General features: G+C 36.8%; 29 protein-coding genes, 5 long non-coding RNA genes and 3 pseudogenes across 50 annotated transcripts in view; 25 read left to right on the forward strand and 12 right to left on the reverse strand.

Annotated features, from left to right (window-relative positions):
• LOC117622682 (protein TOO MANY MOUTHS) overlaps positions 1-1346 on the forward strand; it is a 1481-nt gene extending 135 nt beyond the window's left edge. Inside the window, exon 1 of the mRNA XM_034353441.1 lies at positions 1-1346. This exon is cut by the window's left edge and continues 135 nt beyond it. Within this exon, the coding sequence (XP_034209332.1) occupies positions 1-1202 (1202 nt within the window). The 3' untranslated portion in view covers positions 1203-1346.
• Positions 1347-7350: 6004 nt separating this feature from the next.
• Positions 7351-8292, reverse strand: LOC117621627 (annotated as a pseudogene).
• Positions 8293-10469: 2177 nt separating this feature from the next.
• Positions 10470-12597, reverse strand: LOC117621628 (annotated as a pseudogene).
• A 3967-nt stretch (positions 12598-16564) lies between these two features.
• Positions 16565-19034, reverse strand: LOC117621629 (annotated as a pseudogene).
• A 7426-nt stretch (positions 19035-26460) lies between these two features.
• On the forward strand, positions 26461-31424 carry LOC117622467 (PTI1-like tyrosine-protein kinase At3g15890). The gene is made up of 4 exons (XM_034353139.1): positions 26461-26965; positions 27760-27907; positions 30104-30366; positions 30440-31424. The coding sequence occupies exons 1-4, from the start codon at positions 26922-26924 to the stop codon at positions 31077-31079; spliced, it is 1095 nt and encodes a 364-aa protein (XP_034209030.1). The 5' UTR covers positions 26461-26921; the 3' UTR covers positions 31080-31424.
• A 5042-nt stretch (positions 31425-36466) lies between these two features.
• Positions 36467-47153, forward strand: LOC117620781 (pre-mRNA-processing-splicing factor 8A). The gene is made up of 15 exons (XM_034351003.1): positions 36467-36916; positions 37530-37653; positions 37772-37864; positions 37997-38387; positions 38972-42384; positions 42626-42879; positions 43200-43816; positions 43901-44007; positions 44107-44361; positions 44472-44945; positions 45261-45422; positions 45576-45773; positions 45876-46154; positions 46267-46509; positions 46614-47153. The coding sequence occupies exons 1-15, from the start codon at positions 36675-36677 to the stop codon at positions 46803-46805; spliced, it is 7044 nt and encodes a 2347-aa protein (XP_034206894.1). The 5' UTR covers positions 36467-36674; the 3' UTR covers positions 46806-47153.
• Positions 47154-47930: 777 nt separating this feature from the next.
• LOC117621631 (U-box domain-containing protein 35-like) lies at positions 47931-51478 on the reverse strand. Its single transcript, XM_034352194.1, has 10 exons — positions 51300-51478; positions 51058-51199; positions 50826-50941; positions 50475-50698; positions 50314-50368; positions 49946-50231; positions 49526-49627; positions 48994-49407; positions 48163-48900; positions 47931-48026 (listed from the first exon to the last, which is right to left on the reverse strand). Exons 1-10 carry the CDS (start codon positions 51476-51478, stop codon positions 47931-47933), a joined length of 2352 nt encoding a protein of 783 aa, XP_034208085.1.
• A 1590-nt stretch (positions 51479-53068) lies between these two features.
• Positions 53069-56102, forward strand: LOC117620782 (U11/U12 small nuclear ribonucleoprotein 25 kDa protein). 4 transcript variants are annotated; one of them, XM_034351005.1, is made up of 6 exons: positions 53069-53346; positions 53472-53680; positions 54022-54109; positions 54199-54298; positions 55005-55093; positions 55529-56102. In XM_034351005.1, the coding sequence occupies exons 2-6, from the start codon at positions 53512-53514 to the stop codon at positions 55770-55772; spliced, it is 690 nt and encodes a 229-aa protein (XP_034206896.1). In that variant the 5' UTR covers positions 53069-53346; positions 53472-53511; the 3' UTR covers positions 55773-56102. The 4 variants fall into 4 exon arrangements, with proteins under 4 accessions (XP_034206896.1, XP_034206897.1, XP_034206895.1 ...); XM_034351006.1 differs by having other exon boundaries at positions 53482-53680; XM_034351004.1 differs by having other exon boundaries at positions 53497-53680.
• A 703-nt stretch (positions 56103-56805) lies between these two features.
• Positions 56806-60558, forward strand: LOC117620783 (E3 ubiquitin-protein ligase KEG-like). The gene is made up of 5 exons (XM_034351008.1): positions 56806-57008; positions 57588-57981; positions 58099-58190; positions 58279-58752; positions 59325-60558. The coding sequence occupies exons 2-5, from the start codon at positions 57604-57606 to the stop codon at positions 60277-60279; spliced, it is 1899 nt and encodes a 632-aa protein (XP_034206899.1). The 5' UTR covers positions 56806-57008; positions 57588-57603; the 3' UTR covers positions 60280-60558.
• Positions 60559-60563: 5 nt separating this feature from the next.
• LOC117620784 lies at positions 60564-63436 on the forward strand. The gene is made up of 5 exons (XM_034351009.1): positions 60564-60648; positions 60941-61081; positions 61369-61517; positions 62127-62682; positions 62911-63436. Exons 2-5 carry the CDS (start codon positions 61053-61055, stop codon positions 63077-63079), a joined length of 903 nt encoding a protein of 300 aa, XP_034206900.1. The 5' UTR covers positions 60564-60648; positions 60941-61052; the 3' UTR covers positions 63080-63436.
• A 1945-nt stretch (positions 63437-65381) lies between these two features.
• LOC117620785 lies at positions 65382-69185 on the forward strand. Of its 2 annotated transcripts, none has more exons than XM_034351010.1 (5): positions 65382-65747; positions 66136-66268; positions 67196-67419; positions 67664-67837; positions 68446-69185. In XM_034351010.1, the coding sequence occupies exons 1-5, from the start codon at positions 65580-65582 to the stop codon at positions 68530-68532; spliced, it is 786 nt and encodes a 261-aa protein (XP_034206901.1). In that variant the 5' UTR covers positions 65382-65579; the 3' UTR covers positions 68533-69185. The 2 variants fall into 2 exon arrangements, with proteins under 2 accessions (XP_034206901.1, XP_034206902.1); XM_034351011.1 differs by having other exon boundaries at positions 67199-67419.
• An 8458-nt stretch (positions 69186-77643) lies between these two features.
• LOC117622061 (chaperone protein DnaJ) lies at positions 77644-85887 on the forward strand. 3 transcript variants are annotated; one of them, XM_034352578.1, is made up of 11 exons: positions 77644-78103; positions 78649-78717; positions 79608-79700; positions 80715-80833; positions 81947-82142; positions 82402-82577; positions 83348-83477; positions 83911-84071; positions 84634-84725; positions 84946-85042; positions 85380-85870. In XM_034352578.1, exons 1-11 carry the CDS (start codon positions 77789-77791, stop codon positions 85423-85425), a joined length of 1494 nt encoding a protein of 497 aa, XP_034208469.1. In that variant the 5' UTR covers positions 77644-77788; the 3' UTR covers positions 85426-85870. The 3 variants fall into 3 exon arrangements, with proteins under 3 accessions (XP_034208469.1, XP_034208470.1, XP_034208471.1); XM_034352579.1 differs by having other exon boundaries at positions 77652-78103; positions 84949-85042; XM_034352580.1 differs by lacking the exon at positions 84946-85042 and having other exon boundaries at positions 77652-78103; positions 85380-85887.
• Positions 85888-86424: 537 nt separating this feature from the next.
• Positions 86425-86952, forward strand: LOC117621632 (putative disease resistance protein RGA4). The gene has a single exon (XM_034352195.1). It carries the CDS (start codon positions 86425-86427, stop codon positions 86950-86952), a length of 528 nt encoding a protein of 175 aa, XP_034208086.1.
• Positions 86953-87016: 64 nt separating this feature from the next.
• On the forward strand, positions 87017-89063 carry LOC117621633 (putative disease resistance protein RGA3). Its single transcript, XM_034352196.1, has 2 exons — positions 87017-88917; positions 89004-89063. The coding sequence occupies exons 1-2, from the start codon at positions 87040-87042 to the stop codon at positions 89061-89063; spliced, it is 1938 nt and encodes a 645-aa protein (XP_034208087.1). The 5' UTR covers positions 87017-87039.
• Positions 89064-89229: 166 nt separating this feature from the next.
• On the forward strand, positions 89230-90025 carry LOC117623136. The gene is made up of 3 exons (XR_004585087.1): positions 89230-89375; positions 89685-89761; positions 89839-90025. It is a non-coding gene; the product is annotated as an uncharacterized LOC117623136 (long non-coding RNA).
• A 570-nt stretch (positions 90026-90595) lies between these two features.
• Positions 90596-95901, forward strand: LOC117623042. Its single transcript, XR_004585062.1, has 7 exons — positions 90596-90902; positions 91010-91075; positions 91818-91922; positions 92054-92110; positions 92651-92730; positions 93550-93629; positions 95582-95901. It is a non-coding gene; the product is annotated as an uncharacterized LOC117623042 (long non-coding RNA).
• Positions 95902-96480: 579 nt separating this feature from the next.
• On the forward strand, positions 96481-99061 carry LOC117621634 (putative disease resistance protein RGA3). Its single transcript, XM_034352198.1, has 2 exons — positions 96481-98913; positions 99026-99061. Exons 1-2 carry the CDS (start codon positions 96676-96678, stop codon positions 99059-99061), a joined length of 2274 nt encoding a protein of 757 aa, XP_034208089.1. The 5' UTR covers positions 96481-96675.
• An 88-nt stretch (positions 99062-99149) lies between these two features.
• On the forward strand, positions 99150-100247 carry LOC117623260. The gene is made up of 3 exons (XR_004585106.1): positions 99150-99631; positions 99922-100017; positions 100117-100247. It is a non-coding gene; the product is annotated as an uncharacterized LOC117623260 (long non-coding RNA).
• A 1756-nt stretch (positions 100248-102003) lies between these two features.
• LOC117622923 lies at positions 102004-102752 on the reverse strand. Its single transcript, XM_034353741.1, has one exon. The coding sequence runs from the start codon at positions 102648-102650 to the stop codon at positions 102186-102188; it is 465 nt and encodes a 154-aa protein (XP_034209632.1). The 5' UTR covers positions 102651-102752; the 3' UTR covers positions 102004-102185.
• A 1071-nt stretch (positions 102753-103823) lies between these two features.
• LOC117621635 (putative disease resistance protein RGA3) lies at positions 103824-106042 on the forward strand. Its single transcript, XM_034352199.1, has 3 exons — positions 103824-105722; positions 105819-105920; positions 106021-106042. Exons 1-3 carry the CDS (start codon positions 103909-103911, stop codon positions 106040-106042), a joined length of 1938 nt encoding a protein of 645 aa, XP_034208090.1. The 5' UTR covers positions 103824-103908.
• A 95-nt stretch (positions 106043-106137) lies between these two features.
• Positions 106138-107356, forward strand: LOC117623508. Its single transcript, XR_004585141.1, has 3 exons — positions 106138-106851; positions 106961-107036; positions 107127-107356. It is a non-coding gene; the product is annotated as an uncharacterized LOC117623508 (long non-coding RNA).
• Positions 107357-107768: 412 nt separating this feature from the next.
• Positions 107769-110678, reverse strand: LOC117623507. Its single transcript, XM_034354519.1, has 2 exons — positions 110336-110678; positions 107769-108371 (listed from the first exon to the last, which is right to left on the reverse strand). The coding sequence occupies exons 1-2, from the start codon at positions 110600-110602 to the stop codon at positions 108180-108182; spliced, it is 459 nt and encodes a 152-aa protein (XP_034210410.1). The 5' UTR covers positions 110603-110678; the 3' UTR covers positions 107769-108179.
• Positions 110679-116804: 6126 nt separating this feature from the next.
• On the reverse strand, positions 116805-121261 carry LOC117622896. Its single transcript, XM_034353696.1, has 3 exons — positions 121201-121261; positions 117744-118105; positions 116805-117600 (listed from the first exon to the last, which is right to left on the reverse strand). The coding sequence occupies exons 2-3, from the start codon at positions 118101-118103 to the stop codon at positions 117079-117081; spliced, it is 882 nt and encodes a 293-aa protein (XP_034209587.1). The 5' UTR covers positions 118104-118105; positions 121201-121261; the 3' UTR covers positions 116805-117078.
• Positions 121262-121761: 500 nt separating this feature from the next.
• LOC117622158 (signal recognition particle 54 kDa protein 2) lies at positions 121762-127888 on the forward strand. Its single transcript, XM_034352732.1, has 9 exons — positions 121762-122383; positions 123154-123253; positions 123548-123701; positions 124089-124239; positions 124335-124483; positions 125917-126017; positions 126107-126264; positions 126925-127039; positions 127197-127888. Exons 1-9 carry the CDS (start codon positions 122153-122155, stop codon positions 127523-127525), a joined length of 1488 nt encoding a protein of 495 aa, XP_034208623.1. The 5' UTR covers positions 121762-122152; the 3' UTR covers positions 127526-127888.
• A 342-nt stretch (positions 127889-128230) lies between these two features.
• LOC117622303 (LEAF RUST 10 DISEASE-RESISTANCE LOCUS RECEPTOR-LIKE PROTEIN KINASE-like 2.2) lies at positions 128231-130754 on the reverse strand. The gene is made up of 3 exons (XM_034352941.1): positions 130646-130754; positions 130461-130567; positions 128231-129742 (listed from the first exon to the last, which is right to left on the reverse strand). The coding sequence occupies exons 2-3, from the start codon at positions 130549-130551 to the stop codon at positions 128487-128489; spliced, it is 1347 nt and encodes a 448-aa protein (XP_034208832.1). The 5' UTR covers positions 130552-130567; positions 130646-130754; the 3' UTR covers positions 128231-128486.
• A 916-nt stretch (positions 130755-131670) lies between these two features.
• On the reverse strand, positions 131671-141157 carry LOC117621504 (PX domain-containing protein EREX). 2 transcript variants are annotated; one of them, XM_034352028.1, is made up of 10 exons: positions 140723-141157; positions 138946-139056; positions 138410-138508; positions 137314-137400; positions 136665-136773; positions 135790-136568; positions 134506-134670; positions 134171-134413; positions 133552-133770; positions 131671-132256 (listed from the first exon to the last, which is right to left on the reverse strand). In XM_034352028.1, the coding sequence occupies exons 1-10, from the start codon at positions 140993-140995 to the stop codon at positions 131990-131992; spliced, it is 2352 nt and encodes a 783-aa protein (XP_034207919.1). In that variant the 5' UTR covers positions 140996-141157; the 3' UTR covers positions 131671-131989. The 2 variants fall into 2 exon arrangements, with proteins under 2 accessions (XP_034207919.1, XP_034207920.1); XM_034352029.1 differs by having other exon boundaries at positions 138410-138500; positions 138963-139056; positions 140723-140835.
• A 13767-nt stretch (positions 141158-154924) lies between these two features.
• Positions 154925-158657, forward strand: LOC117623499 (zinc finger BED domain-containing protein DAYSLEEPER-like). The gene is made up of 2 exons (XM_034354505.1): positions 154925-155160; positions 156363-158657. The coding sequence occupies exon 2, from the start codon at positions 156385-156387 to the stop codon at positions 158383-158385; it is 2001 nt and encodes a 666-aa protein (XP_034210396.1). The 5' UTR covers positions 154925-155160; positions 156363-156384; the 3' UTR covers positions 158386-158657.
• A 332-nt stretch (positions 158658-158989) lies between these two features.
• LOC117622636 (putative pentatricopeptide repeat-containing protein At3g15930) lies at positions 158990-161547 on the forward strand. The gene is given in 3 exon segments (XM_034353379.1): positions 158990-161116; positions 161119-161194; positions 161197-161547. Coding segments are annotated over 3 exon segments (2247 nt in total). The 5' UTR covers positions 158990-159076; the 3' UTR covers positions 161328-161547.
• Positions 161548-162379: 832 nt separating this feature from the next.
• Positions 162380-164313, forward strand: LOC117620680 (checkpoint protein hus1). Its single transcript, XM_034350826.1, has 2 exons — positions 162380-162667; positions 162941-164313. The coding sequence occupies exon 2, from the start codon at positions 162969-162971 to the stop codon at positions 163926-163928; it is 960 nt and encodes a 319-aa protein (XP_034206717.1). The 5' UTR covers positions 162380-162667; positions 162941-162968; the 3' UTR covers positions 163929-164313.
• A 299-nt stretch (positions 164314-164612) lies between these two features.
• Positions 164613-171087, reverse strand: LOC117621637. Its single transcript, XM_034352201.1, has 3 exons — positions 168637-171087; positions 167470-167650; positions 164613-166724 (listed from the first exon to the last, which is right to left on the reverse strand). Exons 1-3 carry the CDS (start codon positions 170629-170631, stop codon positions 164716-164718), a joined length of 4185 nt encoding a protein of 1394 aa, XP_034208092.1. The 5' UTR covers positions 170632-171087; the 3' UTR covers positions 164613-164715.
• Positions 171088-174355: 3268 nt separating this feature from the next.
• Positions 174356-178895, reverse strand: LOC117623305 (protein FAR1-RELATED SEQUENCE 8-like). 2 transcript variants are annotated; one of them, XM_034354225.1, is made up of 3 exons: positions 178791-178895; positions 175476-177821; positions 174356-174425 (listed from the first exon to the last, which is right to left on the reverse strand). In XM_034354225.1, the coding sequence occupies exons 1-2, from the start codon at positions 178857-178859 to the stop codon at positions 175656-175658; spliced, it is 2235 nt and encodes a 744-aa protein (XP_034210116.1). In that variant the 5' UTR covers positions 178860-178895; the 3' UTR covers positions 174356-174425; positions 175476-175655. The 2 variants fall into 2 exon arrangements, with proteins under 2 accessions (XP_034210116.1, XP_034210117.1); XM_034354226.1 differs by having other exon boundaries at positions 174356-174434.
• Positions 178896-179752: 857 nt separating this feature from the next.
• Positions 179753-184820, forward strand: LOC117622076 (cis-3-alkyl-4-alkyloxetan-2-one decarboxylase). 2 transcript variants are annotated; one of them, XM_034352605.1, is made up of 12 exons: positions 179753-180155; positions 180701-180776; positions 180858-180943; positions 181201-181294; positions 181402-181478; positions 181645-181772; positions 182165-182236; positions 182715-182785; positions 182966-183041; positions 183818-183961; positions 184057-184161; positions 184616-184820. In XM_034352605.1, the coding sequence occupies exons 1-11, from the start codon at positions 179850-179852 to the stop codon at positions 184094-184096; spliced, it is 1170 nt and encodes a 389-aa protein (XP_034208496.1). In that variant the 5' UTR covers positions 179753-179849; the 3' UTR covers positions 184097-184161; positions 184616-184820. The 2 variants fall into 2 exon arrangements, with proteins under 2 accessions (XP_034208496.1, XP_034208497.1); XM_034352606.1 differs by lacking the exon at positions 181402-181478 and having other exon boundaries at positions 179764-180155; positions 181658-181772.
• Positions 184821-184943: 123 nt separating this feature from the next.
• Positions 184944-189010, reverse strand: LOC117622072 (formamidopyrimidine-DNA glycosylase). 8 transcript variants are annotated; one of them, XM_034352604.1, is made up of 11 exons: positions 188707-189009; positions 188539-188590; positions 188336-188393; positions 187467-187535; positions 187258-187383; positions 187034-187084; positions 186242-186319; positions 186020-186112; positions 185859-185961; positions 185749-185783; positions 184944-185642 (listed from the first exon to the last, which is right to left on the reverse strand). In XM_034352604.1, the coding sequence occupies exons 1-11, from the start codon at positions 188933-188935 to the stop codon at positions 185232-185234; spliced, it is 1305 nt and encodes a 434-aa protein (XP_034208495.1). In that variant the 5' UTR covers positions 188936-189009; the 3' UTR covers positions 184944-185231. The 8 variants fall into 8 exon arrangements, with proteins under 8 accessions (XP_034208495.1, XP_034208488.1, XP_034208490.1 ...); XM_034352597.1 differs by lacking the exon at positions 185859-185961 and having other exon boundaries at positions 186013-186112; positions 188707-189010; XM_034352599.1 differs by lacking the exon at positions 186020-186112 and having other exon boundaries at positions 185913-185961.
• Positions 189011-207123: 18113 nt separating this feature from the next.
• On the forward strand, positions 207124-216979 carry LOC117621047 (protein TSS). The gene is made up of 23 exons (XM_034351305.1): positions 207124-207543; positions 207633-207691; positions 207777-207869; positions 208016-208088; positions 208814-209140; positions 209249-209313; positions 210054-210185; positions 210611-210652; positions 210759-211292; positions 211566-211720; positions 211877-212363; positions 212537-212599; positions 212687-212788; positions 212913-213206; positions 213285-213377; positions 213465-213566; positions 213639-213743; positions 213838-213971; positions 214111-214294; positions 214439-214570; positions 214744-214856; positions 214942-215023; positions 215200-216979. The coding sequence occupies exons 1-23, from the start codon at positions 207474-207476 to the stop codon at positions 216763-216765; spliced, it is 5007 nt and encodes a 1668-aa protein (XP_034207196.1). The 5' UTR covers positions 207124-207473; the 3' UTR covers positions 216766-216979.
• Positions 216980-218303: 1324 nt separating this feature from the next.
• LOC117623243 lies at positions 218304-219238 on the forward strand. The gene is made up of 3 exons (XR_004585102.1): positions 218304-218568; positions 218716-218794; positions 218947-219238. It is a non-coding gene; the product is annotated as an uncharacterized LOC117623243 (long non-coding RNA).
• Positions 219239-219248: 10 nt separating this feature from the next.
• Positions 219249-221487, forward strand: LOC117621638. Its single transcript, XM_034352202.1, has 3 exons — positions 219249-220164; positions 220444-220673; positions 220720-221487. The coding sequence occupies exons 1-3, from the start codon at positions 219249-219251 to the stop codon at positions 221485-221487; spliced, it is 1914 nt and encodes a 637-aa protein (XP_034208093.1).
• Positions 221488-243548: 22061 nt separating this feature from the next.
• Positions 243549-247546, forward strand: LOC117621639 (U-box domain-containing protein 52-like). The gene is made up of 10 exons (XM_034352203.1): positions 243549-243729; positions 244017-244105; positions 244189-244310; positions 244425-244639; positions 244740-244794; positions 245018-245298; positions 245664-245767; positions 245932-246357; positions 246515-247273; positions 247436-247546. The coding sequence occupies exons 1-10, from the start codon at positions 243549-243551 to the stop codon at positions 247544-247546; spliced, it is 2343 nt and encodes a 780-aa protein (XP_034208094.1).
• The last annotated feature ends 33980 nt before the right edge of the window (positions 247547-281526 follow it).

Below are 281526 nucleotides of genomic sequence, written 5' to 3' on the forward strand. Positions count from 1 at the left end.
CATCCGCTCTCGTGGACGGGCCACAAACCGGGTTCTCCATGAACAAAGACGGGGCCCGAACTGACACTCGTGAGCAAGAAGCGGTCTATGACATCATGCGGGCTACTGGTAATGATTGGGCCACTGACATTCCCGATGTGTGTCGTGGTCGGTGGCATGGAATTGAGTGCATGCCGGACAATGATGATGTCTACCACGTCGTTTCACTCTCCTTTGGGGCGCTATCCGATGACACTGCATTCCCGACTTGTGACCCGACTCGTTCCCATATTTCACCATCCATCACTAAACTTCCCTACCTCCGGACCTTATTTTTCTACCGTTGTTTTAGTTACAATCCTCAGCCAATCCCGTCACTTTTGGGGCAATTGGGAGCAACACTACAAACTTTAGTGCTTAGGGAAAATGGGCATGTGGGTCCTATTCCTATTGAGCTGGGCAATCTCACCCGTTTAAAAGTTCTTGACCTCCACAAAAACAATCTCAACGGCTCAATTCCGGTGTGCCTGGGCCGGATGACCGGTCTAAGGTCGTTGGACCTGAGTGGGAACAAACTAACTTCAATACCCAATTTCAGCTTCCCAATTTTGAGCGTTTTTGACCTGAGCCAAAACCTTCTAATGGGCTCAATTCCATCCAGCCTTGGAGCCTGCCCTGGTCTTATCAAAATGGATTTGGGACAAAACCAACTCACCGGCCCATTACCCTACTCCATTGGTACTCTAAAAAACCTAATGCTCATGGATCTAAGCTACAATCGCCTCAAGGGTCCACTTCCAATGTGGATTAGGAGCTTAATCTCACTTCAAACTTTGATCCTCAAAGGGAATCCAATGGGGCCCACACCAATTCCAAGTGATGGTTTTGATGGCATGAAGGGGTTGATGACCCTAATTTTATCTAACATGAATTTGCATGGTCCTATACCTTCATCACTAGGCAAATTGCCAGGCCTTCGCGTGCTTCATCTTGATGGGAACAATTTCAATGGCTCAATCCCAACAAGCTTTAGAGAGCTCGAAAGTGTGAGTGAATTGAGATTGAATGATAATTGGCTCAGGGGCCCAATCCCATTTGGGAGAGAAATGGTTTGGAGGATGAGAAGGAAGCTTAGGGTTCATAACAATTCTGGGCTATGTTACAATGCCAATAGTGGGTTGGAAGATTCTGGCATTGGCCCCTGTGACACACCAAGGCCATGAAGAATCAAATGTTCCAATTTTGAGTTTCTGTTGAGCTCTAATTTCGTTGTAGCAGAAAATAGGGCATATATTTGTACATTTGAAGTTTGTAACACTTATATATTTGTCCCAAAAATAATGTGAAAGTAGCTACTTTATATTTCATGGCTCCTCCATTTGGGTCTTGAGCAAGAAAAAGGATTTGTGTTTTTTGTGTTTTAGGTTTGGCCTCTTTTTTAAAGAATCCAGAGACATATAAATATGGTAGCCCACACCCTCAACTTAGGGAGTGGGCTTGGCTTTGTCACTTTCAGGTATCAAGGAAGGACTTTGCTTCTTTTGTGGTGTTAGCCGATGTTGGTCGGGAAAGGCTCATCTGACATGTTCTCTCCTCTCCTTTCTCCCCTTTTGTTTTGTGTCCATTATTGGGGAGATGATTTCATGGCTTTTCCTTTATTTTTAACAAAGAAAATCACATGAGAATGGAAGAGGAAAGAGAAGATTTTCTTTTTGTTTAAGTTGGATTGAGTGAACAATTCCATTCTTAAAATATGCCATCAACTTGAAATTAACAATTATATCTCCATTATAATTTCGTAGGTCAAAGTATATTATTAAAAATGATCGATCCCGAAACTCCTTCACCGTAAAACGAGCCTACCTCCGAAAATGGTGGCAGTTTTTTGTCCACCTCTAATGATAGGGGCAAGTGATATAACATGCATTAGGCAACAAGTGCAAGTTTTGGAGGAAGTGGTTAACAAACTTATATCCAAAGATTTTTTGTCATGGGTACAGAAAAGATGCACAAAATCAAAGTTACATAAATTTAAAGACCAAATTTAAACATCTTGGGCAATAATCAACATAACCAATTATCACTTTGGCTAGAGACCATGTTGATGTATATACGCACAGAATAGATACACACATATTCTCCATATATTAATACATATATATTGAAACGAAAACTGCATGCACTGCAGAGCTTGTGCAAAAATGCACCTATTAATAAGTGATGAATCAAAAGTCAAAACCATGATGAAAGTACTAAAACAATCCAAAAACATATCAATTGTTGATAGAATTGTATAAGTTCCATATACACATTCATACTAAAATATAAACACTCCCTAAATAAGTGTACATAAAACAAAAACTACACCTCAAACTCAAATCTGATAAATAAAAAACCAAAATAAAAACAAAAACTACAATACAATTGCTATTCCACAACAAAACAGACATGCAATACTTAGATACTACCAGAACCACCATGAAAACAATGTTCAATCTACAATCTAACAAAAATATAAGTAAAACAGTAAAGAAAAAATTCGAAAATAAACTCAGATCTCAGAAAAAATACATACCTCCTGCAACGAATTTCAAACAACCGTACACTAAAAGAATCTGAAATCACACAAAAAAATTGAACATAAAAATGGCACTGATTTGATGTATGAAATTGGAAGAAGAAATGGAAAAGAGAGGAACAGAGCTCATGAAATGCAAACCAAAAGCCAAATGACTGAAGAGCACGTTTACTTGGATTTGCTTTTAGCTATATTTCAACCTTTTCCTCGATATCTTTTGACGATTGGATTTCTCGAGTCTAATACCTAATTTTTCTTATAAATATTAAGAGTAATTCGTGGTTTCGGTCTGACGTAATTACCGTCAGTGACAGCAAGCAGTTTTCGTCGACAGTCAAACAGTCAAACAGCCAGCGACATAGAAATGGTGGCGGCAGCTGCCTCTGCAACAGCGACTGGAGCCTCCAATCTCCGCTACTCTTCCGGGTCGGTCCACCGGCGGATAAGGCCCGTAAAGAAGGTCACGGGTTACACAAAATTCGCCACCCAGTACCCCAACTGCTTCTCTTCCACAAGGGTAAAAGGGTCTCTGCCTATCCGAGCTCTTGACCCTCATAGAGGAGCAGGAGAAGAAGAAGAAGAAAGTTGAGGCATCGCTAACAATACAAGCGCTTCAAACTCTCATTTATCCATTTACCTTTTTCTTGTTTTTATTTTAATGAAGCTTGGTTCTTGGCCCCTGTTTTATTTGGGTTTTTATGGGTTGTTTGCCTTTCTCTGTATCTCATCGCTATATGATTGTCTTTGATTGGTTTGGATGTCTATTGGGTATTTGAATTAAGCTTGTAAGGATTTTCTCATCGCTGTACGATTGTCTTTGATTGGTTCAGATGTCTATTGGGAAATATTTTCTCTGGTTTTATTAAGTGTTCATTTCTGAGATAGAAAGCAGCTACAATAATTTCTTTTTGGTAAAAAAAAAAGCACGATGGTTTTCTTAGCAAGAAGGGGGGAAAACCCCAGAAACTAATAGCTATGGTCCCCCCTAGCAGTCTAGTTTTCAAATTTCATGTGAAGATTTCAATTTCTATTATTCAAGAAAATAAATTATAAAACTTTGACCAGATGGAGCTGCTTATAAAAATAGTAAGTTTGTTTTCTTTTATCGGTGACTTCAAATTCACTGATTTGTTATCTCTTGCCTAGGCAGTCTGAAAGAAACATGTTTCACAAACCAATCTGACATGCTTGAGTTGCCTAAGTACGTACTTGATTTGGCCAATCCTTTGTGAATGGACTTTACAAAACTAGTGGTTTGAGTATCAAATATGTACTGTCCATATTCAGTGCCACATTTGTTTTATGTGGTATTTCATTGAAATGGAAAGCAAAGAGATGTATGTCGTATAATCGGTGAAAGAGCACGATGAGGATGGTTTTGTTAGCATATGAATTTTTGCTCCCCTGCTCAGAGTCTTGTTTTCTGTTGTCATCTGTGATTTCACTTAATTTTGTTTTGAGTTGGCCAAGTACATAGCTGGGAAAAGTACATACGCAGAAAATGGACTAAAGAAAGTGGCTTCTTTTGTGGTTTTGTATATGTCATGGGGAAAAAAGAACATAAACAAAGGCGCAATTTATAGGAGGATTTATTACAATGTTCATTGTTGCACAGGGGCGAAGCCATTTGAAAGCACTTCCTGTAACATCCATTTGGTTTACTTGAAAGAAAATTCAACTGCCGTGAAAATCTTCAGCTGCTGAGATAAGAAAATCTCATATTACATGAAAATCAGATATAAAAGCCAGTAGCATTAGCCAGATGTAGCCAGTCGACCATGAGCAATGTGTCAGCCCTTTGAGCCGAAGTTTGATTCCTCTCGTCATCGTTTAGAGTAGTTTAGACTATTAAGAGTTGATGATTGAATTATTGGTTATACTGTACCTATTATCTGATATTTCATATCATAGTGATATATAACATCTCAATGGAGATCATAATATAATATAACATCTCAACATAGTTGATGATTGAATTATTGGGTATAATGTATTTACATACTATCTGATATTTCATATCAGAGTGATATATAACAATATCTCAATAGAGATCATAATATAATATAACATCTCAACAAAGTTGATGATTGAGTGACAGGACCCGACCCAATGTCCACTTTGGAATTCGAGCCAAGTCCTTTGTGTGTCCGACACCTGGCGAATGTCTGGCAGAAATGACCTTTTTACCCTTCTTACTTCAAGTTCTCTTTAAAACTCCCTTAGACTGCTGCCGAAAATTCGGCAGAGTCTCCCCTGTATTTTGACCAATTCCAAATTTTTTCACCTGTTAAACAACCCATAAATTCACACCAACTGCCAGAATATTCCAAATAACAGATCTCAACTCCAGTTTTCCAACTTCAACTATATATATCAGAGCATTTTCTAAGTTTCAGGGTTTCAACTACAAAACTTTACCTTACGTGGTGATGCGGAAGCTTTGAATGGCACGGTAGTGGATCCCGCGTATTTCTATGGCCTGGGGGTTAAAAACAGGTTGAAAATGTGAGTGGACCAAACATAAGATTTATGAAAACAGTTAAAAATCATAATAACCCCCATAGTAAAAATAACTTGATAAGTAAGGCTAAAGTTCACATGTGTTTAATATAAGGTATTCATCCGAATATATATATAATCGTATGTATGTAGCTTCGTAAAACTGAACAATTATATGAAGATATAAAATGCGTAAATATAAAAGAAACTGGTTTGAAATAGCTGAAAACCATGACTGAATAAAAGAGCTTAAAATCCTTGGAAAATACCACCTATTTGTACCCCTGTCATATCCGTCAATTCCCCTGGCAGGTCTCGGGCGCCACGCAGTCTGCCCGAGCCGCAAACTGGCAGAATCAGGGGACTATGATCAGCCTGATCTGCCGGCAGATTCCTCGAGGACACCAAGTCAACTCGAGTCGCTCTGGCAGGATGCAGGGGACCGTAGTCAGCCTGATCCGCAATCCTGGCAGGTCTCGGGGACACAGAGTCAGCCGAGCCGCAATCCTGGCAGGTCTCGGGACACCAAGTCTGCCGAGCCGCAAATCCTGGCACTCACGGTCCGAGCGTCCCCGAAACTCGTGAGGCAAAGTCAAGTGCACTGACGTAACTGAAATCAGACTGGATGTCCGTAGACATCGGTCCGACTATGGGTAATCACCAAAGATAAATGGGTACACGGTGGTTTAATTAGAAAATCTGATAACTTTGTGAAATCTGAATAATTAACTGTATTCTCAATGCTGTTGCTACTCTGTTACATAAAAACTCAAGGTATGCTACTAAATATAACCTTCATCATATATATACTCAAAATATTTAACAGTATAAAACATGCTCAAAGACTTGCAAAATACTTATTCAAGATCAAATAATGAAATTCGCTCATATAAACTTATTTATAAAAACTTATTTATATAAAATCAAGATAAAAAAAATCCTTTGTATAAATTCATTTGTATAACTCATTTATATAACTTATTTATATAAAACATTTATGAAAGAAAGTCCACTCACAGATGGTCCGAGCTACTTTGACTCTTCGAAAGTCTCCTTTGCAATCCTGTCGGGCTCCTGGTGCCTTACTCGATCGATTTGGTGGAGAAACGAAGGAGAATTTCGAGCTGGAAGTTTGGGTAGCTTCGGACGAACCTCCGTCGGAAAACACAATTTTTCGGCCAGCTCAGGGCGGCCCCGGAGTGGAGGTTGGTCAGGTTGCGACGGCGACACGAAGGCGGACCCGATGGTACCCACGGCGGAGATCGGCTCGGCCTGTGGTGGCCGGGCCGTCGCTTGGAAGGCGAAGGGTCACACGACCCAAATCGCACGGAAGGAGAGAGAGAGGAGAGAGAGAGAGAGAGAAAAGTGACGGGGGAGAGGAGAGAGGGGGATAAAAATCTGACTTTTTGGCCAAATTACCGTTTTGCCCTTCGCGATTTTTAGACCATATCTCCTTCGTTACAGTCCCGATTCGGGTCCACTCCGTGTCTACGAACTCGTTTCGCCGCGCTCTACGCAATGGCGCAAGCGGCATTCCCAAATTCTTTCTCGATCAAAAAGTCAATTTTCCCCCTATTAAATAATGCGAGGGCAAAATAGTCTTTTTGCTAGAAGATATTTTCCTTACTTTTTAGATATTTTCTTTCTTTTTAGATATTTTGGTTTGGGTTATTACATTGAGGCTATACATACATATAAGATATTATAATTATTTTCCCTACTGTACAACGTACACACATGACAAGATTATCTACAAAGTGTGAATTCAAATGGGACTTCCCTCTTTGCATGCCAAAAAATACCTTCGACTGCTGACATAAGAAAATCAAAACCTTCTTCAGCTTCAGTAAGTGTAGATAGAATAGATATAATTTCTACACAACATTCATCGTATAAGCAATATAGTAAATACCTGGAATTTGAAAATGGGGGTCGTTGACACATAGAGGATTTATAACCCGAGACCATTTTTAGAGAAATGTTTTCACACCTACATAACCCAATGAATTTCCAACCATTACAAAAAATTATATATATTATATATCCTCTTAAAAAATATTTGCAAAATTTAAATATTTAAAATAAAATTTAAAAAAAAAGTAAAAACATTCTCCAACCACTGTATATTCCCCACCGTCATCAGTTTGGTATTTGAATAAATAAACATGGAATTTTCCCAAAGAAAAAACAAACATAAAGAAAAGAAGAAAATTTGTGATGTTAAATGAATAATATAAATATTGGCAAAAAAAAGAAAAAAGAATAGTATAAATAGACATTAACAAAAAAAAATCTTAATCCAATGCCTTTGCAGCAAGGGGCAGAGTCTTACACTTTTTGACAATTTCTTTGCCAATAAATTCTAACCCTTTAGACTTATTTTTTTTTCTATCAGCAAGTGCAATATGATAGAACAACGCCCAACAATTTTCTTTACTCAACACCTCCAAATTGACCATATCAGTGGATGCTCCCACCACCATCCTCGCAACTTCGTCTTTTCGTGTGGTCACCAATATTCTACTATCCACAGCTCCGTTTTGTAAAGGTAACTTTAATTGTTCCCACTTTATTTAGTCTTGGTTCCACACATCATCTAGGACAAGAAGGAACTTCATGCCCTTAGCAGACTCATGTATAAATTACAAGAGAATTTGCAACTCATTTGAAGCTGGGGAATTCTCTTTTTTCAGACCATCAATGATGGCTTTGGAAATTTTGATCTCATCAAAAGGATCTGACACACAAACCCATATTCTATTGTCGAAATGGGCTTGAACCTTTTCATCGTTATAGACAAGTTGGGCAAGAGTTGTCTTGCCAATTCCTCCCATCCCTATAATAGGGATGACAAGGCAGGTTGCTCCTCCTTGACCACTCTCACGCAGCAACTTTTTTACTAATACTTCCTTTTCGTCGGCTCGACCAAATGTCTTATCAACGAAAGAAGAACTTTTTTGTCGTTCAATTTGTTCAATTCCTCTTTTCATGTATTGAAAGTTATAGTTTTGCCTTTCATTAGCAATCAGAGCTAATCTTTCGTTTAGTTCTTTTATCTTCACAGCAATGTCATGACGAAGAACTACTTGACGGCCAAAACAAAACCAAGGGGCAGGAATGCAGAAACATACCTTCTTGGTAGTACTAGTACTACCAGCATTCTTGTTTCTGAATTTGTTGTTCCAGGATTTCAGTACTCCACTCGTCCAACATGTCGTCCATCTCGTAGGATACATCCTTCAACCTCTCCAGCTAGTATTTCACGTTCAGCTCCTTCACTTGCCTCTCCTCTGCATCCTCAAGCACAACTTGAATAGCTTTGAAATTGTGGGAGAGTTTTGCCACTTCTTTCTCAACACCCACAACGAGTGTGACCTATTGTTCTACCTGTTTTTGGATGATTGAGGCCAACTATTCGAGGAGCATGGAAATGAGTGCTTCAGCCATTTGTTTGCTCTAGAAAATGCCTCACCAACTAATTGTAATACTCAGACAACAAATAACCATCACATGGAATTTACTGAACATTGAAAATGTTCGTGACCAAACCAAGCACTGAATAATGCATCTGGTACATGAGTCCTTTTGCTAAAATGAAGGGAATGGAGCTGATATGTGGCCCAGGAAAAGAGCCTGATTTATTGGAGGAGAAGATTGTAAAAAATCTGCTCAAAATTCCTTCCTGACAAACTAATCAGGAACCGCAAGATTTAAAAGGCACATCTTTTGTTTCATCATGCCCTGGTTTTAAACATTCACATGATCTAAATGCTTTCTTTGTTGTAAACAGGACGATCTGGAATATCTGGGGAAGGTTGTAGCTGGTTCCATTGTGGCTGCAGCTGTAGCCAGTTGACCATAAGCATTGAGCAATGTGTCAGTCCTTTTGTGCCCGAGTTAGATTCCTCTCGTCATAGATTAGAGTAGTTTAGACTATCAAGAGTTGATGATTGAATTATTGGCTATATTGTACATATTATCTGATATTTCATATCAAGTGATATATAACATCTCAATGGAGATCATAATATAATATAACATCTCAATAGAGTTGATGATTGAATTATTGGATATAATGTACTTATTATCTGATATTTCAAATCAGCGTGATATATAACAACATTTCAACAGAGATTGTAATATAATATAACATCTCAACAGAGTTCACAATTGAATTATTGGCTATACATACATATCAGATATTACAATTATTTTTCCTAATGTGCAACGTACGTGCTTCTGATAAGATTATCTTCAAAGTCTAAATTCAAATGAGACTTCTCTCTTTGCATGCCAGAAAATACATTCAGCTGTTGACATAAGAAAATCAAAACCTTCTTCAACTTCAATAATTGTAGATAAAATAGATATAATTTATGCACAAATTCATCGTATAAGCAATGGAGTAAGTGCCTGGAATTTGGAAATGGGGGTCGTCGGCAAAGATCTAGGCTTGGCCATCCTAGCTCGAGACAATTTTTGAGAAATTTTTTAATACCTACATAACCCCATGAATTTCAAACCATTAAAATTATATATATCCTCTTAAAAAATATTTGCAAAATAAAAAAATAAAAAAATAAAAAAATAACATTCTCCGACGACTTTATATATATATATCCTCTTAAAATAAATAGACATGGAATTTCCCAAATAAAAAACAAACATAAAAAAAAAAAATTTGTGATGATAAATGAATAATATAGATAGACATTAACAAAATGAAATCTTAATAGACGTTACCAGAAGAAGAGGTGGAAATAGCACTTGGTGTCTCATCATCATTAGTTTGGTAAACTCCGTCTTTTTGTACAAATTCAAAACCAAGTTTGAGGTTTGGGATGTGAGAAATCTTGGGCCACTCTCCTCTGCCTTTTCGGCAACCTTGTGCAAGTGTTGGAGAGTAGTGCTCATCGATGACCAACTCCTTCAATGGTGTATTTCGTAAGAAGTTGGGCAGTGTTCTAAAGCGAAGGGCAACTATTCATTTGTAAGGAAGAAAGGCAGGGCATTATTGTAATTGTCTTCGGAGAATCCTCTTCTTCACTCCACCCTGTCATTCCTTTCCACTCTTCCCACATTGGCAATAAGTCGAATTCAAGTGTTTTCAAATTTGGGAATAGAATAAGTGGTGATGAGGATGTTTGCGTTTCTATTGTTCCATGTATTCCCAAAAACTCAACTCCTACCTTTTTCACGCTCAGCCATTTGTATATCACTAGTACTTCAAGGGACTCCAATCTCCCCAAAGGAGGCACAAACTCAACAAGCATGCAATATCGAAGGGTAAGGCTTCTCAATTTGTTTAACGACGTCATCTAATGGGGCTGGAGTTTAGGGCCACGGTAGATGTTGATAGATAAGGATTCCATATTTGGATGTGGTTGTAAGGCATTCACTATTTCTTCCTAGCCTACCTCAAGAGGAATCTCATATCTTCCACCAATGGAGAAGTGCAATTCCAGACTGACAAGGCAATTTTGTTCACCAAATGCGCTTTCCCGGCCTGCCTCGAGTCCTTCAGATCCTTCTTAAAGTTTATAAATATTCTGCCATGAAGCTGGTCCATGTTTCTCAAATCACTTAACTTGAATAATGCTTCTTTGTTGTTATCAATGTCATCATCGCCATGGATGTGAACTTCATCTAGCATTCGTAGACTAGTTAACCTTGCAATCCCCTTGGGCAACTTTAGATCAACACAACCCATAACATGAAGATGCTGCAAGTTAATCAGCTTTCTCATGCCTTTAGGTAATCTTTCAAGTGCCCAGCACCTAATGAGTCTCAAGGTTTGCAGATTGATTAAACTACACACGGTGTCAGGCAATTTCATCAAATCATGATTATCAGACAAATCAAGATACCTCAAATGTGCCAATTCTCCAACCTCATTTGGAACTTCTTTCAAGAAGTTACGACTCAGATTCAATGTTCTAAGGCATTTTACTTGTGAAATTAACTCTCCACCAAAACTAGTAATCTTTGAATCAAAAGTTGCAAGAGTCCGTAAATTCTTGCAGTTGCACAAGGAACTCGGAATTAGTGGACCTTCGGGAGCAAACATTAATGTCAAATGACGAACCTTCTTATATCCATCAAACTCCATTATTCTCTTATTATTACCACCCTCAGCCTCCAAAACTAAGCATTCATTCTTAGTTAGAAATTGTAGAAAGTCATGCACAACATCATGCATCTTGCACCCCATTATATTTCCAAGTTCATCTTCCTCAAATTCTTGAAAGAAAGAGCGTGTTACTAAGTTATCAAAGTATATTTCGCCTACCGCTTCTTTTTCTTTGTTTTCAATTGAATTAAGATAATTTTGTGACATCCACAATTCAATCAACTCATCTTTAGCAATCTCATAATCTTTTGGGAAAATGACACAATACAAAAGACAACATTTGATTGCCGGGGCCAAATCATAATAACTTAGTAACAGTGGTTGGAAAACATCCTTAACCACATCTAACTCCCATATCTTACTATTCAAAACATCTTCCCATTCTTTCCTCGTTTTCTTGTAGCGCATGAGACCACCCAATGCCTTTGCAGCAAGGGGCAGACCCTTACACTTTTTGACAATTTCTTTACCAATAAATTCTAACCCTTTAGACTCATTTTTTTCTCTATCAGCCAGTGCAATGTGATAGAACAATGCCGAACAATTTTCTTCTCTCAACACCTCCAAATTGACCATATGCTGTGCTCCCACCATCCTCACAACTTTCTCTTCTTGTGTGGTCACCAATATTCTTGGTTCCACACATTCCATAGTCTTGGTTCCCATTTTGTAAAGTTAGCTTTAATTGTTCCCACTTTCCATAGTCTTGGTTCCACACATCATCTAGGACAAGAAGGAACTTCTTGCCCTCAACAGACTCATGTATAATGGACTTTAGAGTTTGCAACTCATTTGAATGTGGGGTCTCTTTTGTCAGACCCACAATGATGGCTTTGGCAATTTTGATCTCATCAAAAGGATCTGAGACACAAACCCATATTCTAGTGTGGAAATAGGCTTGAACCTTTTCATCATTATAGGCAAGTTTGGCAAGAGTTGTCTTGCCAATCCCTCCCGTCCCTGTAATAGGGATGACAAGGCAGGTCGCCCCTCCTTGACCACTGCCACTCACCAACTTTTCTACTACTTTGTCTTTTTCGTCGACTCGACCAAATGTCTTATCACCGAAAGAAGAATTTTTTTGTCGTTCAATTTGTTCAATTCCTCTTTTCGTGGATTGAAAGTCATACTTTAGTCTTTCACCAGCAATCAGAGCTAATCTTTCATTTAGTTCTTCTATATTCACAGCAATGTCAGGACAAAGAACTACTTGACGGCCGAAACAAAACCAAGGGGCAGGAATGCTGAAACGTACCTTCTTGGTAGTACTAGTACTACCAGCATTACCAGCTTCTTGTTTCTGAATATGTTGCTTCAGGATTTCAGTACTCCACTTGTCCAACATGTCGTCCATCTCGTAGGATACATCCTTCAACCTCTCCAGCCATTGTCTCACGTCCACCTCCTTCATCTGCCTCTCCTCTGCATTCTCGAGCACAACTTCAATATCTTTGAAATTGCTGGTGAGTTTTGCCACTTCTTTCTTAACACCCACGACTAGTTTGACCTCTTGTTCTACTTGTTTTTAGATGATTGAGGACAACTGTTCTATGAGCACGGAAATGAGTGCTTCAGCCATTTGTTTGCTCTAGAAATGGATTTCTAGTCGAAGAAAAAGGAAAAGAGGAAAAGGAAGAAATCTTTTAATGCAAATGATAACAAGGTAGTGTTGGGAATTGTTGTAGGCATTCTCATTTCTCCCCAGCTAGTTTTATAATGTTGGGGCTGATGAAGAATGCTTGTAAGTCAATTCAGGCACCACGACGACAACAAACACGCACTTGCCAATCAACACGAATAGAATTTATCTCTTCCCTAGCTTGTTTGTTTCTTCTCTTTTAATTCCTTACTTTTTCTTTCCCCTCCCTTATTCCCTTATTCTTTTCTTGTTTGCTTGATTGAAGTATCCTCCAAACAGCCTCTTCTTCAAAAATTAAAAAATTTTGATGGCTTCTTATCTCCTAAGTGAAGCTGAAATCAATAAGTTGTTTTTCCTTTTTTTCCCGATAAGCTAAAAACAAGTGAGTTCTAGGCTAGTTTTATAAGAACAAGACCGGAGATATACAAGGACTAAAAAAATGAAATATTCATTTGCCCCTCTAACCTGCTTCAATGATATAAATCAGTAAATGTATACACCAGGTGATTCTGTATCATCTCACAAATGTTAAATTACAAGTAGAACAAATAAAACATCTGCTACTGCACATTCAATGTCTTCACATGCTGGCAAGTTTGGGAAGGCGTTGGAAATTCTTGACGGCACGGCTCATCCAGTATCCTTTCTGGAAGAAAGAAGAAAATCTAGAGCCAAATTTTGGTCAACGATGAGTGTTATGTTTGGAGTGGACCTCATAAACACACCAGTATTAATACTTCCATGGGTCATTTTGATCTTCTCCTTCATCTGTTTTGTCCTCAACTGTTCCCACCTCCGGTTCTAAATTATTTGCTACAGAAGCAAAGGAACATATTCAAGTCAGATAAATCTGTACACTGAGATGGAAATCTGAATATTAATTACATTAAATTCACCACAGTTCAAAGTTCGAAAACTTTAGTTCTTAGAGATTTGAGAATAGCAGCTCATCCTTCTAGAACTGTCACGCCATGTACTAAAAGCCTTGATCAACTTGCATTTCCATGTCTTATATAGACAGCCAATTTCATAAAAAGCTTCAATGAAAGGGTTTGTCTTCTAGGATTCTCACCAATACCACTGCCCATTGGTAGGTCTAATTTAAAAAATAATTATACAATAATTATTTTATTTTATTGATCAATTATTTATTGGTAGAATCTTGAGTTGTTTTACCATCTTTGGCGGAAGCCCAACTTATTCCAACCACTTTGGCATATTCTATTACTTATTTGATGTTTGTTCTTGCGTAGTTTTGTAATTTTCCCGAACAACCACGGTCAAGAACGGAATTGAATTTCATTATGGACAATTAAAAAGTCAAAACTCACTGCTGCTTTCTTCAAGTTTCAACCATCTGCCACAGATAATTACCAAAATAATAAAAATAAAAACCATCTAGCACAAATGAAATGGTCCATATCGGTGTAAACCAATAATCATTTTCTCGTCAGAAAAGTGCGAAATTCAGATTTCTAAAGCCTGAAAAAAAAAAATTGAAGAAGAAGAAGATGAAAACAGCTAACAATCACATTTCACGTTTGATGTGCTACACTTAATCTTCTAATAATAAATTAGAGCTGTTTATAAAAAAAGTAAGTTTGTTTTCTTTTATCGGTGACTTCAAATTCGTTGATTTGTTATCTCTTGCCTAGCCAGACTGAAAGAAACATGTTTCACAAACCAATCTAACATGCTTGAGTTGTCTAAGTTAATGGTTTGAGTATCAATTATGTACTGGCCAATCGTTTGTTTCACTCACTTTATGAGCCCTGTATTTCATCAATTTTGTGGAGCTGCTACAATAATTCCAGTCATTTATTCCACATCCATTTGGTCTGCTTGAAAGAAAATTCAACTGCCGTGAAAATCTTCAGCTGCTGAGATAAGAAAATCACATATTACGTGATGTTAGTTTATGGGAAAAGAAGTTTAGGAAATGGTTGGTTTAGGAAAAGAGGTTTAGAAAATGGTTGGTTTAGTGTTTAGGACAACAACTTAACTTGGAATAGAGAACTTTTGAAAGAATAACAAAGTAGTTTTACTTGAATAAAGTAGGAAAGGTACAAAGCTTTAGATATAGGACAGCTGGTAGTTTTCAGCTTGATTACATAAGTGGGCTGCATGCATATTCATAGAGGTGCTAAACCGACTATCTAAGTCGGCAAATTACTAGACAAGTCGGTTGTGCACAGTAACCAACTGTCTAAAGTATTTTTAGACGCTAGTTGTCCTATAATTCTAGAATTCTCTAGTTACAATTACATTAGATGATTATTAGGATGGTTTTAGTAAGAGTCAATCAACTTTTATTTAGTAATTCTCTCAATTGTTCTAGAATTTTCTAGTTTTATCACACAAGTGTGCATTAATGTTTAACACATGAAAATTAGATATAAAAGCCAGTAGCATTAGCCAAATGTAGCCAGTCAACGATGAAAAATGTGTCAGCCCCTTTGAGCCCGAGTTCGATTCCTTTGCTCATAAATTTGAGTAGTTTAGACTATCAAGAGTTGATGATTGAATTATTGGGTATACTGTACATATTATCTGATATTTTAGATGAGAGATATATATAACAACATCTCAACATAGATCATAATATAATAAAACATCTCAACATAGTTCAAGATTGAATTATTGCCTATACATACATATAAGATATTATAAATATTTTCCCTACTGCACTGGACAATGTACACACTTCCAACAAGATTATCTTCAAAGTGTGAATTCAAATGAGACTTCCCTCTTTGCATGCCAGAAAATACCTTCAACGGCTGACATAAGAAAATCAAAATCTTCTTCAGCTTCAGTAAGTGTAGATGACAGATAAAATTTATGCACAACATTCGTCGTATAAGCAGTAGAGTACATACCTAGAATTTGGAAATGGGGGTTGTTGGCATGGATCTAGGCCTGGCCAGGTAGGGCCAGGCCTAGCCCGAGACAATTTTTGAGAAATTTTTTAATACCTACATAACCCAATGAATTTCAAACCATTAAAAATATATATATATATATTATATTATATTATATATCCTCTTAAAAAATATTTGCAAAATATATATAAAAATAAAAAATAAAAAACTCCAACGACTTTATATCTGTCTTTACTTTTCCCCCCCAGCATGTGAGTTTTTTTAAAGCCAAATTCAAAAGTTTGTTTCGTCATTAGTTTGGAATTTCCCAAAGAAAAAAACAAACATAAAGAAAAGAAGAAAATTTGTGATGATAAATGAACAATAATATAGATAGACATTACCAGAAGAAGATGTGGAAGCAACACTTGGCATCTCATCATCATCAGTTTGGTAAACTCCGTCTTTTTGTACAAATTCTTTACCAACTTTGATGTTTGGGATGTGAGAAATCTTGGGCCACTCTCCTCCGCCTTTTCGGCAACCTTGTGCAAGTGTTGGATAGTAGTTCTCATCGATGACCAACTTCTTCAGTGGTGTATTTCGTAAGAAGTTGGGCAGCGTTCTTAGTACTCCGCAATCATAAATTAGTAAGGAAGAAAGGCAGGGCATTATTTTAATTGTCTTCTGAGAATCCCCTTCTTCACTCCACCCTGTCATTCCTTCCCACTCTTCCCACGTATACAAAGAGTTGAATTCAAGTGTTTTCAAATTTGGGAATAAAATAAGTGGTGATGAGGATGCTTGCGTTTCTATTGTTCCATCTATTCCCAAAAACTCAACTCCTACCTTTTTCACGCTCAGCCATTTGTATATCACTAGTACTTCAAGGGACTCCAATCTCCCCAAAGGAGGCACAAACTCAACAAGTGGCAATATTGAAGGGTAAGGCTTCTCAATTTGTTTAACGACGTCATCCAATGGGGCCGAAGTGTGGTGCCACAGTAGCCTTCAATAAATAAGGATTCCAGATTTGGAGGTGGTTGTAAGGCATTCATTGTTTCTTCCTGGATGGGTTTGGGTTGCCACGTGCCAGAGAAGAAACTCAATTTCAGACTGACAAGGCAATTTTTGTTCACCAAATGCGCTTTCTCGGCCTGCCTCACGTCCTTTAGATCCGTACCAAACCAAATACAAAAACTCCCACGAAGTTGGTCAATGTTTCTCAAATCACTTAACTCGAATAATGCTTCTTTGTTGTTATCAACGCCATCATCGCCATGGATGTAAACTACGTCTAGCATTCGTAGACTTGTTAACCTTGCAATCCCCTTGGGCAATTTTAGACTACGACACCCCCAAACATGAAGATGCTGCAAGTTAATCAGCTTTCTCATGCCTTCAGGTAATATTTCAAGTGCCCCGCAGTAAATGAGTCTCAAGGTTTGCAGATTGATTAAATTACACATGGTGTTTGGCAATTTCATCAAATCATGATTATAAGACAAATCAAGATACCTCAAATGTGTCAATTCTCCAACCTCATTTGGAACTTCTTTCAAGGAGTTATGACTCAAATTCAACATTCTAAGGCATTTTACTTGTGAAATTAACTCTCGACCAAAACTAGTAATCTTTGAATCAAAAGTTGCAAGAGTCCATAAATTCTTGCAGTTGCACAAGGAACTTGGAATTAGTGGACCGTTGGGTGCAAACATTAATGTCAAATGACGAACCTTCTTATATCCATCAAACTCCATTATTCTCTTATTGTTACCACCCTCAGCCTCCAAAACTAAGCATTCATTCTTAGTTAGAAATTGTAGAAAGTCATGCACAACATCATGCATCTTGCACCCCGTTATATTACCAAGATTATCTTTCTCAAATTCTTGAAAGAAAGAGCGCATTACTAAGTTATCAAAGTACATTTCGCCTACCGCTTCTTTTTCTTTGTTTCCAATTGAATTAAGATAATTTTGTGACATCCACAACTCAATCAACTCATCTTTGACAATGTTATAATCTTTTGGGAAAATAACACAATACAAAAGACAACGTTTGATTGCCGGGGCCAAATCATAATAACTTAGTAACAGTGGTTGGAAAACTTGTTCCTCAACCTCGTCTACCTCCCATATCTTACTATTCAAAACGTCTTCCCATTCTTTCCTCGTTTTCTTGCAGCGCATGAGACCACCCAATGCCTTTGCAGCAAGGGGCAGACCCTTACACTTTTTGACAATTTCTTTACCAATAAATTCTAACCCTTTAGACTCATTTTTTTCTCTATCAGCCAGTGCAATGTGATAGAACAATGCCCAACAATTTTCTTCACTCAACACCTCCAAATTGACCATATCAGTGTGCTCCCACCATCCTCGCAACTTCCTCTTTTCGTGTGGTCACCAATATTCTACTACCCACAGCCCCATTTTGTAAAGGTAGCTTTAATTGTTCCCACTTTAAATAGTCTTGGTTCCACACATCATCTAGGACAAGAAGGAACTTCTTGCCCTTAACGGACTCATGTATAATGGACTTTAGAGTTTGCAACTCATTTGAAGCTGGGGTCTCTTTTTTCAGACCCTCAATGATGGCTTTGGCAATTTTGATCTCATCAAAAGGATCTGAGACACAAACCCATATTCTAGTGTGGAAATGAGCTTGAACCTTTTCATCATTATAGGCAAGTTGGGCAAGAGTTGTCTTGCCAATCCCTCCCATCCCTATAATAGGGATGACAAGGCAGGTCGCCCCTCCTTGACCACTGCCACTCAACAACTTTTCTACTAATTTTTCCTTTTCATCGACTCGACCAAATGTCTTATCAACGAAAGAAGAACTTTTTTGTCGTTCAATTTGTTCAATTCCTCTTTTCACGTATTGAAAGTTATAGTTTTGCCTTTCACTAGCAATCAGAGCTAGTCTTTCATTTAGTACTTTTATCTTCACAGCAATGTCATGACGAAGAACTACTTGATGACCAAAACAAAACAAAGGGGCAGGAATGCAGAAACATACCTTCTTGGTAGTACTAGTACTACCAGCATTACCAGCTTCTTGTTTCTGAATTTGTTGTTTCAGGATTTCAGTACTCCACTCGTCCAACACGTCGTCCATCTCGTAGGATACATCCTTCAAACTGTCCAACCAGTATTTCACGTTCAGCTCCTTCACTTGCCTCTCCTCTGCATCCTCAAGCACAACTTGAATAGCTTTGAAATTGTGGGAGAGTTTTGCCACTTCTTTCTCAACACCCACAACGAGTGTGACCTCTTGTTCTACCTGTTTTTGGATGATTGAGGCCAACTGTTCTAGGAGCACAGAAATGAGTGCTTCAGCCATTTGTTTGCTCTAGAAATGGATTTCTAGTGGAAGAAAAAGAAAGGGAAAAGAAAGAAATCTTTTAATGCAAATGATAACAAGGTAGTGTTGGGAATTGTTGTAGGCATTCTCATTTCTCCCCAGCTAGTTTTATAATGTTGAGGCTGATGAAGAATGCTTGTAAGTCAATTCAGGCACCACGACGACAACAAACACACACTTGCCAATCAACACGAATAGAATTTATCTCTTCCCTAACTTGTTTGTTTCTTCTCTTTTAATTCCTTACTTTTTTTTAGTTCACTTATTCTTTTCTTGTTTGCTTGGTCGAAGCATCCTCCAAACAGCCTCTTATTCAAAAATTAAAAAACTTTGATGGCTTCTTATCTCCTAAGTGACGCTGAAATCGACAAGTTGGCTTCTTATATCCCGATAAGCTGAAATCGACAACTTGTTAAAATTGCAATCCCCTTGGGCTAGTTTTATAAGAACAAGACTGGAGAATGTTGCTTGTAAACAAACATCATAAAATTCATCAGTCGTAATTGGTAAATTGGATTTGATACTGCTAATAACCATTTGGGTGAATTTGACCCTGCATACCTTAAAATTCACCCATATGGTTAAGAACTTCTTTGACACGTATACAGCTCAACTTCCATCAAGTATAAATGTGCTCTCCCCTCGAAGATTTTCCTTTCAGTATTCCATTTCATGATATAAGGGCAAAAGGGAGCATTCAAGTTGTAAGAGCAAACCCAATGATTGGGACTCTAAGCACTTCACCCATCCCCCTTTTGCCAAAAGCGGGCCTAGGCTCCCAAAAAACCCCCATCAAGGAAAAATTGTCATGTCAGGTTGTGGGTCCTATGAAATTGGGCAAGCCCAAAGGCAGGATTTGCCTGGGCAAGCTGACGTTAGTGTAACGTCAATGGTCAATTTAAATACAAAAATAATTGGAAAAAATAAACAAAAAAATTCAGAATTTTTTTTTCTATAAATGCCTAACCTTGTTCTTCACTAATTTTTTTTTCTATAAATGCCTAACCTTGTTCTTCACTTCTCACGCCAAAATTCATACAAATTCCTCTCCTCATATCTCATGTGAATAGTGGTTGCCTTTGAGTTACAATGATAACGGGTGGGAATGCATTAGAAAAATTGTTAAGGCAAATACTATTTACGTGAATAATAACTGCCCTTACCTCCCCTTGCCTTTTGTTAATGGTAACGTATTGGTTATGCATGTACGTTTACAAAAAGCCTCACCAACTAATTGTAATACTCAGACAAGAAATAACCATCACAAAAAAATTCAATAAACCGCTCTGAAAATGAGATATACATTAACTAAAAAATGAAATATTCATTTGCCCCTCTAACCTGCTTCAATGATATAAATCAGTAAATGTATACACCAGGTGATTCTGTATCATCTCACAAATGTTAAATTACAAGTAGAACAAATAAACATCTGCTACTGCACATTCAATGTCTTCACATGCTGGCAAGTTTGGGAAGGCGTTGGAAATTCTTGACGGCACGGCTCATCCAGTACCCTTTCTGGAAGAAATAAGAAAATCTAGAGCCAAATTTTGGTCAACCCGATGAGTGTTGAGTTTGGAGTGGACCTCATAAACACACCAGTATTAATACTTCCATGGGTCATTTTGATCTTCTCCTTCGTCTGTTTTCTCCCCAACTGTTCCCACCTCCGGTTCTAAATTATTTGCTACCGAAGCAAAGGAACATATTCAAGTCAGATAAATCTGTACACTGAGATGGAAACTGTATAAAGTGTTCTGTCATGCAAAAATAAGAGAAATGATGAAATCCTGGAGGCTAAAATTCTTAAGAATATGAAATGATGCGTCAATTTTCCATACAGTACAGAGACAGACAAGAGAATGGCTTAAAACAAGATACAAATTTGACGCATAAATTTTGATAAAACAACAGAAAAAAGAAAAGAAATAGGGAAATAAACTATGCAAACAAGATGATCAATAAGTCTTCAAAGTCTTAATCATCTTCATAGGCTGACTTTTCTTTCTTATGAGAATCTTCACAATATTTTTCTGTTCTAATCCTGTAATAATCCAAGAATAGCAGCTCATCCTTCTAGAACTGTCACGCCATGTACTAAAAGCCTTGATCAACTTGCATTTCCATGTCTTATATAGACAGCCAATTTCATAAAAAGCTCCAATGAAAGGGTTTGTCTTCTAGGATTCTCACCAACTGCCCACTTAATTTGGTCTGACATCAATCATTGGTAGGTCTACTTTAAAAAATAATTATACAATAATTTCATGACTTGCAATCTCAATTTGTTCTTCTTATGGTACATGGATAAAAAAAAAAAAATTTCCAAAACGATAAAAAATAACAATTGTGGAGGAAAAAGAAATTGGATCTTGTGATTTGTTGATCCAAACTAGATATACCTATCCATATGTGTGAAGATGAGATTGATATATTGGGTTGTTAAAATGAGAACTAAGATGAGAGTATAAGGATCTTTCAAGGAGGATTAGGTTTTACCACTTAGAAAAATACATTTTGCATAAAAAGAAAATTACACTTTTGTTCATGTAAAAAACGAAGTTGATAAATACTATAATTTGTGTGAATTCGTAATACCACATCAGCATATATACCGCGTAATATTATCTTTAGACTGTATAATTCTCCTCAAGCATGCCAAGCCTGACTTGGTGAGTCCACCACATGAAAGTCCCTGTCTCTCAAAGATATTTTATATAATTTTGGCTATTATCACTTGGGTTGTGTTAATTTTTATTTTATTGATCAATTATTTGTTGGTAGAATCTTGGGTTGTGTTACTATCTTTAGCGGAAACCCAACTTATTCCAACTACTTTGGCATATTCTATTACTTATTTGATGTTTGTTCTTGCGTAGTTTTGTAATTTCCCGAACAACAACAGTCAAGAACGGAATTGAATTTAAAATAAGTGAACAATATGGACAATTAAAAAGTTAAAACTCACTGCTGCTTTCAAGTTTCAACCATCTGCCACAGATAATTACCAAAAGAATAAAAATATAAACCATCTAGCACAAATGAAATGGTCCATATTGGTGTAAACCAATAATCATTGTCTCGCAAGAAAAGTGCGAATTTCAGATTTCTAAAGCCTGAAAAAAAAAATGAAGAAGAAGAAGATGAAAACAGCTAACAAGCACATTTTCACATTTGATGTGCTACACTTAATCTTCTAATAATAAACTTATTTACTCTCTCTTATGGTAAAGCATGACAAAAGTTGCACATGTTTTTACGTCGCTTAATATATGGTGCCTACATATTTACCTAAGTGACTTTATAGTGAGTTAATGTGGGGTTTAGCCTAATGAAAAAGAGCATTGATTTATATACCAGTGGTTTCAGGTATTAGACCCATAAATTTTTTAACGGATGTTAAATTTTAAAAGGCTAAAAGCTTTATTAATCCATGTTAAAAATATATATATAATAAGAAAGCTTCTTAAAAGCCCTATAAGTTAAAGCCATTTTTTAAAAGCCTTTTATCATTTATTAAGTAGGCCCTAAAATCCTTATTAAAGCCCACAAAACACACTCCAACTTTCCTTTTTTTTTAATTATTTTTTTAAAATTTGGTCCAAAACGACGTCGTTTTGGCCAAGATGTTCGAGAAAGAAAAGAGAAGTGCGCAACAGCACAGCAGTGCAGCACAAAAAGACAAGCTTGGTTTAGGCAATTTGTCAAACACCTGGAGGGCACCATCAAATGGTCAATATAAAGCATTTCTCAAGGTTTTTCAGGCGAAGGGAGGTGCATCTGCACCCTTTTGCGCCTTAATAGGTCTGTCACTGTCTCAAGTTCAAACTCCCATGACACCTTGATAGTGTATGTATATAAGAAACCCTCTTATAGTTTAGAGTATCGATCGATTGTATTTTTTTTATTATTAAAAAAAAAAAGTTGCTCTACCATGAAGGGATATATTAATGTCGCATTGGAGAAATGAAATATCTTTACCGTTTATACCTTCTATGTTCCTATTTTTATCATGCAATGTGTTCAGAACTGCATATCTTTTAGATACTGCCCATCTTCCTTAAATTATTGAACAACTTTTTGTTGATTTCACTTACTAAACTAGCTACCACCTTAGTTTAACATAATCCTTTTTTCATTCTCCTCACCACTGGAGTTAATCCCAATACCTAATAATGATATCACCCTTTTGATTATTGTGTTTTAACAGTCAGATTATTGGTTAAGAAGTCATAATCTGTTAAAATGAATACATTAAGCAATTAATATCACATTTATGCAAAGGGCTCTCAAAAGTGTAGAACTAACAGGCAACAGGGTCATCTAAATCAATTGGAAAATTATATATTGGACTCACAGATGACACCTACTATATATAGTAAGCATATTAATATTGTGGGACATAATCTTTTGAAAAGTTTTTCTGCGTTTGTCACCGTTGCAATCAAAGGAAGCCCCACAAAGTATGTTGACGGTTTAGAGCCAAACTCATACCAATAATATCATATTTTAATGCAATTAATCACAACACTCATATTTAAATATTTTCTTGATTCCAAATGAAATCATTGTTCAAATTTAACTATGATTTGGAAGTTGGAACAGTAATGTTTAGCACCAATTTTAATTATTTCACGATGAAGTCAGAATTCAGATCATCCATGTACAGTTTCACTTGAATGAAACCATAAATAAATAAAATATATTTATTTTCAATTTGAGAACATATAGTATGTTTCATATTATCTCATAAATTAATTTTTATTTTTATTTTTATCATTAGAGCATCTGCAATGTTGAGGGTGATTTCAATTTTATTTCAATAAATTAAACTTTGGATTTGCAGTGGTGAAGTTCAGTTCATTTCAGATATCAATATTTCATTTTAGGGATCAATAGTTCATTTTAGAGGTCAATAAAATGAACTATGAAATGAAATTCATTTCAAAAAGATGGTCCATCATAATAACTCTACAGCCTCTTTCTTATTGACACATGGACAACATTAGTTTTAAATTTGTAAGCTATTAGACATCCACAATCATGTTCTCTATTTTTTAGTTAAATTTTAGCTAAAAACATATCAAAGTTATTTTAGGAGCTCTCTATAAAATTTAAACTTCAATCATGCTCTCTAGTTTATGGAGTCATAAATGCTATAACTCTTTTTTTATTGGTCTATCTCTATTAAAAAATAAAATAAAAAATAGTTAGCATTAAATAAAGGTTGGAAATACTCATTAAATAGAGCAACATTATATTATAGGGAGCCATTAGGAGTCCTTTATCTTTCCTCAGATTTAGGAGCCTCTAGTGGTCTCCCTATTTTAGGAGGTAGATAGGGAGTATGGTTGGAGTTGTATTTTTATAATTCATCCCTAAAATTTGTCTAAAAAGGTGGTTTAGAGAGCCATTGTGGATGCTCTTAAACTACATCGCTGGAAATGAAACTGCAGTTCAGCTTAATAGGTGCCAAAAAAGTTCAATAAATTGAACTATTGAATTGAACTGAGATGAACTATTGAATTGAACTGAGATGAACTATTGAGCAACTATTGCGGATGCTCTTAGAGCGGATGATATTCGAACTTTGATATCTTTTAACGTTGAGATGAGAAATACGAGTAGACAAATCCATTAATAAGTAATGAGAGGATTGAGTATATCCATTAAACATTTAAACAAAAATAAAAACTTTCTTATCTCTTTCTAACACAAAATAAGTTAATCAAAATCAAGAATGATATAATAAAAGGGAGGCGTTATTGACACTCTTGGAACGCTATCCTATGCTTCTCACTGTTGTTTTTATTCTTTCAATATTCATTTATTATCTCAACTAGCAAAATTATTTTTACTGAATAATAGTTATGTACTCCTTCATATTAGAGCACCTCCAGCAACAAACCCCAGCCCTGGCAGGATAGGGCCAGAGTCCAGGCAACAGCTTCTAGCGGGCCAAAGGAGCCCGGGCAAGGCGTGGGTCCCACGAGATTGGGCTAGCCCGAAGGCTGCTGACATCATCGCAGTAATTCAAATTTTTTTTTTTAAAACTTTGGCGCATGCAACGCGTCAGCGCTGATGTCGGCCGACGGTAACAAGCAACGTGGCACTAGAAGCTGTTGCTCTGATTTTTTTTTTTTTTTTGGGAATAAACAATGTGAAAAAAGTGTGAAATTTTTAAAAAATTTACCAAAAAATTCTGAACTTTTTTCCTATAAATACCTACCATTCTTCTTCATTTTCAACACCAAATCCTCATACAATTTCATAAATTATATTATTTTTCACTTTCTACACAAAATTTTCATCACAATTTTTATTTTTATTCACCATCTCGTGGCATCTTCCATCGAAGCCAAAGGCACGTGGGCAACCATGGAAGATGTTCTCTTGTGTGAGAGTTGGGTCCATGTTTGTCATTGTCCGGTCATGGGCAGTGAGATGAAATTCTCTCACATGTGGAGAAAAATTAATGCCGAATTTTGTGAAAGATTGGTTCGAGTCGTGCGGAAATGGCATTGAGTGGTAGGTGGAAAATATTGAATAAAGATTGGAGAAATTGAGAGATGTGTTAGCAAAAGTGAGAGACAATGTTCGAAGTGAAAATCTTGGCAATGAGGTAAATTATTTGTAATTTTCATTTTATTAAATATAATGTCCTATTTTTTTTATTTTTACGTTTCTTGCATTTCCAATATATTTTAAATATTTCTTGCATTTTCAATATTTTATTAATGTGTCTTGAATTTCCAACATTTTTTTGTTAATAGATTATGCAAGCACAGATGTGGTTCGGTGCAATTGGACAAGGCAAAAAATCTTTCAACCATCAAGAATGTTGGGAGGTGGTGAAAATTTTATCCAAAAAATTCATTTGAATTATGAGCTATGAATTTTATAATAAATATTGACACATAGGAACCAAAAATCTTATCCGAAAATATTCTCCAAATTAATTGTTTAGATTTTTTTTTAAAAAACGAAAAGTGAATAGTATTTGCCCTTTGCCATGACAACGGGTGAAAACACACCTTGCTTTTTGCAAGGATTGAGACTATTCACGTGAATAGTATCTGCTATTTGCCATGACAAATGAGTGGAAGAGCTCTTAGCTCATTTATGTTCTACTTTGACGATTAAATTAATAAAATGAAGATTGAAAGAATAGAATAAAAATCATTATACAAACTTGTAACTACTATCTAATAATGGAGTGCCCTTCTTTTCACAACTCTTACAAAGAGCTAAACTCTATTTATCCATTTTCCTTTTACAAATAAAAAATTAAAATTGTAAAGCTGAGAAAATGGTGAAACTGTTAATAAATTTAATTACAATTAATAATATAAACAAACTGTTAAAACAGATATATAATTAAAGAATTGAAATGGGTCCCTGAGAGAGTATGCGTCTGCGCTTTGAAAATCAAAATTGAATAACAGCTGGACCAGAAACTTGAAAACAGACAGAAAAGAAGGCTTAAGGAAGAAGGGTGTGGACTTTTGGGTTTGGCTGATAACAACTATTTTGTGCTCTCTGCAAATCCCGTCCGTTGTTCAGGTTCTCAAAGCGCAACATTCGCCTTAAAGACTGTACCTTTTGCTAGCTTTTGCCCACCAAAACCCAACCAAATGACCGAAGCTCCAAGCTTGGTATCTCATCCTCTTCGTCTTCTTCGGCTTTACCTTTTCTCTGACCTTCACTCTGCAACAAGCTAAAGAGGGAGGTTCAGGAAGGCTCACAGTAAAAAAAGAAGCTTGAAAAATTGGGAGAAGAAGAACAAGGAGCTGATTTGGTTTGGTGGGTCGTTTTCTGATTGACGATTGACTAAAGAAGCGATTTTTGTTGGTGGGTTTGGCTATGGCTTTTGGTCCAATGTTTTGTTGTGGAAGGGGGTTTGGTCGGTACGTTAATCATTCTTTGTTTCCGAGCTGAATTTGAAATTTTTGGTTTTGATTATTTACTGCTGGTTGGTTTTTTCTTTTTTTAATTCAATTTTGTTATGTAAGTAGTAGTGGAATCTGATTTGGAGAAATCTTTCGCAGTGGTTTTTTGGATGATGAAATGAGAGTTGAAGTGGGCTTAGGTTCTGGGTTTAGCTCAGATTCGAAGGATGAGCTCATTGGTGTTAGGAAGAATTAAGTGCAAATTACCATTTTTTGATTACCAGAGAAACAAAAAGAAGAGGATTTGCATTCTTGGGTTTTCCTCAGATTAAACAGAGAAGGAAAATGGGTGTTAGCAAGAGGAATTTATTGATCCACATGTCGGTTTCAAAGTATAAGGAAGGAAAAAGAGAATAAAGAGTTAATATCTGACTGGAATCTTAATGACTCAGTAAAACAGATTACAAACAGGCATCAATGAACAGATGATGGTTGGTCTTTTGGTCTATCCTGTTTCTAATGACTTCTCCACTTACAAACATTCAACAGTCAGTCTATCGTTTTAATTTGTTTTTCTTAAGCAAACAAGAAAAAAAAAAAAACTGGAATTTACCCCCTTTTTTATTTTTATTTTTAAAAATTAGATGGCCTCTTTGGTATCCGTTTCGGGTTGTTCTTGGTTTTTGGTTCTGTAGTTTCTGCTGTTGTGTGTCTGCTTTTAGCAGTTGGGTTTTTTCTGAAGAAAATTACTATTTCATTAAGAAACCTAATTTGGTATTATTATATTGATTTGATGGAAACCTGATGTGCAGAAAAGAACGAGGAAAGAAGCAGCCAACATGGAGGGTCTTTTCCTTGAAGGAACTCCACGCAGCAACAAACAATTTTAATTATGACAACAAACTTGGAGAGGGAGGGTTTGGAAGTGTTTACTGGGGTCAGCTTTGGGATGGATCACAAGTAATTACTAATATTTTCAGTTATATGTCAATTTTTTTTATTGTGAATTCTGCTGGTTACTCAGTTAAGTTTAGCATCATATACTTAATTGATTATGGTTTTGCTTCTTCTTTTTTGGGTGAAAGAACAAACGAGTTATCATTCTTGATTCTACTATTTTTAAAATTTAAAAAAAAAAACCACAAATCAAAAGGATACTGTTGGTTGATCGTTGGTTTTTATTTCTAAACAATAAATTTTTTTTATTGGTCTTTTAACTTTAGATATCTGATATCTCATTTTGTTTAAAATTCTCAATTGAAATGATTATGAGGATGGCATAAAGTGGGCTAATATGGTTATAATTTTTCCCCGATGTTTAAGTGCTAGTGTAGATCAAATGTCTGGATGAGGCATTAAAATGGTTATGACTGATGAAGAGACCACTTCAGTGTTTGAGCTTGTAGTTGTGGATTCAATAATATTTATGGATCTTTGCCATAATCCTAAGGGCATGGTTGTAGTATAAATAATTATTACCTATTTTCTTCGTAGAATGAATATGTGCTCAGACACAGCAGTAGGTATGCGATGATTTAGATTCTTCTTCTTGTAATGATAAATACACTTGTATGCTTTATCAATGAACTACTTGTGCCATTTTGTTGAGGATACGGTTGTGAAACGTTTTAGGTACGTATTTCCTTTTGTAACATGTAATGAATAATCTGAACCAAATAAATTTTCTTTTCTTTTTCCTTCATTTTAGAGAAGCTATGAAAACACTAATTCTTTTAGTGCACAAAAGGCTGTGAGAATTGCATTGAACATTGGAATATAGTAAGAATGTTAGATGGTGAAAGAGACTATGGGAGTCATAGTGCTGGTTGGTTCTCAGGGGAAGTGATTCTTTTAATGCACAAAAGGCTGTGAGAATTGCATTCAACATTGAAATATAGTAAGAAGATTAGATGGTGAAAGAGACATGGGAGTCGTAGTGTTGGTTGGTTCTCAAGGGAAGTGAAACTACCAACAGTGTTATGTTCTGGAAATTTTTTGAATGACACCTGAAGAACATGATGAAAAATTAGTTGCAGCTAGATTATTGAAACTTGGAAGGGAAAGATAAGAGGACAGGTGTTATGGCTGATTAGGGCAAGACGTATGCAGCCATATCCTTATTTCTAGAGAGGCCATTTCTTCAAATCAAACCTTCGAACACCAGATCACTTGGAGCAAGCCATATTGTTGCTCCAAGGTGAACCCTCATACGTACTGCTGGTTAAAATTATTATTTCAATTTGTTGAATTGCATCACTGCCATGAGGATCTAGCAATAAGAAAGAGAAGGACATGCTTGTACAAGTTTTATCATGTATATTCAGTTGATTGGTGGAGTCCATTACTTTTTCAAATAGCTAAGGAGTATATACCAGTTTAAGTTGGCATAGAATAGTTATAAGTCACTCCGGTGTTCGTCAGGATGAATTGTATTCAGTTTTATTTGGTCACTTTCTGTGCTAGACATAAAATCATAACTAGGTGCAGACACCCTGCCTGGTTGGGAGCTTCCTAGAGAAGCCCAGTTGAGACAACTGTGCTTAAAAGACTGATTCCAATATCTTTATGTACTTATATTCATCAATCTATTAAATAGGGTTGGAAGAATGTACTTTGTGTTGGTCAACATTGTGCACTTCAAAAACATTTCTACAAAAACAAACTTTTATTGAGGTCCTTAATATCATTATGATTAGCATCAACTATAAGTTTGTCAGAGTATGTTTCTTCACCGTCTTGAGTGAGCCTTATGAAGGAGTTGATATTTTTGTTCGAGTAATCTCTTAAATAGTGATCGCAAAGTATGAGTATAGTTTTTCTCTAAATTTTAATCATAACTAAAAGTAGCTTCTTCAAAAGGGCACCTGTAATTACTTCCCAGATACTGAGACTTCTGTAAATTATCAAAATTTTCTGAAATGATTGATCTTGTTGTTGTGCATTGGTCTTTCCTTAAATTTTTTCTTCGCTTGATAGTAATCGGTGGAATTTCCTTTAGTGCTCCATCTTCTGTAGTGGTAGTGTTAATCTGTAGGCTGTTTATTTATATTTTTTTTTTTTGGGCCTAAATTAAACCCAAAATTGTCTCTTGTATGGACTATTTATAATTCTGAATGATATCTCGATTCAAATTAATTCTCAATGAAATCTATACAGATTGCAGTTAAAAGGTTAAAGGTCTGGAGTAACAAAGCAGATATGGAATTTGCAGTTGAGGTTGAGATATTGGCACGAGTTCGGCACAAGAATCTGCTCAGTTTACGTGGCTATTGTGCAGAAGGGCAAGAGCGTTTAATTGTATATGACTACATGCCAAATTTGAGCTTACTTTCTCATCTTCATGGGCAGCACTCAGCTGAATGCCTTCTTGATTGGAACCGGCGGATGAATATTGCAATTGGATCTGCTGAAGGAATTGCGTAAGTACTGAACCCACATTTCTCCCAACTCTGTAACTGTTACTCATATTAACCTCTTACTTTAATTTTCCAGCTATCTTCACCACCATGCAACTCCACATATAATCCATAGAGACATCAAAGCCAGCAATGTGTTAGTGGACTCAGATTTCCAGGCCCAAGTTGCTGATTTTGGTTTTGCAAAGCTAATCCCTGATGGTGCTACACATGTGACCACAAGAGTGAAGGGTACCCTTGGCTACCTTGCACCCGAATATGCTATGTTAGGGAAAGCTTCAGAGAGTTGTGATGTCTACAGCTTTGGCATTCTCCTGCTAGAACTTGCCAGTGGCAAGAAACCCATTGAGAAATTGAATTCAACAATGAAACGCACAGTTACTGATTGGGCACTGCCATTGGCTTGTGAGAGGAAGTTTGATGAATTAGCAGATCCCAAGCTCAATGGAAAGTATGCAGAGGATGAGCTGAAAAGAGTTATCTTTGTGGCTCTGCTATGTGCTCATAGTCGACCTGAGAGAAGACCGACTATGCTGGAGGTGGTCGAGCTATTGAAGGGAGAATCGAAAGAGAAGTTAGCTCAATTGGAGAATGATGAACTATTTAAGACTTCCCAGGCCCCAGAATATAATGATGGGAATGATGGGACATCAGCAGCTGAAGATAGCTCAGATTTCATCTCAGAGGAAAAAGATGAAAAACAGGATTTGAAATAGGAGGCCGTTCCTAGGATTGGCCATAATGGCTGAGAAAATGTGAAAAGACATAGATGTGTGTTTGGATTTAAGGTTAAGGTAAGGTAGCACTGGCTGTCAATTTGTGAGAATTTCCAGGGATTATAGCTGCCTTTTTGTTTACAACCATTGTTTTAGTGAGTGCCGTGTTTTATCTGTGTGCATTCTTCTTTTCCCTTTGGCCTTCTCTTTTTGGTTTGTTTTGAGCATCTGAATGACATGAAGAACTGTTTTTAGTGTTTATTGGCTGTCATCAGTCCCTACTATCGCTTTTATACTAGTTTGGTAACTTTTAGTGCAGAAATACACAAGAAATGATTATGTTTAGCGCTGATCCTGAGTTCTTATCTGTTTATCAATTTACTATTTTACATCTTCATTCACATGATCGTTACATGGACTGCCTCCTCCTCAGTCTGCATCATGAACCATATGGCTAAAATGCTTGCATACAAGGAGTGTTTATATAAATTATAATCTCTTTCTCACACCTAAAGCTTCGTGTCTTGGTTGTGTGATCTGTGAGAGGAGCGTTGTATGCGCTGGATATACGGGAGATCTTTTCTTTGCACCTAGCTTGGCCAGTGCTTTTTTTTTTTTTTTTTTTGGCGAAAGCCAGCGCATTTCTTCATGTTCATAGTTCTTTCTTCTTCTTAATTTTAATTTTACCTTGTTAAAAAACAAACGAAGAATCAGAAAAATCATAACATTGTTCGAAGGGCGGGGCATGTAGATCCAATATCCAATATAATAAGAAAGTTGTTGGAGATTAATCAATCTTTTTATTTCTTTCGAGAAAAGAGATTAATCAATTATAAACTAGATTAGTCCTTTCATGGGTGTGCCAATTAGTTTTTTTTATTTTTTGATTAAAAAATATAATGGGTAATTGTGTTATATAAAAATAGGACTCATTGTCAATGAGGATTGGTTGAGTTGGTAATGATCTTTATCTTCACTATCAAGGCCTATGTTCGAATCCTACTGCCGACAATCCTTCTTAATGGGTAATATGTAAAAATCAAAAAATGGGCTAAGACCCCTTTTTGTAAGTCCTCAAAAAGGCATTAGGGTGCCCTGGCCTCGGGATGAGATAGCCTTCCCTCTTCCTAAACTTTTTTTTATAAAAAAAAAAACCACTATTTGATTTTGTTTTTAATTTTAAATTTTTTTAATGGCTCGTGTTATTAATGGTGAGTATTTTTCTAGACGCACGTTTTAAAAGTCGGAAAAATAAAAACTTAAAACACATTTCACGAAAAATATGTGTCATTAATAACACGCTCATTATTAAAATAAGAAACTATTGGGACGGACATTTAGCAAAATACAATTGCAAAATTAAAAATAAAAATAAAAAAACTTTGTAATGATGAGTTGGTTAGGTTTTGAGTTTGACTCTTCCTAAAAATGCTCAAGTTATTGACCAAAAAAAAGAGCTCAGGTTTAAGGTGAGAGTCCAACCACCAAACACCAAAGAAAAAACAATGGGGCAAGTTCCGGTGGGAACAAATTCAACAATCCCGCTATTTGATAAATCTTTTTATATAAAAAAATGACTGAAAAGCTTGACTCCTTAAAATTGAGGAAGAACTCCTCCTTAAAATCAATGTGGAGTGGATCATTAGTAGGATCTAACGCTGGATATTGTGCCCAACTTTTACTAAGCAAAAAACCTCAAGACTTCTAACAGCGTGTTTGGCGAAGCTCTAATTGTAGCATGCGTGTGTAGTTTTTGAGTTAAAGCTGTGCTGAGATTGATTCCTCTTGAACCAAATTCTTAAGGGGGGTGTATCCAATTATAACTTTTAATGAGTTTAAAAGTCTGAAGGTATTCAATTGTGACTTTTAAATAGTCTTTAAAAGTTTAGTTGTATTCAATTGTGAGTTTTAAAGAGTATTTAAAAGTTTTGAGGTATCCAAATATTAATGACTTTTAAAAACTTTGTTAAATAAATGACTTTTCAATACTTTTAAAGGTAATTCTTACTACCAAAAGTCTTGCTAATTTACACCAGACTTTATGAAAATATTGGGAAGTTGAGAAGATAGAACCAAAAAGTCTCCAAACGTCTCCAATTCTTTCTTCCCTTGTTATATCAAGCATCAAGCAGATAGATCTTTTTTCTTCATGGTTAGGGCTCCACTTTGGTATTCCATTGTCATCCACTTCCTTCAGGTTAGTAAAAAAATATTGAATATTTTTCTTCTCTTCTCATCCACACGTTTATTATTGATGAATATTTCTTCTATTAGTAAAAAAAAAATCTGTGTTTGCATATAAATATTTTATTATATTGATTGTCTCATATGCTATGTTTGCTTATAATATTTTATTATATAATTTGTTGCCCCTAAACCCATTAATTTATTCTTTAGGTATTGTTTCTTTACCCATAATTCGTTAGGTGGATACTTTTTTCATATAATATTTACATCCAACATATTAGGTTAGGAGAATTGCTGGAATATAGACTCTTTTGTAATCTAACCATTTCTGTTGATTTGTGAGTGTTTATGAAATATTATTGATGACTGAGTAATATTTATTTATTTTGATAAGAATATGTTACTTGTCTATGTGATTAAATTTGATAAATGAAAATTTAAAAGGTGCATTGGATGCAGTTTACCAATAAGCTATTATGAAAATATACACAATTAATAAGGATTTGTATGTGTGATATAGTATTATTTAAAAGTTGGCTAAACCAATAAGATAAATGCTATTTGTAAAATAAATATAAAAATAAGTATTTAAAAGTCTATAAAACTCTATAACAAAAGTATATGAAAGTTTGTCACTTAACTTTATAAAGTATGTAAAAGTCATTAAGAATTTGTCAACTCTAGAAAAGTCATTCACTCAAAAAAAGTCTTTAAAAGTTAGAATTGGATACACCCCTGTAAAAGTATAACCGGTGCAGCTATGCGTTTAAAATATATTAATATTTAAAGAGTATAGCCGCGCGGCTATACTTTTGAAATACATTCAAATATATTAATATTTACAGATTTATGTGAATTTTCTTTTGGGTTATTGCAGATGGTGATTGGAACTGATCTAAACGACGAAGTAGGTTGGATGTAGCTCAAAATGCGTAACTGTGTTCTGCTGTTCAACACTTTGTTACAGAGGCTGGAGAGCAAATTGTAGCAGTGTTTCTTAGAAATTCATGGGATTTCTTGCTCATAATTCACCTCATTATAGTTTTGAATGTTCTCAATATTCTGCCATTTGGTGAAATAATTTTTCTAATATACTTTCATGCCTTAGCAGATGGATGGAGAAAGATGGGGCTTTCAACAGATATCATTGGGAGGTCTCCTGATGTTTTTCTTAGTGATGCAAGGAGTGAATCAATTTTTTTATGCACACTCATTTTATTATGTTCTACATTATCCATGTATTTGTGAATGTAGGCCGGTAGTAGATAGATAGGGACCAACCTGCATATCGGATTTGTAAAGCTCAGAGGAGTTTATTCTGTTCAATAGCCTGAAGATTCTCCATATCTAATGATCATTTAAGACATTCAGAAGCCTGAAGACGCACAAACACTGAAACTTCCCCCTTCTATGTTTTTATTTATTAACTATGGTATCAACAATTCCTCCTTTTTTTTTTCTTTTTTTTTTTTCGCAGGTAAACTGTTGATACGTGCATCTAGATAAAGAAGGGTTATAAAGGAAAACTTTTAAGAGGCCATCTAGATAAATACAATTACAAAAAAATAAAAAAATAAAAAAATAAAAAATTGTAAGTCACGAGTACCTAGCGCGCTTGATGGAAAAAAGGATAATTTTGTTAGAACCCCACAATCTACTCTTTTGACCCCACACTAATTTTAAACATGTCTAACTTATTTTACCATTGTATATAATTACTGTTAAGGACAAAAAAATATTTTAAATAAAAATTAAATTTGCTCACTATACCCCCACATATATTTCTGTAACCCTAGTCAGACTTATTTATCAAACCATCATGTTCCTACAACCCTATCAAGGTTTATACGTTTATATTCATAAAACCAGGTTTGAACCCATACATCCATTTTCAACAAAATCACAACCATAAATACATCTCTATACGCTAAAATACATCCAATTTTTGAAATATCACTGAGAAACATAAAATTACAAATCAAAATTGAAGGTTAACCTTGAGTTCTTCACGACTTGGGATTGGTGGCGTCCAAAAAGTTCTACAATAGAAGCTTGGCGTTTTGGAGGTGATGTGCCACATAAGCTGCCTCCTTTCGATGTAGTGTCGTTTGTGATGGGGTTTAGGGATACTCGGGTTTGCGATGGGGTTTAGGGATACCAGGGTTTGCGATGGGGTTAATTGATGGGGTGTGAATAAAAAAGTGTGATAGATTTAGGTTAGTGAGGGTAATTTAAGAAGAAATAATGGGTGTAGAGAGTCATTTTAAATTTCACTAAAGTGTTATGGGATGTAAAAAGTATGTGGGGTCTAAAAAGCAGATTGTGGAGTTCAAGTAAAATCACCCATGTAAAAAAGATCTTCCGCAAGCGCATGTAGGGAGGCTAGTAGATAGATTATTGAAAGGATAAGTACTATGACATATTTACTAATCTGTAATTGGATTATGAGGAATTGAATTGAGAAGGAATTGGATTGAGGAGAATTGGATTCCGGATTTCTATTAAAGTTGTCTACTAAACAATATGGATTGAGGGGAGTTAGATTTCAGATTCCTATTGAAGTTGTTTACTAAATCATATGGAATTGAGGCAGGAGTGGTGCTAATTACTAAAATGTCATCGTTGTTAGGTTAAAATATATGACAAATTTCAAAATTTCAAAATTGTGTGAGGATATAATAGGTAAAAAAGATGTATTCATAATTGGTTAGTTCTTCAAGAATTAGAATACCACACCTCACCCAAGAATGGAATTCCTCCCAAATTAGGAGTTCAATTCCTAATTTTATATGGACCCCACTTACTTTCAATTTTTTGATGTGAAGTGAACGCATGAATCCTCCGTAAATGGAATTCAATTCATCATGAGAATTTCAATTCCTGATTAGTAAACACACTATAAATTGAGTCTATCCCACTTACTTTTTAATTCATTAAAGTGAAGTAAACGCAGGAATCCTTCATAAGTAGAATTCAATTTCTGATTAATAAACACACCATAAATTAAGTCTAAATAATTGCCCTTAAGGTGTTGTGACGTTGTTAATGGGCCGGAATAAAAATAATTTGTTTATCCAAAAGCCCACACTGGAATCCAATATAAAAGAAGCCCATGTCCCGAAGCGGTCTGGCCCTCGCCCCCCGACTACCGTCACTTGCCACCGCCTTTTGTCTCTTTAGCAAAAATAAATACCGCATCACAAACCCGCACTTTTTTTCAACATCTCTCACTCTCTCTGTCTCACTGAGAGAAGAGAGCCAAACCCCGCAAAACCCTAGAAAACTCGAACCGCCATTGAAGCTCGGAAGGCTTCTTCGCGCGGAAGCACAAGCAGGCAAACTCTATCTATCTCTCTCTCACAATCCTTGTGCAGAGTTTGATACTCGATTCGGTTTTGGTTCCGCAGTATGTGGAACAACGGCCAGATTGCACCGCCTGGCACCGGCGGTTCGTCGATCCCGCCACCGCCGGCGGCTCAGCCCTCTTACACGGTATTGCCTTCCCCAGCTGATGCCGAGGCCAGGCTCGAAGAGAAGGCCCGGAAATGGCAGCAGCTCAATTCCAAGCGGTACAGTGATAAGCGCAAGTTCGGCTTTGTCGAGTCGCAGAAAGAGGACATGCCTCCTGAACATGTCAGGAAGATCATTAGGTTAGTTTTCTTCTGTTTAATTTTTGATGCATATAGTTTTCCTTATCGTTTTGGATTTGAAAGATCTTTAGGTTAGTTTTTGGATAATTGGATTTACTTTGTGTTTTTGTGCTTATTGGACAAAGAAGTGACTAGAAAATCTATACGAAGGAGAATGAAGAATAGGTTTGTGGTAGTGTTTCTTAGTCGAAATTGCTCACGAAGCCTGTAAATGGGGTTATTGAAGAGGCTAGGTTGCTTTAGGTGTTTTTGATTCATTGTTATTGTCGAGGGGTTAAATATTGCAGGAGAAACTTTTTGTAGTGTCGATGGAACACTAAAACGAGCAGTAGCTAAATGGTTTTTTGGGTGGAATGTGCAAGATTTTCATCTGGACAATTCCTCAACTAGAAATTAGGGATTTCAATTCGAGTATGATTTTCTTATGCTTTATCACTTTTTATCCAGATGATATATGTTGTTTCGTGCTTTGAATCTTTAACTTATATTCCATATTTTGTTTCAAGTGTGGCCTTCGCTTGGTTTCATGTAATGAATGTGCTTGTAATCATGAAATTAGTACAGTACATAGATCTCACCTGCATGATAATTAAGTTTGTGTTTATGTTGACAGAGACCATGGGGACATGTCTTCGAAGAAATTTCGTCATGATAAACGAGTGTATCTAGGAGCACTTAAATTTGTTCCACATGCAGTCTACAAGCTCCTTGAGAATATGCCAATGCCTTGGGAGCAGGTACCTATTCTATATCTCTCGCATATGCTTGCAAACTTTTAATTTGGATGCTTAAATTTATTCATCACGTGCTTTCTACATAACAGCCATCTCATTTTATTAATTAATGCTGTAACAGGTCCGTGATGTGAAGGTCTTGTATCATATAACCGGGGCAATTACATTTGTGAATGAGATACCCTGGGTTGTTGAACCCATCTATTTGGCTCAGGTACTTATTTCTCTTTCATCTCGTTTATGTGCTGCTTAAATTAGATAATATGTCATCTGGTTCTTGAAATTGCTGGTCTGTTGTACCTCCTTTTGATGATATGCAGCGGATTTGTTTTTTATTTTTGTACAGTGGGGTACGATGTGGATTATGATGAGAAGAGAGAAGAGGGATCGTCGACATTTCAAAAGAATGCGGTTTCCGCCATTTGATGACGAAGAACCTCCATTAGACTATGCTGATAATCTGTTAGATGTTGATCCCCTAGAGCCAATTCAACTGGAGTTAGATGAAGAAGAAGATTCCGCTGTGTATACTTGGTTTTATGACCATAAACCTCTTGTTAAGACAAAGCTCATTAATGGTCCAAGTTATCGGAAGTGGCATCTTTCGCTTCCAATCATGGCAACCCTTCATCGACTTGCGGGACAGCTACTTTCTGATTTGATTGACCGCAATTATTTTTACTTGTTTGACATGGAGTCCTTTTTTACAGCCAAAGCACTGAATATGTGCATCCCTGGTATGGATATTTTCTCTCTTTTCTTGTTACTTAGTTTGGTTCTTGTCAAAAGGAAAACCTGTCATTTTCTTTTCCTTTTTTTTTATTTGTGGTATATGGTGTGTGTCGTTACGTCATTAACCTTCAATATGTCGTCAGTGGTTTTTGAATTGGTTTGTGATTCATTCTTCTGATAATTCTGGCTGTGGGATTAATAGTTGTCAGATCCAAAGGGTCTGTTGGGTTTCGTGTTAGGTATTTTAGGTTCCTGTTTGATCGTATGTCTTCACACTTTGCATGAGTCTAAGTGGTGGAATTTGCAGTTTAGGTAAATTTTTGTCAACTTGTTGCAATTAAGTATTGTACCACACATGCATTTTACTAGCCATGTTGGGTGTTGGTGGCTGGGCCAGTGTTATGTTTATGGTTTTCGGATATGCTCTGCTGGTCACTGTTTTCCTCATTTGAACCTTAATACAGCTCTGTTCTGTAATGAATGTTAATGGATTTTGGAAATTATTGCAGACTTAAGATATTTGTGTGTTGGTGGTGTATTTAGCTTTGAACTTAGATGCTCATCTTTTGTTTTGCTACACCTTTTGCAGGTGGACCTAAATTTGAACCTTTGTATCGGGATATGGAGAAAGGGGATGAGGACTGGAATGAGTTCAATGACATTAATAAACTCATTATTCGGTCACCTCTCAGAACAGAGTACAGAATTGCATTCCCTCATCTCTACAACAATAGACCCAGGAAGGTAAAGCTTTGTGTGTATCACACACCCATGGTGATGTACATAAAAACCGAGGATCCTGATCTACCTGCGTTTTATTATGATCCATTGATACACCCAATACCCAGCACCAACAAGGAGCGGCGTGAGAAGAAAACTTTTGATGAGGAGGAAGATGATGTTTTTGGTTTACCGGAGGGGGTGGGACCATTTCTGCAAGATACTCAGCTTTATACTGACACCACAGCTGCTGGAATCTCCCTCTTGTTTGCGCCACGCCCTTTTAACATGAGATCTGGTCGGACACGTCGAGCAGAAGATATACCCCTCGTGTCAGAGTGGTATAAGGAACATTGTCCTCCGTCGTATCCAGTTAAAGTTCGGGTCAGCTATCAGAAATTGCTGAAGTGTTTTGTGTTGAATGAGCTACATCATAGACCACCTAAGGCTCAAAAGAAGAAACATTTGTTTCGATCTCTTCAAGCTACTAAATTTTTCCAGACTACAGAGCTTGATTGGGCTGAAGCGGGTCTTCAAGTTTGTAAGCAGGGTTATAACATGCTAAATCTATTGATTCATAGGAAAAATTTGAACTACCTTCATCTTGATTATAATTTTAATCTGAAGCCTGTGAAAACACTGACAACAAAAGAGCGTAAGAAATCTCGGTTTGGTAATGCTTTTCATCTTTGCCGTGAAATCTTGCGGTTGACAAAGCTTGTAGTTGATGCTAATATCCAGTTCCGTTTGGGTAATGTTGATGCCTTCCAATTGGCTGATGGCTTGCAATACACATTTTCTCATGTTGGGCAGTTGACTGGAATGTACCGTTACAAGTATAGGTTGATGCGGCAAATTAGAATGTGCAAGGATTTGAAGCATTTGATTTACTATCGGTTCAATACTGGGCCAGTTGGGAAAGGACCCGGATGCGGGTTCTGGGCACCAATGTGGAGGGTGTGGTTGTTCTTCCTTCGGGGCATAGTTCCTCTTCTAGAACGGTGGTTGGGAAATTTACTTGCAAGGCAATTTGAAGGGCGGCATTCGAAAGGAGTGGCAAAGACTGTAACTAAGCAGCGTGTCGAAAGCCATTTTGACTTGGAGCTTCGAGCTGCTGTCATGCATGACGTTCTTGATGCCATGCCGGAGGGCATCAAGCAAAACAAGGCAAGAACTATTTTGCAACATCTGAGTGAGGCGTGGCGTTGCTGGAAAGCAAATATTCCTTGGAAGGTTCCTGGTTTGCCAGTTCCTATTGAGAATATGATTCTTCGTTATGTCAAATCAAAGGCAGACTGGTGGACAAATGTTGCCCACTATAATCGCGAGCGCATAAGAAGAGGTGCTACAGTAGATAAGACAGTTTGTCGGAAGAATCTTGGAAGATTAACTCGCCTTTGGCTAAAGGCAGAGCAGGAGCGACAGCACAATTATCTGAAAGATGGTCCATATGTTACACCTGAAGAGGCAGTTGCAATCTACACGACAACCGTGCACTGGTTGGAGTCGAGAAAGTTCAGCCCCATTCCGTTCCCTCCATTGTCATACAAACATGATACAAAGCTACTTATCCTTGCTTTGGAGAGGCTGAAGGAATCTTATAGCGTGGCTGTAAGATTGAACCAGCTTCAAAGAGAGGAGCTGGGTCTCATTGAACAAGCCTATGATAATCCACATGAGGCATTGTCACGAATTAAGCGTCACTTGCTCACTCAGCGTGCCTTCAAAGAAGTCGGTATTGAGTTCATGGATTTGTATAGCTATCTTATTCCAGTTTATGAGATTGAACCTCTTGAGAAGATTACGGATGCATATCTTGATCAATATTTATGGTATGAGGGTGACAAACGTCATCTCTTTCCAAACTGGATCAAGCCTGCAGATTCTGAGCCACCCCCGCTCTTGGTTTATAAATGGTGTCAGGGAATAAACAATTTACAGAGCGTATGGGACACAAGTGAGGGGCAGTGTGTGGTGATGCTTCAAACGAAGTTTGAGAAGTTCTTTGAAAAGATTGACTTGACAATGCTAAATAGGCTTCTACGTCTTGTCCTTGATCATAATATTGCTGATTATGTCACTGCAAAAAACAACGTGGTATTGTCTTACAAAGATATGAGTCATACAAATTCTTATGGTCTTATACGTGGTCTTCAGTTTGCATCGTTTGTTGTACAATATTATGGGCTTGTGTTGGATCTGTTGCTTCTTGGATTGACTCGAGCCAGTGAGATTGCTGGTCCACCCCAAATGCCAAATGAGTTCATCACTTATTGGGACACAAAGGTTGAGACTCGGCATCCTATCAGGCTGTATTCTCGATACATAGACAGGGTGCATATCTTGTTCCGCTTCACTCATGAAGAGGCTCGGGACCTTATCCAGCGATATCTGACTGAGCATCCAGATCCCAATAATGAAAATATGGTTGGATACAATAATAAGAAATGCTGGCCAAGAGATGCTCGAATGAGGCTCATGAAACATGATGTCAATCTTGGGAGGAGTGTTTTTTGGGATATGAAGAACCGTCTTCCTCGAAGTATCACCACTTTGGAGTGGGAAAACAGCTTTGTTTCTGTTTACAGCAAGGATAATCCAAATTTGCTTTTCAGCATGTGTGGGTTTGAAGTTCGAATACTTCCCAAGATAAGAATGAGTCAAGAAGCATTTAGCAACACGAGAGATGGGGTCTGGAATTTGCAGAATGAACAGACAAAGGAGAGGACTGCAGTTGCTTTCTTACGGGTTGATGATGAACACATGAAGGTGTTTGAAAATCGTGTGAGGCAGATTCTTATGTCTTCAGGGTCTACAACATTTACAAAAATTGTCAACAAATGGAATACAGCACTTATTGGTCTTATGACTTATTTCCGTGAAGCAACTGTACATACACAAGAGCTGTTGGATTTGCTGGTCAAGTGTGAAAATAAAATACAGACCCGTATTAAGATTGGGTTGAATTCAAAGATGCCTAGCAGGTTTCCGCCTGTCATTTTCTACACACCAAAAGAAATTGGAGGACTTGGTATGTTATCTATGGGTCATATATTGATTCCACAAAGTGACCTCCGATACAGTCAGCAGACGGATGTTGGTGTGACTCACTTTAGGAGTGGAATGAGTCATGAAGAGGACCAGCTGATTCCAAATCTTTACCGTTACATACAACCATGGGAGAGTGAATTTATAGATTCACAGCGTGTTTGGGCAGAATATGCACTGAAAAGGCAGGAAGCTCAGGCACAAAATAGGCGTCTAACGCTTGAAGATTTGGAAGTGAGTATTTTGTTCTTGTCCAGTTTTCCATATGCTTTTCTATCATTAAAAAAAAAAAAAATTGTTTTGTAAATTTTAATTTATTCTTTTTCATTTTTTGTGGGTTGTAGTTTTACATCCACTCTGCTGCAATTTCTTCCCCGTTGACTCTCATCTAGTGGGCATAATTGGTTTCAAATATTTGGAGAGTACTATCAGGAAATTATTTATTCTGAAGTGTCTTTTTTAATTTGATGGACAGGATTCATGGGATAGGGGAATTCCACGAATAAATACTTTGTTCCAGAAGGACAGGCACACTTTAGCATATGACAAAGGGTGGAGAGTTCGCACAGATTTTAAGCAGTACCAAGTCTTGAAACAGAATCCTTTCTGGTGGACACACCAGAGGCATGATGGAAAATTATGGAACTTAAACAACTACCGAACTGATGTTATTCAAGCCCTTGGAGGTGTTGAGGGAATCCTTGAGCATACATTATTCAAAGGAACATAGTAAGTTCATTATTCTATTTAGTTTGCATAGCTGTCAATTTCCATTGTCATCATCCTAGACCCTAAGTCTATATAACATTATGCTATTTCTTATAAATATTCATAATACATCATTACATGGGAAGATAATCAATATCGTGGCAGATATATGTGGTTGATATGCTTGTTTAAATATAATAGATGTTATTATATACAGCATGTGTTTTGTGTGCTATTATGTATATAAGAGGTGATACTTATATGTGGTTGATGTGGAAAACATACATGTGAGTTTTAACATATGTTATTACACCTTACTGAACTCCTTTTGCCTATTTCAGCTTTCCTACTTGGGAGGGGCTCTTCTGGGAGAAGGCATCTGGTTTTGAAGAGTCGATGAAGTATAAGAAGTTGACCAATGCACAAAGATCTGGGCTCAACCAAATCCCCAATCGTAGGTTTACTCTTTGGTGGTCACCTACCATAAATCGTGCCAATGTTTATGTCGGTTTCCAAGTGCAGCTAGATTTAACTGGAATCTTCATGCATGGCAAGATTCCGACCTTGAAGATTTCACTGATTCAGATATTCCGTGCTCACTTGTGGCAGAAGATTCATGAAAGTGTTGTCATGGATCTCTGTCAGGTTTTGGATCAAGAGTTGGATGCGTTGGAAATTGAAACAGTGCAGAAGGAAACAATACATCCCAGGAAGAGTTACAAAATGAACAGCTCCTGTGCTGACATTCTTCTGTTTGCTGCTCATAGATGGCCAATGTCGAAACCTAGTCTAGTAGCTGAGCCAAAGGATGTGTTTGATCAGAAAGCTAGCAACAAGTACTGGATAGATGTACAACTCCGTTGGGGTGACTATGATTCCCATGATATTGAGCGTTACACCCGAGCTAAGTTTATGGACTATACCACTGACAACATGTCTATCTATCCTTCTCCCACAGGTATGTTGTTTTTCCAGTTGCATTACTACTTCACATGTTTGTATCTGTCTTTTGTAAATGTAATCGTGATTGTGTTCCATGCAGGGGTGATGATTGGTCTCGATTTGGCTTATAATTTGCATTCTGCATTTGGTAACTGGTTTCCTGGGTCAAAACCCTTGCTCCAGCAAGCAATGAACAAGATCATGAAAGTATGTTAATCATAACAATTGAATTTTTTATGCTACCTTCTGATTACATCATAATTTGTACAGAAAGCAGCAAACTAATTGTTCGTCATGTGCTTGCAGTCAAATCCAGCCTTGTATGTGCTGAGGGAGCGAATAAGGAAAGGATTGCAGCTCTATTCTTCGGAGCCCACGGAACCATATTTGTCATCCCAAAACTATGGAGAGATCTTCAGCAACCAAATTATTTGGTTTGTTGATGACACAAATGTTTATCGTGTTACGATACATAAAACATTTGAAGGAAATCTCACGACAAAACCCATCAATGGAGCTATTTTCATATTCAATCCAAGGACTGGTCAGCTGTTCCTGAAGGTATGTTTTCTATTTTTTCTTCTTCTCTGTTATATTTTGAAATTGACTTCTCTCTCTCTCTCTCTCTCTGTGTCTGTGTGTGTGATGGTTTTGAACTTCATATTTTGCAGGTTATCCACACAAGTGTCTGGGCAGGACAGAAGCGTCTTGGTCAATTGGCCAAGTGGAAAACTGCTGAAGAAGTTGCTGCACTTGTGCGCTCTCTGCCTGTTGAAGAACAGCCGAAGCAAATTATTGTGACTCGTAAGGGAATGTTGGATCCATTGGAGGTTCATTTGCTTGATTTCCCCAACATAGTCATAAAAGGAAGTGAGCTGCAGCTTCCTTTCCAGGCTTGTCTGAAGATTGAGAAATTTGGTGATCTGATATTGAAGGCAACTGAACCGCAGATGGTTCTGTTCAACATTTATGATGATTGGTTGAAGAGTATTTCATCATACACTGCATTCTCCCGACTAATTCTGATTCTTCGTGCACTTCATGTAAACAATGAGAAGGCAAAGATGTTATTGAAGCCTGATAAAACAGTCATTACTGAGCCACACCACATCTGGCCTTCTCTTTCTGATGATCAATGGATGAAGGTAATTTCACTGTCTTCATTTTGCTTGATGATGCTTTGCTTTAGATGAATGTTTGTATGCACAGAGGTTTTTATTGTCCCATCAGAGTTGCTACGATAAACTCTAGTCAATTATCTGTTACTTATTAAGATGGGTCGAAGAAATTTTAAGATGATTTTGATTTTTGGTCTTGAAAGGTTTAAAGAAGTTTCATTGGAATTGCTTTTTAATTAGCTTGTTTGGGTTTTTGCTGTTTTGGGGGGTAGGGGTGCTATTTGACTCTTTTTGTACTTCTACATGAATCTCCAACACTATAAATCTCTAAATATGGTGCAGGTTGAGGTTGCTCTAAGGGATCTCATATTATCTGACTATGCAAAAAAGAACAATGTGAATACATCGGCCTTGACACAATCCGAGATCCGTGACATTATACTTGGAGCTGAGATCACTCCACCTTCTCAACAAAGGCAGCAGATTGCAGAGATAGAAAAACAGGTGATGTTTCTTTTGTGGTGGTTTAAATTGTGATGCACACAGATACACGCATACATGTGCAGACATGTTTTGTGTTACTCTGTTATATGTGTAGGCCATTGTTTGATGTTGTTATAGATTAACTTATATAAAATGCTGAATTTGTATTTTCAGGCTAAAGAAGCCAGTCAGCTGACAGCAGTCACAACAAGGACTACGAATGTGCATGGTGATGAACTCATTGTCACCACTACAAGTCCCTATGAGCAAAATGCTTTTGGTTCCAAAACGGATTGGCGTGTCAGGGCAATATCAGCCACAAATCTATATCTTCGTGTCAATCATATATATGTGAATTCAGAAGATATAAAGGTAGGGTTCTATCTTTAGTAATTTGATAGTTTCTATGCTTTGGTGCTATTTTCTTTGTGGTTCTTATTTGTTGACTGACGTGGAGCCCAAATGGTTTTACAGGAAACGGGTTACACCTATATTATGCCGAAGAACATTTTGAAAAAATTCATCTGCATTGCGGATCTGAGGACACAAATTGCTGGTTATTTGTATGGGATAAGCCCTCCTGACAACCCTCAGGTTAAGGAGATTCGTTGCATTGCCATGGCACCACAGTGGGGGACCCATCAGCAAGTTCATCTTCCATCAGCTCTTCCTGAGCATGATTTTCTGAACGACTTGGAACCTTTGGGATGGATGCACACGCAGCCGAATGAGCTTCCTCAGCTTTCTCCACAGGTATGTTCACGTGACTAATGTTTCAATCCTTGTTATCTGTTGTCATATTTGTCTTTCCCTGTAGAGGGACGTGATAGACAAGAAATAACCCATGTTTAATGTTGTCTTGCAGGATCTCACCACTCACGCAAAGATTTTAGAGAACACCAAGCAATGGGATGGGGAGAAATGCATCATCTTGACCTGCAGTTTCACTCCAGGTTCCTGCTCGTTAACTGCATACAAACTTACTCCATCTGGTTATGAGTGGGGACGTGTCAACAAAGACACCGGAAGCAATCCTCACGGATACCTTCCCACGCATTATGAGAAGGTCCAGATGCTTCTCAGTGACCGCTTCCTTGGTTTCTATATGGTAAGACTAGTGCATTAACCTCTGTTTGGCTATTTATGAAATTATTGGATGGTTTCCATTTTTACTGAGGGATCTAATTTGTTTAATTGCTGCTTGGTTTTCAGATTCCGGACACTGGGCCATGGAACTACAACTTCATGGGGGTGAAGCATACGCCTAGCATGAAGTATGGCATCAAGCTTGGGACCCCTAGGGAGTACTATCACGAGGACCATCGGCCGACCCATTACCTTGAGTTCAGCAACTTGGAGGAGGGTGACACAGTGGAGGGTGATCGCGATGATACCTTCACGTAAACGTTTGTTCTGGCATGTAACACAGCCTTTTTTGTTGTAGCAATCCATTTAGCAATTAATATGCTTGTGCACCTGTAAAGCTACTAGTAATGTTCATGTTTTTAGACGAGGCCTGTAAATATTTGATCTAGAGGCAAATTACAAGTTTTGTTACCGAAGATATGAATTTTATTGTCATACTCCCTTTCTCCTTGAGTTGGGAGGCAGAATCCTTGTATTACAACTTTTCACTGATTTCTAGCCAAGTTTAGAAATGTGTGCATGTGTTTTCGGGGATTTTGTCATGCTTTCTGTTTTAGAAAACAAAAACTGAATGCTTTGTTATGATTAAATTTTAAAACGGTGGTTTATTTGCTGTTTGCATTTGCCCCTTGCGTTGTTTTGGAGCTTCAGTTATGCAAGTTCCTTACAATGTGGGGGTTTTTTAAGTACTGATAATTTCCTGTATGGGCTTAGGTAAGTTGGTTAGAATATATGTGCTCTCTATTGCACCAAGGTCGAATTCCCTTTCCTGTAATTTAGATTAGTTTGAAGTAGATTATCTGTTGTATATAAATAAAAAATAAATAAAAAAACTGATAATTTTCCTGTCTTCCTAAAAAGCCAATTAAAGCCATTTGGCAAAAGTTTATAACTTCCTGTGGAGTTTATAGAAGTCAGTTTTACGATCTGAGGATACAAAAAATCTAGGGAGATTCACTATTATACCCAATATGGGGGCCAAAATTATAAAAATACCTTATATAAAATGGACTTTAGAAACACACCCAAAGCCCATTTACAACATAACAAAAAAGCTTTTAACTTCTTATAAATTACAAAACTGCCATCAATTTCTTAAAACAAGCCCAACCCCAAAATCTCATAAAAATACCCAAAGCACTCAATAGGGCATCAAAGTAATTTAATAATCAATATTAAATTCAATAAGGCTAGCTATCATTTTTTGGGTTTTTTTTGGGTTTGTTTATAGGAATTCAATTGTGTAGGGTTTATTTATAATATTAGTGCTAGAAATGAGTATATCACTAAATATCTCAAAAATCTATGGCTTGAGAAAACTTTATAAAAATGCACTTTTCTCAATCTTTACATGTTCTATCTACTGAAATTGTCTGCTTCTAGCTAGCGGTATAATCTCCCTGCATAAGATGATGTGCTTGAAGGGCTCCTTGGGCTATCATATCCATATTCCGAAAGATGGCGATCAAACATCACATCCTAAATTGAGAAAGAACAAACAAACAAACAAAATGAAAAAAAAACTTCAAGAAAATATGCAAACAAGAAAAAAAGAAAAAGAGAATGTTGTGCTGTTATTTGAAGTTAAGTGTTAGGTTTATGTTATGCAACTTACATGTATTGGTGAGAGTGCTCCATTACCCCCCAGCATGAAAGGATTCATGCAATCTTCAGCGATTTCTCTTAATCTGTTAAGCTCAGGGAGCACAACCTTGGCAAGATCCGGCCTGTCTTTTCTCCGCATTTCAGTGCACTGTAAAGCTAGCTTGGCAAATTTGAAGGCTTCCTCAACAGGCCAGTCAGAAACTGCAGGGTCAAGCATCTCAGTGAAGGTCCCATTCTCAATGGCCTTCTCAACAAGGTGAGCCAAACCCATTGGTGGCCTGGCTGTTATTAGTTGCAGGAGCAGCACCCCAAGTGAAAATATATCAGATTTTGTTCCAAGCATGCCGGTTGTTTGATACTCCGGGTCGATGTAACAGAACGTTCCAGCCATTGATGTTATGCGATATTGAGAGACACAGTTGGCTACTGATGCAGGGACAAGCCTGGCCAAACCTACATCACTGATCTTGCTCACATAGTTGTGGTCTAGCAAAATGTTGCCAGGTTTTAGGTCCCGGTGCACAACTGGTTCGGGCTTGGTTTGATGAAGAAACAGAAGTCCAGTCCCAATTTCTGCAGCAATTCTGAACCTTAGCTGCCAAGGAATCACTGGGGTGTTGCCTTGCTGGAAGAGACGGTCTTCTAAGCTCCCTTTAGCCATGTACTCATAGACCAGACAACCATACTCTGGGCAGGCTCCAACAAGGAGAACCATGTTTGGATGCCGAATGCAGCTCAATACTTCAACCTGCATAATTAGGACCTGTTAGATATGTCTATAATGATATAAACATGATCACCACAAATAGCATTTCTATTTGCATAGTCACAACTCAGATACCTCTTTCTGGAACTGTGACCGTCCTTGGGCTGCATCTGGACGCAGAACTTTTATTGCCACCGGCGTATGGTCCAGTTCACCTCTGAATACTGGACCATAGCCTCCTTCCCCAATCTTGCGAGCTGGGGAAAATTCATTTGTTGCCGCTTCAATATCTTCAATTGTGTATTTCCTGTACCTGAGACCGTCTAGTGATTTCTTCCTCCCTTCATCTTTTCTAAGAGCTTTCATTTCTGCTTTCCTCCTTTTTTCTGTTTCCAGTTGTGCAATCCTTTCAGCTGCTTTTGCTGCCTCTATGGCTGCCCTACTTTTTAGTTTCTCCTTCTGTGCAAGTGCAAATGCAGATTCCTCAGCTTGTCGCGCCTCTTCTATTCTACACTCTCCTTTCAATTTCCATTGGTGAAGTTCCTTTTCCTGTGAAGATATGTCATTATAATTCATGCTTGAATTGTTGTTCAAAACCAATATCTTTTTTTCATTGACACCAAATCTTAAACAAAGTCCATACTCTTATAAGAAGTAGCATCAATACCTTATGTTTTGCTGTAACTGCCTCCTTGCAGGCCATACTGTACATCTCCATTGTTTGCTTGAGCTCTAGCCTGAGCCTCCGCATCTCATTCTCCATTTCATCCTATTATTTTCAAGGCAAACTAAGTATTAATATTCTGAACTTTTTCTGCATATATGCACGACGTATGCTATGGTAGTAAAATAGGTATCTTAATGCAGTCATGGCATAAAACTCATTCAAAACTATGGCACTTATTGGTCATTTTAGATGTATCAGTTATAGAAGCAACAATATGGGAAAATCTAACCCTAACTTGCTCCTAACTCTAGGAATTTCTGGTACACATTATTTGACCACGAGCTTATAGTTGGAGGCATGCTCGAAAGCTTTGTAGGTTGGTGGTGTTTCCATGTTTTCTATGCTGGGAAATTGTCTTACCCTGCTCGTTGATGACCATGATCTTCCACTTTCAATTGAGGACGATGAGAATTCATTCCGTCCAGAGCTCATGTCAATAAAGTTGATTCCGGAGTGAGATGACGTAGAGCTTCTGTTGTCTAACTCTGAGCTGATTGAACTTTGATAGGTCATTCTTGATGCCATACTAGGAAAATTTGACATGAGATCCGTGCTTGGCCTTTCACTGCTCACCGACAACCCATCACTCTCTGGCAAGGCCTCATATGATTTGTCTCTTATAGGTATTGCTCTTGTTAATGGTGGCCTGCATTATTTATATTTGGTTAGTACTCTTATTAACTGTATATATTCAGAATCAGTTTAATTGAATCAGAATCAGCGCATACTTGAGTTTAATGTTGTTTAGCTGGCTACGGGTTGAAGATTGTGTTATCTCTGATTCTGCATCAATCAAAGAAACTTGAGTCAGGTAATGGCAAAAATTAACCACATACTTGTGTGGTGGGAAATAAAATGCAGCATCATGCTAGAACTAGAGGAAGCAAACCTCTGGACTGCAGGTTGTGCAGCATGTGTTGTGTATCATTTGAACCATAAACTTGGCTTGGTTGCTGCTGTATTTGATTATGCAGGGGAGGCTTTGGGGTTAGACGGCCTGTAGCCGGTCGCGAATGTGTTATCTTTCCTCTGCAAATGACATACACAGTGCAAAAGTCTGGTGCCCCTTTTGACACAGCGCTTGGAATGTCTCTAGTTTTGAATCTTTTTTTTTTTTTTTGGGTGAAAACAAGAAGAAGATTGATATAATTAGGACATGTGGAAGAAGAACTAACTAGGGTATACTAAAAAGAAGATTTGCTATAAGTAATTATTAATAAATAATCACCTGAGAAATCCAAAGGCGTTTCTTGATGGTGCACCAAGTACCAAAATCTCAATTGAATTAGCCGTGACGTAGTTGATTAGTGCTTTTGATATATCAGCATTCTCCAGTATGACTTCATTCCAGTGAATCTGCAGCAACAATGGATGGGATAAAAAAATATCAGATCACATGGAGATTTTTATTTATTTATTTTAAAATCATGTTTGAATAAATTTAAGATGCATGCATGCATGCATTTACTCACAGCCTTTTTGGTGCAAAAGCAACGGAATGGGAGGAACAAGTCTTTGGCTTCAGCATCGACTTGGTATTTGTTCATCTTTGCAACCTCCCTCGGCAGTTCTCCACCTGCAACATAAGATGAAAGAAACCAGAGTGAAAATGGGGTTATTAAGAGAACCCAATGAGAGAGAGAGAGAGAGAGAGAGAGAGAGAGAGAGAGAGAGAGAGAGATATATATATATATATATATATATACTTTTAGATTTGTTGGGAAGGGCAGGAGCAGCAGTTGGTTGCTTAACATGGACCAAAGTGAGGGATTGGCCAGGCCTGGTGAGAAGATGTTCAGCAATCCATTTGATAGCATATTCACTTCCTCTATCCTTGTCTATTGCCAATGCCACAGCCTCTTCTCTCTTTTCTGCTTGCCTTCTTATTCCCATTTTCTCTTGATCATAAAATTACTTCAAATTAATATAAAAATTTCAACAACAAAAATAGAAGAAGTTTGTATCCAGTTGAGATTACCAAATTCCATATTAAAAATAAATTCTGTTGAGCAGAAAGTGTTTGAGAAATCTCAAATAGGCATCACAAAAGTCTGAGAGAATTCTCAAAGTTGCTTAATTTAGAAGCTATAAGCTATTTTGGCATTGTTGAGGAGCTGTTAAATGACTGTAATGAAGAGAAGTTGAAGTGTAAAACCGAAGTTGACTTATCAGGGGTGGTGGTGCCAGAAAATCTCAGTTGGGAGCTGTAGGGAAGTCCAAATTTGAAAACTTAAATTGATTTTTTCAACTGTAAAATGATTTTGTTTTGCAGTAGAATCAATGGCAGGGGAGAATTATTTTTACTTTCTACTTTTAGTTTTAGTTTTTGAAAACAAAATGGTATCCTAACTTTAGACAATGCAAAACGACAATGGCATCCTAGTTTTTTGACGCAACTAAACAGTAAGGATGTGGGTGGAATAAAGGAAATTCGTCGTTTTAAGTTTGATATGGGTGGAATAAAGGAAAGTCTAAACTTGAAAGTGCTTTCTAAAAAAGCACCTAACAAGAATAATTTTTTTTTACAAGAAATCTTGTAGATTGCATTGTGGAAAGGAGCTAGAATGAAAAGTATTCATGACAGTCCATCTAAATTCAAAACCATTCTGATAAACTATATAAGCCCCGAACCCTACTTAGTCAATTCGCGTATAAACACATGTATGTACGTATTTTTTAAAAATATTTTCATTTTTGTGAAGTTTTCAAGATATGGTGAATACACACATTTAAAAAATAAATAAATAAAATACCATACATGTACTGCATATTAAAAAGTGTAAATAATTGACAATAAAATACTCTATTAGGGTTGAAATTTTCACCATATTTTTTTATGGGTGGTGATTTTCCCACTTCCCTTTTATCCACCTACATTTCCTTTTGTTTTTAAATATTTTTTACTATAAGATAAAAGGGAGTGTAAGTGAACAAAGAGAAGTGAGAACATAAAATTTTAAAAAAAATGGAGTATAAGTGGATAAAAGTGGAGTGGGAAAATCAGTACCCTTTTTTATTTATATAAATCTATTAAATAATATATATAAGCAATATGCAGAGAATAATAAAACATTCAAAATACCAAAAATTACTCTTGATTTAGTGAATTTATTAAGAAGTGAAACTTTTCATTAAAGAAGGATAATATATTAAATTAACAATTTTTCATATTAATTTTTTTAAATCAAAATAATAACCGAACTCATTTTCTCTTTCTTAGTTCTAAAATGAGAAAAACAAAAATAAAAATCCAATTGACCCATGTGTGTCAAGAGTCTAGTATATATGTGCATTTGATTTGTATTTTTTCAGTCCCGTATTTTAGTATACCTCCCCAAAACTATTTTACAAATTTCATACACAATCTAAGCCCAGCCCATAAAGAAGCAAAAATATACCCGTTGGCCACTTTTGAGTCCCATCCCCCAACTCTCTTAAATAAGCACGCGCTCATCTTTAACCCCGCCACACCCTCCTCCTCACTCCTCTCTCACGCAATAAGAAAGAAGCCAATACGTCACAGGCATAACGGTCTCTCCGCCTTCAAAGCCAACCCCAAACCAAACAAAAACAAAAAAACAAAAAACAAAAAACCCTTCATTTCTTCACTCTCTCTTCTCTGCAACTCCCAAGCTAAAACCCTAACCAGTCACCACTGTGCATTGCATTGCTGCAGACATTCCTCACAGCTAACTCTGCAAAACGACACCGTCATCACAATTTTGGGAAATTTTTTGTTCTTCTTTTTCTATTATATTCCGGTGAATCCCAACACTTTCTATTTTGGTCAACTCCAAATCCTCCATGAGCTTTTTTTTTTTTTTTTTTTTTTTTTTTGTCTTTTCAATTTTTGTTTTGATCGGATTTCTAAACTCTATAAGCAAAGTGTGCTTAAGCTTGAATAATTGCAGTGGTAGCAGTAGAGAATGAAGATTTTGAATCTGATAGAGAGGCGGTGTTTGGCTCCGCTCAAGCGAGACGACGTCGTTCGTGTGAGTGATGCGCGGTCCTTCACCAACCACCAGTCGTACAAGAAACTCCCTCAGCTTCCGCTCCTCAAGCTCTCCGTTCTCAAGCTCGATGGCTCTGTTTTCGGTAACTTTTTTAAAAACTTCGTTTCTCGTTTTGACTTTGATCTGGGAAGCTGCTTTTTGAAATGGAGAAAATATGCTTTTGGAAAAAGCTCTTTTGGTTAGAATGAGTATCTAGGAAACAACATCTACATAAAGTTAAACCTTTCTTGCATCTCGTCTTATGCTAAAATTATTACCCAAAATGTCTTTTTCCTTCTTCTTTTTTTTTGTTATCTTCTTTTTTTTTTTGTCAAAATCATGGGGTCCGTTATCACTCACCCAAGTTTCTATTTACCTTTTATGGATTTTAGGAATTTTATTATTTGGGTTGTTTGTAGAGTTAATGGGATTTCAATTCTACAGAAATTCATGTTGGGAGGACTGCTACAATAGCAGAGCTCAAACAAGCAGTAGAAGAGTTTTTTGGTTTGTTGGAAGGCAAGATTCCATGGTAAACTGTCTTATAAAATTATTTATAATATGCTTTCTTTGGTGCTTAAAATTGTTTCTCACATGTAAGCCTATTTGATTGGCTCTCAGGTCACTAGTTTGGGGGCATTTCTGCTTGTGCTATGTAGGTCAGAAGCTAACCAATGAGAAGGCGTACATTCGGAACTTTGGAATCAAGGATGGAGATCAAGTATGTGCCACATTTTCCTTTTGAAATATCAAATTTGTTAATGAACTTATCTAGTATATAATATACTTTTTTGGATTGCTGCAATTTTACAAGAGTTTATGGATGACTTCTATACCATTTTAAACCAAATTTATGGTATTGATAACTCCATTTGTTGAAATGTTACAAGAATCGTACGTGTTTCTGATTGCTTTCTCTTTGGGGCATATGTGTATAACATATGTACCTGATTGAATGAAGGCTAGATGGAAACACTGATATTCAGACAAATATGATATAACTAATTAAGAACACAAACATGATGACCAACTTGTATACCATTCCATTTTTAGCCTTGTTTTTTTGAGAACTTTGATGAAGATTTGAAATAAAATAACCTTAAAGGGGATTGAGATACACATAGAGATGCTACACGGTATAATTAATTAGAACTCATGCTTCTATTTGAATGATGGTGAATTAAGCATACCCTAGCATACATGTTGCATTTATGTTTGATCCACAGTTCAGCCCTTTTATATTCCATGTGTTTACGCTCTCTCTGGATGAAGCAAGCAATAGCAATGTGTAATGTCGTTATTTTTGTGTATGCTGTCCACATTAATTAACTTGTTATTATGCTATTTAGCCAAGTGATGTTATTTCGTGCTTCAATTTGCAATAGCAGTGTTCTTCTTATTATGCTAATGTTAGCTGGTACATGCAGCTTCAGTTCATTAGGCATATGTCCATCAGCAACTCACCATTAAAAAGACAGTCCAAGAGTGAGAGTGTTCCTGATAAACAGCAGTCAACGTAAGAATCATTCCCAGGTTTTTCCTTATGATTTATTTAGGGGGAAATGGTAATCAAGTTTAAAGATGCATTAAAGCTATTTAATATTTACCTGAGGCTGGAAAATTCTGAGGGAAATAACGAGAGTAAAACAGGAATGGCCTTCAGCATATTGCTCTCATGATCAGTTTTCATTTCTTCGTTGTGAATCTTAAACCAAAGTTATTATTCTGGACGCTCCAAATTTTTGTGTACAAGAAATAAAACGTCAGAAACAGGCCTACTAGAGGCGATAGGCAGGCTTTATAGAGTTGGTTAATTGAGGTGGGATCCTGCAAAATTTCCACATTTTGATTTGTTTTTTCTCTGTGCACTATTATTCTTCTTTTGTTTTCTTTGTTCTTTATTGTTCATAGATGCATAACTGAGAAAGGGACTACTGGCTTTTGACTTAAGGTTGACATATGGATCAAATGGACACAAGGATGAAGAAGAGAGTGGTTTGGAGGGTTCTGAAAACAATGCAGTTCATGAGGACAACTCCAATGAAGATCTGGAGGAAGGCCCTGTGCCTCAATTCAAGGTGGTTAACTACTTGAGTGGGTGGCTCTCATGCTCCAAGGTCATGGGGGGTCTCAAAAAAGGGATCCGAAGGCAGGGTCCATCCATCGAAATCCAGGCTATTAGGAAGCTGATCTAGAAGGGTGCAACTGTAGGGTAATTCGCACAGAATCCACTTGGAAAGTTTGACTTGCTATGGCCTGTCCGAGCTAGGATGTTTAATTTGGCTTACATTTTGTGTTTGTGAAGCTATTCCATGCCAGATTAAGGTTTAAGATGCTCCACAAGTTCAAAATCCAGCTTCTATGTCTAGGTAGGATTAAAAGAAGAAACATTGACGTTGGACTTGTTTATTGTAAATGTTAGTACGGTAAGATCCATGTCGATAATTTTAACTCCTACCCTTAACCGATCTTGAATGGAGGAAATATTAATGGTAGAAACAATGACTCTGTTTTTCAGGGTAAAATGCTCATGTTGATGTGGTTTAAATCAAAATGTTTTTCTCCTTGGTTGACTTGTGAGACAAGTCACTAGAAACTTTTACTGTTAGAAAAAATAAATATTAGGTTAAACCAAATACATCACACCTAATTTCAAGTTTCAACTAAGAACACTGTGGGTTGGACTCACCTTCTTGTATATGAGTTCGAAGCATCTTCCGCTGTGTTTGAATATTTTTTAAACTAACGTCTTTTGTCATTACATTAACAATAAAACTATTAGAATTTTGGGTTGTGTTTTTGCACAACATGGAATTAAGTTGTAGATATCAATAAAATTATTCTATATTTTTTATTTTAATAATATCGATATTCTAAACTATTCTAATCTTCAAGCAAACTACCTTAACCAAGATGTTGACAAACATAGTAGAGTGTTTTTTTTTTTTTTTTCTTTTTCTCTTTGCATGATTACGAATTATGAGAAAAGGCCAAAAAAGAGAGAAGAATTATGAAAAATCCCAACAAGTAACCAAAAAATGTGTGCCCCACAATTAAGTATCTTCAATATTTTAAGTGGTCCAAGATTTTGGATAATTGATTCAGAATCCTAACACGAGTCATACTACTCTTTACATAAATTCTAGTGACGTGTCTGGACAAGCAGCTTCCACGTGGGGCTTTCGATGACTTGGCGATCAGATAGATAGGCCGCACAGAAGATACCATATCCCCTATGGTAATTCCAGTTCTGTTCTCTTCTGCTGCTTCTTCTTCTTCTTCTTCTTCAACTCTACTCGCATTCGCATATATCAGAAAAAACCAAATTATTATTTATTAAAAATAAAAAAGAAGAAGAAATTTGTTGGGTCCGTTCGAGTTTCATTCCTGGACGTCACAGAGTCTCCCTTTCTCTCTAGTCTCTTCTACTGGTATGTTTGTGTATGTTTGGTTGCTGAGAAACTATTGGAAAATAAAAAGAAAATAATTGTGTGTTTGGATTAAACAACAGAAGAAAGATAAAAGGAGTGATTCTACTTTTCAATTTTAATTTTGTTCTCATTTCCTTCCTTTTCGCATCAGGCAAATGGGTTTGGCTGGTTTTGTACAATTATCGTTGTTAATTCCATGTGTTTTTGTTTCCATTTGGGCTGTGTGGATGGATGCATAGATATAAACATACAAGTCATCGGAAGAGAAATTTTTGCCGCTAAATGTATCAGAATGATTAATATGGAATTTGATGGAGTTTTAAATCTAATCTATTAAAACGCACTTTGATTTATGAACTGAATTAGAAAATTTTCTACGTTTTTGTGATAATTGTGAACTTTTATTTAGAAAATTTGGTGGTTCAAGCTTTATCTGAAGGATTCTATACCTGATGACCTTGTGAAATCACCTGTTAATGTTATTTTCTCTTTCTATAGTGAGGACCTTGATGATTTACTGTGAGATAGACATATTAAGGATGCACAAATTGTTGACTTGTAGCTTTATTTTTCATCCAGATACTTAGCTGATTAAATGGATGAGCAAGTGGGAAAAGCAAAGCCAGCAGTTTCTTTTGAGTATGAGCTTTTTGAGGGGGACCCTGATCACCTAAGAACTGTTGTAGCTACACTCACGCCTACACTCACTCCAACTAGTCCGTGGATCGATCCTGCCTCACTCAACTTTAAGTACCGAATTGGGCGAGGTCCCTTTGGTGACGTTTGGTTAGCAACTCGTCATCAGTCTGCCGATGATTATGAAGAATATCATGAGGTAGCTGTTAAGATGCTTCATCCTTTGAAGGAAGACGACAGACAGGAGTTTGTCCGCAAGTTTGAAAGGTTATTTTTCAAGTTCCGCAGAGTCTATGGGGTTGGTTGGCTTCATGGTATCTCCATTGTTGATGGGAAGGTGACTGCCTGGATTCTTTTTTTTTTTTTTTTTTTTTTTGGAGTTGTATCTTTTTGTTTTGCTTTTGTACTCTGATATGGGTATAACTTGATTAGTACTCATTTTAATTCCTGGCAGATCTGCATTGCTATGAAATTTTATGAGGGATCAATTGGCGATCGAGTTGCTCAGATGAAGGGTGGCAAGCTTCAACTTTCTGATGTCTTAAGGTTATGTTATTGGGAGTGTATATCTTCTTTCTGAAGCATACAATTGATACAACTGGTGTTATTGACCCAATAATGCTAATGTTTCCAGGTACGGAATTGAGTTGGCGAAAGGAATTCTAGACTTGCACTCACTAGGGCTTCTGGTGCTAAATCTGAAACCTTCCAATTTCCTTTTAGATGAACATGACCAGGTGGTCCTAGGAGATTTTGGGATTCCATATCTACTTCTTGGGATTTCATTGTCTAATTCAGATATGGTTCTTAGACTTGGCACCCCAAACTACATGGCTCCAGAACAGTGGGAACCAGAAGTGAGAGGCCCTGTATCCTTCGAAACGGATGCATGGGGCTTTGGTTGTTGCTTTGTTGAGATGTTGACTGGTGTTCAACCCTGGTTTGGGAGGTCAATCGAAGAAATTTATCATTCAGTTGTGATCAAGCAAGAAAAGCCACCTGTTCCAAATGGTTTGCCTCCTGCACTTGAGAGTGTCATACATGGTTGCTTTGAGTATGATTTCCGCAATCGGCCTTCAATGGAAGATATCATACATGCTTTTGAAAGGTATTCTCTCCTACTTATGTAATAATCTCACTTACAGTAACCCAAACCTTTTCTCATCAAAACTTAACAACCTGAAGGCAACAAAGTACTTGTCCCTGTCCAGTTGACTCTGTGTAGCCTCAAATTTTGATCCTTTTTATCCTCTTAGCCACACCAAGCCCTATCATCTTTTTACACCTCTTATATCCCTGGCTCGATATTTTCCTTAACCCTTAGCTATCAATTAACCCATTGATACCAATTACATTCTTTTGTTTCTGTCGAGAAATTCCTGCTGTTTCACGATTCTGCAGGGCCCAATATTCTATTTCCAAATTACAAATCTTGAATCCCTTTTTAAGCATCCAAAACCTTGAGGACTTATTGAAACTTACATTGCTTTTCCATACACTATTAATTAAGATTGCAGCTTCAAAGTGGTGCTGCTGTCATAGAATTTGTGACTTTAATTTTCTGTTGGCCTTTTTTGTACCAATGAAATAGAAATGAAAAATTCAGTATTTTGATTATCCTGCCTTTTATTTTTTTTATTTTTATCTTTGTATGCTGATTATCTGCAACTGAACATGCAGCTCACAAAATGATGCTCAAAATGATGGAGAATGGCTTGGTTTAGGAAGCAGTACACCTGCTGGAAGATTTAGTAGCAATGGTTATACTACATGGTATCTCTTGAAAGATCGTCTCAAGGTTGGAGACATAGTTCGCTCAAGGAAGCCCCTGAATGCACGCAAGCCTCAAGCTATGGATGTCCCTGAAGGAAGTGTTACTGGTCTGGAGACTGATTCCGATAGAGATGGTTTTGCCCTGGTGAAGATCCCTGGAGAACGCAACCCTGTAAGAGTACTGGTGTCAACAGTTGAGAGAGTCACATCTGGCTTCGCAGTGGGTGATTGGGTGAGCTTGAAGGGTGAATGCAGGAAGCACTCTCCTGTTGGAATTCTTCATTCCATACAGCGCGATGGAAGTGTTGCAGTTGGATTTATTGGGTTAGAGACTCTATGGAGAGGAAAGTCATCCGACCTTCAAATGGGTGATGCATATTATGTGGGAGAGTTTGTGAGGCTCAAGGCAAACGTGCTCTCTCCCAGATTTGAGTGGCCTCGCAAGAATGGAGGAGCATGGACAACGGGACGGATCTCACAAGTCCTTCCAAATGGTTGTCTGGTTGTGAGGTTCCCTGGAAGGCTGGTATTGGGAGACGAATCTAATAGCTTCTTGGCAGATCCAGCTGAAGTAGAACTAGTGTCCTTTGATACCTGTCCTGGGGTGGTCCAAAAGTATCAACATATTGAGGATTTTCACTGGGCAGTAAGGCCTCTCACAATTGCATTTGGTCTATTTACAGCCATGAAGATCAGCTTATTTGTTGGACGAAACGTAAGTGCAAAGCTGAAGGGTCGAAGAAACTCAATGCGGAGGGATGGGAATAGTCAGGATGGTCAGAGTGGTGGCAATACAGCTTGGCTTCCTCCACCGGTTGCGAATCTTTTCAAAGAAGGTGTTTCTACTGCTAGTGCTAGGTAGTTTACTGTTGTCATCTGGGCATGGGTAAGTTTGCTGAAACCTATCCATAGCAAAGATGAACTCAGGCCAAAATGTACTCATAATCCGAGCGCATATGGGGTGAGACTAAAAAGTGCACTTTGATGGTCGAAAAGATCCGAAAGCTGTTTCGGAACAAAAGAAAAAAATCTGTATGTAATTAGAAGGATGATGCAATATGTATATATAAAGAATCTGCCATTGCTACTTGCTTTCAGTGTAAATAAATATATATCTAATGTTCTGTGGAAATTCTCCCTCTGTTGCAGTGCAAAAATCTTTGTCTGATTCATATATGCAGGAAGCCATATAGGTTGAAGCGTTGGCCCAAAACGAAGAGCAACTGAATGGGTTTTTTTTTACCACTTTCTTTCCTTTTTATACCCCAGAAGAAAAAGAAAAAATTTATCCAATTTCCACGCTGGATATTAAAATTTGTTTTCAGTTTTTTTAATCAATTGAAGCCAAACTCTCGGACTTTGAGTTGTGGAAAAACTGACTGTGAAAGGCCAAGAACTGGCCATCGAGCAAAAGGCCCCAACTAGAGAAATTTCTTGTAAATGACCAAATTAGCCCTGGTCGTGTTATAAATTAATGAAATTCAGTTTGTGCTTTGTTGGTATTTCATTTTTCTTCCCTCCAGTTAGTCAGTAGCAGAGGCTTAGCGTTACGGTTCAGTTTTCCGGCTCAGGAAAAGAGAGAGAAAATCCAAGAAAACCATCAACGTAGAGAACTGCAACACAAAAGAAAAGAGAATGAAGGGGATTTCATCTCAATCCTCCATGTAAGTAGTTCTCTGCCACCTCCTTCTTTTCGCTCTGTTTGGCTTTTGAGAAATAAGAAAAGAAAAGGTGAGAAAATAGAGGATATGGGGCTTGTCACAAAGAACCCAAATGTTCTTTCTGGTCTTCTTTTGGAACCGTTTGGTTGCTGAGAAAATAAGTAAGAACAAAGAAAATGTGGGACTAATGAGAACCCAAATGTTCTTTCTAGTTTTCTTGATGAAAGGACAAATGGGCATGCATTGTTAGGAACCCAAGTATTTTTCTTTTTCCCTTGGAATTTCCACAGAAACTACTCTAATGAAGATGACTACGAGCTGCAAGAAGAAAATGAAGGATTGTTAAGGAGAGACATAGGAGAAGGTGATTACGCAATTGACGACAGAGCAGAGAAGTTTCAGTGCATGAGCCTTCACAAGCGAGACACCACAAAACGAGGTGATTAAGATAATTATCTCTGATTTTCGTTGGAAATTAAGACAACTAAAATTTATTTTATCAAAGTAGCCAAAACCCATAAATTATAAAATGAGGATGATGTAAAAATTTGAATGCTAGATATTTCCTCTTGCTTGCTTTCAATCTTTATCTGGGAAGAACAAGAACATTGTATGTTCTTTTATTCAGGACCAAGAAAACAAAAACAAGATTTTCCTGGCATGAAATGGTTATACTTGAGTAGAATAAGTAGTCCTAATTGCGATAACACATTCAGTCTGAAAAAACTGATGAATGTGAGTCTATGGATCAGAAACATCAAGTGAAATTTTGTTGTAAATTATATATTTTATGGAAATGGTAAACTATTTCGTTGAATTTCTGGCGCAAGTATTCAGTTAGTTCGTAAAAGGCTATTCGTAGTTATAGTATTAAAAGGGAGAGTTTAGAGCCTCTTTCTGTAAAGACTTAAAGCCACATACTAGAAGACCGTGACCACATACACTTTCCACTAAATGCATTCAAATGGTTTTCCTGTATATACCTAGTTTCTGTGGATCCAGCAAGCCAGCTTGCATAACGAGCGAAAATATATTTATGTATATTCAGGTGAAGAGCTATCTTTTCAGAAGAATGGTCTGTGGAGGCAAGAACAGAAGGGCAGAGTTGCAAGGCTAGAGAATTGGCTAAAGGTAAGGTGGGAACTTGAGGAGATAATTGAAGAACAACTGAACAGGTTCCATGCCCACTACAACTTGGATATGGTCCCAACCCGGTTGAAGGGCGTTGCCCAAATCCTCATGCCCAGTTGGACTCCGCCTGACGAGCTGGCCTCCATAGCTTGGCTTGGTGATTGGCGGCCCTCTGCCATTCTGGAGCTCGTGCGTGGCTTGTCCCTCTCCTCCTCCTCCTCCTCCTCCTCAGCATCTTCATCATCCTCTTCTTCAAACTCTATTGGCACCGAACAGCTCTTATCACAGCTCATTTATGAGATTAGGATTGAAGAGGCAATACTTGATGAGGAAATGGCTGAAATTCAATCTACATGTATTCTCTACCTTCCATTTGCTCCAACCAACATCCAATCAGGTGGAGCTCCCCTGGCTTGTGTTCAGTCTGAGTTCAAGAAAATTGAAAGGGTGATCACGAGAGCTCAACAACTCAGGTTTGTTTGCTTTCCTTTGATATTTTTTTCTGAATTGGTAACTGTTATAACTTCAAGAAACATGATAGTTCTCGACAACTGTGTTGTAGGGATTTTTCTTCCTGTCTTTGTTAGTTTATTGTTGTGTCTTGGCTTTTCCTCTTTCTATTCCTTATAAGTATCCCCTTCAAAGGAATAAAGGCAAATACAATTATGACCAACTACCAGATATGTGATTCTGTACAACAGGTTCAAGGCACTGGAATTGGTGTTGAAGAAGGTACTGAGTGAAACCGATGCAGCAGAGTTCCTAGTGGCATTTGAGGGAATTCAAGACGCAATTCACCAGTTTGCAACAAACCAGAGGTTCCAAAAGGGTCCAGTCACGTTGCCTGTCAAGGCCTTGGGGTCTAGCTGAAAACACAGGAGTGTTATGAATTACTGCCCAAATCAGAAAGAGTCAGTCAAGGCTTTGGGGCCTTTCCAACTTACCATTTTTACTCAGCCTATTTGTTGCTCATGATACCGTGTCAGAGCGTCAGCTCCGACTGAGCCTCTGTGGAGGACAATATTGTGTTGTCTAAACGTTCTCAGCAATTGAAATCTGAGCATGGAGTTGAGTGTGTAATAGAAAATAGTAAGGGGTCGAATTTTGGTGAATAATATAGTTTAGTATTGTGAATGCAGTTTAATAACGTTTACATTCAAACTTGCACGCGGTTGCAAGTAGTTGAACCAAGTTAAAATTTACAAGTCGCTGGTTTCGACTTTATGAAAGCAGTTTCCAGCTAATATTTGGCTGGTAAGAGGTAAGTTGAATAAGATATGAAACTGATTGCTAAATTGCATGGATAGAATTGGGAAAAACTGGAGTTTGTGCCAACATAGGAGCTGGAACTGGGTGGAAAGCCGAATATATGATTCAAACATACAAGGGATTTCACCACGTGGTGTTATTAGGATACTTTTATAATGTGAGTGGACAGCATAGTTAGATATGTCATGCATTAATTAGTAACACCATGTGACACCAAAAAACAGTAACCGAATCAAACAATCCATGTGATTTTAATTTCATTTAAAAATTGTGATATTTGACTAAACTAAAATGTAATTTATGGTAATGCCCAATTTGACTTCTTTAGGACATCATCTTAACTGAAAAAACTTAGATTGATTTCCTTAATTTTTATTTTTTGAGGAAAATTTTCTTCATTTTTGATACGTGCTTTTGGTGGTCAAGAATTTTTTTATTATGGTCCCTCCCACAATTTGATATAACCATTTTAATTGTAAAAAGCTAAAGTTCTTTATCCATTCAATTTAATTGTCGGCCCTCCCTCAAAAGTTGTATTTCTTATTTGGCGAGTCATTTGATTTGGCTAAGTTACTAGAACTTTTCCTTTTCCAAAGAAAGAATCTTGTTAGACTAAAGTTCACATCCGAAGCAAAAATATCAAAGGGCAAGACGATAAGACCTCTATAAGTTATAACCGAGAGAGGTAATTAATTAGAGGTGTCAAACGTATTGGGACGGTCCGATTAAGTAAGACCAGACACAACACGACTCGTATCTTTAAGCGGACCGGGACGAGATAATTAAACCTAATAGGACAAGTCGGACCTTGACCTGTTATGGGCCATGCCGTCCTTTTTGAAGTCCATTTATTAAATTTTGTTTGTTTTAGAGAAAAATAATAAATATTATTATTATATTTATATCTTAAGTTCAAGTTATTTCTTTTCTCTAATAATATATATTAAATTGTAATATTTTCTTTATATATAAAATAATGATTGTGTTTTTTAAGTTTTAATTTTTAAAACTCAAACAATAATCTAGCTATTTTCTATTTACATGTACTTTAAATAAAGTTATTGACATTTTTTTTTTATAACAAATAATAAATCTTATTAGTATATACATAATTGTAAAAAGATTTACATGAAATTGTAAAAAAAAAAAATTGCAATACATAAGTCCAATTTTGCGTGAAATCGCCCCATTTAGTGGCTCAGCATAAGCACAGCCTGATCCCCTTATGGGGGGCCATGAGCTTGGGCCAGAATTGATTATTTTTCCAAATGAGCGAGCCCGACACGACCCGTTTATTAAATGAATAGACTCTAAACGGGCTGACACGACCCATTTGACACCTTACAACTAATGACATGTTTACTTATTAAGTTAGGAATGAGTATTAGAATAATTCAAAATCCTTCTTTCTGTGTGTTTACTAACATATACTTATTAAAATTATTCCAATGCCTAACATCTCCCTCACTCACTAACACATAAAAAATAAATAATTATGTGGGTTCCATGTTAAATTTCATAATCGAATACTCTCAACACTAGAAATGAGTAAAATCATGAATCAGAGAACCAATCTATTCTTAATTTTAAAAGCATTTGATTAAGATTTAACGTGAATCCTCATAACTTTTGATTCCTTATATTTCATCGTGACTTTCCTGATTCTAGTGAGTAAACATGCCATAAGTAGAAAATAAATAAATGTTTTATTTTCCTAATAAGCTCCATAATTTTAAATTTAATAGTCTAACGTCTAATTGTAATTGTTAACAAATCCAGAAGATTTAAAACTAAAACGTCCACCAACGCGCGCATAGAGCGAGTGCTATATCATCTCCTCGACCGTCTCTTTCCCCCACCACTCAACTATATATAAATAACAAAAGCTCCCTGGCAATTCGAAGGCCGAACCAAACCAATCAAAGCACCAAACACGAAACCTAACCCCAAAGACAAAACCCATAACTTTTTCCCCTTTCTCACCAAATCCCCACAATCCCCTCAAAACCCTAACCCTAATTTATCTGTAAAATCATCCGATTTGAATCGGTGGTGTGGTTGATTCGTTCGGAATTTAGAGCCGAGAGAGATAGAGTGAAGGATGTCTGCGGCAGTGTGTGGAAGCAAGAGGTCCTTTTTCGAAGAGCTTCCTCCATCGCCGCCTCTCTCAAAGAGGCTTCGCTGTTCTTCTTCTACATCTCCCATTCGCTTCTCTGCTCCTTATCTTCTCGATCAGCTTCGCTCTCTCTTCCCTCAGATGGACCCTCAGGTATTAGTGGATATGGTCTTCTTGTTATTAGATGTTATTTTTGGTTTTGGATTCCTATTGCCTGTTTGATTTCTGAGAAAAATAAGGTATTTTGGAATATGGGAAGTTTGTAACTTGTTTCTATTTAATACATATGATAGCGTAGATTTCTCACATCGTTTACTTTGGTACAAAAAGATTTGTCTTCTAGTTCCGTGGTAATGCGGAGACGATTCACTGCCATGGGTCTAGTGGACCATTCAGTTCATGTAAAGGCTGATTTTTCATAACAAGGCCGAACAACAATGTAGAATTAAGCTTTTCAAATCTAAGTTTGATTTAATAAAATTTTGTAATTTCTTGGATGTATTCAGGAAACCATTAATTGATTTGCTTTGAAAATCTTTAGGTTCTTGAGAGAGCATTGGAAGAATGTGGGAATGATATAGATGCTGCCGTCAAGTTGCTGCATGAGCTTCGCATAGGATCTGCAGAAGAAAATTCTGCCTCTGCTGCAGAACAAGATGATTCGGTAGCTCAAGGTATGATGTATTCCGTACTTCTTTTGCTATACTCAGTTTCATTCTTTAGTAATCTTTGTAATAGCTTTTTCTTTTTCTTTTCACTTACCATTATTACTGGTAGCTTAATTTATACGTGTTAGTTTGGATAGAACTTGACTGGTGATGTATGAGGCTTGCCATTATCCACGATTACTTTTGTTTCACGGACGGTAAAAGTTCTGTCATGTTTTGAAAAATAAGAAAGTTCGTTAACATGTTATCAGCAAGATTCTATTACTTGTAAAAAGTGTTTTATGCATACAACTCTCTGTCTTGCAGATACAGATTGTCTTGTTTGTGTGTTTATGCGTTTTGAGCGGCATTACTAGTTATGATGAGCACTAAACTGTGCTAATCTGTTCACTTCTGTCATCAAGGTTGTAATGAACTGGTTCTTGTTTGTATTTTGAAAGATGGAATACCATTATGCAAACCTGCAAACCACTGAAATCAGCACCTTTTCAAGCTGTTTATGTTTTTTTTTTCAGCTAGTTTTTCCAGTATTTGGGTAATGAACAATATTCAGTTTAAAAGAACAAAGCTTTGGTTCCCATAAGGGAGGAAAAGTTCTGAAATTTTTGCTACATTATAATATATGTTTTAGGTTTCAGATTGCTGTAATTTTCAGCTCACAAATAATATAGAAAAAGAAAAGGAAAAGGCGGCAGGAATATTTGTTCTGTTTCTGTTATTTCAACTTGTTCCCGAGAACAGTTGATTGTTGTTACCTGAATCCTATCCTTTAAAGTAAATAATTCCGTTAATAATATGAACATTCTTCATCAATTATTGTACAGTTTTGGTTTTTTTCTTTTTTTGGGTCAGGTATATTTCAAGCTGCATTTAATTGGTTTTTTTTTTTTTTTTTTCCATGGGTAAGAATTTGATTGTTGCCTTTTTATTTAGCAGGTATATTGACTAATGATGAAGCTGCAGCTGCTTCTGAGCATCCATCAGTTCCCAGCAACCTGCCTGTAGATGGTGCCGAATGGGTTGAACTGTTTGTCAGGGAAATGATGAGTGCCAATAGTGTGGATGATGCTAGGGCCCGTGCTGCAAAAGTGCTAGAGGTTTTAGAAAAATCCATCAGTGCACGTGCTGGTGCTGAGGCAACCCAAAATTTTCAAAAGGTGAGTAAATTGTTTCTGATTCTGTTATGTGTTGGCCTTATTTTTGATAATTGGTCAACCTGTTGTTTGTTCGTTTGTTCCGTACCTTTAGTTTCTGGATAACAGGTCTGATAGGTTTGAAGTAAAAAAAAATTTAAATTGACCCAACTTTGTAGATAGGATGCTAAGCCAGGGATAGTAGAATTTATCTTTTTATTTTGTTTATTTTTATAATGATTTGTGTTTATGATTTTACAATAATCAGGAAAATATGCTGCTGAAGCAACAAATTGAAGGACTGATAAGGGAGAATACCATTCTTAAACGAGCCGTTTCTATCCAGCACGAACGTCAGAAAGAGTATGAGGAGCGGAACCAAGAATTCCAGAATCTGAAGCAGTTGGTGTCTCAATATCAGGAACAGTTGAGAACACTTGAGGTCAGAATCATAACTGTCTGGCTACTCAAATAGTTGTTATTTTTTTGTCAGAACAAGATAATGAACGATTTGTGTGGCACTTTAGTATCAGGAGGAATATAAATGCTTCTAAAGATAATATGATTGAATACAGAATGTTTTGAAGGAACATAGAATAATTTAAAATTTCTGAAGATGCATAATTTTTTATTTATAGAGTTTCATTTGATCAGTAGAAACTGTTGCTGGATATCTAATGTGATTGATTGAGTAATTAATTCCTGAAGCTGGGATGGAGGGAGTTAGCCGCTGTGTTTCTGTTAGGATACCCTTGATGTCTTTCAAATGATATAGTAAAAGATCTGAAACCATATTTAGTACTTATATGTGATGCAAACCTATTATAGAAATGGAGGAAATATGAGAAAGTTGTGCAATTTGTTTATTGTATCCAATGGATTCTCTTGCATATGTTCAGAGAACCTATTGGTCTATGATCCATATTAACTATCCTATGCGATCTTGCAAGAGAACAGTACCTCTGCATCTAGTTTACTATGCAAAGAAAGTGCATTGAACTTTGTTTTTCCTGCTTACTAATCTTGAGAAATTTGTGTGGTTTGTGACAGGTTAACAACTATGCCTTGACAATGCATCTGAAGCAGGCTCAGCAAAGCAACTCTATCCCTGGACGTTTTCATCCTGATGTCTTTTAATGGAAGGGACCGAATTTAGCATTTTGATGATATAGAGTCGGCAATACATGCTCTGTTGTGAGCCCGTTTCAGATTGTGTCTGTTGAAGTATGCGCGTTTGTAGATTGAGGCTGCTTTATGTCTTTGATATTCCCAGTCCAGGTGTGTGGCGATCTGTCAATCAATTGTGGAATCGCTGAACTATTCGGTTTATATTGGTGAATTTGTATTTTACATCTATGTAGTTTGTAAAAGATGGAATTAAACATAAAGGTGAGAACATGATTGTTGGTGGTGCATATAGTTGAGCTGCATTCCTTCTACCGCAATGCCCGTATTGACTCCAGAATGCGGTTTGCACTGCTTATTGGAGACACTCAGGCAGACGCTAAAATTCCATGCAGTCTCTGGCTCGGTTCTGCCACCATCCTCTTTAGCTGGCTAAATGTGTTCATGATGTTTGGATTTTTATTCCCATATATCTTAGTAATATGCATGACTCTATTTCCCTGTAGATTCTCAATCAATTGCTGGTACAAACCTAGTTTTGAGAACCCAGTCCGGTGGGCTTAATATTTGCCTCATGTATTGTTGTTTTTACTGCCAGTTTTTCTTTCTTGCTGGTGAACTATTATTTTTTGTCCTCGAGTTTTAACGAGCTTTGGTTTATTCCATTAGCTTTCAATTGTTTAAATTAGTTTTTCCCATTGAAAATATGAGGCATTTTCTTTTCTTGGGCGATATGTGGTTAGTCTATTACATTTTTGCTTGGGTATTTCGCATAATGCCCCTTAAACTTGTACCTAATTAACAATTTACCTGACCTTGTTTTTAAGAAAATTAAGGACTTAAACTAAATTTTATTCTCAATTTTGTCCTTACTATCTAAATTTTCAACATTTCACCAAATTTTCTATTAAATCATTAAAAATAAAGGAAGGGAATATCCACACATGGCATTGGATTTTCCGGCATGTGGGTTTCTTTGGTTACGGATTTTGGAATTGATGGATACTTGAAAATTGGGGATATAGTTTGGATATGTCGGAACACAGGCACCCTTGACAGGGTGTATCGTAGACTTTTAGCGGGGTAGTCTGTGCGTGTAGGACTTGTCATAGTCGTACGAGTATTGAGGATTTTGCTGTACGTGCTGGTGAGCTTAGTCCCCCGATTGGACGGCTCGTCCCTAGCCATATGGTTGTTGAGGATTCCTCTGTGTGGTTCAACCAAACGATCCCCGTGTTGGATTGTTTTTCCTAGTACATGATCTGCAATATCATATGTACCTCATCTTGGATACGGATACATGGATATGAATACTTGGATATGATCGGAACTCGGGCACCCTTGACGAGGTGTTACCATAGACCATTGGTGGGGTAGTCTGCTCGCGTATGACTTGTCACAGGCGCACTAGTGTTGAGGCTTCTGTTGTGCATGTTGGTTAGTCCAGTCCCCCGAATGGACGGCTCATCCTTGGCCACATGGTTGTTAAGGATTCCTTCATGTGGTCTAGTCAAACGATCTCCGGATTGGATTGTTTTCCCCTGGTACATGATGATAGTGTGACGTGGGTGTATATATATATATATATATATATGTATATATATATATATGGATTCGTTTTCGAGTTGAGATTCTTGAATTTGTGCTTCGTGAGTACCCTGCACATGTATGAATGTTTATGTCATGAATTGAAAAGTGTTGTTCGACAACATACGCCTTGGATAAGGTATGGTTGCGGGTATGAACTGGCTTAAGGGAAGGAATTTATAACATGTTCAGTCTGTGCCTTGACGGATTTGAAGTTGTAGATGAATCTAAAATTAATCGTTGGTTTTACTTTAAATAATTGTATGTTATCTGGTTCGTGATTAGTGATTGTAGAACTACATGTGGCTTGATCCCTCAGTAAGAGTAATATATATCACATTATTCTTATACTTATGCAATTTGGGGTACATATTTATATAGTATAAGTTATCGTAGCCTATATGTATATAACTATATATTCGTATATATGTATATATAAATGTATAACTTGATTATTTTAAAGTCATTCCTACATATTCTGTTTTTATAATCCTATGTCTCGGGAACGGGATAAGTTGAAGTCAAGGACATGACTTGGATATTATTATTGCTATCGGGGAAGTGAGAATACTTTGATTTCACCTTGATTTTGCATGAATAGATTAAATTACATGTTATTACCTTGTGCATGTTGCCAGATGAGACTTATGAATGTGTCTTTAACATGTTGAAAAATTTTGGGAAATGTCCGTTTTTCAAGAAAGACTCTGCCGAAAATTCGGTAGTGATGTCTGAAATACCACAGGATACGTCGAGGATTCTGAGGAATTCAGGGCGAGTCTTGTCATGGGGGCTGATGGGTCTGGTTGGGGCTAGTACGAGGGCAGAGTCAGCGAGAGAGAAAAGGCAGAAAGAGAGAGGGCAGGGGATGGATGAAATGACCAATTTGCCCTCATATTTAATGGCAAATTGGATGAAATATTGACGATTTAGACAGCAGGGGGAACACTGAGAATAAAAATTAATTCAAGTCATTAATTTTTTAAAAGGATTAATTACAGTTTGGTATCCTGTGGTTACACCGTTAAAAGCAAGTCCAGCAGCTAAGGCTGGACTCGGGCTGGGGGGTTTGGGAGAAAAATGGGTTTCCATAAACAAAAGGCAGCCCGGGCAAGAGATGGGGGCCACGAGACTGGGCTGGCCCGAGGTGGAGTTTGGCCCGAGCAAGAGCCCGAGGGCGGTGACGTCATGGCTGACGCCAGGTTGGCGTCAGCCCAATGCACGCGCCAACGTTAAAATAAATTTGAAACGACGTGCTACAGTAGCCACCAATGGCTACCTTACATGTGTCGCCCTGGCGGCTCTTCGATTCGATTTTTTCCTTCAATTCAACGGCAGCCAATTTTTCTGCAATAAAAAAATGAAAAAAATTGAAATTTTTTAAAAAAAATACACAAAAATTACTGAATTTTTTGTGTATAAATACCAACCAATACTCTTCACTTTTAACACCAAATCCTCTTACATTTTCTTCTCCTTATACTATTATTCACTTTCTACTCAATATTTTTTTCACTTTCAAGTTATATTTTTCTCTATCATATTATGAGTTCTTCTAGTGAAAATGGAGGGGCATGGAGCATGATGGAAGATGTTAGCTTGTGTGAGGGTTGGGTCTAAGTTAGTCCTTGTCCCGTAACGGGCAATGAGATTAAATTTTCTCATATGTGGAAAAAAAATTCATTAGGCATTTTGTGAAAGGGCAATTGGTTCAACACGTACAGAAATGACATTATCTAGTAGATGGAAAATTCTTAATAAAGAGTTGACGAAATGGAGAAATGCTTTGGCAAAAGCGATGGACAACCATAGAAGCGGGGAAAACCTTAGCAGTGAGGTAAATTATTTGTCATTTTCGTTCTATTAATGTCTATGTCATATTAATTTTTATTTAAATGTTTCTTGCAATTTATATGTTTTATTAATATTTATTGTATTTTTTTAAAATTTATTGCATTTGCATTAGTTTTTTTTTTTACATGTTGCATTGCCAATATTTTTTAAAGTTTATTGCATTTTCATTTAATTTTTTTTATAGATTATGCAAGCACAAATGTGGTTTGGTGCTACTGGGCAAGGCAAAAAAAGTTTCAACCATACCCATTGTTGGGAGGCGGTAAGAGATTCCAAATTATTCCAACCGGTCCGACGGTAGTGTTGAACGAGACGCCACTCCATGAGACGTGGGCATCGGATTCACCTATAGATTCCCCGATGAGTCAAGACTCATCCATCGAAAAGGAGCCAATGCTTATTGGGAGGAAGGCGGCGAATGCGAAGAGATGGAGTAATTCTAGCAAGAATGCATCTAAATTTTTGGAGGAACTTTCAAAGCACCAAGCCATGAGAATTGAAATGGACCTGAAACAACAAGAGCACGATATGTCTATTCAACTAGAATATGCAAAAGAAAGGGAGTATGTACGCAAAGAAATGGAGTATGTACGTGAACAAAACATTGAAAAAAAAAATCGGGAAACCATGGCCATGGATACAAGCCATATGTCCCCTGAAACAAAACAATTTTGGAAGCTAGAACGAATGGATGTTATGAGACGAAGACTTTTTCGTGACGATGGACCTAGCAACACGGATTGGTTAAATGATGAAAACCATTAAAATAGTTTGCTTGCCTTTCATGTCTTAGTTTACTTGCCTTTGATTTCATTGTATTTTTTGTTTTGTTTAATTCATGTATTTTATTTTATTAGTTGTATTGATTTTCTTTTAGTGAATAAAAAAAATATTCAACAAAATTCCTTTTTATTCAAAACATTCCATACATAACTATCAAACCACAACCAAAGCATAAAAAATAAACAAACCACAACCAAAACATAAAAAATAAACAACCCACAACTAAAGCATAAAAAAAATTAAATCATAACTAAAAATACAACATAAACATAATAAATTTAAAAAACATCTTCACTTCACTTCATTCATCTTCATTGCCTTTCACCGCCCATAAATGCTCCATCAAGTCAACTTGACGGCATTCATGAATATACGACGATTGCATGTCTGTGTAGCGATCAATCATACGGGGCATGACACTACCGTCTCTAACCAACGGTTCATGCTGCACTGGTTCTCCATTTGGCCCCATTGGTTTTTCATAAATTCGTGTTAGGGCCGTGTCCATGAGATTTGGTTCATACACTTCATCAGCATCGTAATCATATTCATCTTCCACAATCATGTTATGGAGGATGATACAAGTCATCATTATACTCCTAAGTACCTCTTCGTCAAATAGACGCGTCGCGCCCCTGATAACAGCCCACCGGGCTTGAAGGATACCAAAGCACCTCTCAACATCTTTTTTGTACCTCTGTTGATAGCGAGCAAAAAAATTTTGCTTATGGGATCGGGGATGTGGAATTGTTTTCACAAATGTTGTCCACCTCGGGTAGATGCCATCAGCTAGATAATACCCGTTCTGGTAGACGGTATTGTTGATTTCATATGTAATATTTGGGGCTTCACCTCTCAAAACATCATTGAACACCAGGGATTGACCCAGGACATTCAAATCGTTTTGAGATCCGGCAACTCCGAAGAAGGCGTGCTAAACCCATGTATCAAAACCAGCAACTGCTTCCAGGATGATACTTTTCAAACCTTTTCTATTTCCGTAATCCCCTTGCCAAGTAGTTAGACAATTTTTCCACTGCCAGTGCAGGCAGTCAATGCTACCAATCATGCCAAGAAATCTGCGAGACTCAGCTTTTTGGAGAAGCCATTGCAGGTCCTTGGATGTAGGTATGCGTAGGTAGTCTCTGGTGTACAGAGTTTCCACTGTATCACAAAATCGTACCAAGCTTTCCAAAACAGTGGACTTCTCCATCCGGGCAATCTCATCTACCTGATCAGTAGATGACCCATATGCCAACATTCGTATCACAGCTATGAACTTTTGCTCGTGAAGAAGTCCCAAATTTCCAGCACAATTTTTCTTTTGAACAATATATTCATCATAATTGCAAATATCATGCATGACTTTATTGAACAAATGGGTTGCATTCTATATCTCCCTCGAAAATGAACATCAGAGTACAGAGACTGTGGGATAAAATAATCTTCTAGAAGATTCTTACCCCGAGAATGTCTATGTCTGTCCACATTCGGCCCACGGCCTTCTCGTGAACCACGGCGACTCTGGTTTTCTTCCTCCAGCAAAGCAACTGCTATGCCAAGTTGCTCATCTAGTTCTCTTTGCGCCCTTTTGCTTGTAGCTCGTCTATGCATTCTTTCTCTAGTTTCTCGCTCTTGCATCTCCAAAACCTCTTGCATGTCTGCCATTGAGAATGGAGAATGAAATCTAAAATATAAGAAATGGAAATGTAGAGAAGAACTGGTGTGGGAGGTATGAGTTGAACCTCTGGTTTTATAGAAAAATTTAGACAGATATATATGACATGTGGCGCAATCTTAGAGGGTGAAAATATTATCTGAAATTTTAATTCAAATGAAATTTGAAATTTGAAATTTATCTGAAATTTGAATTTTGAAATGTATTTTAAATTTGACATTTTAAATTTATCTGAAATTTGAATTTTGAAATCGAAAATCTTATCCGATATGAATAGCATTGACACGTAGGAACCCAAAAATTTTATCCGAAAATATTATCCAAATTAATTGTTTAAGTAAACAAAGTTGTGAAAAAAACAACAAAATGAATAGTATTTGCCATGGCAATCCTAAACTGCTGGAAACACACTTTGCTGAGAGGGGCTAGGGCAACCACTATTCACGTGAATAGTAGCTGTCCTGGGGCTCTCCCCTTGCCATGACATAGGGTTAACTGGTGGAAATGCTCTAAGGCATATTAGTCCATATCTTTTTAATTTCAACAATCACATACCCCGGTCTTTTAAATTTGTTACAATGTGGTCTGTCAAATCACTCTGTTTGTTGCCTACGTGGCACTGTAGGTCTCACATTTTTTTTTAAATTTTAATCTTTAATTGATTAAAATATGAATAAAATTAAAAAAAAAAAAGATTTTTTTAAAAAAATCTCTTTCTCTCTCTCTCTCTCTCTCTCTCTCTCTCTCTGTGCGCGTTCTCTCTCTGTAACAAACCCAGAACCCAGATCTCTCTCTACCCCATGACACCACCACCTGCAAACTATACCACACCTCACCCTGCAACCACATCCCCACGAACCCAGAAACCTACACCCAATTTCTTCCCCCCAGCCTGCACTGAATTCCAAATCTTGCTGATCAGAACCGCTTATCACTCATTATCAACCTCAAAATCGACTGCTCTTGGCTCGGAGACTCAGACAAGACACTCTCCCAGTCCTCCATTCCAAGCGCCGGCCCACATTTGATTCTTCTAATGGTGTTTGAGATATGTTTTCGTACACAGCCGCTGCAGTTGTGGCCAAGCAGGTGGTTGTGTCTGTAGAGCCGCTGTCGAAACCACCACAGCCGCTGGCTACGCCGCCGAGAGAAGAAGACAGTGTTGAAGAGGAGATGTTGGGCTCAGTGCTGCCCACATAGCAATTCTCCTTGTTTCTGTTTTGATTCCACTTTTGCTGCTGTTGCTGCTGATTGTGGTGGTGGTGGAGATGTTGATTTTGCAGTGGCTGTGAATCTGAAGTTGAAGAAGAGAAATCTAACAACCCCTTCCTTTGAAACTGCTCAAAGGGTAGGGGCATGGCCTTCATCTAACAAAATAAACACTGACCAAAATACACACAAACCCAAGAACCCAGCAACCTCCAGTTTTTTCAAGACCAACAAAAACCCTCCTCCCAGAGAACAAAATACAAATGCGTTCTTCTCAAATTTACAAAAACCCAAGAGCTCAATGCTTAAGTATACAGAGGCAAAAGCTCTGATTTTTTAGGCCTAATTCAAATTCGGACTCAAACAAAGGCTACCCAAGTGTATGCACAGCTGAAATGAAATCTCAGAACACAGACACCTAGCTCTAGGCTCTTAGCTGCTGCTGCTGTTGCTCTGGCAACTTGATGCCTGTTTTTGTTGCAACAAAACAAGCTCTCGTGTTTGATGTAAAACCTCAAGGCTCAAGACCCATTTTTGGAACCATCTTCTTCTTCATTTCTTGTGTGTGGTTTGGCCCCTTTGGTGGGTTTTCTTCTTTCTCCCCTGTCGGTGCCTTGAGAAGAAATCTAGGTTGGGGGGAAGAAATCGGGTCTGGGTTTCTGGGTTCTTGGGGATGTGGTTGCAGGCTGGGGTGTTGTATAGTTTGCAAGTGGTGGTGTCATTGGGTAGAGAGCAGAGAGAAGAGAGAGCTGGGTTCTGGGTTCGTTGCAGAGAGAGAGAGAGAGAGAGAGAGAGAGAGAGAGAGAGAGAATTTTTGAGAATTTTTTAATTTTTTAATTTTTTTGGTTTTTAATATTTTATTCATATTTTAATCAATTTAAAATTAAAATTTTTAAAAAATATGGAACCCACGGTGCCATGTAGGCAACTAACAGAAAGATTTGACAAAAACCCTAACTGCGGAATCACGTTGTAACAAATTTAAAAAATTGGGGTATGTAATTGTTAAAATTAAAAAGATAAGAACTAACATGTCTTAAGAGTGTAACTATAGGGTACCAAACTGTAATTAACTTTTTTTAGAAAGAAAAGTCAGGAATAAATTGATAATTATGTACAAATTCAAGGAGTAATTGGACAAATTACCTTTTTTGCTTTTACTTTGTACAACTATAACATTATATTGAAATCTTATTGTACACTTCTCGAAGATACAATAAAACATAAGTTTCTATAAAATCGAATGTACAATATGTTTCTCGTAGACATATTATATGTCTTTTCACATATTGTTAAGTAAAAAGATTATACATTTTTAATAAACAATAATAAAAAAAACTATATAACGATCCAATTTGTCACTGCTTGTTCAATAACGTACATATATAATTGACTCGTATTTTTCTACTCGAAAAAAAACCTATTATACTTCAATATTGTAATTGGTTTTTTTTTTTTTTGGGGGGGGGGGGAATGGAAACTTACAAGTGACAAAATTAGGCAAACATTTTTCTAGGGTTTCACAGTTACATATCATGAATATTTATATTGTGATTACTAAAAAGTTTAAGAAGTAAAGGGGATTCTCTAATAAGTATTTAAGTTGAGGATTGTTTACATAGTTCTAATCTCAACCGTTGAATTGCATCTAAGAGACTATCAACACATTTAATGAATACAATCAAACAGTCAAGATTATAAGTATATAACCAATTCTTAATATAAAATCCTTATTGGAGAATATCTCAAGAAGTAAAAAAATATTGAGCTCAGTTATAAATTAGTAAACTGTCCAAATCAAATCGCATAATGGTGATTTGGTTTAGTTCAGTTTAATGTATTCGGATCAGACCGTATCCACCCATAAATTAAATTCTTAACCTTTTTCCACCAGGGTAGGAAATTAGGAAATTACTATTTTTCCAGAAAAAAAATAGAAAAAAAATGTGACGTGGGGCAAAAAAAGTTGCATAATTTAATTTAAAACGCGATGCATGAATGGAAGCCCACACCACACATATCCCCTTTGTATTCCAAGCTCTGCCATCTCACCAACACCAATCTTCTTTGTATCAGTAGTTTCATTTTCTCAGGCTCAGCCATGGACAATTTAGCCTATTCAATCACTTCATCTCACGACTGATTCTCCGAGCTTCAATGTCGGCCGCGGCTCTTTCTCTCCTCCCCTCCTCCTCTCCCCACCTTCTCTTCCCACCGTCTTCTTCTTCTTCCTCTTCCTCTTCTTCGTTTGTATTGGGCGGGACCCACTTAAGGACCCACAAGAGCTTCGTTTCTCTTCATTCTTGGTCGCCGTCTTCTTCTTCTTCTACCACTTCGTCATGGAAATTCAACACGAAACGCCGCGTTGGGATTGTTTTTGCTGCTTCTGGGGATTACTATGCCACTCTTGGGGTTCCCAAATCTGCCTCTAGCAAGGAAATCAAAACCGCTTATCGAAGGCTTGCTCGCCAGGTACTTATTTTCACCTCCTTTTGGAAAAGATTAATCCGGAAATTGTAAGTACCCGAAGTTTCAATTATCGGTTATCATATGATTATGGATAATTTTCTCAGCAACCAAACAACTGGTAACTTGCAATGTCAATAAAATTTAATAGATTAAATGACAGCAAAATACATCCTTTGACATCCACTTTGACTCAGCGAGTCATATGTCCCGTACCACTTGAATTCTTTTGGCATAGTAAGAATTTTTAAGTAAGTTTACAAAAGATTTGGCTTGCTTTTAGGCACGTTGTACTCTTTAAAATTCATCGGTATGATTTTCTGTTAAGAGGAGGGACTTGCAGCGGAAATTCGGATCCCATTGTAGTTGATCTTGTGCTTTTGACTGTCCAAAGTTAGCATTATTCTTCCATTATGTGATACAATAGAGAAGCATAGGATATTTGCTTCTTCTTTGATGCTAGCTTTTCAAAGTAGTAATTAGCACCATAACCATTCATCTTATAAGTTTGAATGTAATCCTGACCTTCTATGTATTATTATGCTCTCAAGTACCACCCTGATGTAAACAAGCAACCAGGAGCAACTGAAAAGTTTAAAGAGATAAGTGCTGCATATGAGGTATGAACATCTTTTTCTTTTTCTCTTCTTTCCTAAAGACATGCTTGTCGCATCTCTATAGAAAGTGATGACCTTTATAATATACGATAGGTTTTATAGTTAATGCAGTTTAATTGAAATATTTGAAAATGCAGTCGGTGCATTCTAGTGGCTATACTTGTGGTACTTGTTGTTTAATTAGCTTTTACTGGCATACATTGGTTAAATGCACAATTACAGGATTAAAAAAATATCAACATTCAATCCAATCCTTTTAGGTATCATATATGGATTGTTATCATGTAGGAGGTTTTGCCTTAAAATCTTGTATTTCCTGGTATTTCACCCTTTCCTCCTTATTTTGACTTTAGCATTAAAACCTCATTTTAAATTTATTGCCTAATATTCGATTTTTGTAAATGTGGTTCACCTTTTTCTTTCCTATATTGTTTCCCTTTTAAATTATAAAGGGGGTACTGTCAACAGAACTGCAATAGAAGTATTTGCTGCATATCTCTAAGTTAGACTCTGAATCAGTGAGCAACATCCACCTAAATTTGTGCCTACAGTGCTGACAATAGCTCAACTCATCTTAGTTATTTGTATTAGCGTATATGCTTGTCATCTTTCCAAGCATGACCTCCATCTCTATGAATGACATACTGAGGACAAAAACCAACAATCAACTTCCCACTTTCACCAATAATGCAGTCAGATTGTATTTCTGGATTTTCCTTCATTTCCAGTATTCTAATTTTGAAACATGCATATACTCTCTTAGTTTGCAATCAGTGAATATTGGGTTATGTGCTCTTTTTGCTTATTCTCCCATGAAATACATCATCTTGCTCATCATTTCTTTTTCACATTTATAATATTGTCTGTTGAATTCTGAAGTACAACCCTGTCAGGTGCTATCAGATGATAAGAAGCGAGCTTTATATGATCAATATGGTGAAGCTGGCGTTAAGAGCACTGTAGGGGGATCTTCAAGTGCCTATACGGTAATGGGTGTAGTCACCCCTAATTTCATCTGATAAATAAAAGTATGGCAGTCACTTGATGCATGTACAAAATCGCATCTACATGTCAATCATATCGTTGTACACCATGCAGCGTCCAATTTTGGACGCATTCTGATGCAATGTGGCCTCCGTTTGGTCATTCTCCTTTACGTATCTAAGGTTATAAGCATGATGGTGAACAACGACAAACATGCGTCTGCACACACACACACACACACACACACACATCTTTAGAGATAATAAGAGGCTGCTTTGCCCCATAGTCATCCAAAAATAGGGAATATGTTTCTCATAAATAACCTTATTTAATATTTAAGGTATATATGTTACTTCCTCTGCAACATTCTTTACGTAGCAGTATTATTTGAAAAGGTATATGCTACAGTGTCTGCAATTTTCCCTACATAGAGGAATTATTTGGGAAACACACCAATCATTTAGAGTACTTTTGTTACTTTTAGTTAATTTCTGGTTTGTTTTGTGGTGTTTGCTCAAAAACCAAGCCTATGGGTATGGGTAAACTTTTAGTTTTATATTTGCATTGGTTCTTGGTTGATATTCTTTCTGAGTTCATATGTCCAGTAGTTTCCCTCGATTGAATGGCCCATACAATGTATGTATTTTATTAGCATATGCTGATCACCTGAAATGCATGCCTAGTTTCCCTGTCACCTGCAGTCCATGGGAGAGAATTGCTTCCCATTTCTTTATGCAATATCAGTTTATTTCTTCGAAAAGTATTAAAATCAGAAAAACCCCATTTTTCTGTTTCCTTGACCGTTAATCTGAGTTCTTTGCTGAATGTTGAATTTAATTAAATACTATATTCTTCTTATTCTTCATTATGGGTAAAAGATGTTATTTATTTACATTATTGTTGGGTACCTGAATAAGAAAGTATAGAGCTGTGCAAGTTTTGTCTAATCATTTGCTGAATGATAATGCTGATAGAAAGTTTAAAATTTACACGGTTTTACTCTTATTTTGTTGCAGACTAATCCTTTTGATTTATTTGAGACATTTTTTGGGCCGAGTATGGGTGGATTTGGTGGTATGGATGCTGGTTTTGGAACACGTCGTCGTAGTACTGTTACTAAGGGTGAAGATATACGGTGAGTCATGACTCCTAATGTTGCTGAAAATACACATTGTGTTTTGATTAGCACCAGTTGCTACGTTCAACAAATATATTCACTTGATACTTAAGAAATTATATGTAAAACAACTGTTTGTACATGTTGGTTAATTGTGTGGCCTAATTATGTCCATACCAATTTGCCACATAGTAAAGTTAATAAGTTAGTTGTTAATTAGTTGCATTTGAAGTTGGTTCTTCTAGTAGTTATAACATACGATCAACTCAGGATAGATAGGATAACTTTGTTCTTTACAGAAAACTTTCTTTATGATGATGAAATATTAAGAAATTCTTATTTTAATTCAATCCCTTATATTTCATATTTTCCTCATTTTAAGGCATGTTTGGGAGTGCTTTTGGAAGAGCCAAAAGCGCTTTCTGATAACTAAAAGCGTTTCTGACAGCGTTTGGCAGAAAAAGTTTAGAAGCGCTTCCTGGGGAAGCACCTGCTATGTGCTTCTTCATGAAGCACTCCCAAGTGCTTTTCCACGAAGCACTTTAATTTTTTAAAAAAATTCAAGATTTTTATAATAAAAGCGCTTTTGTTAGAAGCGCTTATGAGCAGAAGTACTTCCTAGAGAAGCAGTCCCGAACGAACCCTTAGTATAATATCATTCCCTTGTTAAAAGTAAGGCTAAGTTATTAGGATTACTAATGGATGCCTGATTGGTGATTTTGTTGTCTGAGCCGAGATGTGGCTAAGCAATGATTAAGAAAATAAGTTTGGAATTGATTGATTGCTTGAGAAGATTATTTTCATGTAAATGTGTGGAAATTTCATTTTCTTGGGTTGTTATGATGGGTCTTGAGTTGCTTTGAATAATCACAAGCACGGTTGTTTCTTGTCCTTTATTAACCTTATTTGATAACTTCCATCATGCCTTATGCCACTTGTTCACATGTATAATCTCTTACTACCACTTCTTACTGTTTGCAACATGTTATATTGCTCCTAGTGATTTGTGGTGATTTGTATTCATTGTCTTAGACATTATCTTCCTTCTCGTATTGTTCAGTTATTGTTGTGATACAAAATGAATATACCATGGACGACTTCTTAGTTGACTCCTGGTCCAAATATGTTCAGTTATGACATCACTTTAGAATTTTCTGAGGCTATATTTGGAGTGGAAAAAGAATTTGAACTTTCCCATCTGGAAACATGTGAAGTTTGCACTGGGACTGGCGGGAAAATAGGATCCAAAATGAGGATTTGTTCTACTTGTGGTGGGAGGGGTCAAGTTATGAGAACAGAACAGACACCTTTTGGCTTGTTTTCGCAGGTAACTTTGGGCTTCTGGTTTCCATGCCTCTGTTGATTTTTTTTTTTTTTTCACTTTTTAAAATATGCATCTGCATATCGAATCAAAATCTCAAAAATGTTATGGATGTTATGAATCTATGATACATCTGATATATTCCCCAAGTAGTTACTGCTAAGGGCATGTTTTTATGTTTATATTGCATTATTCAATTACTGGCACCATATCTTCTGTGCAAAAATAGTTCCATGATTGTTTGAGTTCTTTCTATTGATATTAGGTTTCTGTATGTCCAAATTGTGGTGGAGACGGGGAAGTCATTTCTGAATACTGTCGGAAATGCTCTGGTGAAGGACGTCTTCGTGTTAAGAAAAATATTAAAGTTAAAGTTCCTCCTGGTGTTAGCACTGGAAGCATTCTGAGGGTTGCTAGAGAGGGAGACGCTGGGCCAAGAGGGTAGGTGGTTTTGTTTTACTTTTTTGATCTCCATTACTTTGTTTATGTGTAAGGTAGATATTGCCAGTGTTTATGAAATAGAAATGCATGAGAGATTTATTTAGGAGCTACATATTCTCATCATTCATGCTTTTCAAGTATATAGAAGTCTCATATCAATATTTAGAAATGTAGAATTGTTATGCAGATTTTCTTTGATTGCAATATAACTGCTTTGTGGGATCAAAATCACAAATAGGATTAGAACAGAAAAATAATGTGAAGATTCTCATAAGAAAGAGAAGTTCTATGAAGATGATTGAGACTTTGACGACTTATTCATCTTGTTTGTTTTATTTCCCTATTTCTTTTCTTGCTCCTGTTGTTCTGTCAAAATTTATGTCATATGGACTTTTGCATATGTGTTGTGTCAAATTTGAATCTTGTTTTAAGCCATTCTCTTGTCTGCTTCCTGTCATGGTGGTCTCTCTGTACTGTAGGGAAAATTGAAGCCCTTGTTTTATCCAGTTTAATGTGTTGAGGATTTCATATTCTTAAGAATTTTATCCTCCAGGATTTCATCATTTCTCGTATTTTTGCATGCCAGCCCCTCAGACAGAATATTAAATATTTTTTCTTCCAAGAGGGAGATGTGCTTTTTTGGCTGAAAGATAAGATGTATTCAAAGCATTCACATATTATATATTTGTGCATATAACATCAGTGTTCATGTCTGTCTCATATTGTGATACATGGTTTAGAATCATTTGTTTATCTTTTTATTCCATCAGGGGCCCTCCTGGGGATCTTTATGTATATCTTGATGTCGAAGAAATAGAAGGAATTCAAAGAGATGGCATAAATCTCTCCTCAACAGTTTCTATCTGCTATCTGGATGCCATTTTGGGGGCTGTTGTTAAGGTATAGTTTGTATTCTATTGAGCTTCCAGTTTAAAGGTATACTGTTTTTAATGCTTTGGAGTAGTAAAATCGTGAAGTATACATGCTATATGACTTTCAACATTTAGTTTTTCATTAAAGCTTACATCTCCATAACGTAATGCTCCTTCAAAACTACTGTCAGTATGACATGTGGAAGTGGCTATTGTGTATCTACACTTTTGACTTGAGACCTAATAATTCCAGATTTTCCACTATGTCCTTTTGTAATTTCCTTCTCAGCTTTCAGAGGCTGAAATTTTATTTAATTTCTTTCAACCAACATCTTGAGTTCAGAGATTTAAAGGGCTTCCCTTGTTAGTCTGGAATTCCCTTCTTTTTTTTCCCTCTCATTTTGCCCCCCTATTTTTCACCAGTACTTTTTGCATGATCAATTGATTTGAATTTCTGGCAGGTAAATACAGTAGAAGGGATTGCGACACTACAAATCCCACCAGGTACCCAACCTGGCGACATTCTTGTCCTGGCTAAAAAAGGAGCACCAAAGCTGAACAAACCATCAATACGTGGTGACCACATATTTACGATTAAAGTAACAATACCAAATCGTATCAGGTATACAAATGTGTATTTTTCTCGTTGTTTTCATTGTAACTGGTTAGCTGTAGCTGATAGTGTCTCATTTCATCTCTCCCCAGGTGTATGCACTGTTACAGACATAAACCATTCTAAATGTTTAGTGTATGCTTTGTGGCAATATTTACTCGTCTAGCGGTAGAACTTCTTTATGAAATAAAAAGCACATGAACATGATTAAAGGATAAAAGTTAAAAGAAACAGAAATATGGTAGTAGCTTCTGAAAAAAGGGACTTAAATTTGTCAAACAAACGATAAGAGAAAAGGGAGATGAACACTGTTGAGAGGAAGAGTGTCAGCTACCATCATACCTGGTCATGATATGGAAGCGCATTCATACAGACAAAAACGAGTTGTGTTTGGATGGGAGATAGAGTGAGAGAGAGTGAGGGTGGCATTTTTGTTTGCTCAATGAAAAAAGCCTCACAAGTAATGCACATCAATGATCCTTAAGTTTCTATTTTCTTGTAAAGTTGTAACCTCTAAACAATGAACATTTTCATTTAAATTTTAACCCTTGGATTTTTCTTTCCTTTATAGTGCCAATGAGCGTGAACTGCTAGAAGAGCTTGCTTTACTGAATAATACTACCACCAGACGTTCACGCACTCGCCCTAAAGTGCAGCCAGCTAGTAAGTAATCGCTTATCATCTGAGGATGTGTTCTCTGTCTGTGCATGTTGCAATCGGTGGATGTGTTTAAGTCCTTTTGTAAACCTTTTTCAAGCTTTGAACTGGGGTGAATTTAATGTAATTAACCATCAGATTTGCATGACGGAACACTTTATACTGTTTCTGGTTCAGTGTACAGATTTATCTGACTTGACTTGAATTTGTTCCTTTGCTTCTGTAGCAGATAATATAGAACCCGAGGTGGGAATGGTTGGGGAGAAAAGAGATGAAGGAGAAGATCAAAATGACCCATGGAAGAAGTTAAAAGACTTTGCTGGGTAATAATCTCTCTCTCTCTCTCTCTCTGTCATTTCTTCCACCCACTGAGTATTAATACTACTTACTGTGTTCATTAACTACTGAATGAAAATTTTAAATCTATTTCCAGAAAGGCTAAAAAGATATATAGAAAACTCGGTTGCATATCCAAACATGTATAGCCTGCAATTGATCACAAGCTCTCGAGATGATATATGTTCTGTTTTTATGTGTAGAGTATTCTGTTCTTCAGATGCATATTTCTGTGTCATATTTACTTTTATCTTCTCTTCATTAATTAAAGTACTCATGTGCAATGCTGATGCAATTGACCAAACAAGTTTTTGGAATACGCAGGTCCGTTGCAAACGGTGCTCTAAAATGGCTGAGAGACAACCTCTAGTCTGGTGTGTTTATGATGTCCACTCCAAACTTATACTCACCGTTGACCAAAATTTGGCTCTAGATTTTTTTTTCCTTCCAGAAAGGGTACTGTATGAGCTGTGCCGGGAAACATTTCCGACGCCTTACCAAACTTGCCAGCAAGTGAAAACATTGAATGTGCTGTAGCGGAGGTTTTATTTGTTCTACTTGTAATTTAACATTTGTGAGATGATACAGAATCACCTGGTGCATGCCTTTACTGATTTATATCATTGAAGCAGCTGGTTAGAGGGGCACATGAATATTTGATTTTTTTAGTTAATGTATATCTTATTTTCAGAGCGGTTTATTGAATTTCTTGTGACATAGTTATTTTTTGTTGGAGTATTACAATTAGTTGGTGAGGCTTTTTGTAAGCGTACATGCATAACCAATGCGTTACCATTGGATTCTTTCTCAGAAAAGTACTGATGATTTCAAATCAATTGTCTTCATAACTTAATCACTAATTTGTCTAATATCATTGATTTTGTTTTCATTATGGTTATATATATATATATATATATATATATATATATTTGGTTATTAACCATATTGGTGAATTTTAAGGTAATGCAAAGTAAAGTAGTTCTTAACCATTTGTCGATTTCAGCCTTTTATTTATTTTGTTTTTTTGAATTAAGAGACTGTTCGGAGGATGTTGAGACCAAGCAAACAAGAAACGAATAAGGGAACAAGGTAGGGGAAAGAAAAAGTAAGGAATTAACAGAAAATAAAACAAACAAGTTAGGGAAGAGATAAATTCTATTCTTGTTGATTGGCAAGTGTGTGTGTGTGTGTTGTCGTCGTGGTGCCTGAATTGACTTACAAGCGTTCTTCATCAGCCTCAATATTATAAAACTAGCTAGGGAGAAATGAGAATGCCTACAACACTACCTTGCTATCATTTGCATTAAAAGATTTCTTCCTTTTCCCTTTCTTTTTTCTTCCACTAGAAGCCCATTTCTAGAGCAAACAAATGGCTGAAGCACTCATTTCCATGCTCACAGAACAGTTGGCCTCAATCATCCAACAAGAGGTCAGACTAGTTGTGGGTGTTAAGAAAGAAGTGGCAAAACTCACCAGCAATTTCAAAGATATTGAAGTTGTGCTCGAGAATGCAGAGGAGAGGCAGGTGAAGGAGGTGGGCGTGAGACAATGGCTGGAGAGGTTGAAGGATGTATCCTACGAGATGGACGACGTGTTGGACTTGTGGAGTACTGAAATCCTAAAACAACAAATTCAGCAACAAGAAAAAGCTGCTAGTAATGCTGGTAGTACTAGTACTACCAAGAAGGTACATTTCTGCATTCCTGCCCCTTGGTTTTGTTTTGGCCGTCAAGTAGTTCTTCGTCATGACATTGCTGTGAAGATAAAAGAACTAAATGAAAGATTAGCTCTGATTGCTAGTGAAAGACAAAAGTATGACTTTCAATACACGAAAAGAGGAATTGAACAAATTGTACGACAAAAAAGTTCTTCTTTCGTTGGCAAGACATTTGGTTGAGTCGACGAAAAGGACAAAGTAGTAGAAAAGTTGGTGAGTGGTAGTGGTCAAGGAGGTGAGACCTGCCTTGTCATCCCTATTACAGGGATGGGAGGGATTGGCAAGACAACTCTTGCCCAACTTGCCTATAATGATGAAAAGGTTCAAGCTCATTTCCACACTAGAATATGGGTTTGTGTCTCAGATCCTTTTGATGAGATCAAAATTGCCAAAGCCATCATTGAGGGTCTGAAAAAAGAGACCCCAGCTTCAAATGAGTTGCAAACTCTAAAGTCCATTATACATGAGTCCGTTAAGGGCAAGAAGTTCCTTCTTGTCCTAGATGATGTGTGGAACCAAGACTATAGAAAGTGGGAACAATTAAATCTACCTTTACAAAATGGGGCTGTGGGTAGTAGAATATTGGTTACCACACGAAAAGAGGAAGTTGCGAGGATGGTGGGAGCACATCATATGGTCAATTTGGAGGTGTTGAGTGAAGAAAATTGTTGGGCATTGTTCTATCACATTGCACTGGCAAATAGAGAAAAAAATGAGTCTAAAGTGTTAGAATTTGTTGGTAAAGAAATTGTCAAAAAGTGTAAGGGCCTGCCCCTTCTTGCAAAGACAATGGGTGGTCTCATGTGCTACAAGAAAACGAAGAAAGAATGGGAAGACGTTTTGAATAGTAAGATATGGAAGTTAGATGTGGTTGAGGAACAAGTTTTCCAACCACTGTTACTAAGTTATTATGATTTGGCCCCGGCAATCAAACGTTGTCTTTTGTATTGTGTCATTTTTCCAAAAGATTATGAGATTGCTAAAGATGAGTTGATTGAATTGTGGATGTCACAAAATTATCTTAATTCAATTGAAAACAAAGAAAAAGAAGCGGTAGGCGAAATATACTTTGATAACTTAGTAACACGCTCTTTCTTTCAAGAATTTGAGGAAGATGAACTTGGAAATATAATGGGGTGCAAGATGCATGATGTTGTGCATGACTTTCTACAATTTCTAACTAAGAATGAATGCTTAGTTTTGGAGGCTGAGGGTGGTAACAATAAGAGAATAATGGAGTTTGATGGATATAAGAAGGTTCGTCATTTGACATTAATGTTTGCACCCAACGGTCCACTAATTCCAAGTTCCTTGTGCAACTGCAAGAATTTATGGACTCTTGCAACTTTTGATTCAAAGATTACTAGTTTTGGTCGAGAGTTAATTTCACAAGTAAAATGCCTTAGAATGTTGAATTTGAGTCATAACTCCTTGAAAGAAGTTCCAAATGAGGTTGGAGAATTGACACATTTGAGGTATCTTGATTTGTCTTATAATCATGATTTGATGAAATTGCCAAACACCATGTGTAATTTAATCAATCTGCAAACCTTGAGACTCATTTACTGCGGGGCACTTGAAATATTACCTGAAGGCATGAGAAAGCTGATTAACTTGCAGCATCTTCATGTTTGGGGGTGTCGTAGTCTAAAATTGCCCAAGGGGATTGCAAGGTTAACAAGTCTACGAATGCTAGACGTAGTTTACATCCATGGCGATGATGGCGTTGATAACAACAAAGAAGCATTATTCGAGTTAAGTGATTTGAGAAACATTGACCAACTTCGTGGGAGTTTTTGTATTTGGTTTGGTACGGATCTAAAGGACGTGAGGCAGGCCGAGAAAGCGCATTTGGTGAACAAAAATTGCCTTGTCAGTCTGAAATTGAGTTTCTTCTCTGGCACGTGGCAACCCAAACCCATCCAGGAAGAAACAATGAATGCCTTACAACCACCTCCAAATCTGGAATCCTTATTTATTGAAGGCTACTGTGGCACCACACTTCGGCCCCATTGGATGACGTCGTTAAACAAATTGAGAAGCCTTACCCTTCAATATTGCCACTTCGTTGAGTGTGTGCCTCCTTTGGGGAGATTGGAGTCCCTTGAAGTACTAGTGATATACAAATGGCCTCGCGTGAAAAAGGTAGGAGTTGAGTTTTTGGGAATAGATGGAACAATAGAAACGAAAACATCCTCATCACCACTTATTTTATTCCCAACTTTGAAAAGACTTCAATTCGAGTATATGCCCATGTGGGAAGAGTGGGAAGGAATGAAAGGGTGGAGTGAAGAAGAGGATTCTCAAAAGACAATTACAATAATGCCCTGCCTTTCTTCCTTACGAATTATTGATTGTCATGTGCTTAAAACACTGCCCAACTTCTTACGAAATACACCACTGAAGGAGTTGATCATCGAAGTTATCGTCATGTTCAACTTTCTAGCACCAGTTGCACAAGGTTGCCGAAAAGGCAGAGGAGAGTGGCCCAAGATTTCTCACATCCCAAACATCAAAGTTGGTAAAGAATTTGTACAAAAAGACGGAGTTTACCAAATTGATGATGATGAGATGCACAAGTGTTGCTTCCACATCTTCTTCTGGTAATGTCTATTAAGATTTCATTTTGTTAACGTCTATCTATATTATTCATTTATCATCACAAATTTTCTTCTTTTCTTTATGTTTGTTTTTTCTTTGGGAAATTCCATGTCTATTTATTCAAATACCAAACAAACTTTTGAATTTGGTTTGAAAAAAACTCACATGTGGTGGGGATAAAAGTAAAGACAATTATAAAGTCGTTCGAGAATGTTTTTATTTTTTTATATTTTGCAAATATTTTTTAAGAGGATATAATATATATATATATATATATATTTTAATGGTTTGAAATTCATTGGCTTATGTAGGTATTAAAAAAATTCTCTAAAATTGTCTCGGGCTATAAATTCTCTATGTGCCGACGACCCCCATTTCCAAATTCCAGGTACATACTCCACTGCTTATATCTATCATCTATACTTACTGAAGTTAAAGAAGGTTTTTATTTTCTTATGTCAGCAGCTGAAGGTATTTTCTGGCATGCAAAGAGGGAAGTCTCACTTTGAAGATAATCTTGTCAGAAGCGCGTACGTTGTATAGTAGGGAAAATAATTATAACATCCGATATGTATGTATAACCAAGAATTCAATCTTCAACTCTGTTGAGATATTATATTATATTACCATCTCTGTTGAGATGTTGTTATATATCACTTTGATATGAAAGTATCAGATAATATGTACAGTATACCAAATAATTCAATAATCAACTCTATTGAGGTATTATATTATATTATGATCTCCGTTGAAATGTTATATATCACTATGATATGAAATATTGGATAATATGTACGGTATAGCTAGTAATTCAATCATCAACTCTTGATAATTTAAACTACTCTAATCTATGAGGAGAGGAATCGAACTTGGGCGCAAAAGGGCTGACACATTGCTCGTGGTTGACTGGCTACTTCTGCTAATGCAACTGGCTTTTATATCTGATTTTCATGTAATATGGAATTTTCTTATCTCAGCAGCTGAAGATGTTCACGGCAGTTGGATTTTCTTTCAAGCAGACCAAACGGAGGTTACAGGAACTGCTTTCAAATGTATGTGGAAGAAATCACTGGATTGATGAAATATAGGGCTCATAAAGTGAGTGAAACTTGTCACGAGGAAATGCCCCTACTTTTACTGTTGTTTCCCGTTTTGTTTTCTCTTTAGCACAGTGAATTGCCGAAGATACCCTCCACTAAACCTTTTCACCTCTTACCCTTCGTGTTTATTCCGCTGCGAATGTTTCGTTCGATGAGAGAAGGCGTCCATCTCTGGTTGATTTCGAACCAGTTGGTTGGCCTGGTTGGGGGGCAGCGATGGAAGATCTGTGTTCACTGTTCTACATGCGTGGGGGGCCGTCGATTTTCGTTTGGGGAGGATCGCTGCATATCCAGCCGCCCTTTTGGTCTTCATCTCATTGGTTTTCCTCTCAGATGTTGCGTGCGAGGGTTGCCGTTCCAGCTGCGCTTCATCCTTCTTCTCATCGCAAGGGTTTAGCTAAAAGGGATTTCTAGGTTTCGTTAAAAAAGGTTGGTTTTAAGTTAACGTTCTTTTGGTTTTCTAGGTTGGTTTATTCATTTGTCATGTCGAAAATTGAGCAGTAAGTCAGAAATTGAGTTTGGTTTTTTTGTTACAGGGAGGAAGATTGAAGGAAAAAGAACTGGAGTAATCAATATAGGAACCCCAGTTGCTCATCAATGTGGTAATTGATGTCTGTGTGGCTGATTTTTTGTTTGCCAGTGGTTTTAGACTCCTCCATTTTTTATTTTTAATGACTCCAGATCAGAACTATAATTCTAAGAGATGTAGCTAGAATGATTGTCCAGAGATGTAGCAAGACAGAAGGTTGCGTGTTCTGAGAATTGTGTGTAGAGAAAATATACTATCTTTTCTCTTCTTAATGCTGCTTAATTGTTGTTTTGCTTTAGCATATTTTTTTATGAACATAGTCTCATCCAACTGGAGAAATTAATATAGGAACCCTCTGCATGTGCATTTTTTATTTATTAATTAAGGGTCGAGATTATGAATGACACCTGTCATTATTAGTTTTCAGAATTCTTCCCTTTTTACTTTCGACAAAAAGTTCAGATTGAAACTATGATCCCTCATTCAAAAAGATGACCAACTATTTTACACGCCAAAGTTTCTTTATACTTGGATGGTATGTACTTGGATTCATTGAAACAATTGAGATTGAGTGCCTATATCTTAGCAGCTGACTTTGAGCCTTAAAGTTTTCACATATTTATGATGACCCAGACTTGGGCCCGTTGCAATAATTGAGATTCGGGTGCCTAGGTCTAAGCAGCTGAATTTGAGTCATTAATTTGTCAGATGTATATGATTTTGATTGCTCTTCAGGTTTCTTTATTAGTTATTTTCCCCTAATCACAATTGTTTCGCTTCCAGAAACTAATGGCATCTTTCGTTCATTTTGCAAGATTGGTGTATACTATGGTACTCCACAAGTGACATCTGGAGGAATTCCATTAAAATTCTTTGCCTCAGTTCGGCTTGAAATATGTTCTACATGGAAGATAAAGTCTGTAAGAACAATAGCCATTGTTTCTTACTGCATGACAGCTATTTGATGGATGAGTATATTTATCTTTGTAGGTCATCTAATAGAGTTTGATCTATATTGTTTGCTCATAGAACGTACTTCTATACTGATTAGGTAATGGAGATGGAAGAAATTGGGGTTCGGGTTCGTGTAAGAGTGCAAAAGAGTAAGGTAATTTTGAATGCATCAAAATGGTTTCTGCATTTGTGTGGGTTGTACACCATGTACAGAAAGAACATTTCTATTACTTTTGCCTTTATGATTACTTAAGCAGTAATTGCACTTTCAGTAAAAATTTCATAACTGGTATAAAGTATGACAAGTTGTCTTGCCAATTCTTAAAGGTTCTGTCTAATTTCTCAAAGTTTTTTTTGTCCCAATTCTACATTGTGCTAGAAGTGCAGCCTGTGACCATGAAAACCATTGTAACAATTGACAAATTGTTAAATTCCCCTTTTGATTTTTCTAATGTTATGAAACTGCTTCCATCCTTTTTGAAGGCTAAAGGATTTTGTTATGATATTTGCTTATGCTTTTGGACGAGAGACTTTTGTCAACTGCAATCTCTTGATTCCCAGATTTTGCCAAACCTTTATTAAAACTTAATGATTGCAGTTAATTATATCTCTTATTTAATTTGTTTCATCCACTTTGTTATGTTTCTATTTTGAAAAGATGCTTATCTCATATTTTGTTGTTGTGAATTTTCAGTTTTTGCAAGATGTTAACCATGTACGAGAGAGTCAAGAAGAGGCTGTGAGTAGAAGTAGGTTCTTTGCAGGCTAGACAAGGTTGAAAATGGTTTTTTTTCTTTTCTTTTTCCTGTTTTTGTTCGAAACTTTTTGTTCATATATTCTCCCTGAATTTTATGTTCAAAGTAGTTAAATTTTCGTCCAAAATGTTTTATTTGTGTTTCTTGATTTGAATGAAAGTTTGGTATTTTATCCTTCTTTTTGGGTTTCTTTCATTCATAGTCTTCGTATTTTCCTTTTCGTAGTAAACTCTTATATCACAATTCCTGCATATATCAAAACTAACAAAGCTGTGGTGATTGAGTTATAGTTTCTAAGTATGACACATTTTGAATACCAATTCACGTCCTAAAGACATGAAAAAATTTGCTATTCAGTGGAATATTTGTTCTTAAATTTGTTTTACTCTCTGCTTTTTGCTCTTCCGATTACTTTTTTTTATACTTAATGATCTGCTATCCATGACGTGTAAATAACGTAGTAGCATATTTAAATTCTTCTTAAGGGGTGTTTTGAATCAAGGGTTGGTTCTATTCTTCAAGAAGACGTCTATCTTGGCAAACTAAATTGAGCTTGAGCTTATGGGTTAAATATTGTGCCATATTTTTGTTGCACTGTTTCTTTTATTATTCTTATATGCAGGGATGGTTTCTTTTCTTTTCTTTTCAGTTTCAAACAGATTTACAGTTCTTTTCTCTTGCTTAAATTTTGTGAAATATATGTATATGGAGAGCCCAGATTAAGAAATAGCGGTTATGCATTATGTTGCCTTTTTCTTGGGTTTCACGATGGAATACAATGTGTTCAGTTGGTGTTTTTAGCTGAGATTGTGATGACTTTCATTTTGTGGATTTTCAGTTTTTGCAAGATGGTAGTAGTGTATGAGAGAGTCAAGAGAAGGCTGTGAGTAGAAGGCGGTTCTTTGCTGGCTAGACAAGGTTGAATATGGTTTTTATTTTATTTATTTTTCCTGTTTTTGTTAGACCCTTTTTGTTCACTTATTCTCCCTGAATATTATGCCCAAAGTAGTAAAATAAATTATTGCAACTATTCAAAAGTATATTTATGTTTGGCATCATCTCATGTTGTGTACGAATTGAGCAATGAAAAGGTGAAAGATAAATTACAGAGAAACATGTGGTGCAAGTGTTACATTTGTATTGTTTTGGTTTCATTCTTTTGTTGTACTAATGCCTCATTGCCTTTGGTTTCACAAGAAGAGGCTATGAGTAGGAGGTTCTTTCAGGCTAGACAAGGTTGAAATTTTTTTTTTTCTTTTTCCTGTTTTCATTCGAAAAGTTCACTTATTGTCCTTGAATTTATGCTCAAAGTAGTTAAATTTTCGTCCAAAATGTTTTATTTGTGTTTCTTGAATTGAATGAAAGCTTGGTATTTCATCCTTTTTTTGGGGTTTCTTTCATTTCATACTGTCTTCATATCTTTTGCTTTGTCTTTTCCTCCACTGGTGATCAGAGACCCAAAAAAAACTACCTTACAAATGTGATTAAACTTGAATTTTCTTTTAAAACTTGTTCATAGCCAATTGCTATTATACCATTTTTAATAATCTGTTACAAACTTGATTTTAACCTATGTATTTGCTTGAACATTAATTTCTCAATGTTAACACAAGTCTTATTGATCAACTCTTATCGTTAATTCTGCAATCTACCATAGGCTAATTAGGTCATTTTATATTTCTTGAGTTGCAAGTGTTGTGCTACAAATTTCAAGTGGAACCAAATGTTATTCTACTAAGATTTATGATCCAACTTTAGATTGTGGTCAAGTAAAGGTAGCTATCTACACATATGCTCATGAGTCATAACTACTTCAATTTAATATAACACATCTGGAATTATGTGTATGCCACCAAAAAGTTTTAGCAATTATTTTCTCCATGGAAATAAACAAAAAAAATATAATATAATTTGAACATGAATATTTGACTCTATATTTGACTCTTAACACGTCTTATTGATCAACTCTTACTGTTAATCTGCCATTTTCCATGATTTTGGCCTTCTATTTATATTTAGAATATTGATTGCGTTCAACTCGGATCTTACTTTTTAGATCACAACATCAATTAAAATTCAAGAATGGATTACCTTTTTATGGTCTATTTGTCACTAACATTTAGATGTAATGAACAAAACTATAATCTATAGCCTGTTATTTCTGCCTCAATAACTTGTAGGTGTCTATAGGTTAGTTATGCTTTTATAGCTTACTTCTTCATAGATTAACTTAGCCTATAAATGGCAATACATGTATCAGTTTTGACCATATAGATTATCTCCGCTTCTGTACAACAAACTTGCGCATGGTTTGATTCTGTTATAGGTATTTGGTTTGATTCTATTAAAGTGTGGATCTTTTAGTTTCATTATGTTGTAGGTATTTAATAATTTGTGCAGTGACTAAAATTTCCACCAGATTCGTACAATGCTTGGCGTATTTAAATTGTGGTTTATGCAGTTGAATATATATATATATATATATATATATATTTTGCCTTAATTCTATAATAATAGCCATTGTCTTTGTTAAAATTTTCCCATTTGTCCACACTAACACCTACCATTTTTCAAATTTGTAGCAACAGAATCAACACCCCTTAATATGATTCTATTAGAGCTTGGGTGTTTTGTCTAATTCTCTTATACCTATTTAATAAATTGTCATAGTTCTAAATTTGTCATCAATTGATTAAATAAACTGAGCTTATACCTTTGTCCATCAGATTAATAGAATGCTTGATGTATCTACACTGTTGTTTGTCCTGTTGATTTTTTAACTTAATTATGTGATAGTAGTTATTGCTTTCACTCAAATTTTTTCATTTATCTCCGCTGACACCTGCCATTTTCTGAATTTGTACCAACAGAGTTAAAACCCCTGCAGAAGACAAAAAAGAACATAAACCACTTCTACAATAGAGCCAGCAAGAGATAGATCCACTTTCAATAGACATCAAGGCAGAAAAATCCCCTTCCCCCACAAATAGAATATATGTAAAGACAAAACTGCTGATATTTTGATTGTTGCTTGGTTTATTAAAATATTGATCATATTTTAATAAACATGACAAGCAACGTATAAAACATGTTATTAGTCTTGATTTTGTAACTTAAATTTGCTCATATTTTCACAACTTTGTACACATTTTATATGATTTCATAACCTGCAGCATCGCGATTCTTACCACGATTTTGTTTTTGATTGTTGCTTGATTTTACAATTATTTGGGCTCTTTCTGAGAAAACTACTGATGACTTCAAATCAATTATTATCACGATTTTGTTTTCATTAAATTGTAAGAGGAATGCTTTCTAGTCACACTGGGCGACTGGAAAAGTTTAATCTTTAGTGTCTCCATTAGGAAAGTTTAATCTTTTTGTTACAACTTGAATTCTCCTTTTTGCCCCTATATAATGAAATTGAATACCGTAAAGGAAAATGCTAGAGAGAACACGTTTATACTTGATGGAAGTTGAGCTGTACATGTGTCAAAGAAGTTCTTAACCATATGGGTGAATTTTAAGGTATGCAAAGTAAAATTCACAAAAATGGTTAATAGCAGAGTATCGAAGTAGTTCTTAACCACTTGTTGATTTCAGCCCTTTATTTATTTTTTTGTTTGGAGGATGCTTCGACCAGGCAAAGAAGAAAGAATAAGGGAACAAGGTAGGGGAAAGAAAAAGTAAGGAATGAAAAGAAAATAAAACAAAACAAGTTAGGGAAGGGATAAATTCTGTTCTTGTTGATTGGCAAGTGTGTGTTTGTTGTTGTCGTGGTGCCTGAATTGCCTTACAAGCATTCTTCAGCCTCAGCATTATAAAACTAGCTGGGGAGAAATGAGAATGCCTACGACAATTCCCAACACTACATACCTTGTTATCATTTGCATTAAAAGATTTCTTCCTTTCCCTTTTCCTTTTCCTTTTTCTTGCACTAGAAATCCAATTCTAGAGCAAACAAATGGCTGAAGCACTCATTTCTGTGCTCATAGAACAATTAGCCTCAATCATCCAAAAACAAGTACAACAAGAGGTCAGACTAGTTGTGGGTGTTGAGAAAGAAGTGGCAAAACTCACCAGCAATTTCAAAACTATTGAAGTTGTGCTCAATAATGCAGAGGAGAGGCAAGTGAAGGAGGTGGACGTGAGACAATGGCTGGAAAGGTTGAAGGATGTATCCTACGAGATGGACGACCTGTTGGACGAGTGGAGTACTGAAATCCTAAAACAACAAATTCAGCAACAAGAAGAAGCTGGTAATGCTAGTAGTACTAGTACTACCAAGAAGGTATGTTTCTGCATTCCTGCCCCTTGGTTTTGTTTTGGCCAAGTCAGTCAAGTAACTCTTCGTCGTGACATTGCTGTGAAGATAAAAGAACTAAATGAAAGATTAGCTCTGATTGTTAGTGAAAGGCAAAACTATAACTTTCAATACACGAAAAGAGAAATTGAACAAATTGAACGACAAAAAAGTTCTTCTTTCGTTGATAAGACATTTGGTCGAGTCGATGAAAAGGACAAAGTAGTAGAAAAGTTGTTGAGTGGCAGTGGTCAAGGAGGGGCGACCTGCCTTGTCATCCCTATTATAGGGATGGGAGGGATTGGCAAGACAACTTTTGCCCAACTTGCCTATAATGATGAAAAGGTTCAAGCTCATTTCCACACTAGAATATGGGTTTGTGTCTCAGATCCTTTTGATGAGATCAAAATTGCCAAAGCCATCATTGAGGGTCTGAAAAAAGAGACCCCAGCTTCAAATGAGTTGCACACTCTAAAGTCCATTATACATGAGTCCGTTAAGGGCAAGAAGTTCCTTCTTGTCCTAGATGATGTGTGGAACCAAGACTATTTAAAGTGGGAACAATTAAAGCTCCCTTTACAAAATGGGGCTGCGGGTAGTAGAATATTGGTGACCACACGAAAAGAGGAAGTTGCGAGGATGGTGGGAGCATTCACTGATATGGTAAATTTGGAGGTGTTGAGTGAAGACAATTGTTGGGCATTGTTCTATCACATTGCACTGTCTGATAGAGAAAAAAATGAGTCTAATGGGTTAGAATCTATTGGTAAACAAATTGTCAAAAAGTGTAAGGGTCTGCCCCTTGCTGCAAAGGCATTAGGTGGTCTCATGCGCTGCAAGAAAACGAGGAAAGAATGGGAAGACGTTTTGAATAGTAAGATATGGGAGGTAGACGAGGTTGAGGAACAAGTTTTCCAACCACTGTTACTAAGTTATTATGATTTGGCCCCGGCAATCAAACGTTGTCTTTTGCATTGTGTTATTTTCCCAAAAGATTATAACATTGTCAAAGATGAGTTGATTGAGTTGTGGATGTCACAAAATTATCTTAATTCAATTGGAAACAAAGAAAAAGAAGCGGTAGGCGAAATGTACTTTGATAACTTAGTAATGCGCTCTTTCTTTCAAGAATTTGAGAAAGATAATCTTGGTAATATAACGGGGTGCAAGATGCATGATGTTGTGCATGACTTTCTACAATTTCTAACTAAGAATGAATGCTTAGTTTTGGAGGCTGAGGGTGGTAACAATAAGAGAATAATGGAGTTTGATGGATATAAGAAGGTTCGTCATTTGACATTAATGTTTGCACCCAACGGTCCACTAATTCCAAGTTCCTTGTGCAACTGCAAGAATTTATGGACTCTTGCAACTTTTGATTCAAAGATTACTAGTTTTGGTCGAGAGTTAATTTCACAAGTAAAATGCCTTAGAATGTTGAATTTGAGTCATAACTCCTTGAAAGAAGTTCCAAATGAGGTTGGAGAATTGACACATTTGAGGTATCTTGATTTGTCTTATAATCATGATTTGATGAAATTGCCAAACACCATGTGTAATTTAATCAATCTGCAAACCTTGAGACTCATTTACTGCGGGGCACTTGAAATATTACCTGAAGGCATGAGAAAGCTGATTAACTTGCAGCATCTTCATGTTTGGGGGTGTCGTAGTCTAAAATTGCCCAAGGGGATTGCAAGGTTAACAAGTCTACGAATGCTAGACGTAGTTTACATCCATGGCGATGATGGCGTTGATAACAACAAAGAAGCATTATTCGAGTTAAGTGATTTGAGAAACATTGACCAACTTCGTGGGAGTTTTTGTATTTGGTTTGGTACGGATCTAAAGGACGTGAGGCAGGCCGAGAAAGCGCATTTGGTGAACAAAAATTGCCTTGTCAGTCTGAAATTGAGTTTCTTCTCTGGCACGTGGCAACCCAAACCCATCCAGGAAGAAACAATGAATGCCTTACAACCACCTCCAAATCTGGAATCCTTATTTATTGAAGGCTACTGTGGCACCACACTTCGGCCCCATTGGATGACGTCGTTAAACAAATTGAGAAGCCTTACCCTTCGATATTGCATGCTTGTTGAGTTTGTGCCTCCTTTGGGGCGATTGGAGTCCCTTGAAGTACTAGTGATATACAAATGGCTGAGCGTGAAAAAGGTAGGAGTTGAGTTTTTGGGAATAGATGGAACAATAGAAACGCAAGCATCCTCATCACCACTTATTTTATTCCCAAATTTGAAAACACTTGAATTCAACTCTTTGTATACGTGGGAAGAGTGGGAAGGAATGACAGGGTGGAGTGAAGAAGGGGATTCTCAGAAGACAATTAAAATAATGCCCTGCCTTTCTTCCTTACTAATTTATGATTGCGGAGTACTAAGAACGCTGCCCAACTTCTTACGAAATACACCACTGAAGAAGTTGGTCATCGATGAGAACTACTATCCAACACTTGCACAAGGTTGCCGAAAAGGCGGAGGAGAGTGGCCCAAGATTTCTCACATCCCAAACATCAAAGTTGGTAAAGAATTTGTACAAAAAGACGGAGTTTACCAAATTGATGATGATGAGATGCCAAGTGTTGCTTCCACATCTTCTTCTGGTAATGTCTATCTATATTATTCATTTATCATCACAAATTTTCTTCTTTTCTTTATGTTTGTTTTTTTCTTTGGGAAATTCCAAACTAATGACGAAACAAACTTTTGAATTTGGCTTTAAAAAAACTCACATGTTGGGGGGGCAAAGTAAAGACAGATATAAAGTCGCTGGAGATTTTTTTTTAATTTTTAATTTTTATATATATTTTGCAAATATTTTTTAAGAGGATATATAATATAATGTAATATACATATATATTTTTAATGGTTTGAAATTCATTGGGTTATGTAGGTATTAAAAAATTTCTCAAAAACTGTCTCGGGCTAGGCCTGGCCCTACCTGGCCAGGCCTAGATCCGTGCCAACGACCTCCATTTCCAAATTCTAGGTATGTACTCTACTGCTTATACGACGAATGTTGTGCATAAATTTTATCTGTCATCTACACTTACTGAAGCTGAAGAAGATTTTGATTTTCTTATGTCAGCCGTTGAAGGTATTTTCTGGCATGCAAAGAGGAAAGTCTCATTTGAATTCACACTCCGAAGATAATCTTGTTGGAAGTGTGCACTTTGTCCAGTGCAGTAGGGAAAATAATTATAATATCTTATATGTATGTATAGGCAATAATTCAATCATGAACTCTGTTGAGATGTTTTATTATATTATGATCTATGTTGAGATGTTGTTATATATCTCTCTCATCTAAAATATCAGATAATATGTACAGTATACCCAATAATTCAATCATCAACTCTTGATAGTCTAAACTACTCAAATTTATGAGTAAAGAAATCGAACTCGGGCTCAAAGGGGCTGACACATTTTTCATCGTTGACTGGCTACATTTGGCTAATGCTACTGGCTTTTATATCTAATTTTCATGTGTTAAACATTAATGCACACTTGTGTGATAAAACTAGAAAATTCTAAAACAATTGAGAGAATTACTAAATAAAAGTTGGTTGACTCTTACTAGAACCATCCTAATAATCATCTAATGTAATTGTAACTAGAGAATTCTAGAATTATAGGACAACTAGCGTCTAAAAATACTTTAGACAGTTGGTTACTGTGCACAACCGACTTGTCTAGTAATTTGCTGACTTAGATTGTCGGTTTAGCACCTCTATGAATATGCATGCAGCCCACTTATGTAATCAAGCTGAAAACTACCAGCTGTCCTATATCTAAAGCTTTGTACCTTTCCTACTTTATTCAAGTAAAACTACTTTGTTACTCTTTCAAAAGTTCTCTATTTTAAGTTAAGTTGTTGTCCTAAACACTAAACCAACCATTTCCTAAACCTCTTTTCCTAAACCAACCATTTCCTAAACCTCTTTTTCCATAAACTAACATCACGTAATATGTGATTTTCTTATCTCAGCAGCTGAAGATTTTCACGGCAGTTGAATTTTCTTTCAAACAGACCAAATGGATGTGGAATAAATCACTGGAATTATTGTAGCAGCTCCACAAAATTGATGAAATACAGGGCTCATAAAGTGAGTGAAACAAACGATTGGCCAGTACATAATTGATACTCAAACCATTAACTTAGACAACTCAAGCAAGTTAGATTGGTTTGTGAAACATGTTTCTTTCAGTCTGGCTAGGCAAGAGATAACAAATCAACGAATTTGAAGTCACCTATAAAAGAAAACAAACTTACTATTTTTATAAACAGCTCTAATTTATTTTCACACATGCAAGCAAAATAGACTGTTAGGAGGGAACCAAAAGTTCACATGAAAATTTATTCAACTATAATGCATGTTACACTAAATATATTGGATGCGGGATCTTGTGTTCGATTTTCTCATGCTCACATGCCGCTTATATTAAAAAGAAAAAAACTTATGACAATTTCAATCCCAACCCAATCTCAAGTTTCATTTTGGTCCGTAAATTTCCATGGCAAGCATTTTCGTAATCATACTTTTTTAATGTGTTAATTTCAGTTTGGTACCCTGAAGTTGAAAAAAACCTTACTTACAACGGGGGTACCACTATGGAGCTATCCTGAGCCAATCACCCATTGCTATGTATTTTAACTTTCTGACATGAGTGATAGGCTTGCGATACCGCCATTACATGTAAGTTCTCCTAAAGTTGTACTCTTAAGGCATGTTCGTCCCTGCGTTTTCAATCTTAACAATGAGGTACGGCGACTTAAAAAATTTGTTGCAATGTTGTTATGTCATTATGTTCACCGCTGTTGCTTTGTACTAGTGCCTGGTTGTATATGCCCTGCTTTTACTAAAATGAAGTAAAAAATTCAGGACCAAGAGAGTAACAATAAATGAAGTCAGCAGGCAAGAAATTCAAGCTGCCATTACCAAAGCAGAGGAGCTGAGAGCTCTTCATGCTGCTTTGGTGCAAGGCAGCAGCCCTGCAAATCTCAGGTTCCCTTCTTCTTCCCCTGCCTCACGCCCTGCTTCTCTGTTCTCTGCTCAAGACTACCCCTGTTTTCACACTTGTGAGTGCAAATTTCCAGCCATGCTTCATTTGCATATACAGGCATATATAATACTATCTTTCAGTTCATCTAAACAGTCAAAGAAAGAAAACAGAGAGACAAACAGAAGCCAAACCAGTCACCATCTTAACCCTAGTCTGAGATCTCTTGGGCTTCAACTCCGGCGGTTTCCATTCCTTCTCCATTATCGCATTCTCTTCCTCACCCGAACTCTCCAACAGCTCAAATACCGACTCTTCCAACTCAGTCTCACCCGCAGAGTTCGTCCCGCCCTGAATCAACTCAAACTCGGCGGTCTCGATCAAAGGCTGAGTCTTTTCTTCGGTCATCGAATCGGACGATGAAGACGTGGCTCGGGTGTGGGGAGACAACCACTTGGCCTTGATGTACTTTGTTTGGGACATCCACCCACTGCCCTGCACTGGTGGATCTAGGTGGTGGGTATGGGGGTAGGTTGGGATCGGGGTTGGGGAAGATGATATGGGGGTGGCGTTTTCTGGGTTTGGTTTGATTTTTCTTGTTCTTGCTTTTACTTTTTTCATTTTTTGTTATTTATTCTTTAAGATATATTTGTTCTTGTTCTTGTTTTTTTGTTTTAAATTTTTGGTGCGTTGGGAGGTTGCAATGGGGTGGAATTGGGTTTGGCTGGGTTCGTTTTTTATTTTTTTTTTTCAATTTGAACATTTTATCATACTTATTTTTAAAAGGAATGAATTTTTTTAAATAATTTGTTGACCGAAATACCCCTCCACGACTCAAGGATGACACGCATAAATCGAGAAATGGTCCAAATTTTTTGCAAATGACCCAATAATGTAGTAGTATGGAATATTTATTTCCTCAAACAAGGACCTGGATTTGAGTCCTAACATCTATGTAGTGTGTGTAAGTTTGGTATGTTATCGCCCCTCTCAATAGGAAAGGTCCTATAAATAAACAAAAAAAATTTTAAAAAAAAAGAAACTATAAGGACAAAATTGATCAAATTGAAACGACAGGGACCAAAGTTATAAAGAGGCAAACTACAGGGACTAAAAGTGACTTTTTGCCTTTTCTAAACTCATGTTTGTGGGTTAAGAAGCCCTAGACCTCACATATACTTTTAGCTACTTGTCGATCTCATAGCTTCACTACAAGTTAGGGGATAATAAGGGCCGTTTGGTATCCTACTTAGATCCAACTTTACAAACTCAAAAGCAAATTTGAAGTCGAAAACTTTAAAAAAAAAACTCATTTGGTAGGCCTATTTTTAAAAACCCAAAACCAAAACAAACTCAAAAACACCCACATTATTGAAAAAAAAAAAAGAAAAAAAAAGCGGGGTTTTATAATTTATTTTTTTTCTCTCTCTCTCTCTCTCTCCTGTCTTCTCGGGGAAACCCTCAAAAATTTTGCTCAGAGAAAGTAATTTTTTGAGAGGCTGTTTGGAGGATTCTTCGACCAATCAAACAAGAAAATAATATGGGAATAAGCCTTGTATTTATTTAATTTTTTGAATAAGAGGTTGTGATGCCTGAATTAAAGTAAAAGTAAGGAATCAAAAGAAAAGAAACAAACAAGTTATGGAAGGGATAAATTCTATTTTTGTTGATTGGCAAGTGCGTGTTTGTTGTCGTCGTGATGCCAGAATTGCCTTACAAGCATTCTTTAGCCTCAACATTATAAAACTAGCTGGGGAGAAATGAGAATGCCTACAACACTTCCAAACACTACGTACCTTGTTATCATTTGCATTAAAAGATTTCTTCCATTTCCTCTATTCCTTTTTCTTCCACTGAAATCCATTTCTGGAACAAATAAATGGCTGAAGCACTCATTTCCGTGGTCCTACAACAGTTGGCCTCAATCATCAAAAAACAAGTAAAACAAGAGGTTAGACTAGTTGTGGATGTTAAGAAAGAAGTGGCAAAACTCACCCACAATTTCAAAGCTATTCAAGTTGTGCTCGAGAATGCAGAGGAGAGGCAAATGAAGGAGGTGGACGTGAGATACTGGTTGGACAGTTTGAAGGATGTATCCTATGAGATGGACGACGTGTTGGACGAGTGGAGTACTGAAATTCTGAAACTACGTATTCAGAAAAAAGAAGCTGGTAATGCCAAGAAGGTATGTTTCTGCATTCATGCCGCTTGGTTTTGTTTTGGCCATCAAGTAGTTCTTCGTCTTGACATTGCTAGGAAGATAAAAGAACTAAATGAAACATTAGCTCTGATTGCTAATGAAAGACTAAACTATAACTTTCAACCCCCGAAAAGAGGAGTTGAACAAATTGAACAACGAAAAAGTTCTTCTTTCGTTGATCAGACATTTGGTCGTGAAGTAGAAAAGGACGTATTAGTAAAAAAGTTGCTGAGTGAGAGTGGTCAAGCAAGGCCAAACTTCCTTGTCATCCCAATTGTAGGGATGGGAGGAATTGGTAAGACAACTCTTGCCCAACTTGCATATAATGATGAAAGGGTTCAAGCCCATTTCGACAATAGAATATGGGTTTGTGTCTCAGATCCTTTTGATGAGATCAAAATTGCCAAAGCCATCATTGATGTTCTGAAAAAGGGGACAAATATCCAAGCTTCAAATGAGTTGCAAACACTCTTGGAAATTATAGTTGAGTGCGTTAAGGGCAAGAAGTTCCTTCTTGTCCTAGATGATGTGTGGAACGACGAGTATAGAAAGTGGGAACCATTCAAGCTAGCTTTACAAAATGGGGCTGTGGGTAGTAGCGTATTGGTGACCACAAGGAAGGAGGATGTTGCTATGATGATGGGAGCATCCGCTGATACGATCAATTTGCAGGAGTTGAGTGATGAAAACTGTTGGAAATTGTTCTGTCACATAGCATTGGTTGATAGGGAAATAAGTGAATATAGAACATTTGAAGTCATTGGTAAAGAAATTGTAAAAAAGTGTAAGGGTTTACCCCTTGTTGCAAAGACATTGGGTGGTCTCATGCGCCACAAGAAAACGAGGAAAGAATGGGAAGACGTTTTGAAAAGTAAGACATGGGAGTTAGATGTGGTTGAGAAACAAGTTTTCCAACCATTGTTGCTAAGTTATTATGATTTGGCCTCGACTGACAAATGTTGTCTTTTATATTGTGTTATTTTCCCAAAAGGTTATGTGATTGAAAAAGATAACTTGATTGAGTTGTGGATGTCACAAAATTATCTTAATTTAATTGGAAATAAAGAAAAAGAAGAGGTAGGCGAAACATACTTTGATAACTTAGTAACACGCTCTTTCTTCCAAGAATTTGAGAAAGATGACCTTGGATATATAACCCGGTGCAAGATGCATGATGTTGTGCATGACTTTCTACAATTTCTAACTAAGAATGAATGCTTTGTTTTGGAGGGTGAGGGTGGTAATAAGAGAATAATGGAGTTTAATGGAGAAAATAAGGCTCGTCATTTGACATTAATGTTTGCACCTGAAGGTGCATTTCCGATTTCCTTGTACAGCTGCAAGAATTTACGGACTCTAGCAACTTTTGATTCAAATATTAGTACATTTGGTCGAGAGTTAATTTCACAGCTAAAATGCCTTAGAACGTTGAATCTGAGTTTTAACTCCATAAAAGAAGTTCCGAATGAGGTTGGAGAATTGACACATTTGAGGTACTTTGATTTGTCTTATAATGAAGATTTGATGAAATTGCCAGACAGCGTGTGTAATTTAATGAATTTGCAAACCTTAAGACTCATTTGGTGCAGAACACTTGAAAGATTACCTGAAGGCATAGGAAAGCTGATTAACTTGCAGCATCTTTATGTCATGGGTTGTTTTCGTCTAAAGTTGCCCAAGGTGATTGCAAGGTTAACAAGTCTACGAACGCTAGATCAAGTTCGCATCCTTGAGGTTGATAACAACAAGGAAGCATTATTCGGGTTAAGTGATTTGAGAAACTTGGACCAGCTTCGTGGGAGTTTCCGAATAGAATTTCTGGAGAATTTGAAGGACGCGAGGCAGGCCGAGAAAGCGCATTTGGTGAACAAAAATTGCCTCGTCAGTCTGGAATTGCGCTTCTTCTTTGGTGGAACAGATGAGATTCCTCTTGTGGCAAGCCAGGAAGAAACACTGAATGCCTTACAACCACCTCCAAATCTGGAATCCTTCTCTCTCTATCACTACAGTGGCACCACACTCCGGCCCCATTGGATGACGTCATTAAACAAATTGAGAATCCTTACCCTCGGATATTTCGACTATGTTGAGGTTTTGCCTCCTTTGGGGAGATTGGAGTCCCTTGAAGTATTGGAGATACAAGATTGGCCGAGCTTGAAAAAGGTGGGGGTTGAGTTTTTGGGAATAGAAACGCAAACATCATCTCCAATTATTTTATTCCCAAATTTGAAAAAACTTGTATTCGAGTTTTTGCCCATGTGGGAAGAGTGGGAAGGAATGACAGGGTGGAGTGAAGAAGAGGATTCTCAGAAGACAATCACAATAATGCCCTACCTTTCTTCCTTACAAATTGGTTATTGCGGTTTGCTTAAAACACTGCCCAACTTCTTACGAAATACGCCGCTCAAGGAGCTTGTCATCGGTTTCGGCTGTCGGATTCTTGCACAAGGTTGCCAAAAAGGCAGAGGAGGAAGCGAGTGGCCCAAGATTTCTCACATCCCAAACATCAAAGTTTGGATCGGACCAAGTAGCGAATTTGTACAAAAAGATGGAGTTTGGATCGGACAACAACAAACTGATGATGATGAACGCTAAGTGTCGCTTCCACCTCTTCTTCTTATGGTAATTATTATTAATTTATCATCACTAAATTTCTTCTTTTCTTTATTAAAGAAATTCCAAAGGACAAGAACAAACTGATGATGAAACAAACTTATGAATTTGGGTGAAGGAGTAAACTTGGGACACAAGTCTACCTTGAACTCGAACATGAAGATGAAGACACGTACTCCACGCCTTAATTCCAGGTACTCTATCATCTAGACTTACTGAAGCTGAAGGTTTTTTATTTTCTTATCTGATGATATTCCATCGTGGGATTTATTTTCTTATCTCAGCAGCTGAAGCTTTTTTTATGGCATTCAAAGAGGGAAGATCTGGAAGTGAAGTCTCATTTGAGTTCACCTTTGTACAGTAATGAAAATAATTATAATATCCGATATGCATCTATATATGTAATTATGATCTCTGTTGAGATGTTGTTATATATCACTCTCATCTGAAATGTCAGATATGTACATTAATAGCCAATAATTCAATCATGAACTCTTCATATTCTTGGTGTGAATCTGCCTCTCCTTCTTCAAGTGTTCATTGACTAAGGTGCCTTCCTTGAATTTTTAAATTAACAAGCTTTCTAGTTAAGAAATATTTTTTGGTTCTTGTCTTCCTTTCATATAAAGCTTTCAAACTTCCTCCAAAATGAAACTGATGTAGTCACTTTTGAAACACGATGAAATACTTTTTCCTTCAAGCCACTGTCAAATAACCCCAATGGTTCTCCGGTTCAGCTTCCAATCTTCATCATTCTTTTTTCCGGCTTGTCGCCTTCTCTTGGGTTTGATATACAATTTCCATGTAATATGGGATTTTCTTATCTCAGCAGCTGAAAATTTTCACTGTATTTGAAGACCAAATGGATGTTACAGGCAGTTCTTTCAAATGGATGTGGAAGAAATCACTGGAATTCTTGTAGCAGCTCCACAAATATTGATGAATTACATTCTTTTGGGGTTCGCAGTTTCGGAATACAGGGCTCATGAAGTGACTGAAACTGGACACAAGGGTTAAGCTACAACAGTAATTGTGTGTGCAGCAATAGCTTCCATGATGTAGCATGATTCTAACATTCAAGACCCGCAGAAATATAGATATTGAGTTTTAAACAGAACAAAATATTTAAGATCAGAAATTGTTTTGCATCATCAAGCATCTCTTTTCTTTATTTTGCTTTTGTAAAAATGCAGTTGCACGGCACCTCATCGTACGATCAACCATATCTCAATCTTGCTACCCAGGAAAATCTGATTGCTTATACGTTCTTATAAAACCAGCTAAATTTGTCTTATAGGCCTGCAAGAGGATATGTGCTAAATTACAGGCTTGCATTCCTAGCTTTGCCCCTCTGCACGGCTCTGCTTGATCAAAAGCAAAATGGCTACAATAACAGGAGTTAATATCATGATAAGAGCCTGTACGATGTTGGGTCTGGTTATCTCAGGGAAAACTATGCTTCCATACTTTATAACAGCTGCAGCCACAATGGAACCAGCTACAACCTTCCCCAGATATTCCAGATCGTCCTGTTTACAACAAAGAAAGCATTTAGATCATGTGAATGCTTAAAACCAGTGCATGATATAACAAAAGATATATAGTGCCTTTTAAATCTTGCGGTTCCGGATTAGTTTGTAAGGAAGGAATTTTGAGCAGATTTTTTACAATCCTCCCTTCCAATAATCAGGCTCTTTTGCTGGGCCTCTTACCAGCTCCATCACCTTCATTTTAGCAAAAGGATTCATGTACCAGATGCATTATTGTAAATTGCTTGCTTCTACAGGGTTGGACTAGTCATATGTAGACACAAAATCTGCAAATTTAGTCAAATGCTGCGTTTGCTACTTGATGGAGAATCAGTGGAGTCAACGGTGATCCTCCTATAAATTGCAGCTTTGTTTCTGTTCTGTTTTCCCCATGACATATCAAGCCACCCTATACTTCAAAAAGACAGAACAATCCAAAACCACAAAAGAAGCCATTTTCTTTAGTCCATTTTCTTTGGACGTACTTTCCCCGGCTAGAGAACCTAATGAAATACATACTTGGCCAACTCAAACAAAACTAAGCGAAATCTCAGATGACAACAGAAAACAGGACTGTGAAAAGGGGACGAAAAATTCATGTGCTGATAAAATCATCCTCATCATGCTCTATAACTGTATACCAGAAAAAACAAATGTGGCACCAAATATGGACAGTACACAGTAGATACTCAGACCATTAGTTTTTTTAAGGCCCACTCACAAAAGATTGGCCCCATCAAGTATGTACTTAGACACCTCAAGCATGTCAGATTGGCTTGTGAAACATGTGCGTTGTGCGGAAACTCCCTTTGATTTTGTTCTCAATGGACTCTGTAACAAACCCTCACAACTCACAAGGATGAATTGAACACTCACACACTTGTTTTCTCTCTTTGGTTTCTAGACTTACAAGACTCCAACACTTGGACTTTCTCCTTGCTCACTAGGTCTCAGCTACTTTGCTTCCTTGCATCTGCTCTCCCGTTTATAATTCTGGTGTAGTTCAGCCTTTTAATTTAGGAGGGAAGCTTCCTCCAGCTGCAAACCCAACAATGCCTAGGGATTGGAAGCTTGCAACAAGTCAACCAGCACCAATAAATGCTCTTCCTAGTTCCCAAAACTGATTGCCAACGTTCCTAGAGCTCAAAAATGACTTAAGGAACCGTCGCATTTGAATTGGGAACAAAGCACATGAGAAAACTCCTTGAAAACGCGCAGAAAATTTGACTGCAGAGCAAAACCAACCGGTCCTTCGACCGATCGTCTTCCTTTGCATATGTTTTCGTTGAGCCAAACAACAACAACATGTTTCTTTTGGATTGGCTTTGTAAGATATCACAAATCAGGAAATTTGAAGCCATCGATAAAAAAGAACAAACTTAATATTTGATAAACAACTCTATCTGGTCAAAGTAAAGTTTGATCATTTTTTAGCCAAGCAAGCAAAATTGAAATTGAAATCTTCAAATGAAAAACTAAAACCTAGACAGTTAGAAGGGGACCAAGAGTTCATATCTATTATGCTAAGAAAACAATCATGCTCGCTCTTTACCTGGGCCTGAATCTCTACCGGACACAGATCTCTCATACATATATTGAAACTTACATCTCTTTTTTTTTTTCTTTTTTTTTTTTAACTACATGAGTGAATTACCAAAGAAAATAATTGTAGCATTGAATACAGACATTCATATTCTATATGCTTGTACAAAATGAACAAAGTTGCTATCTATCTCAGAAATGAACACTAAATTTCCCTGCAGAACCATAAAAAATATTTCCCACCATAGTTTCATATCATAAAATCATTACAAGCTTATTTCAAATACCCAATAGACATGCAAAAACTTCAAAGACAATCATATGGCGATGAGAGACAGAAAGCAAACTACCCATAAACCCAAAGAAAACAGAGGCCAAGATCCAAGTTTCAAAAGAACAAGAAAAAGGTAAATAGGTGGTACCTGAGAGTTTGGAGCGCTTGTAGTGTTAGCGATGCCTGAACTTTCTTCTTCTTCTTCTCCTCCTCCTCTTTGAGGGTCAAGAGCTCGGATAAGCAAAGACCCTTTTACCCTCGTGGAAGAGAAGCAGTTTGGGTAGTGGATGGCGAATTTTCTGTAACCCGTGACCTTCTTTGCGGGCCTTATCCGCCGGTGGCCCGACCCGGAAGAGTAGCGGAGACTGGAGACTCCAGGGGCTGTGGCTGAGGCAGTTGTCGCCACCATTTCCATGTCGCTGACTGTTTGACTGTCGACGCAAACTGCTTGCTGTCACGATGGTGGGATAGTTCAGATGATGAAGTCGAGTCCAAACAAAGGTCTAAAATATCGAGAGTTTCGGAAATATCGGTGGTCCAAAAACACGGATATATCGATGGAAATATCGACAAAATATCGATATCGATAAAAATTGAATAAAAATCAAGGAAATTGTGAGAAAAACTTGGAAATTTTTATTGAAACTTTAGATGATGTTTATTTAGTCAATTGTCTATTATTTTATCACAAAAAACTGGAATAAAATGCATGGCATGGTGGGTTAGAGTGATTTAAGTTGATTATGTAGCGATCTGACAAACACCGTGTCTTTAGAAAATATGTAGTAATTAGTGAAAGAAAATTAAACACACCACAATTTTTTAGTTATATTAATTTACTACAATATATTGCATATGATAAGATATATGAGCTTGACAAAATATATATATATATGAGTAACTTACTACCACATAGAAAGAATTCCTATTAAAGTTAAAACTTAGTATCACATATAATGAACAATATTAAAACTCAATAGTGAATAATAATACAACTCCGTAATATATAACCACACACAAAAAAAAAAAAAAAAAACCCTCCATAATAAAATAATAAATAAAATTAAACATATGCCTAAATTTATCATTAGGGATTTTTTTTTTTAATAAATAGAAATTTATCCTAGATAATATTAGCTTGCATAAATTTTTAAGGCCATATAAATATTACACGTCGTAACATTAAACATATGCCTAAATTAAACATAATAAAATAATATTAGGGATTTTTTTTTTCTAAATGGAAATTTATCCTAGATAATATTAGCTTGTAAAACGTTTAAGACCATATAAATATTACACGTCGTAACATTGTTAACAAATTGATTCGCAGCCTGGTGGATAAGGCCCAGTAGATGGATGCAATTGAGAGAGGTTCGAATCCCCTCGTTGGCAAAAGCACCATTTCTCAACATGATTATTTTTGGTAGGCTATAGTTAACAAACTTCGCAAAATGCTGGATCCAGGGAAACCGTCTTTCACTCCCAATGAAGCGAAACCAAGTGTTGTCATGTTTGTTGGTTTACAAGGTATTCTCACTAATTTCACATTGATTGTATTTTTCTTTTTGCTCAGAAAGTTGATTGGTTTATTCACATTTCTTATGTGCAATTATTTGTCATCAAGTTCAAATTGAACTAGCACTAGCTATCTGGGAGAGCTTTAATGATTGATTAATGTGCTGTAAACCTTATTTTTTGTTGGTTTTCAATTTTATATATATATATATATATATATTCCATTTATATGAGTGTTGTTAAAGGAACTCTAAAATTAACTTAGTATACTTTATTACAAAAGTATTTATTGAATTACTGATTTATTCTAATATAAAATGACCAAAAAGAATATATGGAATTGTGAAACAAATATAATTTTAATAAGTATACCCTACTAACCTTATTCAACTTTAATCAAGAGATTGCTTGGTGCCCATCTTTGTGATTTGCGAGTCAGAATGGCTTCTTGGGGTTCCTTCTTCTTTCTTTTGCTACTGATTCCACTTCTGATACGAAGTTCCTTATGCATCGAAGCATATCATACGTCTATTAATTGGGACACTAAATATTACTTCCAGATAACTCCTATGCAAGCACAACTGATGGCAATACAATGTAAAATGCTACAAAATGATTAAAATTGGCTGAGTAAGATAACTAATAATCTTAAATTTGAAGAGGTCAGGCATTGGAGGGGTTCTCATACCTCCAAAGTGATGACACCACGAAAGTGCCTCTCCTCTTGCTTTTTGGTGTAGCCAAGCTGTGAAATAAATAAAGGGTCAAATTATATCCGGATATCAATTTGCAAGAGTGAAAGGAGCAGAAATAACAACAGTAACACATTTACAATCCAATATTCTGAAGTAAAATAAAGAGAAATAATGCAAAGCAAAACAAATGACTCAATTCTGATATATTGGGACATATATATATATATATAATCTACGAGCTAGCACGTGCTACTCCATGCTTTATAAGACCTTGTCTGGCAGTAAGACATTGTAAGGACTCAAACAAAAAAGATTGGAACATACATAAAACTATACATGAAGGCTTTCCTCTCTGATAACAATCAAAAAACAAATAGAGGCTTACCTCTCTAAACACCTCGTGGGGAAAATTGTCATCCCCGCAGTCAATGTGTAATTTTTTTAATTTTTGGGAACAAATAATCAGAAACTTGGCCTTGAAGTCTTGGTTTGTTTTATCAGTTACGTTTTGTTTATCAATAATAAGTTTCTCATTTAAGAACTTTAATATCAAGTACTATACTATTTTTATTTTTATTAATTATTTTTTAAGCAAAGCGATAATAGTTTCTCATTACATTATGGCCCAATTTCCAAGGGATGAGAAACAAAGTTTATATAATTTTCACGGAATAAATTTGAGGGGAAATCACTTTTCATGTCATTTTCCAAGGAGTGCTACTATTTCCACCCACCAGTCCTATTTCTCCACCCATTTTATCTTCAAAATTTTAAAAACAAATTTACCTTTTTAAAATGACCATTTACCCTTTCTCTTTGAAACAGAACATTTTCAAAAGGCCAACGCCATTTGCATTTCACCCGACGCCAACGGCGTTTTCCTCAAATTTGAAAAATAGGGATACAAAATAGATGAAATGGGATTGAATTCTTTTCCAGCAAAGCTTTTCTTTAACTTCTTCTTCTTTATATGGGGGGTTCTATTTACCCCAGCAAACATCTCATACCATCTAACAAGCCCACAACGAATCTGCAAAAATGGTTGAAGAAATTAGTTAAATGGTACCTTTCTTGGGAAGAAGGTTGCTGGCAATAGATCTTTGATTATGGGTTAGACAGAGTATATATTTTTTCAGTGTCTTTCTTGGATATCAGACCACAAACTGACTGCAATTCCAAATTGTGCTTCCCATTGGTTGACTTTCTATGCACTCTTTTTTCACTCAAATTTCGATCTAATTTCAATTATCACTTCTGTGCAACCTTACAGATAGATGGTTGTTTTCCATAGGGACGAGGGGCAGCTTTGGGGAGGTGGGGTTGGGGTGGATTATTTTTTACGTTTTTTTAATTTATAACTATATATATATATTTTTTTTTTTTTGAATGGGTGTTTTAGGAATTATGGTGGGTGGAAAGATAGGATTGTGTTTTCTCAAATTTATATGATGGGTGAAAAGATAAGGTGGGTAGTGAAATAGGACAGAGATGTGGAAATAACAGCACTTTTTCCAAGGGATGGGAAATGAAGATTCATTTCCCATGTTTGGTAATGCCCATAAAATAACATGAGATATCACTTTGTTTCCTTTTCCATGTTTGTTTTGAGTAGGAATGGAAAACAAAGTTTGTATAATTTTCCAATTATACCCAATTAAATCAAATGAAAAAATGCACTTAATGATATATTGTAATTTTAAATTGTTAATGAGGATAAAATGATCATGAAAAATGTGCATTTAGTGTTACCTCATTTTCTCAAACTTTCCCATGATGAGGGAAAACAAAATCCAACGGAGGATGAGGGTTTCACTTTCCCTCTTACTTTCTCATGTGTCATGCAACCATTTCTCATGCCTAGACTTACCAAACATGGGAAAGCAATTGATTTCTCATCCTCAAGCCTCATTTCCATTAACCAAACTGAGCCTATATAGTCTCGCTTACCTAAAGACCTAATAATGAGGTCATGTGAGCATTTAGGTCGTTAGGTAAGTGGGACTGAGATTATATATATCAAACTTTTCAATCCAATACAAAACCAAAACCAGAAGATTTTTTCTCTTCCCACACCACCAGCAATAAGAATTTTAGTCATCTTTTTATTTGGATGGGTACGCTCGAGTATAGCCATTTATGTTTTATGCTTTCAGTTTTGTTTTTAATTTGAATAACATAATGGGTTAATTTGATCTTATTTCTTTGTAAGTGGACTTTGAGAAAAATTAAGCAAATAACTATTGTTATTAAAGCCAAATTCCTCCATTAACCTTTCCTTGATCTTGTTCTATCTATATTAATTTCATAAAAAGCTTGTTTTATTAGCCTTCCCGCATCATATAGGTTCTAGCAAGCAAAAGAGAACCAACCCTCAGTTCATACCAGCAAGCTTATAATGTAATATATGGAAAAAGTTAATAATTAATATTTTTTTTAAAGGTAATATTTGGTATATAAATGTAAGACCATGAGCAATATATTTGTTTGGTGCTTATGATTGAATTGGATAACCCACTAAATTTGTTGAAGAAAGACATGAAGAAATTTTCTCCAAGTTGAATGTAGAATATAGATTACTCACAAAAAAAAACTTATCCAATCTAATCCCTTCATAATGGTAGGATATATCAACATCTTATGACTTGAACCTTCTAATTCACCTGAAATGAAAAATCGTTCACCTTTACATACCTTAAGGGCCCGTTTGATAACCATTTCAGTTTGTAGTTTTTGGTTTTCAATTTATAGTTTTTCATTATTTATTTTTTTTAAAAATAAAAATTGGAAACTTGTTTGGCAACTAATTTCAGTTTTTGAAAAAAGTGAAAAGTGAAAACTAAACAAAAGTTGTTTGGTAACTGATTTCAGTTTTCAGTTTTATGTGGAACTTGAAAATGGAATTTTTTTGGGGTCAAATTGTGAATTTCATATTGTAGAATGAAAGTGCATGTAAGAAAGAGTTTGTAGTATTTTTTTCATCAATTTTTTGGATTCATGATGATTTTTTTGGTGAATTTTGGATTTGGAGGTTTCGAGGCTTTGATTGGACCTAGTTGGAAATTCTGAAGCTTTGTTGGATTTTGATTTCGGTGTGATGGATTGCTTGTGTTTTAATGAAATGGGTTATGGTAAAACAATAATGGAGAGAAATGCCAGAATTAGAAAGAAGACAATGAGCAAACTAAACAAATGAAACATAAAGCTTGTGCCTTTGGGTTCAAAAACTAAGGAGAAATATGATGGAATTGGATTGAACCCAGTTGGAAATTTGAAGCTTTATTGGAATTTTGGTTTGGGTTTGGTCGAGATGAGAGAGAAGGGAGGAGTGGGGGTTTGATTGGGATGAGGGAGAGAATATGTGCGTTTTTTATCTTCTAAGTAAGTCATTTTACAAATGAATAAATATATTTTTAAAATTTTAAAGGTAAGGTGAGTAAGGAAATAAGATAGGTGGGTGGAATAACAACACTCATATAATATGAGTGAATGACGAGCTTATAGTTATAACCTCTCAAATTATAACATGAGTGAATGCTTATATTTATACTACATGGCGAGGTGATACAATCGCTAAAAATTAATCAAATTTTACTTAAAGAAATAACCAAAGTTTAAAAAGCCCTTAATTTATTCCCTTAAAAAAAAAAAAAAAAAAAAAGGCCTCCATTTTCCTCATAACAAAATACTAGCCTATCTGCACGTATGAAATAGGCTTTTTTTTAATCATGCAAGCTACACGCGACTTACAAAGTTTCATTTTAATTTTTTTGCAATTGTATTTTACTAGATGCCTATATCAACAATTTTAATTTTTTATCGCCCTTATTTTTCTAGATGCCCATCTCAACAATTTAAATTTTTTTATCGCCCTTATTTTTCTAGATGCCCATCTCAACAATTTCTTCTTTTTTTTCTCCTTTTATCACATGTAAACTATTGAGACGGGCATCTAGAAAAATAAGGGCGATAAAAAATTAAAATTGTTGCTATAGGCATCTAGCAAAATACAATTGCAAAAAAATTCAAATGAAACTTTGTAAGTTGAGCGTAACGTGCGTGATTATAAAAAAAACCCCTCCCACGCTCCAAAGCACGTGCAGTGAGGCTAGTCAAATAAACTTTAGGAGATAGGGGGATTCTTATTCAATTAATTGTGCGTAATACCCACACTTTTGTATGTAAACCGTAGAGATGGACATCTAGAAAAATACAAGGATAAATAGTGGCAGACGGACATCTAAAAAAATACGTGCATGTGGGACTAACAATAATTATTTTATATTTAAAAATAATAATTTTTAAATAATTAAATGTAAGTTTTTTGGTTATTAGAATTACCAAATTGACAATATACATTTCTTTTCCTCCAAACCAAATTCACATGTACATTTCATATATGCAAAAGTTAGATATTTTTCATATATGCCAAAGTCATCTACATGACTCAGAAATTAGAGGTTTAGTTCGCTACACACAATTCTACCATTAATACATACAAATAAACATCCACAATTTCAAAATGAAACTAATAAGCCCCACAACCATGAACCATATGGCTTTAATGCTAGCAAAATATTATACAATTTGTGGTGTTTCCAAAATGAAGCCAATCTTATCAATCCATCATTTGTGGTGTTTCCAAAAAGATAGATGCATCAAACTTAGCTAGGCCATGTCCTCAAGCATTGTCACTAAGCAACTGCTCAACAAACACTTTCTTGATATCATCATCCAAAGACATGAATATAGATATGTTTTGTGGCTTCTCCAAAATGAGTTTTAGTGCTGTAATTTGATCTAAAGGAGAAAATCCCATTCTCTTGAGTTCTTTGGCAATATCAGATCGATCTTCATTACCTTTTATTATAGCCTCAGTCACCATTTGCATCCTTTTCCCAGAAGCTTCAAACAATTTCTCCAATACAGTCACAATCTTCTCTTCATCACTTGAGCTTGTAGCTCTTTTCCTCTTATTTTGACTGTTCATAGATTGGCTTCCTTCTATGTTTAAAGACATAGGAGATGCATCTTCCTGGACACAATTATCACTAGCATTAACATCATTATTGCTTTGCTCTTCCATCATGTCAGCGGGGGCTTCAGCTCTTTGTCCGTTAGCACGATCCTTTCCGAAGATATTAGAAAGTCTATCAAACAAAGGAAATGGTTTGCTCCTCCATTCGGCTGCTTCCTTGTGGTGCTATGATAAAACAAGGCACCACTTAGCTTATTTTCAATATGTTAAAGAAATAATAATAACAAAAGAAAGTTTAAAATCCACACTCATCAAACCCACTTGACATCATAATGTAAGCAAAATAGCAAAAATATATAATCATGTACCTGCACATAAGTTTCCCATGCATCATTACTGTCAACCTCAACACACTTTTTTATATCATTCCAAGCAAATCCACTTGTGTTTATCATGTCATAGACTATGCTATATTGTTTTTTCCACTTCTTCAATTTGGATTCAATATGAGGGCATGCCTTTAGCCCCGAATCAGGACATTTAATATTCAAAGCCTTCTCCATTTGGACCATAGTACCTGATTTGAAACTACCAGTCTCACAGCGTTGGCCTGCAGCCACAAAATCATCTAGCACGGTCAAAAACGAATCTTCTTCAAACTTGGACCATGACCGCCTAGTTCCTTTCTTTCCTTGTTCAAAGTTTTGACTGTTACCTTCACTTTCCATCCCTAAGAATAATCAACACAAATAAAATAATACCATAATCAATCATTGGAATTTGCAAAGAAAACATAACTTTATTTCAAGGCATGATTCTTCTTTAGTACATCACATAACCTTAAAAACAAAATGAAAAATAAAATCAGCAAACCAATTGATAAATTTTCTTTAATACCACAATCAATACATTGTTAAGGCCAAATTATCATGCCTCAAATACAAATTACAATCACATAAAAAAGAAAACACCTTAAGAACTCAAACATAAATAACAAGAGTTGGCTAGTTATTCGCATTTCCTTGCCACTCATTATACATTTGGAACGCCAAGTCATTCCTCCAAGTAGTCCATTCATCCGATGCTCCAATGGTGCCAACCATATCACCTTCTATCACATTTTCCGTCTCTTCAATTTCATTTATTTCATACTCTAGTGGATCTCTAGACATCTCCCTCCTAATGAGATTATGTAAAAGACAACAAGCCGTAATTATTCGACATTGTGTCTTTATTGGATAAAAAGATGGACTCCTTAGTATGCCCCATCTAGCTTTTAGCAACCCAAAGCAACGTTCTATTACGTTTCTTGCTTTAGCATGCTTCATATTAAAATATTCTTGATGATTTACAGGTGTATTTCCTTCTCTCCATTCCGATAGATGATACCGTGTTCCTCTATATGGTGCGAGAAATCCCTCACCATTTGTGTACCCACCATCTACAAGGTAATAATAACCTAATAACCAAAAATTAAAAATAAAAGAAGTCAATTCCTATTATTGTGTGGTAATTGTATAAACTTATTAATTATTTATAAAGTGGACACTAGCTAATGGCCTTACCGGTAGGAACTCTTAATCCATTAGGCCTAGTTATGGCATCTCGAAGGACTCTAGAGTCGGATGCGGATCCCTCCCAACCCGGCAACACAAATATGAATTGCATATCACGTGAGCAAACGGCCAACACATTTGTTGCAATTTCTCCCTTTCTAGTCCGATATCTCGGTTTTTCGGTTTCAGCTACTCGCACTTTAATGTATGTTCCATCTAGTGCTCCCAAGCAATTCTATTAGGAAAAAAAAAAAAAAAGGGTAAACTTTCATTAAGTTTATATGCTGCACAGATCATAGAAAAAAAAGCCAAAGTATAATAAACATACCTTAAACCATTTCCATCTATGATCTGTGCAGTTATCACCTACAGGTTCCGGTACTCTCAATAGGCTACCTTGTAATCTTAAAATGCCTTGTAACACGGAATTGAAGTACCTACTAATAGTCTCTCCTGATCGAACAAATCTATTTCTAATAGTACGATTCTTAACATGATGAGCAAGGATATGCAAGAACATACATACTTGCTCCTCCACAGTCACCAAACCGTCATTCTTTAACCTTCCATCCGTGCGAAGCAAATCACATAATAAACCAAATGTCTTTAAATCCATTCTTAGTTCACTCACACATTCTCTATCATTGCCTAATATACTGTTCAAATAACGTAATCGATTCTCATGTCTAACAAACGAACGGTTATTGAGGGAACGTCTTTCTAAAAGTCTTCGATTTCTTCTCATATTTTTTAGCATCATAAGCACAAGAATCGTGCAAGCACACATGGTCTCTAAATGCCACATCTCCAACAATAATAACAACAACATTCGTCTTTGATCCATATCTATTAATCCAAAAAGAAAAGAATTATTCCACTTAACCAATCCTACTGAAAGTAAAATAACCCCAAATTGAACACAAAAAGTTTCATATATGCAAATAGAAACAGTTTAATTAATGCAAAGCCATAATTAATACCATTCGCAAAGTATGGAAAATTCACCCCATAGACCAAAAATTATCAACCAATGTGTGCCTAATACCACAACAAATATGAAGAAAAAAGTTCTAGGATTATTTCACTTTTGGCCAAAAGATGCTGTTGCTGATTAACACCAAAAGCATATTGAAAGATTCTCTCCAACCAAAAACTGTAAAACCAAAAGCATATTATGTATCAACCAAAAACTGTAAAACCAAAAGCATATTGAAAGATTCAAATAGCAGTTATATGAGCATATTCTGTATCAACCAAAAACTGTAAAACCAAAAGCATATTGAAAGATTCAAATAGAAGTTATATGAGCATATTCTGTATCAACCAAAAACTGTATAGTGTTTTCTGCTATGATGTTTGAAATATAAATGGACTTTGTTTTAAATCTTTCATTGTTGCTTCTGCGTGGGGTTGGTTTGGAAGTGAGATGCGCAGCAAAGAGCAATTTGTGTAATTGTGTTTGTGTATTTATCTGCATATGTATATATAACAACAATGACATGATGATGATGCTCTTTTCATTTTAATTAAATAACTGACCGTGTACTAATCAAGGGGGAAAAAGAACTGATAAACTAAGTGTACTTTTAAGCTTATTACAAGCAATTAAAAATACACGTGAAGTCACAACACACATCACAAGAAGTCAAGAAATCATCATCACTACACAAACAACACACAGGCCTGCAGAAAACAGATGCAGAATTTCTGAAGTACTTGGCCTTTTTTGACCTTTTTATTTCCAAATATTTTAACTATGAAAAAGCTGAATCTAACCATGTTCAACTTGCCAACGCAACGAATATGATCAACACAAATCATGGCAGAGAGATTGCTAATTGCTCGTAAAGTGATATTCATGCAGGATGCAAATTGCTCTGTCAAATGACATATACACTTCAAATATTGATGCCCAATAATAATTAAAATTGAAAAAACAGGTCATATGCGATAAATTGCTCTTTTAAATGACATATACAAACTGAAACAGTAAGTTCAATAAACTCAAGATTCATGCCAAAAGTCTACTTTACTTCTGAATTTCTAGGTTTTCTGAAATACCCAATTGCAAATTAATTGCCAATTAACATCATGTATACATATGTCACTACAGATTCTACGAAAATTAGAGAAGAGAAGAAGAAAATAACAGAGAAAAGGAAGGAGAGATTCTCAGAGAACAATCAAAACTGTTGAGGAGACAGTCACAATCAAGAGATGGAAGAAGGAATAAGAGAGGTATCCAAAGGGAAAGACCAGAAAAACTTGCCTGCGTCAAGATTCGAAGAAGAGGTTGAGTCGCAGAGACGGAGTCGTAGAGAAGGAGTCGCAGAGATGAAGTCCCAGAGAAGGAGTCGCAGAGTCGGGCATGTTCAATATAGCGAGGGCTTATTTTGCGAACCCATTTTGAGCTTCGCTGTATAAGGAGACCGAAGGAAGCGTTTTTTTAATTGTTGGACTCTACTATCCCATTTAAGTTAGTCCCCTTGCTAACCAAACATGGGCTTCAGGTCCAATATAGCACAGTCCCATTTAGTGAGCCATACCAAACATGCCCTTATATACATTTACAACATTTACAAAAGACAACAACATCATAGCTTGCTTCCTAATTCCACAATAGGAGACTTTAATTTGGCCCTCTAAGATGGTCTAAAGTTTAACCGAATACAAATGCTAAGATTGATTTGGTTTTTCTTTTCTTAATTTTAATTTTAAATTTATTTTAAAGCAAAAGTTTGGAGGGGGGAAGGAAACCCACAAATATGAGTATCATAGGACTTTAACCCAGGACCATTTGAAAGCATATCAATGGTATGGGCCAATCCAACTAACTCCTCTAGGGGTAGGATTGATTTGGTTTGTATGGTTGTTTTTGCACACCCCAAATAAGGTCTATGGAGCAAGACCAAAAAAAAAAATAAAAAAATCTAGAGACCAAAATGAAATTTGGACAAAGATTAGGTACCATTTTGTGTAAAAAGAACCCAATTCAATCTTGGCCGGGAGAGTTCTTCTATTATTACTGTTTCTTCAAAGTCAGGTTAATCACATATCGAGAAGAGGAGACATCAGTTTATTTCTGATTTCTCCCAAACCCTACCCCTGATTTTCACCCAAACCCTAGCCCCAAATTTCCTTTAAACCCAATCCCAGAATTCGCAATCAATTCCCAAATTCTCAACCAAACCCATCAAGTTCTTCTCCTTTAATCAGCCAAGATGGTGTTGGCGCAATTGGGGGGGAGCATTTCACGTGCTCTCCAGCAGATGAGCAATGCGACCGTGATCGACGAGAAGGTCCTGAACGAGTGCCTCAACGAGATCACTCGGGCTTTGCTCCAATCCGATGTTCAATTCAAGCTTGTCCGTGACATGCAGACCAATATAAAAAAGATTGTCAATTTGGATGATCTCGCTGCTGGTCACAACAAGCGCAAGATTATTCAGCAAGTAAAAGTTTTCATACACTCTCAAGCTTTTGTTCATTTTTATGTTGTAGTTGGTTGATTGATGACGAGCGTTTAGAATAAATTTGGTGTTTTTGGATGTTATTAAGTTGGTATTGAATTTGGAGCTTAGTTTTTTTATCTTATATTGAGCTTATCAAAATCATGCATTTTAGGAAAGTTTGGGTTAGTAGCATTTGCAAGCTTGTCTAGTAATGGAATAAAAACTTGGCAATTCGATGCATTGAGAACTTTAGACATACAGACATAAACAATTTCACCCTAAGGTTTAGCTTAATTTAATTAGACATACAGACATAAACAAGTTCACCCTAAGGTTTAGCTTAATTTAACTTTTCTCAAGAAAATAGCAATAAATATCAAGGAGATGTTCAATTGTTTATCATGTGTAGCCTACAACGTGTGCATCAAGGTTTGCTTTAAAAAAAAAAAATTAATGTTTGTTTTTAGACTCGTTAGAATGGTAAACGGTTTTAAATTGACTAGAAGATGCAGATACGTACACTTCCAACAGCTGGGTTTTTGGATATATTTTCATGGAAACCTTTATGTTAAGCACTCATTTTACTGTGGGGGATTCTTTCTTTGCTGTTCATTGAACCCCGGCTTCCCTCACCCCCCTCCCCCATCCCTTTTTTTTTTTTTTTTATTCAGTTTGCAGCAAATTTCATATGTTGATGCTCGATGATCTATTTAATTTTTTTATTCTCTTCATTTTCTGTGTTTTCTAATGAAGTGTTTCTTTTTGTATAGGCTATATTTAACGAACTTTGCAAAATGCTGGATCCAGGGAAACCGTCTTTCACTCCCAAGAAGGGGAAACCAAGTGTTGTCATGTTTGTTGGTTTACAAGGTATGCTCACTAATTTCACACTGGTTGGAATTTTATTTTATTTTGGTTAGAAAGTTGATTCTTGATTGGATTATTTCACAGTTCTTATATGCAACAATTTTAGTTATCAAGTTCCAATTGAAATAACTATCTGGAAGAGATTTAATGATTAGAAGTTTCTTGGACTTTAAAATGTACTTTTAGCTGAAATATGCTGTATTTATATCTTATTTTGTGTTGGTTTTCAATTGGATTTATCTATTCCATTTACATTACATGTTTAATCAATTCATCTAATTTTCTTAAAACATGCAGGGTCTGGAAAAACCACCACGTGTACAAAATATGCATATTATTATCAGAAAAAAGGTTGGAAACCTGCCCTAGTGTGCGCAGATACATTTCGAGCTGGTGCATTTGATCAGTTGAAGCAGAATGCCACTAAGGCTAAGATTCCATTTTATGGAAGGTACTCTTTTTTCTTTCTACTGGTTTCTTTCTTTTAACAATTACAAGCCCAAAAGAGTTGTGAAGTTTGAGAATGTTGAATTTTTCTTTTCTTTATGTAAACATCTCAATTCTAGATATTAGTTATTTTTTAAATAGGGGAAGTGAAGGAAAGAGGAAGGTAGTATTTAGATTAGTATCGTAGTGGCTATAGTTTGGTGTCATACTCCACTGGTATGGATCACGGTTTGATGTTTTTGGAGTTAGGAAAAAGATGGTGGTCATAACAGGCAGCCATCTGTGGTGTCCTCTTGCATATCCATCTTTATTTCTATACTACCTTTATGTTTTTCTTCTCAGAATTTGATGCCTTTAGCATTCAAGTGATTTTTGGTATTTTCCCCTGCAGCTATATGGAGTCGGACCCTGTGAAAATTGCAGTTGAAGGTGTGGAAACGTTCAAAAAGGAGAGTTGCGATCTTATAATTGTTGATACTAGTGGGCGTCACAAACAAGAAGCTGCCCTTTTTGAAGAAATGCGTCAAGTTTCTGAAGCAACGGTATTTGTTCTGGAATTTCATACTATTTAAACTTACAGATGATTTCATTTGTTTGATAATATCATTCTCTTAATATACTTTCTCTCATATTCCAGAAACCGGATCTTGTTATATTTGTTATGGATAGCAGTATTGGTCAGGCTGCATTTGATCAAGCTCAAGCCTTTAGGCAAAGTGTTTCAGTTGGAGCTGTTATTGTTACAAAAATGGATGGCCATGCAAAGGGAGGTGGTGCTCTTAGTGCGTAAGTTTTGCTGCAAATATTGCAATGTGTAATTTAATAATTTTTAGTTTGATCTAAGCATTGATATAGCTCATAAGAAGATGGTCCATTAAGATTACTCTGGAAACTTAGTACTTGGTTTTTGTTCATAGGCTAGTTTTCAACCTGTGCAATTCATGGGAAAAGTTTGCTATAGTTATAAATTTTTGAAACAGTTTGCAAAATTGAAATATAACAAATAATTAAAAACTATAACCTCTTGTCTCACTCAAATCTTCAAAACCTCTCATTGTACATCCACCTCACGTAGGTAAGCCAAACCGCATTGACATCCATATTATGTTCCAACCCCGAACATCCAAATTATATATTTACCCTGTATACCTAAATCTCTAATTGCAGTACATTCTTTGCTAACCCAAAGTTCTCACTGTGAAACACTATTGGTAGTACCAAGCTTACGTTGCACAACACCTACCATATGTACCAATCAGTGGTTAGTCCCCTAATAATCAGCTCAATGTTTTCCTAAGGATGGGATTTGAAGTAAAATGGTTCAGGAATGGTATTGTATAAGAAATATTTATCTTGGGGTTTGATCTCTGTGAGACTGCTGAATTTGTACTCTTGAGGTGGCTGGAAATTTTCTGCAGAACTTGGATTTTAATGGGAAGGAAAAGAAATGCTAGACAACAGTAGGAAATCGCTCCTGGGTCTGTAAGTAGTCACAGCTAGGAAGATAAGTGAAGCACTCCTTTGATGGCTAAAATGCTGGGGCAGTAGGAAACATTTTTTTTAGCAGAATTTTTGACAGAGTTAGCGTCAGGTGACACATTTGGAATATTGAAAAATCAAGGTGGCATCTCTCTTAAAACACTTTTGTTTTCCTGAGGTGACAATTGAAACTCGTGTATAAGTTCAGGTGACATATCTGAAATCTTCCTTTTATTATTATATGTGTTTTTTCTGCTAATCCGCCTTCTCAGTCTTGTAATGCTATTCCAAAATTTTCATGAACTTTAACTTCAAACATTAGTCTAGTGTTCAATACCAAAGAATAGGTACAGTGAAGGAAAGTATCTCTTTGGTTTCTGGGATTTCCAGCAATGGAAATAACATAGAAAACTAAATTTGATAGTGTGCCTATAAAATAATGTCTAAAGACAAGACATAGAGTTTTAGTCCTTACTAAGGTGTGGTATGAAAAACAGAACATAGTGTTTTAGAGTTTCTAGAGTATGCACTTACAGAGAAGCATTGGTCGCTTCTCCCGTTTTCTTGTTTGCAAAATCATGGTCCAGAGTTCATTCTTAACTTATTATGGATTAATTTATGTAACAGAAACTTCTTGCTCATTGCAATCAAAGCAGTTGAAAATTCAAAATTGTAATTCTTGGATCATTAATCTCAGTGACTGTTTGACAACTAGATTTTCATTTATTATATGTGTGCAGTGTTGCAGCAACAAAGAGTCCTGTTATATTTATTGGAACAGGAGAGCACATGGACGAGTTTGAAGTTTTTGATGTTAAACCGTTTGTCAGCCGTCTCTTAGGTCACTATCTTTTTCAGTCTTGACTTTTCTTGATGTACTTAGCAATGAATATTTTAAACTGTTTAAATGACAATGGTTTTTACCACCAGGCATGGGCGACTGGTCTGGATTTATGGACAAGATCCATGAAGTTGTTCCTATGGACCAACAGCCAGAACTCTTGCAAAAGCTTTCAGAAGGGAACTTTACATTAAGGATTATGTATGAGCAGTTTCAGAACATACTTAAAATGGGTCCAATTAGCCAGGTTATCATTCTCTTTTATTGAACTTTATCTAGAACGTGCCTCTTTTATGTTCTTGCCCCTTCTTCTATACATCTGTTTTACAGGATGTGCAAGGTTTGAATACTAAATAGGTGGCACCTTTGTGTGATTGGATCTACTGAAGCTAATTGTAGATAAGAAAAGATTACGTTCACATGTTTAGGGATAACATTCACGTTTTATGGTAGCTTCACTAATTCTTCCCCAAATTTAAATTTTAGCAAAAACCACTTAAAACCCAACTTCGACCCTTCCCTACAGCTTCCCCAGAATTGAGAAATGCCCAAACTTTTCTCCGAATCAAGTTTGCTGTTTCATTTTGTCAAATGCTGCTTATTACTCTGACTCAGTAGCTATAGCTCTCCTCTATAAAAGAGGTCTTCCCCTCCCCAAAATGTCGTAAATGGATTTTAAGAAACCATATTATTGATGTCATGAAGATTGGAGAGGTAAGAATCATACTCATGATTATGTATGAACTGTATGTCTTGCTCTCTCTCTCTCTCTCTCTCTCTCTCTCTCTCTCTCTCTCTCTCTCGTACACACACGCACATGCAGAAGCTTTAGGGTACGTAATCATGGATGTTATAGTTGAGACTTGAGAGGATCCTTGCAGACTAAGAATTTATTTGGTTTATGTAGGTCTTCTCAATGCTTCCAGGATTCAGTGCTGAATTAATGCCAAAAGGTCGTGAAAAGGAAAGCCAGGCGAAGATCAAGCGGTACATGACCATGATGGACTCGATGACAAATGAAGGCAAGTAAAGCCCATTCCTTTTGTTTCTGTGTATTAAGCTGCGTAGTTTGAACAATAACTGTGATGTTTAGTTCCTTTGGCGGAAAAAAAATACAAGAAACTCACATGTTCTACTGAATTCGTCATGTTGAACTGAGTAGCTTAACTTGTCTTGCAGAGTTGGATAGCTCAAATCCAAAACTCATCAATGAGTCACGTATAATGCGAATAGCACGAGGTTCTGGTCGTCAAATTAAAGAAGTAATGGAGATGTTTGAAGAATACAAGCGCCTTGCCAAGATATGGAGCAAAATGAAAGGACTTAAGATTCCAAAGAAGGGTGAAATGAGTGCACTATCCCGAAATATGAATGCGCAGCATATGAGCAAAGTCCTTCCTCCCCAGATGCTGAAGCAGATTGGTGGCATGGGTGGCTTACAAAGCTTGATGAAGCAAATGGGTTCTGGTAAAGACATGATGGGGATGTTCGGAGGCGGGGACAAGTAAGATATTTATGACAATTACAGTGGTGATCTCAAGTTTATTTGCAAGTAAGGGTTGTCCTTGTCAACCAGAGAGGCTTGCGGTTGTGGGAGGCTAACATATATCTGCCCGCCAGTTGATCCTGCCAAGTGTTTTGCTAGAGCCTATTATCGAAGGGGCCAACAGTAATTTTGTTTTGTTTTTAATCGATAGTTGCTTTAGTTGTGATCTGAAGGGTCGGCATTTCTTTTTTAGTCTTATTGTATACAATGTATTTGGTTAAAGAAATGATCGGTGATCAAAAGAATTGTAATGAAGTGTAGGCAATGAAGTGAATTTCATCATTTAATGTTTAAAACAGAGCACATAGGATTTGTTCCCCCTTCATTTTTTTTTGTAGCCATTTACCAATTTGATTTCATGCTTGCAAAAAAAGTTTTGTGAGGATATTTAATATCGAGTATTTTGGCATATTGTCGCCCCAAAACTACCTATTTGATTACTTTTTGTAGTTTGCCTCGCCCAACATAGCTTCGCTTTCTTGAGGTGATTATTCATGTTTGTTTATGTGAAAAGTACGAATAAAATAGTAAGAATCCTGAATCCTAGGTAGCATATCCCAATTGGAGCATTCCTGGTTAGTCTTAATCTTCTCTCCCAACCGATTGCGATTGGCTACATGACTCGTTTTGCTAAGAAGATTCTCAAAAATAGTCGTGGATTATAGTATTTCTTCAAAGCTATTTAACTTCTTTGGCAACCTTTTCTTGTACAACAGCAAATTGAGGATACAACAGCCATGAATTCTGTAGTTTCTGTGGTGAATCTTCTTGTACAATAAAGAACAGAGAGCATGCATATTTTTCATTTAAAATACATTAGTCTACAACACTGCTAAATGAAACCATTTCATCAAAGTACGAAAAACCAACATGAATATATGAAATTTTGAGTTTGACTGAGAGATACACAGCCATCTCTTTACCTATTCAACTGCAGCTAGCTCAATCTCATTTATTTCAGAAGTCTTTGTGCTTGATGCAGAAGTATTCGAGTCTTCATCTGTTCCACTACGTTGGGATAAATTTCGTGGAGGAGATTGTCCATGTTCAAATGGAAAAGGTGGTGGAGGAATCACCATATGTCCCTCCAACATCTTCACCACATTGCTCATGAGAGGTCTTTCTTCTGGTGAGTTCTGAATGCACAACAAAGCTACCAAAAACATCCTCTCTGCTTTTTCCCTGTCTTTCTCTTCAATCCCACAACGAGACACCAACACCGCCAATTCATTTTTGTTATACATGTTCCATGTCCACTTTGGAAGCCATTCACTTGACTCGTTTGCATTAACATCAAGATGTCTTCTCCTTCCAACAATCTCAAAGAGAACAATACCAAAACTGTACACATCACATTTGTGAGTCACAGGATAAGGCTTCCATACATCTGGAGCTGCATATCCTGCTGTCCCTCTAACGTTGGTTAACACCATTTGACTACTTCCCCTGTTGCAAAGCTTTGCAAGGCCAAAATCTGCAACCTTTGGATTCAAATTCTCATCAAGAAGTACATTTTCGGGCTTAATATCGTAATGAATGATTCTTTTTCCACACCCCTCATGCAAATAAGCTAATCCTTGTGCTATTTGTACTGCAATATCATGAAGCTTCTCCAATTCTACTTGTTTGTTCTCGTCGAACAATAACTTGTCAAGGGATCCATTCTCCATGTACTCATAGACAAGTGCTTTCAATTCGGGGTCGAAGCAGAAACCATAAAGTCTAACCAAATTCATGTGACAAATTCTTCCCAAAGTGCCAACTTCCGCCATGAACTGCTCTTCAACTATCTTAGCACTATTATTGTTGGTAAGGACCTTGACAGCCACTTCCACTCCATCGACGAGAAGCCCTTTATATACTACTCCGAAAGCACCTGAACCCAACAAGTTGGCGGGGCTATAATTATTTGTGAACTCTGCAATTTGCTTAGGTGAGAAAGCTATAGGCTTCTCTCTTGCCATGTTGCTAAGAAACCCTTTGATTGTTGTTGGAAAATCAACTTTTACCGGAAACTGATCAGCTCTTACATCTATTGCTACTTGGTTGGAGTCCTTGCCGGTGCTGTCAACGCTGCTGACTATCCGAGCAGAGATTGGAAAACTTCCTGCCTTCTTGGCGCAGTTAATAATGGCGCATATAATGGCTGCAACAGCAATGATAAACACCACGCCAGAAACTGAAAAGGAAAAACAAAATTGAGAACATATAAACATATTTGTATAAAACTTATTTGGGTGTTATATGTGTACGTTCGTATTTTTTAACAATTATTTTAATTTTTCATACACTTCTCAGTTATATAGAAAAATGTGTTTTTTGCACACATTTTTTTAATGAATAATACACATATTGTTCACGCATTTCATTCCTATTTTTTCACCTACTATTGAAGACAGACTAGAAATGACAAAAAATTAATAAATTTTTTAATATAATGGCCGAATTTCTCACGGTGTTTTTAAGAAGAAACATTACGACACGTACGTATTTTATATATATTATACCAGTCAGTCCCGTATTTTGCTACCTCATACCTTCGTTAACTCATCAAGTGCTTCTCTCAAGCCTTAATTACATGCCCTGAATTATATCCTGATTATAATTTTAAGTGCTTTGATTTTCTAGTACAACTTGAACTCATTATATCCTCTGAATTAACAACATGCTTTGTCTGCTTGGCAGTCAATGTCATAAATCATATTAATGAAAGCATGTTTGCTTGCCGTAACATAAAAGCAGAAGAAAAAAAAACATGATTGTTGTAGCATAAATATAAAGTAGAACATCACTTGCAAGTTTTCTGAAAATGGAAACTGTAAAAATGAAAAGGATAGCTAGCTAGCTACATAGGCAACAATTATGTGTTGTATTGCTCTGGGTTGAAGCTTTATTACCAACAGAAGCAGCCACGATCTTGTCCATGGAGGAATTGAAGGTTTTGTCCGGTGACGTTGAGGATCCTCCAAAACTATCAACAGAGCTCATTTTTTTCTGCTAAACTCTGGTGCGTAGAATGAAATGTCAGAAAATGAAGCTGATAGAAGTGAACACAGAAAGAAAGCTAAGATATAAGTGAGACCTTTGCTTATTTGTTTGTTCCTTTTTCAAACAGATTTACAAATATATATAGATTTTCTTTCTTCTGCAGTTTGCAAAATTTTGTTTGAACCAGCAGGTTTTCATAATAACTTGCGAGGAAATTAGAGGGAAGTATCCAATTTCTATTCAAAACTCGTTTGGACGGTGCTCTATGTGGATGAATTGAATACGCCTGGTATGAGAGAGAATTTTTAAACCTTGAATTGGTCAAAGATGAAGACGACGTTGCAAATAGAAATTTCAATGATGATATAAATTCCCCCCAATCCCACTCACACGCTCACAACTCAAATAGTCTAAGAACATTCATTTATCTTTTTACAATTATTTTCTTAGGAAAAGGCATTGCAAATGGCAACAGTATATGAGGTTGTTGCAGCCGGGAAGAAAATAAGGTGACTAGGAAAATAGGAATACGGTTGGAGGAAATAGCACCGCTCTAAGTTAAAAATGGGGTTGTAGGTGCGTGTGCACACACACAATAGCACTCAAATGCTAGTCCGTTAGTAATTTAATACGGCCCTAACTAGGGTGGGCATTTATACTGAATAATTGACAAAACCAGCCAAGGTGGGCCGCCTGATCCGATTCTGTGGTGCTGCTCGTCTCCCCTCAGGTCAAGGACGAGTGGATTGGCAATTTCCATTATATTGCCGAAGTCAACTGTTGTTTCTCCTTTACCTTTCGGATGAACTTATTCATTATTTTCTTTCAATTTCATTGACTTGACTTCATATCATAATACTAATGCATTCATTTAGCCAATAACCTAATGACTTCTTGGACGATGAGTAACCCTATTTCTTTCTACTTTATTGGAAACAAGTCTCACACTGATGGAGTGGCAAGTTTGATACTTTTGTAATAGGAGAAGAAGAGTGCAGTGTCACGCTTTTAGCTTTTGGATGAGTTTTAAATGACATGGCATGCTTGGAGTGAAAGCCAAGCAAATCCTAACAGAGAAAAAGAGGATCCCGATCTTTCGTAATATTACAATATTTTGACTTTGTTGAAGGAGATTGTATTTTTATTATATATAAAAAGAGGGTGGCACACATTTTCATCCACCCTTTTCTAACGCATTCTTACAAATTGTTTATTCATAACTATCCAATAAATGGCAAGAATTGGATTGTGGAAAGTAAACCACAAGTAGGGTGTCCTGTTGTACAATGAAATCGGAGATAGGCTTGACTTGAGGAATGATAATATGTTAGAATCTAGAAAGAACATATGTGTTGGTAACTTCTACCTGTATATACAAGGATTTAGAAAACTTGGGTATGCATTTCGTATATTGATCTACAATAATATTACTCACATGTCATTTTTCCAAGAATTTGCTTAGAACAGTTTTCCTTAAGTATGTATCTCCTCCATCATCATCATCATCTTCTTCAGCTTTTATATCGGCATTTAAAGCACAACGGATTACTGAGTTGACCTGCATCCTTAATCTGGCGCTGTCAACAAACTGATCTGTAAGCATCTTCCTCAACTCATCATCAGCCATCCTATCACCGCCAGCGATGTTGTGAGCTTCGTCTACTGCCATAACAGCATTTTCGACGTCCTGAGCCAGGAGCTGTGCCTGTTGCAATTTTGTGAAGCATTTGGTCACACCAAAATTATAAGCAAATAAGACCCTAACAATTGGAAAGAGAATATATCATTCTTGTAAACACATATATTCTAGATATGTATGGACTAAAAGACCTGATGTGCATTTGACTGCTATGGGTATATAGCAGTAAAAGTCACGCATGTTGGACCACATGGTGCTTCTCATATTTCATCAACATTTCTAGCATCATATTTTATAATACTTGGATCACTTGTATAAGGAGACCAATAAAGCTAGTCATCACCTTCAACTTTTAGAAGTATACTTTCATGAGCCGGCTTGCAGTCTAATAAGTACAGATTACTAATATACGTCACTCAATGAGTTAACAGACAAGAAAAAGAATTAGGGGTAATTACATTTTTGGTCACTGTGGTTAGGGTCGAATTTAATTTTGGTCACCGAAATTTCAATTTTTCGATTTTGGTCACGGTATTTGCAGCAGTTAGCAAATTATGTCAAATGTTTCAATTCTGTCAGTTTCATTAATTTAAAATTTTAAAAATTATTATATTAATATAAATATATAAATAAATAAATAAAACCACGTGCCCATCCCCTCCTCTCTCTCTCTCTCTCTCTCTCTCTCTTCCCCCTCTCTCTTTCTTCGACTGGGTTTGTTCAAACCCAAAACCCACACCCACTCCAATGCAATCCAGAACCCACCCCCCTCTCTCTCTCTTTTCGACTAGATTTTCTGCGTTTTGCTCTTCCGCATCTGCTATGGCACACCCTAATACTTCTACAATTATCTATCATGGTTTTGATTATGAACGATACTCCTTCGTGAGGAGGTGGGGAAGGGGAGGTGATGGGGTGGGCAGTGATGGCTGTGAGGCGGTGGGGGAGGTGGTGTGGGTGGCTGTTGAGGGGGAAGAGATAGAGGAGAGAGAAGGTGATGTGGCTTCTGGGAATTATCATGAAACTCCAATGGCAGATTGAATTTGAGAGGTTGGGTAAAGAGATTGAGGTGGGGTGGTTATGGCTGCCAGGGGTTGGGTAAAGACACAGAAAGTGGAGGATTAAACAATTATAAAAAAAGTAATTATTTTATTTATTTATTTATAATTTAATATTAAAAAAATATTTTTTAATTAATGAAACTGACGGAATTGAAACATTTGACCTCATTTGCTAACAGCTGCAAATACGGTGAGCAAAATCAGAAAATTGAAATTTCAGTGACTAAAATTAAATTCGACCCTAACCCCAGAGACCAAAAATGTAATTACCCCAAAAAGAACTAAAGGTGCCAAACATACCTCTGCAAGAAGTAGACCAATTCTATTGTCAGAGGTTGTCAGTAAATCTATAGCATCAGATGGGGATGAAGTATCCAAAATGAGTTTATCTTCCTCTTCAACAAGGAAATTAACACTACACTCTTGAAGCCGATTGCGAAGAATTTCACATTCATGCAACAACTTTGCATTAGCAGTATTTGCGCCCTCTATTCTTCGCCTTTCCTTTTGAAGAATCCTCTGAAAGATAAACAAGAAACAACATATTTAGAGGGTTTTAAATTGTATTTTCCTTAAAGAAAATGCACAATATGACCAAAACTGCTAAAATCCAGAAGAATACAGAAACACTAAATTCTGCTTAGCACCCTTATCTCCTATCATCAAATGCCCAAAAGCCTTGGCTAATGTATTCATGTGCTCTAAGTGTCGTCCTTGTTAATTTTCCATTTTTTTTAGAAGTGCTACCTTGTTCTTTTGTGAATCCCATTCAGTTGGACGTCTCCTAGTCTAAGAAAACTACCGTTCATAAGAAATTTCACACATATGAGGAAGAACAATAACGGTTTACCAAAACATATCATTCAAATTTCTAAGTTTGGGACTCAACAAAAATCAAATGAAGCAGAAACAATATTACCTCTACTTCTAACTTTTCTTTCAGTAATCGACTGAGTTCCTGCTTCAATTCTGATTGTGAATTCCGAAGAAATTTGACCTCTTTAACAAGTAGCTTTACATCTGTCTTTGATTTCGCCTCAAACTCTTCATGATATTTCTGCAAGTTCTCAAGTTGCAGCCTAGAGGCATCCAACTCCTGTAGCAACATATCATTCTCCTGAATGATAGATATTTTTGCTGACTCTGAATGCACCTTTGCATCCTGGAATATTCTTGCATGTCATCCACAGAAGGCCCTTGATATTCAATGACAGAGAAATCTAAGAAGAAAAAAATGTAGTAAAAGGAACAAACCTGCTCAGATTTTAATTGTAATTCCAAGTCCAAGCACTTCCTTCGGAGTTCCTCCATATCCCACTGCATTTGGGTAAACCTTTCTTTTTCAGTTAACACCGTCTGCTGCATGTTTTCTTTACAATTCTCTCTGGTAGTTTCAAGTTCCACTTCCAGATCTTTGACCTGCAAGAGAAAATTCCGGTAAGGCAATAACGTTTTAGGGAAATAGATTACAGCCAGTAGTTATGGGGATTGAAGTTGAACTAAGACTTCGAAATATTAATGTCAATCTCCTTGTTGCAAAGATGAAAATACACTACTAAGTCCTCACATATTCACTTGGGTATCTGGTGCACCCTTTTCAGACATCACGAGGGGAAAAACATTTTTACTCCAACTAAACATTACCAGTATTTAAGGTAAATCTTAAGCAGATACCCAACTCTGAATACAAATCACCAATCAAAAGAACAGGTCCTGTCACAAATTCTACTTTTCCAAACAAAAGCATTAAATTTGATACAGTGTTGAGCCTGTTTCATAGAAACAACACAAAACAACAGATGTGAGAAACACATTCAAGACCATTCATCCGGTCCAACAAAAGCCCCAAAAAAATGATCTGCTACAATTCAAATAAACTTTTTTTATAACTAGTTGAGTTTTGAGGGAGGTAATAATCTTCCCTCCGAAGGCCTAAACTGAATTTTGCAATTTCATTCAATCTGTAACCATTACACAGTAACTATCATTTATATAAAGAATTATCATTTATATAAAGAATCAATCATTCTTCCCCGCCACTTCTGTGACTACTAACAACTGCTAACGCATTCTTTGACTTTGCATCTGACTTAGGTTTGGCTTTGCTGTTACAGACTCACTTATTTACAGCACTTTATTCCTTACTTCGATGCATGGCTGAGACATGACATCCTCTAGAATAATAATAGTGCGTACTTGCCAAATGGAAAAACAATAATTAACGAAGAATTTTAAATACTTATAAAAGTCTTTCGAAAAAAAAAAGAGGAAAAACTGAAACTAATGGAAACCCAACCCCGGCCATCTAAATATAGAGGACCCAATGGCTGGGAAATTGGGAATAGAAGCAGACTACAATCCCAAATGAAGTCAATCAATATCATATTAGCAACAAGAACTTATTGACTGTTATAAATTAATTGTCAATCAGTACCATAGTAGCAACAAGCACGTATTAACGGTCATGTTTCTGTGCAGTTTCTATTATAAAATAAAATTGTGTCTTTTTGTTTCAGAATAAAATATAAAAAATTATACCTTTGTCGTGAGGAATTGTCTCACAGCACCTTCTTGATTCAATCTAGCAATAAGATCCTCAATGTCAGTTTTTGCTGTGGCTAGTCTCTGCTGCATTGTAGTAAGAACCCTGTTTAATTTATGCCGCTCATCGCGTGGAAGAGCAACAAGTGAGTCCCTTGAAAACCTTAAATCTGAGTTCGCAAAAGTATTAGGAGCTTCAGAACTTTCTGCAAGATCAAGGGAGCTATCACCAAATAAATTGGCCACTCCCAAGTTAGATGTTTCACTAACTCTCACAGAACTCAAGTCACTTCCAAAACTCTCTGTTGACAGCCTTCGAGCATGGCCATCCCGCTTGCAATCCTCTATTTCCGAAAAGAACTCTGTTCCATCCATGCGAAGAGGTCTGGCATCAGAGTTGTTCTCACTTACTCGGTCCCTGTCAGTACTACTGGCATAACTTCTGCCAGGAAATTGACGCCTGGAGAGCCTTTCTAGGCTTGCCTGAACAAAGGTCCGGTTAAATATGCCAAACTTGACAGACGTTGCCATTGAATCAATTAAGTCCTGTTCAGATGTAGAATGCTCCATGCCAGGATTAGCACGGTTATCATCTCCATGCCTTGGTGTTCCAATCTCAGATTCATCATATGGAGTATCATTACCATAATCTGATGTAATAGATGAACTAGCAGCAACCACAGAAAGATCTGAATGAGCTTGTAACAGGAATGATGGAGCTGCACCACTAGTTGAAGAGTTTACATCTGAAACTTGCTGATTCACTTCTTGGAATGCTGAAGAGCATGACAACCAAAAACTAATATAAGCAGATGGACGTATTCAATACATGATAGAATTTAATCTCCAAGATGCATCAAGGATACACCTACAAGACCTGGCAGCAGCTTCAAGCTCAAGAAAGGTTGCAACCAATACATTTCTTGATAAATCAATGTCTGATAATAGCTTTTCCATCCAATCCTCCAAAGAACATCTTCGCTGCAAGAAACAAACTAATTTGAGAATGAGAGGATAAACACTTCAGAAAAATCAAGCAGACATGAAAAAAGCATGTTCAATAATCATGATCATCCGTGCTGCAATTCCTTTTTTAACCAAAAACAAAACAAAAAAACCCTCACCATGCCCAAAAAAAAATTGCAAGAGGGACGATAACGATTGATGAATGTGTTGAGTAACCCTAAATTCTATCCTTTTTCGACAATCAAACTGACATTAGGCTATTTTAATAAGTAACCTCTGCAATTAACTACAAACAGACAACGAAAATCAATGATCCAATCAACAAGTACTTTTATCAAAATGTATCTCAAGATTCTCAACTTTGACATGAGGATTTATGTAGCTTAAAAAGGCGTTCCCCATGAGTATTTTTATCAAAATGTATCACACCATTCTCAACAAGTAGGGCTTATATTAAATTTTGCTTCTAATTACAAAGAAAATAAAAAAGCTAAGAGGTGCACCATTACTTTAGACCGAGAGAGAGAGAGAGAGAGAGAGAGAGAGAGAGCCCACCTCTTCCAATTGTGCTTGACTTTTCATTCTCAGGAACCCCTTTGGAGGAGCTGGAGGCAGATCTTTCATAGGGAACGCCTTTTTAAGCTACAGAAGACAATAGTCAATGAGATTGCTCAACAGTCCAACAAAATATGAAATTGCTAAGATCTACAATAAACAAAAACACAAAAGGCATATGCATAAACTTGTGTGTTCCGATTAGAAAGTAGCTAAGTTCAGTAATAGCATCTCAACCCTTAGGTTAAAAATGGATAGCTAATGCATCTTCGACATAGTGTTGATCTCCGCTGTCTATACCTAGTGAAAGGGGTTAAAATGTTTATTATTCAAGTTAACTACTTGTTATATTGGAACTGAACATATAATTTTTTATAAAGTATGCAATAATGAAAGTCAAACCTAGATATTTTAAAGATGAAAGTGAAATATCAATTAGAGATAAGAAATTGACACATTTGAAGGTCATCATCCTTACCCCTTGTCCCAATCATGTGGGATGCATATATCTCCAAAAAAAATAAAGATAATTTAGTTTTGTAATCTTAGTCTTGGTCTTCGTCGCTCTTTTGGTCATTTACCTTATTACTAAAAGGTGCCACTCAGAATCCTTCTCCAATACGTTGATTTTTAGTTGTCCTTCTTAAATCAATCATTGAAATTTTCATTTCCACTACATAGATGTCTTGCTCTTCCTCTTGTTTTCCTTTAATACCCAAAATTTTGTCCCATGGAAAATAACTAGCCATGTGATAATTCAATAGAACTTTTTTTTAACACAAACGATAATATTATAAAAAAGAAACCGTAAAGAACAACAAGTAGAGCAATTCAATAGAACTACACTTTTATATATTTACTATTTAATACTCTTTTATGACATAAGAAATCACAAGCTTGTCTCCATTGTATCCAGCTTGTTTCAGTAATGGATATTACATAATCATCTATTTCCCCGCCATTTTGCCTTACCAATCCTAAATATCATAAATCATTTGTACTTCCTTTGCACTTCATATATTTGAGGTTGACAAATAGACATTGTTTACTTACTGCTGAGTTCTGACTTACATAAATGAACAGAAATGTCACTTACTTCAGAAAATAGTTTCAAAAAGTCGCTAAATCTTCGTAATATCCCCCGAGTAGTGGTGATTCCTTCCCGTGATTGTACACCAACTTGAACCCTATAAAACTGTTCTCTATGAATGTTAAAATGGAAGTTAACTAAAAAAGGTACAAAATTACCAGAAAATATTGCGCATCCAACTTTACAAGAGAACTAATTGAAAAAACTAACCAACATTCCATTAACATCTCCAGCAATTCTTTGTTACAAAACTTTGAAAAATTAGATAATAATAGCAGTGACATGGATTATAATTACTAAAATGAAAGTGATACCCCCATCAAAGTGGTTTTCGTATGTCAAACACAATACAATGGGAATTACAAAATGTAAGCCCACAAGAAAATTTAAATAAATAAAAAATAAAAAATAAAAACTTAGGTACTCAACAACGAGGCTGAATAGTTTTACGTTCTATATAATGCTGTTGCAAATGAGAACAGAAAACAAGTATATATGTAAAAACTAAATTTAATTAAAATAAAAATACACATAAAGTATACCACCACAGGATCTGAACCTCTTGATTTGGGCAGGAAAATCCAAGAAGGAATAGTGACACAGTAACTCCATCCTGTAGGCGGGTTATGTGGCCAAACAGAGTCGCGCCCATCCTTCATTTAAAACCCAAAATAGATTATTATAAGGAAAATGACAAAGAAACATAATAATTTAAACCCAAAAAATGCACCATTGTGTGCCTGCAAAGCCAAATCTGTCAAATACTGACAAAACTGATTAACTTACAACATACTTGGTCATGTCAGAGACATAATTCACTGTAACAACTACACAGTTGAAGCTCTGAATTCAACTAACCCCCAAAAAAATAAAGACATGGGAGGGCTAACCCCTAAACTTTTGCAATTACCATGCACAAGTATTCACCATCATTTCTAGTCATGTTGGGTACTATTATACTCAAGAAATCCATAATGTTTAAACTTGGACCTCAAGCTTAGAAGCATATACATGCAGCAAAACTTATACTAGAACATGTTTTTTCTTGGTGAGAATGAAAAAAAAATTATCTAAAATTAAATACCATTTATCATACTTGTTTTCATCTCTCTGTTGGTGAACAACCAAAATCCTACATAACAGCTCAACATCATATCTAGTATCTCTGCAATCTCAAATTTCAGATGCATGCAGGCCACAATCAACTTTATAGGATTCCTGCAATATTGTCTGTTCCATAACCCTCTTTTTCCCAGTGTGCAAATGTGCATAGATGATGCAACATCCCACCATATTACTTCCTTCAATACAATCTTCTATTCTCCTTCCCAGTCAAAAGAATCTTTCTATTCTCCTGGGGATTTCTATCCCTACTCCCTGCCCCCACCCATCAATGATTTTGCTGATCCTCTGCTCCTTCCTTCTCTCGTGCACACATTTACAAACATCTGCAACTGTTTAGATTCCAAGAAATGTCCTTCCAATCAAATCCCTGTAACTCTTTAGGTTCTAGATTCACTCCACAGGTACTTCACAGGATTCTCCCCCTCCTCCTACCTCTGGAGATTATGCAAAAAATTTAACTTCCTAATTCTTTCACTCTCATTGCATAGTATATACTTTTCATAATTGATGCATGGACTTCGAAATTCCTCCACTGTATCCTCCCCTTACCCTTTCCTGTTTACCCCGTCCAAAAACAGTCTTCCAATTTTCCGCCAACAATGTGCTCTACCCCCAAAAACTTCTTCTCCCAAGCTTCCATCCCAGACCAACTAACCATATCATATAATTTACACTCATTATAAAGCTATTGACAAAATACTCATTGATTGTGCGCAGTCTTTCCTAGTTAATGCTTCTGGGGCTTTCAGAAGTCCAAAAGTACCTTTTCCACTCCATCACCAGCATGGATCAAAATGTTCTTCCCTCCCCTCCTCTCCATACTGTCATATTTCGATAAACAAATTTCATGATGCTTAGACTACTAACTGCCATATGTCCTCTTTATAGCTTCAAAGCTGAAACAAAATAACTAACTTGATCGGTAATATCTTACAACATAGACTATAGCTTATCACCGCCGCTTCAGTCACCCTAACTTCATAATCAAGTGCTTGAAATTAATCAAATTTGAAACATTCAACAGATTGAACCAAAAACTCCAACAACACATTCACAAAACCCACTAACCAAAATCCAACCCAAGCCAATAATTCCCTAAATAAAAAAATTTAAAACTTCATAACTGGGTTTCCACAGAAGCATAAACAAAACAAAAAAAATACATAAAAATCAAAAACCGAAAAGATAGAGTACCCATTTGCGAGGAGGAGGGCTCCAGTCCATGCCCAGAGGGAGAGGTGAAGTGCCGTCGTGGCGGTACTTGGGAGGGCTACGACTGCGCCGGATGCTGCTTTTATTGCCATAATTGCCCCTGGCATCAGTAGCATCGTTGTCGTTATGACGAGGGGCAGATTCGGGCTCAGAATATAAAGGAGTACGGCGACGGGAGAAGGAATCGGAAAAGGGATCGGAGAAGCTGAAGTCGTTGAAGTCCATGAGAGAGAGGTCGTGCGCGTACAGATTCATTTTCGATTCGGTGTTTGTGTATGTGCTTGTATGTTTACTCTGAAGGCTTGTTTGTAGATTGCGATTTGCAACAAGAACTTGATTTGATCTCCAAATCTCTCTCAACTAATAATTTTGGGCTTTCAATCAAACAAGATGACATAACAAAATAACGAAAAGAAAAAAAGAAAAACACTAATAAGGAAGACGCCTTTTTTTTTTTTCTTTTTTTTTCTTTTTTTTTGCGAAAGAGGAAGACGCCTTTTTAATATTTTGTTTATGAGAAAAATGGAGGCCTTTTTAAACTTTGGTTATTTTTTAAGTAAAATTTGAGGAATTTTTAGCGTCACCTTGCCAAGGTAGTATAAATATAAGGCTTATTTACTGTAGTACTCCATGAAATTTCGATTAAATCTTATTTTACCCTCTCAAAGTTAAAATGATCCACTTAATCCCCTTAACCGTGGTTTCGTATTCCACTTTACCCCCACTGTTAACTCTGTCAAAAAGTTCTGTTAAAATGTTGATGTGGCATAAATAAGACCCACTGTTTTATGTCATGTGTAAAAAATAATAAAATATTTTATTTTAATAAATATAACAAATAGGAAAAAAAAAGTTTAGAAAATTATTACTTCTTTCCCCTCCCCTCCTCTCTTCTCTTCCTCTCTTTCTCTGTGTACCCGACCCCTCCCCAACAATTCCTCCCTATCTCTCTTTATCTCTCCCTTTTTCTTTCTCTGTTCCGAGCTTCACCACCTTCACAGCAGAGACCTTGAGATAGTACTTGATCCCATAAACCATCCGCCCCTGCTCATCCACCACCTCCAAGAACTAAATCTCTTCGCCGACATTGCTCTGGTGGCTCTTTAACTGGCTCCGATTGTCTTGCTCCATCGAAAACCTCTCCAACTCCTAAACCTCCTTGTTTGTCGTCACATCTTCAATTTGTCACTTGCCTCCGACCTTGGTTCCTTCATACCCATTTGACAAAGCAAACAGGAGGCAGATCAAAAGGGTCAAAATCAGATTTTTCATTATTTTTGGGTGTTGTTTATGGGGAAAATTGGTGAATTGAGTTTATGGATTTTTGGGTTTGGGTGTGAAGAACTGAAAGATTTTGTTATTGTTGAGGATGGGGATTGAATTTGATGAGTTTTGGGGCGATTTGAGTCGGTTGTTATAGGGTGCTTGTGTGAGAGAAGGGGAGTGTTTGGACACCCAAAGATAAGCCTTTAACTTTGAAAACATAATTCTGTGATTTCATATTCAATATTGAAATTCAAATATCCAAATTTTTTTTTCATAGATTGTGTAGGATAGATATAAAAGGAAAGAGAGCTAGAGAAATTGTTCAAAGGGAGAGGAAAAATGAAAGAGAACCAGATGAGGAGGGAGAAAAGAAAAAAAAAATTACATTACTTTATTCTACTTTTTCGAACAAATTTTTTTTAAGGCTTTTTATCACAAATGGTCCTTCACGTTTACAAAATTATCATGAATCGTCCTTTAGGTCTTTTTGTGACACTAATAGTCCTTCAGGTTATCATCCACCCATCAAAATAGTCCTTCTATTAGTTTCTGTTAAAATTGTAGTTAAACTCACGTGTTCATCTTGCTTTTTGAAATATAATCTCATCATTCCACTCAACCTTTTTGACCAAACCCAACTGACAGAACCCTTTCCCTCCATTTCTTCATCGGCCCTCCATTTTGGCGCTCTAAACTGCAGTATATAAACTTTTCCCTCCATTCCTCATCGGGCCTTCCTTTCTATTTGGGGTTCCAGTGGGACCTCTAGCACAAATACAGCTACCAAACAGGTATAAAATTTTCTTTGCACATTTCATTTAAATATAAAAAGTTATAGACAGGTGGGACCTTGTATATTATTCATAATAATGTTGAGATTTGATTTGCAACCTCAAATTGGGCGAAAGGAACCCAAAGATAGGAAAGCCAGTTAGGCAAAGGAAACAACAGTTAAAGGTTCTTTCACTTTCATATGTCATTTTTTCTATGGTCAAAATATAATATCATTTTCTTTAGCATTTTACTAGTATATTAATATGTTTAGGTGGCAAGAGGAGGCCATAACAGGACAACAACTGCACAATCTCATACATCGGTACCAAGAGTGGGTTCACAGCCTCCTCCTTCACAACCTTCTTCATCAAACCAAGGCACGACACCACAAACCCAGCAAAGAAGACTTAAGTCTCCAGCAAAAAGAGGAAGACCATGAAGAGTTTGAGTTAGGACTTGGAAGTTCATTTTGATGTATTGTATGGGAAGTTCATTTCGATGTTTTGTGTTAGGATTTGGGAAGTTCATTTTGATATATTGTGTTAGGACTTGCTCAAGATTGATGTCTTCGATGTGGTGCACTGGTTTTTTTGAGTATTGGTGTGGTTCAATGGTTTTTTGAGGACTCTGTATTTGAGGTGCCATGAATAATGAATTTGCAGGACTTCTATTTTTCAAATTGATCCATGAGTTTGGTCTTTCTCTGGAGTTCTCCATTGTTGGTCTTTCTCTTGAGCTTGGATTGTGTCAATTTCTTCAGAAGTTTACTTTTTTTGGTTGGTTATATCCTACAGGGGCGCCAAAATGGAAGGACCATGAGGAAATAGAGGGAAAGGGTTCTAACAGTTGGGTTTGGTCGAAGGTTGAGTGGAATGATGAGATTATATTTCAAAAAGCAGGATTATGAGCATGTGAGTTTAACTTCAGTTTTAACAGAAACTAACAGAAGGACTATTTTGATGGGTGGATGATAACTTGAAGGACTATTAGTGTAACAAAAAAACCTAAAGGACGATTCGTAATAATTTTGTAAACGTAAAGGACCATTTGTGATAAAAAGCCTTTTTTTAATTCCACTTAAGGAAAAAAAAAATGGGCTCTTTACATGACATATCAGCATTTGTTGCAAAAAGACTAAAATAGCCATGCCACATCATCAAAACTGATAGAGTTATTAATGGAGATAACGAGGGGGGTAAAGTGGAACACGAAATCACGGTCAATGGGGTTAAGTGGATCATTTAACTTTGAGGGGTAAAGTGAGATTTGACCAAAGTTTTAGGGGTACTACAACAAATAAACCTAAATATAATCATTCACATTCACTCCATGTTAGAGCATCCACAATGATGCTCTCTATTTCTTAGCTAAAATTTAGCTTAAAATATAAGAAAACTATTTTAGGAGTTCTCTAAAAAAAATTAACTCCAACCATACTCTCTAATTTGGAGAGTCATAAATGCTATAACTCTTTTTTTATTGGTCCATTTCTATTTAAAAATTAAATAAAAAATAGTTAGCATTAAATAAAGGTTTGAAATACTCATTAAATAAAGCAGTATTAAATTATAAGGAGTCATTAGGAGTCATTTCTCTCTCCTCAGATTTAGGAGCTCCTAGAAGACTCCCTATTTTAGGAGGTGGATATGGAGCATGGTTGGAATTGCATTTTTACGATTCCTCTCTAAAATTTGTCTAAGGAAGTGGTTTAGAGAGCCTATTGTGAATGCTCTTATAACTTAGCGCTCGTCACTCACCAATATTATTTGAGTGGTGCAATTTCCACACGTCTATTCTATTTTAAAAATAAATTTACTCATTTGCAAAATGACTTGCTTAAGGAAAAAAAAAAAACACCTATTCTCTCTCTTCCCAACCAAACCCAAATTAAAATTTCAATAAAGCTTCAAAATTTCCAACTGGGTCCAATCCAGTTCCATCAGATTTCTCCTCAGTTTCTGAACCCAAAGGCACAAGCTTTCTGTTCCATTTGCTCAGTTTGCTCTTTGCCTTCTTTCTAATTCTGGCATTTCTCTCTGTTATTGTTTTACCATGACCCATTTCCTTAAAACTCAAGCAATCCATCACACCCAGATTAAAATCCAACAAAGCTTCAGAATTTCCAACTGGGTCCAATCAAATTCAGCATCTTTCGCCAAAATCTCCGAAGATAACACATTTATTCACACACCTACAGTAAATATGATGCACGCAAAATCTAACTCGGATGTAACAAGCTTGGCACCTTCATCGCCAAGTTGAACAAATGATAATAGGTGCAAATCTTTCATGCCCGTTATAGTTTCTGGCATTGATGAAGATAAAGTTGAAGCTACCCACAAGGAAAATATATCAATAAATCCATATGAAAGAGTAAAATCCTCTGAAGTTGCAACAAATGCTTACTAGAAGATTTTGTTTTTATTTTATTATATTATTATTATTATTATTTGGGTTTTCACATTTTTTTTTCTTGGGATTGAGGATTCTGAAGATTGAATTTTGTTGTAAGAGAACTGAAGAAAAGAAAATACTGGATTTTGTTTTTCCTTCAGTGGAGAGACATGAACATTGAGAGCAATTTTCTTTATTTTTTAATTATTTTTAAAAAGACTTTACAGAGGATCCCCACGTGTTTTTTTTTAATAAGGAAAAAAAACTACAACGGGAAACCACACGGGCACGCAGGCCCTACGAAGTCAAAATAAAACGGTATAGAACAGCCATGTATTTTGATTGACAGGAATTGGAGGTTTGAAGCATGCCTTAAATTAAAGTAAGGAGAATTTACTTGAATTAATAATTAAATAGTATTTTAGGAATAATGGTGGGTGTAAAGATAGAATTGTGTTTTTTCCAATTTATGTTGTAAATGGAAAGATAAAGTGAGTGAGAAAATAGGACTCGAAGGTGAAAATAGCATCATTCTATTATATAAGAGTTTTTTGGTCATATAATAGTTTCTCAATTAAAACTAATAAAAATTTTGATTTTATTTGTAGTGATAATTTTTTCTTTGAAATCAATGAGGGGGATTGGACTGGGTAGTTGTAAAAAGTGAGATATCCATATGAAGTGTGCCGGTCGGTTTTTCTTTTTCTCTTTGGATGATGTGTGTAGGCAACTACAATAAATTGATTGATCCTTGTTAAATTTGAAGTTAAAAAATAAAAAATTAATTCCTTCCTTTTTTTGCTTTCATGGAGCTCATCCGCACCATCTTCTATAGGATTCTTGTCCCTTTTTCTTTTGGGTTCCGCTGCACTTTATGTATCATATTTCGTTCATGTGGGAGATTAGAAATTTAATATAAATGAACCAACTCATGTAATATACAATTGAGTACTAACGTTTTCGTTTGGTGTTTAAGATTGAATTGAATTGGATAACTCGATAAATTTAGGAGGTAGTTTGATAACCATTTAATTTTCACTTTTTTTGAAAACTAAAAACTAAAAACTAAAAACATGTTTGGTAAAATATTTCATTTTCAGTTTTTAAAAAAAAGTGAAATCTAGTTTTCAAAATCACCTTTATTTTAGAAAACAACTTGAAAGTGTTTTTTTTTTTTTTTTTTTTTGCTCTCCTTTTTCATTCACTATTTTTACATCACTACACATGAAAATGCACTTTAGTTACTAAAACTCAGCATTTGGGACCTCCCGACTTCGACTCGACCCCTCGATTCTTGCATTCGGCAACAGACCCAATCCAAGCATTGAAACTTCCAAAGCCAAAAATCACCAAAAAATTATCCTAAATCCAAAAAATTCATTGAAAATACTACAAACTTTTTGTAACATGCACTTTCATTCTACTATCTGAAATTCATAATTTGACCCCCAAAAATTCCCTTTTCAAATTCCACATAAAACTGAAAACTGAAAATAGTTACCAAACAACTTTTGTTCAGTTTTCACTTTGCACTTTTTTTTCAAAAACTGAAATTGAAACGCCTTTCCATGTAAAGGGGTATGGTGCGACAATCCCTTTTTGCTTCATATTGATTCCCCCTGCCTACGTAGGGTGCTAAGTGAGTAAAGTAGCCGCCGGATCTAAGAACCCAAAGAGCACCCATCAAACCACCAATTACCAAACAAATTTTCAATTTTTAATTTTTAAAAAATGAAAACTGACAAATTAGAAATTGGAAACTAAAAACTAAAATAGTTATCAAACAGGCCCCTAAGGTTTGTTGAGGAAGGAAATGAAGATAGAGATGAACGATTTTCATTTTAGGTGAATTAGAAGGTTCAAGTCATAAGATGTTGATATATCCTACCATTATGCAAGGATTAGATTGGATAAGTTTTTTTCGTGAGTAATCCATATTCTACCTTCAACTTGAAAAAAATTTCTTTATGTCTTTCTTCAACATGCCTTAAATTTAGTGAGTTATCCAATTCAATCATAAACACAAACAAATATATTGCTTATGGTCTTACATTTATATACAAAAGCCTACCTTAAAAAAAATATATTAATTATTAACTTTTTCCATATATGTTCACAAAAAATTACATTATAAGCTTGCTGGTATGAACTGAGGGTTGGTTCTCTTTTGCTTGCTAGAACCTATATGATGCGGGAAGGCTAATAAAACAAGATTTTTATGGAAATTAATATGGATAGAACAAGATCAAGAAAAGGTTAATGGAGGAACCAGTCTTCAATAACAATACTTATTTGCATAATTTTTCTCACTGTCAACTTACAAAGAAATAAGATGAGATTAAGGGCTAGTTTGGCATTGCTGTGCTGTGAAAATAATCGCTGTTAGATTTGCTGTGAGAGAAATCAGCTGTGATAGAAAGCAGTTTGGCGTTTGGTAAATTTTTTGTTAAAAGTGTTGTTGGTACTAATTCCCACATAATCAGAAAATGATTGCCGCATAATCATTAAATCCAGCACTTCTTTGAAACTGATTCCTGCATAATCAGAAAATGAAAGCACCTCATTAGCTGCTTTTCCTTATAGATTTCTCTCACAGCAATTTTTAACAATAAGTGATTTTCTCATAGTTTACCAAACGGACTGTACTTCCCAAATTTTTTAAAAAATCACTTATCACCTCAAATAAGCAATGCCAAACTGGCACTAAGGCCTAGTTTGGGATTGCTGCTGCTTTAAAAAAAAGTTGCTTCTGCTGTGTTTTAAAAAGAATCAGATGTAAAGTAAAGCAGCTAAACGTTTGGTAAACTGTAATTTTAAAAGTGCTGTGAGTATGAAAAGCAGTGTCAGAGCGTTTAGTAAATTTTACCATAAAAGTGTTGTAACTATTTATAATGACTAAAATGGACATGATGCTGAATGACAGGACCCGATCCCAATTCCACTTTGGAATTCGAACCAAGCCCTGTGTGTGTCCGATATCTGGCAACTGTCGGGCACAGATGACCATTTTACCCTTCCTGTTACAGTTACTATGAAAACTTCCCTTGGACTTCTGCCGAAAATTCGGCAGAGTCTCCCCTGTATTTTGACCAAACCCAAATTTTTCCATCTGTCAAACCATCATATATACCCACACCAACTGCCAGAATAGAATAACCAAGTATTCACCAGCTCCAGTTTTCCACTAAAACGAGATATCAGAGCATTTTCTTAAGTTTATAGGGTTTCAAGGATTTTTCCACAAAACTCTACCTGATTTGGTGGCGCGGAAGCTATGAATGGCCCGGTGGTGGATCCTGCGCACTTCTACGGCCTGGGGGCGAACAACATGTTGAAAATGTGAGTGGACAAAAATAATGTTCTTGAAAACAATTTATAACCATAATAACCCCCATTTTAAAATAAGTAAGGATATAAATCGATGGTTTGTCTATATTTCAATACAAGGTATTCAAATAAGCATATAAAAACATACTGAAGAATATACTCGTATAACTGAACAAATATATAAAGATATAAATGCGCGAATATCAAAGAAATTGGTATAAAATAACTGAAAGTCATAATTGGATAAAAGAAAGCTTAAAATCCTTTGAAACTACCACCTATTTGTACCCCTGTCATATCCGTCAATTCCCCTGGCAGGTCTCGGGCATCACGCAGTCTACCCGAGCCGCAAACTGGCGAAATCAGGGGACTATGATCAGCCTGATCCGCCGGCAGGTCTCGATGACACCAAGTCGACTCGAGCCGCTCTGGCAAGATACAGGGGACCGTAGTCAGCCTGATCCGCAATCCTGGCAGGTCTCGGGGACACAGAGTCAGCCGAGCCGCAATCCTGGCAGGTCTCGAGACACCAAGTCTGCCGAGCCGCAAATCCTGGCACTCACGGTCCGAGCGTCCCCGAAACTCGTGAGGCAAAGTCAAGTGCACTGACTGAACTGTAAACAGACTGGATGTCCGTAGACATCGGTCCGTCTGAGGGTAATCACCAAATAAAAAGGCGGGTACATGGTGGTTCTAAAATAACTATTTTAGAAAACCTGATAATTCTCTGTAATCTGATAAATCTGAGTTAAGCTGCTATTTCTGTATCACAAATCTCAAGTCTGCTGCTCAACTAAGTAATATAAAAGTAAAGACATTTTACGCTACAATTCATGGTCGGAACATATGCAATAACACTTATTCAAGATCAAATACTGGAATTTATTCAGATAAACTCATTTATAAAAACTTATTTATATAAAATTAGTATAAATTCATTTACGTAAATTTATTTATATAATCATTTATATAACTTATTTATATAAAATCCTTTATAAAGAAAGTCCACTCACTGGTGGTCCGAGCTAGCTGGACCCTTCGAAGGTCCCTCCTGTAGGTCGACTGGACCTCTGGTGCCTGATTAACCATGAATAATAAATTAATAAACTGCTGAATAAAAGAATTTAAATTAAACACTCTGCCCCCGGCTCCTAGAAATACGTGCACTTCCTTTAGAGTTACTCCTATTCCCACATTAACCTTTCAGATAATTAAAACGGTCGTGCAAGACCCGAAGCTTAACTAAGCGATAAGCTTCCAGATCGGCCGATCCGGGAACGGTGGGGTCCACGATCTCCGATGGTCAATCTGGGCTTCTCTGAAGGTTTCTCATAGAGAAGGAACCATGTTCCGCGAGTTTGATCCGAAACGGACGGTCGGATTGGCCAAAATCGCGTTATCGCTTAAAATCCAAACCCTAGCCCCAGGGTTCGCAATTTCGGAGTATCCGGGACTCCGATTCGCAATCCGTCGAATCCTACACGATCCTAGAATCATGTAGTACGACATATCCAAAATTGAGTGCGATACAACGATTTGACGACACTGCACCCAAGGATCGCGCGATATGGAAAATCCGTTCGGGGCCCAAACGGACTCCGAATCGAGATCCGCAAAATCTTACGCGCTCGTGACGACACGAAGGTCACAAAACTACACAGAGTTACCTTACCACCCTCGCCCACGCGCCACCACAGTCGCGGGCAGATTGGGTGTCCAAAGCGATTACGGGTTGCCGGAAAAACTCGAAACCAAGACTCCAAAATCCTATCCTAGGTAAAACACCCCATTTGGAGTCACTTTTGTTCTTGGACATATCCCAAAAAGTGACCGTAAACAGCCGATCACGGCGGCCGAAGTTTCGGCCAATTTTCAAGTCGAAAATCGAACGTTCTAGAGCTAAAATCGATCGAAACCCATACATCCATCAGCTAGAACACGAAAAATAGCTGAGAAACCATACCTTACTCGATCGATTTGGTGGAGAATTGAGGGAGAACGAGGAGCTCAAAGTTCGAACTGGAAAATCGGCAAAAATGGCCATTTCCGGCGAGCTCCGGCCACGGCAAGGGCTGCGACGGGTCGGGGAAGGACGGCGGTCGAGTGGTGGTTCGTTTGGTACCGGTCTCGGAGATCGGCTCCAACTGTGGCGGCCGTGGCGACGTCGGGAAGGGAGGGAGGTCGGCTGGCGCGCGGGATCGGGAGGAGAGAGAGAGAGAGGAGAGAGAAATGAGGAGAGAGAAGGGAGGAAGGGATAAAAATCTGACTTTTTGACAAAATTATCATTTTGCGCTTCGCGGTATTTTGACCGTATTTTCTTCGTTACAACTCCGATTCGAGTCTACTCCGTATCTACGGACTCGTTTCGCCATGCTCTACGCAACGGCTTAAGCGGAATTACCAAATTCTTTCCCGATCAAAAAGTCAACTTTTTCTCTATTAAATAATGCGATGGGAAAATTGTCTTTTTGCTAGAAGATATTAATCCTACTTTTTAGATATTTTGTTATTTTTTTGATATTTTGTTTTGGGTTATTACACTGAAAGTGCTTTTTGTTGGAATTTTAGAAGGTTTTAAAAATTTAACCGTTTTATTTATTTAATTATTTTGGTTGGTTTATTTTATTTATTGTGGGGTTATAAATATTTAATATTTAGGTTTTATTTCTAGTTGGTGAATGCCTTAATTTTTTGGTTGATGAACTTTTATGGTTGATGAAGGTTACATGTTTTGGATTCTTATAAAAGGCCACTCCTCCTTCACATTTAAAATACACACAATACACTATCAGAATATCACATACACATTCTAATTCTCTCATTTTCTACTTTTACATATATTCTCTACTTTATATTATTATTATTTTGGGCAATGATTATGTGACTTGGATACCTACGTACTCATAGCGGATCTTGAGTTTGTGTACAAGAGGTTGTATCTTGGAGTCTTGTAGACAGTCATGTACTTACAAAGGCTTTAGGACAGCGTCTTTGACGTGCTTCACCTTACCAAACTCACCTTCTTACTTATTATTTATTTTCCTTTTACTTACCTATTATTTTGTTTTCTTCAATTTCATTATACCTTTAAAGCTTTCCAATTTATTTATATATTATTTATAATATAAATATTTTGTATTTAGTTTTACGGAAAGAAGAAAATTATTATTTTTTATAACACTTTTTACTAATCTTTATATAAATATGTATGTATTGGAAGATGAACATGTTATAGCAAATAATGTTTTTACTAAAAACATGCATAGTGCTTATGGAAAATCAAAATAAAGAGCAAATTTTTATTTCTTTTATTTAATCAAGCTCTCTAGAAAATAAAAATAATAAACAGTAAGAATAATGCATATATCAGTTATGGAATAAGAATAATACATATATTAGTTATGGAATAAAATTCTATGAACTCATGAGCTTTGTTATAAGTACTTTTGTGTTTTTGTTTTCTTCTTAATAAATGCTTATCACAGCTAACCTACAACACGCACCAATTCATTCTCTATCTACTCACAGCAACAAATTTGAATGATTCTAAAAACACACAATGATGAGGTCATCAATGGGGCTTTCATTCAACCCTGTGGCTGCAGCAAGGTCACTGGTTGTCCAGCCTCACTCACTTGTGCATAAGCCAAGCATATCAGATGGGTCTTCAATGGTGGCTATATTTAGTGACCCCAGCAAATTTCGAGAGATTGAAGAATAAATGTATCTCAGAAAATTATAATCAATAACTTTGAAGAGATTGATATTTTACCTTGTGAAAGAGATTGAGAGAGATTGAGCCTTGAGAGGCTACGTGAAGATGAACTTTGGTGTATGCAGATTTGAGAGAAATATGTGAAGATAATGATCTAACCTAATAAGGGTATTTGTGGAATTGCAAAAATTTCATTAAAGGGAGCGTGCTACTTCAATTGAAAGCAGATGCTGCTTTTTAAAGCTGCTGTCAAAAGACCATTGCTTTTAAAATAAACATGATATTTTATTTTTATCAAACACCTTAAACTGCTTAACTTTAAAGTTAAGCAGGTTTTTGGCCAAAAAAAGCAATCCCAAATGGGGCCTAACCCATTATGTTATTCAAATTAAAAACAAAACTGAAAGCACAAAATATAAATGGCTAAACTGGAGCCTACCCATCCAAATAAAAGGTGATTAAAATTCTTATTGCCAGTGGTGGTATGGGAAGAGAAAAAATCTTTTGGTTTTGATTTTGTATTGGATTGATAAGTCTGATATATATAATCATAATTCTGCTCACCTAACGACCTAAATGCTCACATGATAAGTCTTATTAGGTCCTTAGGTGAGCAAGACTATATAATGTAATGAGAAACTACCATCGCTTTGCTTAAAAAAATAATTATTATTAACAATAAAAATAGTATAGTACTTGATATTAAAGTTCTTAAATGAGAAACTTATTGCTGATGAATTAAATGTAACTGATAAAACAAAAAAAGACTTCAAACCCAAGTTTCTAATTATTTGTTCCCAAAAATTAAAAAATTACAATTGATTGTAGGGATGGCAATTTTCCCCACGGGTAAAGATCTTCACAGTGAATCGACTCTAATGGGTCAAGTATGAAGGATAAAAAACAGGTTTGGTGAATTTTTCAGGTATGGTGTTCAGGGAGGGGCGGGGATGGTTTTTGAATCCCCGACCCGAACCTACCCGTTTAGAATATATATATATATATATAATTTATTTTATTATACAATTATATTATTAAAATGTATGATGGTAGTGCCACCTCTATAATGATGATCATTCTTGAACATGTAGTTTTGACATGTATTATTATTTTTTAAATAGTCTAGATTTTAAGTTGATAAAAATGGAATTGATACATATCTTGTTGCTCATAGTGCTTTTTTCTTCTTTAACAAAATAATTTTTTATGGGTATTTTTTTTTTTTTCATAATAGGGCTAGTCTGGGAAACCGTTTCCTAATGAAATCAGGGATGGGGAATCCTCGATTTGATTATTGTGGGTATGAAGGCAAGGATGGGGGAAAATGCTTAATTTGGGGGGGGGGGGAGGGAGGAGGGGATGAGAATGGCATACACACCCCCAATTCAACCCAATGTTGTTATTTCCAACCCATTCATATCTTCCCACTTATCTTATTTCTTCACTTCTCATTTTAGGCCCTGTTTGATTCATGCGAAATGAGACTTGGGAATGAGAAATCAATTGCCTTCTCATGTTTGGTAAGTCCAGACATGAGAAATCGTTGTCTGGCTCATGGGAAAGAAGAGGGGAAAGTAAAGTCATCCTCCCAACTTGAGTTTTGTTTTCCCTCATTATGGGAAAGTTTGGGAAAATGAGCCAATATTAAATAAACATTTTTCATGACCATTTTGTCCTCATGAACAATTTAGAATTACAATATATCATTAAATACATTCTTTTTTATTTGGTTTAATATGGATATAATTGAAAATTTATACAAACTTCGTTTTCCATTCATACTCAAAACAAACATGGGAAAGGAAATAAAGTGATATCTTCCGGTTACTTTCCCAGCATTACCAAACGTGGGAAAGGAATCTTCCATTTCCTATCCCTTAGAAAATGACATGGAAAATGATTTTTCTTCAAATTCATTCCGTGAACCAAACGGGGCCTTAAGGTTTTTTAATACACTCATCCCACCCACCATCATTTCAAAAATGTCCCTACCCCTTCCCCCTTCATCTTTCCTTTCCTTTCCTTTCCTTTATTTTAGTAAAAAACGGTGTGAGAAAGTAGAATAGGAGAGTGTTTACTCACTTATGGCGAGGAAGTCATGAATCAAGAAAATCAGTAATATAGACAGAGAATGAATTGGAATTGGATGAAGTACTCCTTGTATTTAATCTAATAATTCTAAGTTCTTATCCAAATAATATCATCTTTTCGTTTGTTTGTAAAAAACGATGTGAGGAAGTAGGATTGGCCACCGTTGTAAGTAAATAGGGAAGGCATGAATTAGGAAATCAGTAATATAAACAGAAAATAAAATGGAATTGGATTACCTTCTCTTTCTAATTAATATAATAATTTCAGGTTCCTACCCAAATAAGTAAAACATGCCATAAAAGTTAAATAACAAAAATGGAAAGTGTGTAAATCCAACCTTTTGACCAAACCGTAGGGCAAAATCAACACATGGTAAAAACACGTGGCGGACTCCAATTGGTCCTCGAATGTAACTTTCCTTTCCCTAGCCGTTTCTTACTCTCCACGGCAAAACCAAACTCCTAAGCCAGGTGGGATCCATTGAAACGGACGGTCCAGATCAAGCCAAGTGAAAGTGGGCTCTATGTACGACCACACGGATTGGTGTAATGGACCATCACCCATATTTATATAAAATGGACCCCAAAGCCGCAAAATAAGTCAAGTCGTTTCGTTCTCGTAATCCCAAAACCGCACAAAAAGGCCTAAAAGCTCATAGCCCGAACCCTAATTTCAGGTTTAGGTCCATTAGGGTTTATCGGCCGAAAGCTCAAAACCTTCGAGCTCAAGCCCATCAACTTCGTCTTCTTCGTCCCAATTTTGAATTTCTTTTTTTTTTGGGACTCGAAATTAACCAATATTCAAATTTGGAGTTGCAGAGGCGGGTTCTTCATCTTCGGGGCTGCAATTTAGGGTAAGAAAATTTTCCTTTTAATTCTGGCTTCGGTTTTCTAAAATTTTGGATCTTGAACCTGTTGTTTTCTGTATTCTTTACTCGCAGATTTCTGGTTTTTTTCAAAGGTTCACTCTGATTGTTCTGAATGGTTAAGCTCTCTGGGTTCTGTTCAATTTAAAAGAAAAATTAGGGCTTTATGTTGTTCAATTTGTGTGGCTGTAAGCATATATGTATTTGAATGTGTTTCCGCTTACCTAAGCGTGGCGTGAGTAATTGTGTTTTTAGGGTTTAAGTTTTAACTTTTGGTTGCTGCAGAAACCCAATTACCTTTTACTTGCTTTATTTAGGTTTTTTTAACTAAAATATGCAAAAACACAGATATAGCTGCAGTCGCGAAACTTCAAAAGTATCCTCGCGTTTTAATCTGTTTTTGGTAGTTATATTCAAGGTACAATTGCTTTTCAGCGTAAGACAGTTTGTTCTTTTAGCATAAGGTACAAGTCACGTGCAGCAGGGCTCTGGTCTTTTTTTTGGTCGAAGGCTCTCCGTGTCTGTAGTGGGCATTTTCTTTTTCAGGCCCATAATGAAACGCATGTCATGATGTCACGGTGGTAATTTAAAGCCTAAGTTATATAACTACTCGGTCTTGGTTACACTGCCTTAGCCAAAAAAGAAGAAGATTATAGCTCTGTTTTAAGCAGTTTTTAGTTTTTATTTTAATTTTTTTTTCCAGAATTTGCAAGTTTGTATACATATGTAACTGTGATTCATAATTCAACTGCATACTTAATAACGTCTCGTGGAAATTCAGCATTCAATTTAAAAAGTTGTGCTCATGTTTTAGGTGATGTAATGATGGGAAGAATTATATCCCTGTGGTTCATTGTTCTGCTTTTGGTGATGCATTTTGCATCTTTATGTTGAACCTAAGTATCTAATACTAGCCCAATATGCATCTTTATGTTCATGTAGGTAAATCTTTTGTCAACTAACAGGCTCTGATAAGGACTTTGGTTCCCATTAATGTTAAAATGGATCTGTATTGGCACTTACTTTTGTGGGTCTGTTTTAAAAGAATTTCATATTACTTCCTTTTCTGAATTCTTTTTCTTTGATGCTGAATTTGGCTTGTGTTCCTCTGTTACTGGTAGATCAACCCGGCGTTTTCATTTGCTTGTGACATCTGCTTATTCATTCATTATATTCTCAATCTGTTTTAGGACTTCGCCTGCTTACTGGGAGATGGATATTCCTACTACTCCAACTGATAATAATGGGTTACCCAGTTCAGAAACCCAGACAAACAGGCGCAGGAGAAAGAAGTCTATTGTTTGGGAGTACTTCACAATTGAAACTGTTGGGGCTGGAAGTACTAAGGCTTTCTGTAAGCAGTGCAAGAGATCTTTTGCCTACATTACTGGTTCAAAGCTTGCAGGCACAAGCCACCTAAAACGACATATTGCCTTGGGAATCTGCCCAGTAAGTCGTCAGAAAAATCAGATGACTCCTTTTACACCAGGCTCCAAGACTGCTGCTACTGATGCACCAAAACGACGATCCAGAGCAAATTCTGGATATGCGAGAGTCTCTTTTGATCAGGACCGTTGCAATCATGACATTGCTAAGATGATAATTATGCATGGGTATCCACTTCACATTGCAGAACAACTAGGATTCGTCAATTTTGTCCAAACACTTCAACCACAGTTCAATTTGGTAAGCTGGAACACTGTTCAAAATGAATGCGTGGGTATTTACCTTAGAGAAAAACAAAACCTTTTGAATCTTATCAGTGGAATTCCAGGAAAGGTCAGCCTTACAGTGGATTTGTGGACTTCAAATCAGAACCTGGGCTATGTATTCTTAACAGGACACTTCATTGATGATCACTGGAATTTATATCGTCAGATTCTTAATGTTGTTATGGTACCATCTCCAGATTCAGGTGACACTTTTAGTCAAGCTATTTTGACCTGCTTATCCGATTGGAATCTGGAGGGCAGGTTGTTCACCCTCACACTTGACCAATCCCTCTCTAATGAAACCATAATTGGAAATCTTAAAGGGCTCCTTTCTGTCAAGAACCCACACATGCTCAACAGTCAGTTATTGCTACGAAATTGCTATGCTCGCGTTTTGAGTAGTGTTGCATGTGATGTACTGGTGGCAATGCGCGAAACAATTGCGAAAGTTCGTGAAAGCGTCAAGTTTGTGAAAACTTCAGAATCCCATGAAGAAAAGTTTGTTCAGCTGAAGCAACAACTTCAAGTTCCTAGCACAAAGAACCTTTCAGTCGATGACCTAACTAAATGGGACACAACTTATCATATGTTGGTGGCAGCTTGTGAATTGAGGGAAGTATTTGCTTGCTTGGATACATATGATCCTGATTACAACATAAATATATTGTTGGAGGAATGGAAGCAGGTAGAGACTCTATGCACATACTTAAAGCTTTTGTTTGATGCAGCCAACGTTGTAACTGCCCCAGTGTACCCTTCAGCCAATGTATTCTTTCAGGAAGTATCAAGAATTCAAATGGAACTGATGCATGCAGCCATGAGTGTGGATCCCTTTGTCAGCTACCTGATGAGACCTCTGTATGAAAAGTTTGACAAATATTGGGAAAACTGCTGCCTTGTTTTAGCAGTTGCTGTTATTATGGATCCAAGGTACAAAATGAAAATTGTAGAGCTCGAGTTCAACAGAATCTATGGTGAGAATGCTGAGACATGGATTAGGATTGTTGATGATGGCATTCATGAACTGTTCCTTGATTACATGATGCAGATGCTTACTCTACCTGAAACACCAATGGATGAAGGGAATGACAGCATCATCAAAACAGAGGCACCCGAAGAAGCATCTCAGGAGGGGTCTCTGCTGTCTTCTGTGGATGGGCTCCAAGATTTTGAATTGTACATATCTGATATCACAGGTGGCCAGCAAATGAAGTCAGAACTAGATCAGTATCTGGAAGAGGCCTTTACGGATCGAGTGGAAGACTTCGATGTTCTGGTTTGGTGGAGACTGAACAGAATGAAGTACCCAACTCTCTCTAGGATGGCTTCTGATATTTTGTCGATATCGGTGTCTACCGTTGCCTCTGACTCTGTGTTTGACACTGAAATAAAAAGAATGGATAGTTACCAGACTTCATTAGGTCCAGCAACTCTTGAGGCCCTTATCTGCGCCAAAGATTGGCTTAAATATGGATCATTCCCACAACCTCCAGCACTTTAAGTTTCTGATAGTTATGTTCTCAAAATGGAATTTTAGGCATGGGTTTCATTTTGTTCTTTTAGGTAGATCATTGGTAGTCTCATTTTGATGGTTTTTAGATGTTAACACAATGCTAGTTAAATTTTGTTTTTCCTCCATCATAGGATGCTTACAGTTCCAAAATTTTGTGTTAGTACAGCAATTGTTTACGTTCTTGGATTAGTAAATGAGCTGCAAGATTAATTGGCCCAGTGCAACCATATTCTTCCATTGATTCTGTTATCTTCCTACAATGTTGATTTTCTTTACTTCTTGCAGCTTTATGTTATGATCATTCAAGAGCAGTAAATTTCTTTTTACGTTTTCCTAATACTTTTTGAAGCCATCCAATTCTCCTTGGGATGAAATTGTAGAGTAGAGTTGCTGATTCTTTTACGTTAGTAATTCTTGTTAGAAAGATGTTCTTAAAAATAATAATAAATATTGAATGGGAATGGGACGGTTTTGAAAAGATGTTCTACCCCATTGTTTTGTTCATGATATATAATGATGGTGTCTTTTTCTTCATATTGGTTTACTTTAAAAGAAAATCACATCTAACAAGATTTGAGCCTGTGTCAATTTGTGTGTACATATTTAACTTCATCTCTGGACTGTTCATCATATCAAAGAGAAAAACAACCCATGCAACATCTGATGCTTTTCTCTTTGTATGACATTCTTTCTTGCCCTCAAAGTGAAAACTCACTGGCTCTACTCATCTTTAAGCTTTTCAGTTCATCATTCTTTAAAGTCGAAAATGATCTCTATGGCTTCTGTGGCTCCAACCCACTTCCCCACACACCCCCACCTTCAGTCTTTTGAAAACCCACCAGTTACTCTCTTTGAGAACTGCAAGTCCATGGAACAACTCAAGCAAATCCATGCCCAAACAATGAAAACAGGCCTCACGGCACATCCAATGGTGCTTAACAGAATTATAGTCTTCTGTTGTACTGATGAATTTGGCGACATGAAGTATGCCCGTCGGGTGTTTGACACAATTCCTGAACCAAGTGTTTTTCTTTGGAATACGATGATGAAAGGCTATAGTAGGATACGTTACCCTGATTATGGGGTTTCTATGTATTTCACAATGCAAAGGGTGAGTGTCAAACCCGACTGCTATACATTCCCATTCTTGTTGAAGGGATTTACGCGTGAAATTGCTTTGGAATGTGGCAAAGAGTTGCACGCTTCTGTGTTGAAGTATGGGTTTGATTCTAATGTTTTTGTTCAAAATGCATTGGTGCACATGTATTCTATTTGTGGTTTAATTGATATGGCACGTGGGGTTTTTGATATGATTTGTGAGAAGGAGGTTGCTACTTGGAATGTAATGATTTCTGGGTACAATAGAGTCAAGAAGTATGATGAATCCTGGAAGCTCTTCAATTGCATGCAGAAAAAGGGAGTATTGCCCACTTCAGTTACTCTTGTCTCGGTGCTATCAGCCTGCTCCAAATTGAAGGATTTAGATGCCGGGAAACAGGTTCATAAGTGTGTCAAGGAGTGCCTGATTGAACCCACTTTAGTTTTGGAAAATGCTTTGGTTGATATGTATGTAGCTTGTGGGGAAATGAATGCTGCGCTTAAAATTTTTGAAAATATGAAAACTAAGGATGTAATTTCTTGGACTACAATTGTTAAGGGGTTTGCCAATTCAGGACAAGTTGATTTAGCTCGAAACTACTTCGATGAGATGCCAGAAAGAGACTATATTTCTTGGACTGCAATAATAGATGGGTACGTCCAGGTAAACCGGTTCAAAGAGGCATTGGAACTTTTCCGCCAAATGCAGACTTCATATGTAAAACCAGATGAGTACACTATGGTAAGCATTTTAACAGCCTGTGCACATCTAGGAGCGCTTGAACTAGGAGAATGGATAAAAACCTACATTGACAAAAACAAGATCAAAAATGACACCTTTGTTAGAAATGCTTTAATAGACATGTATTTCAAGTGTGGAAATGCTGAAAAAGCTTTGAGGGTTTTTGATGCGATGCTTCATAGGGACAAATTTACATGGACGGCAGTGATTGTTGGCCTTGCTACTACTGGACATGGTAGAGAAGCTCTTGGCATGTTCTCTCAGATGGTAGAATCTTTGGTAACTCCAGACCAGATAACTTTCATTGGTATTCTCTGTGCGTGTACTCACTCTGGCATGGTAGATGAAGGAAGAAAGTTTTTCGCCAGTATGATCACCCAACATGGGATTGAGCCTAATGTTACGCATTATGGGTGCATGGTGGATCTTCTTGGCCGAGCAGGGCATCTAATCGAAGCTTTTGAGGTTATACAGAATATGCCAATGAAACCAAATTCAGTTGTGTGGGGAGCTCTTCTTGGTGCTTGTAGAATGCATAAAGATGCAGAACTGGCTGAAATGGCAGCTAAAAAGATGCTCGAGTTGGAGCAGGACAATGGGGCTGTTTACGTTCTCTTGTGCAATATATATGCAACTTGCAATAAATGGGAAAATTTGCGTGAAGTCAGGCAAATGATGATGAATAGGGGAATCAAGAAAACCCCTGGTTGCAGTTTGATAGAGTTGAATGGTATCGTCCATGAGTTCATAGCTGGGGATCTGTCACATCCTCAATCCGAAAAAATCTATTCCAAGTTGGATGAAATGATCAAAGACTTGAAATTTGCAGGGTATTCGCCGGATTCATCGGAGGTTTTTCTTGATATAGGGGAGGAGGATATAAAGAGAGTGCAGTATGCAGGCACAGTGAGAAGTTAGCAATTGCCTTTGGACTGATCAGCTCAGGACCTGGTGTGACAATAGAATCATGAATGATCTTAGAATCTGTGTGGATTGCCACAGCATGGCAAAGTTGGTCTCCAAGGTTTATGATAGAGAGGTGATTGTTAGGGATGGAACTCGGTTTCACCATTTCAGACAAGGCTCATGATCATGTAAAGATTATTGGTGACAGTTTAATAAAGGATAAAGAGTATATAACTTGGTGATTTAACTCTCTCTCTACCGAATATCTGATATTCGAATGATTGTAACATTGAGACGTGATAATTTCTCTGGCATTTGCCATTGATAGATTAAGCCTTGTGCATTTCCTTTTCTTCAATCTCTATCACTCATGAAGAAAATACAATCATCCCATCATTCTCCCATTAACGAAAGTCTCATCACTATTTTTAGTATTAATGGAGGTGGAATAAGAAGGATTATCGCTCGAGTTATATTCATTATCCTAGAATATGAGCGTCAGGTAAAAAGATCAAAACCAAAACTCTATATGTTTAGTGCCAATTTTAATTATGAGCAATATATAGTACCAAACTTAGTTCACCAAACAATGTTTCATTCATTAGAATATATGAGTCCAATCTCCATTTTTGTTAGTTGATAACATGTTATAGGATCTTTTAGGATTTAATACAGTGGCATGTGTAACACTGTTTCTATATAAATTTTAGGAACATTTTGATAGCAAAAGACTCTAAAAAGGTATAAATTTAATTTCAATATTTTTTAATAACCAAAATAGTATTTTTACTGCAGTAAAAGTAAAATAAAAGATGTGATGTTGATATTTAAACCATGTTTTTTCTCAACTGTTAGATTAGATTTAAGGGTAGCTAACCACAACTTCCTTGGACCATAGGGTCGAGGAGAATGAGAATGAATTCTTGAAACAAGAAGCAGTACTTTTATTATATTGACACACCCACTCACCCAATCCCTAGTACGTTCCCCTTAGAGCACTTTCATCCATTTGCCGTGACAAACGATAAGGGCAAGTAAGGGTGGTTACTGTTTACTTGAATAGTATATGCCCTAGCAATTGTTTTTTGTGCTTTTTCACCTATTGTTATGGCAACCCAAGGATAATTACTATTCACATGAAATTAATAAATAAATTTTTTATAGGTATGTTTAACTTTTTTTTTGAATTTTTTGGTAATTTTTCAGAATTTTTTTCGGTTTTTTTTTAAAAAAAATTTCTTCGCAGACTTCAGCGCCTATCCGCTGGAGCTGATTTTGGGAGACCGGGGGCCTTTTGCCTGGGAGGGCTGTCCGCTGGAACTGCTCTTACCCCTACCAATTTATCACCCATCCCACCCCTTGGAATCTATTCGTCCAAAAAAACCCTCTCCGAACCCAATATCTTCCAAGAGACCAAGAATCATGTGGGCTCATCAGCTATAGCACTCTCCCTCATGAGCCCTCGATTGCTCGTCTGCTGTCGGCGGTCAGGTACTGTTGTGTAGCAGCGACGTCGTCTATCAGGTAATGTTCTCTCCTCTGGAACTGAGTCTTTAAATCTTTCCTTCCAGATCGATACCGTACCGCGATTGGGTACGCTCGATTCATATCGAAATTCGTAGAGGGGTGAGCGAATTAGGCAACTATGGGTGGAATAAAGGAAATAAAAGAATGGGCTTGCATATATAAAAACTATGGGTGGAAGCATCTTAAGATTGCAATTTTAATCACATTCTGCACTGATGAATAAATGCACTAACCCTTCTTTGGCTTGCCTTCAATCATTTTCTTGAGAAGTGAGACAGGAACAGTAAAGTATAGAGAGATGAAGTTCAAGGCATTTCTTACAGAGAATGGTGTAAATCTTTTGGAAAAGAGGTTCCTACCAGCACTAGACAAGATGGGAAAGATATGCCATCTCTATCTCAATAGAGACCATGCTATCTTCCTCCACAACCTTCTCAATGGTGATGGAGTTCAGTCTATTGCTCAGTTTCGCAAAGAAGCTCTTTTCGATGACTATCGAATCTCCAGCCAGAATGAGGACCGCATTGCCTTTGCAGTAGACATTTCTCTTCTCCACCGTGCTCTTCGTAGTAGTGTCAGCATCTGTACTGAGTTTGGAAATGGGCCTACCGCCAATCGTCTCCAGATTAAATTGGTTAAGAAGCTGCCTCCAAATTCTACTCAACCAATGCCTTTCCTTACTTTTGAGACCAAGGGTTATAAATCTGCTGTAATTCAGGATGTGCCAATCTCAAAACCTATGTCCAGAGCTCAGGTCCTTGAACTTCAAACTGCTCTTGATATGGCTCAAGATTTGCCTCAGACTCTGGTTCAGGTTCCGGATTTGAATCAGTTGCAGAACTTTGTGGATCGGATGAGGCATGTGGGCGAGTTGCTCAATATTTCCATAAGCAAGTATGGGGATTTACACATTCAGATTTCCACCACATTAATCACACTTGGTGCTGTGTTTCAGAAGCTGTTGGTCTTAGGTGAAAGAGCTGATGCTCCATCTGAAGATCTAAACCTCAGTGCTCAGACTCGGTCAGCAAGGGCGATTTTGAGGGGAGAAGCTCAATCTGTGCAAGTGAGTGTGAAGCATTTTGGCAAGAGCCTTCAGTGCCACTTGGCTAAGCCGGATTGCGCTTTCTATGGGATTGCTCCACAAGGTGCTTGCTTGACAGTGATCTTCCAGTTTTTCATTCCTGGTTCCCATCAAATGGACAAGTCAATCAGTCTACATTGCAGACTTCCTGTACTGGACCAAGGGTCAGGTTGAGGAACTTAGGTGGGTTTGCCATGCATGGTTAAGCTTTAGAACTTTGGGTTAAATAGTCAGTTTGTTAAATATCTTGGCAAATTGATTCTGATTTTTAGTTTGAGTAGCTGTACATGCTATTGTTGTATTCTGCCAATGACATTTTAGACCCATGACTCATTTTCTTTGTGAATATGCACATCCCTTTACAAGCTGGTTGTGGAAGTTTTGGTCATGACATGATGAAATGGAAAGAAATGCCTACTTGAATTGTTATGAAAGCAAAAATATAACGTCAAATAGTTGCAAGGATAGATGATTCTTAGCACAGATTGCTGTTATTATGTATATACATTTTGGTGATTTGAAGCATCAAGCTATTGTATAATTGAAGCTCCAAGATTTAGAATGTCTGGTGCCTGCCACATGTTTGACAAAATAAAGATCCAATTTAACAGGTGCCTTCAGACGTGAGTGTTTATAACATGCTTGAAGCATCTGATCACAAATGCAACCATGAGAACTATTGAAAAAACGATCTAACAATTTGCTCTTGAATAAATTTGGTGTGTGGGATTTACTTTAATTTCATATTCAGACCAAAACACAACCTGAATTTTATCACTCTCCTTATTGGGGGATGTGATTTGTGTTTTCCATGTCATATTCTTTCGGTTCCATTTAGCTTCTACCAAACAAATAAAATGCGAGAAAAATGACACAGAAATTGTACATAAATTTCCAGCTACAAAGAGATGGTGCCTTAATGTTATGTGTTACACCATTCATTCTGTACATAATTTCTCACTTACAGGGTAGGATCCTCTGTAAGACAAAGCTTATTCAATATCTCATCCAAAGCCCCGAATGCAACCTTGTATCGGTCTTGTGATTTCCTCCCTTCTTCCACAACTTGCACAATGCATTTATACAAATGGTCATACCTGTGAACTGGGTTATTAATGTCAATGCCACTGCAGCTATGATCAAAAATGTAATTGCGTTCAATATCCTTTCTCCATCGCGAAAGGACGTATTGAGCCGGGATCTCCTCCACGCCATTTTGGTTAAGGACTGATAGTGCGTGCCTGCACAAATATCCCCTCAAGTTGAACATGCCACAGATGCAAAGGACCTCCATCTCAGATGGATTATACAAAACCTCATAGTCTCTCACCTCTCTCCTATTTCCATCAACTTCAGTTTGTTCCTTCACTATGTGTGTTATGACTGGCCCATCAGGATTTAACTGACTAGTGCTGAAACAAGAGTACATTCCTTCTACCTCTGATTCAAACTTCCTAAGAATGTCATTAGTGTACACTTTGGAGAGTTGCAACTCAAAATAGCATCCTGACTTCAACATATAACTCGAATTTCTTGAATCCAAATCTGCCAAGGCTTCCAGCCGATGATGCGTTTGCAGAGCTTGATCATACTTATCTAAAAATTCCTTTAAAGGAGTATCTTTATGAAGAAATTCTTTGAAGTATGAAGAGACAACCTCACTTGGTTGCACAGGGGACATCCCTGCCAAAAATATATCCTTCAAATATACTGGAACCCACCGCTTCCGATCGTCGAATAATGCTTTAAGCCATTTATGATCTCTAATTCCATGGCGCTGGACCATATCCTCCCAAGCTGCTTCAAATTCCTCCACCCTCAGAGAGTAGTAAACTGCTCTACTAAAAGATTCTTTAATTGCTTCATACTCGAACAATCCTCCCAAATTTTCTGGAAATTTTTGCATTATATGTGATAAGCAAAGACAATGAGAAGCTCTGGGGAAAACATCAGAAATGGCAGTTTGCAATGTTCTGCATTGACTAGTAATGATCGCTTGAGGAGGGCGTCCCAGTATGCATGTGAGCCAAGCTCTAAACAACCATGTATAGGATTCAACTGTCTCACTTGCAAGTAAACCACAGCCTAGCAGCACAGATTGTCCGTGATGATTTACTCCAATAAATGACACCAGCGGGACTTCAAACTTGTTTTCCAAGCATGTAGTGTCAATGGCAACTATATCACAGAAATAACTGTAAGCAACCCTTGTCCTCGCATCAGCCCAGAACAAATTTCTCAAGCATCCTTTCTCATTTAGATCCACCACATAAAAGAAGTTTGGATCCATTAACTGCAAGCGAGAAAAGTAATTCTGAACTGCTTGGGCATCTCCTTCTTTAAGCTTCAATTGATTGGAGTAGTCAACTCTATTCCCAGATTCTCCTTCATCAACATCTATGCTTCCATTACCCTCAGAATCAATGATCACTGTTCGAAATAGCCTGATCTTTTGCACTTCTTCAGCAGTATCTAACTGCAACGCTCTTTTAGTTCCCACACCTACGCTCTTGTGAGATTTATAAAATTTTCCACTTGCTGGACTAATCAAATGGTTGTGCTCAAGCTCAACTTCAATAACTCTCCACCTGTTCGAGTCCATTAACCTAAACTTTATCATTGCTGGACAACCGGTTCTAGTTTCTGGCCTTGGGCGATTTGCTTCACTCTTCTTTTTGAAACCTGCGCTACTGCAGCTAAGTTTTCCTCTGTATCTTTCCTTGCTCTTTCTATACCACGTATTGCTTACCCTAACCCCAAATCCCTGTTGCTTGGCATAGCAATTGTAGAAGTAATACACATCCTCGTAAGAATCAAATTCCATTCCAACAACAGGAGGGAGAGGGTTCTCGCCTTGAATAATGCCAGTTTGACTGATAAAATCTGTCATTGCACAGTCTCCTTCAATCTCAAATTCATCAGCATCATCATCGCCCGCTGGCTCCGTGTTCAGAGAAACTTCATCCATATCTAAACAGACATAAAGCCAGGAAACCAGTTAACAAGGAAAGGAAAAGCCATACATAACAATAAAGTAGAAAAACCAGGTACACTTAGCATAAATCCTCCACTTTCCAACTCTCAAAACTAATCTCTCAAACGATTTCCTAATAGAATCAGCTACCTTCATTGAACATTTGAATAAAAATATTCAAAGTTAGTAACAATATACCGATTTCTTTACTATCCAGAGCACTAGACCCTAAAAATCTGGGGTTTGGTCCTTAAAAACGAGAAACCCAAGAACTAATCTTGAATTCTAAAATCTGCACTGTTAGGAATTGGAAAAACAAACATCACTTCAGCTTAAATTTCTGGGTACTGTTCAGTAAACTTTTTCTCACATTGTTTGAAAGTTGAAACACCAAAAAAGGCAAAAAGGCCAACAGCCCTTTCTAGATTTTCCTCCATCTTCTCAGCAATCAACCAAGGTACAACTTTTTAGTTGTTTTGACAAACATAAGTTAAACTTCACCGAATTTGAAAGTGAAAATCGATCAAACAAAAAGGAACTAACAAAATAACACTCTACCCAGCTGAGCCTATTACACAACCAGACTAATTTGAGTACTAACTTGATACATACAAATAACATCCAGAATTTTGGCTTCTTTTCTCGAATTCTTCATTTTTCTCGGGAAACAAACAACAGAGAACAGAGCAGGTGAATGCTTTGGCAAATTGAATTAGAATTCGATGAGTCTTCCGGGTTTACCTGATCGGAGAGTCGCGGGGGAGCTTCCGGAAAATCGGCAAGTACACTCGCTCAGCAAGGAAAGTGGCGCGTGACGTACAAAGTGGCTTAGTTCGATCGAACTGAACTGAAGGTTTTTTTTCTGAACTGAACTGAACTGAACTGAAGTTTGATATGGGGCTAAAATATCAAAAATGCCCCTCTATGGTTTTTTTCTCTCTTTCGATAATATCATTGGCCTCCTCCCTGCCGGGTTTGGGCGTTTTGTTCTTGTGCCTAATTTGACTCAGAATTTTGAGTCAATAAAGACAAACTAAACTAAAACTTGAATTTTTGATCTAAAAATAAAACTTTAACTTGCATTTTGTCTTCTTTTACATTCAACTCTCTCATTCTCTAATATCGATTATACAATAAAAAAATTTATTGGGTAACTTTTGATCTTGTATTTTTTTAATACTGAAAGAACAAAATCAACATTTTATATCTTTCGATTTTCTTGATATGATCTGGTATGTATAAAGCTAAGCTTTATTTAGATATAAAGTTTCAGTTAACAATTTGACAACATAACACACCGAATTTACAAAAGAGCGTCACGTTCTATGCTACATAACCCTACTGAGGCAAGAAGCCATCAAAGAGCTACCCAGTTTTTTGTCTTTTTTGGTTTCATTTGTGTTGTAGAAGTTGTATATAAGAACTCAGGCAGCGACAGAGCTCTTTTTGGGCCATTAAGCTTTTTCATTTTTTGAGATACTTTGTCTACTTATATTTTTCACACTCATTCTCTCAACTTTATTGAGAGAGGCCTCTAATAAAATCCAATTTCTCTCCCCAAAACATAAAAAGTCTGGTTTGATGGTAAACTGGCACAGAAGGCAGCTGTGAGATCTTGGCTAGCCAAAAGTGAAAACAAAGACTGGTTCATATCTATTGTGCAAAATTGTATGGACAATCACAGTACAGTTCTTAATAATGTGAAACTCTGATAGAGATGAGGAAAAATACATACAAGCTGACCCTCTCATGCTTCCTACTTATATATGGTATTGGCATTCTTCACAGATAACAGGTTGAAGCTATCCTTTCCGCCATCTGATGAGAGAGTGAGAGGAGGAAAAGGTATATAAAACTAAATTCATAATTACAAAATATGTGGCACCTTAACATTACAACTCATTCGTGTTTGTCCTCTACATCATGAACCCTATTCAATGACTCTTCAAATGCTTGCAATGCTACCTTGTAATGGTCAAGAGAAATCACACCTTCCTCTACAATTTGCAAGGCACTTCTATATAACTGATTGAACCATTGCATGCGGTTGGTGTCATCGGCATTACTGGAGCCATGATCTGGAATATATATACGCTTGAAATCCTTTTTCCATCTCGACAAAATGTACTTGGAAGGGATCTCCTCCACTCCATTAAAATTAAGCACACACAATGCATGTCGACATAAATACCCATAGAAGTTAAAGCAACTGCAAATGCAACGAACCTCGCCTGCTGTTCTGTTGTACAGAACTTCATAATCTCTAATCTCTCGCCTATTTCCCTCAACCACAACACGCTCCTTGACCAAGAATATTATGATTGGCCCGTCAACGTGTAACTGTGTAGTGCTAAAACAAGAATACATCTCCTCCACTTCAAATTGAAACTTCTTGAAAATTTCTCTTGTGTAAACTTTTGAAAGCTGGAACTCAAAGGAACATCTTGTTTTTAAAGTGGGACTTGAGCTTCGTGACTCAATATCTGCAAGAGCTTCTTCCTTATGCTTCTTTTGCAGAGCCAATTCATACTTATCAAGAAATTCTTTCAGTGGAGTTTGTTTGTGCACATATCTGTCAAAAAATGGACTTAAGGTTTCACCTGGACGTGCAGCCGACATTCCAGTAAAAAATGTCTCTTTTAAATAAACTGGAGCCCACCGAAATCGGTCTTCATATAAAGAACGAAGCCACTCATGATCACCAACCCCAAAACGCTGAATCATGAATCCCCATGCTGCTTCAAATTCATTCACCTTCAGAGTTTCATAAACTGCTTTAATCAATGCCTTCCTAATGGCATCATAGTTGCGCAATCCTCCTAATTTTTCGGGAACTTTTTTAATGATGTGTGACAAACCAAACCGATGATGGCATCTTGGAAATACCTCTGCAATTGCACTCTGTAAAGCCTTGCACCTGTCAGTAATAATTGTTTGTGGAAACTGTCCTGATACACATGTAAGCCAAGCTCTGAACAACCAAGTATAAGATTCCGTTGTCTCCCCAGCAAGCAGGGCACAACCAAGCAATACTGTCTGCCCATGGTGATTTATCCCTACAAATGCCACAAGTGGGATCTCATATTTATTTGACAAATATGTGTTGTCAAAGTATATCACATCAGCAAAATAACCACAGGCTGCCCTACACCGAGCATCCATCCAGAACACATTCCTTAACCGCCCATCATCATTGAGGTCCATCAAGTAAAAGAAGTTCGGATTAGTCAACTGCATTCGGCAAAGATAGTTATAGATTGCTTGTGTGTCACCTTTTTTAAGGTTCAACTGATTGGGATGATCAGGAAAATTCCTGATATCTGTTGGATTCGAATTTGAGGTCCCATCGACCCCTGAATCTATCACAAGTGCTCGGTACAACTTAATTGTTCGTTTTTCTGCATCTGAACTTGACTGTGACTTCCTTTTCATTCCACTTCCCACCTTCTTAATTGATTTGTAGATCTTAGCACCTAACAAATGGTTATGTTCAAGTGTAACTTCAAGTACCCTCCACCTCTTGGAGTCCACTAACCTCATCCTTAACATTGCAGGACAGCCAGTTCTTGTTTCTTTTCTTAAACGGTTTACATCTTTAATTCTTTTGAAACCCTGGCTGCTGCAACAAAGTACTGCACCATACTTCTCTCTACTGTTCCTCTTAAACCATGAATTCTTCACTCTAACACGAAATCCCACTTCCTTAGCATAGCAGTTGTAATAATTATAAGCATCATCATAAGACTCAAATTCCATTCCAACAGCGGGGGCAACAAATTGCTTTCTTCCTTCAAGGACACCATTTTCAACATCTAATTCTGTCAGGACACCATCTCTATCAGTTACAATATCATTGCACTCACCATCTGGTACTTGCTCAATGTTAGCAGAGGCTACTTCCATCCGAAAGACAAGTGATAAATTCAGAAACCAATCTACACAAAAAAGGAAAAAACAAAGAATCTAATATATATTATTCGGCTAACACTAAATACCATCCAATCAATTGTCCAAGACTCCAAACACAACTTTTAATAAAAATAACGCTAGATCAAACAAATAAGTACTCACTTTAACCATCAGAAACATAGTTGCCTAATTCGCTCACCCCCTACGGATTTCGATCTGGATCGAGCGTACCCAATTGCTGTACGATATCGATCTGGAACGAAAGATTTAACGACTCAGTTCCAGAAGAGAGAACAGTACCTGATAGACGACGTCGCTGCTACACAACAGTACCTGACCGCCGACGGCAGACGAGCAATCGAGGGCACATGAGGGAGAGTGCTATAGCTGATGAGCCCACGTTTGATTCTGGGTCTCTTGGAAGATATTGGGTTCGGAGAGCATATTTTTTTGGACGAATAGATTCCAAGAGGTGGGATGGGTGATAAGTGAACAGATGTAAGAGCAGTTCCAGCGGACAGCCCAGCCCAGGAAAAAGGCCCTCGGTCTCCCAAAATCAGCTCCAGTGGTGACATCCAGCCCGGGCAAAGGCCCAAGGCAAGATAGGCTCTGAAGTCACCGAATAAATTATTTTAAAAATTGAAATTTTTTTTTTGAAAAATTACCAAAAAATTCAAAAAAAAATTTATGCATACATAGTAAATTTTTATTTATTAATCTCATACATATAAATAAAATTAATCTTATGTGAATAGTAATTGCCCTTATTTGCCCTAACCCTTTGCCATGGCCATAGTTTAAAATATCGAGAATATTATCATTTTTTTGGGTCACAGATATTTTGAAAAGTATTCATACACATATCATATAAATATCGATAATATCAGAAAATATCAATGTAGATAATTTCGCTTACATTTCAACAATATTTTGTCAAAATATCATTATAATATCGAAAATGTCGATATAATGAAAAAAAGAAGGAAAAAAAACACAAAACACACGCAAAGGGGATTTCGAACCCCCTTACCATGTAATGTATAAAGTTAAAATATTGTAGTAAATCATTATATATAAATGACTATGGTGTGTCTAATCTTCTTTCATTAATTACTACATATTTTCTACGCTCACAGCGTTTGTCAGTTCGCTATATAATCAACTTAAATCAGTTAAACTCATCTTGTAATGCATTTCCCTTCAACTTTTTGTGATAAACTAATAGATAATTTACTGAATAAACATCCTCCAAAGTTTCAATAAAAATTTCCAAGTTTTTCTTACAATTTCAATGGTTTTTATTCAATTTTTATCGATATCGATAATATCCCGATATTTTTATCAAAATTTTCGTGTTTTTGGACGACCACTATTTCCGATATCATCGATATTTTGGACATTTGCCATGGCAAATGGGTGGAAGTGTTCTATGGGGGAACGTACTAGAGATTTGGTGGGTGGGTGTGTTAATATAATAAAATTAATGCTTTTAGTTTCAAGAATTCAGTCTCGTTCTCTTGGACCCTATGGTCCAAGGAAGTTGTGGTTACCTACCCTTGGATTTAATCTAAGAATTGAGAAGAAGAAAAAAGGTTTAAATATCAATTTGTCATCTTTTATTTTACTTTTACTGCAGTAAAATACTACTTTGGTTATTAAAACCTTTTTTTTTTTTTTTTTTTAAAAGAAGTGTTTAATATAAGAGATGAAAAACATGAACAAAAAACTCATCTACTCAATTGGTTGTTGCCATGATTGTTCAAATGACATAGTTGTTGGATAACTAGAAACCTTGTTTTCCCTATACTCGTCAAAGGCTTTGCATTTGCTTAAAGGTTAGATGCGATGGTGGGTTTGAGGGCGACGTTTTTAGTGGCGGTAATGTTCATTTGGGCCATGTGTTTTATGGTTTTGTTATTTTGGATTTTGTTGGCTTTATTTTAGATTATACTCAATTGTAGTGATGTGGGCTAGTAGTTGTTAGTTGAACTAGTTACTACAGCATTGGCAATACCTATTTCGTGAACAATAACGCTACGGGCACCAACTTGTTTACCAATTTTTGAATACCAACACATGTGGCACATGACATGGCAACCTATGTCATCTGTCACCTCATTTATTTTAATTACATAATTTGTTATATAAATAAAAGAATTTCACACCGAAAAAAGAAAAAAGAAAAAAAGAAAAAAGAAAAAAGAAAAAAGAAAAAAGAATAAAGAAAAAAGAAAAAAGAAAAAGAAAAAGAAATTCTTTTATTTATATAATAAATTATGTAATTAAAATAAATGAGGTGGCAAATGACATAGGTTGCCATGTCATGTGCCACATGTGTTGGTATCCAAAAGTTGGTAAACAAGTTGGTGCCCGTAGCGTTACTCTTTCGTGAAAGCCCACTATATTGGTGCTAATGCCTGCTATATTGGCAATATCTATTCTAGTTACCAGTGTGTACCAACCGTGGGCAAATTAAAATTGATGATAAAACTGAAAATATGACGTTGCAAATGATATGTATTATGTCACATGCCACATAAGTTGGTAACAAAGTTGGTGCCCTAGCGTTATTGCACAGCATGTAAACTTTTTCAAAAATATAATGTCCGTGTTTCCATCTACCAGGTATATGCACCTGTGACCCCAAAAGAATACAGGCATTTGAAATTGTCCAATCCCAATCACACTCACTGACAAGAAGTGGAGTTAAACAGCCTTCAAAGTTAACAATGACACTCAAACTAGTAAGAGTATTGCCATCTTCAAGGGAACAATACCATGCACGTCCAAGAGCCAAGGATGCTAAATCACTAAATGACTATACAATCTTTTACATTCCAATGGAAGAAGCCAAGAGAGTACAATATCAGCTCAACTAGCTTGAAGAAACAAATGTCTAGAACCCCTTGGGGTTAGCCCAAGTGGAGAGGGAGGGTATGGAAATGGGTTAGGATTCTGAAGGTCCTACTTATACTACACCTCTTAAGTCATTTCGTAAAGTTGGATTAGAGTCAAGCTCAACAGGGTCTTCTTTCCCCGTTGATTCTGCCAGGCCCGTTATGGTAGGCAAGGGTTTGATCCCTTCCAATGTAAACTATAAAGAAAGAAACAAATGTGTCTAACCTACAAACATTCTGCACCTTGGGGTTAGGGATGGCAACGGGTCGGGTAGGGGCCGGGTATGACAATACCATCCCCATCCCTGCTCTTCATCCCCGCCCCCATCCCCGAACCCTTCCCCGTTTATTAGGTTTCGGGGAATCCCCGTCCCCGTCCCCGTCGAGGGACTATCCCCCATACCCGCCCCGAATCCCCCATTTTTTTGCATAAAAAAATATTTATCATACATTTTAACATTAAGTTTCATATTAACTTATCATTCAACACATCCAAATTAACTATAAAGTGCAACTCAACTATTTAAAATCACATCAATATGAAATTCCATAGAAAATTAGGAAGAATTAGGAGAGGGAAGTTAACTTAGGATTAAACATAAATATTATAAATATATATTTATTTATTAAATATAAACATATATATTTTCGGGTCGGGTTCGGGGATGGGAACGCCAATACCATCCCCTCCCCATACCCGTCGGGGATTTTTCAAGTTCGGGGATCCCCGTACCCGATAACCATTTAGACCCGAAATCTCCCCCCGTTAGGGTCGGGGACCCGACGGGGACCGGCCCCTACGGGGATTTTTGCCATCCCTACTTGGGGTAGATCTTAACCTTCTGTACTGTTCAATGACAACTTTCATCTTCTTGCACGTGCCAGAAACACCTGAAATTTCTACACAGCGTTAGCAATGCCAATGCATAATTGACAAAATCAATTAATACTCAAGTGTCAATTGAACACAATGAAGAGATAATCCAAGCACAAAATAACTTGCTCTTATGTTCAACAATTTGGTCATGATTCTTCTCTATAATAAAAAGTAAACTAAAGAGTTCCGATACAAGACATATCACTTAGATTTTTGGTCATGATAATTACCATCATCAAGATGGAGATTAATAGTGATACAAGAATAATCAAGGAGAAATTGCTATTTTCTTGACTCAAGACAGCCCCATACAATCACAAATGAAGAACAAATACTCGAGTAGAATTGGAAACTTTATAACTTTATGTAAATTTATACTCTGTCACAGTCCCACATATTCAAATTTAAGTATACTTATAAACCAACAAAAACAATCCCTGACAATGAATTTAATTACAAAACACAAAACAAAAACCCCAAGCCATGCCAAAACATAAACGCAAGGCTTGATTTGCAGAAAATGCCAAAAGGCCAAAAATGCAGAGAGCAACACAAGCAAGGATCAAAGGTACACTTACAAAGAGTTAAAGAACAAACTAACAATAAGGGCCTAACAAAAGCAGAGGCAATATAAGGCCTGATGTATAGAAAGGTAAAGAAAAACAAAAGGAAAAAAGAGACAAGCCCTGACGTATTTTTTTTTTCTTGTCAAATCGGGTTTTGGTAAGAGTTATAACTGAGGGCTTCCGACCCTTATCTTCTTCCTCCCAATGAGAAAGAGAGGAGGGAAAGCTTTGTGAGTGCGTGAGGAAAAAAAAAAAAAAGAGATTCTGCCTTCAACATTATTTCCAGAAACAACTAATCTCTTTCATTTTCCAAGAAAAGTGTATTTAGTTTGCCTGGTCGGATGGTCCAATTATTGATCCTAAAAATTTATACACTAAATTTAGGTGGGTCCCTAGTTTAGTTATGTATAGGCTCCTAGGAGATGATGACCGCCAATTACTACTAGATCGTCAACAACTAGCTTGAATCTTATTTGAGTTTATAATCCACATAAGTACCTCTGCTGATTCTTCTCTATGAATTCCCGGTATTCAGTTGTCTTCCTTGGTTCTACCCTTCTATTCATGCAGTAGATCACCGGTCTTTTTCTCTGTTGTTTTTCCTGGGTATTGATTAATACCAGCATATCATCTCTCCAGCAAGAACGATGGAAGGCTTCAGATACACATTGTTATAAACTATACACGCTTATCTGCTACTAGACGGACCTTATTCAAAGACTCTTTAAATGCTTGCCAAGATACCATATAGTGATCCTGAGAAATCATCCCTTCCTGAACAACTTGCATCGCTCTTCTATACAAATGATCAAACCACTGAACTGGGTTTGTGATATCAACATTATTGCTCCCAAGATCTGGTACATACAACCGCTTAAAGTCTTTTCTCCATCTCGACAAGATATACTGAAACGGTATTTCTTCCACACCATTATAGTTCAGGATGCATAAGGCGTGTCGGCATAGGTAGCCATTTAAATTAAAGCAACTGCACATACAACGAACTTCTGCTCCTGCTTTGTCATACATAACTTCAAAGTTCCTATTATTATCCCTCATAATTTCCTCCCCTTCACGTTCTTTGATCATGTATGTCACAATTGGTCCATTTGTGTGAACTTGAGTTATGCTAAAGCAAGAAGACATCATCACAACCTCATCTTGAAACTTTATGAATACATCTTTTGTGTAAAACTTAGAGAGTTGCAACTCGTAATAGCATCTTGTTCTTAACATTGGAGTCAATTCTCTCGACTCAAAATCATTACGAGCTTCTTCCTGACGCTTCTTTTCTAAGACTACATCATAAACGTCAAGAAACTCTTCCAACGAAGTTTGTTGATGCACATAACCATCGAAAAATGGGTTTGCGGACTCACCTTTCTGAAAATTGGGCATTACAGCAAAAAATGTGTCTTTTGAGTAAACTGGAACCCATTGCTCTCGATCATCATACAAAGTTTGAATAAACTCATGATCCCTTATTCCAAATCTCTGAATCATATGCTCCCAAGCCAATTCAAACTCATCTACTTTTATTGAGTCATATACAGTCCTACTCAAAATCATTTGAAATGCCTCATATTCTTGTATTGCTCCCATATTCTCAAGAATACTTTGCATGACATGTGAAGAAGAAAGACGATGATGAGCCCTAGGAAATACCTCTGCTAGAGCACTTTGCATGGCCTTGCACTGGTTTGTGATGATAGTTTGTGGAGGGCGACCAGACATGCACGTAAGCCATGCCCTAAATAACCATATATATGTTTCTAGTGTCTCATCGGCTAGCAAACCACAACCAAGCAAGATAGTTTGTCCATGGTGATTTACTCCAACAAATGCAACAAGTGGAATCTCATAATTGTTTGACAAGCATGTAGTATCAAATGAAACCACGTCACCAAAGTAATTGTACGCTGCCCTAGACCTGGAATCAATCCAAAACACATTCCTCGAATACCCTTCATCATTGAGATCGATCACATAGAAAAAATTAGGATCGGTTAGCTGAACCCGGCAAAAATACTTATAAATTGCTCTTGCATCTCCATTTTTGAGTTTCAATCGCTTGGACCGATCAACATGGTTGTTAGTTTCTCCCTCATTTGAGTTTGAGCTTCCATAACCAACTGCATCTACGACAGGTGTCCGATATAACTTGATTGTGCGTACTTCAACATCAACAGTTGGCTCCATCTTTCTTTTAGCTCCTGAGTCCATCCTCTTGTGCGACTTGGAGTTCTGAGCTCTTTCAGGATCGAATAAATGGTTGTGTTCAAGCTTGACTTCGTCCACTCTCCATCTGTTAGATTCTACTAATCTCAACCTTATCATTGCTAGACAGCCTGTTCTTGTTTCTTTCTTGCGGCTGTTTGCATCTTTAATTGTTTTAAAACCCTCACAATTGCAACAGAGCACTGCACCACGCTTCTCCTTGCTGTTACGCTTTGTCCATGAGGATTTCACCCTGATAGCAAATCCAAGTTCCTTAGCATAACAATTATAATAATTGTAGGCATCATCATATGAATCAAACTCCAAACCCACAACTGGTGGGGGATAGGCCTTTTCTTGAGATCCACCATTTTGATAATCAATTATTGTTCTATCATCCCTGCTACTTTCATGGTCATTGCCTTCAATTTCAAACAGATGCTCATTTATATCACCTCCGTCATTTTCATGGTCATTACTTTGAATGTCAAATAATTGATCACTTGTATCATCTCTTTCACTTTCAGGCTCATTGCCTTCAATCTCAAATAATTGCTCACAGTCATTTTCAAGGTCATTGTTTTCATTCTCCAGCAGTTGCTCGCTGTTTTGGGAACCTTCTTGTATCTGCAATAGTAAACAAGTCATTAATTCTTAAGATAATCCAAAGACAAGCAGAATTTATGAAAGATAAGAAAAAAAAAAATATGGAACAATAGCATGCCAACCAAGTCATTGCTTGGTTTTCTTTTTGGATGCATTGCTCCTGATGGACTTCTTGTCCATCTTGTTTTCTAATTTCTTTCTAATAGAACTGTTGTCTCTTATCAAGTAAATAGCCTGCAAACCAAGCATGCGTATGACGGCCATTTTGTTGTTGCAAAGTGACAGAAAAGTCTCATGTTGTTCAGTTTATGATTTTTATGATTCTTATCTTTCTTCTAATAAGTGTAGCTCAGTTGCTCCTCTCTCTACATGTACGTACAGAACATATGCAAAACTCTAATGCTTTTATAATGTATCGAAAACTCCCTTAAATATTGTTTTCTGGCTGTTCCTTTGCTATGAAAAAAGTAGGCTCTTTGTTATTGCGGAGTGACAGAAAAATCTCAATCCTATTCACTATATGATGTTTATCTATCTTCAATAAATGTAGCTCAGTTCCTCAGTACTCTCCCTGTCAATCCTCTCTACGCACAGACCAGATGCAAAATTCGGATGCTTATCTGTTGCATCTAAAGCTCCGTTGCATAATTCTCTGCTATTTTCATTTAAAGTTTCGATCTTTTTCAAATTTTAGAGTAATTCAAAAAGAAACTGAATTCTTACATTTGGTTGCCAACTGTAAATTTCCGATTTTTTTTTTTCTGTCACAGCTTTATTCAAGCAAGCTAAGTACTTCCCAGTATCTGAATTTCCAATCCTACTCCATAATTTTTAAATTTTGAATCCCAAATGGTTTTTATCCACCTTTCCATTGAAAATTCCTTTTCTTAACCCTAATTTTCTCAGGAATCAAACAGAAAGTGAACAATGTAAGATAAATTGTAAGAACAATTACAAGCAGAGTGGATGAAGAAGGTAACGCGAGCTTACAGTGATATGGAGGTTAGAGTTTGCTGAGAAGGCCTGGTCGCTCGGAGAAAAAGTGTTTTCGCCGGTCATGGTTTGAGCTTTGAGCACGCCTTCTGTCAAAGTTGTGTGACCTTAGTTTTACCCTCAATTGCTGGGACCGGTTTTTTGCTTTTTTCTTTTTTCTTTTGGATTTAAGTCCTTCATTTTTCTCGTAATTGCAAATTAATAAATGGATTATGGCCAGAAATAATCAATAGTTTCTTTTTTCCCGTTAATGAATGCAAAGCGGCGTAGGTACTCACACAATGTTTTATATATTCAAGGTTTTGTGTTTTATTCAGTATTTTAGATTTTTCTAATACAATGAAAAATGTAAATAAAAAAATTGATACAAGTCATATTGAAAGAAGGGAATTTAAACTCATGACATATGTATTGAAACGTGATTTGATGAACGAATTTGGTGAGCCTCAGTGTCTCATATTTGTATTGGTTCAATGATGTTTGCTAAAGGCTAGAGCCGTTAATTTGATTTGAAACAATTTTCATACAAAGCAATATCGAGGAAAGAAAAATCAAAAGCAATGCAAGTATAAAATAAGTGCTCTCAACCACTTGGAGGTAACTTTTTTTTTTCTTTGTGAAACATGGACCATCTCCAACTCAAATTGTGTTAAACTCAAATTTCCTCCTTCAAATTATAACTATTCATGTATTGCCCGACAACGATTTTTTTCTTCAATCCTGCGGACTCAAAATGTGAGTTCACAGCTTTATTAAGTTGTTTCAAAATAATTAACCCCTAATTTTTTTGTCGTTAATTTTTCTTAGAGGTAATATATTTTGATGAAGGGCACTTAAACGCATGCACAAGACATACATAAAGAATTGGCAGAAAGAAAATTCCTTTGTGTGGTTTTAGTTTGGGTCAAAAAGTTGTGCAAATTATAAACGCGTGGTTGGGAAAGAATGAACTTGAGCAGCTAAACTTTGGCAACAGACTACAGTGGTGCCCGTATCTATTAATTTTTAAACCGTTGGTTCTCAACTTCCGAGCTCCAACAGCCACAACCAGAAAAAATGGCTTGGGCTCTGCTCTCTCTGCCTCTCAACCTCCCTCCCTCTTCTTCTCCTCTGCCCTCCATACTCAATCCTTTCAAACCCAAATCCCAAATAGGCTGGCTTGCAAGTTGTAGTGGCAGTAGAAGAAGAGCAAGAGTCATAGCCAGTGCTGCAGACCAGGAAAAAACCGAGGACAAAGACGAAGACAAAGACTCGTCAGCTTTCAATCCCTTTGGCTTTGTCACTGATAACCCGTCAAGCCGCAGCGCCATTCAGATCATTGAGAGCCCTGCAGAGTCTGGCAATGTCGGCCAAATGCTTTATGTAAGCTCTAGTTTGAGTTAACTGTTTTTATGAAGAATTGCTGATGAATTCTCTTTATTGATGTATTCAGTCTTATGATATTGTCTATATTTTCAACTGGGTTTCAATTAAAATAGTGTCATTGTTAAAGCAATTCTGAGAATTGAATAGATATATCATATAAGCCATTGATACAAGTGCTTTTGCATAGAGTTACTAGAATCTTGTGAACTTTAACAAGGGAACCACACAAGGTTGTGAATGTTGAGTGCAGTTGAGTCAATGTTTGCTTTGGAATTACTCGTAGCTTTAACGAAAGTTGAAAGATGGAATTTGGATTTTGGACTTTGGTATGCCATTGATGCACAAGATAGAAGTTATAGCATACTATGAAGGAAAAAGTCTTTCACCAGAAAATAGCATGCAATACCATCATGGCTGTGGAGTTCTTGAATTTGTAGTCATTCAGAAATGTGCTCTAAATTTTTCATGTGACATGCTATTATTTGAAAGTTGACATAGAGCCAGATATTTGCAAATATTTAATTTCTTGCTTTTGACTCTAGAGGATAGAAGACAAGGGGAAGGAATATGGAAAATACGTCAGATCAGGGGAGCATGTATGGTTTGTTAGAGAAACTGGTAAAAAAAATTATGTTGCCACATTATACTAGTTCCTCTTTGTGTTCTTTTTAACTTTATAAGAGCGGTTTTACTTTGCAGGATCAGCTGAGAGCCAACGTGGAACAGTTATCTTTCTTCATGGTGCTCCCACACAATCTTATAGCTACAGAAATGTTATGTCTCAGGTCTAGCTGAATTTCATTTTCGATGTTATAGACTACTTCTATTTATTTTGCTGATTTTGGCTTATTGTAAATACTTAGGGCTGAAGGCTTAAGAAACTGTAGAGTAGATAATCCATGTTACAGTCTTTTGACCACACCTACATACATTCTCTTGAATCTCATGTTCATGTAATTTGAGTCTTTATTGTGACTTAGTCTGCCTTAGCTGTCAACTGATTGCTGCTAAACTTCATAATCATTACCTTTATCTTGAATAGATGTCAGAACTTGGGTTCCACTGCTTTGCACCTGATTGGCTAGGATTTGGTTTCAGTGACAAGCCACAGCCTGGATATGGATTTGATTACAAAGGTATATTCTTTTACTAGAAGACTTTTCATGTCAGAATTTATATTTTTGGGGGAGCCTCCTATAATGCTCTTTTTTTATATAAAAAAATATATTGGTTTCCACTACAGAAGAGGAGTTCCATGAAGAATTTGACAAATTACTAGATGTGCTGGGGGTCAAATCTCCTTTCTATCTGGTCGTTCAGGTTTGAACACTTGTAGAAGACAAGCTATTGGACTGGTGTTTGTCATGAAAGATATTCTGGTTCAAAAGATTTCAGTAAAGTCTAGTCAAGCTATTGTTAAATCTATGTTATAGGTTCTCCTGTAATTAAACTATGGATCTTACATGCTTTAATTCTCCCCTTGAAGGGATTTCTTGTAGGTTCATATGGATTGACATGGGCCTTAAAAAACCAAAGCAGAATATCAAAGCTCGCAATTCTAAATAGTCCACTCACAGTTTCATCTCCTGTTCCTGGACTGTTCAAGCAACTAAGGTTTGATGTTCTTACTTGAAAAAAATAACATGATATTAAAATCCAGGTTTACCTCTTGACATGTTTTTTCTAATGAAGAACTGTTTCTGCCATGAAGGTAAAAATATTAGTTGCAGTTTTTACGTTATCCTTGAATTCAAGTTAATTAGACGACATATTTATTGAAATATTTCAAGAGAAAGGCATGCTTAACCAAACGCTAGGGCACTTCCAAATAGAAAACATGGATGATTAAAGGTTCAATTATTTATTGCATTATGATGAAGGCTCAGATTGAGGCTTTACACGTTTTCTCTTTTTGAGCTGATCAGACATTTAACAGTTAGTTTCTAATTTTTTTTGTACTATCTATTTCTAAATTTTCATTCCAATTTTCTTTTGATTATTTTCAGAATTCCTCTTTTTGGTGAATTTACATGCCAGAATGCTGTTATGGCAGAGCGCTTTATTGAAGCAGGTAGCGCGTACGTATCTAGTTCTTTTATCCAGTTCTGTGGAATCACATAAGATATATCCGTCTTGTTGGCCATGGAAAGCATATTAACAACCTTTTTGCTCATTTTTCCTTTCCTTCCCAATAGCAAATGCTGCTATTAGTATGTAAATAAACTGAAAGCAGCACTCAGCTACATCTAAACTGAGGATGCTTGTACTTTTTTTAGGCCCTGAGGATGCTAGTAGTTGGCATTAGGCATTGTGTTAAATGGACAAAGATGTCAAACCTTAGGTTTCAACATATGCATATTTTCCATGGTGCTATAACCAAAGCATTGGTAATGCAAAAGGCATGTAACAGACTAAACTAAATTTATCAAACAACCGAGTTTCTAACAATATTAGAAGTAAATAAAACTTAAAGAAGGAAAAAAGAAAAAAAGCAACATTGACATATCTAATGAGATTTGGCATAGCTCTTACAAAAAGCATGTCTTCTTTCAACAGTTACGTCTTGAAGCTGGAAAAGGCTGATGTGTACCGGTTACCATATCTTTCAAGCAGTGGACCTGGATTTGGTTTGTAATCCATTTCTTCAAAGGACCCTATTATTCAATGTTTACATTTTTAGATTTCTAATAAATTATTGGGCCCTTTAATCTCTGAAGTAATGTTGAGTTGAAATTAATTATGAGTACGAGCAGAATTAAGGTTCTCTTAACCTTTCAAATATCAATTTTTTTATATCAATGTTTCAGCTATACTTGAAGCTACAAGAAAGGCCAATTTCAATAATATATCAACCCAAATCGCATCTGGCTTTGCATCCGGAAGGTATACCTTTACTGTGTTATCTTTTAAATACGTTGGCTCTCGTTTGCATGCTTTTGTCACATGTTTATAGCTTTGAACTCGAAAGGTTGACAGATTTAAAATGACAATTTGAGCCCATAAAAAAGTTCTCTGGAATTTAGAATAACGGTTGCCAGACTTTGTTATAACCTAAAGGAAAATTCGTGTGTTATCAGTCAATACCTAACTCAAGTTAACATGGAGAGATGATAATATGAAGAAAGGCTCCAATGGTCAAATCATTGACAGTTTTGTGGGGTTCTATTTCTGTTTTTCAGATGTTAAAGAGGAGAAACTTGTACATCCATTGGTCTTTACCGTTTTGATTAATATTTGCCTCAAAGTAACACTAGACGTAAAAAAATTGCACCTTTTGTGCATCCTCTAGCACGAAGTCTAAAGAATTCTGTGACACAAGATGTTTCAGCCAAGAATAGATAGCTTAGTGTTTTATTTGTGCCTCTATAATATCGTTGTATTGTATAAAATCTGTCCAAAAAATGAATTGTATAAAAAGTCATTTAGCTGAGAGTGAAATTCAAATTTATAAAGTATCTAGAGTTCTTTTTTACTTCGGATTGGCCATTTACTGCATCCATAGTGATAGGTCTCTTATCAACTTGATGATTGTCATTTCATGGTCAACAAGACAACTTTGAATTTTGTATAACTGTTCTAACTTCATTTATCTTCATGTTTCTGATAATGTATTTTACTTTTTGCTGATGACTTGCTAAAAAATGGCTTCTGGACTTCAGTTGGGATATACCGACTCTAGTTGCTTGGGGGATTGCAGACAAGTATCTGCCTCAATCTGTGGCGGAAGAGTTTCAGAAAGGAAACCCTACTGCTGTCAAGCTTAAGTTGATAGAAGGTGCTGGGCATATGCCACAGGAGGACTGGTAAATGACTTTCAGATTTCAGTTAGAATTCATGTGTCTCACACTATTTTGCCTCTTTCACTTTTCTTAATGAAGTATTGACAAACATGCAACAGGCCAGAGAGAGTTGTTACTGCTCTGAGAGTATTCTTTTAAGTTCAATGCACGAATCCACCTTTAATCTGGAAATCGGCATCATCTTCCAAGTTAATTGTTTGAAGGTAAGAAAGAAAACCTTTCCTGTAACTCTTTTGTCAACTTAGTTGAATTAATTCTGCAAATTATTCAGATACCTACTTGAGAAGGGTCTCCTTGTGCCCTGGTAAACATGAAACAATAGTTGACAAAGTAGCATATTTTACGCTACAATCAAGTGATCATATTATTCCAGAAGCAATTAATTGCAGCGTGTTGTATTTTCAAAGGAGACTGCTGTACATCAGAAGCCTACCCTTTCTCCCCGATACAGCATATAATTATATGCATGAGCATACTAGAGCTGCATGGTTTTTATATAATTCTATTAATGTGCTCATTAGTTCTCCTATGACTGGAATGCTTGATTGTTTTCTGTTCTTAAATTTCCAAATCAAGGGTGAAGTCGTCAATGACATAACAATGAGTACGAGGAGAATTCACCTAACAATGCTCCTTTACTCTGTGATTTCCTTTCAGTTAAACAGCTGCATGACTTGAGGGGATTCATTAAACTGCCAAAAAGATCCTACCAGTTGCCATGGCAGTTCATGTGTAAATATTTCTCCTTTTTTGTTGTGTGTATCATATTGTAAACATTTGGACTCGGATTTTTAAAAATATATTCTTCTTTTTTATATGTATTATAGTAAACAACGATAAATAAAAACTAAGAATTTCATAATTGTCTTCTTTCTGTTCTGCCATTGTTAGTACTAGTAGTCTTGTATCTTGAAAGTCCAGTCAAGATTATTCGCCTCTACTGTAACGCATTTAAACCTCATTAGTGGAAAACCACTACTTTAGGTGCAAGCAAAGAGAGTATTTCCAACAACAATTGCGCATATAATACATAATTGAAGTCATTAATATAACCACATAATTAGCACTGGCCAATTTCACGATAAAAAAAGGCTTACTACTGGCTAGAGTTAGCTACAATAACTGAATCCCCTGGGTAGAGTTAGCTACAATAACTGAATCCCCTGGGTAGAGTTAGTTACAAAAACTGAATCCGCTTGTACGCCCATCATCCCGTACTTCCAAAAAGAGCTGGGCTTCGCATCATAGGTGTTGAATATATCTCGGTAGCTACCTATTTTGCTTTCTTCTTCTTCTTACTATTCTGACTGGTCTGGACTGTTTTCTTTGATGTCTTCTCCACCTTGGATTGCTTATTATTGGTCACTTTTCTTGTTTTATTCTTTTGATCTTCATCATGATGATCATCATTGTCATCGTCGTCATCGTCCTCACTGTCATTGGCATTGTCTTCATCATCACTCTCTTTAGATTTTCTTTTAGCTGATGACTTATTACCTTGACCTCTAGGCTTCCTCCCTTTCTTTGACTGCACACTTCCATTAACTTCTTCATCACTCGCTGCTTCATTAACATCATCCTTGACACCATCACCATGCCCTTTTCTCTTGTTAGCTTGTTTACTCCCTGCTCTGGCAGCTTGCTGTCCACTTAACTTCTGAAGCTCTGGTACATACGCTGTAGTCTAGACGAACAAAACCCAAAGTAAAAAATAAATAAGGACCACTGAAAAGAAAAACTTAGAATTGCCACAAGAGCAATATAAGAGGGCCTCTTTTAGCATGACATACCCTGCCACCAACCGTGATAAAGTCAATTTTCCTCCCTGCATTACATGAAAACATCAATTAACCAAATGTTAGGCAATAACATATAATCACACAAGGGTCAGAAACCAAACCATCAACAAAAGCCTTTCCAGGCTTCTTTTCACGGGAATGAAAAATCCAATTACTTGGAAATTGACTACTATCTGCCCCAACTTCAAGTGATTTTTCGATAACCTGTAAAATAAACTCTTGTCAAAATGACCACATATATTTCCAGTTTCTTACCATTAACTTTTCCGGGCTTTTTGCCCCACCGAAAATGAAACAACCATTCACAGGGAAACTGGGTAGAGTCTGCATCAATTTGAACCGCATATTCAATAACCTACAGGTATTCATCCTCTATATTTGCAATGAAGAGTGCATATTCACCTCTCGGAAAAATAAAAAATAAAAATAAAAGTACAGGTACAGGTACTAGCAGAGACTCAATATAAGAAGTTACATCTCTCACCTCTTTGATGCTCTTGTGCAAATTTCCATAATTTTCTTTCGACAAGCTGGCAGCACTTTGCTCTGGATGAATTCTTGCCTGCAAGAAATCAAATAAACTGTAAAAGTCCACTATCAGGCATAATCTAGACCTACAAAAGAAAACCAGTAATAATTTAAAGCTTCTAGCTCTAAGAATCAGCACCAGGCGTAAATTAGAAGTTTCTTTATGTATCATATAAAAGGAATTCAATTGAGCATATTTCCAATCCCCAGGAAAAAATAATTGAATTGCACAAAGCCATAAACCCTGGCTAATGGAGGTCAGCAAAGTGCATGCTCTTTCTTCCTGTCACAACCAGAAGTCATTTTAGAATCTGAAGGTTGGTTAACCTGAAGCATACTATCTCTCTTGCAAGTTTCCATTCTCAGTAATTACTAACTATGACCAAATCATCTTAGGTTACATTTGGATATGTTGTTTTAAGACAAGACTCTTGGAATTGACTACTTATTTTGAATTGGATGCATCAAATGTTAAAAGAGCATACAAAGAATCCCTAATCCTACGGCCTTGTAAATCTAGGTCATCAATATATCTCTATCTTATCCAGACCAGCTCATATTCTAGTTAACTGAAAATTATTCAGTTTTCAGTATTGCAACTCATCCATCTCAATCTCATCATTTTTCTGGGACCATACAGTATCTTAATCTTACCCCATTATTTGGGTCCCTAGAATAGTTCAATCTCATGTCAACTAGAATGTAAATAAGAAAAATGATACTGTTCAAGTATAAAGACCAAACTGACTTGGTATAGTACTTCATCAGCAACCCAATTTCCAATTCCTGAAATGTAACTCTGCAAACATGTTTAAAAAAAAGGTATTATCTATACTGTAAACACATAACAGAGAATTTAAAACGATATCTACACATACAACTATACACTTATAGAATAGCCTTTGATTTTTATTCCATGGTAAAATTATCCATAATTTGACACGCTAAAAAAATGAACTAAGCTGTACTAACCTGATCAAGCAATAGAGTCTTAATTGCAATTTTCTTCTTGCTCAAGGATTCAAAAAGTTCATCCCCTGTCATAGGCTCCAAGAGAGCATCAGGCCCAAGCTCAGATATGGGGGGCACAGATGCTGGCTGTACCAACAAATTGAAAGCTTATTAGAGTGCCAGCTTAAAAGAACATGAAAACTTTACAGATTAAGGAGGATATTATATACATCTTTGAGCAAGCGGACTCTAGCAAATCGCCTCTTGTCAGTGAAAGAGAACTCCAGACCATCATCCAGCTGCCCAACGAGTATGTGACAGTCATAATGGGATAAGTTAACTCACATCATGACGCATATTTTATTCAAAAAAACAGATCAATCAAATCCATGAAAGTACTTCATAAAATTGTTTACAATCAGTACAAATAAATGAGTCAGACAATTACTACTCCACTTTGATTGCTAGTGGGATAAGATACAAACTTGAGAAAAGACATTGAAAAAGAAATATACATCCATGAGCTTTAATGGCTCAAACTATTGTAGAAAGGAACTAATTGCAATTGAAGTGAAACTTGATCATGAAGCAGAATCACATAAGAAGATTCACATCAACTATTTCCTTTACCAGCTGCTCTCAAGCACATAAAATCTCAAATAAAGAAAGGTCCGTACCATTGTTGCTCGCAGCATGGAAGACACATAAATATTCACATTCATTAAAAAATTATAAGGAAATCCTCACACCTTTTTTTTTTTTTTTTTGGCTTCTTCAACATTCGCATGTGAGATAATTTAAAAATTCAGAAAATCCTAAAAGAATATACACCTTCAAAGAGCGGAACTTAAGAGTACTCTGAAATGTCTCAGAAACCAAAGACCTTGTTTAGTAGCTATAATTACAATCGCTAAAATTAAGTTGTCTCTCATTCGAATACATTTCCTGCTAAAACCAAACAACTAGACTCACAGACTCAGAGAAACCCTCACAGCCTCAGCAATTTCATTTTGATAAAATCATTACCAAATAAGCATATATAAAACAAAAAACAAAAAAACATCACCGTTGGTGTCTTAGAATATTAATTCTTACGTACTTCAACAAATAACTTGGAATACTTGGAAGGCCACTCATCAGTGTCCTTTACAGCAGACCTGAAAGCAATTCAATCAAACATCATGTAAAAAAAAAATTCACTTCTTTACTTGAACCCTTCGTTTGGGTCAGCCCAAAACACCAAAGGGAACCCAAAAATTCAGTCTTTCTATTTTATTTCACTTCATGGGCAAACACCCTTACCTCTTATATTTCGTGACCGCGACCCCTTTAATATATATAGCACCCGTCATCCCTGAAACTCATACAACCACAAAACACCAGACATTATTACATATGAATTTTCGCAGTACATTGTCACGGTGATGATAAAATTGACAACAACGGTCACAATAAGTATCGAAACGGCACCGAATTGGAAGGAAGGGAAAGGAGGAGAGTCGAGGCGGAGCCATAAGTTCTTGCCCTTGCGGTGAGCAGAGACGATGGTCTTTCCCACGAGCGACCCCTCGAAGTCAGCGCGAGAGACTCCCTCGATGACTTTGGGGTCATCGGCGATGAGCGCTTTCGTTATCTTCTTCCCCAGACAGTTTTCCTCTATGGCCCTCCGCGCCGCCTCCACCTCCGGTAGCTCTGGCATTTCGTCGCTTCGGTTCGCGCGCTTTTCTGGTGGAGTCTGTGTGACAGAGTGAGGGTGGAGTGAGTATCCAATGGAGGTTTGGGGTTTTGTGGGGTTGTCAAAGTGGAGTCAGGTGGAATCTGGCGCGGTTGGTGCATGAGTGTTTGGAATACGAACCGTTGATGTGTAAGAAAATGGCTGTGTGATGGAGACATGTGGATCAACGGATGAGATTTGGTGTTGTCAATGGGCAACTGGGGACAGTATCCACTGCTAAATGTAAGTGTTTCTATTTAAAATCTTGAATAATTCTTTTCTTTTTTTTCTTGAGAGCAACATTGGTTGTGAAAGTTCCTCACAAGAACCAACCACTGAAGCAAAATGTGGTTGGCATTCAAATTTGATCCAAATTAGCATAAAATTATTTACCATTATGTCTATTATTGAACTTTTATCTTGGGAGCAAGCATACACTCGTACCGAAGCTCATAAGTGAAGAACGTCCAAGTCTTTATCTATTTAAGGGAACTCTCACGGGGCTTTCTAGTATTGTAAAATGTAAGCTACATTATCATAGTGAAAGTCTCGAAAGTACTCAACGTGTACATTGTATCTTAATTCTCTATACATTATTTATTTTCATTCTCACAAGCTTTATTCTCTTGTAAAATGTAACCTACATTATCATAATAAAAATCTCGAAACTACTCAACGTGTATGTAACCCGACTTCAGTAAACCACAATGCTTCACTCTTGTTCTTGGTGTAATTATGTCGGTCTTACTTTGTTGTGCCAAATTTTGGGTCATCAACAAATGGTGAGCAAGAGATTGAACTACATAGCACTATCTTTGGCTTAACACATTCTACATTGTTGTTCTACTCTCATCCCGCAATGTGGTTTGGTGGTCATAATTGTTCATTTTTTATTACCTTTTCAAATATCATGGTTTGATAAGGTTCTTGTGCCCGTGGTCTAACTTCACTGACATCCCAATCTTCAAGAGGCTTGTACGAGAGCTGACTGGAAATGGAATAAGCACAATTACTTCATCACACCCCAAAAACGCGGACTAGTTGAGGATGGTTTCGTACTCTAGAAAATGATTTGAGTATGAAGTAAGTTGTGAATTTGTTAGTTGTAATTAGGTTAACAGTGTTCAAAAAATGCAAAAGGAAAGAGAATTATGCTTAGACCCAAATCAACCAAATCAAACCGTCTTAAATTGATTTGGTTTGGTTGGATATTTTTAATGACTTTTGTCAAAACTAAACTGAACCAACCTTTTATATTGTAATTTGTTTGGCCACAATTTTGAAGTGAAGCTGATCCAATTCGGACCATGCCCACCCCAACGCTGTACCACAATTTTGGCCACAAACTTTTATAGGTTCAGGGCTAAACCAACTACTCCAAGAGCACTTATCCAACCTACAAACAGGAAAACAATTCATTGTGAAAGTAGAAATGGGCCTTGTATTACATATAGACCAGACTGTAGTCCCAACGAGATCTATCCGTTAATACTTTTGGGGCCCTATACAAAATCGTACACCTTCATTTATAATGCATTTTCTCCTATGCTTGCAAAGGTTTGTATTCTTTTATGCCTTTGTTTTGTGCCTTCAGTTTGGTTTATTATTTGGTAGACACTCTTGTCTAGTGTTGTGCAATGTTCCTTCATATTTTTTTAGCACCTTGGAATTGCTATTTTGTGGGCCTTAAGTTTTTATTATCAAAATATTCATTCAATTATAAATAAATAAAATATTTTTTTTGAGAGCCCTACACTTTGAATTTATGCCCTATTTATCTTATGGTCCTAAAAAAATCTTATATGGAACAAGAAAGGTTTTTTTTTTTTTTTTTTAATAAAAAAAATTTTAATACAAGCAATGATCTAAACTACAAGAGAGATAAGGAGTTTCTTACATACAAACCACCCAGGGATGGCCCTGGGATGGTGCAAGTGGCGCCACCGCAGCCTCTGATTTTTTAGGGCCTCCGAAAAAAAATTCTTTATATTATATATATATAATAGATATATATATAATAGAAATGGTATATATACTTTAGCGTGCTATATATTATCACAAAAGTTTGTGGGGGTAGAGTTGGCTTTGTAGTGCATACCCGTTAATAGAAGGGCCCATGTTCAAGTATCACTGAAGTCATTTTACCCACGGACTAGCTTTGATTTCAATTGGAAGTGAACCTCTAGAAAAACTTGATTATGAACATTTGATTGATGATTTTGTGTTTTTTTCTTTTGGGGAAAAAACTCTTGTAATAGTTTTAATTCTTCAAATAAAGATAATAAATACAATGTGAATGATTTTTGGATAGCAAGGTATATTTTTGTCATTACATGTTTATTGATGTGACTTTTAGTTATAAGTATTTTTGTATTAGATTATGTGAAGCCCCAATTTATGTTTAGTACAGGGCCCTCAAAATCTCGGAGACGACCCTAACACTATCTAGGTGCTATGGGAGTTCGAACTTAAGACTACTGGTCTGCAAATCAATACCATTTTTAATAAGGCTAGAGGTTGTTGACATGAGCCAAAACTTGATTTTGTTCATGTACTTGCATAAGTTGCTCTCTCTCTCTCTCTCTCTTCCTCTCCCATAGGAACTAATATAAAAACTTCATCTACCAAAATAAATAATAATATAAAAAAACAGTTTCATATACAGAGACATTTTGGCAGATAGAACATGATATATAAAATAGAATAAATCGATCAAAATAGTTATGAAAAGTTAATAATAAATTTAGTAAGCTGCCCTTAAGTACTTGATTTATCAAGTAAGTTAGAGAATTATTTTGGCATTCCTTCCTGGATGTATATCGTTTTGGATTTAAATATTTCTCCGAATAACTGTGTATGCATTTGACCCTATTAATATACAAATACACTTGTGCAGGCCTTGCTTAGAATGAAACACAGATCGAAAAAATGAAAAAAATGAACAAACAAGAAAAAACGAAGGAAGCTCCAATTTTGCCTTAGAAATCATTTACATTGACCATGCAAGGAGAAAGTAGTTGACAAATGTTTTGACTTATTGGTCCATTGGTCCACCTCTAAAAGTCTCACAATAATCCAATCCCACCTCTATTTATGCCCTCTCCCAAGTTGGCAAGATGTGTTTCTATCATATGCAACGTCAAAGATAAAGACTTGTAGTTTAAGCGTTTAAGAGCATTTACATTTACGCCTAGGGTCTAGTTCGATTTTCTCTTCTTTAATGTCACTTATATCAAAATAAAATATGCAACTTCAAAAAGAACAATCAAATTTTGTTACGATATCAAATCTCAATCATAGGAGTAGATTGTTGCAGATCTTTAGTTGATTCTGTTTCCTTCTCTAGTCCAGCAATCCCTGTAGTTTAGGCTGTAGTTATTACTTCTTTCCATATATGTTTCTGTACAATTTGCTATATATCCTTGTAATTGTTATGACTGAATGTACAAGTAATATACATCAGATTATCACTTTTCACATGGTATCAGAGCGATAGGCTCTGGGATCTTCACCACGATTTGATTTCTTCTTAGCCTTATGGTCGTTTTTTATTATTTTGTTTGAGAGCTCTCTGTATCTCAAAATTCTACTCTTGATCATGGATCAGTTTTGCTCCACCTTTGCCAATCACGTGGAAATAAACATTACTGGTCTGGCAAGTTCTTATTTTTCTGATTTTCAAAATTCAGTTTCTTCCAATGATTTTTCACAGGTTTGGATTCTTGATAGTGGTGCAACGGATCACATCACATCCCAACCTTCAATTTTTTCTCAATCGTCTTCTTCATCGACTCTTTCATCTGTTAAATTACCTACTGGCGCTAACGCTCCAATACATTCCATTGGGTCCATATCTTTTTATTCCAATATTTCTTTACACAATGTTCTTTGTGTCCCTTCTTTTATAGTTAATTTAATGTCTATTAGCAAGCTTACCAAATCTCTGAATTGTTGTGTCCTCTTTTTTCCTGATTTTTGTCTTTTGCAGGATTTGGCAACGAAGAAGACAATTGGCTTGGGTAAACAACATGGCGGACTCTATTATATTCACCTTATTCCTACTCACCCATCCTCAAATCACGTTTCCACTTCATCAAATTTTTGGCATCAACGTCTCGGTCACCCTTCACCTGCTCGCCTACAATTACTTACTAAAATAAATCCAGCTATTTCTTCTAACTCTTCTCATCATTGTGATGCATGTCATTATGCACGGCAAATTAGATTGCCTTTTGGTAGAAGTTCAATTTCTTCTACTGAACCTTTTTCTTTAATTCATTGTGATATTTGGGGACCTCATAAAGTTCCTTCTCATTATGGTGCACGCTACTTTTTAACCATTGTAGATGACTATACTCGTTGCACTTGGTTATATTTGATGCGCTTCAAATCTGAAACTCAGCCATTATTAAAATCTTTTCATGCTTTTGTTCGTACTCAATTTAATCGCGATATAAAAGCAATACGTGTTGACAATGGCAGCGAGTTTGCTTCTATGCGCCCATTTTTTATGGAGCATGGCATCCTTTATCAAACTACATGTGTCTATACTCCTCAACAAAATGGAGTGGTTGAGCGTAAACATCGCCACATTTTAAATGTTGCTCGTGCTTTACGATTTCATTCAAATGTTCCTTTAATCTTTTGGGGTGAATGTGTCCTTACTGCTACCTATCTAATTAATCGCATGCCCACTCCTTTGTTGTCAGGAAAGTCCCCTTTTGAACTACTCTATGATCGTGCACCCTCATTGGATCACTTGCGAGTCTTTGGGTGTCTTTGCTATGCCACAAACGTCCATCCTGTCCAGAAATTTGACTCACGTGCCCGTCGTTGTATCTTCATTGGCTACCCTGTCGGGCAAAAGGCATATCGCCTTTATGATCTCACCACAAAACAATTTTTCTCTAGTCGTGATGTCATTTTTTATGAGAATGTTTTTCCTTATTCAAACTCTGCAGGTGACACACGGCCAAACCCAATTGTTTTGCCATGCATAGACTCTTCTCATGAGCCATGTATGACTCCATCCTTCACATCTCCTCATCAACATGATGTTTCACCACATCTGGACCAATCCCATCCTTCAGTGGAGGAGTCACCTTCTGTCATTCCTGTGGATGAATCTAATAATTCTTCCACCATTCATGCGGACCACCATAACTCCACTCCTCTTGCCTCGCCGGATCCGGTTTCTCTTCCTCCAACTCTTCCCATCGCTTCCGCCCCCACAGAACCAAATTCCTCGGTGACGGCTCACCCATCTCCTCCTCTGGAACCAACCCGTCACTCCACTCGTCCTACACGACCTCCTATTTGGCATCGTGATTATAAAGTGTCTCATGCTATGTTGCATACCCAAGTTCCATTGTCCGACTCTATGCCAAGTTCTAAGAAAGGTACTCATTATCCCTTGTCAAATTTTGTTTCTTATGCACGTCTATCACCCGCACATCGTTCTTTCTTAGCTGTTATTTCAGGTCAAACAGAGCCCGCTTCTTATTATCAAGCTGCAAATGACCCCAATTGGCAGCAAGCCATGACTGCCGAGATTACTGCTTTGGAGCAAAATAACACATGGACCCTTACGTCCCTGCCTCATGGTCACAAGCCCATTGGTTGCAAATGGGTGTATAAAATCAAACATCGTTCAGACGGCACCATTGAGCGTTATAAAGCTCGGTTAGTGGCTAAAGGCTACACCCAACAAGAAGGCCTTGACTATCATGAGACCTTCTCCCCCACCGCCAAACTTGTCACTGTCCGATGCTTGCTTGCTATTGCTGCTGCTAGACATTGGCCTCTTCACCAACTCGACGTCCAAAATGCGTTCCTCCACGGACATCTTGATGAGGAAGTATATATGCTTCCCCCACCGGGCTTTCGTCGACATGGGGAGAATCTTGTGTGTCGACTCAACAAGTCACTATATGGACTTAAACAAGCATCACGAAACTGGTTTTCCAAATTTTCCAACGCTATAAAAATGGTGGGATTTAATCAGTCCAAGGCAGACTACTCTCTATTCACCAGGTCACATGGTTCATCTTTCACTGCTTTATTGATTTATGTTGACGACATTATAATTACAGGCAATGATCCAGCCTCCATTAAATCTCTCATGGGAGTCCTTCATGAAAAATTTCGTATCAAGGACCTAGGTGACCTTAAATACTTTTTGGGCATTGAAGTGTCAAGATCCAAGCGTGGAATTGTCATCTCTCAACGAAAATACACCTTGGATATTATAAAAGATGCTGGTCTTCTCGGAGCACGCCCATATGATTTTCCCATGGAGCAAAAGTTAAAGCTGACTCCAACTGATGGTGATTTGTTACATGACCCTGCTCACTATAGGAGACTTGTTGGGCGCCTCATATACCTTACTATAACCAGGCCAGACATTGTTTACTCAGTACATATACTTAGCCAATTCATGCACCAACCACGCAAGCCACACCTTGAGGCAGTACTTCGAGTTTTGCGATATCTAAAGGGTTCACCAGGCCAAGGACTTTTGTTTCCTTTAGAAAACAACTTAAAGCTGACAGCCTTCTGTGACTCTGACTGGGCTAGCTGCCCAACTACAAGAAGATCTACCACTGGGTATTGTACCTTTCTTGGGGACGCACTAATATCATGGAAAACAAAAAAGTAGAATGTTGTCTCACGCTCTTCAGCCGAAGCCAAATATCGAGCCATGGCACATGCAACTTGTGAGATAACTTGGTTGAGATACTTGTTACAAGATTTTCAAGTCAATATTCAAGAGCCTGCTGTTTTGCATTGTGACAATCAAGCTGCACTACACATAGCAGCGAATCTAGTTTTTCATGAGTGTACAAAACATATCGAGTTGGACTGTCATTTGGTACGGGAGAAAATTCAATCTGGGATGATTACTACTGCATACACGCCTTCTTCCCACCAGTTGGCAGACATCTTCACAAAACCACTTGGAAGAGATTCCTTCAATATGATTATTCACAAGTTAGGAGTTCTGAACCTTCACTCTCCAACTTGAGGGGGAGTGTTACAATATCAAATCTCAATCATAGGAGTAGATTGCTGCAGACCTTTAGTTGATTCTGTTTCCTTCTCTAGTCCAGCAATCCCTGTAGTTTATGCTGTAGTTATTACTTCTTTCCATACATGTTTCTGTACAATTTGCTATATATCCTTGTAATTGTTATTACTGAATGTACAAGTAATATACATCATATTATCACTTTTCACAAATTTCTACTCTTCTTTAACACAATTTTTTTTTTCTTTTTCAATTAACTATCCAAATTTTGTGGTGCCAATAATTTTAGGATTCCAGTTGGGAGGGGTCGTATCATTATTCGTACTTTTTTTTTCAAGGGATTTTATAAGTAATGGATCCTGAATTTATATTTGTTGGCGAGTCATTACTTAGTTAGGATTTTGGTTCCTTATTTAGTTAAAAGCCCTGAAGCCACGAAGAGAGGAAAGCCGTGGGGCATGGGTCTCAAAAGAGAGAAGACGAAAGCGTAACTTGGTGAAATTTGGCAACGGAGGGAAATTAAGGATAGCTGTAATGAGCATGGCATAGTCGGGACCCAAGCCACGAAGAATGGCAGTGACCAAGTCATCATTGGAAACAAGTTGGTTAATGGAGGCAAGGGAGTCAGCAAGAGATTTGGCCTGGTTGAGGTATTGGTCAACAGATTTGGTGCCTTTTGTCATATCAAGGAGTTGGAAGCGGGGATTGGCAGCACTAGCAATGGACTTTTGGGCAAAGTGGGTTTGCAAACAATCCCAGATTTCTTTGGAAGTGTCGTAATCGACAGTGAGGGAGAGAACTGACTCGGAAAGTGTAGAGGTGAGGTAGCTAACGATAAGCTGGTCTTGTTTGTACCAGACAAGGAAGGCAGGATTAGGTTGAGAGGAATTAGGGGGGTCGGAGGAGCTGGTGGTTGTGGTAGCAGCAGGGGCATGTTTAGACCCATCAATATATTGCCACAGGTCATGGCAGACAAGGAAAGGCTTGATTTGGCGAAGCCAGAGCAAGTAGTTGGATTCAGAGAGTTTGATGAAATGGGTAGTGTTTGGGCCCAAAGGGGAGGGAGGGGAAGATGAGTTGGTGGTGGTGGCCATGGAGGATCAAAGAGGTGACTTCGTTTGAAGGAGAGAAGGGCTGATACCATGTAAAGAATGTAATTTCTTAATTATATATTTGGATACAATTGTACAATATATATAGAATACAGTTGACTTTTTATGGAACTATTTTGGTAAATACAAAAGGCTATTAACCGTAGCAAATCATTTGGAGATCATGATATCAATCAGCATCATTTAGGGATTCATTGGTGGAGGAAATATTGGTTGTGATCGTAGGATTGACACTTACCAATTATTATTTAGTCCTATTGTAATAGAGATTTATTTCATATTGTAATTTAGATATATTTCCCATTTTATTTAGGGTTAACATATATTTGTACTTGTATAAATACCTCCATATTGAAGAAGAATAATAATATGAGCAATTCGGAGCATAACTAAATATTTGCCCTACTTTGTTTGACATGGTATTAGAGCCAAGTGCTCTTGTGACCTGTGCTTGCGTTCTTCTTGCAATTTAAGTGCTCTCCTCCCCCCATCTTCAAGGGGGGAGGGGAAGTGAAAATGGATATGTTTCTCTTTCCTATATCTTATCTCTCTCTAATGTGTTGCTTGCCCCATTACCTTGACGTATTCCCATGAAGAAATTGTTTATTTCTTGGCTCCAACGATCCCTTCTCTTTAGGGGGAAGAGGGGGAGTGAAGAGAAGTTGTGTATGCGTGAATGAGCTAAAATTGATATGAAAGAATTTGTCATTACCATTTTCCGTTGCTTCCATTAACGATGTTGCCGTCATTAATGTTGCCTTTGTTTGTTTCGCTTTACATTGCCGATGATGTTGGTGTGTTTTGATCCATCTCTACAACATAAAAAAACCTAACTGTAAACAGTACATATTTCCGATGCACTATACACCTAGCCTATAATCCTAGCCCACCACCGTCATCTACCTTGCTACTGTTGCCGCCGCCTACCTTGCTATTGCCTCCGATGCCGCCACCCCGCCATCCATCACCATAGCAAATGTTGATGCCTTTATTTCTTCACTTGCTTGTGTGTTCTACCTTACCTACTGTCGTGTTCACAGGGTTTTTATGTTCTGTTTTACCTACTGCCGTGCTCACAAGGTTTCTGTGTTCTGCCTTACCTATTGCCGTGCTCACAAGGTTTCTGTGTTCTGCCTTACCTCTGTCGTGCTCACAGGGTTTCTGTGTTCTACCTTACCTACTGTCATGCTCACAAGATTTCTGTGTTCTGCCTTATCTGCAGTGCTCACAGGGTTCGTGTTATACTTTTATGTGTTCTTCTATGTGCCCTATTTGTTAGGGTTTGTCAGTTGTTTCACTTGTGGTTTATGAAAAAGTCTTCTCTACAGTTGTTCGATTGGTCAATGTCGAGTATGATGTTCTATGACTCATTTGTCAAGTTGGGCGTGCGAAATATCTTTGCTCCAACTTGAGGGGGAGTGTTGGTGAGTCCTTACTTAGTTAGGATTTTAGTTTCTCTAGATGTATAAGTAATGGAAGAATGTTCAAAGGATTTTATAAGTAATGGTTCCTGAATTTATACTAGAGTTTCATTTCGCTATTTAAATTGGTTTCATAATTATTTTGATCATTCGACTCTCGCACATGTTCCAATTTAATTTTTTCATAATATTTTTTTGTTGATTTTTAGAGGATAATTGTGTTCAAATTGACACTTTGACTCCTCAAATTAACGAAATAACTAAACTAAAGAAATGCAAAATTTGAAATATTAAAATTAAATTCGGGTATAAGTTTATAGACAATTTCTTTTAAAAACTATTTTGTTGAATATGTACTCAACAAGTTGGCCCAAGGCAGAAGGAAACATATGTTATAAATTCCCCCACATACATGTGGTTGTTGATGATCCTATACAATACATGACATGACAGGAGAGGTGAAGTGTGCCTTTTTCTGCAAGGTTTGGCGAGGCTTGCACAACAGCCTGGAATTGCAGGAGGACAATAACTTCAATATATTGTTTTTCCTTTATGCACCTAAAGAGCACGTTTTTTTGGATGAGCTCACTTAATGGGGGACAAAGTGATCAGGCCACTGGCAAAAATTGAAGATTTTTGTACCTCGTTGTTTTTAAGGAAAATGGTTCAATGTTGTGATTTCTAAAATGATACTGCTTGTCACTTTTCGATAAGGATACATTCTTTCTTCTCATAAATCACAATTTGACATAAGGGAATTTTTCTAGGGCATGAAATTAATACTGAGTTAGAGTAATATCTAAGAAGTTCTATGCTTTTTTTCTTTTTCTTTTTTTTTTTTTTGTGAAAAAGAATTTAGGGAGAGGGAAAGCCACCCTATCTCAAGAGAGATTGTCGGCAGCAGAACTCGAATTTAGATCTTGATGGAGAAGAGAACGATCCTTACCAACTCAACCAACCTCGTTATGCTTTAATAATCCTTTAGAATAGATAAGGATAAGTGCACAAAGGTTCACTGTGGTGAGGAAAGGGTTAAACTGCACAAAAATAATTCATAAAAGGAATAATTCTACACAGTTGTAAAATTGTAATTGGTAAGAAAGTCAAAGTTCCTACTTCATGAAAAATAAGCAAGTATTTTCTTTTCTAAAATAGGGCATGCCAAGGTACACGAGTAATTAATGTTGACACTATACATATATATATATATATATATATATATATATATATATATATATTCTATTTGAAGCCAAGTTGGGAGAGAAGACGTACGGCTGCAGTTGTCCGGTTTAATTCCTAGATGGTGACTTAATTTCTATTCCAAAAAAGAACTAAATTAATTCATCTATATCATACGTAAGGGGACATAAAAATAAAATAAATAAATCATAAGTAAGAGAAATTTCACGTTGCAGGTTGGCCTTTCCATTGTTTCCATGTACAGATTAAAATAAGAAATGCAAAATTAATGAGAAAAAAAGAATGGCAGCAAAAAAAAAAAAACTAATTTTCGGTCTAGTGGTATATATCATAATTTAATTATTAGTCCGTTTTAAAAATGTCTTATAAATATCATATCGTTTGTGAAAAAAAAAATTGGGTAGGTTGATGGATTGGTTTTCATAACCCTCTTTGAAGGCTCAATAAATTTACCGAGAAATTTTACTTTTGATGCATCCAAAGGCTAATTTTATTGCAACCATCTTGTACTTTTGCTTTTGCCTTAAATCTTTTTGTAGTTGGTGGTTAAAATTATTTCTTTGTCGTCAATCCATTAAGATATAATTGACAGGCTGCAATTAATTAACAGTAATTTATCATAAGAGTATCTGCTATTTCAATAAATTGAACTTTATCACTGCAATTTTATTTTAATAAATTGAACTTTTCACTTGCAGTGATAAAGTTTAATTTATTTTCGAGATCAATATTTCATTCAAAGATCAATAGTTCTTTTTAGAGGTCAATAAAATGAACTATGAAATAAAATTCGTTTCAATAAGTTGGCCCACCATAATAACTCTACAGCCTCTCTCTTATTGACACATGGACAACATTACTTTTTACTTTTTAATTTTTCATTACATTTAATTAGTGTAAACTAGCCGTTATTTTAATTTTAATTTTTTTTAAGGCAACTAATTTATTTCACTGTTGAAAAAAACAAACATCTAGTCACTGGCGGACCCAATACATGCCTACTGTGGGCAGCTGCCCACACTTAGGTGGTTTCTTCACCCATCTAGCCAAATACTTTGCCAATAAAAATTAGACACTTAGCTAATATTTTGCATGCAAAATCCCCATTCAGCATCCTAAATAAGTAAAGTCTTCAAGGTTTTAGCCCAAAACCTCTTATATATTGAAAATATAAAGGCCCGAGACTTAATAAACATATGGTCCAATATATAAAGCATTAGATTTTGGCCCAAAATCATATATTAAAAATTTATTGAAATAGATTATGTGTTATAATATATATCGTATTGCTATGAAAACCTAGACTTTGTAGGAGTTAGTTATGAAATTGTTTTTCATGCCCCCAGATGAGAAAAAGTCTGAGTTCGCCACTGAATCTAGTATATACTAGCCATTACCGATTTGTTTCACTTTAAAAAAAAAAGGATAGCTAATTATATATACTAGCCATTGCTAACTTTATATACTAGCCATTGCTAACTTATTTCACTTTCCAAAAACACAAATGACTAGTTCCCTTTTCAAACGGCTAGTTATTTACCTATAAATACATATGTAGAAAACAACTCTCCCACAACTTCCTACCCCCGCAAAAAAAAAATTGTTTATGTTGAAATTTTATTTTTCAATAGAAAATTTGTTATTAATTTATTATATATATGTTCAAAATTGGTCTCTTTGAAACCATTTAAATTGTATAATTCTTATCGTAATTAACTTTATTCATTTTGTTTTATTCAATCATTCAAAATATATACAAATTTTAATTTGTAAGCTATTGAATTGAACTGCTGCAAGTGAAACTGAAGTTCAGTTCAATAGCTGCCAAAAAAGTTCAATAAATTGAACTCAACTGAAATTAACTGTTGAGCAACCATTGCAGATGCTCTAAGGCAGCCAAAACTAGATACCTATTGTCATAAAACTGACATTCTTTAAACAAATGTTGCTTCAAATGAAATGGAAATCTTCATTTTGGTAATTGCTTTTGGGATGAGTTGTGGTACTATTTTTTCTTAACTGAATAATTCCATTTGGGGAATTTTTATGGCAAGATTTTAATGAAGCCACTTTATGACTCCTCCCCTTGTCGATTTAAATTGGTTGTACGTTTGTTTGCGAGTTGCTAATGAAATTGTTCCATTTGATAAAAATAAATAAACAATACATATTCTTCTAAAAGAAAAACAAAGAATACATTCATTTTCTCTGTATGCGAGGACAGTTTCTTTTTAAATTAAGAAATTATGTAATGATAATTAAACATATCCTTCTCTTATGATAAGAAAAAGCCACTAATTTCCATATAGCTGAAAAACACTTGAACAAATCGAAAGGCCGATCTATATATTTTCTTCATATTCCTTTGAAATATTTCAAACAAATTTTTTTTTTAATAGCATTTTTCAACTATAGACATCTTAAATGCACTTAGAGTAAGTATTCATAACTTAGGCACAAGCCACATTGGCATAAACTACCCAAAATAGTTGATACAAATGTGGAAGCACAATAACCACGTAAGGTTATTAGTGGCATAAAGCCAAACAAATTTCGAAAAAGCCACAAGCCGAAACAAATTAGACATGGACCGCAGCGCCAAAACTATCAATACAACTCAACTTTTAAACTCTCACAAGTAAAAATACAAGTACAGACTCAATTACAAACAAAATACCCAACTCATAAAAAGAGATGTAATTATTACAACAACAAAAACTGCAAAACCAACCGAGATGACAGAAAGTAGAGTCGCCGCCGTCACCACCACGAAAACAAGAACACTACCGTCGAAGCCCAAGTTGAGGGGAAAACCGCAGCCACACAGGAACCTACAAAAAAAACACACAAACCCCACAGATTTGCAAAAGGAACCCCAAACAACACTAAGATAAAATTTAAGGAGATCCGGGGCAATAAGAAAGTAGGGCAGAAAGCACAATCAAACCCTCCAAGGGTCAGAAATGACCACAAACTCAACCAAAAAACCAAACAGAAGGCAAGAGAAAAGAGTGAGAAAGGGGAGGAGAGAAGATAGAGAAGGCGAAGAAAGGACAAGGGAGGAAAGGCAATGACCTTCCCTTCCTCTCCCCTATGATAGGAACGGCGGCTATAATTTGAGAGGGAGAGAAGTGGAGAGCGTTTGAGAGAAAATTTTGATAAAAACTTTCACACTAGCAACCACAATGGGCTCCTTAAACTACATCCTTAGACAAATTTTAAGGAGGAATTGTAAAAATGCAACTCCAACCATGCTCCCTATCCACCTCCTAAAATAAGGAGTCCTCTAGGAGCTCCTAAATCTGAGGAGAGAGATAGCACTTCTAGTGGCTCCCTATAATTTAATGCTTCTTTATTGAATGAGTATTTCAAACCTTTATTAATGCTAACTATTTTTTTATTTATTTTTTAATAGAGATGGACCAATAAAAAAAAAAGTTATAGCATTTATGACTCTCCAAATTATGAAGTATGGTCAAAGATAAAATTTTTTAGAGAGCTCCTAAAATAGCTTTATTATATTTTTAGCTAAATTTTAGTTAAGAAATAGGGAGTATCATTGTGAATGCTCTTATTAAGCATTTTTAAGTAACCAACTAAATGTTGAGAGTGTGAAGAAGAATTAAAAATTTGGGCCTTCCTAGTTATTGCCAATCCGTTTTGGTTGGATGTTCATATTAACCGTGGTATTAGAAATCCCAAATTTGGATCACCCCAGAAAAATAAATATACCACACCACATATGCATGGTTGAGAGGTGGCTACTCCAATCATGCATGCTAGCCATTAATTTTACTTTTTGAATTCAAACCTTTTGATTCAAAACCTTTTTTTTTTTATAGCCGCTCCGACCGCTTTCGAAGTAAATTGATATTAAACTATTTTTCATCATTAAACTAGTCTATTTACAATCGTGTTTTTTATTTTTTCGTTAAAATTTAGTTTAAAATACATAAAAATTATTTATAAAATTTAAACTCTAATTATACTCCATAATTTAGAGAATCATAAATATTATAATTATTTTATAATTCAATATAATTGGTCTATCTCTATAAAAATAATAATAATAATAATTAGCATTAATTAAAATTTTTAAAAATATACATAAAACAAAACATCATTAAATTATAGGGAAAATAATTTTATAAAAAAAAAAGGAAAAAAAAAAAAAAAGTGATCGTGCTTTGCAAAGCACTTACAGCAAAAAGAATTGAATAAAAGAAAAATGTTTGTGTTTTGCAACAATATAATGCAGAAAAAAATGATAAAATTAAAGACATCATTAAATAAATGCTTTAAATAATATTAAAATATAGTATCATTTAATTATAGGAAGTCATTATGAGTCATTTCTCTCTCCTCAGATTTAGGAGCTCCGAGAGATCTCCCTATTTTTGAAGCTGGATAGGGAGTATGGTTAGAGGTAGGTTTTTTCAATTCCTCCGTAAATTTTAGCAAGGGAAATGGTTTAAAAAACCCATTATGAATGCTCTTAGTAGCTATTTTCCCAAGACATACCTACAAATGGAGATTTGAGTCAAGAGGTAAGTTTTCTGCTCTTAAGTGGCCTAGAAAATGTTGACCCATATAAAGAAAAGTTGTACCAACAACAGTTTACTCTTAACATATCTAATGTGTTACAAGCACACTTTGAGTTTTGTGGAGATTGAAAAAATAGAGACAAAACTTATATAAATATATAAGGAAGAACGAGAATCTAGTGAAAATTTCAAAATACTAACAAATACCCATACGAGGGCATATTAGTAAAATTAAATCAGTAAAAAAAAATCTATCACACTGTACGTCGGAGATTACGTGAGAAAGTGAAATAACAAGTGAGGAGGTGTCAATAAGCTGATAATTATTGAAAACAGAGAGTATTTTTGAAGTAGGAGCATTGAAAATGATTAAGCTGAATTACCTGCCCAGACATTTTAGCTAAAATTTAGCCAAAAAGATGCTCTTACAAGTAACTATATGACATAGGAGAGTATGATAAGAAAGAGATGCTAGTTGCGCATTTCACTTTCTATCTTTCCAATCATCCCCCTCTCCCTGGCCACACCCCCCCCCACTAACCATGCATGGCATTGCCATCAGCACATCCCAATATTACCGTCGCTGACTCTGTCATGGGTCCATCCATGGCTGAACTTTTCTCAATTATTATTATTGTTATTTGGAAAAACAAGGATGGATATAAAGTGAGGGTAAAATAATGGGAAATAATGAAGAAACTTTTGAGTGAGGAGATTTGTACCGTGTGTTGCGCAATTCTACAAAAGATGATACCCATCTTTCTCTTTCTAGATTTACCGAAATAATTGCATTAGGAAAAAGAAAAGAAAAGAAAGAGTACATATGAACCTGCAATATTAATGAAACCGACCCACATTTACTTATATGGATTATTAATATATGTGTGTATTGTATTAATTTATGACTGAATAACTCTATGTGTTGAAGAAACAACACCATATATGACTTTATGCAAAATAGGATTACATTCCTTTTTTGTATTTTCTCATGTAGATCTATTATTATTATTATTATTTGTAAAGTATCTAGTTGTTTCTATTATGCCTTTGAAGTATAAATTAATTTATAGGACAATAATTACGAGATTTTATTATGATTTTAATATAGTGATATACATAGGTTAATAAATCCCATAATTTTAGGACAATTTATTATTTTGGAGATACAACAAAATAATTTTTTTTAAATTCTTTTTCATCTTATAATAAGAGGTATATTATATACTCTTGTAAATATATTATCATATGATATAGGTATATTTTCTTATTAATATCATTTCCCTCACTGATCCTCTTACACCTTGCAGGTCCCCAAGGACACTTGAGGCCGAAGGCAGCTCACTTAAGTTGAATCCATTATTTTGGACATCAATACCATCTTTTAATAGAAAGAAAGAAATATTTTTTTAAGAGGAAAAAAAGTAAGGCTCTCTATATATTAATCTTAAAATTATCTCTCTCCGATTAATAACTCTTTCCATAAAGTTTTTATTTGCAATAACTTTTTTTAATTTCGACTCAAATGGTAAAATATGTGTCAAACTAAATTTTTTGTTTAAACTATTTGAAAGGGATATATATATTATATGTGACTCAATGCCTCAAAGGTTGTTAGTCTCGGAGAAAAGGATTCGGTTCCTCAATTTGAATTTTCTCGGTTAGAATCCATTGACTTTACATGCCACTTCGTTTAAATATCTTCCAACAGAACTAATGTCCCACATTTTTTTGTTAAAAGAAGGCTTAAAAGTTGGAACTATTTCCCAAATAAATTCCTTTTTTTTGTTTTTGTTTTTTGTTTTTGTTTTTGTTTTAAGGCTATGTGATTCCGAATTCTTATAAATTTAAAAAAGAAAGAAATAAAAGAGATTAAGTCCTTCAATTGTCAAATACCTTTCATAATTGACAAAACTAGCTACAACCAAAAACTTCATTAAAATTTCACAGAATTACAACTTAACCACAATTTTTATTTATAATCATAACTGGCATTTTATAATGGTTCTGATGGGCAGTGGCCAAGTTCTCCTGTATACTCTTCATATATGAATCTTTCACAGAAAACTCAGATACCCTTGCATAAGCCATTGATTAGATAAAAAACAATTTAAAAAAAGAGACAAATAATGACCTTATCCCGAAATATCCAGAACGTAATTTAAAAGAGGGAACATCAACGGATATATTACTTTGCTTTATTTTTTTGTTTTTGAATAATGTATATTATGAGTATTTTAGCCATTAAATGATAATTGAATGAGGCGACGTATTTAGAATAGAAGTCAACTTAGCTGAAAAAATCAAAACTGTTGACTATTAGAGGAGAGATATGTGCATATTTCCATTTTAAACGTGTGAATCAGACTCATATACATCAATAATTGAAAATCACTGAAATTCATAGCTTGATTCCACCAAAAGAAGATGGACAAAAAAGAGAATCCTACCGAAAAGGAATGTGGAATTGAAAAAAACAACCTTGCTCTACACTGTAGCTGTGACTAAATACAAGCACTAATAACCATGAAAAATGTGACACAATTTGGTTCTATAACGAAACAGACCAAGAGATTCTCTGAATTTGCTCAAAGTGCCAACAATCAACAGCCCATAATTACCCCCTAACCAGTGGGAAAATCTAAGGCCCCAACACGTGATAAAACAAAATTTGAACGGCCTCACCATCGCGTGCCACGTGGCACGAACTCAACGGTCACTTTCGCACCACCAGTTCTGTTTTTGTCGTAGTGCATGTCATGGGCCTCCTCTGCTCTTCATAAGGCAAACCCATTCATCTCTCTCACAGATAGAGAGAGAGAGAGAGAGAGAGAGAGAAAGAGGGGGAGAGAGAGAGAGAGAGAGAGTGTGTGTGCAATATCAGGTTTTTTAGCCAGAAGGAGAGGCCACAATTGCTCACAAATCCAAAAGGAGGTAAAGCCCTATCCTATCTTTTCTGATAGACGTTTCACAAAAAAAGTTTGTTTACTTCCCCTCACTCTCTTTCTAAAGTCTCTTGGACCCTTTTCTTTTTTCATGCTCCTCTTCCTCTTCTGTTTCTGCATGTTCATCGGTATTTTGTTCAGTGTTCCACTAATTCTGGTCGATTTTGAGTGGTGTTTAGGTAATTTCTCAACTGGGTTTCTCAAATTCTTTTCAAATACAAATAGCACTCACTGAAGCAAGAGGAGAATCCAATCCAATCTACTCCAATCCAATCCAATGGCCCCAAAGTCAGGTAGAGGCAAGAACAACAAGGCCAAGTCTGACAAGAAGAAGAAAGAAGAGAAGGGTAAAATTTATTTCCCCAGTTTTCTGAAATTTCCCTACTAAATTAAAAATCTGGTTTTGAACTTGTACTCTCATCTCTTGTATTGGCAGTTCCCAGTGTTCTTGACATCACTGTCACTACCCCTTATGACACACAAGTCATTCTGAAGGTGCTGATTTTTTTTTCTTTCAAAATTTAATTTGTTTTTTGCAAAAGATTTCTTTGGCTAAATTGATGACTTTTATTTTATGAAGGGTATCTCCACTGACAAGATACTTGATGTAAGAAGGCTACTGGCTGTGAATGTGGAGACATGCCATCTCACAAACTTTTCTTTGTCTCATGAAGTAAGCCTTTCTCAAACTTGATTATTTAATTTCCCTTTCCAAGAACTTTGTTTATGGCACTGAGTTTATTTTAATCCAATTTGAAAATTCAAAATTGATTATTTTTTTGTTTTTTGTTTTGGCCTTTTTGGTTTTGGCATTTTCAGGTCAAGGGGCAGAGATTGAATGATAGGGTTGAGGTTGTTAGTCTGAAACCCTGTCTTCTGAAAATGGTTGAAGGTAGGTGAAATCGGCAGTCTTGTAATTCAGCATCAACCAGACTGGCAACAACCATCTTGGTGCCATTTTGGCTCTCTATTATTTTAAGTCAATTACTATTTTGGGTTAAGTGTTTTAAATATCAGAAAAGCCAAAAAGTTAATTGTCACACAAAGGCAACGTGTACGATAGTTTAGCATGATCCTCCCTCCCACTAAACAAAGTTAATTGGACCTTTGCATGCTAGATTATTATAATCTCACTGGTAAAAAAAAATTTATGAAAAGAGTTTAACTCTTGCAGATTTAGGTTAGTCTAATTGCTCTCTTTCGAATCATTCTATTTATAATTTAGTAATTTAATATATTACTTCATATAATTTTGTTCTAATTTATGGTCTGATTAGTTGATTTATTCTTTTGCACCTGAATTCGAATCATTCTATGTATAATTTAGTAATTTAATATGTTACTTTATACTTTTTTTTCCTTTCTAATTTATGGTCTAATTAGTTGCTTTATTCTTTTGCACCCGAGTTGAATCATTATCTGTATAATTTAGTAATTTAAAATTTTACTTTATATATTTTTTGTTATGATTCAATTTCTTTGTATCAACAAGACAAAAAAAAAAGAAAAAGGAAAAGGCAAAGAATATGAAGCCTTTTTGTTTTGTTTCCAAATTTAGCAGATAGGTACATTTTCACAAAATTTCATCATATGATAAAAGTGTTTTAACTTTTTCAGAGAACTACACCGATAAAGCCCAAGCCGAGGCCCACGTGCGGCGGCTGCTGGACCTGGTAGCCTGCACCACACGATTCGCCAAGCCCAAACGGTCCGCCTCTAACTCGGACTCGAAGTCCAAGAAGAACGGCGGTAGGGGTGACACCAGGAGCTCCGGGCCACCTTCGCCGTCCGATGGGGGAAGTGCACGTGCTACTTCAGCGCGATCCGAACCGTCCGTTTCGGCGATCTCGGAGAGCCTCGGGATGGTAGCCATTCATCCGACGCCGAAGCTCTCTGACTTCTACGAGTTCTTCTCTTTCTCCCACCTCTCCCCTCCCATCCTCCGTGAGTCTTCTTTTTTTAACTCATTTTCTGAGTTCTCTGTTTGGTTCCCGAGAAAACGTGGAAAAATATTCACCTTTCGTTTTTCTTCACTAATCTAATGTTTTGTAGATTTGAGGAGATTGGACGCTGACGATGCACACGAGAGGCGCGACGGTGACTATTTTCAAATTCAGGTATATATTTGTTTCTATTTCGTTAAAAGTTAAAAAAAGAGGTAAAAAATTGTACGACCTTCACAGGCCTATAATGTAACATAAATAAAAGATTTTAGGCACGTGAAAGTTGTACGTATTTACTACTATACTAAACATGGGCGGTCAAACACGGGTATAATGCCTTTCACATTGTAGTAATTTCGATAACCATGTGCGAAAGTGAATCTCTTTTGCGTGGTTAAAGATTTTGAAATATTTTACATGATTTTATTATGATTATATACGTTGTGTAATAATTTCGATAAATCATTGATAGATGAGTGAGTGGAACAAGTATTATTGTGACATAATTATGAAAAAAAGGAACTTGAAAAGTTAGGCATCAATGACATTAACTTGGTAGGGTCCCAAAAACACGTGTAAAGTGTTATGAGATTACAGTAGGAAACGACAATTTGAGGTACGATAATGAGTATCTATTTATCATTTTCTATGTGACAATTGATAAGAAAAAGAAATTTGTAACATGCATGAATTTTTTCTTACCTAAACATCATCCATTTAGAATTGTCTAAATGTTGCGAAATACGGATAAATGGATAATTTATAAATATAGAGGCTCGGAATCTACATCTATCTTTATGTATGAGTAGTTTGTATATTACTATCGCTGTTGTTTTTCTTTTATCGTTTTCTTGTTCATACGATATTGTTTTGACAACCTTTGCCCTCTCTGAGAATGTGTTCAATCCATGCAGATTAAGATTTGCAATGGGAAGCAAATACAAGTGGTTGCATCTGTCAAAGGGTTCTACACTGTGGGGAAACAGTTTTTACAAAGCCACTCATTGGTGGATCTTCTGCAACAGCTCAGCAGAGCTTTTGCGAATGTGATTACTTGTACTTCTGTTATACCTTAATTATAAATCCATAGCGTCAGCCCAAGAAAAAATGATTATAACGGCTAGCAACATATGTTACATATATACTTCTGGTGATTTTGGATTTGGCTCAATCTAATCCTATCACACAAAAAATGTAGTGAGATTCAGGAAGCTAGATATGATTTTCTCCTCCTAACTCACTTTTGAATCAGTAAATCTACTTCCAAGGTGCATGCAATAGTTCAGATGGATACTTCTTGCCTGCATTTCTGAAACTTCCTAATGTTAATTTTCTGTTCTTGAATTTTGTTTTTTGTTTGTTTTTGTTCTTAGAAGATCTTTGGAATTATTTCCATCAGCATTTCTTTTAGCTGACCTTTTACTGTGTTACGAACTCATCTGTTTAACTACATATGGTCTGGTAATTGCAGGCATATGAATCCTTGACAAAAGCTTTTGTTGATCATAACAAGGTTACAAATAATTTTAATGTCTATGTACTTTAATTGAAACGAGTAATATTTGAGTTATTTCCTCCTTTAATGTGTGTTTTGTTTCCCTTTTTCCTCTTTTATTTAGTTTGGTGATCTTCCATATGGTTTTCGAGCAAATACATGGCTTGTGCCTCCATCAATTGCTGAGTCTCCATCAGATTTTCCACCCCTACCAACTGAAGATGAAAATTGGGGTGGAAACGGTGGAGGCCAGGGAAGAAATGGTGGATATGATCTTCGACCCTGGGCTACAGATTTCGCAATACTAGCTTGCCTTCCTTGCAAAACTGAGGAGGAGAGGGTGGTCCGAGACCGGAAGGCATTTTTGCTTCATAGCAAATTTATTGATGTCTCAGTCTTTAAAGCTGCTTTAGCAATACGTACTTTAATAGGCTCCAGTATGAATGCAAAGGAGACAGTGAATTGTTCTCAAGGCTGTGTTCTTTTTGAGGATCGTGTTGGGGACTTGTCCATAGTTGTAAAACGTGATACAACAGAAGCATGGTCGAAGTCCGAAGTGAAAGTTAATGGCGACCATTTATGCAGTATGTCAGGCAAGGAAGTTGTTCAGAGGTGTTTACTTAAGGGTTTAACTTCTGATGAGAGTGTGGTTGTTCATGTAAGTATATTTATAACTGTAGGTATATATGTATCTGTATCTATGCCTGTTCAATAAATAAGAAATGCAACTCCACTGACCATCCTTGAATGTTATTTTTTCCATTGTATTATAATTTCTATTATTCCTGATCTAATTTCTTACTAGATACTGTCATTGTTTAGGTCAAGTTCAAAATTTTTTTTTTTTTTTTTTTTTGTATTGTGAGGACTGTATTTTTGTACAATATAAGTTGTTAGAGCGAAGAGATGAAACAAAATAGTACTTTTGCAGGATACTTCCTCCTTGTGTGTGGTCAATGTAAGGCACTGTGGATACACTGCAACAGTTAGAGTTGTTGGTAATATAAAGAAGGGGAACCGTGAGACTAAAGATATTGATGTTGAAGATCAACCAGATGGAGGAGCTAATTCTCTTAATGTTAACAGGTTCAAACCATTTTCTTTTTAACAATTTTGTTTTGGAAGCAGTGTATATGGTTGAAGCTTCATAGGAAGCTGTTCTTCCTCTCTCAGGAACATGCCATATAGTATCATGCATGTTATTTCTTTATACTCACTGATTCATTGCAAATTTTTGTACAGCTTGAGGGTTCTACTTCAAAAGTTCAAAACTGAATCATTGGCTTCCTCTGATTTGGATAGCTTAGAAACTTCTAGGTGTTTGGTTCGAAGAGTAATAAAAGAGAGTTTGACAAAACTTGAGAATGAACCTGCGAATTCTGAAAGATCTATCAGATGGGAACTTGGTTCCTGCTGGGTGCAGCATTTACAAAAGCAGGAATCCTCTGTAGTTAGCGACTCTGATAGTCTTGATGACAATAATGAAGCTGAAGCAATTGTGAAAGGTCTAGGAAAGCAATTTAAACTATTGAAGAAGAGGGAAAAGAAAACAAGTGGCGAAAGACCATATGATGAGGAAGAAATTGATGCTAGTGAAAGCGGAAGTAGCAACAGCAGAACATTAGAGCTACACAATGGAGATATCAGCAATAATTCTGACTTGAAACAATTACTTTCAGAAGAAGCCTTTTTGCGTCTGAAAGAAACTGGAACTAATCTTCATCTGAAGGTTTACTAGACTTATTTCAAATACAACTGTTTGAATCTGCAATTATTTGCACACTATGTGACATTGATTTAAAAGAAAAAAAAACTTTTTACTGCCACATTTTCCCAATTTGTAGTACTCTTTTCGTGTCATTGATATTAACAGTTTAAGCTTGCTGGTTGTGACACTGGCAGTCAGCAGAGGAGCTTATCAAGATGGCACACAAATATTATGATGAAATTGCCCTGCCAAAGCTGGTAATGTTCTGTTTACAGTGACTTTACTCTTATCATATAAGAAGTGTCTTCTACGGAGCTTATGATCTAAATCTGTCACTTCATTAGGTAACAGACTTTGGATCCCTTGAACTTTCACCAGTTGATGGCCGTACACTAACAGACTTCATGCATTTGAGGGGACTAAAGATGCGCTCTTTGGGTCGTGTGGTATGTCAGCTCTCTGTCTCTTTCTCCTACTGCTACCATTCCTTTTTACACTGGTCTCTCTGTCCTGGAGTGAATTTGAGTTTTTTTTTCCTTTTCTGTTCCTAATGTTGTCTTAACAACTTAGGTTGAGCTGTCGGAGAAACTTCCTCATATACAGTCACTTTGTATTCATGAGATGGTTACTCGAGCTTTCAAGCACATGCTTGAAGCCGTCATTGCTTGTGTTGACAACATAACTGACTTACCTGCGGCAATTGCTTCGACCCTAAATTTTCTACTTGGTGCTTCGGGGATGGAAGATGGTGTCCTCAAATTGCAATGGTTACGATTATTCCTGGCAAGAAGATTTGGTTGGACACTGAAAGATGAATTTCAGCACTTGAGGAAGTTATCAATTCTCCGAGGACTTTGTCATAAGGTATTTTAATTTTGACTGAGAGCCTCACTGATATGTAATTAAAGCAGAGTCATGATTTTTACATGTCTCTCTTTCCAGGTTGGTCTGGAGTTGGCCCCGAAAGATTATGACATGGATTTCCGAAATCCTTTCAGCAAATACGACATTATTAGCATGGTTCCAGTGTGTAAGGTGTTATTCTGTTCAGTAGTCCTCTCTTAGGAACCCAGCTTTGGCGGATTCTAAATGTCTAATATTTCTTTAATTCTTCTTTGACAGCATGTAACGTGCTCTTCAGCAGATGGACGGAATTTGTTGGAGTCATCCAAAATTGCTCTTGATAAAGGGAAGCTGGAGGATGCTGTTAATTTTGGAACAAAGGTAACACCTCTATATTAATTCGAAATTGTGCCAGCTCTTTTCTGATACTGATTTTCCCTCTTCCATTTTAAGGCACTAGCAAAGATGATAGCTGTTTGTGGCCCCTATCATCGAGTTACAGCGAGTGCTTACAGCCTTCTAGCAGTAGTTCTTTACCACACTGGTGATTTTAATCAGGTATTACTTACTTTTAACCGTAATGGATCACGTTTATATTTTTATCCTGTTCTTCTATATACTGTATATCTTATACCTCGCTGTCGTTGTCTAGGCAACCATTTATCAGCAGAAGGCTTTAGCTATTAATGAAAGGGAACTTGGGCTTGATCATCCAGATACCATGAAAAGCTATGGGGATCTTTCTGTTTTCTATTATCGTCTTCAATACATTGAATTGGCTTTAAAGTAAGTTGAATTAATCATTTCTTGTATAACTTTTCAATGAAATTGGCAACCGTGATTCATACTTATTTTTACAAACATATTTCCTGTAAATTTTGTGTTCACTTTTTCTTTACGGTTCTGATTTGTGTGTTCTTGGTAGGTATGTAAATCGTGCTTTGTATCTTCTTCATTTTACATGTGGACTATCACACCCTAATACTGCTGCAACGTACATAAACGTGGCTATGATGGAAGAGGGAATGGGAAATGTACATGTTGCTCTCAGATACCTGCACGAGGCTCTCAAATGCAATCAGAGACTATTAGGAGCGGATCATATACAGGTCTCTCTCTCTCTCTCTCTCTCTCTGGTTGTGCTCGTGCTCGTGAGCCTGCATGCCTGCATGTACGGCCCACCTTCTTCTGTAAACACTTAGAATATATAATCTCTGGTAAGCTGAACTTCTTACATGGTTTTCACCTTTTAGACTGCTGCAAGCTATCATGCCATAGCCATAGCTCTTTCGTTGATGGAAGCATATTCCCTCAGTGTGCAGCATGAGCAAACAACGCTTAAGATACTTCAGGCCAAACTTGGGCCAGAGGATCTTCGTACTCAGGTTGACTATAGAATCTTTGCTATTGTCTATATTTATTGGATTTATTTGATACATTATGTGCAACTGGCCTTCTCTGTTACTCACTACAAGGAAATGAAATGGCCATGGCTTATATTAGACATAGTTTGAAGTTGCGTAGTCGACATATTAATGAATTATATATTCCTGAGCAGGACGCAGCTGCATGGCTTGAATATTTTGAATCTAAATCTCTGGAGCAGCAAGAAGCAGCACGAAATGGATCCCCAAAGCCAGATGCATTAATTGCAAGCAAAGGTCACCTTAGGTACTAATATGGTATTCCCAGATTACTTTCTTCCAAATTATATGATCATACGTCCAGGCAATTAACCCTTTTCGGCTCTGTGCAGTGTGTCGGATCTCCTAGATTTCATTAGTCCTGATCAAGATTCGAAAGTAAATGATGCTCATAGGAAGCAGCGACGTGCAAAGGTGGATAGGTTTTTTCTTTTATTTTCCCTTTAGAGTCTTTATTCATTTGGACATAGAACATTGAATTCGACATTGGGCCAGATCCAATGGAAGTGGGTGACGTTACTGTAATATTATATCTATTTAATCTCATCTTTCATGTTTGATATCCGTACTTTATTTCTCCTTATTTTCAGGTACATCAGTCGAGTGATAATATATCTCAGGAATATCAAAATGTAATAGCTGATGATGACCTGGGGAACAAGATTTTGCTAGATGGTAATACTGAAGTAGTTGAGGATAGATCGGTTCATCAGGAACCAGAGGAAGAAAAAATGTCTGGAAATGGTTTGCCAATTACAAGCTTAACTGTTGAAGAAACAACTTCAGATGAAGGTTGGCAAGAAGCCAGTTCAAAAGTCCGGTTTGGGAGTACCGCTACCGGCCGGAGGTTTGGTCGAAGGAGGCCAGAGAGTGAATATTCTAATTTTAGAGAAGGCAAATACTGGAGGGACATCATTTCACCACCGCAGACTGCAGCTCCTAAGAGCTTTCTGACTGATTTATCTCAACCGAAACAGTCAAAGGTTTGTACTTTGAATGCTGGGGAGGATTCAGTTAAACTTAATTCCAAAGCTTCTGTTTCTAAAGTTCCCACTACTCCAGTCATTACGAACTTGACTTCAAAAACTGTCTCTTACAAAGAAGTAGCTTTGGCACCTCCAGGTACAGTTCTAAAGGCACTGCTGGATAAAGTTGAAGACCCAAATGTGGAAAACCCTGAAACCAAGTCATGCGAAATTCCACCTGAGACATTAAAAATAGACGAAAGCATAGGAAATTCTGTAGTAGAAGAAATTCCAGATGACAAGTTGGATGGAACGGTTCTTGAAAGTGCATCCCAGTTGGAAGCTATAGCCCCTGAAATTGTTGAGGAAAAGTCTGGAGAAAGAAATGGAAGTAAGCTTTCAGCTGCTGCAGAACCATACACTCCAAGACCACTCGCAACGACTCACCCTCTCAATCCAGCAGCTGTTACAAGTGTATACGATGTGAGAGCCAGTCAAGTAATGCTTTCAGCACCTGTACTCCCCCCAGCAGCTGCTAGAGTTCCTTGTGGGCCACGGTCGCCTTTGTATTATAAAACCAATTATTCTTTCCGCTTGCGGCAAGGTGTTCAGAAATTTCAAAGACACATTACAGAAAGTGGTGGTTCTGGGCCTCCAAAAATCATGAATCCACATGCTCCTGAGTTTGTTCCTGGGAGAGTTTGGCAAGCGGATCCTATAGATGAATATGTAGAACTTGCAAGTGAATCAAATCCTTCATTTGAAATTACTAGGTCTCAACAGGAGGAACGGGATGTAAACTCCAATAGTAAAGGTGGAGATGGCATTTTGAGAAAGAGCATCTCTGAGACTGAGAAGTCAGAGCTTGCAAGGCAGATATTGCTCAGCTTCATAGTAAAATCTGTCCAGCAGAATAAGGATCCTGTAACTGAAAGTAAGCAGGAAAACCATTCAGATGCCATAGAAAATGATAGTGCGATTATTAAAATTCACTATGGAAATGAAGGAAAGAAGGACTTGCTTTCTGAACCCAGTGACTCTGAGCAGCCAAAAACAACGGATGTAAATACAAAAGAAGGGGGGGATGCCGAAGGATTTACAGTTGTCACGAAGAGGAGGAGAAGCCGGCAGCTCAGAAGTGGGGTAACTGGGTTGTACAATCAGCAATCTATTTCAGCTTCTGTTCATTGAATATATACAGATCTTAGGGTACCAAGAAGCATCAGTTTTTTTCGTCCTCAAATCTCTCACATAACAATATATAATGTAGAAAGTTTCTCATTTTTTTTTAGGGAGAAACTTGGAATTTTATTTTCTTTTTTTGTCAATCAGCTCTCCTCATGTTCATGTTTTATTTACTAATTTGGAGACTTTGATGAATAAAAAGTTGTCCGTTCTCGAGTTCGGTGTGTGGCATCACTATATCAGAATTTTACTAATGATCAATGTGATAAGTTTTTTTTTTTTTTTTTTTTCAGTTTAGTTTCTGTAACAAATTTTTTTCAACAGATACATTCACGAAGCAGGTTCAATCAAGGTAAATTAGCACAAAATAGAAGATTGCAATTGTAATACCACGGCAACTGGTTATCAATTTGTTTAGTCATTAAGGTGGCAGTTAACTTCACTGTTAACTTTTCCTGGGAAACAAACAGTTTCATACATAAATGGGCAGGAAATCAAGAATGAAGACCATGCAAAGGATACAAAGGTCAGAGTCTCTCTTCTTTGTCTATGTTGTCACAGTGAAATCCAATGATATCCTACTGTCACTACGAATCCTAGACAAGACACGATCCTCGTACTAGGGATGTCTGCCCGGTGGAGCTTGAGGAGGTACTGGACTTGCTTTTGTTCTGGAATGATCACCATCCCTACCTTTATCTGTTGGTATCGGAGGGGGCTGAGGTTGAGCTGCCATGTGTAAAATCCGAGCTGACAGCTGCTTATCAAAATTGGCCGTAGTCTTTGTACAGCCACAGAGTATTCCAATCCGAGTTAAAAGCCATGACAAATATTAGTGCAGAGGCTGATACCACAAGCACAAGAAGCTTTGCCAATGAAGAAGCTCGAGTACTTATGCATGTGATGACTTCTTCAAGTCTCTTATTTAGAGTTTGCATGCATTGAACGCCTATGTTGACAAAGACAATTACGGGGAAAGAGACTTTTGAGGGGAAAAAAGAAAAAAAAAACAAGAAGTCAAAGAAACAAAAAATAAAACAAAAAGTAAACTAGTTTTTTTAAATAAATAAAAAAAAAGCCTTGCTTGCGAGGTTGGAAATCCGAATCAGATAGGAACAAGGGTGGGGATAGCTACAAACATGGCAGCCCAGATCAAAGACAATGGCCTGAATTATGTAAAATTAAATTATTTATTGTTTGTAAAATTCTCTTCTATTGAGAGATTCTCAAATAAATTTATTTGACCGACACGTTGTGAGGTCACTACACATTTTATTTATACAAAATTAGTGAAATACCCAATTGTAGACATGAAACTATAAATATACCCTACATGATTTAATACATATAAACACACCCAAAACACACCCAATTGTAGAAAGCTGTCGATTTTTGTATTTTATTTTCTATGTTAGATTACGTTTTTGACCTTTTGGTTCGAATATTTTGAAACATGCCCAAAACTCGCCAGCTAGGATAGGAATTTCTTGAAATTTGGTGACCTCGTAACAGAAACCTGTTTCAGCAGATCGAATATTCCAAGCGAGCTTCGTTCACTTCTTCGAACGAAGGAAGCTTCGTTCATCTCTTTGAACGAAACGAGTTTCGTTCACCTCTTCGAACGAAGCTCAGTATGATGTGGTTCCAGATCTTCTTTTTCGATTCTTCTGAGCTTAGTATGGCGTAGATTGGAGTTCTATTGCTTCAATTTCTTTTTCTTTCTTGTTTGATTTGGTGATTTTTGGATTGATATGCGCTGCATGAGACTCGATTGGAGCTTGGTGAGATCTGTGATCTTCGATTTTTGAGGTATTCGATTTTTTCTTGTGAATTCATATTCGTTTTTGGAGGTATTCGATTATATTGTAGTCTGCTTTTTGGTGATTTGATGCTCGATTAATTAAGTTGCTGATTAGGTTTTCGTTTCTTTTTGTTTATAATTTGGATTGATTTCAGATTCGTTTTGATTGTGGATTTGCTCTTGTGTTTTGGTTTGAGCTGTGGTGAAAAATTTGTGTTATTCGATTTAATTGAGGTATGCTTTTTCAGTTGAATCTGAGTATATTCGTGTTTTTTCTGTTTATGCGCTATTGGTTTTTGAGTCGACTATAATTCACTGTTAATGCACTCGGCATCCACTGTTATTACTAGTAGTCATTTTTGTTTTGTTTGTTGTTTTTTTTGTAGAGATATATATGGATGATTCGAGAGTGGCGAAGTGCACCTATGGTGCTGGAACTTTAATGCTTATTTTGTCTTCAACTACTACTTTTGATTGGTTGTCCAACGAGTTGTGTAGTAGGTTTAAGCTTAAGTTAGGTCATTTTGAGTTGAGGTACTCTTTTATGGATTGCTCCAATTGTTTGTTGGAATCGGACGATGATTTGAAAATCATGTTTATGGTATGTGGACTGATGAAGGATCAATTAATTCACATTGCTGTTAGGGATAAGGCTGTAGTGAATCATGTTCAAACTGTTAATACGAACATGATTTCTTCTCCTTTTTTGTTGGAGTCTGCTCCTAACAATTACAGTTTTGCACAAGATGAGGATACATGTAAAGATTCAAGTCAAACTGGTAGTATTGTTGATTCAAGTGCTGCTTCTTCTTCTTGTTTGAGTATGGATTTTGATGGTATTAGCAGTGAGTTTGGAAATGAATATTTAGGCAAATATGGTAGTTGTGGAGGGCGTAAATATTTGTCTACTGATTGGGAGGGTTATATTACTCATGAGGGTCAGAAGTTTGAGGGTGGAGTTTGTGAATTCCGTGATAAGTTGGCTAAGTACGCGATTGAGAATGGTTTTAAGATGAAGTATTTGAAGAATGAGCCTCGTCGTGTTACTGCTGTGTGTGCTAAGAAGGAATCAAATGGCTGTGAGTGGAATGTGCATGCTGTTAAGTCTAATGTAAATGGATTTTTCTATATTAAGAATTTAAATAATGTACACAGTTGTAGTGGTTTGATCCGTGAGAAGAGAAATAAGGCAATGGGGTCTCGTTTGGTGTCTTCAATTGTCAAAGATAAAGTTCGTAGCAATCCTTTGGTAAGGCCTATTGAGCTAATTACTGATTTGAAAGAAAATTATGGATTGGATGTCCCTTATCATGTTGCGTGGTATGGGAAGGAGTCGGCTACTAAGGATTTACATGGTGATGAGGAGTTGTCTTATGCTCACCTGCCTTGGTATGTTGATGTTTTGAAGGCCAGCAATGTCGGGTCTCATTGTGTGCTTGACTGTGGCGAGGATGGTTCTCGTTTCCAGCGGATCTTTATATGTTATAAGGCCTCCATTGATGGTTTTCGATGGTGTAGGCCTATGCTGTTTATTGATGGTACTTTCGTTACAAACAAGTACAAGGGTACTCTTCTAGGAGCTACTGCAAAGAATGGGAATAAAGGTATGTAATGTAAATGATTTAGTTGTTGACTTCCATTGAGTAGTATGAACAGTATAGGTATGCAAATGTAAATGCTGTAGTTGTTGACTTCCAGTTAGTGGTATGAACAATTGTCATACTGTTTGTTGACTTCCATTGAGTGGTATGAACAGTTTCTATACTGTTCATACCCTGCATCTGAGTATTTTTATGCATTGTAGTTTTACTCTGCTTCATGTGGTAACACTGTTAGCTCTTGCAATGTTCAAACTAACTAATATATTTCTCTGTTTTTTGTAGAGGTATTCCCTTTTGCCTTTGCTATTGTATCCGGTGAAACTTCTGACAATTGGAGGTGGTTTCTGCAAAGGATATCTGAAGTTTTGGTGGATGAAGGTAGGCAACTTACATTCATTTCTGATAGGCATGGTGCTATTATCGATGCTGTTAGGACTGTTTTTCCTGCTTCTGCCCATGGTTTTTGTCTATATCATTTGAAAGAGAACTTGAAAAAGAAGTATCCGCATTCTGTTGGTTCCTCTTTCAAGGATCATATTTTATGGCTTTTTTTGTAAGTTGTTGTATGCACCGACTGTTGAGGAATATCAAGATATTTTGAAAAAATTAAGAGATGATGGCGGTTCAAAAATAATTGATAAGTTTTTGGCTGATCTCCCTGTCCAAAATTTTGCTAATGCATTTTTTCCGGGAAAGAGGTATGGGGAGGTTAGTAATGCCTTGTCCGAGTCGTTTAATTCATGGGTTAAGGATGTGCGTAGGCTTCCAATTTATGAGATGATTGACACTATTAGGGTCAAAATGATGGAGATGATTTCTAGGAGGAAGCTTGCATCCGAGAAATGGTGTAGTGTTTTGTGTCCGGTTATTGAGGATGAGTTGAAGAATTTAGCTGCAAAGGGTCGTCATTGGAGGATATGTCGCGCGAGTGAATCTATATTTGAAGTTCATGCTGATTTGAGTGTTATGGTCAATTTGGACGAGAGGTTTTGCTCCTGTTATCAGTGGCAATTGCTTGGGTTTCCGTGTCAGCATGCGATTCAAGTTATCCAACATTCCGGGTTATGTTTGTATAACTTTGTTGATGAGTATTACAAGGCAGACTTTTATAGGGCTACTTATGCAACCCCTATATTTCCTATACCTGATATTGAGAAGCCTCCTGCTGGAGATGTTTTTCTTCTACCTCCGCATACAAGAAAGCCTCCGGGACGACCTCCGACAAAGCGCTTCAAGTCAAGCAGTGAAACTACAAGGCAGTTGAAGTGCAAGAGATGCGGTTCTTGTGATCGTCATAATAGGAGGACTTGCAAGGCTCCTATTTGATGTAAAGGTTTTGGAGTATAAAGACTTGAATGAGAGTAGTTAGTCTTTAACTAGTTAAAGTGCTATGTGATTGATTAGTGACAATCATAGTTGAAAGGAATAGAAATTGATATGCAAGTTGTTAATACGGTGAAATAGCAGTCACTGCATATGAATACTGTTTGAATTTTCGGTATTAATACATAATATGTACCATTTTTGGTATTTTGGAAATTTTGGTTTTGAAGTTTGATATGAATTAAGCATTACTGCTGTTTGAATAATCTATAAATGAAGGAACACTGTTTTAATACTCACTGTTTATGTCATTGTTGAAATTAAAAGATAGTTCTATGACATGGTATTAACAATTTATTTCTATCAAATAGGATTAACATTGTATTGAGAGTGCGTTGTTATTTGTTGGAGTTCACCTTTTTAGTTGTTTTAGTGTTATGGAGACCATTATTTCAGGTTACATACACTGTTAATTCACGTAAATAAACTGATTTTTGAATAAGTACATAACTTGAATTTGAAAATCACTTTACTTCAATGTTCTAAACCTACACAAGTCCTAAGAAACTACAATATAAGCAAGAATTTTTGCAAAATATTTGATTACAACTTCATTCCTTTGCATTTCTCTCCTCTTTCTTTGATGGAAATCCAACTTCTTTCATTGCTCATAATTTTCATGAGGACTTCTTTTCTCATTTCCCAGACCTTTTCTTTGTTGAAATCTGATTCTATTTGTTGGTCTTTGGAAAGCTGCTTCATGAAGTGCATGACAAAGACGCCACAATCATTGCTGCATAATAGAGATACGCATGCAGGAGTTAGTTCAGTATTTTTTTCAGTTGAATAGGATTAAAGTTTCACTGTTATTGCGTAACTTACGAATTGTTTGCTTGTTGGGGACATTCTCTGTTCTCAGTCAGCTTGAAGTTAGTAGTATCATGACGAATCAGATACTTCAATGTCTGAGCATATTCTGGTGTAAGTTTGTTGCTGGCAAGCATTTTTGCTATCATTCTAGCTGAAGCTTCATTAAGCCCTCTCGGCTTCTTGGCATCAAAATCAGGAATTTGGACGAGTTTTGTTTTCAGTGATGCTGCAGCACATTCCTTAAGAAGACAGAGGAATATATTCGCTGTCTCAACCTGCATCATAGTCATAGTCAAGTATGTGCGTAGTTTCCTTTAAATTTAGTGTCCTATGTATTAACAGTGTTAATCACCAGTTTTACTTACCAAAACAATTGCCTTCTTGTGATAATATTCGAGAGTTTGTTCTGATGTCCCCCTGAATGAGTTGAAGTGTGTCCATTTTGCTGCACCGGTGTCAAAGACAAGCAGCGTATGGTGGTTCTCATCTGTAATTGGTATGAACACTCTATCAACGCTTCCAATATTTTCTAGGAGTGGCATATAGAAAGCATGATATGTCAGCATGTGTGAAGCACCTCGCAAAAACATCTGCATAAGTCATGTGTTGGTGATTAGTAACTATGTTGATGATATAATATTGATGTATTATATGTGATCTTACATAGTTATTGGCGGACAAATATGCATTTTTTTGTTTCTGAGGCTTCTGCTTCGCATCATCATTAAGTGCCTCTCCATAAGCATCGATGATTAGTGCAGAAATTGGATCATCTCCCATCAGCTTTTCAATGTTATGTTTGTACAATACTGTCCTATTGTGTAGGTAAAAAGCGCCCCCGAACAATAATGTTGTTTAAATAATAATTCAGCAAATAATAATGTCATAACAGTTTAATAGCAAGACAGTTCTACGGCATAGTATTAACAGTGTAATTCTATGACAGTTCTACGGCATAGTATTAACAGTGTAATTCTATGACAGTTCTACGGCATAGTATTAACAGTGTAATTCTACTACAGATTGGCTTACTCATCGGAATCAGATGGAGATATCCAGTAATTTTCCAAATTCTTCTTTGATTTTTCATCCAGCCTGTTGTAGACCTCATACATGCGCAACTGAAGGTATGTATCTTTGTCCTTTTTTTTGTTGGGTGCTTCATCTTCGCTTTGGCTTTCTCTTTTTCGGGCTTTCTTATGTGCTTCGGGGTATGTGTAATCTGGTTTCTTTGCAGGCTTTCTGTCTTTTCTGTCTTTGATTATTTTGATGCCAGAACGTAACTGCCTGGTTCCTACTTCTTTTGCTTGCATGAGAACTGACTTTTCAGGAGTTTTTTCATCAGCATTCTCATCTTCATCATTAGGAGTTTCTTGCACCTCCAATTCACTTTCTTCTGCTATTCTCTCATCTTTTTTCTCCTTATCAGCTTGTTCTTTCATTGTAATTTCTCCTTGTTCACCTTGTGTGAAATTTTTTCCCATCACATGTTTCAAAGAGGCAATAACAGTGTCTTTTTCTTTCATGCTCTCAATGCAGGACAACTTTTCCCCTTCAAGTAGTTCATGTTGTTCCTGTAGCTGTCTCTTGTTTGTTTTGAGTGCATGAAGTTCCCCTTGTAATTTTGCACCTTCTTTTTTCTCTTTCTCAAGCTGCTTTTTCAGTATTTCAATTTCTTTCTCCAACTCTTCTTTTTATGTCCATATTTGTTGAATGAATGAATTTTTCTTTATGCAGGATTCTATAGCACTCTGCATCATATCCCTTCGAGTATCTGCCTTTTCAATCCAATAGTCGACTGCTTCTTTCAGCTGTTTGATTTTCTCATGGGTAGGGACTATTTCATGCTTGTAGTACTCTGGGATTGAACCCACTATGTCCTCAAAAATGGTGTTGAATTCTTCTTCCTGGCTGTCAAGGTCTGGATGCTGTTGCTGGACATTAACAGTGTCCCCTTCCGTCATTGAGTCTCTGCTAAGGTCAACTGCTTGTTCTTCAATTTCATCATCTGCTTCGCATCCCGGTGCTTGTGCTGGTGGTTCTTCAATTTCATCATCTGCTTTGCATCCCAATGACTCTGTATTGTCTTCATTTTGCTCCTGTTGTGGAGTGTTTGTCTGGGTTGCACTTTGGTCCACATTTTCATGGAAGTTGAAGTTCTGTTTCTGGGTAATAACAGTCTGCTTTTTTCCTTTTTGCGTTTGACTCTTTAACTGTCACAAATATTAGAAAGGAAAAAAAGATCATTAGCAAATTTATATACATGTATATGTGTGTCCACCATCAATTCAGTTTTGAAATATAAATGTTGGGTCATTGTAGGTTATCTTACCCAATCTTTAAATGTGATAACAAAGTCATCATCCTCTTCATTTTCTTCTTGTTCTTCATGGTCTGCGTGATCAGTCGTTGCTTCTTCTTCTTTTTCATTGTCTGCAGCTTTTATCTGTTGAATTATTGGAGTCAGTAGTAATTATGGTGTACTAACATTATATATGTTTATGGAAGTAAGAAAAATGCCTTAATGTTTTCATATTTTGCAATATTCAGCTTGATATTGAGCTCCGGAAGGCTCCATTTGACAGCCGCTGGTTTATGATCTTCTCTTCCAGGAATTGGACTGATCAGGTTAGTTCTTTCACACAGCCAATACTGCAAACATGTTTTTCAATATAAAGTGTTAATGCACGTGAAAACAAATAATATAATAGGATTAACAAATGGATGTAGTTTCTTACCTGGATTAGCACAAGGCAACCACTGACACTTGGTTGATTTGTCTTGTGCTTTTTATTTTTCATGGCTTGGTCCAGTCCAAAATGCATGTAATCTAAGACTCCTTGTGCCCAGTTGTAGCTGTTCATTGCTTCTAAGGTGTCAATCATAGTCAAAAAGGTCCAAGCCATTGTTGCCCCCGAGTTGCAAAAGAGATTTGTGATGAGGAGCTCTAGGATTAACAACCTCACAACATCCATTGCATTGTTCTTTCTGTCATCTGCTATTGCTGTGTTCAGGCACCTATCAACCTCAGTTTTTGTGATTTTTTTTGAATTCTTGAAGTACTTCTTTTCAAAGCCCAAATTTGTTCTTGTGGAAGTTGTTGTGCTTGGCAACTTGTTTCCTTTGTTAGGCAATCCAAAGATTTCAGACACATCATTGCTTGTAATTTCATACTCGTTGCCTTCACTGAATTTGAATTTTTTGGTTTCGGGGTTGTAGAGCCTGATTAGTCTAATTATTTGATAATTAGACTTCTGGCATTCTACCTTGGTGAGCTGACCTTCCATGTAAGCCTTGATGATGCTCCAGAATGGCGTTTTTTGTAGGATCTTGAGGACATCCTTTCTTGCTGCAAGCTTGTCTTTTACCGTTTGCAATGTGTTGTCAAATGTGAGCATGTTGCTCTTGATCTGCACATAATTTGGGTTATTGCGTCTGCTTGGTTTGGCTTTTGCTGTTGTTGGTGGTGTGCCTTGTGTGTTTGTTGATTTTTTTTTGCGCTTTTTCTGGCTTGGGATACTTTTGTATGCTTTTTTTTTGAATTTCAACCCGGTTACCTTTTTCCATATGATCACCTGCAAAGTGAAACAAATATGTTATTTTAACTAAACAAAAGAAAGATGAAACATAAGTATTAATACTTCTATGACATGGTATTAACCATTTACTTCTATGCATTTGAACCTCATATGCATTTCTAGTGCATGTTGCACTAGAAGAGCAAAATGCATAGAAGTCCCAGATTTTGATTAACAAAGGATGCTACATATGTTGGTCTTCAAGTGCACTCAGTGCACTAGAAGAGCAAGACACATAGCATGCTATATATTTTGGTCTCCTAGTGCACTGCAAGCAGTGCACTAGAAGAGAGAGATGCATAGCAGCCACAGATTTTGATTAACAAAGCACTGCACTAGAAGAAAGGATGCTACATATGTTGGTCTTCAAGTGCACTCAGTGCACTAGAAGAGCAAGACACATAGCATGCTATATATTTTGGTCTCCTAGTGCACTGCAAGCAGTGCACTAGAAGAAAGGATGCTACATATGTTGGTCTTCAAGTGCACTGCTTCGCAGTGCACTAGAAGAGCAAGATACATAGTATTAACAGTTGTGACATAGTATTAACAGTTCAAGTTCTATGACATAATATTAACAGTTGTGAAACATATACATCGCAGTCAAAACATGCGTTTTTTCAGAACATTTCTATCGGACTTTGAAGTTAAGAGATTTTGTAATACCTGGGAGTTTGATTGTGATGCTTTTTTAGCCATTTCTGAAGCTTCTTCGTTTGATTTGGGATGGTCTTCTGTGCTTTTTGCATCTTGAGTGTTTGTTTCTGTCATTGTTGGCCCTTTCGTTGGTTACCTGTATTAAACGTCGTACTCTTGCATTAGTTAGCAGAATCTTAAGATGAAAGTAGAAAGTGAGTTTGGGTTTTTGGGATTGTACCTTATGTCGATGTTTATGGTTGAAATTTTCTTCCTTTTTCCCTGGGTTGTCCTTGTGCTCAGTTGCTTTTTTCCTGGGTTTTGTAGTGTCGATTTTGAAGACTTGTGGCTATGGCAGAATGTAACTTCGATTCGCCGGCTTTCTCGTAATGGAGTTTGTCTCCTGTTTGGTGGTTATGGAGGTTTTCGCCTGCTTTTGGAGTTGGTGTCGCAGAGATCGGGGTTAGAGGTGAGTGGGTTTTCGGCTTTTGGGTGCCTGCGTGTACTGTTGTTTATCTGGGCTTAGATTTTTTTTGTCTTTCAATGGGCTTAGTTAAATTGGGCTTTATTGGCTTGTTGAGTTTTCTGGGCTTCTTTTTTTATGAGACTTTTTAGTTTATTTAGTTTTATTTGCTTGATTTGTTTTGGGCTTTATTTCGTTTCTGAACTTGTTTTTCTGAAGTTGGGCTGGGCTTTTTGAAAGTCACTGTTAATACGCATTTTGAACATTGTTAATGCGCAGTTTGAAATTTAGAAGAAGCTACACAGTAACAATTTTTTACATTTGAATCTCACTACACAGTAACTATTAGACATTTGAAAGTTAAGAAGCAGCAAAAGATTTTGTTTAGAAGCTACATATTAACACTTTGACATTTGGAAGTTAGAAGCCGGACATTTACTATTTTATAGTTCTAAAATTTGTGAAATCCATGCTTTCATCCTTCATTCCCTTTTGTGAAATACCAACTTTTTTCACTTTCCATTGTCTTCAATAAAACTTCTTTTCTCATTTCCCACACATGCGCTGTACTCAAGCTTTCTTCAATTTGTTTTCCTTGTGACAACTGCTGGATGTAGTACATGACAAATACTCCACAATCGTTTCTGCAAATTCAGACATATGTATATGTAACATTTAGTGAATCATAGTTTAATTTGAATTGGGGGAAGAAAAGTGTTATTGTGACACTTACGACTTTTGGGGTTGTTGGGCGCATTCCCTGTCCTCCTTGAAGTTGAATTTTGTGGGATCATGTTTCATCAGATATTGTATTGTTTGAGCAATTGCTGGTGTAACTTTCAGGTTCGGAAGAAGTTTTGCAATCTCGTCGGTGAATTCTTCATTGTAGACGGGCTTCTTGAACTCAAGAAGTGTGAAGCTGTTTTTTTCTAAAATTGATGGAGCACATTCCTTGACACTATTGAGGAAGACATTTGATGCGTCTGCCTGCATTTTAGGCAAGTATGTTGTTAGCTTCACTGATTAAATGTTTTGTTCATGCATTGTATTAACAGTTCATATTAGGAGTCTGTCTTACCAAAATTATTGCTTTTTTGTTGTAGTATTCAACGGTTTGCTCAGTTTCCCCCCTCAATGAGTTGTAGTGCGTCCATTGCGATGAATTGGTGTCAAAGAAAAGCAGGGGGTGGTGTCCGCCATCCGTTATTGGTATGAACACCTTTGAAGTCTTCCCTATGCATTCAAGGAGTTTGACAAAATATTCATCGAATGCTCTTGGGTGCATTTTACCTGTGAGATACTTCTGCAAGATTAATAGTTTCGGCATTAGAGAGAATGTGAAAAATATAGGAAGATGAATAATTTGTGATTTTTACTAGAAGTAACGGGATAGGTATGATCTTTACGTATGCGTAGCACGTGATGTATGCATTCTGTTGTCTTGCAGGATCCTTCTTTTCATCATCATGAAGTATCTCGGCATACGCATCTATGATTTGTCCATAAATTTCAGTATCTCTTAATAAGCTTTGTATGTCATCTTTGAACAAAATGCTTGTCCCTTGCCAAAAAGCAGTGCTGTAACAGTATTTGTAGTTAGAAAAAATGTCAATAAATTGAAAGAACTGTTCAATAGAGTTCCAGTATAGCGTAATAATACTGCTTGTTTCCTTAAAAAAAACCTTTTCCTAATGCATGCCTACCATGTAAAGTTCCAGTATAGGGTAATAACACTGCTTGTATCCTATGAAATCCTATATCTAATGCATGCCTACCATTGTAAAGTTCCAGTATAGGGTAATAACACTGCTTGTATCCTATGAAATCCTATAACTAATGCATGTCTAACCATTGTAAAGTTCCAGTATAGGGTAATAACACTGCCATATTACTCTGAAATCCTATAACTAATGCATGTCTACCCCCTGTAAAGTTCCAGTATAGGGTAATAACACTGCCATATTACTCTGAAATCCTATAACTAATGCATGTCTACCCCCTGTAAAGTTCCAGTATAGGGTAATAACACAATGAAATCCTATTTTCTAGTGCATGTTCAATAATAGCATCTTGCATTGAAAATGAATGAAACACATTGCCTTACCCATCAATTGAACTTTTCCAGTAATTTCTCAGCTTTTCTTGTGAGAGTTCATCCAGCATGTTGTAGACCTGATATGTATTCCATTGCAGGAATGAACCTTTGGCCCTCTTCTTTGATTTGGCTGGTTCTTGAGGTTTTTTTGCAGGCTTTCTCTTTTGTGCTCTTGTCTCTGCTTCAGGGAATGAGGAATCTGGTTTTCTTGATTTTATCTTTTCTGCTTCACCTTCTTTCTCTTCTAATTTATCTTCTTCACTCTGCAGTTCTTGCGCTAATTTTTGATCCCTCAATAGGGCAATAACAGCTTCCTTTTCATTAATAATTTCCAAATAGGAAATCTTCTCCGCAAGAAGTTGATCATTTTCTAGCTGCAGCTTTGTCATGTAGGATTTTTCCTCATACATATCAAGTTGTATGGCATTCTTGTGATATGCTGCTTCCTTAACCATCTTCTGCAGTTGCTGCTGATGCTTCCTTAATTTTTTTTTTTCATTGTACAGCATCTGAATCAATTTATTCTTTTTTATGCAGGATGCTATTGCATCATGGATCTTTTGATGCTCTCCTTTCTTTGTCCAATATTCAGCAGCATTGTTGATCGCAATCATGTCCTCTTTTGTAAGCTGTATTTCATCCTCCTTGTATTCCGGGACAGATCCAACAATTTCCTCAAATAACGTTGAATTCCGGTATTGCTGGTGGTGTTGCTGGTGGCCTTCTTGTAGCTGGTGGTGTTGCTGGACTTGATGTTCAGCAGCATCATCATGCTCTTCATTCATTTCAGCATCCTCCTCTTCATTTTCTTCTTCATCAGCATCACCATGCTCTTCATTCACCTCTTCAGCAGCATCATCATGCTCCTCATTAACTTCTTCAGCAGCAGCATCCTCCTCTTCATTCTCTTCTTCAGAATCATCATCCGGTTCTTGAGCTTTAGTGCTTTTTATCTGTTTGTTGAGTAGAGTTAGCATTAAGAGTGACATGGTATTCATAGTTTACTTCTATGACTGGAACTTGACAGTGGTAGAAAAGCACAAGAAATAGGACTTCAAAGAGAACTAGTAGTGTTATTACCCTATATTGGAACTTTATTTACAGTGGCAGACATGTGTTAGAAATAGAATTTCCTAGGAAACAATCAGTATTATTACCATTTACTGGAACTTGACAGTGGTAGAAAAGCACAAGAAATAGGATTTCAAAGAGAACTAGTAGTGTTATTACCCTATATTGGAACTTTGCAGTGGCAGACATGCGTTAGAAATAGGATTTCCTAGGGAACAATCAGTATTATTACCATATACTGGAACTTGGCAGTGGTAGAAAAGCACAAGAAATAGGATGTCTATGACATGGTATTAAGAATGTATGTCTATGACATGGTATTAACAGTACCTTTATCTGGTTGTTCTCTAGATGATGAAGCTTCGCGCTGAGTTCTTGAAGACTCCATTTGACAGCTGCTGGTGTCATTTGTTCTCTTCCAGGAATTGGAGTGAGCAGGTTAGATCTTTGACACAGCCAATACTGCACAATATTTTATTGCAATATCATGTGTCAATTCATATCATTTAAAGTAATGCTACGAATTTGCAGTTTGGAGATTGGTGTTCTTACCGGTATTAGGATTAGGCAGCCACTCACGCTTGGCTGCTTCTTTTTGTCTTTCTTGTTCTTCTTTGCTTGTTCTAATCCAAAATACATGTAGTCCAAAACTCCTCGAGCCCAATTATATTTCCCCATCTCTTCTAAGGTGTCTATTGTGGTTGTATATGTCCAAGCAAGTGTACAACCAGAGTTGCAGAAGAGATTGGTCATGAAGAGTTGTAGGATTATCAATCTTGTTGTATCCATAGCCCCCTCTTCTGTTTCATCTTCAAGTGCTAAGTTCAAGCACTTATCAATTGAAGTCTTTGTTATCTTCTTATAACCCGAGAAGTACTTCTTTACAAAATGGAGATTTGGCCTTGTTGAGGTTGTTGTGCTTGGTAGCTTCTTGCCTCTGTTTGGCAAGCCAAAAATTTCAGACACATCTTGGCTTTTCATCTCACTGTCACCATCATCAAACCTGAACTTCTTTGTCTTCGTGTCATAAACTTGTATGAGTCTCACAATGTCATAGTTAGACTTCATGCACTCTACCTTCGTTAACCTTCTCTGGATATATGCTTCTATCAATGTCCAAAAAGGTGTCTTTGATAGCAGTGTTAAGACATCGTGCCGTTGTTCAAGTCTTTGTCTGATGTTGTCAATTGTTGTTGCAAAAGAGAGCATGTTGCTCTTGATCTGGACATAATTTGGGTCCTCCCATCTGCTTGGCTTCTTGTTTGTTTTTGTTATGGCTGATGACTGTTGTCCTTTTGGTTTGGAAGTTCTTCTGGTTTGTATTTTCTTCATCTTTTAATTTGTATTGCATTTCTTTGTTCTTGTTAATACCCTATATCTTTTTTTCATTAGAAAAGCACAGGAAATGATTTCAAAGAGAACTAGTAGTGTTATTACCCTATATTGGAAATTGACATCGATGTTTTTTAATACCCATATTTTTTTTGGGAACAACTTGACTTTGGAACAGTGGTAGAAAAGCACAAGAAATAGGATTTCAAAGAGAACTAGTAGTGTTATTACCCTATATTGGAACTTTATTTACAGTGGCAGACATGCGTTAGAAATAGGATTTCATAGTGTACAGTCAGTATTATTACCATATACTGGAACTTGACAGTGGTAGAAATGCACAAGAAATAGGATTTCAAAGAGAACTAGTAGTGTTATTACCCTATATTGGAACTTTATTTACAGTGGCAGACATGAGTTAGAAATAGGATTTCCTAGGGAACAATCAGTATTATTACCATATACTGGAACTTGACAGTGGTAGAAAAGCACAAGAAATAGGATTTCAAAGAGAACTAGTAGTGTTATTACCCTATATTGGACCTTTATTTACAGTGGCAGACATGCGTTAGAAATAGGATTTCCTAGGGAACAATCAGTATTATTACCATATACTGGAATTTGACAGTGGTAGAAAAGCACAAGAAATAGGATTTCAAAGAGAACTAGTAGTGTTATTACCCTATATTGGAACTTTATTTACAGTGGCAGACATGCGTTAGAAATAGGATTTCATAGTGTACAATCAGGGTTATCGACCCTAGATTAGTGACTAGAATAATGGTCCTATGCATTTATTCCAGTAGTGAATCCTATATAGTTTCAAGATTTTGTCCTTCATTCGAATTTAAAATACTGTTATTACCCTAGATTGGATCTTTATAGCAAATAATCAATAGTAAATGTCTTACCTTTGAAGCGTTTTCTTGTCGAAATTGTTCTCTGAAATTTTGTCTTGGTTCTGAAGGTGGAGGTCAGTGTCTGGTGTTCGTTTTGAAAGTAGATGAAGCTTCGTGGTGATTATGGAGTCTCTGTTTTGCAGACGATTTGATGAAGACGAAGAGTGAAGAGACGTTTTGCAGAGATGGCTTAAATGAAGGCGCGCGTGCTGGCAGTTAAGTTACGGTTTACTTTTACGGTTTTCTTTTTTTTTTGGGCCGAAAGTTATGGAATACGAGATGGTACAATGTTTGGGCTTGTTTATAAATTTGGGCTGGGTTTGTTTTGGGTGTTTTTTGAGTTTTTTTCTGTTGGGCTTGATAGTGGCAGTGCTGTAATTTATTAGAACTTCAACACTAATTTGTTATTTAATAAATGGATTTTGGGTGTGTTTATGAAGTGTTTTCCATGTGGGGTTTTTTTTTTATAATTTCAGCTCCTATTTTGGGTATATTAGTGAAGATCCCTTTTATTTAACTATCGAAACAATTTCATACATATATATATGGGCAGGAAATCAAGAATGAAGACGTTGCAATGGATACACAGGTAAGGGTTTTGCTGTGAAATCCAATGATATCCCTACTATCACTACAAATCTTAGACAAGACATGATCCTTGTACTAAGGACGTCCGCCAGGTTTAGGATGTGTTGGACTTGTTCCTGGTCTTGGATGATCATGGTCCCTACCTCGATCCATTCGTCTCCAAAGGCGTGGTGGAGGTTGAGCTGCCATGCCTAAATCTGATTGCTGCTTATCAAAGTTGGCCTTGCTCTTTGTTGTGCAGCCACCGGTGTTAACAGCTGCATTATTGGCTTCCCAACTTTCTGCACAAAATTTAATATAAACTCATGACTGATATACTCAATATCAATTGAACGATGAAAAATATATATCAGCTAGAGCAATATGTAAGGTTAAAACCTTACCCTTTATTGGCCTTTGTGGTTCAGCTGAAGAGTAAGCCAACCTAAGCTCAAGCAATAGGATGACAAAGACTACTGTAGAGGCTGATACCAGAAGGAGCTTTGCCATTGTTAATGAAGAAAAGCTTGAGTTATGCATGGGAACTTCTTCAAGTCTCTTATTTATAGTTTGCAGACATTTAAGTCTATGTTGACAATGACATGGACAATTGCAAGGAAAGAGAGAGGTCGAGTTAAGCTATGCGTATGTGGTAAATTCTCACCCTTGACTTTTGAAGGGAAAAAAGGAAACAAAAACGAAAGCAAAGTCAAACTCGTGCTTCAAATGGTGGAGTCCAAACGGGCCCTTCTATTAAGAGATATACGCTACAAAGCCAGTTCCGCCACATACACTTTTGTGATAATATGTAGCATGCTAAAGTATATACCATTCTTATAATATTAATATATATAATATAAAGAAATATTTTTTTTTTCGAGAGCCTTCAAAAATCAGGAGTCTTGTGCGATGGCCCCATTTGCACCACCCCAGAGCCGCTTCTGATCCAAAAGTAAAATGTGGAAGTAAAAAAGAAACAAGATGTGATGGAGGAGTGAAGAAATGGTGTTAAACCTACCCCAACACAATAAATGTTATGATTGAAACTTTTAGTGTTGAGATGAATTGAGTTGGTGCATTTCCCAAAATTTACGAGACTGTTTTGTTTTTGTATTAAAACTCTTTTTACATTGTTGTTTAGTGGTAAATATTAAGAAATGATCGAGATAAGATATTAACCATGGAAATAGATCTTAGGGCTTCATGCACCCAAACAACTTCAAGCAATCAATGAAAAGAATTATGAATGCCAACCTTAACCCAAAACTCAACAGGAAAATTAAATTAAATGAATTGCATAAAAACATAAAAGAAACCAAATATTCTGAATCATTTGGTTCAACTTTTGAGTAAGTTACAAGGCTTGGGTGTAGGGGAGGATGCACAGAGAAGGAAGGAAGAAGAACCCGATGATTAATATCCAACTTAGCAAGTTATCAAATTAAGCTTAAAAATTAAATATAGATGCTAAAAATAAGGGATTTGACAAGTAAGAAATTTTTTCTCTCCAGGATTTTGACAAGTAAGATAGATGATATACCAAATACGATAGATGGTATAGCTTGTAAATATTTTATAATACTAAGACAACTATTAACCAATATTCAAATTTGGACTTTTCATATAAGTTGAAATTAGGTGCTCTTGAATGAGGAATTTGAATTGGAAAAAAAGGAGTTGGTCATATCTAGTTGTCTTTGCATTTATGGTAGGGAAAAAGGGAAGGCCTTAATGACCGGAATTGCTAGTTATATTTGTGAGGCCACCAAAGTTGGCTTATACGATTAGGGATGGCAAAAATCTCCGTAGGGATGGGTCTCCATCGGATCTGCGACCCTAACGGGGGGAGATTTCGGAGCTAAATGGGTATTGAGTATGAGGATCCCCGAACTTGAAAAATCCCCGACGGGTATGGGGAAGGGATGGTATTGGCGTCCCCATCCCCGAACCTGACCAGAAAATATATATGTTTATATTTAAATAAATAAATATATAATTATAATATTTATGTTTAACCCTAAGTTAACTTCCCTCTCCTAATACTTCCTAATTTTCTATGGAATTTCATATTGATGTGATTTTGAATAGTTGAGTTGAACTTTATAGTTAATTTAGATGTGTTGAATGATAATTTAATATGAAACTTAATGTTAAAATGTATGATAAATATTTTTTTATGCAAAAAAATCGGGGATTCGGGGCTGGTATGGGGGATAATCCCCTGACGGGGATGGGGATGGGGATTCCCCGAAACCTAATAAACAGGGATGGGTTCGGGGAGGGGGGGGGGCAGGGATGGAGATGGTATTGTCATACCCGGCCCCTACCCGACCCGTTGCCATCCCTATATATGATTGACTCTACCAAAGTGGGCTCTGTCTGTACCTCCCGTTCTTGTCTCGTTTGATTTCTTCTATGTTTTCCTTTATTTATTTATACATAATTCATCTTATGATTTTGTTTTTTTGTTTTTTTATTTTTTTTTGTGAATGAATTTAAATTACATACACATACATATATATAATCTTAAATTAATTGGTATTATACTACATACGTGTTACAAGAAGTTTATATTTTGAATGATTTAGGATGGAAGAATCTTCAAGAATCCATTCAAATCTACTTTCTTTCATGAATGTTAACAGACTTTTGAATGGAGTTGACGGCAGGGGTAACATGAAACATTAAACCTTGGTCAAGGGGGAAAGTGGGTCATTTGAATTTTTGGGGGACAAACTGAGCTTTGATTGTAATTTTGGGGGCGTTGTTATAAATCAACCTATTTTTTATTATAATCAAGCACCTCATCAACTTTGTTAAAAATCATATCAACCATAGGTTCTTGTGTTGTTTCTTCTAGGGCTCATTGTATTCTCCATTTCAGTCTCACTATTTGCAATCTTTTTTTGTCAAACACTAGATAGATTGCATTTATAAATTACGTCATAAGTGTAGTACAAATACAAAAGCCTCAAGGGCTAGAACAAACGCCCTTGAAGGACTACACCAAACAGTGGGGAATCTAATCACAGCATCAAACTTATATAGTACACCTGCACTTAAAGCCACGCAATGCCACACAAGGCCATAGATAGTCAGGCTTAATCACCTCAAATCTATAATAACCAAGTACATAACCCATAACACAACTTATAAACCCAAATTCTCAAGAAGAAAAACCACAACCACAATCAATAACTCAACGAAGTTGACGCACTTATTGGACCAAAACAAAAACTGAAAACCAAAGCATATCCAAATCCCCATCTTCATCTCCTTCTCCAGCCTCCACATCTATGACATCAAGCTTGCCTCTTGCGCCGCCCTCCCTTGGTATGCAAAAATCAAATAAAAAATAATTAGACAAACTACAAAAGATCCCTCAAATTATAGGGTCATTTTTAAGTTCAAACCCATTTTTTTTTGGGATATTTACAAGTTCATACTCAAAGTCACAGAAAACCTACAAATTGCCCCATTGTTATACAAATTGTTAATGAACATGTTAAATGCTGATGTAGCAAATGTAAGCCCCAATCTCATACTATTGGAGATGCTCTAAATGTCCCCAAAAATAAGTATGAATTTGAAAATGACCCTATAATTTTTTTTTTGGAAGGGGGGGGGGGGGGGGAAGGTTCTTTTGTAGTTTGTCCAAAATAATTCATTTAATTATTAGAATATCTAGTTCTAATTTTTTTAATGTAATTTTTCTGATTTTTCTGATTTATTTTAATTATATATTTAATTATTAAAATATTTAGTTATGTTTTTATCTATGTGGAAGTAAGCTCCACTTGCCACATCACCCACTCAATTATTGTAAGGCTTAATTACACCAATGCTCCCTGAAGCTACGATCAAATCTCACATTGCCCCCTCTAACTCAAGGGAGACTTTGGAAAAACCCAAAGGAGAGAGAAATTTTTTAAAAGAAGCGAAAATGGATAAAATTGCCTTTATTTATTTTTGGATTTCCTAAAGAATCCTTTACATTTGCACGTTTTTGATTTGAAAGTTGAGAGACTTTTCTATCTTTTTTGAAAAAGCTTTTGTTTTTTTCAAAAGTGAAAATTTTTTTGTGACTAAAACCTAAATTTACTCAAACTTAAAGTGGCCCACTTACCCCCCTTTACCGTGGTTTGGTGACCCACTTTACCACATGCCATTAATTCCATCCAAAACTTTGTTAAATCTGATGACGTGGCAAGGGTGTTTGAGTAATTTTATACATGTGGGCTATTTCATGCATACGTGAACTCCACATAAGCAATAAACTAATCAAACAAATTCAAAAAAAATAAAAACAACAATAAAAATTCATAAAGCCAAAAGAAAAAAGAAACAAAACTGTAACCAATTCGCCACACAACAAGGATCCTTTGAGCTTGCAAGGCAGATATTGCTCAGCTTCATGATAAAATCTGTCCAGCAGAATAAGGATCCTGTAACCGAAAGTAAGCAGGAAAACCATTCACATTCAGATGACATTAAAAAGGATAGTGCAATTATAAAAATTCACTATGGAAATGAAGGAATGAAGGAAAGAAGGACTTGCTTTCTGAATCCAGTGGCTCTGAGCAACCAAGAACAACGGATGTAAATACAAAGGAAGGGGATGCCCAAGGATTTACAGTTGTCATGTAGAGGAGAAGAAGCCGGCAGCTCAGAGGGTAACTAGGTTGTACAATCAGCAATCTACATCGGCTTCTGTTCATTGAATATATACAGATCATAAACCTGAAACCAGGGTACCAAGAAGCATCAGCTTTTTCCTTCCTCAAATCTCTCACATAACAAGTTATAATGTAGAAAATTTCTCATTTTTTGAGAGAGAAACTAGGAATTCTAATTTTTTTGGTCAATCAGCTCTCCCCATGTTTATGTTTTATTTACTATTTTGAGATTTTGATGAATAAAAAGTCGTTCGTTCTCAAGTTCGGTGTCGGTGCATCACTATATCAGAATTTTACCATGTAGATGATTAGTTATTTTCTTTTTATTTTTTGATTCAGTTCAATTTCCACAACAATTTTTTTCAACAGATGCATCGACGAAGCAGGTGTTGCAATTGAGGTAAATTGCCACAAAATAGAGGATTGCAATTGAAGTATCACTTTAACTGGTTCTCAATTTATTTATTCATGAAGGTGGCAGGCAGTTCACACCAACTGTTAACTTATTCTTGGGAAACGAACAGTTTCATACATACATGCGCAGGAAATCAAGAATGAAACATTGCAATTTATACACAGGTCAGAGTTTTGCTCTGTTTTGTCTATGTTGTCACTGCAAAATCCAATGATGTCCTACTGTCACTACGAATATAATAAGATAAATCCCAATAAAAGAGATATCAAAACTTATATAATAAATTTACAAAATAACTTCAGTTTTAAAAAGGTAATCAAACCACTCAAAATCTGAAAAATTAATTTCAACATAAAATAAGTATTGATATTAATTTTGTATTTTAAAATACCCACAAAATTTTTACAATTACCCACATAGTTAAGAAATAACTCATGCATCATATGTTGTTGCAAGTCAAAGATCAACAAGGATTGGCTTTGCTCTATTAATCATATCTACCGTGAGTAGAATGTTGATGCTGATGCTTTGTCTGCTAAGAGCATCGATTTTGGTCCTGGGATTCATCTCTTTGAGACGGCTCCTGACTTCCTGAAGGATATTTTGTATGCTGATGCCATGGGTGTGTCCAGGCATCGTCTTGTTGCTGCTTAGGTTTGCTGTGCTGGGCTTTTAGACCCCCATGTTACCCAAAAAAAAAAAAAAAAAACCTCAAACCCCACAAATTAAGAGAATTCTCAAAATATATGAAAACTGTACCAAATTTTTTATTAATTTTAAATTCATAAGATATGTCAATAATACTTATGGGTTGAAAACCTTACACCAAAAATCAAAATTAAATGCAACTTACAATGATATAATTTATCATTTTATTTCAGTTTTCTTTAGAAGGTTTTACAATATACACTTCCTGGCAATTAGCTCAATGCGGCAGCTATCAAGACTTCACAATCAAATTAGAACATTAGTTCACTCAATATATTTGTATCAAGATTAACTCAAGTATCTAATATGAAGGATTGCACAATTGGGATATATAGGAGTTGGCATCTTCAAAATGAATCCAAGACATTAAAACAGAGATGCAATTAAATTGCATAAATGTTCAGTACATTAAAGGCAATAATCACGTAACAATATCAACAATTTTACTGCCAAAAATAAAAGCTCTAAACATCATGAAATTGATATTGAAGTTTTGAAAGTAAAGTTGCATAAAAAAAATTATCGTAATTGAATGCAATGCAAAAAGCTTCTAAATAAGTTAATAGCAATGAACCACTTTTGGAACCGGGGAAAAAAAAAAAAAAAAAAAAAAACTAACGTCCAAAACCAATTATAGCATATTGGAATACTTTATATCCGGGAAATTAATCTCAACATAGAATAAGTAATGACATTTTGAAACATATATGCAATGCACAAAATAGAAGAGTCAGATTTAATTTCTCCATAAATGTAAAAGTTGTAATTCTCAATAAATTGAGGTTGGTTCCAAAACTCCTGAATCAATTAGCCAACTAGCTAAGGCTTTTAAAGTTGTTGGCTGCTCCAAAATTAATTTAAAACCATTACAATAGTAATAAAATCTCATAAACCTTTATACCTATTTTTGAAACATAAAAATCTACAGTAGTCCTTGTTGGTGTGGGATATGTAATTTCCTATATAAATTCATACTGGTGGCAGTTGGTAGTTGGGTGTCATGCGTAAGTCCTTTCGGCTCGGAATTATGGATATGCCGTGGCGCTAGAGGTGAGAGTAGCCAATTTCCACCTCAACTTTTTTTTATAATATATATATATAAATCTACAATATTATCAAAATATTAATTCACAAAATCAATACACCCATTGAAGACCAAAATTAGTCAAATCAAAATCAAAACTAACGTCAAAGTAATTATTTCAAAATATCCAATAAGTGACAATAAAATGTACCAATGACATTGAAGTAATTTTATAGCAATTAATATATATATATATATATATGTTTTTGGAAACACACCTTGAAAGTTAAAACCGTAAACATTGTTAAATTTTTTATTCATAGGTTATAACCTTGAAATTCAAACAACAATTATAACATTGTAGAATTTCAAACTTTAAACAAAATGATGACATACATATTTTTCAAGGTTCTAAACAATGCAAAAGTAAGCGTCTCACGAAATAGATAAGATTTCTTTTTTATTTTCTCTTTTTTTGTTCAATTTTCCACAATTATGAACCAGTTTAAAAACTTAAGAGGTCAGATGGTTTATAGTTTATAATTTAGTTATAAAACATTTCGGTTGATTCAGGAAGACTCGAGTTTAAAAATACCAAGAATGATCAAGTTGGTTTTCAGATGTGTAAACATAAATAGGAACGTGCATTATAAAAGATAAAGCGTTTTTAAGATCATTGCAGAAAAACATTCATATCTGTTTCTCTATGCTTAATAAACATAAATATACTATTTATTTACTCTTTATTATAGATAAGAAATAGAATTGATATCACGAAAAGATGCAACTAGTCAAAACAATATAAATGCGTTCGCAATTACTATTAAGGGGCAATTTCAGCAAAGAAATATTTAATTGACACTTCAGTCAACAATGCACAATAAATTTAAATAGATTTGGTGTAAAGACACATACGCAAACATACATAGATAATCACACTAAGTTTTCCTGCAACAAGAGATGCAATGTATGGCAATTTAACGTATAAAGGCTTTGGATTGTTATAAAAATGATAGTTTTTCTCTTTATGTAAAAACCAAAAGTAAAAACCTGTATAATATAAATAATATATAAATGAACTAGAAAATATTTTAAAGTAAAGTAAAATTAAATAAACAAATAATAGGTAAAGAAAAGTAAAATAAATTTAGATTATGAAGGCAAGCCTGGTATGGTGAAATACGTCAAAGACGCTGTCCTAAAGCCTTTGTAGCATCCTTACGTGCAGGTACTGAAGGTCTACAAGACTCCAAGATACGACTCTCAATACACAGGCTCAAGATCTCTCTTATGAGCACGTTCACAGTCGGATATGTCTCCAATTCACATAACCATTGCCTAAAAATACTAATAGGAGAGTATAAAGGTAGGATAGCCAAATAATTAAAACAAAATTTAAAACTTGTAATGGTAAATTTTTTAAAAGCTTTTAAAAATTCGAACAGTAGGAACCAATCAGAAAGTAAGATTTGAATCAGAAAGGAGAATAAAGAGCATATTTGAAATATTTATTTATTTTATTATCATTGAGATTGACAAGAAGAATCTTTTTGTTAAAAGTATAGATGTTGCTAAAACATGGTATTCTCATACTAGGGATGTCCGCCCTTAGGTGCTGGAGTTGGTTTTTTTCTTGGATGATCAAAGTCCCTACCTCTGCTATGACGTAAATTCACAAATCGGCTACCAGTTAGTTTTGAAGTGGGTGTGGAGGTTAAGCTGTCCTTCCCAAAATCCGAGCAAACGCAGAACAACAAAACGAGAGCTCTCACACTTTGTTCTAGCCAGAGGTCTCAATTGCTCCTTTATTTCCTAATTTCTGCACACAATTTGAATTCAATATCATAAAGATTGTCTTCCTGGGGGAGTCTATTTATTTAAACTTTTCATACAATTTAAGTCTATATTTTGAGCAGCACAATTACAAGGAAAGAGAGGTCGGTCTAGTTTTGCTTTTTATGAATAAGACAAGAGAGGTCAAGTTAATCCGTTTGATAACCATTTCAATTTAGTTTTTAGTTTATATTTTTATTTTTTGTGCTAGAGTATAGAGGAAAAAGAGGGAGAATGGAAGTGAGAATGGAAGTGGAGATAGGACTGAGAGGGAATGATGGGAAAGATAAGTAATAAAAGTGAAAACAAAAACTAAAAACAGAACTCTATTTGAAATTGTTTCACTTTCAAGTTTTTGTTTTCACTTTTGTTACTCCTCCCTCCTATCCTCCCCTTTCATCCTCTCCCTCTCAATCTCATCCTCACTCCCATTTTCACTCTCATTTTCCTTTATACTCTAGCACAAAAAATGAAAGGGTTATCAAACAGGCAATCTGTGTGGCAGTGGTGTTTTTCACAAAGCAATTCACCCCTCCTGACTTTTGAAATGCAGCCACCTTCACTAGCTACAAACCAAAACCAAGTGCTTGAATATGAGTTTGAAAAACCAATCCCACCTTCATCGTTGCTGAACTTGTCATTATCACTGTTGGAAAGTCCTCATAAATTATAACTCAGCTTTGGTTAAGAGGTTATCGTTATGCATGGATTATGGAGTTACGTATAAATCCCTCTCGATGAGGAGGAACAACTCACAGAAGAATTTTCTCTCATAGCTGTCACCGAACGTGTTATAACATGAGTCGATTGTTGACGACGTGATGAACTTATGATCACACCAAAAACTTACTCATGCCAACGACCCACCAATTGGGGCAACTAGAATATCAGCAATCTATCTAGCTTCTGTGCAGGTAGTTGCAACGGCAGTATGTGATCAATGGGGTTGAGACGACCCCATATCTATTTCTTTTCTTCCACTAATCTTGACCCCAATATTCAATCTTAACCGTAAGGAATTTGATGAAATAATCTCTGAGGTGCAAAGACAAGGCTGAGGCTGTGAGGCACACCTGGCAGATGTTGAGAGCTTTTAATACTCACATTCTCAATGTGATAAATTTCTGACTCTGCCACTAAACGGCGGCTTTTGCGTTGCATTGTTGCATTGCGTGTATAGTAAGATTGTATTTTATGATGATTGTACCAATAATAGAAAAAAAAAAAGCAATATTCTAGTTAGGTAAATGTTCAACACACCTTTTGTTGGGCCGTGTGATCAAATTTTTAATTTTTAATTTTTTTTGGTCAAAAACCGTGTGATCAAATTTGTTAGCTAGGCTTTGCGTCAAGAAATCTAGAACAAGGAAGTGCCTCAAATTAACAAATATCCGTTGAAACTTGAAGCTATCAAGTCCTAGATTTTGTGCTTTATGGCCTACATAGCTAAAAGGGCCTGCAAGTTAGCTAATTTTGGAAGAAGGCTCTAAATTCGAGATTCAGATTTTATCAGTCAGATTAGCTTAATATAGAGACAAGAGAAGATGGTTAAGAAAAGGAATTTGGCACTCTTAAGTTAACAGAACAAACTAACTGTCTGTCTTCTTCTCTGTTGTTAACAGAGCCAACAAACTCTGCCCAAGTTCCTCTATAAAAATCGAAGTACCTCTAGCACAGATTTGTGCCAAGGCATTTCCAGTTTTATTGTATGTATCAAAGATAAGCTTTTGAAGAAAAATATATATTCAGGTTTCTTTTATTGTGGGTTAGAATCTCAGTGAATTCTCAGACATATCATTCTATTGTAATTGGCATTGGCTGCTGGTTAGAGTAGTTTGTTGAAGAAAATTTTGAGATCAATTGTTTAATTCATTCATTGACAGAGAGAGAAAGAGAAATGGGACTTAGAGGGAAACCTGGAAAGAAGGAAGAGTCTGTGGCTGTGGCAGTAGACAAGGACAAAGGAAGTCAGCATGCTATCAAATGGACTGTTGATAATCTTCTCAGCAGGGGCCAAAATGTCACATTGCTCCATGTCAAAGAAACTGCATCTCACCACCATAACCACCATCACCATAGTAATTCAATCTCTCTCTCTCTCTCTCTCTCTCTCTCTCTCTCTCTGTGTTATCTGTTTCTTATATATGCATGCATGCATGCATGCATGATGATGATGAAGAATGATGATCTTAATCAACGGGGCTGAGTAGTTAGATTTTCATCCTTATATATTCAAAATAATGCACCTAATAAAATGAACAAAAATAACTGTAATTAATGTTTACAATTCAATTGCAATTGCATATTGTTATATTCTAATTTCCCCTGTTTTACTCACATAATCGTGTAGCCGGGCATGGGACAGAGGAGGCCGGAAAGGTGCACCAAAGCCAAGCTGATGCTCAAGCCAAAGAATTGTTTCTTCCATTCCGCGGCTATTGCACCAAAAAGGCTGTGAGTAAATGCATGCATGCTTCTTAATTAATTTTGTTCCACACCAGAATTCACCTCCTTATGATTTCATCTTTCATGTGCAGATAAAATGCCATGAAATCATAATTGAGGACACTGATGTATCTAAAGCCCTCGTCAACTATGTTACCACTAATTTAATTGAGATTTTGGTGCTTGGCACACCATCAAAGAATGGTCTTTTCAGGTATGATTAATCACAATAATAAATATTTCTTATATGTTTTAGATTTTTGTAATGCATATCTTCTAATCTAACCTTAGCAGTCCTAATAGTTTCATCAATCTTGTTTCACAAAAGGTTCATGACCACGGACGTTCCAACCATTGTGTCGAAAAAGGCACCTGACTTTTGCACGGTGTATGTCATTGGCCGGGGAAAAATCTCAATTGTGCGATCCGCTACCGGTTCAGTACCTGAAAGAGTCTCACCGCCACCTCAAGAAATAGAGCATCACTCCAGCAAAGCTTCTGAATCTTATCCACAAATGAGGATGAGCAATCATAAACCCAGAGGTTTGTTTCTCTAATTCTAGCGTCATGCCGTGTCATTTTCCACCTCATAAGAATGCTTAATCTTTGTCCCTACTTACTCAAGTTTCTTTGATTTACACAGCACCAGAAAGGACACAGTTTTCAGCCCGTAGGCATCCAAACGAAAACGAAATCATGTAAGCTCTGATACATTGATTACTTAGGAGTGTTTCCAGTAATCTTTTTTCAATCACCTATTTTAACCATTATTCCTCATTGGATTGTTAGGCTGCCTAGATGAAGTTTCCATTAAGGGTTCTAAAATTCTAGATATATATGTTCAACAAATATAAGTAATTCTAGAAAATAGGATGTTTAGTCACAATTGATAAGAGGACTAACCAAATAAAAACGATACAGGTCACCTTTCAGCAGAGGAAACTCTGCACTGAACAAATCATATGAGATTCCACCGGACAGTGATATATCTTATGTAAGCAGCGGAACGCCAGGCAGGGATCACATGTTTCCTTCATTCTATGACAGCATGTCATCGGGAATGACCTCGCGTTTTTCAATCAACTCCGATTTGGACAGCAGAAGCTCCACCTCTACAGCATCCTACTCTGGAACCAAGTTTATGGACATGAGCTCTCTGCAACATGATTTCTCATCACCACTTCGTAATTTATCATCACCGCATCATGATTTCTCATCACCGCAGCATGATTTCTCATCAAGCTCATTTGAAAGTGGAAACTCGTGGTCATCGTCACAGAACGCGGTAAGATAATTTCCCAGTATAGTAAACTTGGAGCACTACCAACCTACAAGCTTTGGAGCATGCCTCCTATAAGCTTGCCATCAGAAGCTGATATATACCCCAAATTCTTTGACCCAGGAGCCAGTTTAGATGTTCCTTCAATAACTCATATATCTCAAATCACAAATCAGTTCATTTGATTGGTTTTCATGCCATTGTGCATAAAGACACAGATTTATTACTATAGCATACATACATATGCAGAAATAGGTCAGAGTATTTATACTGTTGCCTGAAAATAACAGGATGATGTGGACGCCGAGATGAGGAGGCTCAGGCTAGAGCTCAAGCACACAAGGGATATGTACAATGCAGCCTGCAAGGAGGGAGTCACAGAAAAACATAAGGTATTGATCTGAAACTTTTTTTGAGCATAGACTATACAAAAGTATTGGTATCAACTCCAAAGTTTCAATTTTAGGTAAACTGAATTCCAAGTAGTGAGAACAATTATTTGTTGAAATATATATATATATATATATTTTCAAATTTTTTTGACATATCATCACAGGCAAAGGAAGTCAACCGATGGAAATTGGAAGAAGAACTGAGATTAGAAGAGGCACGAACAGTTGAGGAAGCTGCATTGTCACTTGTAGGGAAGGAGAAAGCAAAGTGTAGGGCTGCCATGGAGGCAGCAGAAGCAGCTCAAAGGATTGCTGAATTGGAAACACAAAAAAGGAGAAATGTAGAATTGAAAGCCCTTAAAGAAGCTGAACACAGGAAGACGGCACTAGAATCAAACGCATATGACCTCAGGTACAGGAAATACACAATTGAGGAGATTGAAACAGCAACAAATGATTTCTCAGCGGGTTATAAGATTGGGGAAGGAGGCTATGGGCCCGTATATAGAGGTGAGCTCGACCACACACCAGTGGCAATAAAAGTTCTACGCCCCGATGCAGCTCATGGAGAGGAGCAGTTCAAGAAAGAGGTTTGTGGCTTTGCACATAATCAAATTTTTAACTAGTATCTTCTAAATTACACCACTTTCTTCAGTTCAAGCAAGGATTACTAATATTTCTCTCTCCACGCTTGTGCACTTTTGTCTCTCTAAACAATTTTTATGATAACTCATAATTATCATGCAGGTTGAAGTATTGAGTTGCATCAGACATCCAAACATGGTTCTCCTTCTTGGAGCATGTCCAGAATTTGGTTGTCTGGTCTATGAGTACATGGCTAATGGGAGCTTAGAAGACTGTCTCTTCCGGCGAGGTAACACCCCAGTTATTCCTTGGCAGTTAAGGTTCAGAATTGCTGCAGAAATTGCGACAGGGCTTTTGTTCCTTCATCAGACCAAGCCAGAACCCCTTGTCCACCGTGACCTAAAACCTGGAAACATTTTGCTAGACCATAACTATGTGAGCAAGATCAGTGATGTAGGTTTGGCCAGGCTTGTTCCTGCATCGGTTGCCAATTCTGTGACTCAGTATCACATGACATCAACAGCCGGAACATTCTGTTATATCGACCCAGAGTATCAGCAAACAGGACTGCTTGGAGTAAAATCTGATGTCTATTCACTTGGGGTCCTGCTTCTACAAATAATAACTGCCAGACCACCAATGGGTTTGACTCATCTTGTTGAGGAAGCTATTGACACAGGGGCTTTTGCTGAGGTGCTTGACCCTGCTGTTTCTGACTGGCCTATTGAGGAAGCCTTGAAGTTTGCCAAGCTTTCTTTGCAGTGTGCTGAAATGAGGCGAAAAGACAGACCAAATCTCGGGAAGGTTCTTCTACCTGAGCTTAATAGATTCAGAGAATTTGGTCAAGATAGCATGAATCGGCTCAGGTTTGGTGGTAGCCAAGTGTTCTCAGAAAAACAAGGAGCGATTTCCACAAGACAAGTGAGTTGCATAACATAAAACTGGCACTGCGCTTGAATTAACTGCACGGATCATTGTTCCAAAGGAAGCATCATAATACTATTGGTTTTTGTTGTGTTTTGCCTTCATCTAATATTTTTCTTTACATTTATTTTGATTTTATGTTTTTGTTCTTATTTGTAGGATGTGATAAGTGACACCAATCTAACACATTCAGGATATGATAGCTCAAGGAGTCAGTCAAGCGCATCGTCTTATGCGGGAAGAAGAATGTTATTCCCGGATTTAGAATAAAAGATAAATCAGTTCTTCACTTTTTTTTTTTCTCTGAAGCGCCTAATTTTCTTGTCACAGTTGTAATTCATGTGTAATTCATTTTATGAATTTTCCCAAATATAAAGCTTTACATTTCATTTTCACAATTGTTGCCTTATGTTTCTGATTGAGCAAACGGGCACAGAGCCTTCCTGGATGCCTATAAAGAAAATGGTAGACTGGAAGGATAAGATACTGCAAGAGAAAATAATAATGTAGATGGATGGCAATGAACAAGAACTCAAACAAAAAGCAAGCACATGCATACACCCTGAATCCCACAAGAGTTTTACGACTTTAGGAAGATTCAAGCTATTTAAATAAATTCTTATTTGAAGGACACCCTTGTATTAGCGTCCATGTGTGATATGTTTCAAATTTGTTTCGATGCGGAATTCTTGTGGTTTTACGGTCTTTGTATCTCGTTTAACCAATTTTACATTAAAAAAATTGAAAAAATGAGGGTATCATCAAGACTATTCGTTTTACAGAGGTAGGAATTATACGTCAATTTTATAACGTTGTTGTGGGGGCAAATTTCCCCACGAGAATATTCGGTTCGAAAGATTCCCCTTTCTTCTTCGCCTCCTCTTTCTCCCTGCAAAATAGAACAAATAAGAGGACCACACCCGGGGGGTGTTGGCCAAAGGCCCTCCGATGCCTAAGTCAGTTCAATCGATCCGTAGAGAAACGATAGCTAAAATAGGGTACGGGATGTGTTTATAATCTAAATCGGGCGGCCGGAGCCTGATGTAAAAGAGAGAGAGAAAAAAGGTGGCTAGGGTTTGAGAGGATTATCTAATAGTAACTAGCGCAGATCCCCTCAAAAAGAGAGTATGTAAAGCGTAAATCCAGCTGCCACCTTCATCAATCATTCCTGCATCACATCTCTGGTTAACTTCTTCAGCACCATTCATCTTTCTCATTGCCATTCATCCTGCCTTTACTCTTTCTTTGTCATTTCATTAATTGGTTACTTAAGAAGAAAAATACTATTTGGTTTAATATTGTTGTGTGTTATTCATCTTACAAAGAGGTATATATATACATAAGGCTATAATCTTAATCCCACTATCAAATGGAGTAATTATAGGCCTATACTAAGAAATCTAATATTACAAAAAATTATCTAAATTATAATACAAAAGTGAACAAATTCATTTATTTTGTCTTTTAATTGTCTCATTTAGTTATTATTATTATTATTATTTTTTTGGTGAACTGGGGGGAAACACCCCAAATAAACAAAACAAACTAACCAACACGAATCAAGCGGGGCCTAGACACCCCTAACAAATCATCCACCAAAGAAGTCCCAACCCAACTTGGAGCCTCATCAAAAACGCATATACCAAGATCTAAGTTGTAACTCCAAGCAGCCAGTCGATCTGCAACACTGTTTTTCTCCCTAAAAATATGATGGAGGCTGCAATTCTCAAGCTGCTGCATTAACTGCCAACAACTAGAGACCAAAGATGCAAGAGGGTGCAAAGTAAGAGAATCATGATGCTGAACAAGCTGGATAGCAATAGGCAAATCCATCTCAACGATAAGGTTATTAAACCCTTTTGCAATAGCCATCCTCAGACCAAATAACAAGCCCCATAATTCAGCCTCTAGAATCTGCCCTTTTCCCAAATTAACTGCAAATCCACTACACCAATCACTAGAAACATCATGCAACACACCTGAAGCACCAATATGGCCAGAAGCAACTTAGCAAACCAAGCCTCAACCTTAGCACACTTGAAAGAAGAAACATTAGAAGCTTTAAACAATTCCTTCACTGCAGTAGTAATAATCTGTATGGAGTCAAAAGCCAACTCTTCATCACCATGAAACACATAGTAATTCCTCCATTTCCATATGTACCAACATGTGAAAACAAAGACCAAATTCCAGGGAATACCATCAGCCCAAACAATCTTCGACATCAAATTTACTCTAAGCCAAGGCTGAAAGTCAAGAGTAAAAAATCCAGGCTGAAAGTCAAGAGTAAAAAATCCAGCACTTTGACTAGAATTAAGAAGAGCATTCCACACCTTCTTAGCCTTAACACAATCACGAAGAATATGAAGTATAGACTCCATAGGCCAATGACAGAATCCACAAGAAGCATCGGAAGACAACTGTCTTCTAGCTCTTTACTCATTAGAAAGAATTTTTCCTTGAAAAACAAGCCAAAAGAAAATATGCAACTTGGGAGGAATCCCAAGCTTTCACAAAAACTTCCAATCAACATCAGAGCAAGCAGAGCCCTCAAAAACCCATATTATAAGCAGATTTTACAGAGAAAATCCCATTGGAGGAAAACTTCCAAATTTAAGCATCTTGAATCCCACTATTAAACCCCACAGGACAGCTAATAACTCGTTGGACCAGATCTTCAGGTAAAGCAGCCCTTAGTTTCTCCATATCCTACCAACCATTTTTGTAAAAACTGGAAATAACAGAATCTGGGTCACAAATATGCACACTACTATCATTTTGGTTTAAAGGAGCATCAAAAACCCAATTACCCTTCCAAAATTTAACAGTACCACCATCCCCAATTCTCCATAACATACCCTTCCTTAGAAGAGCAGCCCCATGTAGCACACCTCTCCATGTAGAAGAACAATCCTGCCTAAAAATCACAGAATCATCAAGAATAGAATGGCCTTTAAGGTATTTAGCCTCATAAATCTTTGCCCACAAGCCTTCATCCTTAATATGCAACCTCCAACCAATCTTTGCTAACAAAGCTTGATTCATAGCACCAATTTTTTTAAAGCCCAACCCCTCTTTACTCGTAGGCCTACAAACAAGATCCCACTGACAAAGATGGACCCTGCTCATTTTCTCATCCCACCCCAAACAAAATTTTGATTTAATTTATCAAGTGCATCACACACACTAGTAGGCAGTTTAGCAATTTGCATTGCATAAACAGGTACAGCCGAAGTAATAGATTGAATAAGGGTAGCTCTAGCAGCTAAAGAAAGAAATTTACCCTTCCAAGCAGCAAGTCTTTTATGCACTTTGTCAATTAAGCTACTATAAGTCCTTTTATCAATTCGACAATGCAATAGAGGCATGCCCAAGTACCTTCCAAGATCTTCAGTTAGAGCAGAGCCACAAGTACAACTAATTTCCTTAGCTATCTCCTTACAGATGTTAGGAGAACAAAAGATAGCATATTTATCAAAATTTACTGTTTGACCGGAGGCTTGACAAAAAACCTCCAAGCAATTCTTCAAAACTCTATAGCTTACCTTTCCTCCTCTTATTCTTTTGATTAGTGGAGAAGGGGGTTGTCCCTATTAAGTAAATTAGGGTCATGTTTAGTGACTAGTATTAGATTGGATAAGTCACTAAATTTAAGGAATATTGAAGGAGGAAATGAAGGTAAGGGTGAATGACTTTCCATGTTGGGGGATTAGGAGGGATTAGTTATAAGGTGTTGTTATCGTACCATTTGATGGGGATTAGATGATATAAGTTTTAGTTGAGCAATCCATCTTCTACCTTCAACTTGGTTTTTTTTTTTAAAAAAAAAAATCCATTTCTTCCTTAACATGCTTTAAATAAAGGGAGTATCCAATCCAATCCAATACTATTCACCAAACATGCCCTAGATCTACAACAGTGCAACAATTAAAACTGCAAATTTGAACACATACACATTAATCAGTGCATAATTATATATCATTTTGTACCCTTCTAATTTATGATTTGGTTATGTTTTTGAGTTAAACTTGTGCTTATAATCTCTTCTATCTTTGTCATTCAGTTAATTGAGATTTAGGTAAAAATGGTGGCTTTGGATAGGAAAAGATACAAAATGGTGCAAAAACGTGCAAACTGAGTTAGCAATTTATTTCAACCTTAACTTCTTCCTCCGACCCTGGATTGGCCCAAATGACATGTGGTTGGAAAGATGACTTTCTAAACTTCAAGATGGAGGGCTCAAAGTCATCATTTGCTTAAGAAAAGCCCAATTCGTGAGCCCATGAAGTTGCTGATCATGGTGACCTAAGGATGAGCTGATTGTTGCTTGGTCATGATGAGCTATGGTTTCTTGTGGGATTTGTTGGTGAAGTGCAACAGTCAAATAAGAAAAGAAACAGATTTTCAATTGCATTGGTGTGTTAGGTAAAGTTGGTGAAGTGGGTGTTATAGGTGAAAGCCATGCTCAATTCAGATTTCTCACTTCATAAATACCAATTCCATTCCACACCAAAATGAACCACATCCAGAGATTCACACTCCCACAATCCATCCTTCATTCCATCCTCCACATTCTATCATTCCCCAAATACATTCAGAAATCACCCTCAAACACTCCCACAACCCCAAAAACTCTAGCAATCAACCCAAAGCTCTAAGTAGCCCCAAATCACCAAAACTATCCTAGCAAGCCTTTCTTCCATTTCCCTACTAATTTCCTCTTTCTCAACCATCACCACTCACCCAAACTCATCCAAAATCACCTCCTTAACGTTTATACATCCTTCTAGACGTTGGGAAGCTCTTGGAGCTGCATTAGACATGGAGAAGCTCTTGGAGAAGCATTGGACACCACAAGAACTTCAAAAAAGGGTTTTTCTATTCTTATTGCATTCATTATGTTTCTCATTTCTGTTTAAGTTTCTTTCCCATGATGAGTAGCTAATTTCATAACTAGGGCTTTGATGTAACCTAACATGAATATTCTTGGTTTATAAATTTCAAGTTTCAAGTTTGATTCATGATTCATGTTCTTATTCATTATGCCTACCTGCCTATATGCTAATCGAAACGCCTAGCTACCATTCATATTTGTGTATTTTGGTTGAAACTAAAGTAGACACCATAAGCTTTTGTTTCAATTGAACTATGAATAGGAAGAGTATGTATGGAATTCGACAACATGGATTAGATATATGCTTGGTTGTTTAAAGCATTCTTTTATGCTTAATGACTTTCTAATGCTTGATTTAGGTTCGACAACAAGGACTAAATTAGGGAATTAGGAATACAAGGTTAGGACCAGACACCATGGCTTAATCATACTTTAGCTAAAATCAATCTTTGAATCTGAATTAGACTTGTCACTTGAATCCTTATAACCTAGAATTGGATTGTTATGGTGAATCGAATGCCCTAGTCTCCAAATCTGTTTTCCAACCCATAAGACCACTCTTTGTTACACTTGTTTACTTGCTTTTGTTTGCAATTTTATTTTATTCATTTGTTTTCACAATCACAATCACAAGCACTCTCACTTCAAATTCCAATTTCATTTTGCTTCATTTGTTTTTAAACTCAATCTCATTTGAAAATCTATTTTATACTTAACTTCTTATTTCTAGAATTGGATAATCTAAGTACATAATTAATTTGAACTTCTTAGTTCTCGTAGGTACGACCTCGTTCTTGCCTTGCTATAATATTAATTGGCCCGTACAATTGTGAGTAACACAAGACACACTAAGACAACTGAAGGAAGTTAAGGTTCCACCCCAAAATCAGTTAGCAATGGGGGTTGAACCTTAACTTTTTTAATGGTATCAAAGCATGGTGGCCCATGTATGAAGCCCAACAGACACACATGCTTCTAATGGCGAACCCAGCATCTTGTCAAAGTGTGGGCATAAATGTTATATAATAATATAATAATATTCATTTATGTAGCAATATTATATATATTTATATAACTATTTATTCTATGAACACAAAATACAAATGTGAGGGAGGACAAAGTAAGTTATTTCTTGAACTTGGCCTTGATATTTGGTCAACTTTGGGGCCTTGATATTTTGAATATGGGAAATTTGGATTAAAATCTTGAAGGTTTTATTTATTTGCTTGTCAAATGTCTTATTTATTGTAGTCTACATGGTTGAAGAAGAAATTAAGTATAGGCAGCTGCCCACACTAGGTTCCATGTAGGTCCGCCAATGCATGCTCCATGTCACTCAGTTGTCCAATTAAGTTGTCTATGTGTTAGGCTTGAAACTTCGCGACATGTGAGGGGGCGTGTGAGGATGTGAAGAGTTGTCCCACATCGGAATTTAAGGACTTTGCATGGGTTTATAAGAAGTTGGGCTACTCCCCCATTGCCAATTTATTTTTAGTTACCTCAACTTAAAGTGATCAACAAAAACATGTTATTCATCATAAGGGGAATGCTAGCAACCTTCTCCCTTTTCCCCATCCCATATGTCACTTTCTTTACACTTAAAATTAATGCATGGCTTTTGATTTCCAAAGTTACCCTTATTGAATATATTAACTTTCTTTTGAATTACTATTAAAATAAATAAATGTTATTTAAAATAATAATAAAAATATCTAATTATTTAACAAACACAAAATTTTGACAATCCGAATTTCCGAAACATTAGTGGATAACCCTTTTGTAGTTTGGTAGCATATCAAATTTTGAATGATATAAAATACCACAAAGTTCAATTTAAAAAAATTTTAAAAATCAATTTTAGGATATTAATAATTAAAATATTAAATATGAAATATGAAAACATTGAAAACAACCCAGCCACAAGGGGCGGGAGGAAGATGTTACGTAGTGGTGGCTGGCTGGCAAGAGAAACAACATATTTTGAGAGATGGAGATGGGGCATATGGCTGGGGCTGGTGGGTAAAACAAAATGTTATTTTATTAATTTCTATTTTTATTTTTCCAATTTGTAAAAAAGTTTAGAAAAATTAAAGGTAATATGAAAGTCAATATATTTATTAAGGATAATATTGGAAAACAAAAGTTATTCATTAATGACATTGTTTTAGTATATAAAAAAATGACACATGGCATGAGGAAAAAGAAGAAGGTTAGAGGGAAGTTGCTAGTCATTAATAAGGAAGTAGCTAGGTTTATGCTAGGTTTATGAGTGGGAAGTTAATACATTTGTGGTGGGTAATGAAGGGTTTAAGTGATGGATTAATTGGATTAAACATGTGTTGATGGTGGAGAGTTAGCGGAAAAGAAATAACGGTGAGGTAGTGGGCGTTAAATGGCTATGAATGACATGAAATAGGCTTTTTAGCTTCAACGGTTTTGTCTTCTCTTCTCCCTCTTTACTTCTCTTTATAATCACTATAATCCCACAATCAATTCTTCAATAAAATCCGTCAGCAATTCTCTTTACACCTGGCTTGAACTTGGACAAATGTATGTCTTCATCTTTTGGCTTTCCGACTTCCTACAAAAGATAAATTCACCAAATTAATACAAAAAATTCATAACATTAAACGGAAAAGTTGACTGAGATGAAGGAAAGGACAGTTTTTGAAACTGGAGACATAATTAAAGGACCATAGTAACAATTTAGTAATGTGAAGGACAAAAAGTAAAGTTAGGCCTTAGTCCAAAGATCATTACTATAATTTTGCCTATTTATTAAGGATAATCTTGGAAAACAAAAGTTATGCATTAATAACATTGATTTAGTATAAAGAAAGTGACACATGACATGAGAAGAAGGAAGAAAATCCAAAAGAGAATATTAGAGATAACGTTGCTAGCCATTAGTAAGGAATAGTAGCTAGGTTTATGCATGGGATGCCTTCCTACAGGGCATCTTTTATATCCAGAGGATGCTCACTTTCTCTCTCGGTCGTGCATAAATTAGGAAGTCTGTTGGCAAGCAAAACAGCACAACTACAAGGAAAGAGGCTAAGAGAGAAAAAAAATACAAAAATGAAAAGGATCACCGTAGATATTTCTATTGTCTTTTAAGTTTTAACCAAAGCCACATACACGCACACACAAAAGCAACTGGGACATGATATTAGGGCTGGGGGTATAAGCCATGTGCTGTAGGAGATGGTCGAATATTTCTTGGGTGATCCAAATCCTTACTGAAGGAAGTTGAGTTTCCACCCCAAAACCAATTGGCAATGGGGGGAGTAACCCAACTCCTTATAAGTCCTTGTTAGGTTTCTCAACTTTCCAATGTGGGACTCTTTACCTTCACATTCTCACACGCCTCCTCACGTGTGGAGAATTTTCAAGCCTAACACGTGGACAACACATTTTGGGTGACGTGGAGCACGTGTGGCCGTTGGGCTTTCACACGTGGGCAACCCGCTCTGATACCATGAAAGAAGTTGAGGTTCCACCCCAAAACCAATTGGCAATGGGGGGAGTAACCCAACTCCTTATAAGCCCTTGCTAGGTTTCTCAACTTTTCAATGTGAGAATCTTTACCTTCACATTCTCACACTTACCACTGCTGCTACCAAGACGTGGCGGCGATGCCAGAAATATAGGTTTCTTAACAATCTGAAGCCGCTTATCAAAATGGGTTTCCTGTTCTTCTTTAATTTCTGGAAAAATAGAGTGTTATTGATAAAGTCAGAATCAATTGAATGAATACCCTTTGTTATATATATGGACATGCAACAGTTTGTAATTCCCAATTTGGAGTTTAAATACGAAATTTAAATCAAACGGTTAAAATAATATTTTAAATTAATCTAAATCAGATTCAACCTCAAAACTCACTTCAAACTCTATAAATACCCACCCATTTCTCAATTAATCTACCAAATTTTTTTTTTATTTCTCAATTTAATTTTTTCATTGTCAATTTTATCAATCTTCTTTCATTCTCATACTTTTAATATCATTTCAGGCACATTATCTTCTTCATTCTCATACTTTTCATGTTTTCTTTTGGAATAAAAATATATTTGTGGAATTTCAATTTTTTTAGGTCAAATTGTTTAAAAAATTAAATTATGAAGTTATTTAAAAACATTAAATGAAGAAAAGTTATCCATTAAAAAAAAAATTAGAATTAAACCATTCTTAAACAATTTAATAAAGTTGTGGACTTATAATTTGAGTCTGAAGGTGACAGGACCCAATCCAAATTCCGCTTTGGAATCCAAGCTAGACCCTGTGCGTGTCCGACACCTGGCGAATGTCGGGCACAAATGACCTATTTGCCCTTCTATACAAAACATGATAAAATAACAAGGTTGACGTCTACCGAAAAACCGGCACAGTTTCCCTTGTAATTGGCTCAATACCAAATCATTTACACATGCCAAAATAAGTGTATATATATATATATATATAACCAACTGCCAGCATACATATATATACATTCCAACAGTTCAAGTCTCAGTCTAGGGTAAAACATCAGAGCAACTACTAAGAATTTACAAAGGAATCAATTCTTTTACAAAACAAAAATCCTACATCAAAAGAAAGGCACGGAAGATGGAAAACGGCCCGGTGGTGGATTCCTGTGCACGTCTACTACCTTGGGGCGCAAAACAACAAAAAGGGTGAGTGGACCCAAAACAAAGTTTAGAAAAATAGCATATGAACATACTAACGCCACTGTAAAAACAGTTATACAAACTAGCTTATTTTCTTTATTTCTGATATCAATGCACGTATATAACTATACATGTATAAGTCAATCATGTTCATGGTCAACATCACTTTTGAAAACAGTTTAAAACTATCACCTAGGTGTACCCTTATTTCCGTCAATTCATTACATTTGTCAATTCCTTGCATCACTATGAGTGACACATACTCGCAGGTCTCAGTGACACAAAGTCAGTCCGAGCCGCAACTCGCAGGATTTAGGGAACCGTAGTTCACCTGATCCGCATTACTCGCTCCACACGAGTTCGAGTACCAAGGAACTCGTGGGGCAACTGTCAAGCATACTGACTAAACTGAAGGCAACCAATATAATCCTAAGGCAACTGATTTACCAAAGGCAACATTGTCTATCTAGGTACAATACAAGGTGGTTTAGAAAAATATAAAGTTTCTGAGAAAAATCTGTTGAATAATTAACTTTCTGTAATCTTTAAAATTATGCTGCCATTTATATGATAATTAACGAGAATATCTTTTCCTATATTCTTTAAAGGGGAATTCACTCGACAGCATGCAACATAAAATATTCAAAAGCATAAAACAGCTTATAACTGAAATTGAACTGCTTAAATTCATTTATAAAAACAAAGAGTCCACTCATTGATAGTCCGAGCTTGCTGGACCTCTTGAAGGTCCCTATTGCGGGTCAACTGGTGCCCGGGTGCCTGATTCAATGACCATAATATTCTATTAATACAATATAGTATTAAATTAAAAACCCTGACCCCCGCTCCTAAAAGTACGTGCGTCAATTTAAAGTTATCCCTATGCCCATAAAAGCTTTCCTTCCACGTGGGATAGTTTAGCGGTATCTTGGGGCTCAAAAAGCGCTAAAGTCCTAAAAAGATCAACCCGAGACCCCACGGGTCCATGACCTCACAATATGATCCGGAAGCCGCTAGAAGGTCCAATATATCTAGGACACATGTCCCGAGGGTATTGGTGTCGATCGGACGGTCGGATTGATTACGATCGTGTAATTGCATAATTTCTAAACCCTAGTCCTAGGGTTCACGATTTCGGAGTATACGGGACTCCGATTCACAATCCGTTGAATCCTACACGATTCTGGAATTATCTAGAGTAACATATCTGAAATTGATTACGATAAAAACCGCTCAACAGTATTGAACCCAGAAATCGCACAATATGGAAAATCCATTCGAGGCTCAAACGGTATCCAAATTGAGATCCGCGAATTTCTACGCGCTCGTGACAACCTAAGGATCGCATCAAGACACAGTGCCACTGCACCACCCTCGCCCACGCGCCACCGCATGCTCCGGCAGTGCTGGGTGTCCAAAGCGATTATGCATCGCTGGAAAATCTCAAAACCATGGCTCCAAGCTCCTACCCTAGGTATAACACCATATTTGGAACCACTTTTGTTCTGGACCTACCCCAAAAACTGATCGGAAGGGGCCGAACACGGAGGCCGAAAACTGGCCGAATTTCCAATTCCAAAATCCAATATCTACACTGAGAATCGATTAATTCCTACCCAATAGGCAGCTAGAACAGCTCGAGAGGTTCAAAATCCATACCTGGCTAGTCCGATTTGGTTGAGAAATGAGGGAGAATGACGGCCGTGAAATTCCAGTCACACTCGCTCGGATTTCTGCAGTTTTCGAAGGCTGGAGTGGCTGACGGCGACGGAAACCGGGTGGGACGAGAAGAGGAGGAGATGACGGTTCGAGCAAGACCGGTCTCATGGCCGATGGTGGTCTGTGGCGGCAACGGCGTGACAAAAACGAATCGGAGGAGGAGGAGGTCGAGCGACGAGAGAGAGAGAGAGAGAGAGAGAGAGAGAGAGAGAGAGAGGAAACTGAGGGAGAAGAGAGAGAGTGAGGGTTTAAAAAATCTGATTTTTCCTAATTATCATTTTGCCCTTCGTGATATTTTACCCGTATTTTCTTCGTTAAAGCTCCAATTCAAGCCCACTTTGTGTTTACGAACTCATTTCGTCGTGCTCTACTCAACGGTGTATGTGGAATTGTCAAATTCCTTTTCGGTCAAACAGTCAACTTTTCGTTAAGAAATTATTCCAAAGGCAAAATTGTCTTTCCTCATAATAAATTACTAAGTAAATATGAATTTTAGGTTTGGGTCATTACCGAAGGGTTGGGAAAAAAAAAAGGTTTGAGTTTAGGCAAAACCCAATAGTTAGGGGCCGTTCGGTAACATTTTCAAGGCTCTGTTTTCATTTCAGTTTGGAGAAACAACTTACAAGCTAGCTGCTCTAGCTTGCTAGTTATGCGTACGTTGCCCATTTCTAATTGTTTTGAGTGGTTTTGAGGCGCCTATAATTTCATTCAGGACACCCTTTTTGAGGGTAGCATCGAACAAGGTTTCCGCCTGTTGTATTTCCATTAACGTTTCTTAAATAACGTTTTTCTCGTACAGTTGATATTCCATAAAAACAAAATAACATACTGATTAATGGATTTCTTGTTGATTCAAAGAATTGAAAGGATATGTGTTCGACTCATTAAGCACTGTATTTATACAGACATATCACACTACTAGAAAAGGGAAGTACAAGAATAATAATCAAAAGTAGAAGAAAAAAAAGCTCAATAGAAATTATGACAAGATATGATTTTTGGGCACACATATGAGTTTTTAATGAATTTTTAAGTTAAGCCAATTAGAAAATGACATGTGTTGGCTTTTATTTGACTATTTAAAAAAGAATCAAAATAAGAAGCGCTGGATTGACGCGAGTCCTTCTTCTTCCTCGAATTGCCTCTGCAACTTAACTTAATCAATTCTAAAAAAACCTTTGAAAATTCATAACTTTGATTGTGGAGCACCAATTGATGAACCATTTTATCCTACATGCTCATGAGATCAAGTACAACAATCTAAGTTAAATATTTTGGGTCTTACACAGCAGCAAACAAAACAACATCTTTGAGGCATTTAGTCAAACAATTGGTGGGCACTAGCAAAAGGGCATATTCCGACATCTCCAAGGAAGTTTCCGACGAGGGGAGGTACTAAAGTTAGGTAGGTACAAGAAAAATGATGGCCTAAATAATATGCTATTTTGGACATTCAACGATAGATAGAGACGAGTGGGCGCTTGTCTGCTCTTAGTCATCCTGGTAGGGTAAATATTAATTGACAAGGAGCCAGAAAGGAAAAGTTCAACTTGTTGGCTGCTGTTCCTGTTAAAAATTTCAAGTTGAGTTGGATTCACATTGTTCGACTGGATTCTTCAAGGAAAAACCTTCTTGTATGGGCTTATTAGCTAGCCCTGGCCTCCCCCTAAAATGTAAGGACTTTTTTCTTTTTTCTCATCGAAAGAAAAAGGGAAAAACCAACAACCTTTGAATGAAGGATTAGATGTTCTCTCTCGGATTGAAATTCCATGGGCGTATAGGCTATAGCTTTTAACTCTGCATCTTACCAGATGGGTTTTGTTGGGTTTAAATTAAAGAAACCAAAGGAGGCTTAAAAAAATATAAAAGCCAGCTGTGGAAGCAAATATCTATAGATCCTAGATCAAATAATTAATCCAATCAATTTGGGAATTATTTTACTAATTTAGGGATTCTTGCCATATTTAGGGATTTTATTAATTAAATCAATCTCTCCAAATTAGAGAAGAATAATTCATTTTCATGTGTGGAGTTGAGTTTGGAGAAACAACTTACAAGCTAGCGGCTCTAGACTTGCTAGTTATGGGTAAGTTGCCCATTTCTGATTGTTTTGAGTGGTTTTGAGGCGCCTATAATTTCATTCAGGACACCCTTTTTGAGGGTAACGTTGAATAGGGTTTGGCTTTCCGCCCGATGGATTTCTATTAATGTTTCTTAAATAACGTTTTCCTCATACCTTCGAGATTCCATAAAAACAAAATAACATACCGATTAATGAATTTCTTCTTAATTCAAAAAATTGAAAAGATAAGTGTACTACTCATTAAGCACTGTATTTATAGAGACAAATCACACTAAAAAGGGAAATACACGAATAATAATCAAGAGGAAAAAAAAAAGGCCCATAGAAATTATGACAGGATATGATCTTAGACAACTGATACTATATGAATATATCTTAAACAAGATATATATGATCTTGATGGTGCTAAGGACGTCCCCCAGGAGGTACTTGAGGAGGTGATTGAGTTGGTCTTGGATGATCACCGTCCCTACCACTGGGGGTAGGTGGTGGAGGTTGAACACTAATCCGAACTAATCGCTGCTTATTATATATATTACTAAAGGTGTCAACTCGATCGCGTTCCTTAATCTCTGCACATGATGAAGATTCAGAGAAACAATAACTGAATGTCAATAAATTGTTGCTTAAATTTAATTCCTTCTTGTGCAAGCCATACACTACAGAAGAACTGAAGAAGCTAGGTAATCAGGTCATACACGTTACCTGTTATTGGCAATTGGCTATGTGCTAATGATGAACAGTAAGCCAACTGATGCCCGAACAATAGCATGAGAAATGCTAGTGCAGAGACTGCTACGCCTAAGAGCTTCGCCATTGATAAAGAAATAAAGTTATGAATGAGATGATTTCCTGCCAATATCTTTTATATATAGTTAGTGGACGCCCTCTCTCTCTCTCTCTCTCTCTCTCTCTCTCTCTCTCATAAGTTTATGTGGACAGGCAAAACTGCACAATTACGAGGAAAAAGCTGGAGTCAAACAGAGACCGTCATCCCTTCTCGAGGTGACTGGTTTCTTGCCGTTGAAAGCTACATGGCATGTGCTTATTGGGTCAGCTGAGACCCGTTATATTTGAGCCTAATTGGCTTGATGCCATTAATCCATGGGTTTGACCCCTACTGGGTCGACTCTGCTCAGGATTCAAAGACTATAGGCCTAAAGTGTGGCACAAATTATCATTAGGTCCAACAAAGGTGACTTCCTTTGCTAGTTTGTGAAACAGTATCGTCCTTAACTAATCAATGCGTGATTAGGTGTGGATTCCTTTTCGGCGTACGTGCAAGGATATTTTCATCTGATTGCTTAAAATTGTGTTAACATGTAACGTTATTGGCCAGAAAAATCTTGCTCCAACACTATTGGATTAATTAAAAATGCCTTTTTCTAAATTGTAAGAATAAATGTTGGGTTTTTAACTCAAATGGTCTCAAACTTATACGCAATTTTCATTTTGATCCCTCAATTAAATTATTCGTTCAAATAGTCCACATACTAATTCACCGAATAATAAAGAGTATGTAAACCATTTGAACGAATAATTTAATTCAGAAACTAAAATACAAATCCTATATAAATTTGGGAACCATTTCAGTTAAAACTCCAATAAATGTTTGTCAAATGTAGTAAACATGAGTATCATGCTACAATTGAACATATTTTGATTTCTATTATTGTACAAAAGCAACATGGCATTGAGAATAGAAGTTATATTCGATAACCATAACCATCTTTTTCAAATAGTACTATTATTATAAAGGATTTTTGTAGAAATGTCACTTAAACTTATATGTTAGTTTTAATTTGTCACCTTAAAGAAAAATTTAAGTGAAATGTCACCTTAAGTTTTCAAAATCCATTATTTGTTACCTGACTTTAACATCATCTAATTTTTCATCCATTTTTAAGGGTATTTTAGTCTTTCCAATGTCTAAAGTAGTGTTGCAACCTTCCCAAATTTGGAGTTTGGGAATCTTGAAACAAAGTTGGACTAAAATACCCTTTAAAATAGATGGAAAATTGGATGATATTATAGTCAGGTGACAAATCATGAATTTTGAAAACTTAAGGTGACATTTCACTTAAATTTTTCTTTAAGGTGAGTATAAATTCAAATGACATTTCTACAAATATCCCTTATTATAATCATTTATTACCATCTCGTAGATAAGCTTTGGACTGAAATTCTCAAAGAATACATTGTCCTAAACAATTGCTACCATCGTAAAGTTCAAATCGGATGTAACAATTTCCATAAAAAGCGCATCTACCTTTCGCTATATCACAATAATCTAGAAGTTCTCTAATTACAATATCAAGGCACTTTTTTAATCGAAAATTTTGGTGCTAAAGCTTTCTAAGTTTTATGTTGCGGAAGTTATGGTGGTCTTGGAATACCTCCAAATGCTGGGAATCATTTACAGGGACCAAAAGATTGAGAATGTGCTGAATTGAGGGGGATTTGTTCCACCAGTGAAGAAAGGAGTTGGCTTGAGACTGTCATCAGGTATATTTATGGTTTTTTCATGGCTTTTGGCTGTGCAGAGAGAGAGGGTGGGGGTTGGGGTTAGTGTGAGAAGCGGTAGGGAACCAACGGGGGGTGGGGCACTGGGTTATTGGGAGGCAAGAGGCTGGGTTTTTCAAGCTTTTTTATTTTTAAATTTTATGTTATTTTATATATTAAAATTGGTTAGTAGGTGGGTCTCATAGTGGACATATCATCATTTAACTTCTGACCAAATGGTCAACATAATGGAAGGTTTAATTAAAATGGTCAGATTTGAAAACATTGGGTTGTAAATTGATGAAATTCAATTCTCAAGGCCCATATTGAGAATGACCCCAAATCTTAAAGAACTCTTTTGATGTTAATCCTTAAAAATAGTATAGCTGTGCAGTTCTACTATTTTTTTCACGTGGTGAACCTGGAGAAAGGTTCCAGGCGGGATGGGTTAAAAAAATGAAGCTATCTGCAAAACCCATATCGAGTCCAGGTCGAACTGATAAGTTCCCGCCACCATTGATGAGGTTTATAAGGACCAACATTGCGAGCAGAAGCAAAGGGTGGTTACGTTCGAGCCCAATGTTTGTGAGGAAAACAAAAAAAGCACCGCCATTGAAACCAAGAGCCCTCTTCTCCTAAAGTCACGTGCATGGGGCAGGTCCGAGTTCGACGATCCTCCAAGCAAGGCTGGTCAAAACCCCTAAGAGCCTGACGGACCGGAGCCCTGACCTTACGACGGTGTAAATGGATCCAAAAGGCCCTGTTTTGCCGCCATTTTCCACGGAAAATCAAGCCCAACTCTTTTGGACCCATTTGGCTCAAGTGGATACCGTTTTTTCAAGTGGGTTTTTGTAGGAAAGGCAAAATTAAAGAGGAGCCGCCAAAGATTGAGTCGAAGTTTGGAGATGGAATTTAAGTTTTAGATGGGGAAGATGAAGAAGAAGACCAAGAAAATGAAAGAAAGGTGGACTTTTTTAAATTATGAATAGAGTATAGCCACGCGGCTATACTACATTTTTTTATTATAAAAAAAGAGTGCTGTTATTTTCACCTTTTGTCCTATTTTTCCATTCACCTTATCTTTTCACCGAAATACAATCTTATTTTTCCACAAGTTTTTATCAATAATAGCCAAAATTAAAACATAATTACCCGTAAAACCAACATCTTCACATTATCTATATTACTAAAACAACAAAACAAAAAGGGGAAATTTTTTCCACAAACAAAGACTAAAGTCCAATTCTGCTACTTCTTAATTATCACCACAAACACAAACATAGAACCTCGAAGATTGACCATGAAGAAAGTCAAAATCCCATTTTGTTTTTGCTCGACTTTTGTAGATCTAAAACTTCCCCTTTCTAAGAATAAAAACCTTCAACCAAAAACAATGGAACCCATATCAAGATAAACACAGCTAAATTGCAACAATATTTTTCCTCTGTTGGTTTTTCTGTTACAAAGGAATACAAAGGCAGATTCATTTAATTTAATTTAAAAGAGTGCAAGGGAGATATTATTATATGGATAAATTACTCAAATGGTCCTCAAATTTATATATGATTTATATTTTGGTCCCTCAACTAAATTATTCGTTCAAATGGTCTCTCAACTCTATATTATTCGCTCTAATGGTCCTATCGTCTAATTTTTTGTTAGATTTAACCTAATTTTAGAGTAAATAATGACCAATTTGCCCTCATATTTAATTGAAATATTGACAGAATGTAACGGTAGGACCAATGGAGCGAATAATATAAAGTTGGTGGACCATTTGAACGAATAATTTAATTGAGGGACCAAAATGTAAATTATGTATAAGTTTGAGGACCATTTGAATAATTTACCCATATTATATTAATATAGTTTAAAATTAAAAGGAAAAAGCACATACGACAAGGCAGAAGCATTTTATTCAACACCGCTACAAAGAAGCTCAACACCAAATTTAATCAAGGATTGGAAAAATATGATTTTTTTAGTTTTAGAGTGAGAGAAGAAAGAAAAGCGATTGAATTTGTCAAGTCCATCAAACTTGAAATAAAATTGGGGTTTTGAGTTTTTAAGTTGAGTTTAGGGTTCATAGCCATAACTAGTAAGGACAGAAGAAATAGTCAACAATAAGATTGGCCACCATAGTTGTGAGTTATTTGGTTTCTAAGTTTATTGTTATTTGGTTTAATTTTGAGAGTATTTGTGTCAATTTAAGTGGGTTTTTGGTTATATTTGAAAGTTTTTATAAAAACTGACACCTATAAAATTGGGGTATAAATTTTGTCTATTATTGATAAAACTCTTTTTTCGCCCACCATGATTCTTAAAATACCCTTTAATCATTAAATCAACCAAAACCCAAAAAATCTCTGCGCACAGCGTGATCTCAAATTCATCAACAGTGGCAGTCACTAACGGCTCTCTGCAACAAACCCATCATCAACCAAACCCTGCTTTTCAATATCTCTTCCAAGCCCTCGAACCCATCTCCCTCATTCTCTCCCAGAACCCTAAACCCTCTGCTGCTCATCACAGAGAACTACATCATGGAGAGAGGACCCAGATACAAAGCGTACGCGGAGCTCAGAGAATCAAAGCTGCGAAGGAAGTATCTGAGGCCAGGAGAGGCTAAGAACTTGAATTTAAACCACAGCTCGTTGAAGAAACAAGTCAAATTTCACACCAATACGACCAAATCGCGTAAAGGGTCCTCTGGCTAGGCTCAGTCAGTGCCTGATTTCTAGAGAACCGCAAGCCATCATCAACACTTCCGTCGACGCTTGAGATGACCCCGCCGGCGAAGTGTTGGTTAAAAGCGAGTGGGGTTTTGTCGAATTCGAGAGGGACTAAGTCGGGGACCGTAAGGGAGAAGAAGTACAACAATGGTGGAGGGTTGATGGCAAGGAAGAGTTATGCGAGTATGGAGGAATTGAAGCGGGCGCTAGACGCCAGGCGGGACTCCCTTCCTTTTTTTTTTTTCTTCAAATAAATAGTATAGCCGTGCGGCCATACCATTTTTGACACATAGCGTAGCGGGCGCTAAGCGCCCAGCAGGTGGTCCTCTTTTTTTATTACAAATCATAGAACTGCAAGGCTATATGCGGGATTTTTTTTAATAAAAAGGGTATAGTCACGTGGCGATACTATTTTTAACACATGCCCGTGCTACCTGCACAACAGGTGGTCCCTTTTTTTAAAAAAATTATGAATAGTATAGCCGGACGGCTATACTCAGAATTTTTTTTAAAATAAAAGCAGTATAGCCAAACGGCTATACTACCATTTTTTATTAAAAAATAGTATCGCCACGCGGCTATACTCGGGGTATTTTTTTTAATAAAAAAGTATAGCCACCCGACAATACTATGGTTTTTATAAAATTTAAATAAATAAAAAAAGTAAGAAGAATTGACTAATTAGTCAAATTAATTAAATCATAGTGGCCAGACAGAAGGTTGGGTGTATTACAGTCTATAAAACCATCCTCTAATCTTGGTCTACATGCTTAAATGTGAAACCTTGCTAAAAAGCTTCCCTAGCTACAACTATTTTCCCTAGCTATACAGCTAATTTCCAGAATAGAAATTGAAATAGACATACCAGCATACCAATTATTTTTATTTTTATTTTGCATGTAATTCCAATGTTGCATGATATATTTGGAATGTGGTGCTAAGAAAATAATTTCAAACACCGGGAAATATATCAACGGGATAACTTCCATCATTCTTCAAGAACAAGAAATCGAATGACCACTATATGCCTATCCTTTATATAGTAATTTCAATGTGTCACACAATAGTTTAGTGCCAATTAAAGACGCATTAATTCCAATAAATAATCAGCACTGCACTAATTGAATGGAAAAAATTTGATCCAGATATGCGTGATTTAATTCATCGGTCATAGCTATTAGTATTAATACATAGACTCCAAAATCATTCATGTCAAGCAATTTGTGTACAAGCATATGGGGTGGCACCGCACTGGAAAAGTTGGCCAAACTCTCTCCCTCCCCTCCCCAAGTGCACTCGGATTCAATTCACGTAGGAGATAATCTTAAGACAACTCAATATAATACTTCTCCCTCTCCTCCCTAGCAAATGACCCAAAAAAAAACGCAATTTGTGCACAAGTAATCCCCTCTTTTGAGTGATCCAGGATTATTTTTTAGGTAATTAGCTCAAAATATCTAGTGCTATCAACACGTTAAACTTTTTATAGAATCAAGATTTTCAAAAATTCGACATTAGTCCAGTTTTAAATTTATTTTTAATCACTATGATCAGTTTTTGTGTGAGATTGGTAAATGAAAAATTGTTACCGTAGTTTTTTTGAAGAGATATTTAGTGATATACCCATTTCTAGCACTAATATTATAAATAAACCCTACACAATTGAATTCCTATAAACAAACCCAAAAAAAAACCCAAAAAATGATAGCTAGCCTTATTGAATTTAATATTGATTATTAAATTACTTTGATGCCCTATTGAGTGCTTTGAGTATTTTTATGAGATTTTGGGGTTGGGCTTGTTTTAAGAAATTGATGGCAGTTTTGTAATTTATAAGAAGTTAAAAGCTTTTTTGTTATGTTGTAAATGGGATTTGGGTGTGTTTCTAAAGTCCATTTTATATAGGGTATTTTTATAATTTGGGCCCCCATATTGGGTATAATAGTGAATCTCCCTTTTTTGAATTTGTAAGAACTAAGCCACTGTGTTATGGGCCACGGCAAGGATCACAAAGCTGATGATGAAGAATATTAATTGGAGTGGGGTGATGAAACAATTGTTCATCTAAACATTTAGACACTTCCTTCTTCAGCAAGTGTGGGAGAGATTTAATCTCAACCGTTCATTGCAACCATAAAGCATGTATAAATTGAGTCCTGTGTTCATTGGAAGAGCATGTATTCACTGAGAGCTTGAGTGAAATCTTTTTGGCGTTTCTCCTAGTTTCATTTCCTTTTTCTGGATATTCTTCAAGGCTGAGCTAGTGAGCTTTAGAGCAACTCCACTCATTTGCCCTTAGCCATGGCAAGGGTGGAGCTAGGGCAGTCACTATTCACGTGAATAGTGGTTGCCCTTGCAAATAGTATTTTGTGTTTCCACCCATTGTCATGGCTAAGGGCAATTACTATTCATTTTTTTGTTTTTTCCTCCTATTTTTTAATGAAAATAAATAATTTGGGTAATATTTTCAGATAAGATTTCCGGGTTCCTACGTGTCAAGACTATTCATAATCAGATAAAATTTCCGGATAAGATTTTTGGATTCAAATTTCGGATGAATTTCAAAATTCAAATTTCAGATAAATTTTTGGGTTCAAATTTCGAATGAATTTCAAAATTCAAATTTCAGATAAATTTGGGTTCAAATTTCGGATGAATTTCAAAATTCAAATTTCATACAAATTAGGGTTCAAATTTCGGATGAATTTCAAATTTCAGATAAGATTTTCATCCAATCAAATCAAGCCACGTGGCATGTCTATCTTGCCAAAATTTTCTATAAAACCAGAGGCTCAGCTCATACCTCTCACACCACATCTTTCTATATTTTCATTTCTCAGAGTTTAGAATTCATACTTCATTCATTCTCAATGGAAGAATTTAGGAGATGCTTGGAGAGGCAAGAGCGAGAAACAAATGAGAGAAACCGTAGAGCAGATGAAATCAATGAGTTGCAGAGACAAGTCGATGAACAAGTTCTCATAGCAGTGGCTTTGCAAGATGAAGAGAACCAAGGTCGCCGCCGTGGTTCACAAGTCGGCCGCCGCCGGAATGTGGAAAGACATAGGCATTCTCGGGGTAAGAATCTTTTGGAAGATTATTTTATCCCAACTTCTTTGTACTCTGATGTTGATTTTCGAAGGCGATTTAGAATGCAACCTCATTTGTTCAATAAAGTCATGCATGATATTTGCAATTATGATGCATACTTTGTTCAAAAGTGTGATGCTACTGGGGTTTTGGGGCTTCTTCCGGAGCAAAAGCTTACAGCTGTTATACGAATGTTGGCGTATGGAGCATCTGCTGATCAGGTGGATGAGATTGCCCGGATGGGGAAGTCCACTACGTTGGAGGCTTTGGTAAGATTTTGTCAAGCAGTTGAAACTCTGTACACTAGGGACTACCTGCGTAGACCTACTCCCAGGGACCTCCAACGGCTTCTACAAAAAGCCGAAGCTCGAGGATTTCCAGGAATGATTGGTAGCATCGACTGCATGCACTGGCAATGGAAGAATTGCCCAACTGCCTGGCAAGGTGATTACGGAAATAGAAAAGGCCAAAAAAGTATCATCCTTGAAGCCGTTGCTGGCTTCGACACATGGGTTTGGCATGCCTTCTTTGGAGTTGCAGGATCCCAAAATGACCTCAACGTGCTGGGTCAATCCCCGGTCTTCAACGATGTATTGAGAGGCCAGGGCCCCAATATCACCTATCAAGTCAACAATACAGTGTACCAGACGGGGTATTATCTAGCTGACGGCATCTACCCGAGGTGGACCACTTTTGTCAAATCCATTCCGAATCCCCGATCCCAGAAGCAAAAATTATTTGCTACCTATCAAGAGGGATACAGAAAGATGTCGAAAGGTGTTTTGGCATCCTTCAAGCTCGGTGGTTGATTATTCGAGGTGCGGCCCGTATGTTTGATGAGGAGATCCTCAGAAGCATTATGATGACTTGCATCATCCTCCATAATATGATTGTGGAGGATGAGTACGATTATGATGCTTTAGAGGTCTACGAACCGGATCCAATGAACACGGCCTTGACACGGATTTATGAAAGGCCCATGGGGCCAAATGGAGAACCGTTTGAGCCGGAACCGTTGGTGAGGGATGGTCATTTGATGACCCGAATGATAGATCGATATACAGAGATGCAATCTTCGTATATTCATGAAATGCGTCAAGTTCACTTGATGGAGCATCTATGGGCGGTGAAAGGCAATGAAGATGAATGATGGAGCATAGATGCTTTGGTTATGTTTTATTTAGTTATGGTTAGGTTGTGTTGTATTTTTATTTATTATGGTTTGGTTGTGGTTGGTTATTATTATTGTGCCTTGTTTGTACTTTTTTTTATTTTTATTATGTTTTGTTTGAAGTATGGAATATGTTGAATAAAAAGGTAATTTATTGAATGCTTTGTTTATTAAATAATGAAATGTAATACAAGTCATTACGAATTACTACTACTAAAATAAAATACATGAATTACAACAACTTTAATAGAAAACATGAAAAATACAAATACATAAAAGGTATGCTAACTAATTTAATGGTTTCCATCATTTAACCAATCCGTGTTGCTAGGCCCATCATCCCGGAAAAGTCTTCTTCTCATAACATCCCTTCGTTCTAGCTTCCAAAATTGTTTTGTTTCAAGGGACATATGACTTGTATCCATCGCCATGGTTTCCCGATCCGTCTTGTCCATATCTTTTTTGCGCAAATACTCCCTTTCTTCGTGCATACTCAGCTTGAAGGGCCAACTCGTTATCTTGGCGTTTTTGCTCCATTTCTATTCTTATGCCGTTTTGCCTTGCAATTTCCTCCAAAAATTGTGAATTTTGATTGCTTGAATTACCCGCTTTCTTCTTCTTCGCGGCCTTTCGGCCAATGGGCCTCGGCTCCTTTTCAATGGGTGAGTCTTGACTCATAGGAGAATCGAGGGGTGAATCCGATGTCATTGAATCACGGAGTGGCGTCTCGTTTAACACAACGGCGGGACCCGTCCGAATAATTATGAAGCGTTTGCAATATTTCACCACCTCCCAACATTCATGATGGTTGAAACTTTTTTTGTCACCCCCGGTTGCACCGAACCACATTTGTGCTTGAATCATCTATTTAACAAAAAAATGGAAATGCAAGAAATATGAACAAAATATTTAAAATGCAAGAAATATGAACAAAATATTTAAAATGGAAGAAATATTAACAAAATATTGATAATGCAAGAAATATGAACAAAATATTTAAAATGCAAGAAATATTAACAAAATATTGATATTGCAAGAAATATGAACAAAATATTTAAATGCAAGAAATATTAACAAAATATTGAAAATGCAAGCAATATTAACAAAATATATATATTAGGAGATTAAACTTAATAAAACAAAAATTATAAAATACTTACCTCGTTAGTAAGATTTTCCCCGCTTCTATAGTTGTCCATCGCTTTTGCTAGGGCATCTCTCCATTTTCCCAACTCTTTATTGAGAATTTTCCACCTACTGGATAATGCCATCTCCGTACGAGTAGACCCCGAAATTTTTTCACAAAATTCGGCATGAATTTTTTTCCACATATGAAAAATTTTCATTTCATTGCCGGACACGGGACAATGACAAATTTGGAGCCAAGCCTCACACAAGGAAACATCTTCCATGGTGCTCCAAGCCCCTCCGTTTTCGATAGAAGAAGCCATAAAAATATGAAATCAAAATGCTAGATGAAAAAGAGGAAAATGTTGAGTAAAGAGTGAATAATAGTAGAAGTATAATGAAATGTATGAGGATTGGTGTTGAAAGTGAAGGGTATTGATAGGTATTTATAGAAAGAAAAAAAAAATCAGAATTTTTTAGAATTTTAAAAAAAAAATTTACGATTTTTTTTCATATTTTTATTGCCCAAAAAGGCCTCAGCCGTAGGATGGATTCAGAGATACTGATCAGGGCTGGGGAGGCGACACGTGGCTTTTTCCCGTTGGCACGCGCCAACGGTAAAAAAATTTGAAACGCGCTAGCTGACGTCAGCCACCGCGGGCTGGAGCTCGGGCTCGTCTCGCCTTCGAGCTGGCCCAAGTTGGTGGGTCCCACACCCCCCCGGGCTTGGGCTAGGCGGTGGAACGAAATTTTTTTTTTTCTTTCCCCTCGCCTCGGGCTGGGCCCTAGCTCTGGATTTGCTCTTAGAGAGAGTTTTGAAGCGCTTCAATTTAAGCATAGTGCTCCTATACCATCAAAAGTACATTAAAATTGATCTACGTTACAACGTAACATACATATACGTTATGTATGTGCATTAATTTGTCGACTTATAATTACTAACACTAGCTATTCTATGTTTGTACAGGTGATCTTAATCTGCAGAATGGCTATTCTAGGTTATGGAGTATTGCTATCCCTTGCTTTGCTAAGTTTGAGTATTGGAATTAACTTGTGCCTCCCTAAAAATGGAAAAGAAATAGATTTCAGTGCTCATGGTGAAAATGCCTCTCCAAGTACCACTAAGAAGGATAAGGGGAAAAGATGGGCAGTTCTAATTGCCGGGTCCAATGGTTACTACAACTATAGGCATCAGGTTTAAATTTGTCCAAATTTCATCGTATGTTATTAGCATCAAAGATTATGTTATGTTACTAATAGCATTTAATTGTTTTTCCATGCAGGCTGATATATGCCATGCATACCAGATACTGAAGAAAGGTGGACTGAAAGATGAGAACATCATTGTTTTCATGTATGATGACGTTGAGCACGACCCCGAAAACCCTAGACAAGGTGTCATCATCAACAAGCCAAAGGGCCATGATGTTTACAAAGGAATTCTTGCCATAATTGGGGATTTGATTAATTAATTCAATCTCTCTAAATTAGGGAAGAATAATTGCTTTTCATGTGTGGAATTAATTATTCTTCTAAAACCCTAACCTTCGAGACTTCTATAAATACATGGTTGCACACAATATTCGAGGTACGTCTGAAACTCTACAGAAATCCCCTTTCACAAACCCTAGCCGTCATTCTCTCTCTCACACATACAAGGCTCCGGCCACCACACACGGCTTCGGCCACCCAGTTCTCCCTGAGAGAAATCTCTGTACACTTTGTTAGCTACTGTTTCTTCTATACACAGTCGACCTAACTTAGGCATTTGAGGGCCTTTGGCCAACACCTCCTTGGTGTGGTCTTTTCACTCCATGTTGTTTTGCAGGGAGAAAGAGAAGCGAAGAGGAAGAAGGGATCTTGAGACAAATATTCTCTAGGGACGAAAATCACTCCCACAATTTGCCGCGCCACTCCACCATTGGAACGTAGCAGCAACCATACCATACTTCTGCTTGAATTTCAGCACGGCCCCATGGCTTCCTCCTTCAACTTGCAGGCACCGGGGCCGCCGCCCATGACGGTACCACCATTTAAGGCTACCTCAATGCCATCTTGGGCCATGTCTAGGTCTTGAAGAAAATCCATTCGCTCCCCCCTTTCCAATCACAATTGACGTATGCACCCACGTACGCGTCCAATGAAGCCCTAGCCCTTATGCCTTTGGGCCCAATGCACACCACTTTTCCCGATCCACACAGTCAAGTAGAACTTAGCTTACAAGCTTATCAGCTTGTACAGAGGGTTGACAACCAAAACAATTTGATTGGCCGACTACTCGGGCAGATCAACTTGAGTCAGGGTTCTAACCTTGGATCCCAGGACAAGGAGAGGAAGACTCATGGGAATACCAATGCACAGTTCGAGAGGTCCCAGGCCGATCAGACAGTGACAAACGACCAGGGGAAAGAACAAGAACGTGATGTTCAGCACCCAGGCAAGAAGCAGACATCTACAAGCTACACTCGGAGCCGATGGATGATCCATTTCGAGATTAGGTCCAAAGACCAATATGGGCAAGAAGCTATGCCCACAGTTTGATGTCCACACTTGCTTGGGCCTATAAGGAAGTATCCATTCTAGGCTGGGCCCACAAGGAGCTCGAAGTTCATGAATAGTTGTGTGATGAATGCAATGACCGACACTCACCAACCAACTCACGGCGACCAGCCATAAAGGAACCCTCACAAGCTCAATCTACTAATCTGCCCCACGAGCAAGACAACCAAGGGATCGGCCTTTTGAGGCAAAGGAGGAAGTTAACCGACGGAGTCAAAGGCACCAAAGACACAAAACCTGTAGGCAGAAGATGTTGAGAGGCTTATGAATGATCGACTCTAGAGTCTCCAACTTACAGGAAGCACGGAGGAAGCCCTGCGCAAGCAAGTTGATCAAGTCAATTCCTCGCCTTTCATCGACGAGGTGGAGTAGGCCACACCTCTGAAGCAGTTCACAATGTCGTCCATCACACCTTTCAAAGGGGACTCTGACCCTGAAAGCCATTTGAAGCACTTCAAGAGTGCTATAATCTTGTACAAGGCAGACGACACCCTAATGTGCAAGGTGTTTGCGATGATTTTGTTATGAGCAACTCAAGACTGATTCCACACTCTATCATCTATATCGATCGACAGCTTTTGAGGAGTTTGCCCTCATTTTCACAAAGGAGTACACCTCCTTTTGGACATTTAATTTTGTGATGACAAAGTATAAAATACCCTTGTTGACATAGGTGATTGAACGAGCTGAGAAGATTGCTAGTACACTATTACGTGGAGATGACTATGATACTAGACCCATACGCGACTAGACCATGCAGAGGGAACCCTCACACCAAACTGAACATTGGCAATAGTATACTTCACGGGAAATTAATTAGATGGAATGTGGGGAAATTCAATGGTAGATGGGATGGGAGATTGGCTAAAATAAAAAAAAAGTTCATATTCTTAATTGTCGATGAAAAAATTTCAAGGAGCAAAATCAAAGTTAGGAACAAGTTGATTGACCTTCATATATATTATATTGGATATCAATTTCTTCTTATTAGTGAATCTACGTCATATATATTAAAATTAGCTAGCTTGACTATATTCTATATAGTAAATTGATAGCTTAATAATGTAGGTTCCCAATGCACTCCCATAGGTTAGCTTAGCAGGTAATAACCCAAAACAAAATATCTAAAAAGTAATAAAATATCTAAACATTAGGATTAATTTATTTTAGCAAAAAAACGATTTTGCCCTCGCATTATTTAATAGGGAAAAAAGTTGACTTTTTGATCGAGAAGGAATTTGGCAATTCCGCTTACGTCGTTGCGTAGGGCACGGCGAAACGAGTCCGTAGACACGGAGTAGACTTGAATTGGAGTTGTAACGAAGAAAATACGGTCAAAATACCGCGAAGGGCAAAATGGTAATTTGAACAAAAGTCAGATTTTTATCTCTTTTCTCCTTTCTCTCTCCTCATTTTTCTCTCCTCTCTCTCTCCTCCCATCGCCTCTCCCGCGCGCAGCGACCCTTCGCCTTCTCGACTCCACACCGGCCCCCACTCGTCGTCCCGATCTCCGGCAAGGGTACAGTCAGCTCCGCCTCGGCCTCGCCGTTCTTTCCCTACCCGTCGCCGCCCTTGCCAGGGCCGGAGCTCGCCGGAATCTGCAGATTTTCGCCGGCTGTCATCTAAGCTTCAAGCTCTTCGTTCTCTCTCAATTCTCCACCAAACTTCGGCCGCCATGATCGGCCATTTTCGGCCACTTTTTGGGGTATATCCAAGAACAAAAGTGACTCCAAATGGGGTGTTTTACCTAGGATAGGAGTTTGGAGTCGTGGTTCCGAGTTTTTCCGACAACCCGGTATCGCTTTGGACACCCACACTACCCGCGCTTGTGGCGGCGCGTGGGTGAGGGTAGTAAAGTGACTCTGTATAGTTTTGCGATCCTCATGTTGTCACGAGTGCGTAGGATTTCGCGGATCTCGATTTGGAGTCCGTTTGAGCCCCGAACGGATTCTCCATATTACGCGATCCCAAGGTGCAGTGTCGTCGAGTTGTCGGATAGCACTCAATTTTGGATATGTCGTTCTACATGATTTCAGGATCGTGTAGGATTCGACGGATTGCGAATCGGAGTCCCAGATACTCCGAAATCGCGAACCCTGGGTCTAGGGTTTGGATTTTAAGCGATAACGCGATTTTGGCTAATCCGACCGTCCGTTTCGGACCGAATTTGCGGAACATGGTTCTTTCTCCGTGAGGAACCTTTAGAGAATCCCAGATTGGCCATCGGAGATCGTGGACCCCACTGGGTTCCGGATCGGCCAGTCTGGCAGTTTATCGCCCAGTAAAACTTCGGGTCTTTCAAGGCCGTTCTAATTCTTTGAAAAACTAAAGTGGGCATAGGAGTGATTTTTACATATGTACACGCATTTCTAGGAACCGGGGGCAAGGTGTTAAATTTACTTCTGTTATTGAATAGTTTTATTAATTTAATATTCATGGTTAACCAGGCACCAGAGGCCAGACTGTGCCACAGGAGGGACCTTCAAAAGGTCCAGCTAGCTCGGACCAGCAGTGAGTGGACTTTCTTTCGTAAATAATTTTATATATAAATGAGTTTACATAAATGATTTTATCTTGATTTTATATAAATAAGTTTTTATAAATGAGTTTATATGAGTGAATTTTATTATTTGATCTTGAATAAGTTTTCTTATGTTTCCGAGCATGATTAGTACAGAAATCGTTCCATAATTCTATGCCGCTACTTACACATGCTAAAAAGTGACAGAAACAGAGTCTGAGGTTTGAATCAGATGAGGTAGCAGCATAATTTGAGATTACAGCTATTAATCAGATTTTTCTAAAGTAATTTATTTTAAAACCACAACGTACCCATTTTTATTTGGTGATTACCCTCAGACGGACCGATGTCTACGGACATCCAGTCTGTTTTACAGTTCTGTCAGTGCACTTGACATTGCCTCACGAGTTTCGGGGACGCTCGGACCGTGAGTGCCAGGATTTGCGAATCGGCAGACTTGGTGTCCCGAGACCTGCCAGGATTTGCGGCTCGGCTGACTCTGTGTCCCCGAGACCTGCCAGGATTGCGGATCAGGCTGACTACGGTCCCCTGTATCTTGCCAGAGCGGCTCGAGTCGACTTGGTGTCATCGAGACCTGCCGGCGGATCAGGCTGACCATAGTCCCCTGAATCCTGCCAGTTTGCGGCTCGGAAAGACTGTGTGTCGCCGAGACCTGCCAGGGGAATTGACGGATTTACAAGGGTACACTTAGGTGGTAATTTTAAAGGAATTTCAGTACCTTTATATAATTATTGTTTTCAGTCATTTTAAACTAGTTTTCTCGATATTCATGCATGTTTTATATTTCCATATATTTGTTCAGCTATACGAACACAAATATATATATATATATATATATATATTTAGGTATGTTTAAATGAAGGCCTCGTGTTTGAATACAGCCGAACTGTAGCTTTACTTATCATTTTATTTTTACCATGGGGGTTATGATGATTATAAATTTGTGTCAAGAATATTATTTTCGTCCACTCACATTTTCAACTTATTTTTCGCCCCCAGGCCGTAGAAGTGCGCAGGGATCCACCACCGGGCCACTCTTAGCTTCCGCACCGCCAAGAAACGTAGGATTTTATTGTAAAAGTTCTTGAAATCTTGTAAATTAGTAGAAAATGCTCTGATATCTAGTTTTAGTGGAAAACTTGAACTGGTGAATGTTTGGTTGTTTATTCTGGCAGTTGGTGAAAAGCTATTTGCTTGTTTAACAGGTGGAAGATTTTGGGTTTGATCAAAATACAGGGGAGACTCTGCCGAATTTTCGGCAGGAGTCCAAAGAAAGTTTTAATAGTAACTGTAGCAGGAAGGGTAAAATGGTCATTTGTGCCCGACAGTTGCCAGGTGTCGGACACGCACAGGGCTTGGTTCGAATTCCAAAGTGGAATTGGGATCGGGTCCTGTTAATTTGGTATCAGAGCATAGGTTTTACGTCCTGTAGACTTCGCACTCTGTGCATCCTCGTTTTCTTTTCAAGTTGGGCCCTAATGGTGGTGGTTTCCGTAGGAAAATTAGACAGTTATTCCGACGTAAGGGGATGAGATTCCCAGGTCGGACAGAAACTGCACCGGTATCTGAACCGGTAGAGTAATCTTTTGTTAGAGGCTCGTCTGGAGCCGTACCTACTGTAACAAGTAGGTAGGGAGATCCTAACGTCCAGTAGACTTTGGAGCTGTTAGCTCAGGCTTTAGCCAAGATTGAGTAGCCCAGAGATCCATCCGTGAGATAGGTGGATCAAACAAAGAGGATTGAGGGCTATAAATTTGGCTAATGGTGGTACTCAGTAATAAAGGAGGATTGAATTGAAAGGAACAGAGCAGATCATGGAGGTCATGGTTGTTCCACAGAATAGTAGAGTATTGGTGGGACTCGGTTAAGAAAGGATACCAGGAACCTTTGACTAGTACGTGACAAGTATTTTAGAGCCGTTTTTGATGGTCAATACTATTCACAAGCCTACAGAATGTGTGGATGCAGGAGTTTTTGCAGCTGGATAGGGGATAATGATTGGATCAGAATACGAGAAAAAGGTTTCACGTACGGTTTTCCACTAATAGAGATTGGAAGTAAGAGGTAGCACCTTGTTATGATGAGGTTAAAGGCCTCCATCTGAGGTATTGTGATCAGTTAGTAGTTGATTAACATTGGTGACGTGGTGAATTCTGTGCACAGTATTTTGATATAGGCGATACTAGTCAGGATGTGTTTAAAAGAGGTAACTACGGTGGTAATTACAGTTCCAGATCACCGAGTGGCCGTAAGTAGGGAGGCTACCGACCTGGATTTAGTACCAGTGAAGGTACCAGCCAGGATAGTAGTATTGGAAATCGTTCTGGGGCTGGTGTAGCCAGAAGTATTGGAAGACAGTTGTTGTTAGGATCTAACAGGAGAAGTCGCCCTAATGCGCCAGGTTGGTAGGTACCATTCCGGGCCCTGATAGTGGAGTACTACTGAAGGATATTATTTTCAAAAAGGTTGCTGCTGTTCCTTCAGCATAGAGAGATTATTGCTGCATCGAAACAAGTATGCAAGGTAAATTACAGGAAACACTACAGTCTATGAAGGCTTTGTTTAGTGGTGAACCCAGATCAGTGTGGCTAGTTGAGGCAGCAGTCAAGCGAGGGGATGTGGTGGCAGTTTTAGGCCGCAGATAGACGGTATAACATGCTTCAGCAGGAAGCATATACATTACCTACTGTAATCACTGATTGAATCCCCTTCGGCATGGATGACTGGATGACATCTTAGGGTAAGATCGATTGACCAGATACCGTATCGCAGAGTTACTTTTTCATTGGGAGATTGGGTTTATTCTTGAGCTCGCTCCAGGAATGGAGCCTATTTCTCGGGAAAAATATAGAATGACACCAGCAAGTTGAAAAAGTTAAAGACTCAATTGTAGGAGTTGATAGCGAAGAGATTCCTTCAGTCTAGTTTTTCTCATTGAAGTGCTCTAGTGTTATTTAATGAAGGAAATGTCATCATGAGGGTATGCATGGACTCAAGATAGTTGGACAAGATCACAGTACGAAAATAGATGTCCATGGTCTCGCGGTAAGGAATTGTTTAATAAGCTAAAGGGTGTTAAGGGATTTTCTAAAAAGTGACCTGAAGCTTGGATATCGCCAGTTACGAGTTAGAAAGGAATATGTGCTTAAAACAGCGGGTTGAGGGTATTGGCACTAGGAGTTCCTGGCTGTTGCTATATGAAGTAAGGAATGTGCCAGTTGCATTTTTGACCCCCCTTAAATAAAGTGTTTTTGCATTATTGAGATCTTTTTGTGACTCTGTGCCTAGAAGACATTTTGGTATATTCTAAAAGACAGAAGGTACATATGAAGTAGTTAAACGTTGGGTTGTGGACTCTGAGAAGGCAGTAACTTTATGCCAAACACAGTAAGTGTCCATGTTGGGTTAACAGAGTGAGTTTCTTGGGACACATGATTTTGGCTGAGGGCATTTTTGTTGATCCTCAAAGGATTGAAGCAGTAGTAAATTTGGCTACGGCCGAGCAGTGCGACTGAGGTACAGAATTTTCTAAGTAAGCTGATTATTACTGTCACTCTGTGGAAGGGTTATCTACCATGGCGACACCGTCCATCTCTTGACAAAGAAAGAAATTAAATTGGCATGGTCAGATAAGTGTGAATAGGGTTATATTAAACTCAAGAACAGGCAGACCACTGCTTCAATCTTAGTACTTCAGGAGGTTAGTGAGAACTTTGTGAGCTACAGTGTTGTTTTGTAACAAGAATTGAGGTTTGCACTGATACAGCATGGTAAGTGAGCGCTTATGCATCCCAACAACGGAAGAAGCATAAATCGAAGTATTTTATTCAGAATTCGGAACGGGCCACAGTAATTTTGGCTTAGCAAGTTGGTGGCAGTATTTTTATGAGGAAATATGCCAGATATTTAGTTATACAGGGGGAAGACTACATCGCTGAATATCATCCAAGACAAGTTAATGTGGTTATAGGTACACTCAGTATGAAAGTCTCAGGAGCAGTAGCTTATCTCCGAGGGAGATAGTTATCAGTGATGATAGGACAAAAATTGAGCTGGATACGGATAATCAGGAAACACTGTTAGCCACTTTCAGGGGAGATCAGTATTAAGAACACGAATGTTCGCAGGTTAATTTCAAAATCTTGTGAATCCTACGAGTAAAGGTTGAATTGTATGATATGACGAGTGGAGTTTGTGTTTAGCCTCCTCGAGCATAGAGAAAGCAGAATGGAGTATAGGAAATTAAGGGATCGATTCAGCAAGTCTGTTTAATTTCTGCCGGTGAGAGTCAAGTTTAGTCTGAACAAACCGGCAAGGATTTTCACAGATAAGATCTTGCGACATTATGGAATACCAGTCCCTATGGTTTTAGATCAAGAAACCTAGGTTATGTTCCGGTTGGACTCAGCTAAAAGAAGCTTTTAGGACCTGATTGCAGTTAGCAGTTAATAGTGCAATTCACCCCCAAACAGATGATCAGCTTAAGAAAATGACCCAAACTTTAGAAGGGTGGTTGAGACGTTGTATACTGCAGTTTCAGAGTGATTGGGGTGAAAAGTTACCACCTTAAGAGTGTGTGCCTCAAAGGATAGTTGTTGGACGAATTGATCTTCCCCGGATTATAAACCTCAAATTTGACATTGGTGACTATAATGGAGATGTCTCCAATCGATGCCTTATGTGAGACATAGTATAGACCACCCGAGTATGAAGATGGAATGGTAAGCAAAGTTGATTGGTATCTGAAAAAGGTTGTAAGAAATAAGAAACATATTGGTTTAATCAGTAAAAGATTCAAGTGATCCAGGATTGATAAGAAGTTATGCAGATACCAGAAGAAAGATCTTCATGAGGGTATTCTTCAACATTTATCGCCTTAGGAAGGTGTAGAGAGACCTAAGGAAGCGAGGGAACCAAATCCTCGCTATATCGGACCCAATGAGATTATAGAACGTGTGGGCCAAGGAACTTACAGGCTTACTTTGCCGGCAAGATTTAGTACAGTGACTTAATGTTTTTCATATGCCCACGCTCCGAAGAGACAAATCCGATCCATCTCATCTGTTAGACCAAGAATCAGCATAATTGGCGACTAATTTCACTCATGGGAAACAATCAGTTCAGATTTTGAAGTGGGAAGTGTTTAGCTTGCAGTGAAAA

The sequence above is a fragment of the Prunus dulcis genome, chromosome 3, assembly GCF_902201215.1.
Source record: "Prunus dulcis chromosome 3, ALMONDv2, whole genome shotgun sequence".
Classification (NCBI taxonomy): domain Eukaryota; kingdom Viridiplantae; phylum Streptophyta; class Magnoliopsida; order Rosales; family Rosaceae; genus Prunus; species Prunus dulcis.

Excerpts from the sequence above, each read along its gene's own strand:
- LOC117623499 (XM_034354505.1), top strand. The coding sequence starts at position 156,385 with ATGGATATTCCTACTACTCCAACTGATAATAATGGGTTACCCAGTTCA.
- LOC117620781 (XM_034351003.1), top strand. The coding sequence starts at position 36,675 with ATGTGGAACAACGGCCAGATTGCACCGCCTGGCACCGGCGGTTCGTCG. Across the intron at positions 37,654-37,771 it reads TGCCAATGCCTTGGGAGCAG|GTCCGTGATGTGAAGGTCTT; the intron begins GTACCTATTCTA and ends ATGCTGTAACAG. Across the intron at positions 42,385-42,625 it reads TAACGCTTGAAGATTTGGAA|GATTCATGGGATAGGGGAAT; the intron begins GTGAGTATTTTG and ends TTTGATGGACAG.
- LOC117620680 (XM_034350826.1), top strand. The coding sequence starts at position 162,969 with ATGAAGTTCAAGGCATTTCTTACAGAGAATGGTGTAAATCTTTTGGAA.
- LOC117621047 (XM_034351305.1), top strand. The coding sequence starts at position 207,474 with ATGGCCCCAAAGTCAGGTAGAGGCAAGAACAACAAGGCCAAGTCTGAC. Across the intron at positions 209,141-209,248 it reads CCTCTCCCCTCCCATCCTCC|ATTTGAGGAGATTGGACGCT; the intron begins GTGAGTCTTCTT and ends AATGTTTTGTAG. Across the intron at positions 212,789-212,912 it reads TGCGCTCTTTGGGTCGTGTG|GTTGAGCTGTCGGAGAAACT; the intron begins GTATGTCAGCTC and ends TTAACAACTTAG.
- LOC117622072 (XM_034352604.1), bottom strand. The coding sequence starts at position 188,935 with ATGCCAGAGCTACCGGAGGTGGAGGCGGCGCGGAGGGCCATAGAGGAA. Across the intron at positions 187,536-188,335 it reads ATTCCAAGTTATTTGTTGAA|CTGGATGATGGTCTGGAGTT; the intron begins GTACGTAAGAAT and ends CTCGTTGGGCAG. Across the intron at positions 185,962-186,019 it reads GGGGCAAAAAGCCCGGAAAA|GTTATCGAAAAATCACTTGA; the intron begins GTTAATGGTAAG and ends TTTATTTTACAG.
- LOC117622923 (XM_034353741.1), bottom strand. The coding sequence starts at position 102,650 with ATGAAAAAAGTAAAAGCAAGAACAAGAAAAATCAAACCAAACCCAGAA.
- LOC117621634 (XM_034352198.1), top strand. The coding sequence starts at position 96,676 with ATGGCTGAAGCACTCATTTCTGTGCTCATAGAACAATTAGCCTCAATC. Across the intron at positions 98,914-99,025 it reads TGGTGAACAAAAATTGCCTT|GCTACTGTGGCACCACACTT; the intron begins GTCAGTCTGAAA and ends TATTTATTGAAG.
- LOC117621633 (XM_034352196.1), top strand. The coding sequence starts at position 87,040 with ATGGGAGGGATTGGCAAGACAACTCTTGCCCAACTTGCCTATAATGAT. Across the intron at positions 88,918-89,003 it reads AATGGCCTCGCGTGAAAAAG|ACTTCAATTCGAGTATATGC; the intron begins GTAGGAGTTGAG and ends AACTTTGAAAAG.
- LOC117621632 (XM_034352195.1), top strand. The coding sequence starts at position 86,425 with ATGGCTGAAGCACTCATTTCCATGCTCACAGAACAGTTGGCCTCAATC.
- LOC117621631 (XM_034352194.1), bottom strand. The coding sequence starts at position 51,478 with ATGGGAATAAGAAGGCAAGCAGAAAAGAGAGAAGAGGCTGTGGCATTG. Across the intron at positions 49,408-49,525 it reads CAGTTACAGCAAAACATAAG|GAAAAGGAACTTCACCAATG; the intron begins GTATTGATGCTA and ends ATATCTTCACAG. Across the intron at positions 48,027-48,162 it reads GAGCACTCTCACCAATACAT|GATGTGATGTTTGATCGCCA; the intron begins GTAAGTTGCATA and ends TTCTCAATTTAG.
- LOC117622896 (XM_034353696.1), bottom strand. The coding sequence starts at position 118,103 with ATGGAAAGTGAAGGTAACAGTCAAAACTTTGAACAAGGAAAGAAAGGA. Across the intron at positions 117,601-117,743 it reads CATGGGAAACTTATGTGCAG|CACCACAAGGAAGCAGCCGA; the intron begins GTACATGATTAT and ends GTTTTATCATAG.
- LOC117622158 (XM_034352732.1), top strand. The coding sequence starts at position 122,153 with ATGGTGTTGGCGCAATTGGGGGGGAGCATTTCACGTGCTCTCCAGCAG. Across the intron at positions 123,702-124,088 it reads AAGATTCCATTTTATGGAAG|CTATATGGAGTCGGACCCTG; the intron begins GTACTCTTTTTT and ends TTTCCCCTGCAG. Across the intron at positions 126,265-126,924 it reads AAATGGGTCCAATTAGCCAG|GTCTTCTCAATGCTTCCAGG; the intron begins GTTATCATTCTC and ends TGGTTTATGTAG.
- LOC117622467 (XM_034353139.1), top strand. The coding sequence starts at position 26,922 with ATGGCTTTTGGTCCAATGTTTTGTTGTGGAAGGGGGTTTGGTCG. Across the intron at positions 27,908-30,103 it reads AGCTTTGGGATGGATCACAA|ATTGCAGTTAAAAGGTTAAA; the intron begins GTAATTACTAAT and ends AAATCTATACAG. Across the intron at positions 30,367-30,439 it reads GGATCTGCTGAAGGAATTGC|CTATCTTCACCACCATGCAA; the intron begins GTAAGTACTGAA and ends TTAATTTTCCAG.
- LOC117623507 (XM_034354519.1), bottom strand. The coding sequence starts at position 110,602 with ATGGAAATGGTGGCGACAACTGCCTCAGCCACAGCCCCTGGAGTCTCC. Across the intron at positions 108,372-110,335 it reads CAAGCGCTCCAAACTCTCAG|GACGATCTGGAATATCTGGG; the intron begins GTACCACCTATT and ends TGTTGTAAACAG.
- LOC117621635 (XM_034352199.1), top strand. The coding sequence starts at position 103,909 with ATGGCTGAAGCACTCATTTCCGTGGTCCTACAACAGTTGGCCTCAATC. Across the intron at positions 105,723-105,818 it reads GGAGAATTGACACATTTGAG|AACACTTGAAAGATTACCTG; the intron begins GTACTTTGATTT and ends CATTTGGTGCAG. Across the intron at positions 105,921-106,020 it reads TTGCCCAAGGTGATTGCAAG|CTTCGTGGGAGTTTCCGAAT; the intron begins GTTAACAAGTCT and ends AACTTGGACCAG.
- LOC117623305 (XM_034354225.1), bottom strand. The coding sequence starts at position 178,859 with ATGACCGGCGAAAACACTTTTTCTCCGAGCGACCAGGCCTTCTCAGCA. Across the intron at positions 177,822-178,790 it reads ACTCTAACCTCCATATCACT|ATACAAGAAGGTTCCCAAAA; the intron begins GTAAGCTCGCGT and ends TTACTATTGCAG.
- LOC117622061 (XM_034352578.1), top strand. The coding sequence starts at position 77,789 with ATGTCGGCCGCGGCTCTTTCTCTCCTCCCCTCCTCCTCTCCCCACCTT. Across the intron at positions 82,143-82,401 it reads CTTTTGGCTTGTTTTCGCAG|GTTTCTGTATGTCCAAATTG; the intron begins GTAACTTTGGGC and ends TATTGATATTAG. Across the intron at positions 83,478-83,910 it reads TTTTGGGGGCTGTTGTTAAG|GTAAATACAGTAGAAGGGAT; the intron begins GTATAGTTTGTA and ends AATTTCTGGCAG.
- LOC117621504 (XM_034352028.1), bottom strand. The coding sequence starts at position 140,995 with ATGAATCTGTACGCGCACGACCTCTCTCTCATGGACTTCAACGACTTC. Across the intron at positions 136,774-137,313 it reads GTCAAGCACAATTGGAAGAG|CGAAGATGTTCTTTGGAGGA; the intron begins GTGGGCTCTCTC and ends TGTTTCTTGCAG. Across the intron at positions 134,671-135,789 it reads GACAATTCCTCACGACAAAG|GTCAAAGATCTGGAAGTGGA; the intron begins GTATAATTTTTT and ends TTTCTCTTGCAG.
- LOC117621637 (XM_034352201.1), bottom strand. The coding sequence starts at position 170,631 with ATGGAAGTAGCCTCTGCTAACATTGAGCAAGTACCAGATGGTGAGTGC. Across the intron at positions 167,651-168,636 it reads TTCATGATGTAGAGGACAAA|AGGGGCATTTTTGATATTTT; the intron begins CACGAATGAGTT and ends AAAAAACCATAG. Across the intron at positions 166,725-167,469 it reads CCCCGCGACTCTCCGATCAG|ATATGGATGAAGTTTCTCTG; the intron begins GTAAACCCGGAA and ends ATGTCTGTTTAG.
- LOC117620782 (XM_034351005.1), top strand. The coding sequence starts at position 53,512 with ATGAAGATTTTGAATCTGATAGAGAGGCGGTGTTTGGCTCCGCTCAAG. Across the intron at positions 54,110-54,198 it reads TTGGAAGGCAAGATTCCATG|GTCACTAGTTTGGGGGCATT; the intron begins GTAAACTGTCTT and ends ATTGGCTCTCAG. Across the intron at positions 54,299-55,004 it reads GAATCAAGGATGGAGATCAA|CTTCAGTTCATTAGGCATAT; the intron begins GTATGTGCCACA and ends TGGTACATGCAG.
- LOC117620783 (XM_034351008.1), top strand. The coding sequence starts at position 57,604 with ATGGATGAGCAAGTGGGAAAAGCAAAGCCAGCAGTTTCTTTTGAGTAT. Across the intron at positions 57,982-58,098 it reads TCTCCATTGTTGATGGGAAG|ATCTGCATTGCTATGAAATT; the intron begins GTGACTGCCTGG and ends AATTCCTGGCAG. Across the intron at positions 58,191-58,278 it reads CAACTTTCTGATGTCTTAAG|GTACGGAATTGAGTTGGCGA; the intron begins GTTATGTTATTG and ends TAATGTTTCCAG.
- LOC117622076 (XM_034352605.1), top strand. The coding sequence starts at position 179,850 with ATGGCTTGGGCTCTGCTCTCTCTGCCTCTCAACCTCCCTCCCTCTTCT. Across the intron at positions 180,156-180,700 it reads ATGTCGGCCAAATGCTTTAT|AGGATAGAAGACAAGGGGAA; the intron begins GTAAGCTCTAGT and ends TTTTGACTCTAG. Across the intron at positions 181,479-181,644 it reads CTTTCTATCTGGTCGTTCAG|GGATTTCTTGTAGGTTCATA; the intron begins GTTTGAACACTT and ends CTCCCCTTGAAG.
- LOC117622303 (XM_034352941.1), bottom strand. The coding sequence starts at position 130,551 with ATGAGCTCTGTTGATAGTTTTGGAGGATCCTCAACGTCACCGGACAAA. Across the intron at positions 129,743-130,460 it reads GATCGTGGCTGCTTCTGTTG|TTTCTGGCGTGGTGTTTATC; the intron begins GTAATAAAGCTT and ends TTTCCTTTTCAG.
- LOC117620784 (XM_034351009.1), top strand. The coding sequence starts at position 61,053 with ATGAAGGGGATTTCATCTCAATCCTCCAT. Across the intron at positions 61,082-61,368 it reads ATTTCATCTCAATCCTCCAT|AAACTACTCTAATGAAGATG; the intron begins GTAAGTAGTTCT and ends GAATTTCCACAG. Across the intron at positions 61,518-62,126 it reads GCGAGACACCACAAAACGAG|GTGAAGAGCTATCTTTTCAG; the intron begins GTGATTAAGATA and ends ATGTATATTCAG.
- LOC117621638 (XM_034352202.1), top strand. The coding sequence starts at position 219,249 with ATGATTTCTTCTCCTTTTTTGTTGGAGTCTGCTCCTAACAATTACAGT. Across the intron at positions 220,165-220,443 it reads TGCAAAGAATGGGAATAAAG|AGGTATTCCCTTTTGCCTTT; the intron begins GTATGTAATGTA and ends TGTTTTTTGTAG. Across the intron at positions 220,674-220,719 it reads AAAAGAAGTATCCGCATTCT|TTGTTGTATGCACCGACTGT; the intron begins GTTGGTTCCTCT and ends TTTTTTTGTAAG.
- LOC117621639 (XM_034352203.1), top strand. The coding sequence starts at position 243,549 with ATGGGACTTAGAGGGAAACCTGGAAAGAAGGAAGAGTCTGTGGCTGTG. Across the intron at positions 244,106-244,188 it reads GCTATTGCACCAAAAAGGCT|ATAAAATGCCATGAAATCAT; the intron begins GTGAGTAAATGC and ends TTTCATGTGCAG. Across the intron at positions 245,299-245,663 it reads TCGTAATTTATCATCACCGC|AGGATGATGTGGACGCCGAG; the intron begins ATCATGATTTCT and ends CCTGAAAATAAC.
- LOC117620785 (XM_034351010.1), top strand. The coding sequence starts at position 65,580 with ATGTCTGCGGCAGTGTGTGGAAGCAAGAGGTCCTTTTTCGAAGAGCTT. Across the intron at positions 65,748-66,135 it reads TCCCTCAGATGGACCCTCAG|GTTCTTGAGAGAGCATTGGA; the intron begins GTATTAGTGGAT and ends GAAAATCTTTAG. Across the intron at positions 67,420-67,663 it reads CAACCCAAAATTTTCAAAAG|GAAAATATGCTGCTGAAGCA; the intron begins GTGAGTAAATTG and ends TACAATAATCAG.